The sequence below is a fragment of the Nuphar pumila genome, chromosome 15 (assembly GCF_984573655.1).
Source record: "Nuphar pumila chromosome 15, dmNupPumi1.hap1.1, whole genome shotgun sequence".
Lineage (NCBI taxonomy): Eukaryota > Viridiplantae > Streptophyta > Magnoliopsida > Nymphaeales > Nymphaeaceae > Nuphar > Nuphar pumila.
Window position 1 is genome coordinate 75210242 of NC_143263.1, and position 288358 is coordinate 75498599.

General features: G+C 37.3%; 2 long non-coding RNA genes across 2 annotated transcripts; one reads left to right on the top strand and one right to left on the bottom strand.

The window, feature by feature from the left end:
- Window positions 1-39320: 39320 nt before the first annotated feature.
- Window positions 39321-235979, bottom strand: LOC149815636 (uncharacterized). The gene is made up of 5 exons (XR_016428112.1): window positions 235898-235979; window positions 235513-235613; window positions 234953-235062; window positions 39549-39644; window positions 39321-39456 (listed from the first exon to the last, which is right to left on the bottom strand). It is a non-coding gene; the product is annotated as an uncharacterized LOC149815636 (long non-coding RNA).
- On the top strand, window positions 200658-201808 carry LOC149815637 (uncharacterized). The gene is made up of 3 exons (XR_016428137.1): window positions 200658-200754; window positions 201238-201333; window positions 201427-201808. It is a non-coding gene; the product is annotated as an uncharacterized LOC149815637 (long non-coding RNA).
- Window positions 235980-288358: the final 52379 nt, after the last annotated feature.

Below are 288358 nucleotides of genomic sequence, written 5' to 3' on the forward strand. Positions count from 1 at the left end.
ACATGGTCTGCTAGTTCCATTAATTAAATTTAATTCCTCGTAAATTGAGGAGGTGAAACAACTGAGTATTATCGTTTCCACCAAAGTGGAACAATAATAGACCAATTATACTTATCTTATAAAAGGTAATTAATAAAGGGTATCAGTTTTTTACATTTTCAACATGAGTCTCATTTGAGCAATTATAAGGTCATTTTCTTTCGTTTCGTATTGTACTATGTTCTTTCATCATTGACAGTTCTAGTTACATCCCCATGTTAGACGAATCCAATTACTCAGATTGAAAATAAATAGTATTATTCACTCTAGGTTACATGGACCTAAATTTGACTCTTAGGATTGAAAAACCTCCCACTCTTATAAAGCAGAGTACATCCGAACAAAAGACTATCTCTGAGAAGTGGGAGCACTCGAATAGACTTAGCATGTTGTTTTTACAATCTCGAGTAGCTAAAAACATTTGAGGCAACATCCTTCATTATAAGATAGTGAAGAAATTTTTGCAGATAATGCTTTCATAGGCGGAGAGGTATGAAAGGATTTGCATAAAAAAACTGGTAGAACCCACTTGTGTCCACACACCGCTTTCCTACCATGATAATTTGATGTTTGTTTCACTCATAATAGGAAAGGAAGTTAAAGAGATGCCAGCTCAGTACTTTTCCATGAAAATTACATGAAACAAAGAGGCCCTATTTATTTGAACTACTTTAGGATGTAATGAACGAAATTTATAAGGAATTAAAGTGAGTGCACCAGAATTAATTTGTTGATGATTGACAATAGTAAGATAATTTAATGGCAAAGTTCCAACATCACTAAAAGCTTTCACCATTTCTTCTATCTATTTGAACTAGAATGACTGTATAAAGACATCAACATTTATTGGCAGCCTTCCCGAGGTAGCAAACACTAGCATTTTTCTCCTTTCTTTGTAGGAAATTTTGCTTTTGTGGATACTGTATTGATGACCTTTAACTAAACCATGTATTTATTCACGTTCATCTGTACATGAGTAGCATCAAACAGACTGCAACTTCAATTTTACTTTCAATGGAATACGTGCAGGATGGTTGTTTTTGTCAATCCAAGCAATTATTGAACTTTCTACCAAGACTAGCTGAGAATTTAACAAGCAAAAAGTTAGCAGCTTTTTCTTTCATTAAATTGACATGATTTCTTCGTACTGTCAATTGTGATATTGAAAGCTTGAAAATAAAGAAATCGAAAAACATACGTCTGGCAGAAACTTTTGAAATTTTCAGTCTCAGGACAAACATATCACTACAAGAAAAACCTTAATTAGCGACGAACATTTGTGACAGACAAAATTCGTTGCAAAGTGCCGACAAATTAGCGAGTGAATGATAGTCGTCGCTAAAATATCATTTATTTGCGATTGTAGTGACGAAAAATATTATGTCGATAATCCGTCGCCATATTCGTTGTAGCTTAGCGATGGATCAACGACAGAACTATTTCGTCGTTGAGTCTTCTCCAAATAGCGACATAATTTGGCCATCGATAATTTCCCCGTAAATCCCTAATTTTTTCTCCTTTCTTTCTCTTTTCTGTTTTGTCTCCACCGCATTTTCCCAGCCCGCCTCCCGTCGGTCCTCCACCCTCCTCTCGTCGGCCCATGAATGACCTCCTGTTGCCCCCGGCCTGCCGCCTGTCGGCCCCCAGCCCGCTGCCTGATCATGCATATATTTTAGGGATATTTCATATAAAAATATGCATGATTTCATGAGAAAATGATTTAAAAACCCAATTTTATGTTAGTTTCGAGTAAATGTGCTAAAATAATATAAGAATAGAAAATGCATGAAAATTAGTTTTATTTTACATTTTAATGCATATTTTAGTGTTTGACATAATTGTAGTAGTTTAGTTTTTGAAAATCATAAAAAAATTAGAGTTAAAATAGACTTAGTTTTGTATTTTCTAAAACGTAGTCATTTTGAGTTGTTTTGTAAATAACTTTTTGAAGAGAGGTTTTTGAAATGCAATTTTTAAAAGAAGAGGGACTTATGGAGAAAATTTCAAATCTTTAAATATGATACGTAGAGGGAAGAGAGGCTTGTCTTCTCTCTTATGCCTTTGCCCTCTTTCCTAACCCTTCCCCTTCACCTTGTTTCTTTCCTCCTTCTTCTCCTTCTCCCTTGATCTCTCTTCTTCCTCAATCCGATGGAGGCAATCAGCTACGGTAATGGCATATAGGAGGATTCCACTTCTCTTCTAACCCTTCCAGTTCGGTAAGTTCTTCTTCTTCTTCTTCTTCTTCTTCTTCTTTTGTTTGATTAGTCTGAATTCTTGTAACAGTAGATATAATGTTTGTTTTCAATTCTATCGTACATTTTAAATTCATCATACCTAGTATTAGCCTCTGAATTTTATGCATTGTGCTTTATTAGATTTCTTTTGTGTATTATTTCTATTTTGTTTTTGTTTTTTGTTTTTTTTTCTGATTGTTGTTTGTTTGTTGTTTTTGTGAAATAAAAAAAAATTGGTTCACTTTGATCTTCAATCTGATATGCTTTTGCTTCTATCAGTACGATTTTGTTAACTAAGCCAAAGTAATTAAGCATAATTCATCAGATCTGTGTGCATCCGATTGGATTTCAATTGTTTTTTTTTATAAATTTGATCTGAAATCCATTATTCTTTGATTTTAAAATCTGTCACTTGATTCCAAAACATTTCTATAAATATTTGATCAATCATCTGGATTGATAATTTTTTCTTAGGAGACAGATTTGTGATTTGTTACTTTGATCTGAATGTTTAAATGGATAATCCGATCTGAATGTCATTTTAAGCTAATTTGAGGTTGCCGATACTCTGATTTGAAATTCCGGTTCACCGTGACCTGAATCTGTCACCGAATTTAATACATTTTAGCAAGTTTCGGTGCATCCAGATCATCTTGATCTGGATCGATTTATTTGTCCTATTTTTGGTTCATCTGAATTTAGATCATCTGGATCATCTGCAAGACACAGGAAATTACAACGATAGAAGTAATGTTCACCGGAATGACAAATCCAGATCATCTTGAACTTTGATTTGCCGTAATATCTATCCGGCAGAGTCATTCCGGTGGATTTCAAGTTGATACTCTGAGAAATTCACATTCCGGTAACATAAATGATGCTGTGTTCCTTTCTGGTGGATGCATTTTCTTCCGGTGCATCCAGATCATCTTGATCTGGATCGATTCTGTTGAGTGGAATTCCATTGAATCAATGATGTTGATATTTCCCATTCACGATTAGAATCGTGAATAGTTATATTCTTCCGGTGACTACTGTTTACTACATCCTCCGGTGAACATTATTTCTGTTGGAAATAACTGTGAATGTTTTTTTTTAATTTTTGATCGGATGTCTAAATCCCATATGAAAGGGGAAATTACTGATTTTTGAATCAATGACTACTATTTTCCAAAGCTGATTGAATTTGATTTCTGATTTTATCAAATATTTGAACTTTGAACCAAGTTAGGTCTATCAGAATTATGTAATGTTTTGATTTGATTAAAGATCTGATTTGTGATTAGTTGACTTGGATAATATTTGATGGATCACCTATTGACTAAGCTTTTCAGTTACTGATGCTACTAATCGCTGTCACTGTTCAATGATCATCGTTGATGCTTGAATTTTTGGTGACCATTGGTCACATGATCTCAGGATTTTAGGGTGGATGCATGGATTGCTTTTATGTTTACATTCTGGACTCGGTTTAAATACTATCGGATTTTAGTGCACTATCCGAATTCTGATAATTGGGTGTTAGTTTCGTGTACTGCTTGTGTTTCTTTTGACTTGTGCAGGATAGCACAGGAGTGGAGCTGAAGAGATTACGTGACACGATGAAGCATACGAGTAGAAGATTTTTGCTTTTATTTTTAGAATTAGGAATTAAATTGGGTTTGTAAATATTGCACTTTACGACTCTGCGAAGGGTATTCATTTGTTGTAATAGTTAGTTGTTTTTACTTTTCTTGAACATTTTTACATTTCAATAATTCAGACAATAAAGATTAGTTTAGATTTGTGTGCTTTAATACGAAATATTCATGTTCCCTGAGTTCGACCTGGTCTCATCCACTAGTGAGAACCAGTTTTTATTATTTGATGTCTGGTTTTCACATGTTTTTCATATAAAAATCTTTTCAAAATTACAACGATTTAAAAGAAGACATCACTGCCTGTCGCCCTCCGGCCCGCCTACTGTTGCCCACCGGCCTGCCTCCTGTCGCCCCCTCGGCCCGCCTCCTTTCGCCCCCCCAGCCCGCCTCCTGTCGCCCTCCAACCTGCCACCCGTCGCCCCCCTTCCCGCCGCCTGTCGACCCCCGGCTCACATACGGTCGCCCCCGGCCCGCCTTCTATCGCCCCTCCCCCCGGCCAACCTTCTGTCGGCCCCGACCTGCCTCCTATCGCCCCACAACTCGGCTCCTATCACCCCACAGCCCCCACCTGTCGCACCCCCTGCCTGCCTCCTGTCGCCCCTCCCCCGACCTGCCTACTGTCGGCCCTTGGGCCGCCTCCTGTCGCTCCCCCCCCCCCGGGCCGCCGCCTGTTGCCCCCCAGCCCGCCGCTCGCAGCCCCCCGGCCAGCCTACTGTTGCCCCCCCCGCCCCGCCTCCTGTTGCCCCTCGGCCAGCCGACAGTCTAACCCCCGGCCCGCCTCCTGTCGCCCCCCTGCCCGGCAACATCATCGCTGACCCTCCTACCTAACGCATTGTTACCCCTTCACGCTCCAGCAACCTTCCCGAGCCCCTTCCGCCGCACACCCGACCTAGGCCGACACCCCCGTCTGGACATCCTCTTTTCCCCCTTTTTTCGCTCATGTTCCGGACATCCATGATGCTTTTATCCTGTCTCTGACGACCTCACAGGTAACCCCCCGACTTGCCTCCCTGTATTGTACTGTATATTTATACTTCGCAGATATGTTGTTGAGCCCAAGACGCGCGATGCTTAGTGCTAAGCATCGCATGTGGCTAAAAATGCAATGCAAAAAGAAATAAGAAAAAAAATGCAAAGGCATAAGCAATTCAAATCGGGTAAATACCCATGGTGAGTAAGTGATACAAGCACATCACATGTTATTTAATTTATTTGATGCAACACTTTTCTGTTTACACACACACTTAGTTGTGGATATCTAGGACTGTTTTGATAGAGTTTGGAGATCATGCTGAGCATGAACTTAATGTATGAGAATAGAAGTGTTTTTATTTTTGGAGTACGGATTCCATGCTCAGCATGGTAGTAGTTAGCGGGATATTAGAGTGTGTTTGCTGCAGGTACATGTTTGATATATGCTTGCATGAAGTTATTTTCTATTTGATTATGCCTTCCATATGTTTTTGTATCATAAATTTTTTGTTCAAATGAATGCATCGTTTTATGTAATGTGATTTTAAATTTCTAAATATCCTCTTGATGTGTATAAAAGAGAATCTATGTATCATCATAGCATTAATTTATGTGGTGATGCCACAAGAATTTTTTGTTCAAATGAATGTGTCATTTTATATTTATATGTGCCAACTTTTTGAAAGTATGTGTAGGCTTCCCATCGCTTTGCGAGTGCAAACGAGGAGAACGACGAGAGGGTAGTGTGGCAGAAGGTGGCTACCAATCGATTTGCCGACATGCTGCATAATATGAAGACTGCAGCAAAAAAAGCATCTAGTGGGATAAATGATCCACTGCAGTGGAAGGGCCATGGGCCTTCTACTGTCAGGAGAGATTATTGGGAGGGCATGTGTGACAAGTGGGTGTGATCATCGCAAATGTTTTTCTCTCATTCCTCTTTTCCTTTCTCTTCGCCTTTCTAACGTCTATTCCCTTTTTGAAGGGAAAATGAAAGATAAAAAAGAAGAGAGAATGAGAAAAGGAAGAAGAGAGAGAAACTCTTTTGTAAAGTCTCACTTGACCTTAATTTTGAAAATATTTAGGAAAATAACTCGCCTCCATTTTTGAAATATTTGCGGGAAAATTGGGAGACGAGATTCACTCGTCGGTACGAGGTTCGACCGTTCGTGTCGCCTTTACCAGGGGTAATCAAACTAAGGGTCGAATTTATGCCTCTTTGCTTTGCTAAAAGATTATCTAAGAATTTATCCTAAATCTAAATGCACAAAGAATCATGCTTGTGCAATGCAAGGATGTATGCACTTTTGAAAAGAATGATTTTGGAAATCTGAGATTTTCCAAGCGAAAATATGATGATAGACTGGAGATATGATTTCTGAATAGTTGAATCTAACTTAGAACTTGAGATTGATCAGGAAAAGATATTTTGAAGTTCTAAGTCTTTGAAATAATCAGAGTTTGGGAAGGATAAATCTTGATCTTGAAAAGAATGATTTAAAGTTGAGATAAAAGGAAAAGAAAGGAAGTTTCAAAGTCAGAAATGGATTTTGGATTTGAATTTTTGAACCTGAATTTAGGAGAGGAAATAAAATTTGAAATGGAATTGAATTCTAGATTCGAAGTTTGAAATTAGGATGGAATTTGAATTTGAGAAATCCAAATGGAATTTGAAGATAAGATTGGGTTTAATAAGGCCAGATGTGTTTTGAAAATGGAATTGGTTTTGAAATCTAGAAATCAAGATAGAATTTGAATCCAGAGTCTGACTGGTAAACAAAATTTGGATCCGAAGTCTGAGATCCAAGATAGAGTTGGATCCGAAATTTGGAATCCTAAATGGAATTTGGATCCGAAGACTGAGATCCAAAATGAAGTTGAATTCTGGATCCTAAATGGAATTGGATCTGAAATCTGGAATCCAAAAATGGAGTTGGATCCGAAGTATGGAATCCAAGATGAGATTGTTTTTTGAAGATCCTAATCTAATATGGAATTGGGTTCTAAATTTGGAACTAAAGGGGGAGTTTGGATCTTTTGAAGATCCAAAAATGAGAATTTAGAAAATGGATCTCGGTTTTGAAAACCCAGATTAAATTTAAAAAGAATCGAATGTTGAGATTCAGAATCAATCTAAAACTTTGATTTTTGAATTTGAAGATAAGGAACAAACTTGATTTTGAATTTGAAATCAGAAGATGAATAAAAAATTTGAAAGTTTTAAATTTGAACTTTGAAATTGATTGATTTGAACTTAAATATGAATTTAAAAAAAAATGAATTTGGGATTTCAAAGTTGATTTGAACTTTGAAATTGGATTTGAATTGGAAATTGAAGTTTTGAATACAAAATGAATTTTGAAATTTCAAAGTCAATTTGGATTTTGAAATCGAATTTTGAGTCTTGAAAATGAGATAGAATTTGAATCTGAATCTATAAATAATGATTGATTTAAAGACGATATTCAAGAACCACTTGGAGTTTTGAAAGGGAATTTTGAAAATATGATGCAATTCTATCCTATATGATGAATGAATCTAAAAGAATGTAAAATTGGATTTTAAAAATCATATTTCATTCTTTAAACGAATGCAAATAAGATTGAAGATATAATATATCCCTGACTATGGTCATTGAATATATCATATAACAATCATATTTGAATTCAAGTGAAGAATAAAATATATTTTGGTGCTTTTATAGAGTTTAAAATGAAATTAACTCTCAATATATCTTGACTATGGCCATTGATATATGTTTTGAGCCAATTTTAAATTAAACTCTAATAAAAGAAGAAAATATTTGAAAATATGATGATTTTTGAAGAGGATTCAGTGTGGATCCAGTGTTATTCTATAAAAGATGAAAATCCTAAGTTTTGTTTACATCCTCACTATGGCCATTGATGTAAATCATCAACTTAGGATTAATCACCTTTTACAAAATGGTGCACGTGCCATTCATGTTCCCATTTTGTGAATTTTCAGAAATAAAGGAAAATGACGGAACAAATGATATTTACATGCTCATCCATTCTAATTTAAAAATTTCTCATTTATAATCTAGCTATTACAATGAAAATTGACATGATAGAATCCTAATCTAATAGGGAAATCAACATTTTCCAGAGATTCCTGCAAAACCCTTGGTTAGTATGAAAGTAGAAGAGAATTGCACATATCACATTGACTTCAAAATACAGATGGTGAGATGCTCATGTGCCACGATATTTATGATCCAAGGTGTGAGAAGCGATATATACACACATATGTATACATGCATACCTATATATATATATATATCACATGTATGCAACATAGATGGATGAGAGTGATGCTGATGGTATACAACAATGTCATGGGGTATGGGATATATATAGGTAGCTATAGCAGGAAGTGAATACAGAAACATAAGTGTTGTGATTAGATGTAATGAAGGTAGTGAAAATGGTGGCATGTACTGCTAAGTGAGCAAGTGGCGAGACAGATGTTACATAGCAGAAATAATGAACGACACCTACACCATGTTGGGGTGAAGAGATGAAGGTAGTGAAAAGGGGCTTTACCTGGCATCCAGACAGCAGATCGAAAAGGATTTACAATAGCAATACCACTAGATTTCCTTTTCTGCAGCAGCAAGGGGTTTTGCAGTGTGCAAATCGATTTCTCTCTATCTCCCCTTTCTTTTTTCTTTTTTTTTTTTTGTTTTACTAACAACATCTATCTAATATGCAGATGTGTATCTTACAGGAAGGCTGTGGTTTTTGAAAGACATTTTCCCATGGTTTACTCTGGTAGCCATATAAACAGTTAGGTAAGATCAGTGCTCGTAGGAGCTCGAGCCTGAGAGAGAGCCCTTCTCTCATTTTCTGCAATCTATCCACAAAAGACTGCAGCTACATGCATGCCAAACTCCCTTTGTTAACCCTGGGAGATAGAGAGACCATAGGTGGGGGTATTGAGTATACTTAGAAATACCAAGGTGTGGGTCCAGGTGAAACATGTGAATGTTATAACAGTGTGGGGGAATAAAGGGTATGAAGTGGATACTGTAATGAAGTGGATTTGTGAAGGAAATGTATGCAAGTGAAGGTATGCAGTGGATGTTGTGCACATGAGTATGGATAGGACAATACATTACTGTGGATATCATGGTGGGTTGGAATTTTACAAGAGAGCAGAAACTGTGCTTCAATGTCCAACAAACTGTTCTAGGATACCACATCCAATCAGTCCAGCAGTTAGATCAATAACCGTCAATTTAGCACAACAGAACAAGAAAAGTAATGATTAAATCAATCTATTTAAGTTTAATCTCAACCCATTATGATAATCATGATCGTGAAAAACATAATTAAAGTTGTTCATTTCTAGATATTCAGGCTTGGAACTCGAGTATACTGTAACAAAAAGAATAGCTAATCAATATAGGCATTGATATCCATATTTCAATGAGAATACAAGGAGCATTTATCCCTTCCCTTTTTGCGATCCTATTCTGCAAAATTGAGTAAAACTATGTTAGATCAATGTTCAACAGAGAATTCAAGTTTTAGAACTTCACCCAGCCGAAGCATCTCAAATCACTAAATTAAGTATAGTCATAGACATCTAAACAAAATCATTAAGTCTAATTGATTAAGATAAAATAGAACTTGGTCTTTGCTTTCAGCAAACCAAGCCTAACTCCACTTCTAATCTAGGGCAATTGTTATGTTACAATATACACAGGGGGGGTGGTAGATTTGCAGGGGAAACTGAGCACCATAAATAGTGTCACCCAGCTTATATGCATTGAAGCTTGAGTTCAGAGAAAAAAAAAAACTGAATTTCTGCTGAAGATAATCTTCCAAACTAAGGGTATCCCAATCATTTTACCAAGAGAGAATACATGCTGAAAGTGTTGTTTGTGGAAGTGGCAACAACAGGTGTGGAAGGCAACATGGCTGATGGTGTGTTAACGTTGTAAGTGACTTCATTAGCATGATGGTGAAAACAGATAATGCTTAATACAAATGCTACAGATGCCTGGAATACATGGATGCGAAGGTGCAAGGGCTTTGGGCAGTGCATAGTGAATGAGGTGTAGTGAAAGTATTGCTGCAAGGTATGCAACAGAAAAATGTTGACGTGTAGGTGATATATTCCAGTGGAGCCGTATTGAATCAACATAGGGGCTGTGAAGAAGGTAGAAGTCACGGCCCATAGTGGGTTGTGGCTGGTCATGAAGCAAATGAGTGTGGGACAAACGAGAGTGTTGCTAGGCACGACACTACAATAGTGGTAAGTGGTTTTTGGGCCATGCAATGATTGTTGTGCAAGTTGCAAGATTTATCAATGGTATCATGGCTGTATGTGGTAAGTGTAAAATGGCAGGAGGTGAACAATGCCTCTTGTAGGAACAGGGGTGCATACACGTGAATGCCATGAGGGATATCAACAAGTGGGTGTGTTGTAGCCGTGCTAATGGATTGATGGGAAGTTGAATAAGGCATTGGTAAATGGAAACATTGTGAGCTACAACAGCTATTAGGCTGTTGTGCTCAGGTGTGCATGTAAATACTATTGATGGTGAGGTTGTGATGGGCTCAATTATACAGGATGTAAATGTTTAATGTAAAGGGGATGAGTGCGAAGGCAACCCAAAACGGGAAAGCATGAATAGGAACTCAAAGTATAATGGGAAATTCAAATAATCAAAGGCTTGCAAAAAGAACAAGAATGTTGTCAAAGGAAATGGAGGTGAATGGGAAATGAAATTTAGGTAGTGAATGTGAAACTGAACTTAACTGGAGTAATGTGATGTAGGAAATGGGTTATGAAATTACAATGAAACGAGATACCAAAAATAAGATTATTTCATGGTTTAAACAGACCTCCCCGATTGAGGTAGCCTCACAAATATGATTAACAGGAACATCAACTAGTGTAAATCAAGATGTTCTGCTGCATCTAATATATGTGACATGCATTTGAGATAATCTAAGCAAGAAACAATGATGTATGATATTAACTATACAACAAACGAAAAGGGGCGAATCAGATTATACAAAGAAAGCTACGAGCCCACTTAATGTAATGGAAAACAATGGTAGCAGAGAAATTGAAGTAAAAATGCATAAAAATCAGCTAATAGAACTAACTAATAGGAACAAATGATTGTACATTTTCACAGTGAGCAGGGGATTGCTACTGGAATATGAGTGATCATATATTCAGTAGGAAGAAAACATGAACTAACCAGTTTCTCCAAGCAGCTAGACGATGAAACCCCATGACATGACCCAATCGAGTCCTCTTGTCAATATGCCAACAATTTGATCTTGCAATGGATGGCTTTTTCTGATTGTTGGGATGGAGCAAATGGCTAAGCATTGTCGTACATCATTGATGCCAGTGATTTATCGCCATCAGGGCAATCAATTAAAATAGTAATGTAACAGGACCCACGACTATTTGAAAAAAAGAAAAAAAACTTGAGAGGTAGACGAACATTGTATTGCAGCCAATGACAACACAGTAACAAGCCATTCGCCGGGAATTTTTAACCGAGATATAGCTCGGACGATTTTTGTACTCAAAATACATAGATATCAGAGAGAAACATAGCCAAAAGAGATAGCAAATACACAGGGCAAGCAAGATCAGTATGACAAAATGGACTGTAAAGAGATATTAAATCTAAACGACATGAATTGAGATGTATACTTGCCTAAACTAAGGAAACTTAGTGAAATAAATTATAAAACTATAAGTAAATGTTGGGATCTCTCATCCCATTGATATTGTGTATCTGTAAATCGGTTTTTGTTAATGAGCAAGCCGATATTACAGAGACGCTTCAGTGAAAATAATTAAAATCAAGGGAAGAAAACAAAGAAAAACCGGGAAAGTGCAGTTAAGGAAAAGAAAAATGAAGAATTAAGAGAAGTACGATAAGGAAATGTAAAAGAAATAAGAAAATCAGGGAATTAAAATGAAGGGAAGAAGAAGGGAAACAGAAATCAAACGGGAGGAGGAGAAGGTGAATAGGTGACTTACCGCCGTTCTGCAGAGTTTTAGAAGGGGGAGGGGAGATCTTCCTGTAGCAACTCCAAAAAGGACGTATTCGTTTGGAGTTCTTCGGTTGTGCCGGAACTCTGAAGGAGAGAGGAGAGACTTCTCGTTATGGTGTTGCAGACTCAATCAAGTCTTTTTGCTCTCCTATTGCTGCAGGAAGGGTCGGTTTCCTTCAAACATGGGGCGGTGAAGGCGGATCTGCTGTCAGGCCCCCTTCAAAACTGAAATGAAGAAGAAAGGGGATTTGAGAAGAGAAGAACGATGGAGAGGTGAAAACGGGTGAAGGTGAAGGAGGAAGAGAGGTTTGTTAAATAGGAAAGGAGGAGATCGAGAATCATCCATCGAGAGGGAAAGGTTGTTGGAGATCGACGGGAGAGGTAGAAGAAGGTGTGATGGTTGCACGATGGGTGGTTCGGAGGGCGATGGAGGAAGCTTCGTGAAGGAAGGCCGAGAGTGTGCGAAAGAGAGAGGGTTTCGAGAGAGACATCGTCTCTCTTGAAAAACACGATTTATGGTTTTCTTTTCTTCTTTTTTTTTTCCTTTTTTCAAACACACCCTTCTATTTTATCGAATTTTCCAAAAACGAGGTTCTTTCAAAGGGATGATTTTTCAAAAGGGTGGTTTTTAAGAGCTTTATTTTTTTGTAATTTCTTTTTTATTTTCCTATTTTTTTGTTCTTTTCTTGAAATTTTCTACATTTTTTGTATTTTTTAAAATAAAAACTCTAGAACTAGGGAAAATGAGAGTTTGAACTATTTTTAAAAATTTTTGAGAAATATTTACAAAAGAGGGGTTTTCTGAGAATTTTAACGTTGCTCCTTGAAAAATCCTTCAGAAAAATGGGTTAGAAATAAAAAATGAGTTTGGATTCCAACGAATCCGAGAAATGAATGGAAATTTTATCAAAAATTGACCTGATTATTCAAAGATGGATCCAGGGGCAAAAAGGGAAATTTTTAGGATTTTTGGAAAATTTGGGGTGTTCACAGATGCCCCTCTTTGCTGCTAAGCCGGTTGTAAGCTGAGCTTAGCGGCAAAGAAGACACTCCAAATTTTCTTTAAAAATGCCTCAGTCAGAATGCATGAACTGGGTGTTGAAGAATTGGCTTTGCAAAACATTATTTTTCAGGTTTGGCACCTTATCCTGAAAGGTTTTGGGAAGAATCGAAATCCTCGAGAAGAAAGTAATTTGGACAGAAGAAGATGAGGAAAGCGTGATGGGACTTTGGGATGAATATCCCGAAATGGGAAAAAGAAGTTTTATGGATGTGACAAAGATAAGAAATTTTGAAAAGACACAGGCTTAGCCCTTAACCTGGATGGGACATTTTTGAAAAATACCTCGTGAGACAAGGTTCAGGTATGATTCTTTTATTTGAATGGATATACAAAGCATGGATTCCTTGATGGAAAAAATCATGATGGGACTGGGAGAAATACCTCATCGATGCAACTCTCTTTGAAAACTACAAACAATGCTATGTTGCATCAAAAATAGATATGGAGCATTTATTTCATTCTTGGATAACCAAAAAATTTTGCCAATAAGATGAAATTGTAGTTGATTCAAATGCTTGAAAGTGTGCATGTATGTGCGAAAGATATTCCCTCTTTTTACCTAGAGTATTTCTTCCAAAACGAGGTTAACTCCCCAGATTCCAAAGTCATATTCAAATTTTAAAACTATTGAGTTTCTTCAAGGAAGTTATCCATTTCCTTGATATGAATAGAGAAGAAGTACTCTTAATTTCATAAAAGCGAGTAGTGAAAAGACATTGATGAAAGGATTTCGCATAAGAAAAGATGATCTTTGGCAATTTTGGCAGTTTGATATCTTGAGGCTTTTTCCATAATGATTTTTCTGGCACTCTTTTTGAGATATTAAGCTTTTTGGGTTTCAAGGAAGTTTATTACATCATCCTTCATTCTAGAGATGTCCTGGTTTTTCTCTTTTTCTTTGGGGAAGGGTACGTCACAAACTCCTTCATCTTGGAGATGCTCCGATCCTTCTTTTTCTTAGGAATTATACTGGTGATATTGGCTTTATTGGTAAAAAATCTCTAGATGATGGCAACAATCAAATATCTTTTAGGGTTTGTTGGGAGGCTCAGCGCAGTCGCCTTCATCTTGATGGTGATCTGAACGTTCCCTGGAAGGATCCGTCACAAACTCCTTCATCTCGGAGATGATCTAAATCTTCTTTGGCCCCGGGGGTCGAACTCGCATATTTGTCTTCAACTTGACAGCAATTGAGAGATCCCCTTTGCGAATATTTGATTGTAGCTTATATGAATGAATGAAGAGATATGGATTGAGTGGATTCTTTTTATTGCTCAGGATATTTCTACTGCCTGATTGCCAAAAAATCAACTTTAAACATGCACCATAGCTATGATCAATATCGATTCGCTTCTAGCTTTTCAACATCATTGAATATTTCTTTCGCTAATCATACCAAGGATATTTCTTACATCCTCTTGGTTGATCAACAGAGAGAAGATTTTGAATTTTACTCTTTTTCGCAAAAAGCTTCACCCTTTTGAAAAGAATACTAGAGGTAATCCGAGGTGATTCTTTTGTGCAATAAGATATTGGAATCAACACATATTTTTAGCAAATTGGCAAAGTTTTCGAGAGTCCTTTGTGAAATAATCACTCAATATGGATTTTGATAGGACCTTTAGCTGAAGTTTTGGAGAAATAATGTGAGGATTGGAAAATTCGACCAATAAGAACTGAATTTGGCAGGACCAATCTTAAAAATGGGGTTAAGTAAGGAATTTTGGAAAAGGACCTCGGTAAAAGAATTTGCTAAAGGACCAGTGTTAGACTGGAATTTGAGAAGGATTTTGGTAAAGGAATTTTTGGTAAAAAGATTTTGGTAAAGGACTAGTGTTAAACTGGAATTTGAAGGATGAATTTGAAAAATTGGAAATTTGAAGGGTCAATTTTGAGAAAATTGGAAATTTGAAGGATCAATGTACACATTGGAATTTTTGAAGGATTTGGAGTTTTGAAGGATCAATTTAGAGAAAATTTGGAATTTTTGGAGTAATGTAAAACTAGGATTTTGAAGGACCAATTTGAGAAATTGGAATTTGGAAAGACCAACGATAACATTGGGATTTTGAAGGACCAGTGTAGAAACTGGAATTTGAAGGACCAATTTGTAAAAATTGGAATTTTTGAAGGAGCAATGTAAATTAGGATTTTGAAGGACCAATTTGAGAAATTGGAATTTGGAAGGACCAATGAAAACATTGGAATTTTGAAGGACTAGTGTAAAAACTGGAATTTGAAGGATCAATTTGTGAAAATTGTAATTTTTGAAGGACCAATATAAACATTAAAATTTTGAAGGACCAATGTAAAACTGGAATTTTGAAGGACCAACTTGAGAGAAATTGGAATTTGGAAGGACCAATGTAAACATTGGAATTTTGAAGGACCAGTGTAAAACTGGGATTTTTGAAAGACCAATTTGATAGAAATCGGAGTTTGGAAGGACCAATGTAAAACATTGGAATTTTGAAGAACCAGTGTAAAACTGGAATTTTGAAGGACCAATTTGAGCAATTGGAATTCGGAAGGACCAATGTAAACATTGGAATTTTGAAGGACCAGTGTAAAACTGGAATTTGAAGGACCAATTTGAGAAATTGGAATTTGGAAGGACCAGTGAAAACATTGGGATTTTGAATAACCAGTGTAGAAACTGGAATTTGAAGGACCACTTCGTGAAAACTGGAATTTTTGAAGGGGTAATGTAAAACTAGGATTTTGAAGGACCAATTTGAGAAATTGGAATTTGGAAGGACCAGTGTAGAAACTGTAATTTGAAGGACCAATTTGTGAAAATTGGAATTTTCGAAGGAGCAATGTAAACTAGGATTTTGAAGGACCAATTTGAGAAATTGGAATTTGGAAGGACCAGTGTAAAAACTAGAATTTTAAAGGACCAGTGTAAAAACTGGATTTTTAAAGGACCAATTTGAGGAATTGGAATTTGGAAGAACCAATGTAAAACATTGGAATTTTGAAGGTCCAGTTGTAAAACTGGAATTTTGAAGGACCAATTTGAGCAATTGGACTTTGAAAGGACCAATGTAAAACATTGGAATTTTGAAGGACCAGTGTAAAACTAAAATTTTGAAGTACCAATTTGAGAAAATTGGAATTTTGAAGGACCAATGTAAACATTGGAATTTTGAAGGACCAGTGTAAAACTGGAATTTTGAAGGACCAACTTAAGAAATTGGAATTTTGAAGGACCAATGTAAACATTGGAATTTTAAAGGACCAGTGTAAAACTGGAATTTTGAAGAACCAATTCGTGAAAATTGGAATTTTTGAAGGATTTTGATGAAGGACCAGTGTTGGACTGGATTTGGAAGGACCAACGAAGGACCAATGTGAGAATTGGATTTGATGAAGGATTTTAATGGAGGACCAGTGTTAGACTGGATTTGGAAGGACCAATGTGAGAATTGGATTTGGAAGGACCAGTTGAACCGGATTTTGAAAGACCAACGTGAGAATTGGATTTGATGAAGGACCAGTGTGAGACTGGATTTGGAAGGACCATTATAGAAGGTTGTGCTGCTTCTATGAATGGTTTCAAGATTATCCCTTATCCTGAATGTGAAGCTCAGGTTTATCCCTTAACCTGAAGGGGAATGAAGGAATTTTTAAAGAGAATAGACCTGAAGCTTAAAAGAGGTGTCGGAGTCGGAACTCGGATATTTGAAAAGAAAGATGGACCAACCTGAGAGTTGGGTTTTTGAAAAAGAGAAGAGTCTGAGTCGGAACTCGGATATTAAAAAGAAGATGAAACATAAAAGGTGGGAAAACCCGAGTCGAAACCCGGATCTTCAAAATAAATGATAAAAGGGAAAATTGAGTTTTGCAAACTCAAATTTTTGAAGCAACGATTGGTTCCAACACGAGCATTGGATCCAAAAGGAAGTCCGAGTCGGAACTCGGAACTTCAAACGAAAGAAAAGGGGGGAAAATCCGAGTCAGAACTCGGATCTTCAAGATAAAAGATAAAAGAGAAAATTGAGTTTGAAAACTCGAATTTTCGATGCAATGATTGGTTCCAACACGAGCATTGGATCCAAAAGGAAGTCCGAGTCGGAACCCGAATCTTAAAAGGAAAAGATAAAAGAAAACCCGAGTTTTGGAACTCAAATTTTTAAAAGAAACGATTGGTCCAATGCGAGTATTAGAACCAAAGGGAAGCCCGAGTCAGAACTCAAAACTTCAAAAGAAAAGATAAAAGGAAGACCCGAGTCGGAACACGAATCTTTAAAAGGAAAAAATAAAAGATAAAAGAAAACGATCGGTCCAATGCGAGCATTAGAATCAAAGGAAAGTCCAAGTCGGAACTCGAAACTTCAAAAGAAAAGATAAAAAGGAAGACCCGAGTCGGAACCCGAATCTTTGAAAGAAAAGATAAAAAGAAAATTAAGAATTGATGAAAATTAAAGAAATTGTGGAAGATGATTCAGGTTTATCCCTTAACCTGAAAGAGAAAGAGAATAGATTGACAAATTTGAAAAAATTGATAAAAAGATTGATAAAGAATTAAAAGAATTGATAATAAAATGATAAAGAATCAATAAGATTGATAAAATTGATAAAGAATAAGGATTAATAAAGAATTGACAAAGAATGACGAAGATCTAGTAAAAATTGGTAAAATTTGGTGGAAAAATTGAGGATACTTTGGAAGATGATAAAAAGACTTCAGGATTATCCCTTATCCTGAAGGAAGAAGGACCTCGCAGGACGAGGTTTAGGTTTATCCCTTAACCTGAGCGAGAAATTTAGAAGGAAAAAGGAATACCTCATGGGAAAGAGGCATCAGGTTTATCCCTTAACCTGAAAGGGTACTTGAAAATAAGAATTGACAAGAAAATTAATAAAATCAATGAAGAATCAATAAAATTGGCAAAATTGATAAAGATGAATAAAAATTGATAAGACTGATAAAAATTGACAAATGAAAAGAGTTAATTGAGGAAAAGAATTTGTTTGATCCTGCCTGCACGTGGGATCTTTTAAAATGAGATGAGAATGTTTATGAGAAAAATCATTTTTGGAAAGAGGAACAACCATGAGGTTGATTTTGAAGAATGATCAACACGAGAGTTGATCTTTGAAGAAGAAGAATCAATACGAGGATTGATTTTGAAGAGAGATCATCATGAGGGTTGATCCTTTGAAAATAGTGGTTTTAAAACCGATTTTGAAAAAGATATCAACACAAGGGCTGATTTTTGAAGGTAATGGTTCGAAACTGATTTTGGCAAGAGAAGATCAACACAAGGGTTTATTTTTGAAGATGACGATTCAAAACTAATTTTGAAAAGAAAAGATCAACACCAGGGTTGATTTAAAAGGGTGGTTCAAAACCATTTTTAGAAAAAGTATATCAACACAAGGGTTGATTTTGGGAGATGATGGTTTAAAACTAATTTTGAAAGGAAAAGATCAACACCAGGGTTGATTTAAGATGGTGGTTCAAAACCATTTTTAGAAAAAGATATGAACACAAGGGTTAATTTTTGGAAGATGATGGTTAAAAACCATTTTGGAAAGAGAAGATCAACACACTGGTTGATTTGGAAGAAGATTGGGTCAAATTTTTGAATTTTTGGTGATTATGATGAAAATTTTGCAGAATTTTTTTTTTTCAGATTTTTATGATTTTGAAAAACCCTTATAGGCAATATCATTTCTCTCATGGATGATGTCGGGATTGTCCCTCACCCAAAAAAAGAATGGAAATTTGATGACAGAAGAATATTTTGAAGTATAAATGTAATTTTAACAATTTTTTAAAGCCCCAATATTGCGAAAGAAATAAGGATTAAAAGATAGGAAGAAAGATTTAACATTTTATTTATAAGCAAAAACCGATACCAAAGACTTGAAATATTCACAAGCATCTCGACCACAAATGGTCACAAAAAGACTCGGGTTGACTTGCCCTTACAAGATGGTTTGGTAAAGAAAATGGAGGAAAGCAGAAAGACTCTAGTATCATCAGTTTTTCGAATGATCTGAGAAAGGCTTGGTCAGAACAGCGAGTTGCTCTTCATCTTCGTCCTCTATCAGAAGATTTTTATCAATGTAATTCTGGATGATGTTCTTTAGGATGAAGCAGTGCTCGGTATCGTGCCCCACTGCTCGGTGAAACTTGCAAAATTTGTCTTTCCATTTTTCCAGGGAGAGCGGAGGATCAACAACTCTCGGAAGTTTAATCATATCTTTGCTCAACATATACTCTAGAACTTGCTTGAGGGACTATTTTAGAGCAGTGAATTGGCGGTCATAACCCCACCCTTCACGTTTTATCTTCTCCTTCTACTTGGCCAGAACTGGCTTGTCATTCTGTTTGAAGGGTTCCTCTCGGTGACCTGTCTGCTTGTTCTTGTTTTCCTTGTTGCTACTGCCCCCAGAGTTAGCTGAGAAGGTATAATTCGCCTTCTTTTTGAGGTCCTGATTGCTCTTGATGAGAGTGATGCCCTCATAATTCCCATTGTCCATCCCCATCTTGAGCCACTCAGCTCGTTCAATAAGCTCTATAAATGATTTTGATGGGTAGGTGGAAATAAGGCTTCTGAGAGGCTGAGAAAAATTGTTCAAGATAACTTGGAGCGCGTGCTCTTCTGAAATGGGGTTCTCATCTTGTTGCAGGTATCTCTCCACCTCTGAATGAAGTCTACGACCTTTTCCTTATCTTCTTGTTTCAGATTATATAAGTGATTGAGGGTTGATAGTGCCTCAGTGTTGAACATGAACCGTTTCACGAACAAATTAACAACTTTATCAAAATCTTGCAGCTCGACGGGGTTGATATGCTCTGTGTGCCATTTTGCTGCTACGCCTTCTAAACTGCGAGGAAAGCACAAGAAGAGGGCCTGATTGTCTTCACTGAATCTGGCATATTCTACGAAAAACATTGCAAGATGAGCCTTTGGGTTGCCGGACCCATCGAACTTAATAAACTTTCGGAGGAGATCTTCTAGGATGTTGTCCCCATCTAGACCGAGGTAGAAATCTTGTCTGGTATATACCTTCTTTCCCTTATCTCGAATCTGCAGATCTTTGACTATCTTCGTCAATACTTGAATTGAATCTTCTGCCGGGACTCCATCTTTAGGCTTGTTGACTGATTCAGGCTCTTCTGTCATCTTCTTGGGCTGTCGTAGATGTTTTGGGATGAATACAAACTGCTCTTCTTCGGAGTCCTCGTCTGCCGATTCTGTACTCTCAAATGTGTTGTCCTGCTGGACTCTCTTCTTGTTGATCCTGACATGCTTCTTTACTGACTTTCTCTTGATCTTGTTCTTAGAGGATGTTTTCTTTGAACCTGCCCCAGCTTGTTCGGACATTAATTTTGCCATCATCTTTTGAAAGATCTTGTACATTGCTGGATTGACATCATCCTCATCTGAATCATATTTCCGGGATAGTCGGGGAGAGTTTACTTCCTCCACTTCACTGTCATTGTGCTGCTGAGCTGCCCTTCTTCCTGCTCTCGTTTGAACCATGATGAAATGTTGATGTTTTCTGTAGAGTAAAGGAAGGATTTAAATTCGGGAAATTTTGGAAAAAAAGAGAGACTAAGAAAGGGATACTAAAAGATTTTAAGAGAGATCTCTTGATAAAAAGGGATCTTGGATGGGGAGATAGAATTTTAAAGATATATTTTTGAAGATGGATGACAAGACCTGACTATTTTGAAAAATTGCAGGCAGGATCAAAGAAAATTGAATAAATCAGAAAAGAAAAGAGAAAAATACACTTGGACCTTTTAAAAGATAGAGGAAGACTTAAAAGAATATCCAGGGTTTTAAAAATTTATGAAAGAATAAAGAATGAGAAATATACAATCCTGGATTTTGGAAAATAGAAGAAATTTTGAAGCAAATATCCAGGGTTTTGTAATAGGATTTTATAAGATAATATCTACAAAAGAATCAAATTATACAAGCAATGATGCACAAAATAACACTCCCTAGAAGTTGACTCTAAATGCAATATTTGAAAAGGCTGGTAGGACCTTAATCCTAACTCTAAGGTTTAGATCATCTGATTCTAATCAAGATACGCTGATATACCCAAGCCAAAGCTCGAAGTACATGGCATAAAAATATTTCTTTTGTTCTAAGGTTATGGCTTCCCAACATCCTTGAGCACCTACCGATATACCTCAAACTATGGCCCTTAGGTACGTGGTAGGGGGGAGCGAACCCAAATAGGTGGTCCAGTTGTGAGGCTCTCTCCCGAACTATTGTTCAGTGAGACAGCCCAGCAACATGAAGACCAGGACAATATAGGTAGGGATGTTTTAAAAAATATGTTCAACATGCAAGAAATCATATGACTCTAATGCAAGTCCTAATAAGAGATAGATTTTTGAAATCATAAGAAGCATACACTTGCACACATTGTTTCCATTCAATCTCTAGAATTTAGGAGAGTTGTATTTCAGACCTAAGTCTAATGTGAGCATGAAATAATCTCCTCAATATGGTCCTACCAAACCATATTTAAATTCCTATATGCAATGATGTCAGCTTAGGATAGAGTCTAGGCTCCTAAGTTTTGCATGGAAATGAAGTTGACATTTGTAGAATAAAGACTTAGATAAGATTAAAGCAAAGCAAAAAGGCAAAAATTCGACCGGACGGAGACGGTTCCCATCTCGGTCATCAAACCTGTGATCATCGCAAAATTTTTCCTCTCATTCCTCTTTTCCTTTCTCTTCGCCTTTCTAACCTCTATTCCCTTTTTGAAGGGGAAATGAAAGATAGAAAAGAAGAGAGAATAAGAAAAGTAAGAAGAGAGAGGAACTCTTTTGCAAAATCTCGCTTGACCTTAATTTTGAAAATATTTAGGAAAATAACTTCCCTCCGTTTTTGAAATATTTGCGGGAAAATTGGGAGACGGGATTCGCTCGTCGGTACGAGGTTCAATCGTTCCTGGCACCTTTACCAGGGGTAATCGAACCAAGGGTCGAATTTATGCCTCTTTGCTTTGCTAAAAGATTATCTAAGAATTTATCCTAAATCTAAATGCACAAAGAATCATGCTTGTGCAATGCAAGGATGTATGCTCGTTTGAAAAGAATGATTTTGGAAATCTAAGATTTTCCAAGTGAAAATATGATGATGGAATGGAGATATGATTTCTGAATAGTTGAATCTAACTTAGAACTTGAGATAGATCAAGAAAAAATATTTTGAAGTTTTAAGTCTTTGAAGTAATCAGAGTTTGGGGAAGATAAATCTTGATCTTGAAAAGAATGATTTAAAGTTGAGATAAAAGGAAAAGAAAGGAAGTTTCATAGTCAGAAATGGATTTTGGATTTGAATTTTTGAACCTGAATTTAGGAAAGGAAATGAAATTTGAAATGGAATTGAATTCTAGATTCGAAGTTTGAAATCAGGATGGAATTTGGATTTGAGAAATCCAAATGGAATTTGAAGATAAGATTGGGTTTAATAAGGCCATATGTGTTTTGAAAATGGAATTGGTTTTGAAATCTAGAAATCAAGATAGAATTTAAATCCAGAGTCTGAATGCTAAACGAAATTTGGATCCGAAGTTTGAGATCCAAGATGGAGTTGGATCCGAAATCTGGAATACTAAATGGAATTTGGATCCGAAGTCTGAGATCTAAAATGAAGTTGAATTCTGGATCCGAAATGGAATTGGATCCGAAATCTGGAATCCAAAAATGGAGCTGGATCCGAAGTATGGAATCCAAAATGAGATTGTTTTTTGAAGATCCTAATCTAATATGGAATTGGGTTCTAAATTTGGAACTAAAGGGGGAGTTTGGATCTTTTGAAGATCCAAAAATGAGACTTTAGAAGATGGATCTGGGTTTTGAAAACCCAGATTAAATTTAAAAAGAATTGAATGTTGAGATTCAAAATCGATATCAAACTTTGATTTTTGAATTTGAAGATAAGGAACAAACTTGATTTTGAATTTGAAATCAGAAGATGAATCATAAATTTGAAAGTTTTAAATTTGAACTTTGAAATTGATTGATTTGAACTTAAATATGAATTTAAAAAAAAATGAATTTGGGATTTCAAAGTTGATTTGAACTTTGAAATTGGATTTGAATTGGAAATTGAAGTTTTGAATACAAAATGAATTTTGAAATTTCAAAGTCAATTTGGATTTTGAAATCGAATTTTGAGTCTTGAAAATGAGATAGAATTTGAATCTGAATCTATAAATAATGATTGATTTGAAGACGATACTCAAGAACCACTTGGAGTTTTGAAAGAGAATTTTGAAAATATGATGCAATTCTATCCTATATGATGAATGAATCTAAAAGAATGTAAAATTGGATTTTAAAAATTATATTTCATTCTTTAAATGAATGCAAATAAGATTGAAGATATAATATATCCCTGACTATGGTCATTGAATATATCATATAACAATCATATTTGAATTCAAGTGAAGAATAAAATATATTTTGGTGCTTTTATAGAGTTTAAAATGAAATTTACTCTCAATATATCTTGACTATGGCCATTGATATATGTTTTGAGCCAATTTTAAATTAAACTCTAATAAAAGAAGAAAATATTTGAAAATATGATGATTTTTGAAGAGGATTCAGTGTGGATCCAGTGTTATTCTATAAAAGATGAAAATCCTAAGTTTTGTTTACATCCTCACTATGGCCATTGATGTAAATCATCAACTTAGGATTAATCACCTTTTACAAAATGGTGCACGTGCCATTCATGTTCCCATTTTGTGAATTTTCAGAAATAAAGGAAAATGATGGAACAAATGATATTTACATGCTCATCCATTCAAATTTAAAAATTTCTCATTTGTAATCTAGCTATTACAATGAAAATTGACAAGATAGAATCCTAATCTAAGAGGGAAATCAACATTTTCTAGAGATTCCTGCAAAACACTTGGCTAGTATGAAAGTAGAAGAGAATTGCACATATCACATTGACTTCAAAATACAGATGGTGAGATGCTCATGTGCCACGATATTTATGATCCAAGGTGTGAGAAGCGATATATACATATATACACACATTTGTATACATGCATACCTATATATATATATATATATATATATCACATGTATGCAACATAGATGGATGAGAGTGATGCTGATGGTATACAACAATGTCATGGGGTATGGGATATATATAGGTAGCTATAGCAGGAAGTGAATACAGAAACATAAGTGTTGTGATTAGATGTAATGAAGGTAGTGAAAATGGTGGCATGTACTGCTAAGTGAGCAAGTGGCGAGACAGATGTTACATAGCAGAAATAATGAACGACACCTACACCATGTTGGGGTGAAGAGATGAAGGTAGTGAAAAGGGGCTTTACCTGGCATCCAGACAACAGATCGAAAAGGATTTACAATAGCAATACCACTAGATTTCCTTTTCTGCAGCAGCAAGGGGTTTTGCAGTGTGCAAATCGATTTCTCTCTATCTCCCCTTTCTTTTTTCTTTTTTTTTTTTGTTTTACTAACAACATCTATTTAATATGCAGATGTGTATCTTACAGGAAGGCTGTGGTTTTTGAAAGACATTTTCCCATGGTTTACTCTGGTAGCCATATAAACAGTTAGGTAAGATCAGTGCTCGTAGGAGCTCGAGCCTGAGAGAGAGCCCTTCTCTCATTTTTTGCTATCTATCCACAAAAAACTGCAGCTACATGCATGCCAAACTCCCTTAGTTAACCCTGGGAGACAGAGAGACCACAGGTGGGGGTATTGAGTATACTTGGAAATACCAAGGTGTGGGTCCAGGTAAAACATGTGAATGTTATAACAGTGTGGGGGAATAAAGGTTATGAAGTGGATACTGTAATGAAGTGGATTTGTGAAGGAAATGTATGCAAGTGAAGGTATGCAGTGGATGTTGTGCACATGAGTATGGATAGGACAATACATTACTATGGATATCATGGTGGGTTGGAATTTTACAAGAGAGCAGAAACTGTGCTCCAATGTCTAGCAAACTGTTCTAGGATACCACATCCAATCAGTCCAGCAGTTAGATCAATAACTGTCAATTTAGCACAACAGAACATGAAAAGTAATGATTAAATCAACCTATTTAAGTTTAATATCAACCCATTATGATAGTCACGATCGAGAAAAACATAATTAAAGTTGTTCATTTCTAGATATTCAGGCTTGGAACTCGAGTATACTGTAACAAAAGGAATAGCTAATCAATATAGGCATTGATATCCATATTTCAATGAGAATACAAGGAGCATTTATCCCTTCCCTTTTTGCGATCCTATTTTGCAAAATTAAGTAAAACTATGTTAGATCAATGTTCAACAGAGAATTCAAGTTTTGAAACTTCACCCAGCTGAAGCATCTCAAATCACTAAATTAAGTATAGTCATAAACATCTAAACAAAATCATTAAGTCTGATTGATTAAGATAAAATAGAACTTGGTCCTTGCTTTTAGCAAACCAAGCCTAACTCCACTTCTAATCTAGGGCAACTGTTATGTTACAATATACACAGGGGGGGGGGGGTGGTAGATTTGCAGGGGAAACTGAGCACCATAAATAGTGTCACCCAGCTTATATGCATTGAAGCTTGAGTTCAGAGAAAAAAAAAACTGAATTTCTGCTGAAGATAATCTTCCAAACTAGGGCTATCCCAATCATTTTACCAAGAGAGAATACATGCTGAAAGTGTTGTTTGTGGAAGTGGCAACAACAGGTGTGGAAGGCAACATGGCTGATGGTGTGTTAACGTTGTAAGTGACTTCATCAGCATGATGGTGAAAACAGATAATGCTTAATACAAATGCTACAGATGCCTGGAATACATGGATGCGAAGGTGCAAGGGCTTTGGGCAGTGCATAGTGAATGAGGTGTAGTGAAAGTATTGCTGCAAGGTATGCAACAGGAAAATGTTGACGTGTAGGTGATATATTCCAGTGGAGCCGTACTGAATCAACATAGGGGCTGTGAAGAAGGTGGAAGTCACGGCCCATAGTGGGTTGTGGCTGGTCATGAAGCAAATGAGTGTGAGACAAACGAGAGTGTTGCTAGGCACGACACTACAATAGTGGTAAGTGGTTTTTGGGCCATGCAATGATTGTTGTGCAAGTTGCAAGATTTATCAATGGTATCATGGTTGTATGTGGTAAGTGTAAAATGGCAAGAGGTGAACAGTGCCTCTTGTAGGAACAGGGGTGCATACACGTGAATGCCATGAGGGATATCAACAAGTGGGTGTGTTGTAGCCGTGCTAATGGATTGATGGGAAGTTGAATAAGGCATTGGTAAATGGAAACATTGTGAGCTACAACAGCTATTAGGCTGTTGTGCTCAAGTGTGCACGTAAATACTATTGATGGTGAGGCTGTGATGGGCTCAATTATACAGGATGTAAATGTTTAATGTAAAGGGGATGAGTGCGAAGGCAACCCAAAACGGGAAAGCATGAATAGGAACTCAAAATATAATGGGAAATTGAAATATTCAAAGGCTTGCAAAAAGAACAAGAATGTTGTCAAAGGAAATGGAGGTGAATGGGAAATGAAATTTAGGTAGTGAATGTGAAACTGAACTTAACTGGAGTAATGTGATGTAGGAAATGGGTTATGAAATTACAATGACACGAGATGCCAAAAATAAGATTATTTCATGGTTTAAACAGGACCTCCCCGATTGAGGTAGCCACACAAATATGATTAACAGGAACATCAACTAGTGTAAATCAAGATGTTCTGCTGCATCTGATATATGTGACATGCATTTGACATAATCTAAACAAGAAACAATGATGTATGATATTAACTATACAACAAACGAAAAGGGGCGAATCAGATTATACAAAGAAAGCTATGAGCCCACTTAATGTAATGGAAAACAATGGTAGCACAGAAATTGAAGTAAAAATGCATAAAAATCAGGTAATAGAACTAACTGATAGGAAGAAATGATTGTACATTTTCACAGTGAGCAGGGGATTGCTACTGAAATATGAGTGAGCATATATTCAGTAGGAAGAAAACATGAACTAACCAGTTTCTCCAAGCAGCTAGACGATGAAACCCCATGACATGACCCAATCGAGTCCTCTTGTCAATATGCCAACAATTTGATCTTGCAATGGATGGCTTTTTCTGATTGTTGGGATGGAGCAAATGGCTAAGCATTGTGGTACATCATTGATGCCAGTGATTTATCATCATCAGGGCAATCAATTAAAATAGTAATGTAACAGGACCCACGACTATTTGAAAAAAAGAAAAAAAAACTTGAGAGGTAGACGAACATTGTATTGCAACCAATGAAAACACAGTAACAAGCCATTCGCCGGGAATTTTTAACCGAGATATAGCTCGGACGATTTTTGTACTCAAAATACATAGATATCAGAGAGAAACATAGCCAAAAGAGATAGCAAATACCCAGGGCAAGCAAGATCAGTATGACAAAATGGACTGTAAAGAGATATTAAATCTAAACGACATGAATTGAGATGTATACTTGCCTAAACTAAGGAAACTCAGTGAAATAAATTATAAAACTATAAGTAAATGTTGGGATCTCTCATCCCATTGATATTGTGTATCTGTAAATCGGTTTTTGTTAATGAGCAAGCCGATGTTACAGAGACGCTTCAGTGAAAATAATTAAAATCAAGGGAAGAAAACAAAGAAAAACCGGGAAAGTGCAGTTAAGGAAAAGAAAAATGAAGAATTAAGAGAAGTACGATAAGGAAATGTAAAAGAAATAAGAAAATCAGGGAATTAAAATGAAGGGAAGAAAAAGGGAAACATAAATCAAACGGGAGGAGGAGAAGGTGAATAGGTGACTTATCGTCGTTCTGTAGAGTTTTAGAAGGGGGAGGGGAGATCTTCCTGTAGCAACTCCAAAAAGGACGTATTCGTTTGGAGTTCTTCGGTTGTGCAGGAACTCTGAAGGAGAGAGGAGAGACTTCTCGTTATGGTGTTGCAGACTCAATCAAGTCTTTTTGCTCTCCTATTGCTGCAGGAAGGGTCGGTTTCCTTCAGACATGGGGAGGTGAAGGCAGATCTGCTGTCAGGCCCCCTTCAAAACTGAAATGAAGAAGAAAGGGGATTTGAGAAGAGAAGAACGATGGAGAGGTGAAAACGGGTGAAGGTGAAGGAGGAAGAGAGGTTTGTTAAATAGGAAAGGAGGAGATCGAGAATCATCCATCGAGAGGGAAAGGTTGTTGGAGATCGACAGGAGAGGTAGAAGAAGGTGTGATGGTTGCACGATGGGTGGTTCGGAGGGCGATGGAGGAAGCTTCGTGAAGGAAGGCCGAGAGTGTGCGAAAGAGAGAGGGTTTCGAGAGAGACATCGTCTCTCTTGAAAAACACGATTTATGGTTTTCTTTTCTTCTTTTTTTTTTCCTTTTTTCAAACACACCCTTCAATTTTATCGAATTTTCCAAAAACGAGGTTCTTTCAAAGGGATGATTTTTCAAAAGGGTGGTTTTTAAGAGCTTTATTTTTTTGTATTTTCTTTTTTATTTTCCTATTTTTTTGTTCTTTTCTTGAAATTTTCTACATTTTTTGTATTTTTTAAAATAAAAACTCTAGAACTAGGGAAAATGAGAGATTAAACTATTTTTGGATTTTTTCGAGAAATATTTACAAAAGAGGGGTTTTCTGAGAATTTTAACATTGCTCCTTGAAAAATCCTTCAGAAAATGGGTTAGGAATAAAAAATGAGTTTGGATTCCAGCGAATCCGAGAAATGAATGAAAATTTTATCAAAAATTGACCTGATTATTCAATGATGGATCGAGGGGCAAACGGAAATTTTTTTAAATTTTTGGAAAATTTGGGGTGTTCACAGTGGGCGAGCAATGATTTTTGAAACTGCTCAGCAAAGGCTGCACAAAACCGAGCAGCGTTGCCCGATGCCCAACTAAACACAGGTGGATCTAGGACTTTTGGGAGCCACCAAAAGAAAATGGTAACTCATCAATATATATACATATTGTCAAATTTGTAAGTATTTTTGCATACTTATTAATCGATTTTTTTTATCATGTAACATTGCAGGAAGCAGAAAAAAGAGGCATTGTGCCTTACAAGGATGTGTTTGTTGAAACACATAAACGTAAGAGCACAGGAGATTTTGTATCAGAGCAGGCGAGAGAGACATTTGTATGTATTTATTGTATTAATAAATATTGTAATATACAAGTTACTTTGAATTATGTTATCATAAATATTGTAATTCTTAATTATTAATTCATATTCAAATTATTACTTTGTAGGAGTCATACGAGTAGCAAATGGTACAACAATATGGCGATGACTCCACTCAGCATCCGCCTTTTAATCCTGCAGTATGGGTGACTGGTACAGGTGAACCCAAAAAGGGTCGTGTATTCGGGTTTGGGAGTAACATGAACACCACACCAATCATTGCCTTTTGCAGCCATGACTCACAGAGTTCTCCCGCTAGCATCAACTCCCAACGTCCGATTGACCCTGCTATGTCTTGGGATGGTGTCTGTCAGCGTCTTGAGGACAAAATGCAATACTTTTTAAATGAAGCAATTCCCAACATTGTCCGTAATGAGTTATGCAACTTTTTTCAAGACAGAGGAACTTCATCTGCATTCAACATAAGCTCATGTGCCCGTCAGGTATGCATGATTGAATTACTATAAATTTTTCCTTATAATTCTGTTAATGCTCTTCAATTTATTACTAGTCTATGTGTCATTCAACTATTTACTTTGTTGCATTAGATTAGGTGGATTGCATATAATTTATTTCATTAAATTTTGTTTATAAATACTAACATTTTGGTTCTCTTTTGTAGGATGCTGGAGATGATCAATGTAGAGGAGCTGATGGAGGCATAGAGTGAGGTGCAGATCGAGAAAATGAAGAGGATGATGCCCAAAATCTTGGCGAGGATTAGATTTGTTTGTTTAATTTGTTTGACAAACTTGTAACTAATTATAACTTCGCAAGGACTATATTTGGTTGTTAAAGTTTGTTTAGCTTAGAATTTGTGTTTAATTTGTATGTATTTTTTATGTGTACTATTTTTTTTATAAGCATGATATATGAATTGTACGAGAAATTTTTCTCGAGTTTCAAAATATTGCAAAAAAAAAATAATAAATTGGCAATGGAATTCTAAGCCGTGATATTATCCATCGCTACTACGTCACCAATTTGAAGCAGTCGTCGGTTTGCAATGGAATTTAAGCCGTCGCTAATGTCCGTCGCCAAATTGGCGATGGACATTAGCGACGAATTAAATTCCGTTGCATATCCGAATCAGTCTCTATTTAGCGATGCATTCACGACGTACAAGATCCATCGCTAAGTTGTCGCCACTTAGCGACGGTTTGGCGACATATAAATACTGTCACACTTTAGCAACTAGGGTTATGCGTCTGATGCAATCCGTCACTATTTCATCGCAAAATACGTCGCTAACTTATTTAGCGACGAAATAGCAATGGATTGCATCCATCGCCAATACGCATTTCCCTTGTAGTGTATCTCCACGCTGCATCCACAATTATAAAGTGCAAACTTCTTAGCATCATTGGACAAACCCTCTATCTATCTTATATAAATTGAAACTCGTAATATATTGTTCATCATTCAAAATAAACAAAAATGATATTGACCCCTACTTATTTCATTGAGTGGAAATATTGAAATAATAATGGTGCAAATCACGCTAAAATTCTGTATGATAAAATGGATAATCACGACGAACACTTTATAAGTGTGTGCCCCTTTTTATTTGGGGGATAGGTGGGAAGCAGAGTGTTCTGCCCCCCTCTCTCTCTTAAAAGGGCCAAGCACTTTATAAGTGTTTGTCCAGAACACTTTGGTGACGAACTATGCGTCTACTTTCTACATTCTACACTAATTGAATGGCTAACTACTTACCTGTAAAAGAGTCAAATCCCAAATTAGTACTCTTTGATCCTTCTGTTATTAGGCCTGGCAATGGGACAACTCAGCCGGTCAACTCGTCAATTTGCCTGGATGACAAGCCGTATCGGGCTGTGTACATCAAGTGAATACCACCAGCCTATTCCGAGTCTGAGTCAAATTCAGAATCCGATTAGGGTAGATGTGATTAAGTCAGACTTAGTAATGCCTAGATCTGACCTGGTTCCCACGCATTTACATCCCTTAGCGAGGGTCATAGTTGTAGTGAGAGGGATGTACCATGATCCATTTTGTTCTATCTTTGTTTTGGAGGAGGCTGCAAGGATCCTTGTTAAGGAGTAAGCTGTGAGGAGGTGTCAGACTAAGCATTCTTTGAATTGGCAACTTGGTTGGTTGTTGATGGAACCCTAAGTAGAGTGGTTGAGTTTGAGCATGCAGGCATTGTGGTAATGGAAGGGTAGAAGGGGCGGAAAGCTTCATATCTGAACTTGGTTATGGCTTCCATCTTCTATCACCAAGTTGGGTTGCTTTGTGTCTAATTGCATCGATTTATAGCCTTATTCACAGCCTTCCCTTCCAAGCAGCCTCCTTCTCTACATGCACGATTTTGCTGTTTCCAATTTCTGTTGACTAAACAAACATCTAAGTAGTACATGGATCTCAATGAGATTTTCTGCATGTCTTTTCCAAGTAATTAACTCGCTCATAATTATGTTCCTTGTTGTCTTGCAACTTGCAGCTGGGGGTGTCAACCGATCAGGTTTGGTTGGCATGCAAAACTATACGGGTCAGGTTAGGGTAAACCCGAACAGTCGACGCCCCTAATCAATGCTTTACTTTGACACAAAAAAAGCGAAACTGGGACAACACGTCGGAAGTCAAGTTTGGCGTGACTGTTATAAACGATATTCCTTTAAAACAATGTCTAAAACTTGAAAATTTTACCTATTGAAACCATAGGGTTTTCTCATGATGTGTTTTTAAATTTTTTATTGTGTCCATATAGGGACGTTTGACCCACTGGACAAACGTTGCCTTCACATCAGGCACGCGCCAGGGGTTGCCACTAGAGAAGGGAAACGACTCGGTTCTTGTTGGGCTCATAAACAGCTTGTTCGAAGTCCTAAAATAGGCTCAACAATCTGAATACAAACAATAGGTTCTTGGCTCGCCTCGACTGGTACAAGTTCGTTAGGTATTACTGTAATATGTTTTTTACATGTATTTTTTTATAATCCTATTTCTTTCAGCTCTAAACCATTGTATTTTTCTATAAACAAGTCAGATCAAACACGGTATGTTTAACTCGGGCTCATTATGAGGTTGAAGTCGGCTAGGGTCGCCATAAGAATGTGCTCAAGCTTGGCTCGTTCAGCTCGTTTACCAGCCCTTGGTGCGACTGGCATGTCCCTTTAAAACCAAAGGCAGGGGACAAAGTTGTCCACACAATACTTTGCCCCTGCATTTCAAACGCAGTACACACCCATAGTTCTCAATTAAGACGTGTTTAATGTGAGGCAAAAAATGGATAAAAGGTCGGGTCTTGGAGATTCCAACATTTTTTTCTTAATAAGAAGATAATTTCTAAACTGGACTGGCTCAATGTAAATATCAGTGGGCTATACGAGGAACATTGGTTCCTTGGATTTACCATACGAACAGACAGTGGTAGCTTCAAACATGAAGGTTGTTTCTCAAAGGAAGGAGAGCTGGGAGAGAGAGAATGGAGCGAACAACCAGACATTCTCACATTAATAGATCTAGGTGCTAAAGTCAAACTAGAGACGGGGCAGCCGGCTGACCCTAGGGATTAAAATATTTAAATTTTTAGAAGGAAGAAGCTCTTTGACAAATATCGTGAGATTTATAAAAAAACTTGTGATAATATCACGAGAAATTTCCTAAAAGCTTAAAAAGGCAATTTCTCGCAAGATTTTCAAACCGTGATAGATATTTATCATGACCCCCCCCCCATATTTTTATTTTTAAATGTGTTATATATATATTTTTGAAATTTTTTAAAATCTCTTGAGTTTTTGACTACCCATATTTTGTCATTTTTAACTTTTGTCAATATGAGAAGAAGCCATGACCTTGACATTCCTCTAGGTATATGCAACTTTTTCAATAGAGTATTTTAAAAAGATATTTTCAATAAAAATGTTTGTGCAAACCATGCATCAAATAATAAAAACTGGCTCGCATGAGTGATGGAGTCCGGGTCAAACTCAGAGAACAGGAAAAATACTTTGCATTCAACAAATAACTAAACTACTCTTTATTACCTTGAAAATAAAAATAATTAACTAAATAAGACTGTGCCCCCTGCAGAGGGCTTAAACAAATAAAAATAAATGGTTTTATTACAGACCTAAATTAAATAATAAAATAATAAAAATCCTAATATGAAATAAATAAAAAAATGGTTTTCATTGCCTGAGCTTCTTATCCCTTCGTTGTCCATTAGTGGTTATGATCTCTCTTTTTTTTCTTCACCAATCTTTTTTCTATTTCTATTTCCTGAAGGGGCTTCTTGAGGGCCTCCTTGAGGACCTGAAGGGCCTTTTGAATGGACCTTAGAGTACTTTTTGGGGGTACTTTCGAGGGCTCACTCCACGTCTAAACGCTTTTCCGCAAGAATCAAAAGACAAAACACGAAAATGAAAAGAAAACTACACAAAAATTGAAGGTTAGTATGAGCAAAAAATACAAAAGCATGAATTAAACTAACATGAAATAACAAGCCACTATAAGACAAAATAGTAAAATTAACTATCTAACTAACAAGAATTAAGTTATGACAACTAACTACTAAAAGACAAATTCACAAAACAAACAAACTAACCCCAAAGAAATAGTTTCTGAAACAAACTAAGATCAAATGAAAGAAACACCCTAAACTAATTAATTACCAAAAGAAAACGTGACTACTATCTAAGCATGAAATAAACTAACTAATTGGATCAATGCTAACTAACTCTTAAAGAATGACAAGTATCAAAGTAATTAAATTGTAAAGTAACTAATCAAGAAAACAAGAACATGAAACAATCTTAGTAAACTAAATTACCAATATAGGTAATTCAAGAAGTAGCCTAATGCTATAAATAAAAAATACAGCTGCTAAAAAAAATGTGTGCTAAACTATTCAATGACTTAGCTATACTAAACATCAAATATCCTAACTCAATTAACAAAACATTACACCTAAAGCAAAACTCAATATTCACCACCTAATGATGCTGCTATAATCTAAAATAAACAAACTTGATTCTAATGTCATAAACTACTGCAGAAATTTAAATTTAAATTAACTATAAGAAAGAACACATGAATTGTGTAAAAACGCTACACTGTACGACTAAGAAAACCAAACGCTATTGTGGCAAGATATTAGACTAACACACCCAAAATAATATTGCATAAACTAAAATTGAAATTATGAACCAAAGAAAAATTCAGATCACGATTTTGATGTCATTCACTCTAGTGCGTGATTCACGTCAAAAAGAGTGAACCGCTTGTTCATGCTATTCTAACAAAAAAACTAATTACAATTTTTTCTTCTTTTTTATTTTTCTAATAGTTAATCTAACTAACTAAAAACTAATCTAATATTTCATAAAAGCTTACTGGCAGATATTGAATAGTAGACAAAACAATGAAACTACGATCTATTTGATGCCATAAAAAAGAGATTTCAGAAAAACTATGCAAGAAACGCTAAATTGACTAGAAAATAAATTTTTTATTTAAGTAATCTATGAAACACCATGTATTAAAATTATAATGCAGAATAACTCTAACCTAGATCTAACCTAAACTGAATTAAAAATCAAGAAAAGATAAGAAGACACTATATGCAAAAGATAAGAAGCTTTGTTCGATTTGCCCATGGCCTCTTCAGGTAAGTATTGTTCACCTTGACCTTTTATGCTAACATTGAGTTATAGGCCCACTCACTACGCTTCTGTTGCACGTGTTACAGTTACAGGTGCGTCGGCATCCATGCAATGCTTGCCAAAAAATACATCAACATTTTCTCTTCTCCCTCAACAAACTCCCATTTTGGTTGTTGGGATGTGGGCGACAAAGGGGGAGGTGTTGACCGGTGACCCACCACCTGCGGGTCGGCAACAGTCGCTGTCCAGGCCCTGTGTAGGTTGGTGGTGGTCACCACTAGTGAGCAAGGTCATCAAAAACTAAGTCTCTCCTGGGTAACCGCATCCCTCCTACCGCCATTAGTCAGGTTCTGCAGATGCCTAGAGGTTAGGTCAGGCCCTGCCGGACGACAGCTGCCCACCTGAGGTCCGTCATCGTCCATAGCTGCCTGAGGCCAACTTTCCTTGGCAGCCATAGGCGGTTACTAGTTGTTCATCGTTGATGGATGACTGAGGATGATGTCGGCTGGCTATTGATGTTGGCACTTAGGTCGTCCGCCAGTGGTAATTGTTGGGCAGCAGGTCAAGACTGTAGCTATAAAAGCCAAAGTCGTTCCTCAACTAGGCCATTCAGTTGGCTACCCTCGCCAACGAACAATCGATGCTGATAGTGTCTGGTTGCCGGAGGCCGGCTGACAGTGGTGGCCACTAGCAGCGATGGATGAAGGAGGAGGGGGGCCAAAACACTTAAAAAAATGCATTTCAAGGAGGTGAGGGGTCGAGTTTCACTATAGCATTGTAGTTGTCGCCAATAAAGATGTCGCCCATATAACGTACTTCTTTACTGGCGCAAACATATTTTGTGCTAGTAAATATGCTGCATTATTGGTGCACATAAAAGTGCACCAGTAAAAAGGTAATTTCTTATAGTGTTGGCTCATAGGTGAAAATTTCACCAATTGGATATTAAAAATACTTTCCTATGTGGTTTTTTAATTGAACCTATAGTAATGGAACAATAGCTTGGATTTCAAGATTTTCAAAGACCTAATTATGATTATAATTCAAAAAGGGCTTTATAAGGACCTAAGCAGTTGTCTCAAACATAGTTTGATAGGTTCAACATTTTCTTATTGGACATGGGATTCTATTGCAGTGATGCAGATTTTTCTTTTTAAATTTTCCAAAATACTCAAGTTTGTATACACTTGCTTCTCTATGTTGATGACATTATAATTACGAAAAGTAATTACATATTTGTCATTGAGGACATTTTCAAATTAAATTGTGAATTCACTATGAAGGACAAATGAGATATTCACCACTTTCCTTAAGTGTCAATAAAAGTTTGCCATTTTTGTTTAAGTTATAAAGATGAGTAACATTTTTTTCTCATCAATGGCTGCAAAAATCACATGGATTAACTTAATTCTTCAAGATCTTGGCATCGATATTCCCAAGCTCCATCCATCTTTTGTGACAATTTATAAGTCGTTCAAATGACAATGAATCTTGTTTTTCATTTGAGATCGATTATCACTTTGTTCACGAGAATGTGGCTAAGCAACAACTAGTTACATGGTTCATCCTCTAACAGCTACAAGTAGAAGATGTGTTTACCGAGCCATTAACTAAACTCATCTTTCACTCTTTCAAGAAAGCATTTTAGACTCTTTAAAAAAAAAACTAAATCCATGTTTTAGAATTCAAGGCCCAAACTTAGCTTATGACAATCTCCAATGTTGGGTTTGTGGGGGAGTATTAGTGATAATAGTTTGGAGTCAAAACTGATCCAAATACCAATTAATGATGATGCAGAGCATTCAACTCATCAATCCAATGCAGATGAGTTGGATCCAAATCCAACTCACCGGACTTGATCCGAGATGCATTACCATGTAGATCCAATGACATGCAGGGGTCTTCATTTCAATTACTGAAATTGCATTTTATTTTTTATTCAATTTTGGCAAGTAGAAATCATATTAAACATTTCTCTTATTTTATTTTTATTTATATTTTTGGTTTTTTTAGGTGCCAAATTCTACGAATCTGAATAGTTCTAGTGCTCTTCAGGATCTTTTTGTGGTACTAGAGGGTATATGGGGATTAAGGGTAGTTTTTATTTTTTATTGCATTTAATTTTAATGCCTTTTTGCTTGTGGGTCCGGATCCTAACATTGTTTGGATCTTGCCTGAGATCCAAACCTCGTTGGACTCATATGGGTGATGCCACTTAGTGTGGACATCCATAGTCCCCAATTTGAATTCTCATTTGACTTTGAAGTCAATTGAGTTATTGAAAGGGCTTTAAAGCTCTAATTCTAAAAATGACTTATTTAATGCCTTGGAAAGAGTCTGCCTTGAGAAGTCTTGACCCACTTTATGAAGCTCTATTTTGGGTGTTTAATAGCCCAAGGAGGGGGTCAACCAAGAGGAGATTGATTTGAAATTTGGAAGAAAAAAAATCATGAATGAGAGCTTGGCTATCATTTGGTTTTGAAAGAAATCCTTTGAGAAAGGTTAGAGAAACTCGTGTGAGGGTGCTGATTCAAGAAGAATACTTCTTGTGCTTGTATGGATGAATCTTGTGTTGGTGTTGTTCTACATTTGAGAAAGTTGTTAAAGTATTTTAAGATCTTGTTACTGCAAACAAGATAACAATTTTTTTGAACTTGTTACCTTTATCTTGTGTTCTTTGTATAATTGTTATCATCGACTGCTAGATTCCTTGTTAAAGATTGTGAGTCTATTTATAAAGTGTTAATGAAATCGTTTATGTGATTTTGGTTGTCCAGAAACTCATTTTGTTGATGTATGTTTGGGTTTTACTGAAACTCGTTTTCTGCTAAGGAAAGTAGTTTCTGTATTCAGGATTGTTAGACACTGTCCTGGTATATTGATTGTATCTCTTTGGATATTGGTCCAAATCGAATGATATTTGATTTGTTGGAAAGCTAAAATTCTCCCCTTCAAGTTTGTTGTTTATTGTTTTTCTTGAAGCATCATTGTTAGGCCTCTAAAATCTCTGATAAGTTTCAATCAATCGAACAAGACTAGAGTTATGTTCTATGCATCACATCACTACTACTATTTCGTGTTTTCATCATATATTTTTGTTTACTAAACAAAAATTTGCAAATTATAACTTGTTGGAAAGCTGACACCTAGAGCTTTAACTTTCATGTTTATAATTTTCCCTTCGATTTGGACATTAGTTAAAATAACCACCAATCTCTGTTAATAAAAAAAAAATTTAGATCTGGACTCTTTGCTATATTCCTAATAGCATCTCGTATTTGCAGTGTATCTTTGTCATCTCTGCTTTGTTTATTGAATTAAAGCATGATCTAAAAAAATAATATTCAGATTAAGAATCCTCATGTTTTGGGTGAGGGACCAAAATCTCTCCATCGGCAGAGGGACCAAAATCTCTCTTCAAGTAGTCGGACCGGTCACCTACCTGTTTTGGGTGTCTTGTCTATTTGTCCCATAGAATCTGTCATAACTCTGCTTACACAAATCCGAATTTGACATTTTTAGATCTGTTTGAAAGGTGTGCGCGTCGCACAACGTTTTCGTGTTGGCCACCTTAGTCAAACCAGAGCATTCAGGCTTCGAATCACAGATTGTTTAAGTCTTGTTCGGATTCATCTGCTTAACTTAGCTTCTGCGCATGGCGATTCATTTGGATCTTGGATCATGAATCGGCTCCTGTGCCGAGTCAGCCATCAAACGAAAGATAAAATGATATTGGTATTTTAGAAGGCTTGAAGGATAAGTATGAAGTATCAAAGGGTAAGTCTGCAACTCTCCAATCTTAGCAAATTAGACTACAAAGGAAGGAAACTCAATGAGGAGAAAAAAAGCCACTACTTGTATTGTAACCCAAGGATCTCACCATGATATATGAGAAAAAGCATATTCAGTTGTAAAAAGTCAAGGATGATAAAATAATAAAAGCATTATCCCTCCTATTGAATGACGTAAATACAATGTGTTTATTTAAATTTTCTTCTTCTCCCTTTCGTTTAGACCTTTCATGAAAAATGGATACAAATTTTTAAAAAAAATCCTATTAGCTCAGCCTCCGCATGAGAATGCTTTCATAGGCGGGGAGGTATGAAAGGATTGGAACAAGAAAACTGGCAGGACCCAATGTTTCACTTATTATAGGAAAGAAAGGAAAAAGAGATGGCAGCTCAGCAATTTTCCATAAAAATTACATGAAACAAACAAACCCTGCTTACTTTGAACTATGCTAGGAATTGTAAGGAATGGAAATGAGTACACAAGAATTAATTTATTGATGATTGATAATAGTATGACAATTTAATGACAGAGTTACAATAGCAATAAAAGCTTTCACCATTTCTTCTATCTATTTGAACTAGGATGACTACATAAAGACACCAACATTTTATGGCAGCCTTCTTGAGGTAGCAAACACTAGCCTTTTTCTCCCTTCTTTGTAGGGAATTTTGCTTTTGTGAAAGTTGTACTGATGACCTCTAGCCGAAACATGTATCTATGTGTGGCAATGTGTACAAAAGTAGCATCAAATGGACTGCAACTTCAATTTTACTTCCGATGGAATACGTGCAGGATGGTTGTTTCTGTCAATCCAAGCAATTATTGAACTTCCTTCCAAGACTAGCTGAGAATTTAACAAGCAAAAAGTCAGCAGTTTTTCTTTTTTCTTTCATTGAATTGACATGATTTCTTCTTACTGTCAATTGTGATAGTCACCTCTTGATTTGGAAGCTTGAAAATGAAGAAATCAAAAAACAGACGTGTGGTAGAAACTTTTGAAATTTTCAGTCTCAGGACAAACTTATCTCCACGCTGCATCCACAATTAGAAAGTGCAAACTTCTTAGCATCATGGAAGAAACCCTCTATCTATCTATCTTATATAAATTGAAACTTGTAATATATTGTTCATCATACAAAATAAACAAAAATGATATTGACCCCTACTTATTTCCTTGAATGGAAATACTGAAATAGTAGTGGTCCAAATCACGCTAAAATTTTGTATGATAAAATGGATAATTACCAAAGATGCTACAGTAATTGTGGTGTGATCCAGAAGAACACTTTATAAGTGTGTGCCCTTTTCATTAGGGGGATAGGCAGGAAGCAGAGTGTTGTGGCCCCCTCTCTCTTAAAAGGGCCAAGCACTTTATAAGTGTTCTTCCAGAACACTGGACCACGCCCCGCGGGCAGCTGCTACCTAGCACCAGTCGATAGGGCTGAACACCTTGTTAATTGTTTGGTGACGAACTCTGTGTCTGCTTTACAATAATTGAATGGCTAACTACTTACCTGTAAAGGAGAGATAAACTTGAGAGACAGCTTGTGTGTTGCAGCTGCATGGCCTTCAGACTTCAATCCATCGATATCGATACCAACTCTGACAAACAAATCTGTATAACCTAAAACACATAGGGAATGTAGGAAACCTTTAACTAATGTATGCATTCAACCATCAAAGAAAAACAAAAAATACAGAGAAATCAATCTTGAAACACATGTTTCACAATTGGCAGGCAATCAACCGAGAAGAACTAATTCCGCAACTCTTATTTCCATCAGCAATATGAAATAATTAGAGCTGGTAAAAAATGATAAACAGTATGTTAAAGAAGAATATTGCCAGTGGTGAGCTTGAAAATCAAAATCATGATGCTTGTGTGTAGACACATGTAAACCTATGAATGCCGTCTCAATAAAATCAAATCATGATGATTGGGTTATATTCTTCTTTTGATTCTCATTTTTCTGAAGCCAAATACAGGGTAACATTTTGGTGAATCCATCAGTACTATAGCTCAAAAATGGTTAAAACTAAACTAGAAACAAAAACAAAACCATTGCAGTCTCACCATGTTCGAGGTAATGGGAATATATGGCATTATTAACAACTCCATATTGGTCCAATTCATAATCACGAACTTGAAGTTCAACATCATGACAGCCCTGCAAACTGAAGTCAAATCCCAAATTAGTACTCTTTGATACTCCTGTTATTAGGCCTGGCAATGGGACAGCCCAGCCGGTCAACTCGTCAATTTGCCTGGATGACAAGCCGTATGGGGCCTGTGTACATCAAGTGCATACCACCATCCTATTCCGAGTCTGAGTCAAATTCAGAATCCGATTAGGGCAGATGCGATTAAGTCAGACTCAGTAATGCCTAGATCCGACCTGGTTCCGATGCATTTACATCCCTTAGCGAGGGTCATAATTGTAGTGAGAGGGATGTACCATGATCCATTTTGTTCATCTTTGTTTTGGAGGAGGCTGCAAGGATCCTTGTTAAGGAGTAAGCTGTGAGGAGGTGTCAGACTAAGCATTCTTTGAGATGGCAACTTGGTTGTTGATGGAACCCTAAGCAGAGTGGTTGAGTTTGAGCTTGCAGGCTGTGTGGTAATGGAAGGGTAGATGCGGGGGAAAGCTTCATATCTGAACTTGGTTATGGCTTCCATCTTCTATCACCAAGTTGGGTTCCTTTGTGTCTAATTGCATCAATTTATAGCGTTATTCACAGCCTTTCCTTCCAGGCAGCCTCCTTCTCTGGATGTACAATTTTGCCATTTTCTAAATTTTTTGTTGACTGAACAAGCATCTAACTAGCACGTGGATTTTGTGTGTTAAATGCAAATCCAAGTTTGGTTCTCAATGAGATTTTCTGCATGTCTTTTCCAAGTACTCATAATTATAATTATGATCCTTACAACTTGGGTGTCAACCGGTCGGGTTTGGTTCGGACCCACGTGAAACCAGACTTTGAACCAGATTTTTGGGTTTGGTATTGAATGTGGACCTTAGTCTAATTGGGTCTACTATAATATTAATCATACCTAAACCTGATAAGAACAACATGAAGCAGACCCAAACCATACCCGGTAAAATCATATTTTTTATCATTTTTACATTAAAAATTTGCAGGTCGTAATCAAACTCGGGTTGGGCTCGAGTCTCGTATAAAATTTCATAAACTATACCCGGGCAGGTCTTAATCTGGTCTTCTTATTGAATACCCAGACCCTATAAGGTTTGGTTCAGGTTTTTTTTGGGTAAACCCGACCCGTTGACACCCATACTTGCAAGGTTGATGAGATGTAACAGCTCGGGTTTTGCCTGACCACAGCTAGCCAATAAAAAAAAGAAGATTTAAAAAGTCGCCCCTCTTGGTACCTTGCAAAATGGGGGTCATCAATAGGGGTGTTAACAGGTCGGATTTGGTTCGAACACGGGTAGAACCAGACCTGGCCTCGATTTTTGGGTATGGTATTTGGGTTGGGAGGTGAGAATAATTGGACCCTCCATAAGAGAAATGATACTGGATAAGAACCAGACCAATAATATTTTTATCATTTTTATATTGACAAATTATGGGTCTGAATTGAAACTTGGGTCTGGACCCATAATTGAATGGGTCGGGTTAGGGTAAACCCGAACAGTTGACGCCCCTAGTCAATGCTTGGATGGCTGCTTTACTTTGACACCAAAAGATTGAAAGACGTTGGAAAGCCAACAGGTTCGTATTCCACTGGTTTTTTATCTTTAGCTTAAAGAATCCTCAATCGTGTGAGAGAACCTGGTCTACCCAGATGAAAACCTAACCAGTAGACCAATAAAACCACCAGAAATTCCAGCTTACTTGCCATTTGCATGTGCACAGTCAGAAACCTGGTTCTCGGGAAAATGTTGACGAGAGAAAAAATATGTTGAGATTTTACAAAAATGCTCTTTCATCGGAAGATTGCCGTCCCTAGCATGAAGTTTTTCTAAAGCTGCCATCACCAAATCTTTTTTTTCTTAATAAGAGGATAATTTCTCTCTGCTTTGCCCAACTTTTAAAAAGAAATTATCTCAAGTTACTTGATGAGGCGGCTTAACTAAAATAAAAAATAACCTTATGTTTTAAATATTAAACACTCTTGGTCTCGTTAGTTTACCACCAATGAGTGCAAGAATCCAATGAGTGCATGACCACCATTCCAAAAAGAAAACACAAACAGACAAACAAAAGCCAAAGATCTATGTTAAAAATTATAGGTGCTCCGCGTGGTTGGTAGGAGCTATCAGTGGGTCTCATTCTCGTTTGGTGGGAACCTTTCTGATAAAAGCTTTCATTCTTGGTATTCCAAAACAAACCTGAATTTAGTGCAGATGGTAGGGAGAAATTGTTGCTTGATATTTTGCTTTGGAGGTTTACAAGGAGGGCTGGCAAAAAACAAAAAACCAACCTGACCCATCAACCCACTCAATTTAACACAACCTAAGTTGGTATAAATGGTCTAGTACAAGTTTAAAAGTTGGGTCATATTCATATCATATTATATCATGCAAATTTTGAAGATACTTGAGAAAAAAACAGAGAGACACCTAGGGGAGTTGTAGTGGGGTGAGGCCTTAGCCGCTAGACAGGCAGTCAAGATTCTATTTTCACGACTGTTAAAAGAAAAAGTCTGCAAGCCACGAGAAGGAGGAGGCCTGGGAATCCGTAACATGAGTCCAACTTATCCAACCCAAATATCTAAACTTTGTATCAAATTGGGTTCCTCTTCAGAACGGCAGCAGCCATCATTGATTAGGTGAGATGGGAAATTTGAGGGGGGAGAAAGGGTAGAGTTCGGGTTTAGCCCAAGCTGTTCTCTCATCAAATGTTTTGTCAATAATACTAAGAAAGTCATGTATCATGATCTCGGGAAAACTTTAAGATTTTTATTTTTTTAATCTTAAATGTTTAACAACCAGAATGAGAAAATGGGGCACAACCAGAATGAGAAAATGGGGCTACTATATATATATATATATATATATATATACTTGCTTTTGAATCATCTGATTTTGATGCATAAACAAGATCTTTTTAAAGCTTTAAAATCAATGACTCATAATTTTCATAAATGTTCAAGCATTCAAAACATGCACTTTTTCATAAAAAATACATGATCCAATGGTTGATTCCTAGTAAATTCACCATGCTTAGTACATCCACATGGTTGGATTTGCAAAAAAAGTATTGAAAATGCCCACATTTCCATTTTTCATATTCTAGTTTTCATATTTCAGTTCTCATATTATGGTGACTCTCTCTCTCTCTTGGCCTGGTCCCAAACCCCAAATGCCTCCACCTCCCCTGTCGCCTTTTGCCTCTCTCGAACACTAGCACACACCGTTCAGAGGTTTTGGCCGGTGAAGAGGCATTGGCATTGGACCTGTGTTCGGTCAATCAGTGTCTGAAGCACCGAAAACTGTCAGCAGGACGTATCCCCTCGAACCTCAGGGAGGTTCTCCCACAGCAGCGTGCCATTGACTGGTGGGTCCTTCACCAGCATCCCTCCTCTTTCCCCATCACCAAAAGCACACACCATTCAAAGGTTTTGGTCGGTGAAGAGGCATCGGCATTGGACCTCCGTCCGGTCAATCGGTGTCTATAGATATCTCCTCGAACCTCAGGGAGGCTCTCCCATAGTAGCGGGCCCTTGAACGGTGGGTCCCTCACCAACAACCCTCCTCTTTCCCCATCCGAGATGGACGATCTTAAGATTTTCTCTCAGCCTTACCTCTCCTCGACCCTTTCCCTGAGCCTCTGAAGCACGGAGCCTCGACTCAACCATTTACCCGGAAGCCTAGTTCGATCCATTCGCCGAACCCTCATTGGAACCACCCGATGCCTCACCCCTCCTCGATCTTTTCCCTAAGCCCCTGTAGCACGGAGCCTCTGCTCAACCTTTTCGCTGGAAGCCCTACTCGGCCCTGTTGTCGTCGCCTCACTTCCCACAACTCTCCCCCCTCTTCTCCCTTTTCAGGCAGTCGGCACACCAGACCGATGCTGCTCCCCCCCTTTAGCTGAACGGTTGTTGCTACAGCCTACACTGTAGTCTGGCACATCTGCTCCACCTCTCCTGTAAGTTTTCTCTTGCACGTCAGCTGCAACTTTGCTTCACCTCTCCGACCAGCGAAAGCACTCAGGTAGTAGCACCGCTGCATCGGTGTGTAAAAGGAGCAGATTGTGCGAGTCGACGACGGCCTTTCGGCACTCAGTCGGCGATGTTCCGGCGAGAGAAACAACCAACGATGCTAAGGTACCTCTTCCTTTCTCTCTCTCTCTCTACGGTGTGTGTCCATGGAATGCAGCAACTCTGGCGGGGATTTGAGGGAAGATTGCTATAGAATAAGGGCTATTGCGTGCTAAGGAGAGTGTACTGCCTCGACCACAACCCCAATGACTCGTTGCTGCACTGCAAGGGTAACTCTCTCTCTCTCATGATAATGATGATGATGGTTATGAGAGGCAAGCCGCGGGGCTCCGATCAATTTTGGAGTCTCTCATGTAGTCAATCGATTTCTCATAACAAACAGGCTCTCCTGGAGTTGGCGGAGGGGATTAATGCTTGGGCCTTCACGATGTCGCTCTGGAAGTGGGGGGCTCCGGTTAGGGTCCCGTTCAGGCTGTCTCAGGGATTCTTTGCTTCATTATCTGGGTTTCTGGTCCGCGGCTTGTGTCGATGAGCGCTTGTATTAGGGGACGTCTCGTGGTTTGTCAAGTCTGTTCAAAGGGAAGCGTTGGAAGACAACGAGATTCAAGGGTCGCTCAATGCTCCTATTTTCAGGTCATCCTCTAACAAGGATGTATTAGAGGGGTGGAATCTAGTTAGGCCGGCGTGGCAACCCTCTTTCTGCAACCTTAGGCGACGGGCAGATGTGGGCCAGGCAAAGCCGGGGGACTGGTGGTGTACTATCTGTTTCAATCTCAACTTCTGTTCAAGAGTTTTTTGTCACAGGTGTGGCTAAGATCATTCAAGAATTGGTTGTATTGTTTGCCTCTCCAGCGAGTATCATATGCCAGAACCTTCACCATAGGCCAGGCATCGGGTTCCTACTCCTCGTCGATCTGTTGTATCTTTTTGTGATGTGGCGCAAGTGTGTACCTTGGAGGCAGGTACATCGTAGTTTTCGGCGGTTAAGATAGGATCGCTCTGGGTACTGTTGAAGGTATCCAGAGCCGTATATTCGTTCAGTGAGGCTGGACGTTCGCCAGAGTTCTACCGCTCGTCTACTAGAGCATCCATCGGAAAACGTCCTTCTAAGCCAGCAAGTTGTCACATTCGTCCTGACGAGTTAATGAGTATGACTGTTCTTGAGATGGAGTGTGGGGCCACTTGCATTGAGAATTATTCAGGCTCTATACGTTTATCTAGTTTGCCTCTTCGACTATTGGGCCGCCAGCACGATCTTGCTTCTGGGAGTTGTGTTGCATTTATCGCCCATGATGGATCTTGGGCCCGTTCATTTTTTGATGATCGTGGGATATTTTGTTCTGCCATTTCTATACTTCATGTTCTGACGATATTCCTACCGTGCAAAGGCGTCTTGGTGTGCATGGGGTCCGCCCAAACATTTTTTTGGGTTTTAATGGCATGGCCTCGTGGTCACCTTGCATGCCACAACCTACCAAATTTATGTGTTCGGCGGACTGCCTGCTCGATTAAGATGGGGGATGTCCCATGGAGGTTCTCAGAGCATCTGTTCAGGGGGCCTCGGGGGTCTCCCGCTTGCAACCCGTGCATCCACAACCTTGCCCAAATTTGTTAGGTCTGGAGGGTGGGTCACAAGGGGTCGATGACATATTTGACATATAGGGTATGTCCTTTGTCGAGGCTACGCGAGCGCTAGGAGTGCAGATTTCACCCGGACAACTTTCTTCGATCCAGCAATAGATTATTTCTCGAGCACGATCGGCGGCTAGGGTCACAAATAGTTTTCGTAGAGCTAAATCATTGGCATGTTTGCGAGCCCAGCTTCAAGAAGATGGGTACAACTCAGTTCGACGCTCAGCCCGACAAAGGCGTACTAGGGTGTTGCCTGATTATTTATCATGAAGATGTGTATTTGGAATATTAAGGGCATGAATTGCCCCCGTAAGCACTTGTTTTTAGTTAATTGGATTAGGTATGAAAGTTCGAATATCGCTATAATTTGTGAAACCAAAATGGAGGATATTCTCTTATCAGTGGTATCTTACTTATGGAGAGGTGTGACATATGCTTTTATACCGGCCGTTGGGTTTGCTGAGGGCATCCTGGTTCTTTGGAAAGCCTCTCTTAAGGTGAAGATAGTGACGGATTTTACGACGAAAGCTTTTCGTCGCTAAGCCATCGCTAAACATGTTAGCGGCGAATTAGCGATGGATAGTGTCCGCCGCTAATATGCATTTTTCTTATAGTGTAGAGCCTTCAGCCAGTGCTTAGCTTTGTCTTTGAGGCAGAAAAAAAACAACGTTAACCTTAACGCGTATCTCCAAAATTGTTGATCCGCACTGTAGAGCAGATCTCGAGGAACACATCGAGATGACAATAGGAGTCTTCATTGTTAAGGCCATAAAAGGATGGTAACATTTGGATGACATTAGCCTTGATTTTAAAATGATTGGCTCCTACATCAGGTCTAGTGATGCAGGAGGCAGGAGTGTAAACATTGGGCATGAAGTACTCCCTGAGAGGACGGGTCAAATGTTGATCATCAACCATGGGGCCGGATCTGCGGGCTCTTCTAATAAGGGACTCGGGGTCCTCAACTGACTCAGCAAGCTCGGGGTTAAGTGACCATCACCCTTGCATGCACCTAAGGGTAGACCGGTGCAACAACCATCTTAAAGAATATATTTTCTAAATACCTAACGTGCAGAGCGGCCAAACCACAAAGCAGGTAAAGAAAAAGAAAACTAAGAAGTAGTAAACACATCACCACACACTTGCACCCAACAAATATTTTGCGAAAATAAACTAAGAGCATAATACCAATCGTGTGCAATCACCTCCTAAGGGAAAGCCTAATAGGTGGGTAGTGCAAGAAAGGCAAGTTGGTATCTAGGATTTGCAAACACGTGATTCTAGATCCTAAGTACTGAAAGAAACTAGCAATCCTAAACAATTAAACAAGAAAGAAACTAGCAACCCTAAGTAAAGAACAGAAAGAAAACTAGCAACCTAAATAAACGTGAACACACAATAACAATAAAGTGAATACTCATATTTTAATCGTCGTTCCCTGGCAACGACACCAAAAATTTGATGCAACTGTTTCAGTAGAGTATTTTAAAATGATATTTTCAATAAAAACGTTTATGCAAATTGTGCATCAAATAATAAAAACTGTCTCGCACGAGTGGTGGAGTCTGGGTCGAACTCAGGGACCATGAAAAATACTTTATATTCCATAAATAACTAAACTACTCTTTATTGCCTTAAAAATAAAAACAATTAACTAAATAAGAGTGTGGCCCCTTGTCGAGGGCTTAAACAAATAAAAATAAATGGTTTTATTACATATGTAAATTAAATAATAAAATAATAAAAATCCTAATCTGAAATAAAAGAAAAAAATGATCTTCAATTCTTGAGCTTCTTGTTCCTTCGTTGTCCTTCAGTGGTTATGATCTCTCTTATTTTTCTTCACCAATCTCTTTTCTATTTCTATTTGCTGAAGGGGCTCCTTGAGGGCCTGAAGGGCTTTTTGAGGAGACCTTTTAAGGACTTCAGAGGGCTTTTCAGGGGTACTTTTGAGGGCTCACTACACGTCTAAACGCTTCCCTACGAGAATCAAAGACAAAACACGAAAATGAGAAAGAAAACTATAAAAACATCGAAGGTTATTATAAGCAAAAATCACAAAAACTTGAATTAAACTAACATGAAATAACAATCCACTACAAGACAAAATAATAATACTAACTATCTAACTAACAAGAATTAAGTTATGACAACTAACGACTAAAAGACAAATTAACAAAACAAACAAACTAACCCCCAAGAAACAATTCCTGAAACAAACTAAGATCAAATGAAAGAAACACCTTAAACTAATTAATTACCAAAAGAAAATGTGAATAGTTTACAATCCTTGGTTCTTTACAATTATAGGATATTTACCATAAATAGTGGTGAGATCACTTGGCTACAACACAACAGTTGGTCGTTTCTGTCCTCATTGAGTATCCTTCCCTTGTCCTATTCGCTGAGATTTAGAGAGCTGACAGACTTATTCTTTAATCCTACAAACTTATCCTTTGGCCCTTCTAGAATAGTGATACCATTTGATCCTTCGTTAGCTGGTATTTGGGTTGGTTTTGAGTCCAAATTCTAGTATTGCTAATAGGTCTTTCCTTTTTACAGGAATGAAACAATTAAGAGTTTATTTAATGTATATTTTATGGACTGCCAAATCATTCAATGGAAAGGAGTTGCACCACAACAAAGTAGTGGATTAGCGATGACCACATTTCGTCGCTAACCGGCTTAGCGACGACGAGGCAACGGAAAGCTTACGTCACAAATTTTTTGACGCTAACTGGCGACGGAATACATCCGTCGCCAGTTCTGTCGGTAATTGCGACGGAATAACGAACGACGTATTCCGTCGTCAATCCGCCAACACTTAACGGCGACCTCGGTTGGCGACGGATTTACATCTGTTGCTAAGCCATCACTAGATTTATATGCATAGCGATGGAAAAATCCATCGCTAATCCGTCGCAAACACGAAAAAAAAATTTATTTGAAAATTAAATATCGAGAACGGTACAATTTATATTTCCTGTAATAAAAAACAAAGTATACATAAAATTTCATATAAAAGGAATCTACAACAATTAATCGTTCCACCTTAAAATTAACAAGTTTAATTATTTACAATTCAACAATTACAATTTCGAAACAAAAAAAAAAATAGAACTTCTTCAACACATTAATCTAATCATCGCCAAGATTTTGTGCATCTTCTTATTCATTGCCTTGATTTGTCCCTTTAGCTCTGCTACGCTGATTATCGCTAACAACCTACATAAGAAAAGAACAGTCAGTATTGATAAACAAAATTATTGAAATAAATTATACACTATATGTGATTCTATCATGTGCTCATATGTGTTCTAAGGCAGTAAAAAAACTTTATATGTGATTCTATCATGCTCATATGTGCTCTAAGGCAGGCAAAAAACTCTATATGTGATTCTATCATGAACGATATGTGTTTTAAGGCAGTAAACTTTATATGCGATTATATCATGCTCATATATGTTCTAAGACAACTAGAAAAACTCTATATGTGATTCTACAATGCTCATATGTGCTCTAAGGCAAAAAAAAAGCCATATATGTGATTCGATCATGCTTATATGTGTGATAAGGCAGTCAAAAAATTGAATATGCGATTATAGCATGTGCATATGTGTTCTACGGCAGTCAGAAAAACTCTATATGTGATTCTATCATGCTCATATGTGCTCTAAGGCAGGCAAAGCAAAAAACTTTATATGTGATTCTATCATGAATGATATATGTTCTAAGGCAGTAAAAAAACTTTATATGTGATTTTGGCATGCTCATATGTGTTTTAAAGTAGTCAAAAAACTGAATATGTGATTATAACATGCTCATATGTGTTCTAAGGCAGTCAAAAAACTGAATATGTGATTATAGCATGCTCATATGTGTTCTAAGGCAGTCAAAAAAACTTTATATGTGATTCTATCATGCTCATATGTGCTCTAAAGCAGGCAAAAAACTTTATATGTGATTATAGCATGCTCATATGTGCTCTAAGGCAGGCAAAAAACTCTATATGTGATTCCATCATGCTCATATGTGCTCTAAGGCAGCCAAAAAATTATATATGTGATTCGATTATGCTCATATGTGTTCTAAGGCAGTCAAAAAACTGAATATGTGATTATACCTGAGAGGGACTTGCAATCGAAGATCCTTTGTTCAGCAAAAAACTGTTGAACTCATCTCGCAGAACGTCGACGACGGTTTCATGGAAGTAGTCACGCAGTGTGTCCTTAACGATCTGGTGTACATCTTCACCGAAAAGAATAGCCTGTTGCTTGGAGCTTATGTCGACTGAAGAAGTCTGTGAGCCGTAAGTGGAAGAAGCAATAACAAGTGAAGTGTTCATATTACTCCCAAACCCGAACACGCGACCTTTTTTGGGTTCACCTGCTGCAGGATCAAATGATGGATGTTGAGTAGCGTCATCGCCATATCGCTCTACCATCTGTTGCTCATATGCCTCTTACAAAATAATGTTTAAAGTATGCATTAATAATTAATGATAACATTATGATAACTTGCATATTGCAATGATTATTAATAGAATAAATACATACCGTTGTTGTTCTCGCCTTCTCTGATACGAAGTCTCCCGTGGTATTTTGTTTATGTGTTTCAATAAACACATCCTTATATGGTACAATGCCTCTTTTTTTTGCTTCCTGCGAAGTTAAATGATAAAAGATTTAGTTAACAAGTTTGCAACAATACTTCTAAACTTAATATTATATATTGATGAGTTACCATTTTCTTCAGGTGACTCCCAAATGTCTTAGATTCACCTGTGTGTAGATGGGCTTCGGGCATTTTCGCTCGATTTTGTGCAGCCTTCGCAGAGCGATTTCGAAATGCATCTCCCACCCACTTATCGCACATTCCATCCCAATAATCTCTCCTGATAGTAATAGGGTCATGGCTCTTCCACTGTAGTGGATCATCTATTCTGCCAGATGTTTTTTTTGCTGCAGTCTTTATATTGTGCAGCATGTCTGCAAATCGATTGGCAGCCACCTTCTGCGACACCTTCCTTGCATCATTTTCTTCCACCGTAGTTGCGAAGCGATTTAAAGCCTACAAATATTTTCAGAAAGTTAGTAGACATGACTAAAAAAAATTAAATATGAAATACATTAAATATGAGAAACAACTGTATGCCGTGAATGAGGACCACAATCTGTCTAATACCTCATTTGGATACTCTTTTCATTGAGCAACCGGTCTTGGTAGATGTTGAAGAAGTGAATTCTTAATCTCACGTACTACTTCTTGTGGCTCAAACCTCATGATGCACATGAATTGGTATATAGTAAATATCAATATAAAATATTTATAAGATATGCAATAATTGAAAACGAAATACTTACGGTCGATTATCGATATACACTATTCGAATGAGTCTTCTTGTGCCAGACTGAGAAGACCCTGCTTCCTCTGTTGGCTGCTAACTTGTGTGATCAACTGGTGTAGGTGGGTCGTGTACAAGCGAAACATCATCTGTAAAAAAATACGTTAGAAATTCTCAGAATGCGCATTTGAACTAATCAAGCATTCAATTAGTTAAATGATATACCTATCACAGGAGCCCGTGAAGATGAAGGTTGGGCCTGGCTACTACTGGATGAGCGACCACTGTAACATCTACGAACCATATTCTAACAAATAACATATGTTATACAATACATTCAAATAATTCGCATCAAGTATTACAATACATTCAAGTCATTCGCATCAAGTATTACAATAATTCAAATCATTCGCATCAAGTATTGCAATACATTCAAATGATTCGCAACAAGTATTACAATACATTCAAATCATTCATATCAGGTACTGCAATGCATTCAAATCATTCATATCAGGTACTGCAATGCATTCAAATCATTCACATCAAGCATTGCAATGCATTCAAATCATTTGCATCAAGTATTACAATGCATTCAAATAATTCAAATCATTCATATCAAGTATTGCAATGCATTAAAATAATTCAAATCATTCACATTAAGTATTGTGATGCATTCAAATCATTTGTATCAAGTATTACAATACATTCAAATAATTCAAATCATTCACATCAAGTATTACAATGCATTCAAATCATTTACATCAAGTATTGCAATACAAATCATTCATTCACATCAAGTATTATAAAGTATTACAATAATTCAAATCATTCACATCATTCATTGCAATGCATTCAAATCATTCGTATCAAGTATTACAATATATTCAAATAATTCAAATCATTCACATCAAGTATTGCAATACAACTCATTCATTCGCATCAAGTATTACAATACATTCAAATAATTCAAATCATTCACATCAAGTATTGTAACGCATTTAAATAGAGGACTGTATTACAAGATTTTGCTCACTAGCTTGAGAATTCTTCCTCGTCACTTGTTTGACTTTCTTCTTCTTCTTCTTCATTGTTTACCCATCCACTTGGTATATTATTTGGATCACATTCTTCTATGAATGTTTCATCGGCCAATGGAGATATGACATGCATATCATGCGCAACATCGTGACCATAAGCGAAGTCATAGATATCATCTGATTGATAGTAATCGTTGTCTTCAGCTAACTTATCTTCCTGTAACTGATCATACTCACGGTATAGTTTGGACTTCACCTTGCAAACTGCCCACCATTTATTTCTATCTGACTTTTTTATTCTCGGATATGAAGTATAATAAACTTGTTGAGCTTGCGAGGCTAATATGAATGGTTCATATGTTCTAAACCTGGATTTATGATTCACCTCCATAATGCCTGAAGCTTTGTAGAGTCTTGTTGCGGTTGGATCAAACCAATGACACTTGAATAAAGTTACCCTGTTATTTATGCCTAAGTAAGTCAACTCCATTATTTCCTCTATAACACCGTAGTAATCATGTTCATTTTCACCGTAGCTGCTACCCTTGACACACACGCCACTATTCATCGTTGCAAAGTTCTGATAAGTACGATGAAAGTGCTTCCAAGCTTCAGCGTCAACAGGATGCGTGATCTTGTTTTCATCGTGTCGAACTTTATTTGCATGCCATCTCATGTGTTTAGCTGTCCTTGAAGACATATACAATCGTTGCAATCTAGGAGTGATAAGAAAGTAGCAGAGCGACTTGTATGAAACTTCCTTTGATCTCGTGCTATCATTGCCTCTTGTCTTTGGCTTGAACCGAGGATGCCCACATGATGGCATGATATATTGTTTTCTTTCTCTTTGAAATACAACATGCAGTGATTTGGACAAGCATCAATCTTTTTGTAACCCATACCTAGAGCGTTGACGATAACTTTCACATGATAGAAATTTCGTGGCAATTTCTCATATTTGGGCAACATACTCTTCACAATCATGCACAAACGGTCAAAACATGATTGACTCAAATTATACTCGGACTTCAAATTCATTAGTTGAAGAATTGCAGACAAGATAGTGTGACTCTCGCAACCGTTCCAAAGTGGCTCATCAGTATCTCTAACTAAATCATAAAATCTACTAGCTGCATCGTTTGATGATTCTTCATCTACGACAGTTCTTATATCAATAGAACTCATAACAGAACCCAGTTCTATTTCTGCGGCATCAAATATCAAATCCATATATGGATTATCGTGCACCATATTCACCCGTGTATCAAAATTATTTCTAAATTCTTCTCCATGAAACGTCCAGTTCTGATAATCACTAATAAAACCCTTCCTGTATAGGTGATGTCTAATGCCATGAGGCTCTACAAATCGATTATTCTTACAAATCTTGCAGAGACACCTAATCCGACCTGTGGGATCTACTGTACTAACACTTGCCGTTGCAAATTCAATAAAACTTTCAACACCATCCATATATTCATGCGATAACTCATTGTCCACTATCTTACGGTACATCCATTCACGATTTGCAGTCATTTTCTTATGATGTTACGAATAATAACCTAACGAATTAAAAGAGAACAATCAGAATGCTACGATGAAGAAAATATCAAATTTATCATGCAATATACGATGTCATACAATAACAAGAATTTTGATGCATGCATTAATAACTTAATATTTTCATGTGCAAACTATTAATGACACAATACAATCATTTGAAACATGCTTTCATTATACAATTTCACATGAAAGTCATAATCAAATTGAAAGTAACTACATGCAAGCATGGATACAATTACATCAAACATTGCAATACATCGTAATCATTTATATCAAACAAATGTCAAACTTGTACCTGCAGCAAACACACTTCAATATTTCACTAACTACTACCATGCCTAGCATGGACTCCATACTCAAAAAATAAGAACACTTCCATATTCATACATTAAAATCATGCTCAGCATGATCTCCGAACTCCAACAAAGCAACCCTAAATATCAACAACTAAGTGAGTGTGTAAACAATAAAATGCTACTTCTAATAAATTAAATAACATGTGATACGCTTGCATCACTTACTCACCACGGGTATTTACCCGATTTGCATTGTTTTTGTCACTTACTTACCACAGGTGGCTGAGCACAAGCAGGTTTCGTTGAAAAATCTGCACAAAAAAATATTGTTTTAAAACGAAGTCACCACAAAAAAAAATGAGGCTGTTTCGGCAGGGCGTCGACTTCCTTGCTGTTTTGACAGGGGGTCGACCCCCTTACGGAACATAGGGGGTTAACCGACCCCCTATTCCTGCAGGGGCTCGACCCCCTGCCTGAAAGGCAAGGGGTTAACCCCCTGCTGTTCCGACAGGGGGTTAACCCCCTGCGTGTTTCGGCAAGGGGTTAAGCCCCTGCCTGTTCTCCCTGCCGGAAAAGCAGAGGGTTAACCCCCTGCCGGAACAGGCAAGGGGTTAACTCCCTGCCGGAACAGGCAGAGGGTCGACCCCCTGTCGAAAAAAGCAGGGGGTCGACCCCCTCCCGGAAAACGCGTGGGGGTCGACCCCTCGTTTACCTGTCTTCGGGCGGCGGCGAATGACGGGGCCTGCGGACGGCGGACGGTGGGACCGACGAATGGCGGGAGTGGGCGAACGGCAGGAGCGGGCGAACGACGGGAACGGGCGAACGACAGGAGCGGGAGCAGCGAAAGAAGAAAAGGAAAAGTTGTCTGGGATTAGGGTTATTCAAAAATTCGCCACGGCTTAGTGATGGATTAATTTCGTCGCTAAGCCGATGTAAATCAAATTTACGAAACTAGCGACAGAATATATTCCGTCGCCAATTACGTCGTTAAGTAGCGACGGAAAATCTTTTGTCGCAAAGGCCGTCGCCAAATGTTGTGTCCGTTATGACAAAACACTATGTCGCAAAATCCGTCGCTAAGTAGCGACGGATTTTGCGACGATATATCTTACATCACTATTTTCGTAAATTTCATTCGTTATAGCGACCAATAGTTTTCGCTCGTTAATCTGTCGCTAACTAGCGGCAGAATACTTTCGTCGCTAAAGTCCATCGCTAACAACGTATTTTCTTGTAGTGTTGGTTAACCTAGTATTCACCAGACTTAGATTTGTGCAACCTGCCCTCTGGCTGAGGTACTCTAGGCTACGTGAAAGGTTGAGAGTTTGAAGGCCCGAGGACTCTTGAGGCCGAACCACCAGAGGGCATTATTGGGGCAATTTCCCTCTTAGGATTTGCCACCCAGGGTGGGGTCCAATGTGGCTCGATCTTGGTTACACGGATTCCTCATCATAAAAAAACAATTATTTGACTTTGTTTACTTTATTTTAGCTTTCCTTTTTTTACGGTGGATTTGTATGCCTAGAAAATCTTAGAGTCGTTCCTAATAATTGACCAATGTTTTGCATCTTTATAGTTATAACAAGCAACAGTTGGAAAGTTTTATGCTTTTAATATTATTCATGATTGTCAAAATTAAAGTTCATGGTTTGATCCCCCATTTAACAACCATCCAACATCTGGTTTTTAGGCATATAGTTGTCCAATTTTTAGTACAATTGACAAATGGTAGTTGGTGTCCATGTTTTCAAGGTATGCATCTTACTATGGAAATCAGACATGTATTGTTTCGCCAATGATTCGGGTGTGGCCCATACCGATACACAAATGTATCGTTTAGAATAGGCCAAAATAATTAAAAAGTAGTATGTGTCAATCAGAATATGACACGTGTTAAAACTATTAAAATAATATTAAATTTTTTAAATTTTAAGCTATTTTTACATTTTTAAAAAAATATAGCTGATTCAGGTCAGTGTCATATCGATTTTTTGACGATAAGATAAATATCGGCCAATACCCACCGATACTGACAACATTGATTATAAATATCAGTTGATACCCACCGATACTGACAACACTGATCTTACCTTCGTCTGTGATTTTGACTAGTTTAGTTGTTTAAGCAGGCTTCCTTATTATTATTGATGATTTAAGTAGAAACCAAGGCTCTGTTTGGGAGTCGTGAATCAGAGGTGTAGTGTGGTTTTCCCAGTGCTCTGCTGTTTGAGAACAAAGGTGTTGCCAAAACACTGCATTGGGAATGGAGTTGGCAGAACTGACACCACCTTTCCTAAACTCATTTTTTGAGCAAAACAATTGTTCTAACGATAGACCATCTACTCGTTTATATTGTTCCATTAAATCTATTACTGTTGCAATGAGATTTTTTTTTTCTTTTTCGACCCTAATGCAACAATCAGTGCATGTTCAATTTTGTGAACTGCCTAGCCTATGGGCCTAAACTAGGTCCAGTCTTGCTAGGTTTGCTCATTATATATATATATATATATATATATATATATATATATATATATATATATATATAACATGATCTAAGAGTCCATTCTTACTAAATCAATCATGATAAAACACATCTAACAATTTAGATTTATCATAAAACACTTTAAACTATGAGCCCTAACAAAAAAGGAGCCTCATATGTTTAGTTCTCATATATATATATATATATATATATATATATATATATATATATATATATATATATATATATATATATATATATATATATAGTTAGTTAGTTAGTTACTTAGTAATGCTGGTTATGCCTCATTTTCAAATTCTGGTTGTTAAACATTTAAGATTAAAAAAATAAAAATCTTAAAGTTTTCCCGAGATCATGATACATGACTTTCTTGATAATCTAATACTTTGGTGAATCTTAGGTCATGATACATGACTTTCTTAGTATTATTGAAAAAAAAATTGATGAGAGAACAGCATGGGCTAAACCCGAACTCTACCCTTTCTCCCCCTCTCAAATTTTCCATTTCACCTAATCAATGATGGCTGCTGCCGTTCTGAAGAGGAACTCAATTTGATACAAAGTTTAAATATTTGGGTTGGATAAGTTTGACTCATGTTAAGGATTCCCAGGCCACCTTCTTCTCGTGGCTTGCAGACTTTTTCTTTTAACACTCGTGAAAATAGAATCTTGACTGCCTGTCTAGCGGCTAAGGCCTCACCCAACTACAACTCCCCCAGGTGTATCTTCAAAATTTGCCACCATGATATGATGATATGAATATGACCCAACTTTTAAGCTTGTACTTGACCATATATATACCAACTCAGGTTGTGTTAAATTGAGTCAACCAATTGGGTTGATGGGTCGGGTTGGTTTTTTGTTTTTTGCCAGCCCTCCATGTAAACCTCCTCCAAAGCAAAATATCAAGCAATAATTTCTCCCTACCATCAGAACAAACTGTAGCTTTGTTTTGGAATACCACAAATGAACTAATTTTGCAATTCTTATTTTCATCAGCAATATGAAATAATTAGAGCTGGTCAAAAATGATAAACGGTATGTTAAAGAAGAATATTGCCAGTGGTGCGCTTGAAAATCAAAATCACGATGCTTGTGTGTAGACACATATAACCCTATGAATGCCGTCTCAAAAAAATCAAATAATGATGATTGGGTTATATTCTTCCATTGATTCTCATTTTTCTGAAGCCAAATACAGGGTTACATTTTGGTGAATCCATCAATACTGTAGCTCAAAAATGGTTAAAACCAAACTAGAAACAAAAACAAAATCATTTCAGTCTCACCATGTTCGAGGTAATGGGAATATATGGCATTATTATCAACTCCATATTGGTCCAATTCATAATCACGAACTTGAAGCTCAACATCATGACAACCCTGCACACTGAAGAAGTCAAATCCCAGATTAGTACTCTTTGATCCTCCTGTTGTTTGTTATTAGGCCTGGCAATGGGCCCGCCCAGCCCAGCCCAGCCGGCCCACTAATCAATTTACCTGGATGACAAGCCGTACCGGGCTGTGTACATCAAGTGCATAGCACCATCCTATTCCGAGTCTGAGTCAAAATAAGAATCCGTTTAGGGTAGATGCGATTAAGTCAATATATATATATATATATATAGATATAGATATATATGTTTCACATATACATGAATCAACGAGAAAATAATAGTTCATGATTTACACACACACATATATATATATATATATATGTGTGTGTGTAAATCATGAACTATTATTTTCTCGTTGATTCATGTATATGTGAAACATGTCCGGATACCTAATTTGATTCTAGTAGTCCAATGTGTAAATTGCTATATATATTTCATAAAATGATTTATTTGACTGATTCTAGAAAAATTAATTATGATTCAATAACCAAAAGATTCAAAAGATCCATCATCCCACTTTCATTGGTTCTACTAGTTTCAAGCACATCAGTGGTACGTAAGAGTAACAGAGGAAGCGAAGGAGTTGCTGCATGAGATGTTTTTTTGATAAATTTTCGAGATCACATGTTGAAACAAAGCATTCATCTGAGACTATGTTAAGTACAAGTATTATTTGAGATATCTTTCTCGTGTATTTGTGGGTTATAAAGACAACTACCAGGGTTGTTGGTGTCAACACATTGAACCAGAGCGTGTGTACATTGGTATACATGTTATTTTTTATGAAAATAAACACCTTTTTTTGAGGTAATGGCATAACACTTTTAACAATCAGAATGAGATCTCTATATTTTTTGAGTGGATTGCTAGTTGTGAGCAAGAGGAAGAATCAAACCAGAAAACCAACTTTATGACATCATCAACCTTAGATCATAGGCACCTCTCGACTGCTGATTACCAGACAGCTGGATCCTATCATGGCAGTCACACTGATCCGATATATATGAAATCATGGGTCAATTAGATGGAAATCAACAAAAACATGACCTCAATTAACAACACCATCAACATGTAAATCAAGGTGATATTGTTATTAGTAGCATTCCAGATTTAAATTCTCATATTATGATCACTTTGTCCAAACACGGGAATGTGAATCCCAATCCCGCATAAATTTTTGGCTTTAAACCACCCTAGGTGGTATCAAGCTATGACAGATGAAACAGAAGCCCTTGGAAACTTGTCCCTAAGAAAATGGATCTCTTGATAGATTAAAAGCTTGCATAGTTGATAATGGTTACACCCAACTACCAAGAGTTGACTTTATTAAGACATTTTCTCTTGTCATCACCGACCACCAACTACCAAGAAAATGGATCTTTTCATAGATTAAAAGCTTGCATAGTTGCTAATGGGTACACCCAATTGCCAAGAGTTGACTTTATTGAGACATTTTCTCTTGTCACCACACAAAATATCGTAACCATTTCGTGCCAGTAATGACTTTTACTTCATTGGCGCTAAATATAATCATGCCAACAAAGATGTTATAATGGCACAATGTATGTTGTACCAATACTTCTTTATTGGCGCGATCATATTTTATGCCAGTAAATATGCTTCATTATTGGCGCGCATAAGAGGAGCACCAATAAAAAGATAATTTCTTGTAGTGTTGGCTCATGGGTGAAAATTTTGCCAATTGGATATAACAAATACTTTCTTGTGTGCTTTTTTAATTGAACCTGTATTAATGGAACAATAGCTTGGATTCCAAGATTCTCAAAGACCTAATTATGATTAGAATTTAAAAAGGGCTTTATAAGGAATTAAGCAGTTGTCTCGAACATGGTTTGATAGGTTCAATATTTTCTTATTGGTTGCGGGCTTCTATTGCAGTGATGCAGATTTTTCTTTAAATTTGCCAAAATACTCAAGGTTGTAGACTGTTGCTTCTCTATGTTGAAGACATTATAGTTACAGGAAGTAATTACACATTTGTCATTGATGTCATTTCCAAATTAAATTGCGAATTCACTTTAAGGACTTATGAGATATTCACTACTTTCTTTGAGTGCCAATAAACAGCCAACTGTTAGCGTTCAAGTTCCGAAGCTGAGTATCATTTTTTCTCATCAATGGCTGCAGAAATCACATGGATTAACTTAATTCTTTAGGATCTTGGCATCGATATTCCCAAGCTCCAACTATTTTTTGTGACAATTTATGAGTCCTTCAAATGACAGTGAAACTCATTTTCCATTTGAGATCGATTATCATTTTGTTGGTGAGAACACGGCTCAACAACAACTAGTTACATGGTTCATCCCCTCAAAGTTACAAATGTGTTTACCAAGCCATTAACTAAACCCCTCCTTCACTCTTTCAAAAAGTCATTTTAAACTCTTTAAAAAAAAAAAAAAACTAAATCCATGTTCAAGAATTCAAGTCTCAAACTTGGCTTATGAAAATCTCCAATGTTGGGTTTGTGGGGGAGTATTAGTGATACTAGTTTGGACTCAAAATTGATCCAAATACCAACTAATGAAGGATAAAATGGTACTGGTATTCTAGAGGGGTTGAAGGATAAGTACGAAGTATCAAAAGATAAGTCTTCAACTCTCTAATCTCAACAAATCAAACTACAAGGGAAGGAAACTCGAAGAGGAGGAAAAAAACCACCAACTGTTGTATTGTAACCGAGTGATCTCACCGATATGTGGGAAATAGTCTATACAATTGTAAATAGCCAAGGATGGTAAAATAAGAAAAGCCTTATCCCTCCTTTCAAACAACGTAAATAGAGTGCGTTTACTTTCCTTTTCGTCTTCTTCTCCCTTTCGTTTAGACCTTATACAAAAATGGGTACAGATTTCAAAAAAAGTTCTGCTAGCGCAGCCTTCACATGAGAATGCTTTCATCGGCGGAGAGGTATAAAAGGATTTGCACAAGAAAACTGGTAGGACCCACTTGTGTCAGCACGCCGCTTTCCTACCAACATAATTTGATGTTTGCTTCACTCATAATAGGAAAGGAAGGAAAATGGATGCCAGATTAGCAATTTCCAATGATAAGAACTACATGAACCAGACCCGATAAAACCATATTTTTTATCATTTTTACATTAAAAATTTGCAGGTCTTAATTGAAACTCGGGTTGGGCTCGAGTCTGGTATAAAATTTCTTAAACTATACCCGGGTCCATGTATTAATGGGGGTCCAGACCCAGGTCTTATTCAGGTCTTCTTATTTATCACAATACCGGGACCCTATAAGGTTTGGTTCGGGTCATGTCCAGGTAATTAAATCCCACCCATTGACACCCCCTACTTGCCAGGTTGAAGATGGTTGAGGAGATCGTAAGATTCATAAGATGTAACATGTCGAGTTCTGCCTCACCCCAGCTTGCCAATAAAAAAAAGAAGATTTAAAAAGTCGCCCCTCTTGAAACCTCCCAAAATGGGGGTCATCAGTAGGGGTGTCAATAGGTCCGGACCCATAATTGGACGGGTCGGGTTAGGGTAAACCCGAACAGTTGACGCCCCTAGTCAATGCTTGGATGGCCAACAGGTTCGTATTCCACTGGTGATAGAACCTGGTCTACCCAGATGAAAACCTAACCAGCAGACCAATAAAAGATTACCGTACCTAGCATGAAGTTTTTTCCAAAGCTGACATCACCATATCTTTGAGGGTGTCGTCACCTTAGACCAACTTAAGTTCTGTTGGAACTCAAGTTTATATTCCTTTAAAACAAGGTCTAAAACTTGAAAATTTTACCTATTGAAACCATAGGGTTTTCTCACGATGCTTTTTTTAAATTTTTTATTGTGTCCATATGGGGACGTTTGACACGCTTGACAAACGCTGCCTGAACCTCCAGAAACGCGCCAGGGGTTGCCACTAGGCCAGGGAAACGGCTCGGTTCATGTTGGGCTCATAAACAGCTCGTTGGAACACATAAAACAGGCTCAACAAGCTGAATACAAACAATAGGTTCTCGGCTAGGCCGGACTGGTATAAGTTTGTTAGGTATTACTGTAATATGTTTTTTACATGTATTTTTTTATAATCCTATTTCTTCCTGCTCTAAACCATTGTATTTTTTTCAATAAACAAGTCAGCTCAAACTTCTAGGGTTCATTCATTATGAGGTCGAACTTGGCTGGGGTCGCCACAAAAATGTGCGCAAGCTTGGCTCGTTCAGCTCGTTTACCAGCCCTAGGTGCGACTGGCATGTCCCTTTAATACCAAAGGCACGGGACAAAGTTGTCCCCACATTACTTTGCCCCTGCATTTCAAACACGGTACACACCCATAGTTGTCAACTAAGACGTGTTTAATGCGTGGGGAAAAAAGGATAAAGGCTCGGGTCTAAGAGATTCCAACCTTTTTTTTCTTAATAAGTTGATAATTTCTCTCTGCTTTTACTAACTTTTGAAAAGAAATTATCTCAAGTTACTTGATGAGGCGGCTTAACTAAAATAAAAAATACTTAGATGTTGATTAGGGTTTTAAATATTAAATACTCTTGTTCTCGTTTGTTAACTACTAATGAGTGCAAGAATCCCTTGTGCTTGATGCGCAGTTGCCACCACCGTGCAAAAAAAGAAAACACAAACAGACAAACAGAAGTCCAAGATTTATGTAAAAAAATATAGGTGCTTGATTTCTAACATGTGTTAAGTTGTCAATATGGACCAACAACGGGCGCGCCGCGTGGTTTGTAGGAGCTGTCAGGGGTCTCCTTGTGGTGGGTACCTTTCTCATAAATTTTTACAGTTTTGGTATTCCAAAACAAACCCTAATTTGGTGCAGATGTCAGGGAGAAATTGCTGCTTGATATTTTGCTTTCATATTCAATTCAATCCACCAACTTCTATGTGAGGTTTACAGGGAGGGCTGACAGAAAACCAACATGACCCATGAACTCATTTGGTTGACTCAATCTAACACAACCTAAGTTGGTGTATATGGTCAAGTACACAAATTTTGATGATATTTTGAAGATACTGCCAAAAGAGAGAACAGAGAGAGAGAAAGACCCCTAGGGGTGTTGTAGTGGGGTGAGGCCTTGTCCCGCTAGACGGGCAGTCAAGATTCAATTTTCACGGTCGTTCATGAAGGAGGCCTGCGAATCCGTAACATGAAGTAGATGAACATAGTTTGTTTAGCTAAACTAGCATGAAAGGTAGCTTAACATCGAATATCTATACTTTATATCAATTTGGGTCCCTCTTCATAACATAAGAGGGCCTTTGGGTTGGAAATTAAGGCAATAAACAGGGTGCAGCAGCCATCATTGATTTGGTGAGATGGGAAATTTGAGGGGGAGAAAGGGTAGAGTTCCGGTTTGACCCATGGTCTTCTCAAGGTCCTCTCATCAAAAAAATTTCCGATAATACCAAATATAGTCATGTATCATGACCTAAGATTCACCAAAGTAGGCCATGACAGTAGCCAAACCATGAATTGTCACTATCTCCGGATTCCCAATACAATTAACGAGAGAAAACTATCCGTTGTTAACATTCAAAATATTTGCAAAATTAGCGACGAAAAACATTCCGTCGTAAATCCATCGCTAATTAGTGACGGATTCGCGACGAAAAAATTCTGTCTCAAGATCAGTCGCAACTTAGCGATGGATAAGCAATTTTTTTTTTGGCTCGAATCCGTCGCTAATTAGCGATGGATTTTGAGACGAAAAGTTTTCCTCGCTAATGCCATCACTAATTTTTTATTTAAACCGGTCAAACTAGGGTGAGAAATTCTCCCTCTCTCCCTCTCTCGTTACAGAGTGAGTGGCTTGGGATGTCGATGGTGGTGGTGGACCACTTCGATCGACTTTCTGACTCCGTGCTGCTCCTCATCCTGAACAAGCTAGGCAACTTCAAGGCCCTCGGCCGCCGCTCCGGCGTCTCTAGGCGCTTCGCCTCCCTCCTCCCCCAGGTCAACTCCGTCATCATCCGCATCGACTGCATCATCTTCAGTGATGACGACGAAAATGACGACCCCTCCGCCGGTGACGACAACGACAACGACGACCCCTTCGCCGGTGGCAGCACCAAGCCGGGCGGCGTCCTCACCCACCTCGCCAAGCTGCTCCTCAACAGCATCCTCGAGTCGGTGGTGAGCTCGGAGAGCGACGAGGAGGACTACATGCATGGCGGGGCTGACCCAGCGTGTGGCTCGCTCGACGCTGGAGGACGACGAGAATGACGTCGTGCAGAAGGTAAAACTCGTTGTTTCCGGATCTTTTCTAACTTTACCCCCTTGAAGATTCTGTGATTGATACCTTTGTTTTCGGGATTTCGTGATTTGGGTTCCTGCGTTTTCAGGATTTTGACACTGATTGGTTTTTGGGGAGTTTTGAGAAGGTGGGGTCGCCGCAATCGACGCTCTACACGTTGGGGAGCTGGTCTGGCCGGAGTCTGGACTCGAACGATAGTCAAAAGAGCTCGAATGGGCGGTCTCAGGTGTCCTCCCGGCCCGCCATCGATGCCGCTGAACCAGACTGACGACGCTTGGGAGTTGTTGTACGTCACGATGGGGCAGGTGGTGAGGATGAAGATGAGCTAGGGAGCAAAGAATCTGGGAATGGGACTCCTCGGTCCGCCGAGAAAGCCGGTACCGGTGGCAGTGGGGAAGCCCGTTGTCCAGTTGAAACCCGCTAACGGTTCCGGGCTTCCTCTCCAGTGTTGCTGGAGTGACAACAGCCGGGACTTCTGCGCTCTTGCTGCACATGTAAGGACTAAAACCAATGATTCACATGTACTACTCTGATCGAAATTCCTTTTGGGTGTTTATTGCATAGTTATCAGAACCTTCTTGCTACATGTAGTAGCTCGCTTTGGAAGCGAGAAACTCCCCCTTCTCTGAAAGTAAGGGAAGCTTTGGCAAACCCACTTCCCAAACACTTCAAGGATGCATACATTGGGTCTGACTCTGTATTTCATCTGTGCATTTGATTGTTTCCAACATCTGAGGTAAGTCATTTTTCAAGGAATCATTTTCTGCCAAAACCATTTCAAATGTGTTTTTTTGTAAATATAGAATATTTGTATCTGATTTGAACATTTTCTGATTATCAATCTATTCAGTGTCAAGTCATTTCACTTCTTATGAATGTTATTCTTGTCTCAGAGCTTCACAAGAAGGAAACATGTCACAGACCTATAACCAATGCACATGGTTCAATACAGCCTGTCCATTGATCGGTGAAATGGTTAAAAAAAGGTGATTGAAATGGGAACTAGAAATAAATGCAATTAAAGTGGGAAAAGAAATCAATGAACTTGCATTGTAGATGAGAAGTAAATAAAATATTTCGAAGTAGTGCAGTATATATTGCATCTGATTGATAGACATATTTCTTTTTGTACATCTCTTGAGTATTATTTTGAAACTTGTATCTCAATGACCTACTACTTTGGCCTCACTATATAAAACATTGAATTTTATAGTGAACACCAGTTCAGTTGCATCTGATTTGCATGTTGTTGCAGAATCACTGTTGTTATGCCATGTTTAGGAAGCACTAATACAACTAATTGCTTTCTTGGTGCAATCTGAGCTGTTGTTTAAGTACTATGTAGGCTCAATTACAGTTCTACAAGGATGAGAGTCACGAGACTGTCTTTGATTATGTTAAGCACATAGTGGTGCAGTTTCTGCTAGTGAGGCCACATACATATGTATCATTTCTGTACAAAGTAATCTAAGGATGGGAAATGTGAAAGTCTTTTGTACCCACCAAGAGTTATGTCTATGGCTATCAATCTTCCGTTATATATCTATAAACATGATTTTAGGTCCAGATTGTCCTTTCATTCTAATCAGTTTTACTACTTATGTCCCTTGCATCGATGGAGGGCATTAATGTTATTGCTTTCTGATATTTTATTTTCACATTGTATGACCAGTCTGAGGGTTTAAACTGCAATTTGCAAACTATAGAATATCTTAGCGAATTTAGAGATTGTTATCTCCAATCATTAAATAAAAATTTGAACTATGTGAAAAAAAATTCACAGGTGCAATTTTTCTTGTGCTTAATTTCATTTTTGCTATATTTAACTTGTTTTCAATAATCTTATTTTCTATAGTTCCACATATTCTGTGTGCCACTTTGTAGATATCCTGAAGGGGGGTCTATTTTGCCATGGGAGTGACATCTCATGGTCTTATACTTTCAACCTTTAGTTGAACATGAGATATCATTTATGCTCTGTTGATTGCTTTTCCTTCACTCCTTCCTGGATGTAGAAAGAACATCATCTTAGCATAATCATTCTAAATGCATAGAACTGCATAGCATTGCCGATATGTGTGGGAAGTTCTCAGTGATTAATATACATTGAAATTTTATGCTACATCCTGCTAGTGCATGCTTCTACCTTAGATGATACTAGTGCATGGGCTCTTTTTTCTGCTGAGTTGTTAGATGTTTGGTCTCATGCTAATTTATGTTAGATTACTGTGACACAACTGTACTTTATCATTTCTGGTTTCTTGCCATTGCCTTCATTTAATTTTCACAACAACTGCTTCTACGTTATCATTTCTGGTTTCTTGCTATTGCTTGCCTACTAGAACACATTTTTTTCAGCTAGTGTTTTCCCGTTTGATGCATATGTTTTGGCTATATGTTATAGTTTTTCTGACAGCACAAGTTTGACATCTATGCAAATCGATATCGGGCCTTGTTTTGCTCTTGAGTTAAACATAAAAGATATCCTCGTCAACTGTTGATGTTCACTAGTTCACTTCATATTTTTCTCAGGCTGACTTTTTCTTTTTCACTGTGTTGAGAGCTTGTGAGTTATGATATTTTCCAAATACTCTGTCAATTATAGGTTTGAAGGCTTATTTGAGAATTGATGTTAACCCTTTGCTCAAAAAAGTGCTAGTGCTGTTGATAAGTTTCATAAAATGACCTCAACAAAGCCTTGCTGGCATTGATATTGCATCTTTTGTTCGTCTTATGAGCCATGCAGGTATGCTCCTCCCACCCCCGCAATGTTTCACTTGTTATTTCTATTTGGATATTTGAGCATCATATTCATTAGGTTTATATTGGTATTAATTCAATGTATGTGTTCTCTCTCTCTCTTCTTTCATTGTTGATTTTTCAAGTGTTATGAAAGATCTCATTTGCCAGGCTCTTAACAAATATATTATATACAATGACGAACCATCTTTACTGATTTTGATATCTATGAACCTTGTTTACATTTGATTACCCCAAGAAAACACTACGAGAAAAGAATCATTAAGAAAATAAAAGAAAAAAAGTGACAAAAATCTTTTTAGTATGTATTTTCTCTTTTAATGTTGTAGCTTGGATCTCTTCTCAGTTGCAACTTAGGATCCGAGCTGGAATCCCTCACGAAGACCCACTCATTTTAACATAGGTCCAACTGATGAGTTGTGGAGTCTGATTAAGAGTTTTTTCCCTTGCAGTAAGGGCGGTCCGAGGGCTCCCCCCCCGGCGCAGGTCCCGTTGCGCGTTCAGCGGACGGGGGTTCGGGGGGGGGGGGGGGGGGGGGGGTGGGCAAGAATTTTGCTTTTGGGCTTATGTTTGAGATCCAGTGTCTTATGGATCAGACCCGATTTTTTACTAGTAGCTTAGTTAAAACTGCATACAAAACCCTAATTTTTGGTTAAATACAGACTTTGACCCTCATTTGACTAAAAAATTCAAGGCGTGTACACCTTGGCTTGAGGCACGCCTCGCCTCAAGGCATGCGCCTCAAGGCGTATGAGGCGCACGCCTCGGGGCTCTTTTTTTTTTTTTAAATTTTGTGATGGATTAGCGATGGATAATATCCATCACTAATATCCGTCACCAATTTAAATCAGTTGATATTTTGGGATGAAAATTAATGTGTCGCTAAATTAGTGACAGACATTAGTGACAGATACGTATTTGAAATTAAATTTTAGCGACGAATTAGCGATAGATTAAATTTCATCACAAACCAAATCAGTTCATATTTAGCAACAGATAAATTTTGTCACATTTTAGCGACCAGGATTATGCGACAGACGCTTTCCGTCACTAAACACATTAGCGACAGAGTTTGCGATGGATAGCATCCGTCACTAATACGCATTTTTCTTGTAGTGTATACCAGGAATGTTGGTTCCTTGATTTACCATATGAACACATTAGTAGCTCCAAACACGCGGGTTGTTTCTCAAAGGAAGGAGAGCTAGAAGAGAAAGAATAGAGTGGATGGTCAGACATTCTCACATTAATAGATCCAGGTGCTAAAGTAGAGATGGGCAGCTGGCTGGCCCTAGGGATTAAAATTTTTAAATTTCTAGAAGGAAAAAGCTCTCTGACAAATATCGCGAGATTTATAAAAATCTCATGATATAGCTTTTTATTGTAGTTAATTTGGTTTTGTTTGAAGCAATCATTTAATATGTCAAAGTTTCTACCCATATTATATTGGAATCAATCTGCACATGATATATCTGAATCTAAGTCAGATCTAAAATAATTATGATCATGGGTCTCTTCATATCCAATTCAAAATCGGGAAAATAATTGTAAAATCCATAAAGTTTTTATACTTTACAGGAAATAACAGTAAATTGAGGCTAAAATATTATTCAAAATTAAGCTATAAATTTATTTATAATTCAATTATTAATGGGGATTCAAAATAAATTTCAAGTTGAGAATTTACCCTGAATAAAGGTTTTATTTTTAATCAAATTTAATCTATATTTAAGCTGAACTTAAATAAAAACTTAATTTGAGTTTTAATATTAGCCAGGATTCGAACTAAGTGTATATTTTAATTTGAAATCTTATTAAATTTTGATTTCAATTTCTTAAGTTTTATTAATTCGAATTTCGATTTGAAATTTCGAATTTGGATCAGATTTGGATTTGAATCCAGATTGAATAAATATGTCTTGAACATTATATTTTTTGATGATATAATACATACTAAGTCATGAATATACATGCATTATCATGTGTGCTTGGATATCCTTTACAATACAAATATGTTTATGGTAAAAGATCTTGATTAATTGACTCAACACTCATCAAAGTGATTTTAGTTGTGTTGATTGAGGATTCTTTGGAGTGTGTCAAGATTCAGTATTATGATTGTGTGTGACTTTATGAAAAAATTATTCTCCCCAAAGGTAGGTCATTGTGTTCCAAATTCACCTAAGGTATAATAGTAGATGTGTATACCAGCCCATGAAGCATGTTTGTACCCAAAGATACAATGTTAAATTATCTCTGGTTACATGATCTGCTAGTTTAATTAATTAAATTTAATTCCTCATAAATTTAGGAGGTGAAACAACTATGAGTATTATCGTTTCCACCAAAGTGGAACAATAATAGACCAATTATACTTATCTTATAAAAGGTAATTAATAAAGGGTCTCAGTTTTTTACCATTTCAACATGAGTCTCATTTGAGCAATTATAAGGTCATTTTCTTTTGTTTCGTATTGTACTATGTTCTTTCATCATTGACGGTTCTAGTTACATCCCCATGTTAGACGAATCCAATTACTCAGATTGAAAAGAAATAGTATTATTCATTCTAGGTTACATGGACCTAAATTTGACTCTTATGATTGAAAAACCTCCCACTCTTATAGAGCAGAGTACATCCGAACAAAAGACTATCTCTGAGAAGTGAGAGCACTTGAATAGACTTAGCATGTTGTTTTTACAATATCGAGTGGCTAAAAACATTTGAAGCAACATCCTTCATTATAAGATAGTGAAGAAATTTTTGCAGATAATGCTTTCATAGGCGGGGAGGTATGAAAGGATTTGCATAAAAAAACTGGTAGAACCCACTTGTGTCCGCACACCGCTTTCCTACCATGATAATTTGATGTTTGTTTCACTCATAATAGGAAAGGAAGTTAAAGAGATGTCAGCTCAATACTTTTCCATGAAAATTACATGAAACAAAGAGGCCCTATTTATTCGAACTACTTTAGGAATTGTAATGAACGAAATTTATAAGGAATTAAAATGAGTGGACTAGAATTAATTTGTTGATGATTGACAATAGTAAGATAATTTAATGGCAAAGTTCCAACATCACTAAAAGCTTTAACCATTTCTTATATCTATTTGAACTAGAATGACTGTATAAAGACATCAACATTTATTGGCAGCCTTTCCGAGGTAGCAAACACTAGCATTTTTCTCCTTTCTTTGTAGGAAATTTTGCTTTTGTGGATATTGTATTGATGACCTTTAACTAAAGCATGTATTTATTCACGTTCATTTGTACATGAGTAGCATCAAACAGACTGCAACTTCAATTTTACTTTCAATGGAATACGTGCAGGATGGTTGCTTTCGTCAATCCAAGCAATTATTGAACTTTCTACCAAGACTAGCTGAGAATTTAACAAGCAAAAAGTTAGCAGCTTTTCCTTTTTCTTTCATTAAATTGACATGATTTCTTCGTACTGTCAATTGTGATATTGAAAGCTTGAAAATGAAGAAATCGAAAAACATACGTCTGGTAGAAACTTTTGAAATTTTTAGTCTCAAGACAAACATATCACTACAAGAAAAACCCTAATTAGCGACGAACATTTGCGACAAACAAAATTTGTTGCAAAGTGCCGATGAATTAGTGAGTGAATGATAATCGTCGCTAAAATATCATTTATTTACGATTGTAGTGACAAAAAATATTATGTTGCAGCTTAGCGATGGATCAACGACATAACTATTTCGTCGTTGAGTCTTCGCCAAATAGCAACGTAATTTGGCCATCGATAATTTCCCCGTAAATCCCTAATTTTTTCTCCTTTCTTTCTCTTTTCTGTTTTGTCTCCACCGCATTTTCCCAGCCCGCCTCCCATCGGTCTCTGACCCTCCTCCCGTCGGCCCATGACCGACCTCTTGTTGCCCCCGGCCTGCCGCCTGTCGGCCCCCAGCCCGCTGCCTGTCGCCCCCCGGCCCGCCTACTGTTGCCCACCCGCCTGCCTCCTGTTGCCCCCTCGGCCCGCCTCCTTTCGCGCCCCGCCCCCCCCCCCCCCCCCCCCTCCCCGCCCGCCTCCTGTCGCCCCCCAACCCGCCTCCCGTCGCCCCCCTTCCCGCCGCCTGTCGACCCCCAGCTCACATACGGTCGCCCCCGGCCCACCTTCTGTCGCCCCCCCCCCCCCTCGGCCAACCTACTGTCGGCCCCGGCCTGCCTCCTATCGCCCCACAACCCGCCTCCTATCACCCCACAGCCCGCCTCCTGTCGCCCCTCCCCCGACTTGCCTACTATCGACACTTGGGCCGCCTCTTGTCGCTCCCCCCTCCCCCCCCCCCCCCGGGCCGCCGCCTGTTGCCCCCCAGCCCGCCGCTCGCAGACCCCCGTCCAGCCTACTGTCGCCCCCCCCCCCGCCCCGCCTCCTGTTGCCCCTCGGCCAGCCGATTGTCTAACCCCCAGCCCCCCGTCCCGCCTCCTGTAACCCCCCTACCCGACAACATCGTCGCTGACCCTCCTACCTAACTCATTGTTACCCCTTCACGATCCAGCAACCTTGCCGAACCGCTTTCGCCGCACACCCGACCTAGGCTGACACCCCCGTTCGGACATCCCCTTTTCCCCTCTTTTTCGCTCATGTTCCGGACATCCATGACGCTTTTATCATGTCTCTGACGACCTCACAGGTAACCCCCCGGCCTGCCTCCCTGTATTGTACTGTATATTTATACTTCGCAGGTACGTTGCTGAGCCAAAGACGCGCGATGCTTAGTGCTAAGCATCGCATATGGCTAAAAATGCAATGCAAAAAGAAATAAGAAAAAAAATGCAAAGGCATAAGCAATTCAAATCGGGTAAATACCCATGGTGAGTAAGTGATACAAGCACATCACATGTTATTTAATTTATTGGATGCAACACTTTTCTGTTTACCCACTCACTTAGTTGTGGATATCTAGGACTGTTTTGATGGAGTTTAGAGATCATGCTGAGCATGAATTTAATGTATGAGAATAGAAGTGTTCTTATTTTTGGAGTACGGATTCCATGCTCAGCATGGTAGTAGTTAGCGGGATATTGGAGTGTGTTTGCTACAGGTACATGTTTGATATATGTTTTGATATGAATGTATTGCAATGTTTGATATTTTTGTATCCATGCTTGCACGAAGTTATTTTCTATTTGATTATGCCTTCCATGTGTTTTTGTATCATGAATTTTTTGTTCAAATGAATACATCATTTTATGTAATGTGATTTTAAATTTCTAAATATCTTCTTGATGTGTATAAAAGAGAATCTATGTATCATCATAGCATTAATTTATGTGGTGATGCCACAAGAATTTTTTGTTCAAATGAATGTGTCATTTTATATTTATATGTGCCAACTTTCTGAAAGTATGTGTAGGTTTCTCATCGCTTTGCGAGTGCAAATGAGGAGAACGACGAGAGGGTAGTGTGGCAGAAGGTGGCTACCAATCGATTTGTCGACATGCTGCATAATATGAAGACTGCAGCAAAAAAAGCATCTAGTGGGATAAATGATCCACTGCAGCGGAAGGGCCATGGGCCTTCTACTGTCAGGAGAGATTATTGGGAGGGCATGTGTGACAAGTGAGTGTGATCATCACAAAATTTTTCCTCTCATTCCTCTTTTCCTTTCTCTTCGCCTTTCTAACCTCTATTCTCTTTTTGAAGGGAAAATGAAAGATAAAAAAGAAGAGAGAATAAGAAAAGGAAGAAGAGAGAGGAACTCTTTTGCAAAGTCTCACTTGACCTTAATTTTGAAAATATTTAGGAAAATAACTCGCCTTCATTTTTGAAATATTTGCGAGAAAATTGGGAGACGAGATTCACTGGTCGGTACAAGGTTCGACCGTTCATGTCGCCTTTACCAGGGGTAATCGAACCAAGGGTCGAATTTATGTCTCTTTGCTTTGCTAAAAGATTATCTAAGAATTTATCCTAAATCTAAATGCACAAAGAATCATGCTTGTGCAATGCAAGGATGTATGCTCTTTTGAAAAGAATGATTTTGGAAATATGAGATTTTTTAAGTGAAAATATGATGATAGAATGGAGATATGATTTCTGAATAGTTGAATCTAACTTAGAACTTGAGATAGATCAGAAAAAGATATTTTGAAGTTCTAAGTCTTTGAAATAATCAGAGTTTGGGGAGGATAAATCTTGATCTTGAAAAGAATGATTTAAAGTTGAGATAAAAAGAAAAGAAAGGAAGTTTCAAAGTCAAAAATGGATTTTGGATTTGAATTTTTGAACCTGAATTTAGGAGAGGAAATGAAATTTGAAATGGAATTGAATTCTAGATTCGAAGTTTGAAATCAGGATGGAATTTGGATTTGAGAAATCCAAATGGAATTTGAAGATAAGATTGGGTTTAATAAGGCCAGATGTGTTTTGAAAATGGAATTGGTTTTGAAATCTAGAAATCAAGATAGAATTTGAATCCAGAGTCTGAATGCTAAACGAAATTTGGATCCGAAGTCTGAGATCTAAGATAGAGTTGGATCCGAAATCTGGAATCCTAAATGGAATTTGGATCCGAAGTCTGAGATCCAAAGTGAAGTTGAATTCTGGATCCTGAATGGAATTGGATCCAAAATCTGGAATCCAAAAATGGAGCTGGATCCGAAGTATGGAATCCAAGATGAGATTGTTTTTTGAAGATCCTAATCTAATATGGAATTGGGTTCTAAATTTGGAACTAAAGGGGGAGTTTGGATCTTTTGAAGATCCAAAAATGGGACTTTAGAAGATGGATCTGGGTTTTGAAAACCCAGATTAAATTTAAAAAGAATCGAATGTTGAGATTCAGAATCGATCTAAAACTTTGATTTTTGAATTTGAAGATAAGGAACAAACTTGATTTTGAATTTGAAATCAGAAGATGAATCAGAAATTTGAAAGTTTTAAATTTGAACTTTGAAATTGATTGATTTGAACTTAAATATGAATTTAAAAAAAATGAATTTGGGATTTCAAAGTTGATTTGAACTTTGAAATTGGATTTGAATTGGAAATTGAAGTTTTGAATACAAAATGAATTTTGAAATTTCAAAGTCAATTTGGACTTTGAAATCAAATTTTGAGTCTTGAAAATGAGATAGAATTTGAATCTTAATCTATAAATAATGATTGATTTGAAGACGATATTCAAGAACCACTTGGAGTTTTGAAAGGGAATTTTGAAAATATGATGCAATTCTATCCTATATGATGAATGAAGCTAAAAGAATGTAAAATTGGATTCTAAAAATCATATTTCATTCTTTAAACGAATGCAAATAAGATTGAAGATATAATATATCCCTGACTATGGTCATTGAATATATCATATAACAGTCATATTTGAATTTAGGTGAAGAATAAAATATATTTTGGTGCTTTTATAGAGTTTAAAATGAAATTAACTCTCAATATATCTTGACTATGGCCATTGATATATATTTTGAGCCAATTTTAAATTAAACTCTAATAAAAAAAAATATTCAAAAATATGATGATTTTTGAAGTGGATCCAGTGTTATTCTATAAAAGATTAAAATCCTAAGTTTTGTTTACATCCTCACTATGGCCATTGATGTAAATCATCAACTTAGGATTAATCACCTTTTACAAAATGGTGCACGTGCCATTCGTGTTCCCATTTTGTGAATGTTTAGAAATAAAAGAAAATGACGGAACAAATGATATTTACATGCTCATCCATTCTAATTTAAAAATTTCTCATTTATAATCTAGCTATTACAATGAAAATTGACATGATAGAATCCTAATCTAAGAGGGAAATCAACATTTTCTAGAGATTCCTGCAAAACACTTAGTTAGTATGAAAGTAGAAGAGAATTGCACATATCACATTGACTTCAAAATACAGATGGTGAGATGCTCATGTGCCACGATATTTATGATCCAAGGTGTGAGAAGTGATATATACATATATACACACATATGTATACATGCATACCTATATATATATATATATATATATATATATATATCACATATATGCAATATAGATGGATGAGAGTGATGCTGATTTTATACAACAATGTCATGGCGTATGGGATATATATATAGGTAGCTGTAGCAGGAAGTGAATACAGAAACATAAGTGTTGTGATTAGATGTAATGAAGGTAGTGAAAATGGTGGCATGTACTGCTAAGTGAGCAAGTGCCGAGACAGATGTTACATAGCAGAAATAATGAATGACACCTACACCATGTTGGGGTGAAGAGATGAAGGTAGTGAAAAGGGGATTTACCTGGCATCCAGACAACAGATCGAAAAGGATTTACAGTAGCAATACCACTAGATTTCCTTTTCTGCAGCAGCAAGGGGTTTTGCAGTGTGCAAATCGATTTCTCTCAATCTCCCCTTTCTTTTCTTTTCTTTTTGTTTTTTTTTGTTTTTTTTTTACTAACAACATCTATCTGATATGCAAATGTGTATCTTACAGGAAGGCTGTGGTTTTTGAAAGACATTTTCCCATGGTTTGCTCTGGTAACCATATAAACAGTTAGGTAAGATCAGTGCTCGCAGGAGCTCGAGCCTGAGAGAGAGCCCTTCTCTCATTTTCTGCTATCTATCCACAAAAGACTACAACTACATGCATGCCAAACTCCCTTTGTTAACTCTGGGAGAGAGAGAGACCATAGGTGGGGGTATTGAGTATACTTAAAAATACCAAGGTGCGGGTCCAGATAAAACATGTGAATGTTATAACAGTGTAGGGGAATAAAGGGTATGAAGTGGATACTGTAATGAAGTGGATTTCTGAAGGAAATGTATGCAAGTGAAGGTATGCAGTGGATGTTGTGCACATGAGTATGGATAGGACAATACATTACTGTGGATATCATGGTGGGTTGGAATTTTACAAGAGAGCAGAAACTATGCTCCAATGTTCAACAAATTGTTCTAGGATACCACATCCAATCAGTCCAGCAGTTAGATAAATAACCGTCAATTTAGCACAACAGAACATGAAAAGTAATGATTAAATCAATCTATTTAAGTTTAATCTCAACCCATTATGATAATCATGATCATGAAAAACATAATTAAAGTTGTTCATTTCCAGATATTCAGGCTTGGAACTCTAGTATACTGTAACAAAAAGAATAGCTAATCAATATAGGCATTGATATCCGTATTTCAATGAGAATACAAGGAGCATTTATCCCTTCCCTTTTTGCGATCCTATTCTGCAAAATTGAGTAAAACTATGTTAGATCAATATTCAACAGTGAATTCAAGTTTTGGAACTTCACCCAGCTGCAGCATCTCAAATCACTAAATTAAGTATAGTCATAGACATCTAAACAAAATCATTAAGTCTGATTGATTAAGATAAAATAGAACTTGGTCTTTGCTTTCAGCAAACCAAGCCTAACTCCACTTCTAATCTAGGGCAACTGTTATGTTACAATATACACAAGGGGGGTGGTAGATTTGCAGGGGAAACTGAGCACCATAAATAGTGTCACCCAACTTATATGCATTGAAGCTTGAGTTCAGAGAAAAAAAAAACTGAATTTCTGCTGAAGATAATCTTCCAAACTAAGGGTATCCCAATCATTTTACCAAGAGAGAATACATGCTAAAAGTGTTGTTTGTGGAAGTGGAAACAACAGGTTGAAATTCCACTAGAGGGGGGGTGAATAGTGAAATATGATAATGATCGATAAAATAAAATAATTAAGCAATAAGGCACAACACATAAAACACAGAAGTTATGCTGGTTCGGTCAATATCCAGACCTACATCCAGTCCCCAAGCAAACCACTTGAGATTCCACTATAACATCCGAGTTACCGGATAAATAGTACAACACCCTCTTCCCAAGAGGTCTTCTTCTCTCAACAGAGAAGGGGCACACCCTCTTCCCAAGAGGTCTTCTTCTCTCAACAGAGAAGGGCAACACCCTCTTTCACAGAGGTCTACTTCTTTAAACAAAGAAGGAATACAGTGAATAAACAGAGTTACAATACTTCTTATAGAACCTTCAGAATGATATGAATGCACGAATGAAGGATTCTAAGAATGTTCTGTTTGTCACTCAGAGGATACTCTTTGTTAAAGAGCTGGACTTGACTTTTTCTCTTTTCTTTCTTTTTCTTTTTCTCTTTCTTTTTCAAGGCTCTCTTTTCAAATCACGAATAGAATATTTTTCTCTTTGTAAGCTCACACGTCTATTTCATTCCTCTTGTTTGAATAGTTTATGTGTGTGTGTTTATATAGCTTATAAAAAGTAGTCGTTACATTTTGGAATTGTAACTTTTTGAAATATGAAATGTTATGTCTTTTCAAAAATATCTTTTAGAGAAGATCGAGAATGCCTTTTTCCAGAAGAGTAAAATAGAGGGTACACTAGTCGTTGTAGTGTTTTAGGTAATACATATTTTATGTAAGAAAGTCTATTTCTTACAATAGTACATTTGAACGTTGGGTTGTAGTTTTGTCTTTATTCTAATTAATGATTTGAGGTACATTAGTACTTCTTTACTTTAAATGAGTGTAAGTACTATGAGTGCTTTGAGATATTTATTTGTACATAGTCATGTCAAGTGTATTCTTTATGTATTGTATTTCAAAGTCTCCAGAGAGAATGAGGACCAAAAAGAAGGTCGACATTCTTTGGGAAGGATATTTAGAAAGGATTTGTTACAGAAGGCATTTAATGCTTTGTAGAGAGAATGATGACTTCAAGTAAGTCGACATTCTATGGTTATGAAGAAAGGTAACTAGAGTCCTTTTAAAAACATATTTTATTTGTTTTTCTTATGTGTAGCCGATTTATGTTTTTGTCTTCTTCTTGTATTTAAGAAACATTTCATTAGAGAAGATAACTAAAGTCTTTTCAAAACATATTTTATTTGTTTTTCTTATGTAGTCGATTTTATGTTTTTGTCTTCTTCTTATATTAAAAAACATTTCATTAAAGAAGATAACTAAAGTCTTTTCAAAAACATATTTTATTTGTTTTTCTTATGTAGCCGATTTTATGTTTTTGTCTTCTTCCTATAAAAGATTTCATTAAAGAAGATGACTAAAGTCTTTTCAAAAACATATTTTATTTGTTTTTCTTATGTAGCCGATTTTATGTTTTTGTCTTTTTCCTACATTCCTTTTCCATGTTGTCTTGTAAGGTACAATGACAAAATGTCTTTTTCATAAAAGGTTGTAAGAAGGTACAATTATTATATGACAAAATATCTTTTTCATAAAAGGTTGTAAGAAGGTACAATTATTATATGACAAAATATCTTTTTCATAAAAGGTTGTAAGAAGGTACACTTATTGCTTTTCAAAAAAGAAGCTTTTTGAAACTATCGTATACTTTTATGATATAGTGTTTATGAATGAGTATGTAATATGCAATATGCAAGTTCCTGAAGGTTCTGTTACATATGACTCTAAAGAAGAAAAAAAATCTTCATCTTGAGGTAGCCGATCTCTTTATTTGAACTTTTAGGAAAGCATGGCTCATCAAGCTTTTTCTTCAAGGAGTATGATTGCACCATAGTTGTACTTGAACAGGAAGTCTCCATCCTTATTGGGTGAGATATCCTTGCATCAAATACTCGTTAGATTTATGGCAAAACATATTCAGTCATAATATAACATTATTTCAAGAGAACATATTATCATATCATATAAAGTCAAATGCGACAGTGTATCATATTATGTTACATCAAAACCGAATTTCTCAACACAGGTGTGGAAGGCAACATGGCTGATGGTGTGTTAACGTTGTAGGTGACTTCATCAGCATGATGGTGAAAACAGATAATGTTTAATACAAATGCTACAGATGCCTGGAATACATGGATGTGAAGGTGCAAGGGCTATGCGCAGTGCATAGTGAATGAGGTGTAGTGAAAGTATTGCTGCAAGGTATGCAACAGGAAAATGTTGACGTGTAGGTGATATATCCCAGTGGAGCCGTACTGAATCAACATAGGGGCTTGTAAGAAGGTGGAAGTCACGGCCCGTAGTGGGCTGTGGCTGGTCATGAAGCAAATGAGTGTGGGACAAACGAGACTGTTGCTAGGCATGACACTACAGTAGTGGTAAGTGGTTTTTGGGTCATGCAATGACTGATGTGCAAGTTGCAGAATTTATCAATGGTATCATGGTTGTATGTGGTAAGTGTAAAATGGCAAGAGGTGAACAGTACCTCTTGCAGAAATAGGGGTGCATACACGTGAATGCCATGAGGGATATCAACAAGTGGGTGTGTTGTAGCCGTGCTAATGGATTGATGGGGAGTTGAATAAGGCATTGGTAAATGGAAACATTGTGAGCTACAACAGCTATTAGGCTGTTGTGCTCAGGTGTGCACGTAAATACTATTGATGGTGAGGCTGTGATGGGCTCAATTATACAGGATGTAAATGTTTAATGTAAAGGGGATGAGTGCGAAGGCAACCCAAAACGAGAAAGCATTAATAGGAACTCAAAATATAATGGGAAATTGAAAGAATCAAAGGCTTGCAAAAAGAACAAGAATGTTGTAAAAGGAAATGGAGGTGAATGGGAAATGAAATTTAGGTAGTGAATGTGAAACTGAACTTAACTAAAGAAATGTGATGTAGGAAATGGGTTATGAAATTACAATGAAACGAGATGCCAAAAATAAGATTATTTCATGGTTTAAACAGGACCTCCCCGATTGAGGTAGCCTCACAAATATGATTAACAGGAACATCAACTAGTATAAATCAGGATGTTCTGCTGCATCTGATATATGCGACATGCATTTGATATAATCTAAGCAAGAAACAATGCTGTATGATATTAACTATACAACAAACGAAAAGGGGCGAATCGGATTATACAAAGAAAGCTACGAGCCCACGTAATGTAATGGAAAACAACGGTAGCAGAAAAATTGAAGTAAAAATGCATAAAAATCAGCTAATGAACTAACTGATAGGAAGAAATGACTGTACATTTTCACAGTGAGCAGGGGATTGCTACTGGAATATGAGTGAGCATATATTCAGTAGGAAGAAAACATGAACTAACCAGTTACTCCAAGCAGCTAGACGATGAAACCCCATGACATGACCCAATCGAGTCCTCTTGTCAATATGCCAGCAATTTGATCTTGCAATGGATGGTTTTTTCTGATTGTTGGGATGGAGCAGATGGCTAAGCATTGTGGTACATCATTGATGCCAGTGATTTATCGCCATCAGGGCAATCGATTAAAATAGTAATGTAACAGGACCCACGACTATTTGAAAAAAAAAAAACTTGAGAGGTAGACGAACATTGTATTGCAGCCAATGACAACACAGTAACAAGCCATTCACAGGGAATTTTTAACCGAGATATAGCTCGGACGATTTTTGTACTCAAAATACATAGATATCAAAGATAAACATAACCAAAAGAAATAGCAAATACACAGGGCAAGCAAGATCAGTATGACAAAATGGACTGTAAAGAGATATAGAAAATGTTGAACCTATCAAACTATGTTCGAGACAACTGCTTAGGTCCTTATAAAGCCCTTTTTGAATTATAATCATAATTAGGTCTTTGAAAATCTTGAAATCCAAGTTATTGTTCCATTACTATAGGTTCAATTAAAAAACCACATAGGAAAGTATTTTTTATATCCAATTGGTGAACTTTTCACCTATGAGCCAACACTATAAGAAATTACCTTTTTACTGGTGCACTTTTATGTGCACCAATAATGCAGCATATTTACTAGCACAAAATATGTTTGCGCCAGTAAAGAAGCACGTTATATGGGCGACATCTTTATTGGCGACAACTACAATGCTATAGTGAAACTCGACCCCTCACCTCCTTGAAATGCATTTTTTTTAAGTGTTTTGGCACCCCTCCTCCTTCATCCATCGCTGCTAGTGGCCGCCACTGTCAGCCGGCCTCCGGCAGCCAGACACTATCAGCATCGGTTGTTCGTTGGCGAGGGTAGCCAACTGAATGGCCTAGTTGAGGAACAACTTTGGCTTTTATAGCTACAGTCTTGACCTACTGCCCAACTGTTACCACTGGCGGATGACCTAAGTGCCAACATCGACAGCCAGCCGCCATCATCCTCAGTCATCCATCAACGATGAACAACTAGTAACCGCCTATGGCTGCCAAGGAAAGTTGGCCTCAGGCAGCTATGGACGATGACAAACCTCAGGTGGGCAGCTGTCGTCCGGCAGGGCCTGACCTAACCTCTAGGCATCTGCAGAACCTGACTAATGGCGGTAGGAGGGATGCGGTTACCCAGAAGAGACTAAGTTTTTGATGACCTTGCTCACTAGTGGTGACCACCACCAACCTACACAGAGCCTGGACAGCGACTGTTGCCAACCCGCGGGTGGTGGGTCACCGGTCAACACCTCCCCCTTTGTCGCCCACATCCCAACAACCAAAATGGGAGTCTGTTGAGGGAGAAGAGAAAATGTTGATGTATTTTTTGGCAAGCATTGCATGGATGCCGACGCACCTGTAACCGTAACACGTGCAACAAAAGCGTAGTGAGTGGGCCTATAACTCAATGTTAGCATAAAAGGTCAAGGTGAACAATACTCACCTGAAGAGGCCATGGGCAATTCGAACAAAGCTTCTTATCTTTTGCATATAGTGTCTTCTTATCTTTTCTTGATTTTTAATTCAGTTTAGGTTAGATCTAGGTTAGAGTTATTCTGCATTATAATTTTAATACATGGTGTTTCATAGATTACTTAAATAAAAAATTTCTTTTCTAGTCGATTTAGCGTTTCTTGCATAGTTTTTCTGAAATCTCTTTTTTATGGCATCAAATAGATCGTAGTTTCATTGTTTTGTCTACTATTCAATATCTGCTAGTAAGCTTTTATGAAATATTAGATTAGTTTTTAGTTAGTTAGATTAACTATTAGAAAAATAAAAAAGAAGAAAAAATTGTAATTAGTTTTTTTGTTAGAATAGCATGAACAAGCGGTTCACTCTTTTTGACGCGAATCACGCACTAGAGTGAATGACATCAAAACCGTGATCTGAATTTTTCTTTGGTTCAGAATTTCAATTTTAGTTTATGCAATATTATTTTGGGTGTGTTAGTCTAATATCTTGCCACAATAGCGTTTGGTTTTCTTAGTCGTACAGTGTAGCGTTTTTACACAATTCATGTGTTCTTTCTTATAGTTAATTTAAATTTAAATTAGTTTTGCTTTAGGTGTAACGTTTTGTTAATTGAGTTAGGATATTTAATGTTTAGTATAGCTAAGTCATTGAACAGTTTAGCTCACATTTTTTTTTAGCAACTGTATTTTTTATTTACAGCATTAGGCTATTTCTTGAATTACCTATATTGGTAAATTAGTTTACTTATATTGTTTCATGTTCTTGTTTTCTTGATTAGTTACTTTACAATTTAATTAATACTTGTCATTCTTTAAGAGTTAGTTAGCATTGATCCAATTAGTTAGTTTATTTCATGCTTAGATAATAGTCACAAAAACTATTTCTTTGGGGTTAGTTTGTTTGTTTTGTGAATTTGTCTTTTAGTAGTTAGTTGTCATAACTTAATTCTTGTTAGTTAGATAGTTAATTTTACTATTTTGTCTTATAGTGGTTTGTTATTTCATGTTAGTTTAATTCATGCTTTTGTATTTTTTGCTCATACTAATTTTCGATTTTTATGTAGTTTTCTTTTTCATTTTTGTGTTTTGTCTTTTGATTCTTGCGGAAAAGCGTTTAGACGTGGAGTGAGCCCTCGAAAGTACCCCCAAAGAGTACTCTAAGGTCCATTCAAAAGGCCCTTCAGGTTCTCAAGGAGGCCCTCAAGAAGCTCCTTCAGGAAATAGAAATAGAAAAAAGATTGGTGAAGAAAAAAAAGAGAGATCATAACCACTAATGGACAACAAAGGGATAAGAAGCTCAAGCACTGAAAACCGTTTTTTTATTTATTTCATATTAGGATTTTTATTATTTTATTATTTAATTTAGGTCTATAATAAAACCATTTATTTTTATTTGTTTAAGCCCTCTGCAGGGGGCACAGTCTTATTTAGTTAATTATTTTTATTTTCAAGGCAATAAAGAGTAGTTTAGTTATTTGTTGAATGCAAAGTATTTTTCCCGTTCTCTGAGTTTGACCCAGACTCCATCACTCATGCGAGCCAGTTTTTATTATTTGATGCATGGTTTGCACAAACATTTTTATTGAAAATATCTTTTTAAAATATTCTATTGAAAAAGTTGCATATACCTAGAGGAATGTCAAGGTCATGGCTTCTTCCCATATTGACAAAAGTTAAAAACGACAAAATATGGGTAGTCAAAAACTCAAGAGAATTTAAAAATTTTCAAAAATATATAAATAAAACACATTTAAAAATAAAAATATGGGGGGGGGGGTCATGATAAATATCTATCACGGTTTGAAAATCTTGCGAGAAATTGCCTTTTTAAGCTTTTAGGCAATTTCTCGTGATATTATCACGAGTTTTTTTATAAATCTCACGATATTTGTCAAAGAGCTTCTTCCTTCTAAAAATTTAAATATTTTAATCCCTGGGGTCAGCCGGCTGCCCCGTCTCTAGTATGACTTTAGCACCTTGATCAATTAATGTGAGAATGTCTGGCTGTCCGCTCCATTCTCTCTCTCCTAGCTCTCCTTCCTTTGAGAAACAACCTTCGTGTTTGAAGCTACCACTGATTGTTCGTATGGTAAATCCAAGGAACCAATGTTCCTCGTATAGCCCACTGATATTCACATTGAGCCAGTCCGGTTTAGAAATTATCTTCTTATTAAGAAAAAAATGTCGAAATCTCCAAGACCCAACCTTTTATCCATTTTTTCCCTCACATTAAACATGTCTTAATTGAGAACTATGGGTGTGTACCGTGTTTGAAATACAGGGGCAAAGTATTGTGTATACAACTTTGTCCCCTGCCTTTGGTTTTAAAGGGACATGCTAGTCGCACCAAGGGCTGGTAAACGAGCTGAACGAGCCAAGCTTGAGCACATTCTTATGGCGACCCTAGCCGACTTCAACCTCATAATGAGCCTGAGTTAAACATACCGCGTTTGATCTGACTTGTTTATAGAAAAAATACAATGGTTTAGAGCTGAAAGAAATAGGATTATAAAAAAATACATGTAAAAAACATATTACAGTAATACCTAACGAACTTGTACCAGTCGAGGCGAGCCAAGAACCTATTGTTTGTATTCAGCTTGTTGAGCCTATTTTAGGACTTCGAACAAGCTGTTTATGAGCCCAACAAGAACTGAGCCATTTCCCTTCCCTAGTGGCAACCCCTGGCGCGTGCCCGATGTTCAGGCAACGTTTGTCCAGCGGGTCAAACGTCCCTATATGGACACAATAAAAAATTTAAAAAAACATCATGAGAAAACCCTATGGTTTCAATAGGTAAAATTTTCAAGTTTTAGACATTGTTTTAAAGGAATATTGTTTATAACAGTCACGCCAAACTTGACTTCCGACGTGCTGTCCCACTTTCACTTTTTTTGTGTCAAAGTAAAGCATTGATTAGGGGCGTCGACTGTTCGGGTTTACCCTAACCTGACCCGTATAGTTATGAATGCCAACTAAACCCGATCGGTTGACACCCCCAACTGCAAGTTGCAAGACAGCAAGGAACATAATTATGAGCGAGTTAATTACTTGGAAAAGACATGCAGAAAATCTCATTGAGATCCATGTACTACTTAGATGCTTGTTTAGTCAGCAGAAATTGGAAACAGCAAAATCGTGCATGTAGAGAAGGAGGCTGCTTGGAAGGGAAGGCTGTGAATAACGCTATAAATTGATGCAATTAGACACAAAGGAACCCAACTTGGTGATAGAAGCCATAACCTAGTTTAGATATGAAGCTTTCCTCCCCTTCTACCTTTCCATTACCACAATGCCTGCATGCTCAAACTCAACCACGCTGCTTAGGGTTCCATCAACAACCAACCAAGTTGCCATATCAAAGAATGCTTAGTCTGACACCTCCACACAACTTACTCCTTAACAAGGATCCTTGCAGCCTCCTCCAAAACAAAGATAGAACAAAATGGATCATGGTACATCCCTCTCACTACAATTATGACCCTCGCTAAGGGATGTAAATGCGTCGGAACCAGGTCGGATCTAGGCATTACTGAGTCTGACTTAATCGCATCTGCCCAAATCAGATTCTGAATTTGACTCAGACTCGGAATAGGATGGTGGTATGCACTTGATGTACACAGGCCCCATACGACTTGTCATCCAGGCGAATTGACGAGTTGACCGGCTGGGCTGTCCCATTGCCAGGCCTAATAACAGGAGTATCAAAGAGTACTAATTTGGGATTTGACAACTTTACAGGTAAGTAGTTAGCCATTCAATTAGTCTAGAATGTAGAAAGTAGACGCAGAGTTCGTCACCAAAGTGTTCTGGACAAACACTTATAAAGTGCTTGGCCCTTTTAAGAGAGAGAGAGGGGAAGAACACTCTGCTTCCCACCTATCCCCCAAATAAAAAGGGGCACACACTTATAAAGTGTTCGCCGTGATTATCCATTTTATCATACGGAATTTTAGCGTGATTTGCACCATTATTATTTCAATATTTCCACTCAATGAAATAAGTAGGGGTCAATATCATTTTTGTTTATTTTGAACGATGAACAATATATTACGAGTTTCAATTTATATAAGATAGATAGAGGGTTTGTCTAATGATGCTAAGAAGTTTGCACTTTATAATTATGGATGCAGCGTGGAGATACACTACAAGGAAAATGTGTATTGGTGATGGATGCAATCCATCGCTATTTCGTCCCTAAATAAGTTATCGACGTATTTTGCGACGAAATAGTCGCTAAAGTGTGACAGTATTTATATGTCGCCAAACCGTCGCTAAGTGGCGACGGCTTAGCGATGGATCTTGTACGTCGTGAATGCATCGCTAAATAGAGACTGATTCGGATATGCAACGGAATTTAATTTGTCGCTAATGTCCATCGCCAATTTGGCGACGGACATTAGCGACGACTCAAATTCCATTGCAAACCGACGACTGCTTCAAATTGGCGACGTAGTAGCGATGTATAATATCCGTTGCTAGTCTGTAGCTAATTTTTAATAAAAATTTTAATTTTTTTTTGCAATATTTTGAAACTCGAGAAAAATTTCTCGTACAATTCATATATCCTACTTATAAAAAAAATAGTATACATAAAAAAAAACTTACAAATGAAACACAAATTCTAAGCTAAACAAACTTTAACAATCAAATACAGTCCTTGCGAAGTTATAATTAGTTACAAGTTTGTCAAACAAATTAAACAAACAAATCTAATCCTCGCCAAGATTTTGGGCATCATCCTCTTCATTTTCTCGATCTGCGCCTCACTCTATGCCTCCATCAGCTCCTCTATGTTGATCATCTCCAGCATCCTACAAAAGAGAACCAAAATGTTAGTATTTATAAACAAAATTTAATGAAATAAATTATATGCAATCCACCTAATCTAATGCAACAAAGTAAATGGTTGAATGACACATAGACTAGTAATAAACTGAAGGGCATTAACAAAATTATAAGGAAAATTTTATAGTAATTCAATCATGCATACCTGACGGGCACATGAGCTCATGTTGAATACAGATGAAGTTCCTCCGTCTTGAAAAAAGTTGCACAACTCATTACGGACAATGTTGGGAATTGCTTCATTTAAAAAGAATTGCATTTTTGTCCTCAAGACGCTGACAGACACCATCCCAAGACATAGCAGGGTCAATCGGACGTTGGGAGTTGATGCTAGCGGGAGAACTCTGTGAGCCATGGCTGTAGGAGGCAACGACTGGTGTGGTGTTCATGTTACTCCCAAACCCGAATGATGATGCATAAATATCATGTTTTATTAATACAATTTCACTGCATAAATGCATCATCTATAGGTTTAAAGCATACACTTAGGTGCATAATGATGTTAGGGAGCTCTGGTTCGAATTTCAACAAAATCGGAGTTAATTTGAAGGAATTATGACATTTACAGTGTAACGAGTCAAATATCGGATCCGATTTGAGAGATTTGGATCCAGACGCCCATTTGGACTTTGGATCTGGACCAAATTACATGGATTTCACCCAGCTCCAGCCCACTTAAGTTTTGTAAAAACATTTTCTAAAAAACCCCTGCAGAAAGAGGCGCCCAGCAAATATTTTTATTTTAAACCTGTTTTTGAAAATAAACCCAAAGTAGCCAAAACGTCAAAAGGAGGGGGGCGCCCATTCCAGCCCTGTCTTTGCCTTGGTTTTCGTGCCCTAGGGGCACGATTCTAGCTCCAGCCCTCTTCTCAACCCTCATCTCCTTCCATCTCCATTGAAGACATGGCGAAAAGCTTGAGATCCAAGCCTTCTACCTTGTCTCCCTTTCAAATCCTTTCATTTCTTTAGCTTCCATGTTGGCTAATCTCCATGTGTGCTGTGTTTTGCAGGTGCAGCAGAGGTGGGAAACACTTTTCTCGGGTGGAAGTGCGAAACACTCCAACGAGAAGGGCCGGCTCTACCTCCATCCGGTCTTCTACGCCCCCCGATCGAGAATCGGTTCACATTTCATCTTCGGTGGATTTCCAACGTGTTGCAGCTGTAGGACATGGTACCATGGCGTATTTCCAGCATCAACGAGGTCCCAAAGGGTGCGAAGCCAAGCAAAGTCTGCTCTTTTCTTCATCCCCCCATTCTTCGGATCGCCCTTTTTAGGTAGGTCTTCTTCTATCTTCTCTTCTAGCTAAAACCTAGAATGTGTGTGAGTTATGTGTGTGCGTTTTCTGTATTTTGTCAACCTTAGTATAGATTTTGTTCGTGCAAAAGCCAGCACGTAGTGTGTTTAGGTTTTGTGTTAGTGAAAATTATCTTTTTCATCCAACGTTGGAGTTTTTAGATGCTATTGGGTGTGCGTGTGTGCTTAGAAATTGATTTTCTTTAGTGTCTGCGTTCTTTCAGTAGTTCCTATCCTCATGTACTTCTTTTTAGTTGAACCTAATATATTAGAAACCGTGTATAGGTCAGTTCTTGTTTTTGACGTTTTTAGATGTTGATAAAAATAAGTGTCGAGTCTTGTTTTTCTGATTTTTTTTTAAGATAGAATGTCCAGCCGGTTGTAATGTTTATAGTAATTGTCTTTTGCTAAATTCGTTTAAGGTGTTTGTAGTTACTATTTCGATTTAGTTTCAATCATGTGGTAGATTTCATTTCTGAATTTTATGTTTTAGATTTAGGAAGTCGCTTGCATAGGTTCTTGTTCTAGCATTTTCTGTTTTGTGTAGTTTAATTTCCAGCATGTTAATGATATTATGTTAGTGTTGCATAGATTAAATAGTCATGTATAATCGTGTGATAATGTAGTGTATTGTGATTAAATAGTTGATTAGATCTGTGTCTTTAGTTCCTTAGTCGAATTATGTGTTCTTTGTAGATTTCGTGCAATAGTATGTTTAGTTTTTGTGTGGATTTAGCTTAATGTTATTTCATAGATTCATGTAGAATTTTAGTTAACTATATTCAGTTTTTGATTTCTGTAGTGAAGTAAGATATGTTAATGTGTGCCTTAGAACATATAGGATATTTAGATTTAGATAATTTTGTTTTACTCATGTGATATTTGCTTTAGCTAGGTCGAGTTTTAGTGTAGTCGTCTTCTCCAATTGTAGGTTGGCAGCCATTAGAGGCCAGCAAGGTAATAAAGTCCATTTGATAAGTTATTAAGTTTTAGGAAATTCTAATTAGTATTATGTCTAGATTCAATGTATTAGTTTTAGTTATTTTTGGGATTATATTATGAAATTCGATTTTGGTGTAGTATTTAATTAGATTGTTTTTGCAATTCGTGATTTAGGTAGGTATAGTCTTTGCTTTAATTGTAAATTTATTAATTTAGCTAAGGGTAGTCTAGTTTAGCCAAGTAATTCAATTCTTCTTTGTAGATAGAAGGGCAATGTGGTCTTTAAATTGAGAATTCGATTTTGGTATGAAGACACCTATTCCCAATTCGTGGATAGCACTTAAGAAGATTACCTTTTCCAACCCAATCATAAATGAGTTATAATTTCAAAGTTGGAAACCCTTTGGAATTCCAAAGGGCCTTTTAATTATGTCTACATGTTTTTGGGGAAAGATTTGAAATTCTAAATATGCATTTAAAGCTAACCCAAAAATGTGTAGAGGGTTTTGAAGAAGGTTTTCAAAAAGGATGTTTAGCATTTAATGCTTTGGGGAATGTTTTCAAAAAGATGATTAATGTTTGGAGGTTTCCAAAATGGTTTACTCGTTTTTGGCAAGAATTTAAATGCTATTTCTTCTTTTAAGACTAGTCAAAATCGTGGAGTGTGATTTTAGAAGGTTTTCAAAAGAGACTCAATAGTTTTTAATGCCTATTTGGAAAAACGTGTGAATCCAATGGGTTGGACGGTTTTTGAAGATGTGCCTTCCCCAAGTGCAATTAAGGTTAGAAGAGGAGGAGTTGTCCTCTACCAAAATCGTGTTTCTCAGATGTATTAGCCCTATTTTTTCTTTCCTAGTTTAATGTAGCATAGGAGTAATGCTAATTAATTTAGTAAGATAGTAATAGGGTAGATTTTCTAAACTCGTGTAGGTCTAATTAGGTATGTTTTAACCTTAGTTCATATTTCATTTAGGTGTGTTACTTAGATAGATTAATTAGGAATTAACTTAGGTATTTATTATGGTTAGTAAATAATATACATAGTGTTAACCTAATTAGTTAACTCTAACTAAACCCTAGTCGACCCCTAGTTGAACCTTACCTTAGTTAGTTAGGAAGTAACCCAACTAGGGTGGCGTGAACCTATTCAAATCCCATTCTAAAACCGCCACCTAGACTAACCCTAGTTACCTAATTCTAACCGACCTTTGTCAACCCATAGGAACCTTCGCCTACTTAACCCTAGTTAGAAGCCAACCTTAGGGTGGCGTGTAATCTAATGCCATATTCTTAACCGACCCCCTATTCTAAACCTTAACCGACCCCTTAATTACCTTAGTAGACCATAGTTAACCGTACCTTAGATGGATAACCCTAGTTACTAGTTAGATCGTAACCCTAGTTAGCTTAACCGTAGGTTAGTAATTGCTTTAGTAGGTTAGAATTAACATTAGATTAATTAGTTCATTAGTTAAGTATGTTAGCTAGAGTATATTAGATTTAGTTAGCTTGGTAATTTAGTTAGCTAGTTAATTAATTTAGTTAGTGAGTTAATTAGTTTAGGTTAGGTTAGAATCACTTATTTGATTAGATTAGAACTAACACTTGTGGGCTTAGCTAATTTTATTAATTTTAGATATTTAATTTAATGGTTATTGTTTTCTGTAGTTTAGAAGTAGTTTAGGTTTATTTAGGACTGTATTTGTCTATGATTTCAAAATATAAATGCAATAGTGGATTCAAAGAAATGAATAGTGCACTGAACCAAAACCCTAATTTTTACCCGATCGTGCACTAGCTAGTTCATGTGGATTTTTCGTGAGTTTTCTGGATATTATTTTTCTATTCTCCACATTGATGTGTTAACTGTCTGCATACCAAATTTCAGCTTGATCCGAGTTGATTTGGTCTGGTATTTAAGCGTATTATGAAAACAGCTTTTTCTGATTTTGAAATTTCGGGTCCAGCGATTTCCCAAATTATCCTAATTTTGAAACGCTTTGTTCTGGAGATCCAGAATGTATTTTTCACTTCTGTAAAATGTGTCAGATTTTTGGATCTGTCTTTTACAGAATAGAAGTGATTTGACTAATTTTGGAATTCGTTTGACCCCTCAAACAGTCGTTTTGTGAAAAGCTGTCGGAATCCATTTTTGCCTTCTTTAGGGACAAAACAGTCTTTTAACTATTTGTCAGATTTCGTGTAGTTTTAATGTTTTCTAACTTTGTAGTTAGTATATTAACAGTATTTAGAGTAATTAGAGTTGCTTAGCTTAGTTAGTTCACTTAGTTAGTATAATTTTAGTTTTATATATTTAAATTAACTGTAGTTTAATGTAGAAATAGTTTAGAATTAGTTATAGATGTAATTTAGATTAATTTTTTATTTAGTTACTGATTTTGTGTTTTTATTGTGTAGGTTGTTAAGTTAGAACAGGTTCACAGGTGTAATTCAATTATACTGTGCGACTGCACTTGATGTGAAAAGACAGAAATGCCCCTGGAGACCTGCAGAAGACTTAGCCTCCGATTTTATTTTATTTTCATAGTTTAGAATGTTATTTAATGTAACTTGTAAACATTGACATAGTTGTAAACTTTGTTTTTATTAATAAAGTTTTATTTTGGAATTAGTTCAGAAATATCCCGTTCCCTGTGGATTCAACCCGTACTCGCCACTTTGGTGGAAAGTCGGTTTTTATATCTTTGGTTGACGATTTTCCCATGCATTTCATTGCAAAATATTGTTTAAAAATATTCACTCCAAAAGTGCAACCACCGAACACACGACCCTTTTTGGGTTCACCTGTAGCAGTCACCCATACTGCAGGATCAAAAGGCGGATGCTGAGTGGAGTCATCGCCATATTGTTGTACCATTTGCTACTCGTATGACTCCTACAAAGTAATAATTGGAATATGAATTAATAATTAAGAATTATAATATTTATGATAACATAATTCAAAGTAACTTGTATATTACAATATTTATTAATACAATAAATACATACCGATGTCACTCTCGCCTTCTCTGATACAAAATCTCTTGTGCTCTTACGTTTATGTGTTTCAACAAACACATCCTTGTAAGGCACAATGCCTCTTTTTTCTGCTTCCTGCAATGTTACATGATAAAAAAAATCGATTAATAAGTATGCAAAAATACTTACAAATTTGACAATATATATATATATATATATATATATATATATATATATATATATATATATATATATATATATATATATATATATATATATTGATGAGTTACCATTTTCTTTTGGTGGCTCCCAAAAGTCCTAGATCCACCTCTGTTTAGTTTGGCATCGAGCATCGCTGCTCGGTTTTGTGCAGCCTTTGCTGAGCGGTTTCAAAAATCATTGCTCGCCCACTGTGAACACCCCAAATTTTCCAAAAATTTTAAAAAAATTTCTTTTGCCCCTGGATCCATCTTTGAATAATCAGGTCAATTTTTGATAAAATTTTCATTCATTTCTCGAATTCACTTGAATCCAAACTCATTTTTTATTTCTAACCCATTTTCTGAAGGATTTTTCAAGGAGCAACATTAAAATTCTCAGAAAATCCCTCTTTTGTAAATATTTCTCAAAAAATTCCAAAAATAGTTTAATCTCTCATTTTCCCGAGTTCTAGAGTTTTTATTTTCAAAAATACAAAAAATGTAGAAAATTTCAAGAAAAGAACAAAAAAATAGGAAAATCAAAAAGAAAATACAAAAAAATAAAGCTCTTAAAAACCACCCTTTTGAAAAATCATCCCTTTGAAAGAACCTCGTATTTGGAAAATTTGATAAAATCGAAGGGTGTGTTTGAAAAAAGGGAAAAAAAAAGAAGAAAACAAAACCCTAAATCATGTTTTTCAAGAGAGACGATGTCTCTCTCGAAACCCTCTCTCTTTCGCACACTCTCGGCCTTCCTTCACAAAGCTTTTTCCATTGCCCTCCGAACCACCCATCGCGCAACCATCACACCTTCTTCTACCTCTCCCGTCGATCTCCAACAACCTTTCCCTCTCGATGGATGATTCTCGATCTCCCCCTTTCCTATTTAACAAACCCCTCTTCCTCCTTCACCTTCACCCATTTTCACCTCTCCATCGTTCTTCTCTTCTCAAATCCCCTTTCTTCTTCATTTCAGTTTTGAAGGGAGCCCGACAGCAGATCTGCCTTCACCTTCCCATGTCTGAAGGAAACCGGCCCTTCCTACAGCAATAGGAGAGCAAAAGGACTTGATTGAGTCTGCAACACCATAACGAGAAGTCTCTCCTCTCTCCTTCAGAGTTCTTGCACAACCGAAGAACTCCAAACAAATACACTCTTTTTGGAGTTGCTATAGGAAGATCTCCCCTCCCCCTTCTAAAACTCTGCAGAACGGAGGTAAGTCACCTATTCACCTTCTCCTCCTCCCGTTTGATTTTTGTTTCCCTTCTTCTTCCCTTCATTTTAATTCCCTGATTTTCTTATTTCTTTTACATTTCCTTATCGTAGTTATCTTAATTCTTCATTTTTCTTTTCCTTCACTGCACTTTCCCGGTTTTTCTTTGTTTTCTTCCCTTGATTTTAATTATTTTCACTGAAGTGCCCCTGTAACATCGGCTTGCTCATTAGCAAAAACCAATTTACAGATACGCAATATCAATGGGATGAGAGATCCCAACATTTACTTATAGTTTTATAATTTATTTCACTGAGTTTCCTTAGTTTAGGCAAGTATACATCTCAATTCAAGTCGTTTAGATTTAATATCTCTTTACAGTCCATTTTGTCATACTGATCTTGCCTGCCCTGTATATTTGCTATCTCTTTTGGTTATGTTTCCCTCTGACATCTATGTATTTTGAGTACAAAAATCGTCCGAGCTATATCTCGGTTAAAAATTCTCTGCGAATGGCTTGTTACTGTGTTGTCATTGGCTGCAATACAATGTTCGTCTACCTCTCAAGTTTTTTTTTTCTTTTTTTCAAATAGTCATGGGTCATGTTACATTACTATTTTAATTGATTGCCCTGATGGCGATAAATCACTGGCATCAATGATGTACCACAATGCTTAGCCATCTGCTCCATCCCAACAATCAGAAAAAGCCATCCATTGCAAGATCAATTTGCTGGCATATTAACAAGAGGACTCGATTGGGTCATGTCATGGGGTTTCATCGTCTAGCTGCTTGGAGAAACTGGTTAGTTCATGTTTTCTTCCTACTGAATATATGCTCACTCATATTTCAGTAGCAATCCCCTGCTCACTGTGAAAATGTACAGTCATTTCTTCCTATCAGTTAGTTCTATTAGCTGATTTTTATGCATTTTTACTTCAATTTCTCTGCTACCATTGTTTTCCATTACATTACGTGGGCTCGTAGCTTTCTTTGTATAATCTGATTCGCCCCTTTTCGTTTGTTGTATAGTTAATATCATACAACATTGTTTCTTGCTTAAATTTTCTCAAATGCATGTCGCATATATCAGATGCAGCAAAACATCTTGATTTACACTAGTTGATGTTCCTGTTAATCATATTTGTGAGGCTACCTCAATCAGGGAGGTCCTATTCAAACCATGAAATAATCTTATTTTTGGCATCTCGTTTCATTGTAATTTCATAACCCATTTCCTACATCACATTTCTCCAGTTAAGTTCAGTTTCACATTCACTACCTAAATTTCAATTCCCATTCACCTCCATTTCCTTTGACAACATTCTTGTTCTTTTTGCAAGCCTTTGATTATTTCGATTTCCCATTATATTTTGAGTTCCTATTCATGCTTTCCCGTTTTGGGTTGCCTTCGCACTCATCCCCTTTACATTAAACATTTACATCCTGTATAATTGAGCCCATCATAGCCTCACCATCAATAGTATTTACGTGCACACCTGAGCACAGCAGCCTAATAGCTGTCGTAGCTCACAATGTTTCCATTTACCAATGCCTTATTCAACTTCCCATCAATCCATTAGCACGGCTACAACACACCCACTTGTTGATATCCCTCATGGCATTCACGTGTATGCACCCCTGTTCCTGCAAGAGGCACTGTTCACCTCTTGCCATTTTACACTTACCACATACAGCCATGATACCATTGATAAATCCTGCAACTTGCACAACAGTCATTGTATGGCCCAAAAACCACTTACCACTACTGTAGTATCGTGCCTAGCAACACTCCCGTTTGTCCCACACTCATGTGCTTCATGACCAGCCACAGCCCACTGTGGGCCGTGACTTCCACCTTCTTCACAACCCCTATGTTGATTCAATACGGCTCCGCTGGGATATATCACTTACACGTCAACATTTTCCTGTTGCATACCTTGCAGCAATACTTTCACTACACCTCATTCACTATGCACTGCCCAAAGCCCTTGCACCTTCACATCCATGTATTCCAGGCATCTGTAGCATTTGTCTTAAGCATTATCTGTTTTCACCATCATGCTGATGAAGTCACCTACAGCGTTAACACACCATCAACCATGTTGCCTTCCACACCTGTTGTTGCCACTTCCACAAACAACACTTTCAACATGTATTCTCTCTTGGTAAAATGATTGGGATACCCTTAGTTTGGAAGATTATCTTCAGCAGAAATTCAGTTTTTTTTTCTCTGAACTCAAGCTTCAATGCATATAAGTTGGGTGACACTATTTTTGGTGCTCAGTTTCCCCTGCAAATCTACCCCCCCCCCCCCCCCCCACCACTGTGTATATTGTAACATAACAGTTGCCCTAGATTAGAAGTGGAGTTAGGCTTGGTTTGCTCTAAGCAAGGACCAAGTTCTATTTTATCTTAATCAATCAGACTTAATGATTTTGTTTAGATGTTTATGACTATACTTAATTTAGTGATTTGAGATGCTTCAGCTGGGTGAAGTTCCAAAACTTGAATTCACTGTTGAACATTGATCTAACATAGTTTTACTCAATTTTGCAGAATAGGATCGCAAAAAGGGAAGGGATAAATGCTCCTTGTATTCTCATTGAAATATGGATATCAATGCCTATATTGATTAGCTATTCTTTTTGTTACAGTATACTCGAGTTTCAAGCCTGAATATCTGGAAATGAACAACTTTATTTATATTTTTCTCGATCATGATTATCATAATGGGTTGAGATTAAACTTAAATAGATTGATTTAATCATTACTTTTAATGTTCTGTTGTGCTAAATTGACGATTATTGATCTAACTGCTGGACTGATTGGATGTGGTATCCTAGAACGGTTTGCTGGACATTGGAGCACAGTTTCTGCTCTCTTGTAAAATTCCAACCCACAATGATATCCACAGTAATGTATTGTCCTATCCATACTCATGTGCACAACATCCACTGCATACCTTCACTTGCATAAATTTCCTTCACAAATTCACTTCATTACAGTATCCACTTCATACCCTTTATTCCCCCACACTGTTATAACATTCACATGTTTTACCTGGACCCGCACCTTGGTATTTTCAAATATACTCAATACCCCCACATGTGGTCTCTCTCTCTCCCAGGGTTAACAAAGCGAGTTTGGCATGCATGTAGCTGCAGTCTTTTGTGGATAGATAGCAGAAAATGAGAGAAGGGCTCTCTCTCTGGCTCGAGTTCCTGCGAGCACAGATCTTACCTAACTGTTTATATGGCTACCAGAGCAAACCATGGGAAAATGTCTTTCAAAAACCACAGCCTTTCTGTAAGATACACATCTGCATATCAGATAGATGTTGTTAGTAAAAAAAAAAAGAAAAAAAGAAAGAAAAAAGAAAGGGGAGATAGAGAGAAATCGATTTGCACACTGCAAAACCCCTTGCTGCTGCAGAAAAGGAAATCTAGTGGTATTACTACTGTAAATCCTTTTTTATCTGTTGTCTGGATGCCAGGTAAAGCCCCTTTTCACTACCTTCATCTCTTCACCCCAACATGGTGTAGGTGTCGTTCATTATTTTTGCTATGTAACATTTGTCTCGGCACTTGCTCACTTAGCAGTACATGCCACCATTTTCACTACCTTCATTACATCTAATCACAACACTTATGTTTCTTTATTCACTTCCTGCTACAGCTACCTATATATATCCCATACCCCATGACATTGTTGTATACCATCAACATCACTCTCATCCATCTATGTTGCTTATATGTCATATGTGATTATATATATATATATATATATATATATATATATGCGTGTATACATATGTGTGTATATATGTATATATCACTTCTCACACCTTGGATCATAAATATCGTGGCACATGAGCATCTCACCATCTGTATTTTAAAGTCAATGTGATATGTGCAATTCTCTTTTACTTTCATACTAACCAAGTGTTTTGCAGGAATCTCTGGAAAATGTTGATTTCCCTCTTAGATTAGGATTCTATCATGTCAATTTTCATTGTAATAGCTAGATTATAAATGAAAAATTTTTAAATTAGAATGGATGAGCATGTAAATATCATTTGTTCCCTCATTTTCCTTTATTTCTGAAAATTCACAAAATGGGAACATGAATGGCACGTGCACCATTTTGTAAAAGGTGATTAAACCTAAGTTGATGATTTACATCAATGGCCATAGTCAGGATGTAAACAAAACTTAGGATTTTCATCTTTTATACAATAACACTGGATCCACACTGAATCCTCTTCAAAAATCATCATATTTTCAAATATTTTATAGTTTTATTAGAGTTTAATTTAGAATTGGCTCAAAATATATATCAATGGCCATAGTCAAGATATATTGAGAGTTAATTTCATTTTAAACTCTATAAAAGCACCAAATTATATTTTATTCTTCACCTGAATTCAAATATGATTGTTATATGATATATTCAATGACCATAGTCAGGGATATATTATATCTTCAATCTTATTTGCATTTGTTTAAAGAATGAAATATGATTTTTAAAATCCAATTTTACATTCTTTTAGATTCATTCATCATATAGGATAGAATTGCATTATATTTTCAAAATTCCCTTTCAAAACTCCAAGTGGTTCTTGAGTATCGTCTTCAAATCAATCATTATTTATAGATTCAGATTCAAATTCTATCTCATTTTCAAGACTCAAATTTCGATTTCAAAGTCCAAATTAACTTTGAAATTTCAAAATTCATTTTGTATTCAAAACTTCAATTTCCAATTCAAATCCAATTTCAAAGTTCAAATCAACTTTGAAATCCCAAATTCATTTTTTTTAAAAATTCATATTTAAGTTCAAATCAATCAATTTCAAAGTTCAAATTTAAAACTTTCAAATTTCTGATTCATCTTCTGATTTCAAATTCAAAATCAAGTTTGTTCCTTATCTTCAAATTCAAAAATCAAAGTTTGAGATCGATTCTGAATCTCAACATTCGATTCTTTTTAAATTTAATCTAGGTTTTCAAAACCCAGATCCATCTTCTAAAGTCCCATTTTTTTATGTTCAAAAGATCCAAACTCCCCCTTTAGTTCCAAATTTAGAACCCAATTCCATATTAGATTAGGATCTTCAAAAAACAATCTCATCTTGGATTCCATACTTCGGATCTAGCTCCATTTTTGGATTCCAGATTTCGGATCCAATTCCATTTAGGATCCAGAATTCAACTTCATTTTGGATCTCAGACTTCGGATTCAAATTCCATTTAGTATTCCAGATTTTGGATCTAACTCCATCTTGGATCTTAGACTTCGGATCCAAATTCCGTTTAGCATTCAGACTCTGGATTCAAATTCTATCTTGATTTCTAGATTTCAAAACCAATTCCATTTTCAAAACACATCTGGCCTTATTAAACCCAATCTTATCTTCAAATTCCATTTGAATTTTTCAAATCCAAATTCCATCCTTATTTCAAACTTCGAATCTAGAATTCAATTCCATTTCAAATTTCATTTCCTCTCCTAAATCCAGGTTCAAAAATTCAAATCCAAAATCCATTTGGAACTTTGAAACTTCCTTTCTTTTCCTTTTATCTCAACTTTAAATCATTCTTTTCAAGATCAAGATTTATCCTCCTCAAACTCTGATTATTTCAAAGACTTAGAACTTCAAAATATCTTTTTCTGATCTATCTCAAGTTCTAAATTAGATTCAACTATTCAGAAATCATATCTCTATTCCATCATCATATTTTCACTTGGAAAATCTCAGATTTCCAAAATTATTTTTTTCAAAAGAGCATACATCCTTGCATTGCACAAGCATGATTTTTTGTGCATTTAGATTTAGGATAAATTCTTAGATAATCTTTTAGCGAAGCAAAGAGGCATAAATTCGACCCTTGGTTCGATTACCCCTGGTAAAGGCGTCAAGAACGGTCGAACCTCGTACCAACGAGCGAATCCCGTCTCCCAATTTTCCCGCAAATATTTCAAAAATGGAGGTGCGTTATTTTCCTAAATATTTTCAAAATTAAGGTCAAGTGAGACTTTGCAAAAGAGTTCCTCTCTCTTCTTCTTTTTCTTATTCTCTCTTCTTTTCTATCTTTCATTTCCCCTTCAAAAAGGGAATAGAGGTTAGAAAGAAGAAGAGAAAGGAAAAGAGGAATGAGAGGAAATTTTTTTCAATAATCACAGATTTGATGACCGAGATGGGAACCGTCTCCGTCCGGTCGAATTTTTGCCTTTTCGCTTTGCTTTAATCTTATCTAAGTCTTTATTCTACAAATGTCAGCTTCATTTCCATGCAAACCTTAGGAGCCTAGACTCTGTCCTAAGCTGACATCATTGCATATAGGAATTTAAGTATGGTTTGGTAGGACCATATTGAGGAGATTATTCCATGCTCACATTAGACTTAGGTCTGAAATACAACTCTCCTCAATTCTAGAGATTAAATGGAAACAATGTTTGCAAGTGTATGCTTCTTATGATTTCAAAAATCTATCTCTTATTAGGACTTGCATTAGAGCCATCTGATTTCTTTCATGTTAAACATATTTTTGAAAACATCCCTACCTATATTGTCCCAGTCTTCACGTTGCTGGGCTATCTCACTGAACCATAGTTCGGGAGGAAGCCTCACAACTGGACCACCTATTTGGGTTCGCGCCCCCCTACCACGTACCTAAGGGCCATAGTCCAAGGTATATCGGTAGGTGCTCAAGGATGTTGGGAAGCCATAACCTTAGAACAAGAGAAATATTCTTATGCCATGTACTTCGAGCTTCGGCTTGAGTACATCGGCGTATCTTGATTGGAATCAGATGATCTGAACCTTAGAGTTAGGATTAAGGTCCTACCAGCCTTTTCAAATATTGTATTTAGAGTCAGCTTCTAGGGAGTGTTATTTTGTGCATCATTGCTTGTATAATTTGATTCTTTTGTAGATATTATCTTAAAAAATCCTATTACAAAACCCTGGATATTTGTTTCAAAATTTCTTCTATTTTCCAAAATCCAAGATTGTATATTTCTCATTCTTTATTCTTTCATAAATTTTTAAAACCCGGGATATTCTTTTAAGTCTTCCTCTATCTTTCAAAAGGTCCAGGTGTATTTTTCTCTTTTCTTTTCTGATTTATTCAATTTTCTTTGATCCTGTCTGCAATTTTTCAAAATAGTCAGGTCTTGTCATCCATCTTCAAAAATATATCTTTAAAATTCTATCTCCCCATCCAAGATCCCTTTTTATCAAGAGATCTCTCTTAAAATATTTTAGTATCTCTTTCTTAGTCTCTCTTTTTTCCCAAAAATTTCCCGAATTTAAATCCTTCCTTTACTCTACAGAAAACATCAACATTTCATCATGGTTCAAACGAGAGCAGGAAGAAGGGCAGCTCAGCAGCACAATGACAGTGAAGTGGAGGAAGTAAACTCTCCCCGACTATCCCGGAAATATGATTCAGATGAGGATGATGTCGATCCAGCAATATACAAGATCTTTCAAAAGATGATGGCAAAAATGATGTCCGAACAAGCTGGGGCAGGTTCAAAGAAAACATCCTCTAAGAACAAGATCAAGAGAAAGCCAGTAAAGAAGCATGTCAGAATCAACAAGAAGAGGGTCTAGCAGGACAGCACATCTGAGAGTACAGAATTGGCAGACGAGGACTCCGAAGAAGAGCAGTTTATATTCATCCCAAAACATCTGTGATAGCCCAAGAAGATGACAGAAGAGCCTGAATCAGTCAACAAGCCTAAAGATGGGGTCCCGGTAGAAGATTCAATTCAAGTATTGACGAAGATAGTCAAAGATCTGCAGATTCGAGATAAGGGAAAGAAGGTATATACCAGACAAGATTTCTACCTCGGTCTAGATGGGGACAGCATCCTGGAAGATCTCCCCCGAAAGTTTATTAAGTTCGATGGGTCTGGCAACCCAAAGGCTCATCTTGCAATGTTTTTCGCAGAATGTGCCAGATTCAGTAAAGACAATCGGGCCCTCTTCTTGTGCTTTCCTCGTAGTTTAGAAGGCGTAGCAGCAAAATGGTACGCAGAGCATATCAACCCCGTCGAGCTGCAAGATTTTGATAAAGTTGTTAATCTGTTCGTGCAACGGTTCATGTTCAACACTAAGGCACTGTCAACCCTCGATCATTTATACAATCTGAAACAAGAAGATAAGGAAAAGGTCGTAGACTTCATTCAGAGGTGGAGAGATACCTGCAATAAGATGAGAACCCCCATTTCAGAAGAGCACGCGCTCCAAGTTATCTTGAACAATTTTTCTCAGCCTCTCAGAAGCCTTATTTCCACCTACCCATCAAAATCATTTATAGAGCTTATTAAACGAGCTGAGTGGCTCAAGATGGGGATGGAAAATGGGAATTATGAGGGCATCACTCTCATCAAGAGCGGTCAGGAGCTCAAAAAGAAGGTGAATTATACCTTCTCAGCTAACTCTGGAGGCAGTAGCAGCAAGGATAACAAGAACAAGCAGACAGGTTAGCGAGAGGAACCCTTCAAACAGAATCACAAGTCAGTTCTGGCCAAGCAGAAGGAGAAGATAAAACGTGAAGGGTGGGGTTATGACCGCCAATTCACTTCTCTGAAACAGTCCCTCGAGCAAGTTCTGGAGTATATGTTGAGCAAAGATATGATTAAACTTTCGAGTGTTGTTAATCTTTCGGTCTCCCTGGGAAAATAGAAAGACAAATTCTGCAAGTTTCACCGAGCAGTGGGGCAAGATACCGAGCACTGCTTCGTCCTAAAGAACATCATCTAGGATTGCATTGATAAAAATCTTCTGATAGAGGACGAAGATGAAGAGCAGCTCGCCGTCCTGACCAAGCCTTTCCCAGATCATTCAAAAAATTGATGATACTAGAGTCTTTCTGCTTTCCTCGTTTTCTTTACCAAACCATCTTGTAAGGGCAAGTCAGCCCGAGTCTTTTTGTGACCATTTGTGGTCGAGATGCTTGTGAATAATTCAAGTCTTTGTTATCGGTTTTTGTTTATAAATAAAATGTCAAATCTTTCTTCTTATCTTTTGATCCTTATTTCTTTCGCAATATTGGGGCTTTAAAAAATTGTTAAAATTACATTTATACTTCAAAATATTCTTTTGTCATCAAATTCCCATTCTTTTTTTGGGTGAGGGACAATCCCGACATCATCCATGAGAGAAATGATATTTCCTATGAGGGTTTTTCAAAATCATAAAAATCTGAAAAAAATTCTGCAAAATTTTCATCATAATCACCAAAAATTCAAAAATTTGACCCAATCTTCTTCCAAATCAACCAGTGTGTTGATCTTCTCTTTCCAAAATGGTTTTTAACCATCATCTTCCAAAACTCAACCCTTGTGTTGATATCTTTTTCTAAAAATGGTTTTGAACCACCATCTTAAATCAACCCTGGTGTTGATCTTTTCCTTTCAAAATTAGTTTTAAACCATCATCTCCCAAAATCAACCCTTATGTTGATATACTTTTTCTAAAAATGGTTTTGAACCACCTTCTTAAATCAACCCTGGTGTTGATCTTTTCTTTTCAAAATTAGTTTTGAACCGTCATCTTCAAAATCAACCCTTGTGTTGATCTTCTCTTGCAAAAATCAATTTCGAACCATTACCTTCAAAAATCATCCCTTGTGTGGATATCCTTTTCAAAATCGGTTTTAAAACCACTATTTTCAAAGGATCAACCCTCATGATGATCTCTCTCCAAAATCAATCCTCGTATTGATTCTTCTTCTTCAAAGATCAGCTTTCGTGTTGATCATTCTTCAAAATCAACCTCATGGTTGATCCTCTTTCCAAAAATGATTTTTCTCATAAACATTCTCATCTCATTTTAAAAGATCCCATGTGCAGGCAGAATCAAACAAATTCTTTTCCTCAATCAACTCTTTTCATTTGTCATTTTTTATCAGTCTTATCAATTTTTATTCATCTTTATCAATTTTGCCAATTTTATTGATTCTTCATTGATTTTATTAATTTTCTTGTCAATTCTTATTTTCAAGTACCCTTTCAGGTTAAGGGATAAACCTGATGCCTCTTTCCCATGAGGTATTCCTTTTTCCTTCTAAATTTCTCGCTCAGGTTAAGGGATAAACCTGAACCTCGTCGTGCGAGGTCCTTCTTCCTTCAGAATAAGGGATAATCCTGAAGTCTTTTCATCATCTTCCAAGTATCCTCAAATTTTCCACCAAATTTTACCAATTTTTACTAGATCTTCGTCATTCTTTGTCAATTCTTTATTAATCCTTATTCTTTATCAATTTTATTAATTTTATCAATCTTATTGATTCTTTATCATTTTATTATCAATTCTTTTAATTCTTTATCAATCTTTTTATCAATTTTGTCAAATTTGTCAATCTATTCTTTTTCTCTTTCAGGTTAAGGGATAAACCTGAATCATCTTCCATAATTTCTTTAATTTTCATCAATTCTTAATTTTCTTTTTATCTTTTCTTTCAAAGATTCGGGTTCCGACTCAGGTCTTCCTTTTTATCTTTTCTTTTGAAGTTTCGAGTTCCGACTTGGACTTTCCTTTGATTCTAAAGCTCGCATTGGACCGATCGTTTTCTTTTATCTTTTATCTTTTCCTTTTAAAGATTCGGATTCCGACTCGGGTCTTCCTTTTATCTTTTTTTTTGAAGTTTCATGTTCCGACTCGAGCTTCCCTTTGGTTCTAATGCTTGCATTGGACCAACCATTTTCTTTCATCTTTTATCTTTTTCTTTTAAAGATTCGGGTTCCGATTCGGGTTCCGTCTCGGGTCTTCCTTTTATCTTTTCTTTTGAAGCTTCGAGTTCTGACTCGGGCTTCCCTTTGGTTCTAATACTTGCATTAGACCAATCGTTTCCTTTAAAAATTCGAGTTCCAAAACTCGGGTTTTCTTTTATATTTTCCTTTTAAGATTCGGGTTCCGACTCGGGTCTTTCTTTTTTTCATTTGAAGTTTCGAGTTCCGACTCGGACTTCCTTTTGGATCCAAAGCTCGTGTTGGAACCAATCATTGCATCAAAAAATTGAGTTTTCAAACTCAATTTTCTCTTTTATCGTTTATCTTGAAGATCCGAGTTCTGGCTCGGGTTTTCCCCCCTTTTTCTTTCGTTTGAAGTTCCGAGTTCCGACTCAAACTTCCTTTTGGATCTAATGCTCGTGTTGGAACCAATCGTTGCTTCAAAAATTTGAGTTTTCAAAACTCAATTTTCCCTTTTATCATTTATTTTGAAGATCCGGGTTTCGACTCGAGTTTTCCCCCCTTTTATGTTTTATCTTCTTTTTAATATCCGAGTTCCGACTCAAACTCTTCTCTTTTTCAAAAACCCAACTCTCGGGTTGGTCCATCTTTCTTTTGAAATATCCGAGTTCTGACTCGGACTCCTCTTTTAAGCTTCAGGTCTATTCTCTTTAAAAATTTCTTCATTCCCCTTCAGGTTAAGGGATAAACCTGAGCTTCCCGTTCAGGATAAGGGATAATCTTGAAACCATTTATAGAAGCAGCATAACCTTCTATAATGGTCCTTTCAAATCCAGTCTCACACTGGTCCTTCATCAAATCCAATTCTCACGTAGGTCCTTCAAAATCCGGTTCAACTGGTCCTTCCAAATCCAATTCTCACATTGGTCCTTCCAAATTGAGTCTAACACTGGTCCTCCATTAAAATCCTTCATCAAATCCAATTCTCACATTGGTCCTTCGTTGGTCCTTCCAAATCCAGTTCAACACTGGTCCTTCATCAAAATCCTTCAAAAATTCCAATTTTCACGAATTGGTCCATCAAAATTCTAGTTTTATACTGGTCCTTCCAAATTCCAATTTCTCAAGTTGGTCCTTCAAAATTCCAGTTTTACACTGGTCCTTCAAAATTCCAATGTTTACATTGGTCCTTTAAAATTCCAATTTTCTCAAATTGGTCCTTCAAAACTTCAGTTTTACACTGGTCCTTCAAAATTCCAATGTTTTACATTGATCCTTCCAAATTCCAATTGCTCAAATTGGTCCTTTAAAATTCCAGTTTTACAACTGGACCTTCAAAATTCCAATGTTTTACATTGGTCCTTCTAAATTCCAATTCCTCAAATTGGTCCTTTAAAATTCCAGTTTTTACACTGGTCCTTTAAAATTCTAGTTTTTACACTGGTCCTTCCAAATTCCAATTTCTCAAATTGGTCCTTCAAAATCCTAGTTTACATTGCTCCTTCAAAAATTCCAATTTTCACAAATTGGTCCTTCAAATTCCAGTTTCTACACTGGTCCTTTAAAATCCCAATGTTTTCATTGGTCCTTCCGAATTCCAATTTCTCAAATTGGTCCTTCAAAATCCTAGTTTTACATTACTCCTTCAAAAATTCCAATTTTCATGAATTGGTCCTTCAAATTCTAGTTTCTACATTGGTCCTTCCAAATTCCAATTTCTCAAATTGGTCCTTCAAATTCCAGTTTTACACTGGTCCTTCAAAATTCCAATGTTTACATTGGTCCTTCCAAATTCCAATTGCTCAAATTGGTCCTTCCAAATTCCAGTTTTACACTGGTCCTTCAAAATTCCAATGTTTTACATTGGTCCTTCCAAATTCTGATTTCTATCAAATTGGTCTTTCAAAAATCCTAGTTTCACACTGGTCCTTCAAAATTCCAATGTTTACATTGGTCCTTCCAAATTCCAATTTCTCTCAAGTTGGTCCTTCAAAATTCCAGTTTTACACTGGTCCTTCAAAATTCCAATGTTTACAATGGTCCTTCAAAAATTCCAATTTTCACAAATTGATCCTTCAAATTCCAGTTTTTACACTGGTCCTTCAAAATTCCAATATTTTCATTAGTCCTTCAAAATCCTAGTTTACATTGCTCCTTCAAAAATTCCAATTTTCACAAATTGGTCCTTCAAATTCCAGTTTCTACACTGATCCTTCAAAATCCCAATGTTTTCATTGGTCCTTCCAAATTCCAATTTCTCAAATTGGTCCTTCAAAATTCTAGTTTTACATTACTCCAAAAATTTCAAATTTTCTCCAAATTGATCCTTCAAAACTCCAAATCCTTCAAAAATTCCAATGTGTACATTGGTCCTTCAAATTTCCAATTTTCTCAAAATTGACCCTTCAAATTTCTAATTTTTCAAATTCATCCTTCAAATTCCAGTTTAACACTAGTCCTTTACCAAAATCTTTTTACCAAAATCCTTCTCAAATTCCAGTCTAACACTGGTCCTTTAGCAAAATTTTTACCCAGGTTCTTTTCCAAAATTCCTTACTTAACCCCATTTTTAAGATTGGTCCTGCCAAATTCAGTTTTTATTGGTCGAATTTTCCAATCCTCACATTATTTCTCCAAAATTTCAGCTAAAGGTCCTATCAAAATCCATATTGAGTGATTATTTCACAAAGGACTCTCGAAAAGTTTGCCAATTTGCTAAAAATATGTGTTGATTCCAATATCTTATTGCACAAAAGAATCACCTCGGATTACCTCTAGTATTCTTTTCAAAAGGGTGAAGCTTTTTGCGAAAAAGAGTAAAATTCAAAATCTTCTCTCTGTTGATCAACCAAGAGGATGTAAGAAATATCCTTGGTATGATTAGCGAAAGAAATATTCAATGATGTTGAAAAGCTAGAAGCGAATCGATATTGATCATAGCTATCGTGCATGTTTAAAGTTGATTTTCTGGCAATCAGGCAGTAGAAATATCCTGAGCAATAAAAAGAATCCACTCAATCCATATCTCCTCATTCATTCATATAAGCTACAATCAAATATTCGCAAAGGGGATCTCTCAATTGCTGTCAAGTTGAAGACGAATATGCGAGTTCAACCCCCGGGGCCAAAGAAGATTTGGATCATCTCCGAGATGAAGGAGTTTGTGACGGATCCTTCTATGGAACGTTCAGATCACCGTCAAGATGAAGCCGACTGCGCTGAGCCTCTCGACAAACCCTAAAAGATATTTGATTGCTGCCATCATCTAGAGATTTTTTACCAATAAAGCCAATGTCACCAGTATAATTCTTGAGAAAAAGAAGGATCGAAGCATCTCCAAGATGAAGGAGTTTGTGACATACCCTTCCCCGAAGAAAAAGAGAAAAACTAGGACATCTCCAGAATGAAGGATGATGTAATAAACTTCCCTGAAACCCAAAAAGCTTAATATCTCAAAAAGAGTGCCAGAAAAATCATTATGGAAAAAGCCTCAAGATATCAAACTGCCAAAATTGTCAGAGATCATCTTTTCTTATGCGAAATCCTTTCATCAATGTCTTTTCACTACTCGCTTTTATGAAATTAAGAGTACTTCTTCTCTATTCATATCAAGGAAATGAATAACTTCCTTGAAGAAACTCAACAATTTTAAAATTTGAATCTGACTCTGGAATCCGGGGAGTTAACCTCGTTTTGGAAGAAATACTCTAGGTAAAAAGAGGGAATATCTTTCGCACATACGTGCACACTTTTAAGCATTTGAATAAACTACAATTTCATCTTATTGGCAAAATTTTTTAGCTATCCAAGAATTAAATAAATGCTCCATATCTATTTTTGATGTAACATAGCATTGTTTGTAGTTTTCAAAGAGAGTTGCCTCGGTGAGGTATTTCTCCCAGTCCCATCATGATTTTTTCCATCAAGGAATTCATGCTTTGTATATCCATTCAAATAAAAGAATCATACCTGAACCTCGTCTCACGAGGTATTTTTCAAAAATGTCCCATCCAGGTTAAGGGCTAAGCCTGTGTCTTTTCAAAATTTCTTATCTTTGTCTCATCCATAAAACTTCTTTTTCCCATTTTGGGATATTCATCCCAAAGTCCCGTCACGATTTCCTCATCTTCTTCTGTCCAAATTACTTTCTTCTCGAGGATTTCGATTCTTCCCAAAACCTTTCAGGATAAGGTGCCAAACTTGAAAAATAATGTTCTGCAAACCCAATTCTTCCACACCCAGTTTATGCATTCTGACTGAGGCATTTTTAAAGAAAATTTGGCATGTCTTCCTTGCCGCTAAGCTCAGCTTACAACCGGCTTAGACAGCAAAGAGGGGCATCTGTGAACACCCCAAATTTTCCAAAAATCCTAAAAATTTCCTTTTTTGCCCCTGGATCCATCTTTGAATAATCATGTCAATTTTTGATAAAATTTACATTCATTTCTCAGATTCGCTAGAATCCAAACTCATTTTTTATTTCTAACTCATTTTCTGAAGGATTTTTCAAGGAGCAATGTTAAAATTCTCAAAAAACCCCTCTTTTGTAAATATTTCTCAAAAAAATTCAAAAATAGTTTAATCTCTCATTTTCCCTAGTTCTAGAGTTTTTATTTTCAAAAATACAAAAAATATAGAAAAATTCAAGAAAAGAACAAAAAAATAGGAAAATAAAAAAGAAATTACAAAAAAATAAAGCTCTTAAAAACCACCCTTTTGACAAATTGTGCTTTTGAAAGAACCTCGTTCTTGGAAAATTCGATAAAATTGAAGGGTGTGTTTGAAAAAAGGAAAAAAGAAGAAGAAAAGAAAACCCTAAATCGTGTTTTTCAGAAGAGAGGATGTCTCTCTCGAAACCCTCTCTCTTTCGCACACTCTTAGCATTCCTTCACGAAGCTTCCTCCATCGCCCTCCGAACCACCCATCGCGCAACCATCACACCTTCTTCTACCTCTCCCGTCGATCTCCAACAACCTTTCCCTCTCGATGGATGATTCTCGATCTCCCCCTTTCCTATTTAACAAACCCCTCTTCCTCCTTCACCTTCACCCGTTTTCACCTCTCCATCGTTCTTCTCTTCTCAAATCCCCTTTCTTCTTCATTTCAGTTTTGAAGGGAGCCCGACAGCAGATCCGCCTTCACCTCCTCATGTCTGAAGGAAACTGGCCCTTTCTGCAGCAATAGGAGAGCAAAAGGACTTGATTGAGTCTGCAACACCATAACAAGAAGTCTCTCCTCTCTCCTTCAGAGTTCCTGCACAACCGAAGAACTCCAAACAAATACGTCCTTTTTGGAGTTGCTACAGGAAGATCTCCCCTCCCCCTTCTAAAACTCTGTAGAACGGCGGTAAGTCACCTATTCACCTTCTCCTCCTCCCGTTTGATTTCTGTTTCCCTTCTTCTTCCCTTCATTTTAATTCCCTGATTTTCTTATTTCTTTTACATTTCCTTATCGTACTTCTCTTAATTCTTTATTTTTCTTTTTCTTCACTACACTTTCCCAGTTTTTCTTTGTTTTCTTCCCTTGATTTTAATTATTTTCACTGAAGCGTCCCTGTAACATCGGCTTGCTCATTAGCAAAAACCGATTTACAGATACGCAATATCAATGGGATGAGAGATCCCAACATTTACTTATAGTTTTATAATTTATTTCACCGAGTTTCCTTAGTTTAGGCAAGTATACATCTCAATTCATGTCGTTTAGATTTAATATCTCTTTACAGTCCATTTTATCATACTGATCTTGCTTGCCCTGTGTATTTGTTATTTCTTTTGGTTATGTTTCTCTCTGATATCTATGTATTTTTAGTACAAAAATCGTCCGAGCTATATGTCGGTTAAAAATTCTCTGTGAATGGCTTGTTACTGTGTTGTCATTGGCTGCAATACAATGTTCGTCTACTTCTCAATTTTTTTTTTCAAAAAGTCGTGGGTCCTGTTACATTACTATTTTAATTGATTGCCCGGAAGGCGATAAATCACTGGCACCAATGATGTACCATAATGCTTACCCATCTGCTCCATCCCAACAATCAGAAAAAGGCATCGATTACAAGATCAAATTGCTGGCATATTGACAAGAGGACTCGATTGGGTCATGTCATGGGGTTTCATCGTCTAGCTGCTTGGAGAAACTGGTTAGTTCATGTTTTCTTCCTACTGAATATATGCTCACTCATATTCCAGTAGCAATCCCCTGCTCACTGTGAAAATGTACAATCATTTCTTCCTATCAGTTAGTTCTATTAGCTGATTTTTATGCATTTTTACTTCAATTTCTCTGCTACCGTTGTTTTCCATTACATTACGTGGGCTCGTAGCTTTCTTTGTATAATCTGATTCGCCCCTTTTCGTTTGTTGTGAAGTTAATATCATACAACATTGTTTCTTGCTTAGATTATCTCAAATGCATGTCGCATATATCAGATGCAGCAGAACATCCTGATTTATACTAGTTGATGTTCCTGTTAATCATATTTGTGAGGCTACCTCAATCGGGGAGGTCCTGTTTAAACCATGAAATAAGCTTATTTTTGGCATCTCGTTTCATTGTAATTTCATAACCCATTTCCTACATCACATTTCTCCAGTTAAGTTCAGTTTCACATTCACTACCTAAATTACATTTCCCATTCACCTCCATTTCCTTTGACAACATTCTTGTTCTTTTTGCAAGCCTTTGATTATTTCAATTTCCCATTATATTTTGAGTTCCTATTCATGCTTTCTCGTTTTGGGTTGCCTTCGCACTCATCCCCTTTACATTTAACATTTACATCCTGTATAATTGAGCCCATCACAGCCTCACCATCAATAGTATTTACGTGCACACCTGAGCACAGCAGCCTAATAGCTGTTGTAGCTCACAATGTTTCCATTTACTAATGCCTTATTGAACTCCCCATCAATCCATTAGCACGGCTACAACACACCCACTTGGTGATATCCCTCATGGCATTCACGTGTATGCACCCCTGTTCCTGCAAGAGGCACTGTTCACCTCTTGCCATTTTACACTTACCATATACAACCATGATACCATTGATAAATCCTGCAACTTGCACAACAGTCATTACATGGCCCAAAAACCACTTACCACTATTGTAGTGTCGTGCCTAGCAACACTCTCGTTTGTCCCACACTCATTTGCTTCATGACCAGCCACAACCCACTATGGGCCGTGGTCTCTCTCTCTCCCAGAGTTAACAAAGGGAGTTTGACATGCATGTAGTTGTAGTCTTTTATGGATAGATAGCAAAAAATGAGAGAAGGGCTCTCTCTCAGGCTCGAGCTCCTGCGAGCACTGATCTTACCTAACTGTTTATATGGCTACCAGAGCAAACCATGGGAAAATGTCTTTCAAAAACCACAGCCTTTCTGTAAGATACACATCTGCATATCAGATAGATGTTGTTAGTAAAAAAAAAAACAAAAAAAAAGAAAGGGGAGATAGAGAGAAATCGATTTGCACACTGCAAAACCCCTTGCTGCTGCAGAAAAGGAAATCTAGTGGTATTGCTACTGTAAACCTTTTTCGATCTGCTGTCTGGATGCCAGGTAAAGCCCCTTTTCACTACCTTCATCTCTTTACCCCAACATGGTGTAGGTGTCATTCATTATTTCTGCTATGTAACATCTGTCTCGACACTTGCTCACTTAGCAGTACATGCCACCATTTTCACTACCTTCATTACATCTAATCACAACACTTATGTTTCTTTATTCACTTCCTGCTACAGCTACCTATATATATCCCATACCCCATGACATTGTTGTATACCATCAGCATCACTCTCATCCATCTATGTTGCATATATGTCATATGTGAGATATATATATATATATATATATATATATATATATATATGTGCATGTATAAATATGTGTGTATATATGTATATATCACTTCTCACACCTTGGATCATAAATATCGTGGCACATGAGCATCTCACCATCTGTATTTTGAAGTCAATGTGATATGTGCAATTCTCTTCTACTTTCATACTAACCAAGTGTTTTGCAGGAATCTCTAGAAAATATTGATTTCCCTCTTAGATTAGGATTCTATCATGTCAATTTTCATTGTAATAGCTAGATTACAACAACAACAACTACGCCTTCATCCCAAAACAATTGGGGTCAGCGATATGAACCAAAAAAGAAATTCATTTTGGGTCTTCCACATGAATCCTTTTCCTCCAATCATTTCTATCCAATGCCATATCCTCGGTGAGGTTCAAAGCATTCATATCCTTTCCTATCATCTCCATCCAAGTCTTCCTAGGCCTACCCCGACCTCTTTTAACTAATATATTATCCCATTTCTCCAACCTTTTAACTGGAGCATCATTAGGCCTTCGCCGAATATGTCCAAACCACCGTAAACGATTCTCTCGCATCTTATTTTCAATGGGTGCAACACCTACCTTCTTACGTATCTCCTAGTTCTGAATCTTATCTTTTATTGTATTTCCACACATCCATCTAAGCATCCGCATCTCAGCTACACTCATTTTTCAAATATGATGTCTCTTGGCAGCCCAACATTCCGTACCATATAGTAAAGCGGGTCTAATAGTCGTCCTATAAAACTTTCCCTTCAAACGCAATGGCATTCTACGATCGCACAACACTCCAGTTGCACTTTTCCATTTCATCCACCCAACCTTTATCCTATGATTTACATCTCCATCAATTTCTCCATACTTTTGAATGATGGATCCCAAATATTTGAAATAATCATTCACCGATATTTCTTGCTCACCAAGCTTCACTACACTCCCATCACTACTTCGTTGCTTACTAAACCGACATTCCATATATTCAGTTTTACTCTTACTCAACTTAAAACCTCTAGCTTCCAATGTCTGTCTCCATAGTTCTAACTTAGCATTAACCCCAGCTCTAGACTCATCAATCAAAACAATATCATCAGCAAACAACATACACCACGGTACATTTTCTTGAATTGATCTCGTAAGCTCATCCATCACTATTGCAAATAGGAAAGGGCTTAAAGCAGATCCTTGATGTAACCCAACCGTTATCGGAAAATTGGTTGTCACCCCTCCACAAGTGCGGACATTGGTTACTACTCCTTCATACATATCTTTAATTATACTAATGTACTTAAGAGAAACACCTTTCTTCATCATTGTCCACCAGAGAACGTCCCTAGGTACTCTATCGTACGCCTTCTCTAAATAAAAAAAAACCATATGCAAATCTTTGTTCCTCTCTCTATATCTTTCAATAAGTTGTCTAAAAAGATGTATAGCTTCCATAGTTGATCTTCCAGGCATAAAACCAAATTGATTCTCCGATATCGTGACAACCTTCCTCAACCTAGACTCAATCACCCTCTCCCAAAGTTTCATAGTATGACTCATGAGTGTTATACCACGATAGTTTGTGCAATCTTGTATATCACCCTTATTCTTATATAAAGGCAGCAAAGTACTCTTCCTCCACTCATTAGGCATCTTATTTATAATAGCTAGATTATAAATGAGAAATTTTTAAATTAGAATGGATGAGCATGTAAATATCATTTGTTCTGTCATTTTCCTTTATTTCTGAAAATTCACAAAATGGGAACATGAATGGCACGTGCACCATTTTGTAAAAGGTGATTAATCCTAAGTTGATGATTTACATCAATGGCCATAGTTAGGATGTAAACAAAACTTAGGATTTTCATCTTTTATAGAATAACACTGGATCCTCTTCAAAAATCATTATATTTTCAAATATTTTCTTCTTTTATTAGAGTTTAATTTAAAATTGACTCAAAATATATATCAATGGCCATAGTCAAGATATATTGAGAGTTAATTTTATTTTAAACTCTATAAAAGCACCAAAATATATTTTATTCTTCACCAGAATTCAAATATGATTGTTATATGATATATTCAATGACCATAGTCAGGGATATATTATATCTTCAATCTTATTTGCATTTGTTTAAAGAATGAAATATGATTTTTAAAATCCAATTTTACATTCTTTTAGATTCATTCATCATATAGGATAGAATTGCATCATATTTTCAAAATTCTCTTTCAAAACTCTAAGTGGTTCTTGAGTATCGTCTTCAAATCAATCATTATTTATAGATTCAGATTCAAATTCTATCTCATTTTCAAGACTCAAAATTCGATTTCAAAGTCCAAATTGACTTTGAAATTTCAAAATTCATTTTGTATTCAAAACTGCAATTTCCAATTCAAATCCAATTTCAAAGTTCAAATCAACTTTGAAATCCCAAATTCATTTTTTTTTAAATTCATATTTAAGTTCAAATCAATCAATTTCAAAGTTCAAATCAATCAATTTCAAAGTTCAAATTTAAAACTTTCAAATTTCTGATTCATCTTCTGATTTCAAATTCAAAATCAAGTTTGTTCCTTATCTTCAAATTCAAAAATCAAAGTTTTAGATCGATTCTAAATCTCAACATTTGATTCTTTTTAAATTTAATCTGGGTTTTCAAAACCCATATCCATCTTCTAAAGTCCCATTTTTGGATCTTCAAAAGATCCAAACTCCCCCTTTAGTTCCAAATTTAGAGCCCAATTCCATATTAGATTAGGATCGTCAAAAAACAATCTCATCTTGGATTCCATACTTCGGATCCAACTCCATTTTTGGATTCCAGATTTCGGATCCAATTCCATTTAGGATCTAGAATTCAACTTCATTTTGGATCTCAGACTTCGGATCCAAATTCCATTTAGGATTCTAGATTTCGGATTCAACTCTATCTTGGATCTCAGACTTGGGATCCAAATTCCGTTTAGCATTCAGACCCTGGATTCAAATTCTATCTTGATTTCTAGATTTCAAAACCAATTCCATTTTCAAAAAACATCTGGCCTTATTAAACCTAATCTTATCTTCAAATTCCATTTGGATTTCTCAAATCCAAATTCCATCCTGATTTTAAACCTCGAATCTAGAATTCAATTCCATTTCAAATTTGATTTCCTCTCCTAAATCCAGGTTCAAAAATTCAAATCCAAAATCCATTTCTAACTTTGAAACTTCCTTTCTTTTCCTTTTATCTCAACTTTAAATCATTCTTTTCAAGATCAAGATTTATCCTCCCCAAATTCTGATTATTTCAAACACTTAGAACTTCAAAATATCTTTTCCTGATCTATCTCAAGTTCTAAGTTAGCTTCAACTATATAGAAATCATATCTCCATTCCATCATCATATTTTCACTTGGAAAATCTCAGATTTCCAAAATCATTCTTTTCAAAAGAGCATACATACTTGCATTGCACAAGCATGATTCTTTGTGCATTTAGATTTAGGATAAATTCTTAGATAATCTTTTAGCAAAGCAAAGAGGCATAAATTCGACCCTTGGTTCGATTACCCCTGGTAAAGGCGACATGAACGATCGAACCTCGTACCGACGAGCGAATCCCGTCTCCCAATTTTCCCGCAAATATTTCAAAAATGGAGGTGAGTTATTTTCCTAAATATTTTCAAAATTAAGGTCAAGTGAGACTTTGCAAAAGAGTTCCTCTCTCTGCTTCCTTTTCTCATTCTCTCTTCTTTTTTTATCTTTCGTTAGAAAGGCGAAGAGAAAGGAAAAGATGAATGAGAGGAAAATTTTTGCGATGATCACACCCACTTGTCGCACATGCCCTCCCAATAATCTCTCCTGACAATAGAAGGCACATGGCCCTTCCACTGCAGTGGATCATTTATCCCACTAGATGCTTTTTTTGCTGCAGTCTTCATATTATGCAGCATGTCAACAAATCGATTGGTAGCCACCTTCTGCCACACTACCCTCTCGTCATTCTCCTCGCACTCGCAAAGCGATGGGAAGCCTACACATACTTTCATAAAGTTGGCACATATAAATATAAAATGACACATTCATTTGAACAAAAAATTCTTGTGGCATCACCACATAAATTAATGCTATGATGATACATAGATTCTCCTTTATACACATCAAGAGGATATTTAGAAATTTAAAATCACATTACATAAAATGATACATTCATTTGAACAAAAAATTTATAATACAAAAACACATGGAAGGCATAATCAAATAGAAAATAACTTCGTGCAAGCATGGATACAGAAATATCAAACATTACAATACATTCAAATCATTCATATCAAAACATATATCAAACATGTACCTGCAGCAAACACACTTCAATATCCCGCTAACTACTACCATGCTGAGCATGAAATCCGTACTCCAAAAATAAGAGCACTTCTATTCTCATACATTAAATTCATGCTCAGCATGATGTCCAAACTCCATCAAAACAGTCCTAGATATCCATAACTAAGTGAGTGTGTAAACAGAAAAGTGTTGCATCCAATAAATTAAATAACATGTGATGTGCTTGTATCACTTACTCACCATGGGTATTTACCCGATTTGAATTGCTTATGCCTTTGCATTTTTTTTCTTATTTCTTTTTGCATTGCATTTTTAGCCACATGCGATGCTTAGCACTAAGCATCGCGCGTCTTTGGCTCAGCAACGTACCTGCGAAGTATAAATATACAGTACAATACAGGGAGGCAGGCCGGGGGGTTACCTGTGAGGTCGTCAGAGACAGGATAAAAGCGTCATGGATGTCCGAAACATGAGCGAAAAAGAGGGGGAAAGGGGATGTCGGCCTAGGTCGGGTGTGCAGCGGAAGGGGCTCGGCAAGGTTGCTGGATCATGAAGGGGTAACAATGAGTTAGGTAGGAGGGTCAGTGACGATGTTGTCGGGCAGAGGGGCGACAGGAGGTGGGCCGGGGGTTTGACAGTCGGCTGGCCGAGGGGCAACAGGAGGGGGGGGGTGTAAACACCCCAAATTTTCCTCATCTATTCTTAAAAATCCCTCCTCGTGTAGTGCCAACCCTGTAGGTCAGTGTAGGAGTCAAACCCCGAGTCAGTTTCAAAAAATCAACATTTTACCCATTTTTATTAGGAAAATTACCATTTTACCCCTAGGTCATCCTGGACCCTAGTCAGTCGGAGTCAACTAAGCTCATTGGTCAGTTCAGGACAGTTAAAATATCAGTCATCTCAAGCTCATCTGAGCTCACAATGAACAGACCATTTTCATTTCTGACCATTCCTGCCAAAATGGGATCATTTCTTCAAAAATGAGCTCATTTCTCACTCGAATCCAAGCCAATTGTCTCCAAGTCAGTCATTCCCAGTCAGTCATGTTCCTCAGAGTCTAACTTGAGCTCACCAAGAGTTCAAGTGCTCCAATTTCAGTTCAAAACCATTTCTAAGTGTTCAGGAGCCCATTTTAGTCCATTTCAGCTCTTTCAGCTGAAATTGAGCCGAGTTCAGTCAGTTGAGTTAGTGTTTGAGACTTGATTTTAGTTCATCTCAGTATTACTGACCTTTGTTATAGCTCAAACCCAGCTCAGATTCGTAATTCACTTTGCTTCAGTGACCATTCCGTACCATTTCTCTAAAAATGGCAACTTTTCTTGAAAATTTAGTTGGAAAGGTCAGTTGAGTCAGCATCATTGTCAGCTCATTGAAGTTCTGAAACTCTAAAACCCAGCTCAATCTAACTCATCTCAGTTCAATTCAGCTCAAACCCTAATTTTCAGTGTCACTCTAACCCAGTAGAGTTTCAAAACCATTTCCTCAATCATTTTGCAAATTTTATCAGTTTTTATACTTTTTAAACTGGTACAGCTGTCAATCGGGGTCTAACATCTAAAACTCTTCATTTAGGGTCTGCATTTCGCATGTCATTTCATATCATTTCTTAGCATATCATAACATTTCATCACATTTCATTTCATTTTTGAAGTCCAGAACTCCAGTTTTATAAATTTCAATCCAGATTGAGTTTTAAAAGTTTTAAGAAATCAATTTCAAACCTCGGGTTTCCAAAATTGACATTTTCACCAAGGGAGTCTAAATTTGGAAATATTTTCTTAAGAAAAATAATCTGGATTTTTTTCAAAATCAAATTTTCAAATTTTACACTGGATTTGCTTCACAATGAGCTATTGAACTTTAGAATCTGAGCTCGTTTCAAAAACTGCCAAAAATAGCTTGTTTTGTTGGAAGCATTTTCTCGAGAAAAACAATTTGGATTTCTTTCAAAATTACATTTTTTAAATTCTACATTGGATTTGCTTCGCAACGGGGTATTGAACTTCAAAATCCGAGCTCGTTTAAAAAAAAAAACTGCCAAAAATAACTCATTTCGTCTGGAAACCTTCTGAAAAGACTATTTTACCCCTCTAATCTTCAAAATGAATTTCAAAATTGAAATTTGGACCCGCTCTGAGATGGCCCATTCATTTGCATTTTTATTTTATTAAAAAAAAAAGATGCTTCTTTTTATTTGTTTATTTTTGTTTTTATTTATTTTTATTTATTTTTTATTTTTATTTTTTTAGAGAGGAGGTGGGACCCACAAGGTGGTCACCCAAACCTCCAGCCCCTCTTTTCTTCTTCTTTCCTTTCTTCCCTTTTTCTTTCCTTTTCTTCTTTTCCTTTTCTCTTTTCTTTCTTTTTCCCTTCTTCTTCCTCTTTCCTTTTCTTTTTCTTCTTCCCTTCCTTCTTTCCCATTTCTTCCTTACTCCCATGCCATTTTCCCTACACAGCCGTATGGCTGCAGCCATTCACGGAAACAGTTTATTCCCCCCTCTCATTCTTAGCTAATTAAACCTAGAATACTTAGGTAAAGGGATTATTAAGCCCTAAGTCTAAGAAAACAAAGGGAAAAAAGAGGCTACGGCTGCTCCTGATCTCACGCCTCTCTCTCTCTCTCTCTCTCCCTTGAACTCTCTCTTTCTCACCCCTTGGCTGCAGCTTCCAGCCATTGAAACAACACCCTTGCAGCCCTCAGCAGCACCAACTGGAAGCCTCCACGCACAGCACCATTACAACCATCGATCACAGCATCTGCAGCCTTCTCCATTTGCTGCAGCAAGACCCCAAGCTATCCTTGACTGCAACTCCCAGCCATTGAAGCCACCTCCAGAGCTCCTTTCTCCAGCCAACAGTCGGCCTCCACTTTGAAGCACCATCAACGTCTTCACCTCCAGCTCAGCCAGCTCCACCAGGGATCCACAGCAGCCACCAGCTTGTAGCCACAGCAACCAGCACCTCCCTTCTCCAGCCACCTGCGTCAACCACACTTTGACAGCCACCTTCATCTCCCATTAACCCATTTTTTCATTAGAAACTTAGGTCTTTGGTTTTATCTTCCCTAAGTTATAACAAAAAGGGCACATACGGCTGTGAATCTTGACCTCTATCCTCAGCTCCCTCTCTCCTTCACAAGCTGCCATCCTCCAACAACTATAACATCTTCCAGCCACCTTGAAGCCCAGCAGCATCCTTCAGCCTCCTCTGGATCCAACCAGTTTCAAGCTTCGCAACATCAAAGGAAATCTTCAAGCAAATCCAATCACTTCCTTCAACAACTGCAGCCTTCTACCTTCACCACCAGTCCAGCACCATCAAGATACTGCTTGCAGCCCAACCTTCCTTGCAGCCTTGTTCCAGCCAGCCCTTTTCGTTGCAACAGACTCCTCCTCAAGGTGAACCACTATTCTCTTGATTTGTGATTTCTATTAGCTATTAATAAAGCCCCTACGATGTTCATCCATGGAATCCGTGGATTGGGGGTCTTTGGATTTCCTTTTGTATAAATGTCATGGAATCAAGTTAAAAGTCAGATTTGAAATCACATGAATGTTTCTTTCCTAGTTTTAAATCAAGTAGATGTGATAATCACCTTGTCTATTGAGGCTAGTGAAATAAGAGGTTCATCCACCGGTTGGATCGAATCTCTCATTTTAGAGCCAACATCAAAACGGAATCGTATCCCTGTCAACTTTTATTTATTTATTTATTTTTTTTTTTTTCATATTCCATGTAGGTTCATATTTAAGTATTGCATTTATTCTAGTCTCATTATTCATGTTGTTCATTTTGTATGGTTTTGGTTTGTATTTAATTTAGAATCTATAAGTTGTAGCCATAATACTATCATTATTTCATGTGCGAGTTCTCATTCATAAATCTCAAAAATTTTAGGTTAATTAGGTTTACTTGTTGTTAATTTTCTGCCGAAAATTTGATTCCCTTTGAATTTTATAGTCCCATTAAATAAATCCAAAACTGAGTTTGGATTTCGAACTCACTGGGAATTCCAGATCCATCTTTAGTAGACAAAAACCTCCGGCACTACCCTTGTGGAAGATCCGGATCATCCTCAAAAAATCACAGTGGATTTGTAATCAAATATACTGATGATCTGGAAATTTTGAAGTTTTTCCAGTTTGTTTTACTCTCTGAAAAAAATCGGATTTCCCAGACCCCTGGGAAAATCTCAATTTTCTTTTTTCAGGGTATAGACAGACTTTAATGCATCAAGTCCTCCCAATCCGTAGCCCGTATGCAAAAACTTTCCACATGAAAGTTGTTCCTAACATAATTTCCTGTCATTTCCCAAAATTTGGTAATTTTGGAATTTGTTTCATTATTTTTACCGGATTTTCTCTTTCTGTCTAACAGATTCCAATATCCAGAAATCTCAGAGATTTAGGTCTCTGATAATAGTATGGCCTTTTACAAACCATAACCCTAATCCCAATGGTATCAAAAGATAAAATCTTTCTCTGTTTGTCAGGGACATTTTCCCACAATTTCAGCCATTTTCCCATCTTTCTTCCATTTTTCCTACATTTTCTACCAAAACCTGTCTGTTTCCTCTAAATCCTAGAGTCGCCGGATTCCGATCCGACTTGCCGGAGTGGCACAGCTCAGACCATAGGTCAAAACCATAAAGTGTAAATGGAAAAAATCCTTGCCTTACTGTCCTCTGTCACCCCATAAAATTTGGGAAATTTTTATGGAAGTTTGATATCCTAAATCTCCTTTAGAATCAACATTTTAGGCAAAAATCACAAAATTTAGGGTTTTTATTTGAATTTCCATATTTAAAAATACAAAAAAATATATTTTCGAGCTTCATTATGTTTTTAGGGTTATTTTAGGTGTCCATGCCAAATTTGGTTTAATTCCAAGTTCATTTGCTCCATGTGTTAGTTTATCTTTAAATTCAGAAGCGAAAATCAAGTTAAATTTGATATTTTATGATATTTTCGCCATTTTAGGGTTTTTATCATGTACATGAGCATGTAGAATCATATTAGGGTTAATTTTAATCTCATTTGCATTTCATATTTTTCAATTTTGCAAAATTTATTTCAGAAAACCCTGGTTTCAAGGCCATAGTCTTGTTATCATGGGTATTTTGGTCATTTTGACCCCAATTTCGAATTTTCAAGTTTATTTTCAAAATTTATTCATTATTTTTCATGTTTATATCAAAGGGGGTATGATTCTGGGTTTATATCTGAATAATATCCGATAATTTCCCATATTTTCGGATAAATTCAGAAAAACCTACATTTTTGTGCTAACCTTGTTTTCTAGTTTTGCAGGAACATTCAAGAAGAAGACTTAACTTTTATTTTTTTATTTCAATTCAATGTAACCTCAAATGTAATAATTTGGAATAAGAGTTACTTTTCTGCTTAGAATAGGGTTGCATTGCATATAGTTTAATTTATGCAAATTTCAATATGTGATGTATGATTCATGCACATTATTTCAAATTCATTATGGTTTACACGAATGGCACGTGCACAAGCTCTTATGGAGTTTATAAACTCGGTGGGATTCGTATTTATGGCCATAGTCAGAATACGAAGAAAATCAAGATTTATGATCTTTATATCAGCCACATTCAGCCTACACTCTTAGGCTAACTTCAAAAATGCACTGCATTTCTCAAAGTTTCAAAAGAATTTCCCAATTCCTCAATGAAATTCACTTTTCAAATTCATATTCATTCATTCATGTCATTCAAATTGCATTATTTTCAAACTTATTTTCCAATTTCAATTTCAGAAAATTCAATTTTCTTAAGAATTTCCAAGTCTTTCTCAGGATCTGATTTTCTCAAAATCCTAAGTTTTCAAATGACATTTCAAAGCATTTCCCAAGTTCAAATCAAGATTTTCCTATGTTTTCAAATTCTTAAATTTCAAAATCCCAAGTTTTCAGAAATCGATTTTCTCATATTTTCCAGTTTTCCTGAGAATTCATTTTCCATTTCAAAAGTCATTTTCCAATAAATTTCTTAGATTTTCTCAAGATTCTCAAATCCATTTTCTTATAAAAGCAATTCCAAGTTTCCAATCTCAAAACCAATTTTCTCAGATTTTCAAGTTTTCCTGAGAAATCACTTTTCAATGCAAATTTCTGATTTCCAATGAAATTCAATGATTTTCCCAAAAACTCCAATTTCAAGCACTTTTCCAATCATTTTCCAAATGCATTTCAATTTTCCAAAGCAAACATCATAGTTTCTCAAACTTGCATTTTTTAAAAATTTCATAGCACAAGCCTGATTCTTTGTGCATTCTAGTAAAAATAGAGCATAATTTAGCTATTTGAGTCAAATTAAAGCACGTAATTGATCCTTGGTTCAATTACCCCTGGTAAAGGCGCCAGGAACGGTTGAACCTCGTACCGACAGGCGGATCCCATTCCACGGAATTTTCCCGCAAATTTTAAAAACGGAGGCGAGTAAATTTTCAAAATCATTTTCAAAACTTTGGTCGAGTTTGACTCGCGAAATTCGTTTCTCTCTCGCAAGGGAGGGGAAAAATTTTGCGATGATAACAGGGGGACAGTAGGCTGGCCGGGGGGCTGCGAGCGGCTAGCTGGGGGGCAACACGCGGCGGGGGGGGGGGGGGGAGCGACAAGAGGCGGCCCAAGGGCCGACAGTAGGTAGGTCAGAGGAGGGGCGACAGGAGGCGGGCCGGGGGCGACCGTAGGTGAGCCAGGGGTCGACAGACGGCGGGAAGGGGGGCGACGGGCGGCAGGTTGGGGGGCGACAAGAGGCGGGCTGGGGGGGCAAAAGGAGGCGGGCCGAGGGGGCGACAGGAGGCAGGCCGGTGGGCAACAGTAGGCGGGCCGGGGGGCGACAGGCAACGGGCTGGGGGCCGACAGGCAGCAGGTCGGGGGCAACAGGAGGTCGGTCGAGGGCCGACGGGAGGCGGGCTGGGAAAATACAGTGGAGACGAAACAGAAAAGAGAAAGAAAGGAGAAAAAATTAGGGATTTACGGGGAAATTATCGATGGCCAAATTCCGTCGCTATTTGGCGAAGACTCAACGACGAAATAGTTCTGTCGTTGATCCATCACTAGGCTGCAACGGATTATCGACATAATATTTTTCATCACTACAATCGCAAATAAATGATATTTTAGCGACGACTATCATTCACTCGCTAATTCGTTGGCACTTTACAACGAATTTTGTCCATCGCAAATGTTTGTCGCTAATTAGGGTTTTTCTTGTAGTGATAGGTTTGTCCTGAGACTGAAAATTTCAAAAGTTTCTACAAGACTTTTTTTTTTCGATTTCTTCATTTTCAAGCTTTCAATATCACAATTGACAGTACGAAGAAATCATGTCAATTTAATGAAAGAAAAAGGAAAAGTTGCTAACTTTTTGCTTGTTAAATTCTCAGCTAGTCTTGGTAGAAAGTTCAATAATTGCTTGGATTGACGAAAACAACCATCCTGCACGTATTCCATTGAAAGTAAAATTGAAGTTGAAGTCTGTTTGATGCTACTCATGTACAGATGGACGTGAATAGATACATGCTTTAGTTAAAGGTCATCAATACAATATCCACAAAAGCAAAATTTCCTACAAAGAAAGGAGAAAAATGCTAGTGTTTGCTACCTCGGGAAGGCTGCTAATAAATGTTGATGTCTTTATACAGTCATTCTAGTTCAAATAGATAGAAGAAATGGTGAAAGCTTTTAGTGATGTTGGAACTTTGCCATTAAATTATCTTACTATTGTCAATCATCAACAAATTAATTCTAGTGCACTCATTTTAATTCCTTATAAATTTCATTCATTACAATTCCTAAAGTAGTTCGAATAAATAGGGCCTCTTTGTTTCATGTAATTTTCATGGAAAAGTATTGAGCTGGCATCTCTTTAACTTCCTTTCCTATTATGAGTGAAACAAACATCAAATTATCATGGTAGGAAAGCGGTGTGCGGACACAAGTGGGTTCTACCAGTTTTTTTATGCAAATCCTTTCATACCTCCCCGCCTATGAACACCCCAAATTTTTCAAAGTTTTGTAAAAATGACCCTTTTTGCCCCTGACTCCATTTTCTGAGAAAACCAGAGTTAAATTTCAGTTTTTCTTCAGATCTCTGGATTAAGTTCCACATTTCAAATTCAACTCCAGATCTGAACTTAGTATTTTAAATCCAAACCTGAGCCCCGTTGTCAGGTTTCCAAAATAAAAATCGCAAAAATATCAAAAAAATTATTGGATCCTCGGCCCTATATTTTCCAATTCGAGGTTGTAAACCTCGAATATTTTTCAAAAGTTCAGACACAAATCCATTTTCTTTTGAAAAAATTCTCTCAAAATAGCTCAGAAAATTCCTTTTTGTAAATATTTTACAAAAACACAAAAAAATTAGTTTTAAATCTTCGATTTCTCGTAAAGCTTTAAGATTTTATTCTAAAAATACAAAAAAAAATTAGAAAATTAACATAAAAATAAAAAAAAATCGAGAAAAACTACAAAGAAAACGGATGATTTTTAAGTTTTCGAAGCCATCTTTACCAAAAACCTCATTTCCTTAACCATTTTTTAGAAAACTCTTAAAAGGGAACCACCTTTTTGAAATAGGGAAAATTTCCAACGAACCCCTTTCCACGCCTCTTTCCTTCTCTTTCCATCGTTCGATCTGCAACCGCACACCCTCATCTCCACCTTCAATCCCCAACGGGCTTTCCTCTCTCGAAGTTTCCATTTCCTCTTTAAAAAAGGGGCCAGCTCCTATCTTCTGGCCATCGGTTTTTTTTTACATCCATCTTGCAACCCATCTCCTTCACTTCATCGCTCTCCAGCAACTCTCAAGGAGGAAAAGAAAGGCGAGAATCAATACCTATCATTGTTGATCACCCAGTTTCTTTTAATATCCATTATCTTCCTTGAAATCGTCTCTTCCTTCCTTCATATCCATCTTTTGACTATCCAACAAGCTTCCCCTCAAGGCCATAGAAGAAGCTCCTTTGTCTTTCAGAAGCTCTGCAGATAAAAGTTTACGCACCTTGGATTTTTGCTGATTTTCGAATTCCCCTTTCATCCGGAACCTCTGCAACTCTGTAGGTAAGTAAATGCTTCTCCATCCCTTTCAAATTTCCGTAGAATTTCTTTTCTCTTTATTGCATTTTCTTTTGTTTTCTTTTTGTTCTGTTCAAACCTTGCCTCTGGTCTCCTTCTCTTTTCCTCTTTTATGAAGCCTCAGGAGTGGTATCGACCTGTATATATTGCAGGTTCGATCCGCCCATGGCAACATTAACGGAACATTTATGTTCCAACATTCGTTTTGTTCTCTTTACAATTCCTCCCAGAATCCTTCGTTTTTTTTTTTTTTTTTAGCATAAATTTTCAGATTGTTTCTGTGTATGTCTCTTATACAACATATTATCTCTTCAGCTTTTTCTTTTACTTCAGCAATTTAACATTTCTATAATTCCAGATCAATGCCACCGGTTTGGTTGGCATTCATGTCTCGTTTCATTAAGCTTTCATCCGGCCGACTCTGGGTTTTATTTCCACTTATGCATATTCTGTGAATTCAGTATTATTATCATCTTTGATCTTATCTTCATTTTCGTCCCTTGTCTCTGTATCCTTTTGAATGATTACATTTCAATTCTGATCGTTTTAACCATCAGTTTTGATCTTGGTTTTTCGTTTGGGCTTAGTCCATTAGGAGATCCATCTACACTTCACATTTGGAATAATCTCTATGATGATATCCGATCTGATCTCATATCAGATCGGATTCATTTTTTTTACAGTAGCTTTCAGTTGGTTATTTCTTTTTATGTTCTTTCTCTCCTGAGATCGTGATCATTTTTTTTGTTTTGTTGGTTTGTTTTATAATCTGAGTTCTTTCAAGGCGAAAAAAAAGGGGGGGGGGAAATATATATATATATTCAGCACCATATTACACCGATTTTATCAGATGTGATATGATGCGTTGAGGACCCTGAAAGATCAGTCAAACTTTGGTTTACAAATGGTTCCAGCAATGTCTCTTAGTCTGGATTTTGCAACCGTTAAGGTAGTAAGCCATGCTATTCTGTCCAACAGATGAGAGGCAACCCACGGTATTCTCAATTTTTCACATTCAAATGCATATGCCACACATCCATTCATTTTTTAAATCTTAGTACTATATTCATTTCATCTTTACTTGATTGCAGGTGCATGATATTCATAATGTTTTATCATATATCGTGATAATGTTTATTGAGCTTCACCTGCCTCAGTGTAAATCTTTTGTATTTGTTGTCATTCCAGTGATTACAAAATTTCCCAATCTCAAAAAAAAGAGAGAGAGAGAAAACAGTCCATCTCTATCCTCGTGAATGTTCATAGCATATCAACTTTTGGGGAATAGTAATTTTCAGAGAATATTTTCAGAACAATGAAGCGATGAATACCAATCCATTGCTGAACATTTTGATATCATCCATAAGAGGGGCAATGCATGGGATACTAAACAATTTGGTGGAGGGTGTAAGCTCTCCTGATTATATCTGTCCATTCTATGCGAGTTTTGTTCCTGGCCCATTCACCAAATTTAAAGCTTAAGGCCTGAGTCGTTATCTGAGCAAACACATGCTCACGACTGCTTTGTTGCATCTGTGAAATCCCCAAACACTAAGTGTTACAGCCAATCTCAAGGAGGTCTTGCTGTGTGAATGGTTTCAATAAGCCCTGTGCATGGTTTACCAATCTGTTGTTTCTTTACCTGTAGTCCATTTGACTATTGGATGGGGGTGTCATGTGAGAGTCATATCCTGTCCATCACTTGCTGCTCTACGCAGCATATATCCTGGATTTTCTGCATTATCATACAGCCTCCACCAGCATCCATCACAGCTGCATGTTCACCTGTATGCTCACCCGTGACATCACCAGCCGAAGCCTAGCATAACGCCTTCATTTGCCATACTTCACTATACCATCTCTCACAGTACAATAGTCACTTCATTTAACACCACTCCATGTTTGCATGTCATTTACAACTTTCATTTAGGCTAATTTTGAGTGGATATATATATACACTCAAGTGTGAATTGGTGGATGTTCTTCACCAACTGGTCCTCTAGGGAAGCTTACTATGCCCTTATCATGTGATCCTGGGCCTTTTGAGTAGTGGTTGTTCAAATACTTTTCAAGATAACTCAGATGTATTAGTGATGTTTAGTGCACGTCTGGGTCCTGCTAAACCAGTGACCATATTTTCAATCCCTCTGCTCATTGGTTGATGTTGATTGATGGCTCTGCTGTCATAAAAAGAATATATTGCAGACTTTGTGAAAGTCTCAGAATCTGATAAGGCGACCTCAATGCAAATTGTTGAACTTAACAAATCAAAAACCCAATTGAATACAACAATCTTGTTGTGACATTCCATTTCTTTCACATCAATCTTTGTATTCATACCTGTACATTCTTTGCAATTTTTTTTTATATACTGTACTGTCACCTGAGCACTCTAATCATCCCACCTTCACAACATTTCACTGTGGAACTTCCACATTATATGCACATCCTGTATACCTGCTACAAGCCTTCATGTCAATGTCACCTTCACAATTATCCAAGTTTGCCTCATCCAAACCTTGCATTTACATAGTACGGGCACGGGTTGCCTATCCTCCCTTCATTGTCCTTCACAACAACCTCCCCTGTATACTCACATACCCCTGTTGTGCTGTTATATACAGCACCTTAGGAATCCTCCGCGTTATCTCTCTACCATTTCCTAATTACCTAATTATACCATGTATATAATCAGCATATCTCACATGCATTGTATAAATGCCATATACATATATTATATATATATGCATATATATATACATACATGTATACACGTATATGCATTTATGAACATATAGGTATATAAGCATATATCACTTTTCAGTTGTTTACATTATAAGCCATAAACTCATGACATATAAGCATCTCATTTTGTATCTTTTAAAATCAAGGTGATACTCTCTTCTACTTTTATACTAACTAAAGTGTTTTTGCAGGAAATATGTGGAAAATGCCATTACTTGGGATTTGTATTTTCAATTTTAAGCGTTGTAATAGCTAGATTCAAATGAGAATTTACATTTGCTGCTTTAGGTAGAATGGATGAGCATTGTAAATATCATTGAATTACTTGTTTATTCCATGCATTTCTCCTTTATTTCTCAAAATCCCCACAATGGTGAAACACGAATGGCACGTGCACCATTTCGTAAGAGGTAAGTTAATTCTAAGTTGACGATTTACATCAACGGCCATAGTCGGGGTGTGAACAAAACTTAGAATTCTTATCTTTTACGAAATAACATTGGATCCACACTGGATCCACTTTCAAAATCCATCATATTTTCTCAAAATATTTTTTTCTTTTATCAGAATTTAACTTAGGATTAACTCAAGATATATACCAATGGCCATAGTCAGGGTATATTGAGGGTTGATTTCATTTTAAATTCTATAAAAGCACTAAAAAATGTATTTTATTCTTCTTTTGAATTTAAATATGGATTATCATATAATACATTCAATGACCATAGTCAAGGATGTATTATATTTTCAATCTTATTTTAATTCATTTAAAGAATGAAATAGCTTTTCAAAGTCCAATTTCAAACTTATTCAAATTCATTCATCATATAGGGTAGAATTGCATCATATTTTTCAAAATTCTTTCAAAAACCTAAGTGATTTTGAACATCTTTTCTATTTCAAATTCCAAACCTATCTCAATTTCAAAGTCCAATTTGACTTTGAAATTTTAAAATCATTTCATATTCAAACTTCAAATTTCCAAACTCGATTCAAAATTCAATTTCAAAGTTCAAATTAACTTTGAATTTTCTAAATTCATCTTCTGATTCTAAATCCAGTTTTTCTTCAAAGTTTTAAATCAAAATTGACTTTTTGAATCTCAAAAACCCAAACCTTCTCAAGTTCAAATCTGGATCTTCAAAAACCCATATCATCTTTAAAAGTCCTATTTTGGACTTATCAAAACCCAAATCCAAAATCAAATCCTAGTCTCAACTCGGATCCAGATTTCCAAGTATAGGACTCCATTCCACTTTGGATCTCCAATCACGGATCCAAATTCCATTTAGGATTCAAATCCTTATTCTACTCTGGATCCCCCATCACAGATCCAAATTCCATTTAGGGTCCAAACCCTTATTTTACTTTGGATCTCCAATCATAGATCCAAATTTCATTTAGGATCCAGATCCTCATTCTACCATTGGATCTCAGATTTAGATTCAAATTCCAATTCTTAGGATCCAGAATCCAACCCTACTTTGGGATCTCAGATTCAGATCCAAATTCCAATTCTTAGGATCCAGAATCCAATTCTACTTTGGATCTCAGACTTCAGATCCAAAATCCATTCTTTAGGATCTAGAACCCAATTCACCTCGGATTTCAGATCCAAGCCCATTTTAGGGTCCAGAATCCAATTCTACTTTGGATCTCAGACTTCATATCCAATTCCATCTTAGGATCCAGAGTCCAACCCTATCTCGGATCTCAGATTTCAGATCCAAATACCATCTTGGATTCCAAATCTTGAATCCAATTCCATTCAAAATTCCAAATCCAAAATTCCACTTTAATTTCAATCCTTAAAAACCAATTCCATTTCATTCCAGATTTCAGATTAAGTTCCCATTTCAGATCCTAAATCCAAAAATCAACTCAAAACTCTATTCAGAATCCAGAACTTGGATTCGGATTTCATCTTGAAATTCCAACTGTTACAAATCCCATTTCTCAATTCCTTTAGATTTCCCGCATTTCCTTCTAAAATCAAAACTTCAAAAGTGGAATTCAATTCCATTCCAAATATTCATCCAAGTTCAAACTTCTAAATTCAAAGTCCATTTATGACTTTGAAAATTTCCTTCATTCTCTTTTTATTTCCAGACTTCAAAATCAATTTCCAAATTCCAGATTTATTTTCCCAAGCTCCTGATTATTCCTAGAACTTTAATCTTAAGTTCTAAGTTAGAAAACATTTCTTCACTTTATCGGATTCACTTGGGATTTCTTCAAAACATTTTCAAAAAGAGCATACATCCTTGCATTTGCACAAGCATAATTCATTGTGCATTTTAGACTTAGGATAAATACTTAGATAATTTCTTAACAAAGCAAAAGGCATTAATTCGACCCTTGGTTCGATTACCCCTGGTAAAGGTGCCAGGAACGGTCGAACCTTGTACTGACGAGCGGATACCGTCTCCCAGTTTTCCCGCAAATATTTCAAAAACGGAGGCGAGTTATTTCAAAATATCTTCAAAATTAAGGTCAAGTGAGACCCGCAAAAGAGTTCCTCTTCTCTTCTTTCTTTCCTCTTCTCTCTTTCTTTCCGTCTTTTATCTTTCTCCCTTCAAAAAGGAGGAAAATAAGAGGTTGGAAAGGAAAAGAGAAGGAAGAGAGAATATTACGAGAGGAAAAATTTTGCGATGATCACAGTTTTGGCGACCGTGATGGGACACGTCTTCGTTCGGTCGAATTATGCCTTTTCTTTTGCTTTGACATTATCTAAGTCTTTATTCTTCATATGTCAGCTTCATTTCCATGCAAACCTTAGGAGCCTAGGTTTTGTCCTAAGCTGACATCATTGCATATAGGATTTAAGCATGGTTTGGTAGGACCACATTGAGGAGATTATTCTATGCTCACATTAGACTTAGGTCTGAAATACAACTCTCCTCAATTTTAGGGATTGAATGCAAAACAATGTATGCAAGTGTATGCTTCTCTTCATTTTAATCTATCTCTTTAGGACTTGCATTAGGGCCATCTGATTTCTTGCATGTTGAGCATATTTTGAAAACCTCCTTACCTATATTGTCCCGGTCTTCACGTTGCTGTGCTGTCTCACTGAACCATAGTTCGGGAGAGAGCCTCACAACTGGACCACTTAATTGGGTTCGCGCCCCCCTACCACGTACCTAAGGGCCATAGTCCGAGGTATATCGGTAGGTGCTCAAGGATGTTGGGAAGCCATTACCTTAGAACCGGAGAAATATTTCTATGCCACGTACTTCGAGCTTCGGCTTGCGTATATCGGCGTATCTTGGTTGGAATCAGATGATCTGAACCCTAGAGTTAGGATTAAGGTCCTACAAGCCATTTCAAATATTGCATTTAGAGTCAGCCTTTAGGGAGTGCTGTGTGCGCATCCTTGTTTGTGCGGCTTTAGTTGTATGATAAATTCTCTTATTCTCTCATATATGTATCAAACCTTTTTCAAAAACCCTGGGTGTATTATTCAAAACTTACCCTTATTTCCAAAAACCCCAGGTGTATATTCCTTTCTACCTACATTTTCTTTTTCTCTTTTAGATCAAATTTTCTTCAAAAACCCTGGAAAATTCTTTTAAAATCTCCTCAATCTTTCAAAATTTCCAGGTTTGATTCTTTAAAAAGTCTATCCGTAAGTCCTGCATTCTATCTGACTCTCTTCATCTTTTTGCCTTAGTATCACTCCGATGGCATCCGAATCTCCCGATGCTATCTTTCCTTGGGATCATGTCTTCTATCAAATAAAGGATGGAACCCCAGATCATCGGGTCATCCAGTCTCGTACCTTCTTCCCTCGGTGGTACTATTCTTGGTTCGCCACCTTCTCGCGTATGTTCCCGGACCACTTAGATGACTGCGGGTTGGAGATGGCATCGGCGGCAGGCAAACGAATCATCAACGGAGCTCTGATTCAGGCCATGGCAGAACGGTGGAATCCACGTACCTGCACATTCTGGTTTCCTTGGGGGGAGATGACTCTACTGATGGATGAGTTCAATGATATTATGGGATTGCCCGAACCAGCTGGTCAGCCAGATGATCTTGTCGAGCAGCAGTTTTTGATCAACATCAAAAGGGTGGATGTTCGGGAAGCCTTAGCAAGAGCAACCGGGAGCAGATCCTGGCCTCTCACCGAGATTAGTGGGAGTCAGTTCATCGACCTGTTCGAGCTATATCAAAAGTACAGAGCCTACAAAGAGGTTGACACTTTGTCCCGAGCAGCGAAGGACAGAATTCAGCACGCCATGATCCTGTACATAGTGGGGTTAGCCTTCTTCCAAGATGGTCAGAATTTTATAGACATTAGAGTTGCTAAGCTCTTTCGGAGATGGGGAAGCAAGCAGACCCGTCAGCTCTCAGTTTCCATGGCCGCATTAGCCTTCCTTTACAGAGGTTTGGCTCGATTTGCTCTTGGGGAGACCATTCTGGTAGAAGGATGCACTTACGCCTTGCAGTCGTGGTTCCTACGCCACGTTCCCTCGAAGGCCAGTTCTTTTAGGTTCAACAGTAAGCAGCCGAAGATAGTCATCCAATGTCGAGCTCTGATCGAGAAGCTGCATCAGGAAGAGATCACTTGGGATTTCTTTGACAGAAGAGAGAATGTTCCTCGATACACTTATGCTCGTGATAAGCGCTACAAGTTGATGGGACCTTTCTTTTGTGTTGATTATCAGCCGGAACGATGTCTGAGGCAGTTTTCGCAGCTACAGGTTCGTGCCAACACCCGTTTCCCGACAGGCAACGTGTCAGAATTCAACCTGCAGTCGGATCAGTGGTCTGGGGCATATCATGTCGCTAAATATACCTGGAACTCCTTTATTTCTCTGTCTATATTTCCTGGGCCAAATGTATCATCTGAATATCGAGAGTGGTGGCAAACTGTCTGCCCACCCTCTCTTTGTCCTTGAAAGTTAAAAATATCAATAAAATTTTACTTTTTGGCCAAAAATGTTGTTTTCTGTATTTTGTTTATAGCGCAAATAAAAGTCACAAATTTTGGGTGACGACCTAAATCCTGGGTAAAAGGGATATTCCTTCCGAATTTCTTCAATATATTTTATCATGGTTGACGACCTCGTCTAGGTAACAAGGCATATTTCTCTGTTATCATCAAAATGGTAACACAAATATCACAAATCGTGTGATGACCCAATCCTGGGTAATGGGATAATCTCTTGAAATTGTCTACCAAATCCCTTCATTTCTTGCTTTCTCTCAAAGAAATTATGATTTTCAAAAAGCTTCTCCATACTCTAACCATTCCCCATATTCTGCAGGAAAGCTTTGGCATCTGAAAATGGTTCAGACAAGGGCTGATAAGAGGGCCACTCAACAGCACAGTGACAGTGAGATAGAGGAGATGAATTCTCCCCGATTATCCAAAAAGCATGACTCCGGAGATGAGAGTGATGTTGATCCAGCCATGTATCGGGTTTTTCAGAAAATGATGACCAAGATGATGGCTGAGCAGGCCAAAGTTGTTCCCAAGAAGGCAGCTTTTAAAAGCAAAGCTAAGAAAAAGCCCATAAAGAAGCCGGTTAAGATCAGCAAGCAGAAAGTACAGCGTGACAGCACCTCTGAAGGTTCCGGGTCAGAAGAAGTCTCTGAGGAAGAAGAGCAGCTGATCTACATCCCGAAACATTTGCGGCAGCCCAAGAGACCGGTAGAAGAGCCAGTGTCAGTGAACAAGCCCAAGCATGGGGCCCCCGCAGAGGACTCGATCCAGGCACTAACCAAAATTGTCAAAGACCTGCAAGTCCGAGATAAAGGAAAAAGGTCATACACCAGGAAGGATTTCTACCTTGGTTTGGAAGGAGACATCAATTTGGAGAATCTCCCCCAAAAATTCATTAAATTCGATGGATCCGGATACCCCAAGGCTCACCTTGCCATGTTCTTCGCAGAATGCGCCCGATTCAGCGAAGACAACTGTGCCCTCTTCCTTTGTTTCCCCCGCAGTTTGGAGGGAATAGCCGCCAAATGGTATGCCAAGCATGTCAATCCCATTGAGCTAAGGGATTTTGACAGAGTCGTTAATATGTTTGTTGAACGCTTCCTATTCAACACGGAAGCTCTACCCACCTTGAACCATCTGTGCAACCTGAAGCAGGAGCCCAATGAAAAGGCCAGGGACTTCATTCATAAGTGGAGAAGCCTGTGCAACAAAATGAGAAACCCTATCTCTGAGGAACATGCCCTCCAAGTCATCCTCAATAATTTCTCTCAGCCCCTAAAAAGCCTCCTCTTCCCATACCCCTCCAAATCCTTTATCAAACTGACAGAGCGAGCAGAATGGCTCGAGATGGGTGTGGAAAACGGGATGTATGAGGGGGTTGCCTTGGCCAAAAATATCCCAGACCCAAAGAAAAAGGCACACTTCACCTACTCCGCTGAGATTCCAGGAGATGATCAGGGCAGTGGCACGAAGCCAGAGCAGAGCAGGGAAAGAAAGGGCAAATTCTTCAAGAACAATGATAAGCCTCTTTCGGCCGGTCCTCAACAAAAGGGGGACCTTAAAGAAAAGCCCAAACATATAAACTGGAGCAGGGATCGGAAGTTCACTCCCCTCGACCAGCCTTTAGAAAAAATTCTGGAATACTTGCTGCCTCACGGGATGGTGAAACTTCCCAAGGTGGCAGATCCACCAGTGCTCATGGGAAGATTTAAGGAACAGTACTGCAAGTTCCACAGTGCGATGGGCCATGACACCGAATACTACTTCGTTCTGAAGCATCTGATCCAGGATTGTATCGACAAAAGCATCCTCATCGAGGATAAAGAAGAGGGCAAAATGGACATCCTGTCCGCCCCATTTCCAAAGCATTCCACATCAACTGTTTCTGAACATTCCTTCCTACCACAGAGTCACATACATCCTTGTTCCGAAGAGGATATAAGTCTGCAACATCAGGTAATGGTTCTGCGTCAGGATCAACCTGCATCCCAGAGAGGGGATATCCTCTCATTTTTGAACATCAGGAACACGTCAGTAGAAAATGGGAAAATACGAGTTTTTCCAAAAAGATTCGTGAAAAAAGAGACCTGCACAGAGGAAGCAGAAACCTCAGAAGCAGCAGAAGAGCGGGCTAAAAGCCTTCAGAAGCCTATTACAGCGCTCTCCAATATCTCTATTTTTGAATTAACCCATGATTCTCCTCAGCACCGGGAAAAATTAGATGACTTATTGAGGAAGATCAAGGTGAAGCCGGGCACCACACCTGAAGATATGGCGCAGATTGTAAACCAGGCGATGACTAATGCGCCTATCACTTTCTCTAATGAGGACCTGCCAAAGCCTCATTCATTCCACAACAATGCGCTTTACATCGTGGTCAGGACCAGGGGCATGACTGTCCCGCACGTACTTGTTGATGGGGGCAGCATTCTGAATATTTGCCCAGAAATGACAGCGAAAGCATTGGGATTAAAAGAGGAAGAATATGTGCCTGATCTCATCACCATCTATGGCTTCGATAATCATGGGCAAACTGCCAAAGGCAAAGTCTTTTTGGAGATCTTCATCAATTACTCCGTGCACACGGTATTGTTCCATGTCGTCAATGTACCGCCAACTTACAATCTGTTGTTGGGACGAACATGGATCCACAATGCCAATGCCGTTCCATCAACTCTTCACCAGTGCATCAAGTGGTCCAAGGGAGGCATGATTACTACTATCTTAGGGAAAGATTTTGAAGAAAGGCTGCCACAGCCAATGATTCCTCGACCGACATTTACAGCAGATATTCCAAGCATTCGAGAAGCAGATGAGATCAACCTCAGCGACAGTCTAGAGATGCTAAAACTGAAAGATGTCATGGAAGAGGAAAACATAGCAGCCACGGTTCAATGGCAGGGACCTTGTTTCTTCAAGTTAGGAGGGCGCATCAACTACGCCTCCTTCAAAGATCATCCCTTATTTCCTCAGTTTTCTAAAGCAAGAAAGGGATTCGATCTGTTGATAAAACATGGATACCAGCCATTCCGAGGCATGGGGAAAGATGAAGACGGCATGATAGAGCCCATCATTCCAGTTCGGCATGCAGACAGTTCAGGGTTGGGGTTCACCGGCCAGGATTCCAGCAAAAAGACAGTTTTTGTCAAAGGAAACAAGTGAAGATGATGCCTTAGTTTTCCTGCTTTCTTTTATTCTCTTTTTATCTTGTAGGGACAATACAGTCCCATCTTTTGTTAAAGTCTTGTAAATACTTTACTTCAATCAATGAAAAATCAAAATTTTCTCTTCAAGTATCCATCAATTCCTTCTTATGCTTTGTCTGTGTCATTATTCTTTGCTTTATACAAAAAATTTGATTTGGCTCATATATTTTCTCAAAACAACCTCTTTTTGGCATTTTCAGGACCTTTTAACTCCTGAATCAATGACAAGATTTGTTATCAATCCCAAGTATCTAAAATTGGCAAGGTTTCCTGAGATAAAAGACAGAGCAGAAGTCAGTCAGGCAACAGAGCAGACCGAAGAGCCAGCTGAATTTGATTCCACCATTCAAGAATTGCCAGAATTTGCTCACATTCAGAAGCAGGATGAACCATCATCTTTGGTTCAAGATCCAACTGAGGATATCAACATTGGGTCGGAAGATGATCCAAAAATTCTCAAAATCGGATCGAGTCTAAGCAAAGTTGAAAAAGCTAGACTTATCCAATTCCTTGAAAAGCATCAAGAAGTATTCGCCTGGACTTACGAAGATATGCCAGGATTGGATATCAAGTTGGTTGAGCATCGACTCAAGTTGAAACCAGAAGCCAGACCAATCAAGCAGAAACTGAGGAAGTTAGACCCTCGAATTGAGCAGCAAGTCAAGGAAGGACTTGAAGATTTGCTAAAAGCAGGCTTTATCCGAGCCATTGATTACCCAAATTGGTTGGCAAATATCGTGGCAGTCCCTAAAAAGAATGGAAAAGTTCGGATTTGCATCGATTTCAGGGATCTAAATAAAGCCACCCCGAAAGATGATTATCCGCTTCCCAATATTGACCTGTTGATTGATAGCACAGCAGGTGATGCCATGTTTTCTTTCATGGACGGATATTCAGGTTATAATCAGATCAAGCTGGCCGTTCGTGGTCAGTCCAAGACTTCATTTACTACCCCATGGGGAACCTTTTGCTATACAGTCATGCCATTTGGACTCAAAAATGCCGGGGCAACCTATCAAAGGGCAATGGCCGTTATTTTCCATGATCAAATGCACAAGAATATGGATGCATATGTGGACGACATTTTGGTTAAGTCTAAAGAAGAAGAGGATCACCTTGATGCTCTTAGTCAAGTTTTTGAAAGACTTATTCTTTACAAATTAAGACTTAACCCTCAGAAATGTGTTTTTTAAGTAGAGTCCGGCAAACTGCTCGGCTTTATTATAAGCAAGAAAGGGATCGAGGTGGATCCGGCTAAAGCAAAAGCCATTATTGACATGCCGCCTCCAACTAATCTCAGAGAACTGCGGAGCCTTCAAGGGCGTATTCAGTCTATTCGCAGATTTATCTCTAATTTGGCCATGAGATGCGAGCCTTTCAACCATTTGCTAAGAAAAGGAGTTAAATTTGAATGGGGGTCGGAATGTCAGCTCTCGTTTGAGCGCATCAAGCAATATCTCCTCAATCCACCAGTATTGAAGCCACCAAAGCTGGGGAAACCTCTCTTGCTATATATTTCAGTCAATCAGAATGCCTGTGGTGGATTCCTCGCTCAGTATGAAGAAGGCAGCCTGATAGAGCACGCCATCTACTACGTGAGCAAGACATTCATTGATTATGAAAAGAAGTATTCTCAGATGGAGAAAACTTGTCTAGCTCTGGTTTGGATGTGCCAGAAGTTAAGACATTACTTGTTGGCTTCTGAAATTAAGTTCTTATCAAAGCTTAATCCTCTCAGATACATTTTAGAACAACCCTTTCTCACTGGACGGATTGCAAAGTGGCAAGTCCTTCTAATGCAATATGACTTAGAGTATGTCTCTCAAAAGTCGATTAAAGGCCAAGCGATCGCAGATCAGTTGGCGGACTTCCCCCTGACTGAAAAAATTAAAGCAGAGGATGATTTTTCTGATGAACACATCTATAATATCCAACAGCCCCTAGTTTGGAATATGTTCTTCGATGGCTCTAAAAATATGTCTGGCATCAGGATTGGAGTCTTGTTGATCACTCCAGAAAAAGAAATGATCCCTTATTCTCTTAAGCTTGGTTTCCAATGTACTCATAATATGGCCGAGTATGAAGCTCTAATACAAGGCCTCAAAATCTTGCAAAATTTTGATGTCAAAAGAGTACATGCCTTTGGTGATTCCCTACTTGTTGTCAGTCAAGTTAACACTGAATGGCAAGTGAAAGATTCCAAATTGATTCCGTATCAGAAGATCGTCCTCGCTCTTGTGGACGGCTTCGAAGAATTTCAGCTCAGTCATATCAGAAGAGAGCACAATCAGATAGCCGATGGTTTAGCCAGTCTAGGCTCCATTCTATCCTTTAAAGATGGTGAGTCATGTCGTTCTTTCGAAGTTGGCAGACTTGAACAACCTGCTTTCGATTCAATTATGCAAGTAAACTAGGTCTATCAGAAGGAGAAACCTTGGTATCAAAATATCAAAAATTTTATTGAGTCTGGTGAATTTCCACCAGAAATGCCAAAAAGGGAGCAACGTGCAATTCAGCGTATGTCTACCCGATATTTCATTCTCGCCAATATCCTCTACCGTCGTGGATTCAGTTCTGAGTATTCAAGGTGCTTAGACAAAGAAGAGGCTATGGAAGTTATCCAAGAGGCGCATGAAGGGATTTGTGGGGGCCATGCTGGCTATCAGACTCTTGTCAAACAGATCGTCCGAGCGGGATACTATTGGAATACCATGCAGCAGGACTGTCATAGATTTGTAAAGAAGTGCGTCAAGTGTCAATTGCACGCGCCTTATATTCATGCTCTGGCCGCATATCTACAATCAGTTGTTTCTCCTTGGCCATTTTCTATGTGGGCATTCGACGTCGTCGGCCCGATTACTCCTTCTGCTTCTAACGGCCACAAGTATTTCCTGGCTGCGACAGAGTACTTCACGAAATGGGTTGAAGCCGTTACTCTACGCACAGTAGAAGGCCGCCATGTGGTTTCTTTCATTCACAAGAACATTCTTTGCCGCTTTGGCATTCCACATGATATTGTCTCAGACAATGGAACCCATTTCAAAAATGAGAGAATGAAAACCTTCTATTCTAAATTCAGAATTTCCCATCATTTCTCAACTCCTTATTATCCTCAAGGGAATGGCCAAGCAGAGGCCACCAATAAAATTTTGATCCGTATTTTGGAAAGGACGGTGAAGACAGGTCGAGATTGGCATGAGCAGATTCATGACGCACTTTGGGCATATCGGACCACCATTCGGACTCCGACTAATGCCACTCCTTCAGAACTTGTTTACGAAACTGAAGTAGTATTGCCTCTTCATGTCCAAAAGCCCGCTCTCAAATTCGCTTCTCTTATAGAATTGCCACTTGATCAGTATCAGCAGCAGAGATTGGTGCAGCTAGATTTACTGGATGAAAAGAGACTCAAAGCAGCAGAGCACGCTCAAGCTTATCGGCAGAGGATAGCTCGACATTATGCCAAATCTGTCATTGAGAGAAAATTTCGAGTTAACGATTTGGTGCTCAGATCGACAGCTCATCTCAAGCATCGACCACGGGGCAAGTGGTCACCCAATTGGGAAGGCCCTTACGTGGTTAAGGAAGCATTACCTCGCAATTCGTATCGTCTAATCAACGCAGATGGAGTGGAGATGCCAGATCCCATCAATGCTCTGCATCTGAAGAAATTTTATACTTAGAATTTTCATTCAAAAACCTTTTGTACTATTCAAAGAGCCATTTCAATAAAAACAATGATCTTCTATCAATTCTTACATTCTTTTCCATGATACTGGGGCATTTTTATAATCGTCTTCTTCCATTATATGCAGGCAGGATTAGACAAAAGCTCTTTTTCTCAAATTTTGTTAAATCTTAATTAGTCTTGCGGTCTTTATTTTTTTTCATTTAATTCATTTTGGTTTGATCAGATTTACGTCAAGCTAATGCTCATCCCTGTCAAGTTTTAACAAATTTTTCAATCTTATTAAAATTTCATCTACCTTTTGTACACCCTTTCAGGTTAAGGGATAAACCTGATGCCTCCTTTCAATGAGGTATTCTTTTTTCTATTATTTCCCTCGTTCAGGATAAGGGGATAAATCCTGAATTATCTTCTAAAAACCAGTTCTCACACTGCTTATTTCTCAAACTTTTTCAATCATATATTGAGCTCATTTAAAAAAAAAAAAAACCGGTTCTCACACCGGTAACCTTTTAAAATCAGTCTTCTGACAAAAAACCTTTCTCCTTCTAAGTTCAAGTTCTGACTTAAATCTCCCAAAATTTCATGTATTTCCTAAAGATCCAACACTCGTTGGTCATGTATTTCCAAAAGATCCAGCATCTCGCTGGTCATGTATTTTCAAAGGATCCAGCATCTCGTTGGTCCTGTATTCCAAAAGATCCAACTCCCACTGGTCATGTGATCAAACCCTTAGGGTGCGATTCCTCAATTCTATCATTTCCAAAACCTTCAAGATCTTCAATCTTTCAAATTCTATCAGTTTCCCAACCTTTTGTTGCAATATCTTCAAAATCTCATCATTTTCTCAACCCTCGGGTTATAACCTCCCAAATTCAATCACTTTCAAACCATCAGATTAAATCCTTCATTTTCAAATCCAGTTTTTATAACTGGTCGGGATTTTCAAATCTAGTTTCTATAACTGGTCGGGATTTTCAAATCCAGTTTTATAACTGGTCGGGATTTTCAAAATCCAGTTTTATAACTGGTCAGGATTTTCAAATCCAGTTTCTATAACTGGTCGGGATTTTCAAAATCCAGTTTTTATAGCTGGTCGGGATTTTCAAATCCAGCTGTTTAACTGGTCGGGATTTTCAAATCCAGTTTTCATAACTGGTCGAGATTTTCAAATCCAGTTTTCATAACTGGTCGGGATTTTCAAATCCAGTTTTTATAACTGGTCGGGCTTTTTAAAATCCAGTTTTCATAACTAGTCGGGATTTTCAAATCCAGTTTTCATAACTGGTCGGGATTTTTAAATCCAGTTTTTATAACTGGTCGGGATTTTCAAATCCAGTTTTTATAGCTGGTCGAGATTTTCAAATCCAGTTGTTTAACTGGTCGGGATTTTCAAATCCAGTTTTTATAACTGGTCGGGATTTTCAAATCCAGTTTTCATAACTGGTCGGGATTTTGAAATCCAGTTTTTATAACTGGTCGGGATTTTCAAATCCAGTTTTTATAGCTGGTCGGGATTTTCAAATCCAGTTGTTTAACTGGTCGGGATTTTCAAATCCAGTTTTTATAACTGGTCGGGATTTGGAAATCCAGTTTTCATAACTGGTCGAGATTTTCAAATCCAGCTTTCATAACTGGTCGGGATTTTCAAATCTAGTTTTTATAACTGGTCGGGATTTTCAAATCCAGTTTTTATAGCTGGTCGGGATTTTCAAATCCAGTTGTTTAACTAGTCAGGATTTTCAAATCCAGTTTTTATAACTGGTCGGGATTTGAAATCCAGTGTTTTCACTGGTCGGGATTATCAAAAATCCAGTTTCTCATAAACTGGTCGAGATTTCCAAAACCTAATATATTTCATCAGTCCAGTTTTCTAAAGTCTGATTTCTTGCACCATTTCTTTAAAATTACAGCTAAGTGTCTCATCAAAATCTATATTGAGTGATTATTTCACAAGAAATTCGTGAAAACTTTGCCAATTTGCTAAAAACGTTTGTTGATTCTAAATATTCTTACTCCAAAAAGAATTTCCTTAGATTACCTCCTGTATTTCCTTCCAAAAAGGTGAAACTCTTTGAGAAAAAGAGATAAAATTCAAATCTTTTCCTGTTGATCAACCAAAAGGATGTAAGAAATGTCCTTTATATGATCAATGAAAGAAATTTTCAATGATGTTGAAAAGCCAGAAGAGAATTGATATTGATCTTAGCTATGGCGCGTATTTTAAAATGACTTTCTGACAATCAGGCAGTGGAAATATCTTGAACTATAAAAAGAACCCACTCAACTCATGTCTTCTCATTTTCGTTTAAAAAGTTGCAATCAAATATCCGCAAAAGGGATCTCTCAATTGTCGTCAAGATGAAGGCGAATTAAGCGAGTAGACCCCCGGGGCCAAAGAAGATTTGAAACATCTCCAAGATGACGGAGTTTGTGACGGATCCTTCCAGGAAAAGTTCAGATCACCGTCAAGATGAAGGCGAGTGTGATGAACCTACCGACAAACCCTAAAAGATATTTGATTTCTGCTATCATCTAAAAAGACCTTTTGAGCCAATATCATGTATAATCCCTGAGAAAAAGAAGGATCGGAGCATCTCCAAGATGAAGGAGTTTGTGACGTGCCCTTCCCTGAAAAAAGAGAAAAAAGTCAGGACATCCAAATGAAGGATGATGAGAAAAACCCGAGAAAGCCCAATGACTCAAAAAGAGTGCAAAAAGATCATCATGGGAAAACACCCAGATATCAAACTGCCAAAGTTGCCAGGAGTAATCTTTTCTCATGCAAAATTCTTTTATCAATATCTTTTCATTACTTGCTTTTATGAAATTAAGAATATTTCTTCTATTCTCATATCAGGAAAATGGATAGCTTCCTTGAAGAAAATCATCAGTGCTAAATTTTTGAATTTAACTCTTAAAACTGAAGAATTAACCTCATTGGAGGAAATACTCTAGGTAAAAGAGAGAATATCTTTCGCACATACGTGCACATTTCCAAGTGTTTGAACCTACTATGATTTTATCTTATTGGCAAAATTTTCTAGCTATTCCAAAAATAAAATAAACATTCAATATCCATTTTGATGCAACCTAGCGTTGTTTATATTTCTCAAAAGAGTTACCTCTGAAGAAAGTATCTCTTCCTGTCCCATCACGGTTTTTTTTTTTTCATTGAAGAATTCCGTATGAATACCCCACTCAAGATAAGGGTTAAACCTGAACCATTTGCGAAAGATTCTTTGATTTCAAAAGCTATTTCAGTCTCAGCAATGAGACGCCCAATTTCTTCCCCTTTTCAAAGCTTTAGGGACTCTATATTTCCTTCTTTCGCAAAAACCCCTCTCGGATTTGTTCGTCCAAATTCCGAAGGTCCCATCGTGCTTTCTCCATTTCTGAGAAACCCATATGGTAGATTTCCTATCCGGATTAAGAGTTAGCCCGGAACCTCGCTTCGCGAGGTATCTTCCTTGCAGGTTTGGGTTAAACCTGAGTCACATTCCAATGAGATTCCTCATTTTTGATGAGATGTTTTCTTCCAGTCCCACCATGGTTCTTCCCATCAAGGAACCCTTGCTTCATATATTCCTCCAAGAAAGGATCATACTCGAGCTTCATTTCACAAGGCCTTTTCCAAAATGTCCCATCAAGGTCCTCATGTATTCCTCTCCTCATTTCCAAATTCATTTTTTGATATATCTTCGTCCTATCCAGGTTAAGGGCTAAACCTGAATCATTCCAAAAAGAGTATCTTGTCTCACCCATGAGACCTGATCAAAATTTTCGTTTCCCACCATTTCAGAATCTCCATCTAAAGTCCCATCACGATTTCCTCATTTTCTACTCGATCATATCATTTTCGAGGACTTCGTTTCCCCAAAACCATTCAGGATAAGGTTTCAAAGCCTGAAAAGCCATATTTTCAAAATAATTCTTCCATACCCAGTTCAAATCTGCTGACTGGGGCATTTTCAAAATTTGGAGTGTTATCTTTGCCACTAAGCTCGGCTTTCAACCGGCTTAGTAGCAAAGAGGGGCATCTGTGAACACCCCAAATTTTTCAAAGTTTTGTAAAAATGACCCTTTTTGCCCCTGACTCCATTTTCTGAGAAAACCAGAGTTAAATTTCAGTTTTTCTTCAGATCTCTGGATTAAGTTCCACATTTCAAATTCAACTCCAGATCTGAACTCAGTATTTTAAATCCAAACCTGAGCCCCGTTGTCAGGTTTCCAAAATAAAAATCGCAAAAATATCAAAAAAATGATTGGATACTCGGCCCTATATTTTTCAATTCGAGGTTGTAAACCTCGAATATTTTTCAAAAGTTCAGACACAAATCCATTTTCTTTTGAAGAAATTCTCTCAAAATAGCTCAGAAAATTCCTTTTTGTAAATATTTTACAAAAACACAAAAAAATTAATTTTAAATCTTCGATTTCTCGTAAAGCTTTAAGATTTTATTCTAAAAATACAAAAAAAAAATAGAAAATTAACATAAAAATAAAAAAAAAATCGAGAAAAACTACAAAGAAAACGGATGATTTTTAAGTTTTCGAAGCCATCTTTACCAAAAACCTCATTTCCTTAACCATTTTTTAGAAAACTCTTAAAAGGGAACCACCTTTTTGAAATAGGGAAAATTTCCAACGAACCCCTTTCCACGCCTCTTTCCTTCTCTTTCCATCGTTCGATCTGCAACCGCACACCCTCATCTCCACCTTCAATCCCCAACGGGCTTTCCTCTCTCGAAGTTTCCATTTCCTCTTTAAAAAAGGGGCCAGCTCCTATCTTCTGGCCATCGGTTTTTTTTTACATCCATCTTGCAACCCATCTCCTTCACTTCATCGCTCTCCAGCAACTCTCAAGGAGGAAAAGAAAGGCGAGAATCAATACCTATCATTGTTGATCACCCAGTTTCTTTTAATATCCATTATCTTCCTTGAAATCGTCTCTTCCTTCCTTCATATCCATCTTTTGACCATCCAACAAGCTTCCCCTCAAGGCCATAGAAGAAGCTCCTTTGTTATTCAGAAGCTCTGCAGATAAAAGTTTACGCACCTTGGATTTTTGCTGATTTTCGAATTCCCCTTTCATCCGGAACCTCTGCAACTCTGCAGGTAAGTAAATGCTTCTCCATCCCTTTCAAATTTCCGTAGATTTTCTTTTCTCTTTATTGCATTTTCTTTTGTTTTCTTTTTGTTCTGTTCAAACCTTGCCTCTGGTCCCCTTCTCTTTTCCTCTTTTATGAAGCCTCAGGAGTGGTATCGACCTGTATATATTGCAGGTTCGATCCGCCCATGGCAACATTAACGGAGCATTTATGTTCCAACATTCGTTTTGTTCTCTTTACAATTCCTCCCAGAATCCTTCGTTTCTTTTTTTTTTTTTAGCATAAATTTTCAGATTGTTTCTGTGTATGTCTCTTATACAACACATTATCTCTTCAGCTTTTTCTTTTACTTCAGCAATTTAACATTTCTATAATTCCAGATCAATGCCACCGGTTTGGTTGGCATTCATGTCTCGTTTCATTAAGCTTTCATCCTGCCGACTCTGGGTTTTATTTCCACTTATGCATATTTTGTGAATTCAGTATTATTATCATCTTTGATCTTATCTTCTTTTTTGTCCCTTCTCTCTGTATCCTTTTGAATGATTACATTTCAATTCTGATCGTTTTAACCATCAGTTTTGATCTTGGTTTTTCGTTTGGGCTTAGTCCATTAGGAGATCCATCTACACTTCACATTTGGAATAATCTCTATGATGATATCCGATCTGATCTCATATCAGATCGGATTCATTTTTTTTTACAGTAGCTTTCAGTTGGTTATTTCTTTTTATGTTCTTTCTCTGCTGAGATCGTGATCATTTTTTTTGTTTTGTTGGTTTGTTTTATAATATGAGTTCTTTCAAGGCGAAAAAAAGGGGGGGGGGGAATATATATATATTCAGCACCATATTACACCGATTTTATCAGATGTGATATGATGCGTTGAGGACCCTGAAAGATCAGTCAAACTTTGGTTTACAAATGGTTCCAGCAATGTCTCTTAGTCTGGATTTTGCAACCGTTAAGGTAGTAAGCCATGCTATTCTGTCCAACAGATGAGAGGCAACCCACGGTATTCTAAATTTTTCACATTCAAATACATATGCCACACATCCATTCATTTTTTAAATCTTAGTACTATATTCATTTCATCTTTACTTTATTGCACGTGCATGATATTCATAATGTTTTATCATATATCGTGATAATGTTTATTGAGCTTCACCTGCCTCAGTGTAAATCTTTTGTATTTGTTGTCATTCCAGTGATTACAGAATTTCCCACTCTCAAAAAAAAGAGAGAGAGAGAAAACAATCCATCTCTAACCTCGTGAATGTTCATAGCATATCAACTTTTGGGGAATAGTAATTTTCAGAGAATATTTTTAGAACAATGAAGCGATGAATACCAATCCATTGCTGAACATTTTGATATCATCCATAAGAGGGGCAATGCATGGGATACTAAACAATTTGGTGGAGGGTGTAAGCTCTCCTGATTATATCTGTCGATTCTATGCGAGTTTTGTTCCTGGCCCATTCACCAAATTTAAAGCTTAAGGCCTGAGTCGTTATCTAAGCAAACACATGCTCACGACTACTCTGTTGCATCTGTGAAATCCCCAAGCACTAAGTGTTACAGCCAATCTCAAGGAGGTCTTGCTGTGTGAATGGTTTCAATAAGCCCTGTGCATGGCTTACCAATCTGTTGTTTCCTTACCTATAGTCCATTTGACTATTGGATGGGGGTGTCATGTGAGAGTCATATCCTGTCCATCACTTGCTGCTCTACGCGGCACATATCCTGGATTTTCTGCATTATCATACAGCCTCCACCAGCATCCATCACAGCTGCATGTTCACCTGTATGCTCACCAGTGACATCACCAGCCGAAGCCTATCATAACGCCTTCATTTGCCATACTTCACTATACCATCTCTCACAGTACAATAGTCACTTCATTTAACACCACTCCCTGTTTGCATGTCATTTACAACTTTCATTTAGGCTAATTTTGAGTGGATATATATATACACTCAAGTGTGAATTGGTGGATGTTCTTCACCAACTGGTCCTCTAGGGAAGCTTACTATGCCCTTATCATGTGATCCTGGGCCTTTTGAGTAGTGGTTGTTCAAATACTTTTCAAGATAACTCAGATGTATTAGTGATGTTTAGTGCACGTCTGGGTCCTGCTAAACCAGTGACCATATTTTCAATCCCTCTGCTCATTGGTTGATGTTGATTGATGGCTCTGCTGTCATAAAAAGAATATATTGCAGACTTTGTGAAAGTCTCAGAATCTGATAAGGCGACCTCAATGCAAATTGTTGAACTTAACAAATCAAAAACCCAATTGAATACAACAATCTTGTTGTGACATTCCTTTTCTTTCACATCAATCTTTGTATTCATACCTGTACATTCTTTGCAAATTTTTTTTTATATACTGTACTGTCACCTGAGCACTCTAATCATCCCACCTTCACAACATTTCACTGTGGAACTTCCACATTATATGCACATCCTGTATACCTGCTACAAGCCTTCATGTCAATGTCACCTTCACAATTATCCAAGTTTGCCTCATCCAAACCTTGCATTTACATAGTACGGGCACGGGTTGCCTATCCTCCCTTCATTGTCCTTCACAACAACCTCCCCTGTATACTCACATACCCCTGCTGTGCTGTTATATACAGCACCTTAGGAATCCTCCGCGTTATCTCTCTACCATTTCCTAATTACCTAATTATACCATGTATATAATCAGCATATCTCACATGCATTGTATAAATGCCATATACATATATTATATATATATGCATATATATATACATACATGTATACACGTATATGCATGTATGTACATATAGGTATATAAGCATATATCACTTTTCAGTTGTTTACATTATAAGCCATAAACTCATGACATATAAGCATCTCATTTTGTATCTTTTAAAATCAAGGTGATACTCTCTTCTACTTTTATACTAACTAAAGTGTTTTTGCAGGAAATATGTGGAAAATGCCATTACTTGGGATTTGTATTTTCAATTTTAAGCGTTGTAATAGCTAGATTCAAATGAGAATTTACATTTGCTGCTTTAGGTAGAATGGATGAGCATTGTAAATATCATTGAATTACTTGTTTATTCCATGCATTTCTCCTTTATTTCTCAAAATCCCCACAATGGTGAAACACGAATGGCACGTGCACCATTTCGTAAGAGGTAAGTTAATTCTAAGTTGACGATTTACATCAACGGCCATAGTCGGGGTGTGAACAAAACTTAGAATTCTTATCTTTTACGAAATAACATTGGATCCACACTGGATCCACTTTCAAAATCCATCATATTTTCTCAAAATATTTTTTTCTTTTATCAGAATTTAACTTAGGATTAACTCAAGATATATACCAATGGCCATAGTCAGGGTATATTGAGGGTTGATTTCATTTTAAATTCTATAAAAGCACTAAAAAATGTATTTTATTCTTCTTTTGAATTTAAATATGGATTATCATATAATACATTCAATGACCATAGTCAAGGATGTATTATATTTTCAATCTTATTTTAATTCATTTAAAGAATGAAATAGCTTTTCAAAGTCCAATTTCAAACTTATTCAAATTCATTCATCATATAGGGTAGAATTGCATCATATTTTTCAAAATTCTTTCAAAAACCTAAGTGATTTTGAACATCTTTTCTATTTCAAATTCCAAACCTATCTCAATTTCAAAGTCCAATTTGACTTTGAAATTTTAAAATCATTTCATATTCAAACTTCAAATTTCCAAACTCGATTCAAAATTCAATTTCAAAGTTCAAATTAACTTTGAATTTTCTAAATTCATCTTCTGATTCTAAATCCAGTTTTTCTTCAAAGTTTTAAATCAAAATTGACTTTTTGAATCTCAAAAACCCAAACCTTCTCAAGTTCAAATCTGGATCTTCAAAAACCCATATCATCTTTAAAAGTCCTATTTTGGACTTATCAAAACCCAAATCCAAAATCAAATCCTAGTCTCAACTCGGATCCAGATTTCCAAGTATAGGACTCCATTCCACTTTGGATCTCCAATCACGGATCCAAATTCCATTTAGGATTCAAATCCTTATTCTACTCTGGATCTCCCATCACAGATCCAAATTCCATTTAGGGTCCAAACCCTTATTTTACTTTGGATCTCCAATCATAGATCCAAATTTCATTTAGGATCCAGATCCTCATTCTACCATTGGATCTCAGATTTAGATTCAAATTCCAATTCTTAGGATCCAGAATCCAACCCTACTTTGGGATCTCAGATTCAGATCCAAATTCCAATTCTTAGGATCCAGAATCCAATTCTACTTTGGATCTCAGACTTCAGATCCAAAATCCATTCTTTAGGATCTAGAACCCAATTCACCTCGGATCTCGGATTTCAGATCCAAGCCCATTTTAGGGTCCAGAATCCAATTCTACTTTGGATCTCAGACTTCATATCCTATTCCATCTTAGGATCCAGAGTCCAACCCTATCTCGGATCTCAGATTTCAGATCCAAATACCATCTTGGATTCCAAATCTTGAATCCAATTCCATTCAAAATTCCAAATCCAAAATTCCACTTTAATTTCAATCCTTAAAAACCAATTCCATTTCATTCCAGATTTCAGATTAAGTTCCCATTTCAGATCCTAAATCCAAAAATCAACTCAAAACTCTATTCAGAATCCAGAACTTGGATTCGGATTTCATCTTGAAATTCCAACTGTTACAAATCCCATTTCTCAATTCCTTTAGATTTCCCGCATTTCCTTCTAAAATCAAAACTTCAAAAGTGAAATTCAATTCCATTCCAAATATTCATCCAAGTTCAAACTTCTAAATTCAAAGTCCATTTATGACTTTGAAAATTTCCTTCATTCTCTTTTTATTTCCAGACTTCAAAATCAATTTCCAAATTCCAGATTTATTTTCCCAAGCTTCTGATTATTCTTAGAACTTTAATCTTAAGTTCTAAGTTAGAAAACATTTCTTCACTTTATCGGATTCACTTGAGATTTCTTCAAAACATTTTCAAAAAGAGCATACATCCTTGCATTTGCACAAGCATGATTCATTGTGCATTTTAGACTTAGGATAAATACTTAGATAATTTCTTAACAAAGCAAAAGGCATTAATTCGACCCTTGGTTCGATTACCCCTGGTAAAGGTGCCAGGAACGTTCGAACCTCGTACCAACGAGCGGATCCCGTCTCCCAGTTTTCCCGCAAATATTTCAAAAACGGAGGCAAGTTATTTCAAAATATCTTCAAAATTAAGGTCAAGTGAGACCCGCAAAAGAGTTCCTCTTCTCTTCTTTCTTTCCTCTTCTCTCTTTCTTTCCGTCTTTTATCTTTCTCCCTTCAAAAAGGAGGAAAATAAGAGGTTGGAAAGGAAAAGAGAAGGAAGAGAGAGAATATTACGAGAGGAAAAATTTTGCGATGATCACAGTAGGAAAGCGGTGTGCGGACACAAGTGGGTTCTACCCGTTTTTTTATGCAAATCCTTTCATACCTCCCCGCCTATGAAAGCATTATCTGCAAAAATTTCTTCACTATCTTATAATGAAGGATGTTGCCTCAAATGTTTTTAGCCACTCGAGATTGTAAAAACAACTTGCTAAGTCTATTCGAGTGCTCCCACTTCTCAGGGATAGTCTTTTGTTCAGTTGTACTCTGCTCTATAAGAGTGGGAGGTTTTTCAATCCTAAGAGTCAAATTTAGGTCCATGTAACCCAGAGTGAATAATACTATTTCTTTTCAATCTGAGTAATTGGATTCGTCTAACATGGGGATGTAACTAGAACTGTCAATGATGAAAGAACATAGTACAATACGAAACGAAAGAAAATGACCTTATAATTGCTCAAATGAGACTCATGTTGTAAAGGTAAAAAACTGAGACCCTTTATTAATTACCTTTTATAAGATAAGTATAATTGGTCTATTATTGTTCCACTTTGGTGGAAACGATAATACTTATAGTTGTTTTACCTCCTCAATTTACGAGGAATTAAATTTAATTAATGAAACTAGCAGATCATGTAACCAGAGATAATTTAACATTGTATCTTTGGGTACAAACATGCTTCATGGGCTGGTATACACATCTACTATTATACCTTAGGTGAATTTGGAACACAATGACCTACCTTTGGGGAGAATAATTTTTTCATAAAGTCACACACAATCATAATACTAAATCTTGACACGCTCCAAAGAATCCTTAATCAACACAACTAAAATCACTTTGATGAGTGTTGAGTCAATTAATCAAGATCTTTTACCACAAACATATTTGTATTGTAAAGGATATCCAAGCACACATGATAATGCATGTATATTCATGACTTAGTATGTATTATATCATCAAAAAATATAATGTTCAAGACATTTATTCAATCTGAATTTAAATCCAACTTTGATCCAAATTCGAAATTTGAAATCGAAATTCGAATTGATAAAACTTAAGAAATTGAAATAAAAAATTTATAAGATTTCAAATTAAAATATACACTTAGTTCGAATCCTGGCTAATATTAAAACTCAAATTAAGTTTTTATTTAAGTTTAGCTTAAATATAGATTAAATTTGATTAAAAATAAAACATTTATTCAGGGTAAATTCTCAACTTGAAATTTATTTTGAATCCCCATTAATACTTGAATTATAAATAAATTTATAGCTTAATTTTGAATAATATTTACCCTCAAATTACTGTTATTTCCTATAAAGTATAAAAAATTTATGGATTTTACAATTATTTTCTCGATTTTGAATTGGATATGAAGAGACCCATGATCATAATTATTTTAGATCTGACTTAGATTTAGATATATCATGTGCAGATTGATTCCAATATAATATGGGTAGGAACTTTGACATATTAAATGATCGCTTCAAACAAAACCAAATTAACTACAATAAAAAGCTATATCACGAGATTTTTATAAATCTCGCGATATTTGTCAGAGAGCTTCTTCCTTCTAGAAATTTAAAAATTTTAATCCCTAGGGCCAGACAACTGCCCATCTCTACTTTAGTACCTGGTTCTATTAATGTGAGAATGTTTGACCATCCACTCTATTCTTTCTCTCCCAGCTCTCCTTCCTTTGAGAAACAACCTGCGTGTTTGGAGCTACTAATGTGTTCATATGGTAAATCAAAGAACCAACGTTCCTGGTATACACTACAAGAAAAATGTGTATTAGTGACGGATGCTATCCATCGCCAACTCTGTCACTAATGTGTTTAGCGTCGGAAAGCGTCTGTCGCATAATCCTGGTCGCTAAAATGCGACAGAACTTATCTGTCGCCAATCCATCGCTAATTAGCGATGGATTATTTCTGTTGCTAAATACGGACTGATTTGGTTTGCGACGAAATTTAATCTATCGCTAAAATTTAACGACGGATATGTATCTGTCACTAATGTCTGTCGCTAATTTAGCGACAGATTAATTTTCATCGCAAAATATCAACTGATTTAAATTGGCGACAGATATTAGTGATGGATATTATCCGTCGCTAATCCATCACAAAATTTAAAAAAAAAAAAAAAAAAAAGAGCCCCGAGGCGTGCGCCTCATACGCCTTGAGGCGAGGCGTGCCTCAAGCCGAGGTGTACACGCCTTGAATTTTTTAGTCAAATGAGGGTCAAAGTTCGTATTTAACCAAAAATTAGGGTTTTTGTACGCAGTTTTAACTAAGCTACTAGTAAAAAATCGGGTCTGATCCATAAGACACTGGATCTCAAACATAAGCCCAAAAGCAAAATTCTTGCCCCCCCCCCCGGACCCCCGTCCACTGAACGCGCAATGGGACCTGCGTCGGGAGGAGGGGGAGCCCTCGGACCACCCTTACTGTAAGGGAAAAAACTCTGAATCAGACTCCATAACTCATCAGTTGGACCTATGTTAAAATGAGTGGGTCCTCGTGAGGGATTCCAACTCGGATCCTAAGTTGCAACTGAGAAGAGATCCAAGCTACAACATTAAAAGAGAAAATGCATACTGAAAAGTTTTTTGTCACTTTTTTTCTTTTATTTTCTTATTGATTCTTTTCTCATAGTGTTTTTTTGGGGTAATCAAATGTAAACAAGGTTCATAGATATCAAAATCAGTAAACATGGTTCGTCATTGTATATAATATATTTGTTAAGTGCCTAGCAAATGAGATCTTTCATAACACTTGAAAAATCAACAATGAAAGAAGAGAGAGAGAGAGAACACAGACATTGAATTAATACCAATATAAACCTAATGAATATATGCTCAAATAGCCAAATAGAAATAACAAGTGAAACATTGCGGGGGTGGGAGGAGCATACCTGCATGGCTCATAAGACAAACAAAAGATGCAATATCAATGCCAGCAAGGCTTTGTTGAGGTCATTTTATGAAACTTATCAACAACACTAGCACTTTTTTGAGCAAAGGGTTAACATCAATTCTCAAATAAGCCTTCAAACCTATAATTGACAGAGTATTTGGAAAATATCATAACTCACAAGCTCTCAACACAGTGAAAAAGAAAAAGTCAGCCTGAGAAAAATATGAAGTGAACTAGTGAACAACAACAGTTGACGAGAATATCTTTTATGTTAAACTCAAGAGCAAAACAAGGCCTGATAACGATCTGCATAGATGTCAAACTTGTGCTGTCAGAAAAACTATAACATATAGCCAAAACATATGCATCAAACAGGAAAACACTAGCTGAAAAAAATGTGTTCTAGCAGGCAAGCAATAGCAAGAAACCATAAATGATAACGTAGAAGCAGTTGCTGTGAAAATTAAATGAAGGCAATGGCGAGAAACCATAAATGATAAAGTAGAAGCAGTTGTGTCACTGTAATCTAACATAAATTAGCATGAGACCAAACATCTAACAACTCAGCAGAAAAAAGAGCCCATGCACTAGTATCATCTAAGGTAGAAGCATGCACTTGCAGGATATAGCATAAAATTTCAATGTATATTAATCACTGAGAACTTCCCACACATATCGGCAATGTTATGCAGTTCTATGCATTTAGAATGATTATGCTAAGATGATGTTCTTTCTACATCCAGGAAGGAGTGAAGGAAAAGCAATCAACAGAACATAAATGATATCTCTTGTTCAACTAAAGGTTGAAAGTATAAGACCATGAGATGTCACTCCCATGGCAAAATAGACCCCCCTTCAGGATATCTACAAAGTGGCACACAAAATATGTGGAACTATAGAAAACAAGATTATTTAAAACAAGTTAAATATAGCAAAAATGAAATTAAGCACAAGAAAAATTCCACCTGTGAATTTTTTTTCACATAGTTCTCATTTTTATTTAATGATTGGATATAACAGTCTCTAAATTCGCTAAAACATTCTATAGTTTGCAAATTGCAGTTTAAACCCTCAGACTGGTCATACAATGTGAAAATAAAATATCAGAAAGCAATAACATTAATGCCCTCCATCGATGCAAGGGACATAAGTAGTAAAACTGATCAGAATGAAAGGACAATCTGGACCTAAAATCATGTTTATAGATATATAAAGGAAGATAGATAGCCATAGACATAACTCTTGGTGGGTACAAAAGACTTTCACATTTCCCATCCTTAGATTACTTTGTACAGAAATGATACATATGTATGTGGCCTCACTGGCAGAAACTGCACCACTATGTGCTTAACATAATCAAAGACAGTCTCGTGACTCTCATCCTTGTAGAACTGTAATTGAGCCTACATAGTACTTAAACAGCAGCTCAGATTGCACCAAGAAAGCAATTAGTTGTATTAGTGCTTCCTAAACATGGCATAAGAACAGTGATTCTGCAACAACATGCAAATCAGATGCAGCTGAACTGGGGTTCACTATAAAATTCAATGTTTTATATAGTGAGGCCAAAGTAGTAGGTCATTGAGATACAAGTTTCGGAATAATACTCAAGAGATATACAAAAAGAAATATGTCTATCAATCAGATGCAATATATACTGCACTACTTAGAAATATTTTATTTACTTCTCATCTACAATGCAAGTTCATTGATTTCTTTTCCCACTTTAATTGCATTTATTTCTAGTTCCCATTTCAATCACCTTTTTTACAGTAATACCTAACAAACTTCTACCAGTCCGGCCTAGCCGAGAACCTATTGTTTGTATTCAGCTTGTTGAGCCTGTTTTATGTGTTCCAACGAGCTGTTTATGAGCCCAACATGAACCGAGCCGTTTCCCTGGCCAAGTGGCAACCCCTGGCGCGTTTCTGGAGGTTCAGGCAGCGTTTGTCAAGCGTGTTAAACGTCCCCATATGGACACAATAAAAAATTTAAAAAAAGCATCGTGAGAATACCTATGGTTTCAATAGGTAAAATTTTCAAGTTTTAGTCCTTGTTTTAAAGGAATATAAACTTGAGTTCCAACAGAACTTACGTTGGTCTAAGGTGACGACACCATCAAAGATTTGGTGATGTCAGCTTTGGAAAAAACTTCATGCTAGGTACGGTAATCTTTTATTGGTCTGCTGGTTAGGTTTTCATCTGGGTAGACCAGGTTCTATCACCAGTGGAATACGAACCTGTTGGCCATCCAAGCATTGACTAGGGGCGTCAACTGTTCGGGTTTACCCTAACCCGACCCGTCCAATTATGGGTCCGGACCCAAGTTTCGATTAAGACCCATAATTTATCAATGTAAAAATGATAAAAATATTATTGGTCTGCTTCATGTAGTTCTTATGGGGTTCGGTTATTGTTTCTTTTATGGAGGGACCAATTATTCTCAGGTCCCGACCCCACACCATACCTCAAAATCGAGGACTGGTCTGGTTCTACGTGGGTTCGAACCAAACTCGACCTATTGACACCCCTACTGATGACCCCCATTTTGGGAGGTTTCAAGAGGAGCGACTTTTTAAATCTTCTTTTTTTTATTGGAAAGCTGGGGCGAGGCAAAACTCGACATGTTATATCTTATGAATCTTAAGATCTCCTCAACCATCTTCAACCTGGCAAGTAGGGGGTGTCAATGGGTGGGGTTTAATTACCTGGACATGACCCGAACCAAACCTTATAGGGTCCCGGTATTGTGATAAATAAGAAGACCTGAATAAGACCTGGGTCTGGACCCCCATTAATACATGGACCCGGGTATAGTTTAAGAAATTTTATACCAGACTTGAGCCCAACCCGAGTTTCAATTAAGACCTGCAAATTTTTAATGTAAAAATGATAAAAAATATGGTTTTACCGGGTCTGGTTCATGTAGTTCTTATCAGGTTCGGGTATTATTTTTTTTTTATAGTAGACCCAATTAGATTCGGGTCCAGACTTAATACCATACCCAAAAATCTGGTTTCACCTGGTTCCGAATCAAACCTAACCGGTTGACACGCAAGGACCATAATTATGAGTACTTGGAAAATCTCATTAACACACAAAATCCATGTGCTAGTTAGATGCTTGTTCAGTCAACAGAAAATTTTAGAAATGGCAAAATCGTACATTCTGAAAAGGAGGCTGCCTGGAAGGAAAGGCTGGGAATAAGGGAAAGGGTGGTGTATGTTCTCCCCCGATGATTCACTGAATCCCACGTCTGTGTTCGGGGGTTTGAATGAGCATCATGTATACAAGCACATGGGGCTCATATTCCCGTGTATGTTGACATCACTTAGCATTGGAGTCTGGTGTGGTTGCAAAGACTTAAGTACCCTTTCTTGCTATTCTTTTCATAAAACGGCGGTTTGAGAAAATGAAAAAAATGCCCTTCATTCAAAAAAGAAAAAACAAACGGTTCAAAAAAAGGACAAACATGTCCTCCATCCAGAAAGTCGACGATGATGTTGACTCTTTAAAGTCTACACAGTGAAACGAACCTTAATCGTTTCGCCGATGGTGAGCCAACGATCCGATGGTGAGCCGGTGATCCGATGGTCATCCGGCGAAACGAACCTGAGCCATCAAAAATGTCTGTTTGAACTTTTCATCATCATTTTCTTCTTCTTCCTTCTCCGTAAAATACTGTAAAACCCTCTCTCTCTCTCTAGAGAAGAAATCAAGGGAGGCAAAGAGTCCCCCCTGGAGAAGGCCATGAACATCAACACTCTCACTCTCTCTCCCTTCTCTTTCTACTTCTGTGCACATCGAGCAGACGATCCGACATTGCTCCATAAAACACCGACTGACCTGCACACTGACTGTAGCATCATTCAACTTCATTCATTGTGGAGTCTGATTCAGAGTTTTTGCCCTTACAGAAGGGGGGTTTGGGGGCTCCTCCTCGTGTGGGTAGCATCGTTCAACTTGATTCGTCGTGGAGCCTGATTTAGAGTTTTTTCCCTTACAGGAGGGGGGTCTGGGGGCTCCCTCCCGCCCCCCGGACCAAATTTTTTTGGGGCCTTGTATAATTTTTTTATTTTTTTTCCATCTTTTAACTATCGAAAAAGAGAAATAAAGCGTTTTGTTTAATCGTGGGACTCATGTTTCCTTCGGTTGTTTCTTGCTGGAGGTTTTCGTAACACCCCTTCCCCACGATTTTTCTATTTTTTTCTGTTTCTTTCTCATGATTTTTTCAATGACTCCCCTACAGTGATTTTTAGTGTTGTCGGGTCTCCAACGAGCCCCACAGCGATTTACAGTGTTGTCTGGTCTTCCAACAATGATTTATAGTATTGTTGGGCCTTCCTACAGCAATTTATAGTGTTTTTGGGTCTCCAACGAGCCCTACAACGATTTATAATGTTATCCGGCCTTCGAACAACGATTTATAGTATTGTCGGGCTTTTCTACAACGATTTATAGTGTTTTCGGGTCTCCAACGAGCTCCCCAACGAGTTATAGTGTTATCCGGCCTTCCAACAACGATTTGTAGTATTGTCGGGCATAAATCACTATAGCGATTTATAGTGTTTTTGGGTCTCCAACGAGCCCCACAACAATTTATAGTGTTGTTGGATCTCACTATAGCGATTTGTAGTGTCTTCTGCAAATCACTATAGCGATTTGTAGTGTTATTCACTAAGCAAATCACTACCCGAATTAGGACCAACTTGTCAGGGCCATATCTCCCTAACCAAAGGTCATATTCCAAATCCGCAAAAAGTGGTGTCTTTGTTATTGAGTCTAGTTTATTCTTGTAAATTTTTAGCGAATTCTATTGTCATTTCATTCCCTATTTTAACTAAAAACCAGACCCCTATTATTCTGTGTTATTTGAGTTGCACAACACCATTCTCGCTTGACATCCATAACACCGCGCAGCGGGATCCACGCCTGGGGGAGCCCCTGGACCCCCCTTCTGTAAGGGCAAAAACTCTAAATCAGGCTCCATAATGAATCAAGTTGAACGATGCTGCCCACACTGGGAGGAGCCCCCAAATCCCCCTCTTGTAAGGGCAAAAACTTTGAATCAGGCTCTACAACGAATCAAGTTGAACGATGCTATCCATGTTGGGAGGAGCCTCCAAACCCTCCTTCTATAAGGGCAAAAACTATGAATCAAGCTCCATAACTCATCAAGTTGAATGATGCTACCCACGCTGGGAGGAGCCCTCAGACCCCCCTTTTGTAAGGGTAAAAACTCTGAATTAGGCTCCACAACTCTTCAAGTTGAATGATGCTACCCACGCTGAAAGGAGCCCCCAGACCCCTCTCCTGTAAGGGTAAAAACTCTGAATCAGGATCCACAACTCATTTAGTCGAATGATGCTACCCACGCTAGGAGGAGCCCCCAAACCTTCCTCCTGTACGGGTAAAAACTCTGAATCAGGCTCCACAACAGTCAATGTGCAGGTCAGTCGGTGCTTGATGGAGCAATGTAGGATCTTCTGATGGATGTGCATAGAAGCAGAAATAGAAGGGAGAGAGAGAGTGAGAGGGTTCATGTTCATGGCCTCCTCCAGGAGACATTTCTTTCTCAGATAATCCTGCAGTGCAGAGACTGGGTCTTAAATAATCATCTTCGGGGCACTTAAGTCTTTACAATCACTCCTTTTCTAGAAACGTTATTTTTTTTTGCACCAATGGAGGAGAGGGTACTTAAGTCTTTGTAATCGCATCAAACTCCAATGCTAATTAATGCTGACAAACATGGGAATACGAGATGCACAGGCTTAAATACATGGTGCTTTTTGGGAGCCCCAAGCATGAGATGCCCTGTTCGGGGGGGGAACATATAACCTGCTTCGGGAATAAGGCTATAAATTGATGGAATTAGACACAAAGGAACCCAACTTGGTGTCAGAAGATGGAAGCCATTACCAAGTTCAGCTATGGAGTTTTCCGCCCCATCAACCCTTCCCTTACCACAATGCCTGCATGCTCAAATCTCAACCACTCTGCTTAGAGTTCCATCAACAACCAAGTTTCCATCTCAAAGACTGCGTAGTCTGACACCTCCTCGCAGCTTACTTCATAACAAGGATCCTTGCACCCTCCTCCAAGACCAAGATGTGCAAAATGGCTCATGGTACTTCCCTCTCACTACAACTATATATGACCCTGTAACAAGAGGATCAAAGAGTACTAATTTGGGATTTGACTTTTTCAGTGTGCAGGGCTGTCATGATGTTGAGCTTCAAGTTCATGATTATGAATTGGACCAATATGGAGTTGTTAATAATGCCATATGTTCCCATTACCTCGAACATGGTGAGACTGAAATGTTTTTGTTTTTGCTTCTAGTTTGGTTTTAGCCATTTTTCAGCCACAGTACTGATGGATTCACCAAAAATGTAACCCTGTATTTGGCTTCAGAAAAATGAGAATCAATAGAAGAATATAACCCAATCATCATGATTTGATTTTATTGAGACGACATTCATAGGTTTACATGTGTCTACACACAAGCATCATGATTTTGATTTTCAAGCTCACCACTGGCAATATTCTTCTTTAACATACTGTTTATCATTTTTTACCAGCTCTAATTATTTCATAATGCTGATGGAAATAAGAATTGCAGAATTAGTTCTTCTTGGCAGATTGCCTGCCAATTGTGAAACATGTGTTTCAAGATTGCTTTCTCAAAATTTTGGTTTTTATTTGATGGTTGAATGCATGCATTAGTTAATGGTTCCCTACATTCCTTATGTGTTTTAGGTTATACAGACGTGTTTGAAAGAGTTGGTCTGAACATCGATGGATTGAAGTCTGAAGGCCATGCAGCTGCAACACAGAAGCTGTCTCTCAAGTTTATCACTCCTTTACAGGTAAGTAGTTAGCCATTCAATTACTGTAGAAAGTAGACAGTTTGTTGCCAAACAATTAACAAGGTGTTCAGCCCTATTGACTGGTGCTAGTTAGCGGCTGCCTCCGAGGCGTGGTCCAGTGTTTTGGACGAACACTTATAAAGTGCTTGGCTCTTTTAAGAGAGAGAGGGGGGCAGAACACTCTACTTCCCGCCTATCCCGCTAATAAAAAGGGACACACACTTATAAAGTGTTCTCCTGCATCACACCACAATTACTATAGCATCTTCAGTGATTATCCATTTTATCATACTATTTCAGTATTTCCACTCAATGAAATAAGTAGGGGTCAATATCATTTTTGTTTATTTTTATGATGAACAATATATTACAAGTTTCAATTAATATAAGATAGATAGAGGGCTTCTCCAATGATGCTAAGAAGTTTGCACTTTGTAATTGTGGATGCAGCATGGAGATAGGTTTGTCCTAAGACTGAAAATTTCAAAAGTTTCTACCACATGTCTGTTTTTCGATTTCTTCATTTTCAAGCTTCTAAATCAAGAGGTAACTATCACAATTGACAGTAAGAAGAAATCATGTCAATTTGATGAAAGAAGAAGGAAAAACTGCTGAACTTTTTCTTGTTAAATTCTCAGCTAGTCTTAAAAGGAAGTTCAATAATTGCTTGGATTGATGGAAACAACCATCCTGCACGTATTCCATTGGAAGTAAAATTGAAGTTGCAATCCATTTGATGCTACTCTTGTACACATTGCCGCGCATGGATACATGTTTCTGCTAGAGGTCATCAATACAACATCCACAAAAGCAAAATTCCCTACAAAGAAAGCAGAAAAATGCTAGTGTTTGCTGCCTCCAGAAGGCTGCCCATAAATGTTGGTGTCGTTATGTAGTCATTCTAGTTCAAATAGATAAAAGAAATGGTGAGAGCTTTTAGTGTTGTTGGAACTCTGACATTAAATTGTCATACTATTGTCAATCATCAATAAATTAATTCTTGTGCACTTATTTTCATTCCTTACAATTCCTAGGGTAGTTCAATTAAACAGGGTATGTTTGTTTCATGTAATTTTCATGGCAAATTGCTAATCTGGCATCCATTTTCCTTCCTTTCCTATTACGAGTGAAACAAACATCACATTATCATGGTAGGAAAGCGGCGTGCTAACACAAGTGGGTCCTACCAGTTTTCTTGTGCAAATCCTTTTATACCTCTCTGCCGATGAAAGCATTCTCATGTGAAGGCTGAGCTAGCAGAACTTTTTTTGAAATCCGTACCCATTTTTGTATAAGGTCTAAACGAAAGTGAGAAGAAGATGAAAAGGAAAGTAAACACACTCTATTTACGTTGTTTGAAAGGAGGGATAAGGCTTTTCTTATTTTACCATCCTTGGCTATTTACAATTGTATAGACTATTTCCCACATATCGGTGAGATCACTCAGTTACAATACAACAGTTGGTGGTTTTTTTCCTCCTCTTCGAGTTTCCTTCCCTTGTAGTTTGATTTGTTGAGATTAGAGAGTTGAAGACTTATCTTTTGATACTTCGTACTTATCCTTCAACCCTTCTAGAATACCAGTATCATTTTATCCTTCATTAGCTGGTATTTGGATCAATTTTGAGTCCAAACTAGTATCACTAATACTCCCCCACAAACCCAACATTGGAGATTTTCATAAGACAAGTGTGAGACTTGAATTCTTGAACATGGATTTAGTTTTTTTTTTTTTAAAGAGTTTAAAATGACTTTTTGAAAGAGTGAAGGAGGGGTTTAGTTAATGGCTTGGTAAACACATTTGTAACTTTGAGGGGATGAACCATGTAACTAGTTGCTGTTGAGCTGTGTTCTCACCAACAAAATGATAATCGATCTCAAATGGAAAATGAGTTTCACTGTCATTTGAAGGACTCATAAATTGTCACAAAAAATAGTTGGAGTTTGGGAATATCAATGCCAAGATCCTAAAGAATTAAGTTAATCCATGTGATTTCTGCAGCCATTGATGAGAAAAAAATGATACTCAGCTTCGAAACTTGAATGCTAACAGCTGGCTGTTTATTGGCACTCAAAGAAAGTAGTGAATATCTCATAAGTCCTTAAAGTGAATTCGCAATTTAATTTGGAAATGACATCAATGACAAATGTGTAATTACTTCCTGTAACTATAATGTCTTCAACATAGAGAAGCAAGAGTCTACAACCTTGAGTATTTTGGCAAATTTAAAGAAAAATCTGCATCACTGCAACAGAAGCCCGCAACCAATAAGAAAATATTGAACCTATCAAACCATGTTCGAGACAACTGCTTAATTCCTTATAAAGCCCTTTTTAAATTCTAATCATAATTAGTTCTTTGAGAATCTTGAAATCCAAGCTATTGTTCCATTAATACAGGTTTAATTAAAAAGCACACAAGAAAGTATTTGTTATATCCGATTGGCAAAAGTTTCACCCATGAGCCAACACTACAAGAAATTATCTTTTTATTGGTGCTCCTCTTATGCGCGTCAATAATGAAGCATATTTACTGGCATGAAATATGATCGTGCCAATAAAGAAGTATTGGTACAACATACATTGTGCCATTATAACATCTTTGTTGGCATGATTATATTTAGCGCCAATGAAGTAAAAGTCATTACTGGCACGAAATGGTTACGATATTCTGTGTGGTGACAAGAGAAAATGTCTCATTAAAGTCAACTCTTGGCAATTGGGTGTACCCATTAGCAACTATGCAAGCTTTTAATCTATGAAAAAATCCATTTTCTTGGTAGTTGGTGGTCGGTGATGACAAGAGAAAATGTCTTAATAAAGTCAACTCTTGGTAGTTGGGTGTAACCATTATCAACTATGCAAGCTTTTAATCTATAAGGAGATCCATTTTCTTAGGGACAAGTTTCCAAGGGCTTCTGTTTCATCTGTCATAGCTTGATACCACCTAGGGTGGTTTAAAGCCAAAAATTTATGCGGGATTGGGATTCACATTCCCGTGTTTGGACAAAGTGATCATAATATGGGAATTTAAATCTGGAATGCTAATAATAACAATATCACCTTGATTTACATGTTGATGGTGTTGTTAATCGAGGTCATGTTTTTGTGGATTTCCATCTAATTGACCCATGATTTCATATATATCAGATCAGTGTGACTGCCATGATAGGATCCAGCTGTCTGGTAATCAGCAGTCGAGAGGTGCCTATGATGTAAGGTTGATGATGTCATAAAGTTGGTTTTCTGGTCTGATTCTTCCTCTTGCTCATAACTAGCAATCCACTCAAAAAATATAGAGATCTCATTCTGATTGTTAAAAGTGTTATGCCATTACCTCAAAAAAAGGTGTTTATTTTCATAAAAAATAACATGTATACCAATGTACACACGCTCTGGTTCAATGTGTTGACACCAACAACCCTGGTAGTTGTCTTTATAACCCACAAATACATGAGAAAGATATCTCAAATAATACTTGTACTTAACATAGTCTCAGATGAATGCTCTGTTTCAACGTGTGATCTCAAAAAATTATCAAAAAGCATCTCATGCAGCAACTCCTTCGCTTCCTCCGTTACTCTTACGTACCACTGATGTGCTTGAAACTAGTAGAACCAATGAAAGTGGGATGATGGATCTTTTGAATCTTTTGGTTATTGAATCATAATTAATTTTTCTAGAATCAGTCAAATAAATCATTTTATGAAATATATATAGCAATTTACACATTGGACTACTAGAATCAAATTAGGTATCCGGACATGTTTCACATGTACATGAATCAACGAGAAAATAATAGTTCATGATTTACACACACACACACACACACACACACACACATATATATTGACTTAATCACATCTAACCTAAACGGATTCTTATTTTGACTCAGACTCGGAATAGGATGGTGCTATGCACTTGATGTACACAGCCCGGTACGGCTTGTCATCCAGGTAAATTGATTAGTGGGCCGGCTGGGCTGGGCTGGGTGGGCCAATTGCCAGGCCTAATAACAAACAACAGGAAGATCAAAGAGTACTAATCTAGGATTTGACTTCTTCAGTGTGCAGGGTTGTCATGATGTTGAGCTTCAAGTTCGTGATTATGAATTGGACCAATATGGAGTTGATAATAATACCATATATTCCCATTACCTCGAACATGGTGAGACTGAAATGGTTTTGTTTTTGTTTCTAGTTTGGTTTTAACCATTTTTGAGCTACAGTACTGATGGATTCACCAAAATGTAACCCTGTATTTGGCTTCAGAAAAATGAGAATCAATGGAAGAATAGAACCCAATCATCATTATTTGATTTTTTTGAGACGGCATTCATAGGGTTATATGTGTCTACACACAAGCATCATGATTTTGATTTTCAAGCGCACCACTGGCAATATTCTTCTTTAACATACTGTTTATCATTTTTGACCAGCTCTAATTATTTCATATTGCTAATGGAAATAAGAATTGCAAAATTAGTTCTTTTTGGAAGGCAATCAAAGAATTTGATTGCCTGCCAATTGTGAAACATGTGTTTGAAGATTGATTTCTCAAAATTTTTGTTTTTCTTTGATGGTTGAATGCATACATTAGTTAATGGTGTATTACATTCCCTATGTGTTTTAGGTTATACAGATGTGTTTGACAGAGTTGGTCCCGATATCAATGGGTTGAAGTCTGAAGGCCATGCAGCTGCAAACACACAAGCTCTCAAGTTTATCACTCCTTTACAGGTAAGTAGTTAGCCATTCAATTATTGTAGAAAGTAGACACAGAGTTGGTCGCCAAACAATTCAGCCCTATTGACTTTTGCTAGGTAGCGGCTACCCCCGAGGCATGGTCCAGTGTTCTGGACGAACACTTATAAAGTGCTTGGCCCTTTTAAGAGAGAAAGGGAGCAGAACACTCTAATAAAAGGGGGCACACACTTATAAAGTGTTCTGGATCACACCACAATTAGTGTAGCATCTTTGGTGATTATCCATTTTATCATATAGAATTTTAGCGTGATTTGGACCACTACTATTTCAATATTTCCACTCAATGAAATAAGTAGGGGTCAATATCATTTTTGTTTATTTTGTATGATAAACAATATATTACAAGTTTTAATTTATATAAGATAGATAGAGGGTTTCTTCCATGCTGCAAAGAAGTTTGCACTTTGTAATTGTGGATGCAGCGTGGAGATAGGTTTGTCCTGAGACTGAAAAAATCAAAAGTTTCTACCACATGTCTGTTTTTCGATTTCTTCATTTTCAAGCCTCCAAATCAAGAGGTGACTATCACAATTGACAGTAAGAAGAAATCATGTAAATTCAATAAAAGAAAAAGGAAAAATTGTTGACTTTTGCTTGTTAAATTCTCAGCGAGTCTTGGAAGGAAGTTCGATAATTGCTTGGATTGACAAAAACAACCATGTTGCGCATATTCCATCCAAAGTAAAACTGAAGTTGCAGTCTGTTTGATGCTACTCTTGTACACATTGTCGTGCATAGATACATGTTTCTGATAGAGGTCATCCACAAAAGCAAAATTCTCTACAAAGAAAGGAGAAAAATGCTAGTGCTTGCCACCTCAGGAAGGCTGCCAATAAATGCTGTTGTCTTTATGTAGTCATTCCAGTTCAAATAGATAGAAGAAATGGTGAAAACTTTTAGTGTTGTTGGAACTTTGCCATTAAATTATCATACTATTGTCAATCATCAATAAATCAATGCTAGGTCACTCATTTTCATTCCTTACAATTCCTAGCATTGTTCAAATAAAGAGGGTCTCTTTGTTTCATGTAATTTTCATGAGAAATTGCTAAGCTGGCATCCATTTTTCTTCCTTTCCTATTATAAGTGAAACAAACATCAAATTATCATGGTAGGAAAGTGGTGTGCTGACACAAGTGCATCTTACCAGTTTTCTTATGCAAATCCTTTCATACCTCCCCGCTGATGAAAATATTCTCATGTGAAGGCTGAGTTAGCAGGATTTTCTTGAAATCTGTACCCATTTCCATAAAAGGTTTAAATGAAAGTGAGAAGAAGAAGAAAAGGAAAGCAAACTCACTCTATTTAAAGGAGAGATAATGATTTTTTGTTTAGAATGACTGCAGTTATTGCTATGAAAAAAAATAACACAAGGATTTTTACGTGGTTCAACAATATGCCTATATCCACGAGAACGAGTGACCGTTATTATTCCTCTTCTCTCTTCACAACGTAGGGTTACAACATGCATACTTATACTAACCCAAGATTTACCGAAAATAAAGAAACTACAAGAGTTTTACAAAAAATAAAAAACCTCTTGTACCAGACCAGCAGGAACTCTTTTCTCCCGCAAATCCCCAACTACTGGTGTCCCAACTAGGATGAACCACTGCAAGTGCCGTCACTCGTTCAACCATCTGTCACTACATACTCATCGGATATGAGCCACACACTCCAACAAACTCCACCTTGGCAAATATCCACCACTTTGGAGATAAGAAAGTATTACCGGAAACTCCACCTGGAACACTAAGTTGAGGCACCTTTCATTTAGCAACTGGAGACATTAATCAAGTCCAAGCAATGCTTGAACTTATCTGTAGTAACAGGTTTTATCAACATGTTTGGTGCATTCTCGAAAGTGTGAACTTTCTTAAGCAATATTTCACCAGAAGACACCAGCTCTCTGATCTTGTGAAACCTCACATCTATGTGCTTGGTCCTTGCATGATACACCGGGTTCTTTGCCAAATAGATGGCTCTCTGACTGTCACAATGTAGCTGAACTCCTCCTTGTTGTACTCCCAGCTCTTTCACCAACTCTGTAAGCCACAAAGCTTCCTTGACAACCTCGACAATTGCCATATACTCAGACTCAGTAGTGGATAATGCAACTAGAGGATGCACCATGGATCTCCAAGAAATAGGCCCTCCCACGAGCTTGAATACAAATCCTGTTGTAGACTTCCTATCATCCAAGTCAACTGCATAGTTGTTATCGTCGCAAAATTTTTCCCTCTTCCCTTCCCTTGCGGGAGAGAGAGGAAAACGTTTCCGCGATTCAAACTTGACCAGAGTTTGGAAAATTTGTTTTGAAATACTCACCTCCATTTTTTAATATAGCGGGAAAATCCATGGGATGGGGCTTGACCTGTCGGTACGAGGTTCGACCGTTCCTGCCGCCTTTGACTGAGGTAATCGAACCAAGGACAAAAAATGTGCTTGACTTAGTTAAATCATCGAAATTGTGTTCTATCTTAAATGCACAGAGAATTCAGGCATGTGCTATGAGATTTTGGAAAATGTAAGTTAGAAAAATATGATGTATGCTTAGAAAACATTTGGAGTTGAAAAGCATTTCTCAGAAAAAAGATGGAAATCAATCTCTCAGGAAACTCAGATGAAAGGATTTGGAAATCACCAGAAAGTTTATGAGGATGTGAGAAAATTCTGAGAAAATGGAGAGAATTCTCGAGAAAAGAGGAACATTTGAAAAGGAAAATATTTATCAAGAAAACTCTGACTTTGAAAATTTTCTTTGGAAAATGATTGAAATTCATTGGAAAACTCTTTAGAGAAGGAAAATCAAAACTTAGGAAATTGAAATTCTGAGAATATTGTCTTTGAAGTATTTGAAAATTGATTTTGATTCTTGAGAAAGATGAAAAATTCCTTTTGAAAATGAATCTTAAGAAAATAACATTTTCAGGGAAAATCATGAGAAAACTTGATTTGGAAAATCCAACTTTGAAAATTTTCAGAGTTTCTTTGAGGAATCGATTGCCATGGAATGAAATTTTCTTGAGAAAATCATGAGAAAAGCAGATGATGCCATGATGCAAATGATTTGAATGTATGAATGCACTTTCAAAAAAAATATCCAGAAAGATTTTCTGAGAAACTTGTTGGAAAATGTGTATTAAGCCAAAATAAATCCTTCACATATTCTGACTGTGGCCATGAACATGTTCAGAGTTTAATTGATTTAATTCATAATATTTTGAAAAATTGGAAATATGATGTGCATTTTTTTGAAGATAGCCTAAGAGTGTAGGCCCAATGTGACTGGTAGAAAGATGATGAATCTGGGTCACGTCCATATTCCGACTAGGGCCGTAAATATGGGCTCCACCGAGCTCATCAACTCGCTAAGAGTTGGTGCGCGTGCCATTCGTGTTCATCCACAGTGATTTTGAATAAAATGCATGAACCACATAATCAGGATATTGCAAGAATTCAAACTACATGAAATGCATCTTAATCTAAGCAGAAAATAAATATTATTCAAAAGTTTACATTTGATTGTTACATTGCTGACAATATATATATATATATATATATATATACATATATATATATATACATATATATAAATATTTGATAGCTCCAAAAGAAACCATATCTTCTAGGTTTTCCTGCAAAATGAGAATTAGTACAAGGAATAGATATACAAGATACCCAAGGAAATGGGTATATATAGAACATGTACAACGAAGATATATATGTATATATCTAAATGCTCAAATCTGTGCTAAGTGACATGTGATAATGGAGGTGTATTTACAGGAGAAAATATCTAGATAAATGCTCATATATGAAAGCAAGTGTACATGAAGGGATCCACATGTATATATATATATATATATATATATATATATATATATATAGACATGTGTACATATAATGAGAAAATATACATAGTAATTGAAATTTCATATGTAATGGGTAAATGCATAGATCAGAAAATACAGGGTATACATAGTTTCTGCACATGATTTTGCAAAGCCATAATTCCTAAATTGTAAACTAATTCTCATTAAAATTTGGTATGAAGATTCCCTGTATATCAATAAAAGAGCATGCCAAAGATGGTTCAGAAATCATGAATGGATATTAATATATCCATACCCGAATATGGCCCATTATCAAGACTGTACACCTGCAGAAAAGAGAATGGTTCATCATATCCTATGGTTTTATCACGAGAGTCAATCAGTTTCCCCAGCAAGCTGTTGTCTATAATTAGCCTTTGAGCACACATAGGTCGGCCATAATTAGCCTTCAACAAAAAAAAAATTGTTTCACAGAAATAAACTGATTTATGTAGCTCATTGAGACACGGTGGTTCTTGCTGAAATTTGGCGCAGCTCATCTATGTAACCATCTCCAGTTAGAGGCTGGAATATCTATATTTTAAATGATATCAGAAACCTTAAGAGATAGGATCATGATCTGTGAGAATGCCATAGAGAAAAAGAAATATTTGTTATGATAAAACAGAACTGCATAAATCATTCAAGTGGTGCATGCTGGATTGGCAGAGACGTTCCAAGTTACATGAACGCTGAACAGAATATTGACCTACTGTATTGATAAACAACATGACAAAATTTCATGCAATAACAATGATATCTAACTCTTAAATATCCTAATATAAGCAAAATAACTATCGTTCTGCCAATATTTAATGTCATATGTTACACAGGAGAGCCAACGTCTGAGAGAGAAAAAAAATGACAAATAATGGATGATTACATGCATATCGGAAGTAAAGGCATTGGAAAAAGAGGGTATAAACCATTCAATAGAGTATAGATGAATGTGTTACATAATGTTAATTGACTATGAGATGCTACATGAAACGGTTGTATGACGCACACATGAACTGCTATAATGCCAAGATGAGGGATGCTTCCTATGCTCAACAAGAAATGAAAAGTAGAAAAAAAAATTAGCAGAATTATTAGACTGTGGTGCCTTGGTTAATGGCACCTATTGTTGTACGATGAGTCCTACTGGACTATCGTTTAAACCATGATATGATATACAGAAAAAAAAATTATATAGAGATACAGGGGACAGTAAGGTGTAGGAAAGTTGGAGTTAATACCAAGTAAAGCTCACAAGAAAATAAGGACAGAGACACAAACATGGATGGGCTGCCATCAGTGATACATGAAATCCTGTTCATGGCATTGACATTGACGAAAACACTGATAAAAACAGATTTTTTTCTTTTTGTTTTTCTTTTAAAATGCTTTCTCAAACCATAATATGACCACATACAGGGTAACTGGACATGAACATGAAGACCATGAGCTTGAAAATAAAAACTTTATCCTCCGATATTTAAGATGCTGGAAAAAAAATTATGAAATCTTAGAGAAAATAATAGTTTGGTTAAAACCATGTTATTCAAATGAATTGATGACACCATTGCGAGGTGTTATCGGTTCCTAATGCATTTAAATAAACAGAGGTACAGATCACATCACTCAACTCAATGAATCTGCGGTGTATGATAGCAGAAATACAATGCCTGGTTTCTATAAATGTAGATGAAAAGGGGAGATGGGTCTTCACCTTGATTCGGTAGAGATTGAAAGAAGAAGCCTTCTGGATGGTACACTTGCAGTAGCTTTTGTCTTTGGATTTCCTGCGTCAAATGATCCTGTAGACAGCCAGTAAGGATCGTTTTCTGCTGGTGGGATGAAGGAAATGGGCAGCAGCTGGATTTCCTGTGTCAAATACCCCTGCTGGATCCTCTTCGCACTAGATGGAGGAGATGAAATCCCCAAAGGGGAAAGAGCTCCACGGCAGAGAAGAGGGCACCTGCGAAAACCCAAAAAAAAGAGAAAAAATCAATTCGGCCTCCCCTTTCATCCCCAAATTCTCTTTTTTAAAGATTTTGAACCTCCTAAAAAAAAATGTTGTTTTCCTTTTGAGTTTTGTTACAGTTTTTTTGAAACTTTTGAAACTAAAATTTTGAAAATCCGTCGTTTTGGAGGGGGACAAAATCTTATGATTTTTAAAATTTTGGTTCATTTACCTAAAGTTTAGGCAAAATAAGCATTTTAGGCAGGTTTGGCTGTGGCGCCATTTAAGGCTGCTTCTTAAAAACAAAAAAATGAATAGTGAATGAAATAAAAGAAAAAATAAATAAATGGGAGATGCCACCTCAGCCAACTTTAAAATTCTTTTTGAAAATAAAGTTTTATTTTGTTTGGCAAATCTCTTATTTTCAAGTGGGGCGCCACATGTGTGTGGGCCCACTAACTATTTTAGAAGATAAATGACATTAAAAAATTACAAAGATGAATTTGCCACATGGGTGCCTTCTCCGGGTGGGTCTCGCTTGAAAATAAGAAACTTACCTAAGAATCTGAGTGTGATGCTAGTTCAAAGGCGGTCCCACACCATTTATTTGAAAGTAAAAAGAAAAAGCAGAAGAAATAACTTCTTTTTGGAATTTTTATAATACGAGATAAAACTTTGTTTGTTTTTCAAGAATTTGGAAGAAAAAAAAATGGCTTTTCAAGGCAAAAATATGGATAAAGGAAATACAGAAATTTTGTAAAGTGATTTAAAGTCTTTTTGCAAAAAAAAGTTTTTGAGATAAAATCTTCTAAATATAAAATCGATATCCAAATGTCCAGATTGTTTTCCTGAGAAAAACTTTTGTAATTCAGAGTCCCGGGGGTAAAATAGGAAGAATTGGCAATTTTGAAGACCCAGGGTTTTGAAATCAATTTTGAAAAGTTTAAAACTCAAATCTGGATTGACAATTTTGAAAATCAGGAGTTCTGGATCTCAAAATGACATGCTGTGCAATGAAAGGATATGAAATGCTCATGCAATGCTATGCAAAGACATGTTTCAAGAAATACTACTCTGAATCAGAAATGAGAAATTCTAGCTTTTTGTCAAGAGTAGAATTTTGAAAGTTTGCAGTTTGAAGACATTTTTGAGTCTAAATAGAGAAATTTTGAGACTCGTGAATGGAATTTTATGTCTTTCTGCAAGGTTCAATCTCAGAAAATGACCATTTTTCCACTTTATTGATTCCGGAGAACTGAAATGTGATGATTAAGGGAGATGTCAGGAGGGTGAGTGAAAATTTGGGGTGTTTACAATAGTCCACATTTACATATCCTTCAACTGAACAATCATTTTGTTGACTCCTGAACATGATGCCATGTTGTGTAGTACCCTTCAAGTATCTAAAGATCCACTTGACTGCGTCTCAATGTTGTCGACTTGGATTTAATAGAAATTTGCTCACCACACTGATAGCGTGTGCCAAATCTGGTCTTGTATAAACCATGGCATACATTAGACATCCCACTATGCTTGCATTAGAACCTTTGACATGTCTTGAACCTCATCATCTGACTTCTGGCACTATGCAGTAGACAGTCTAAAATGATGCACCAATTGTGTGCTCACAGTTTTTGCACTACTCATTTTAAACCTCTCCAATACCTTCTCAATATAACTACGCTGAGATAACCATAGTCTTCTAGGAACTCTGTCCTTGCGAATCTTCATCCCAAGAATCTTCTTGGTTGCACCCAAATCTTTCATTTCAAATTCTCTGCACAACAAGGTATTTAACTTGTTAACTTCGCTCATACTCTTTGCAGCAATCAATATATCATCCACATAGAGTAATAAAAAAATAAAATAACCATCATCAAGATTTCTCACATACACACAACAATCATACTTACAACACTTGTAGCCAATTTGGATCATGTATGAGTCAAATCTCTTGTGCCGCTGCCTTGGGGATTGCTTTAGTCCATAAAATGAGTTTTTTAATTTACAAACTAAGTGCTCTTGACTAGGATGGCCGAACCCCTCAGGTTGTACCATGTAAATCTACTCCTCCAAATCACCATAAAGAAAAGTTGTCTTTATATCCATCTGCTCCAACTGCATGTTTGAATATGCTACTAAAGCCAACACTACCCTAATGGAAGTATGTTTGACCACGGTAGAGAAAATCTCATCATAGTCGACTCCTTCCCTATATGAGTAACCTTTTACTACTAGGCAAGCCTTGAACTTTTCTCCCTCCTTTTCTGACACTGCCTCTTTCTTCTTATACACCCATTTGAATCATATCGCTCTCTTCCCTTTTGGAAGCTCCATTAAGTCCCATGTCTGGTTCTTATGTAGAGACTCCATCTCCTCCACCATAGCACCCATCAATCTACCTTTATCTTGGCTAAGTATTTCCTATTAAAAAGTAGTAGGATCTTCAGTTATAGTAATAGGTGCATAAGAAACCAAATCCTCAAAACCATACCTGGTGGGAGGCCTGATGGTGCGCCTGGGCCTATCAGTGGTTGTAGTGTGCTACTGCTGACTCTCTGAGCTAGAGTCTTGTGAAGCATGTGTTCCTAACTCCACCTGTACTACATGCTTATTGCTGCCATAATTTTTTGACATATGTTTCTCTTCCTCTTGAGTACGTTGTACCATAGTTTTTTCATCAAAAACCACATCTCTACTGATCACCACCTTGTTTGCCTTTAGATCCCATAGCATGAAGCCTTTCACTCATTTTTGATAACCCAGAAAAATACATTGTCTAGACTTTGCATCAAGCTTTGATCTATCTTCACTAGAAACATGTACATAGGTTGGACATCTGAATATTCTCAATTCAAAGTAGTCTACCATACTGCCCGTCCACACCTCCTCTGCTACTCTTTCATCTAGTGCTGCCCTCGGTGACCTATTAATCGAGAAACATGCCATATTCACGGCCTCTACCCAGAAGCTCTTTTCAAGCCTTGTATTCAACTTGAAACACCGAGCTCTTTCAACTATCGATATGTTTATCCTTTCTGCTACACCATTTTAATGTGGTGTCTTGCGAACTGAGAAGTGTCTCTTAATCCCTTGCTGCTCACATAGCTCCTGGAATTTCGAATCTGTATACTCAGTGCCATTATCTGACCTAAGACATTTAATCTTCTTCCCTATTTGAGTCTCTACTTCAGCTTTCCACAACTTGAACTTGGCAAATGTTTCTTACTTGAGCCGCATGAAGTACACTCAAACTTTTTGCGAGTAATCATCAATGAAACTCATGAAGTACATTGTCTTCATCATGACGCTACGCTGACTAGACCCAAAGATCTGTGTGAACATAATCGAGAATCTCCTTTGTCTTGTGTGTGGCTCTCCCAAACTTTATCTTGTTCTATTTTCCAAGAACACAATACTTATAGAACTCAAGCTTGCATGTCTTGACACCCTTCAAAAGATTTTTCTTATGAAGCTCCATCATCCCACGCTCGGCCATATGTCCTAGCCACATATGCCATAGGATAGTACTATCTGTCTCAGACTCTGCAACAACAACTCCACCTACAACCGTGGTACCTAGCGGTTTATAGATATTTTATGCTAGTTTTTATCCCTTCATTACTGTCAACACACATTTACTTACTTTCATTACACCACTTTTAGACTTATAACTACAACCATTACAATCTAAAGTGCCCAATGAAATCTGATTCTTCCTTAAATCTGGCACATGTCTAACATCACACAACGTTCTAACCACACCATCAAACATCTTGATTCTGATATTCCCTATTTTAGCCACTTTGCAAGATGCATCGTTGCCCATCAGAACAGAACCAGAATTGACTAACCTGTAGGTGTCAAACCAATCTTCATTTAGAGTCATGTGATAGGAGCATGCTGAATCCATGATCCATGAATTTGTCAGATGTTCTGAAATGGATGAAACAGAAAGCATATCACTATCGCCGCTCTCTAAGTCTTCTTTTTCCACTATGTTTGCCGGCTTTGATGGACCCTCTTTGTTCTCTGTATTGCCTTTCTTTTTCTCTGAGCAGTCTCGTATAATGTGCCCCCGTTTTCACACTTGTAGCATGTGAAGTCCTTCTTCCTTGATTTAGACAGAGCCTTATTGTTTCCCAAATCATTACGAGACTTGCTTCTTCCGTGTTCCTGGTTACCTCTCACCATGAGCCCTTCACCTTGTGAAATCTCATCACTAGCTTTCTTTCGTTGATGAAAGAATAATAGAGCACCTGTGACGTCTTCCAACTCAAGACTTTCCTTTCTTCACATCAGAGTCATAACTAGATTCTCGTATGCAAGAGACGTCAGTAGAAAATTTAGCAACAACAATGCATTGTCTTCGTCCTCGAACTTTATATAAACTCATTTCAGATCACTAATGATTTGATTGAACACGTTGATGTGTTGGCTCAGATCCGAGCCCTGTGACATCTTAAGACAAAACAACTTCTGCTTAAGATAAATCTTGTTTGTCAAAGACTTGGACATGTATCAACTTTTTAGTTTCAGCCAAACTACCACCAGTGATTCTTTATCCATGATGTGATACATCACATCATCTGTTAGACAAAGCCTAATAGTTGCCATAGCCTTCGCTTCCAGATCTTTCCAATCTGACTTCTCCATGCCTTCTGATTTCTTTTCACATAATGCCTTCACCATGCTCTATTGCACCAAAAGGTCCTTCACTCTTCTCTGCCATAATTTGAAATTATTGGTTCCATTGAACTTAACCAGATCAAATTTCATAGATGAAACCCCAGACATCGTCATCTGAGCTCTGATACGGGTTGTTGAGAATGAGTGCAGCTATTGCTATGAATTTGTGAAAATAATCAACAAGAAAATAACACAGGGATTTTTACGTGGTTTGACAATATGCACGACTATCATTATTCCTCTTCTCTCTTCACAACGTGGGGTTACAACATACATACTTATACTAACCTAAGATGTACTAAGAATAAAGAAACTACAAGAGTTTTATAAAAAATAAAAAACCTCTTGTACTAGACCAGCAGGAACTTTGTTCTCCTGCAAATCCCCAACTACTGGTGTCCCAACTAGGATGAACAACTGCAGGTGTCGTGGCTCATTCCACCATCTACCACTACATACTCATTGGATATGAGCCACACAGTCCAACATTTTCCTATCTTACCATCCTTGGCTCTTTACAATTGTATAGACTATTTCCCACATATCATGGTGAGATCACTCAGTTACAATAAAGCAGTTTATGGTTTTTTTCCTCCTCATCAAGTTTCCTTCCATTGTAGTTTTATTTACTGAGATTAAGGAAGGCCCAAGCCAAAATTGCCCCCCCTTATGGTTGGCCTAGTTGGTTTCATTCCAACTAAGTCCAACTAACTCTAATATTATATTATTTAATATAATTATTTTAATTAAAAAATATTTATTTTATTGATTCTTATTTTAGAAATCCCTCATTAAGTAATTTCTATATTGGATCCCCAATTGGATCCAACTCCAATTGGGTCTGATCCAATCCAAGCTTACTTAATTTATTTACTACTTAGTATATGTCTTCATCAACCATAGTTTTTCTTAATGTATCTAGTTAATTCTTTTCTATCAAAGTAATTAACCATTAGCATAGAAAAATACTGATTTTTCTCTGGTTGGCTAATTGATTAACTTCCTTATAATTTTTTTTTTATTATTATTATTTTTCTTAGTTATCCATCAAAACAATAATTGACTTAATACTTAAAAGAAACTCAAAACTTAGGTACTTTTATAAATTCATCACATCTATAGACCAAATTGGATAGGTGAAGTGAAATTTTCTCGTATTGAATGCAGAAAGTCATGTTTAAATTAATGAAATTTTTGTGGGTCTTACCCCTTATGTATGGTCAACCGGACTAAGATTGTGTTAGTGCCACAGTGGTTGCCGATAACCTTATAATAGGTTGAAATCATATATGCTTAAACCTGGTAAAGGCTACTGCATCTGCATAAGATTAATTATTATTTAAAGCATATATGTCAGAAGAGTTAACTAAATGTGAATGATTAATTCTCTTGTAGCTTACAATGACAGAATAAGTAGGTACACTAGACTTTGTGGGACTTTTAATCATGAAAGGTTGATTTTCCAACCACGGAGATAGGGCATAGCTACTACTTGTGTCACAGGGTGATAGTGAGAAGGCTACTGCTGAAAGTGAGATATGATATATTAGGTTGCAAGGAAAGGATGTGCAAGGTCAGGGCAATAAGATACAAAGTAACTGAATATACTACCTTGGGTTGAGCCTCTAATCTAGTCTGCATTGTACTTGCAAAGTATAAAGAAAGAAACACAAAAGCATGTTGAGCATGTATGGAATCCCGACATGCATCATCTAAGAAAGAAATGTAAATAAAAGAATTGTAAGCTACCTATGTCGAAATAGATGTTTTGGTTATTCTAGTAAGGCATGCATATATTATAGAATTGGGTACAATTATCTGGTGATATATTATGCACTCTAGATGAAATGTTTCTTGTATGCTTGTACTATGCATACATGTTTTGTTATTGTATTCTTACGAGGCCCGTTGATATTGACCCCCTACAAACTACATGAAATGAATAAAAGGCCAGAGTGGTTGTGGGATGCTGAGGCAGCATCAAAGACCCAATCCGTTTTTCATCTCGGCCACTAGATTTTGTAGTTATCATTTTGGAGAAAACTATGTTGTAATATTTTTGGATTTGCATCATCCAGTTATTTTGGGTCTGCAACATTTTGAATGAACCATGCTACATTCATTATAATATCATTTTGAGTGGAATGTAACCCGCCCAAGGTTTCAAACCCAAGTCAAAAAGGTTTTTGTTGGTTGTTCTCATATGTAAAAAGAAATTTTTTAAAATTTCATGTATTTTTTCCAAGGGTTGTATATCTCATGGCGTTACATCTAGCAATAGTGACACCTATCTCTCTCATTCTCTAGGGCTCAAGGGTCTTGCTCACCTCTCGACATAACTGTCTAGGCTCATCGAGGGCATTGATTAGCTGAGGAGAACCCCGACAACCAATACCCATCGAAGCTTCATTTGAATTGGCCATGGCCGCTTCAAGTAAGTATTGTTCTCCTTGGCCTTTCATGCTAACATTGAGTTATGGGCCCACTCACCATGCTTTTGTTGCACGTGTTATAGTTGTAGGTGTGTCGGCGTCCATGCAATGCTTGCCAAAAAATACATCAGCATTTTCTCTTCTCCCTTATCAGACTCTTGTTTTGGTTGTTGGGATGTGGGCGACAAAGGGGGAGGTGTTGACTGGTGACCCACCACCTGTGGGTCGACAGTAGTCGCTGTCCAGGCCCTGCGTAGGCTAGTGGTGGTCACCACCAGTAAGCAAGGTCATCAGAAACTGAGTCTCTCTTGGGTAATCGAAGCTCTCCTACCACCATTAGCCAGGTTCTGCAAATGCCTGGAGGTTAGGTCATGCCCTGTAGGACGGCTGCTACCAACCTGAGGTCGATCATCGTCAATAGCTGCCTGAGGCCAGCTACCCTTGGCAGTTGTAGGCGGTTACTGGTTGTTCATCACCGGTGGATGGTTGAGGACGATGGCGGCTGATTGTCGATGTTCGCACTTGAGGTCTTACGCTAGTGGCAACTGTTGGGCAGTATGTGGAGACTGTAGCTATAAAAGCCAAAGTCGTTCCTCAGCTGAGCCATTCAGTTGGCTGCCCTCGCTAGCGGTTAACCAACGTCGACAGCGTCTCGCTGTCGGAGGCCGATTGACGGTGGTGGCCACTGGCAGCAGTGGATGAAGGTGGAGGGGGGGCAAAACACTTAAAAAAATACATTTCAAGGAGGTGAGGGGTCAAGTTTCACTATAGCATTGTAGTTGTCGCTAATAAAGATGTTGCTCTTATAACGTACTTCTTTACTGCATAAACATATTTTATGTCAGTAAATATGTTGCATTACTGGTGCACATCAAAGCACGTCAGTAAAAAGGTAATTTCTTGTAGTGTTGGCTCATAGGTGAAAATTTTGCCAATTGGATATAAAAAATACTTTTTTGTGTGGTTTTTTAATTGAACCTTTATTAATGGAACAATAACTCAGATTTCAGGATTCTCAAAGACCTAATTATGATCATAATTTAAAAAGGGCATTATAAGGACTTAAGCAGTTGTCTCAAACATGGTTTGATAGGTTCAACATTTTCTTATTGGCCATGGGCTTCTATTGCAGTGATGCGGATTTTTCTTTTTAAATTTGCCAAAATACTCAAGGTTGTATACTCTTGCTTCTCTATGTTGATGACATTATAGTTATGGAAAGTAATTACACATTTGTCATTGATGTCATTTCCAAATTAAATTATGAATTCACTATAAAGGACTAATGAGATATTCACCACTTTCTTTGAGTGCCAATAAATAAACAACTATTTCTTTTCAAGTTTTGAAGCTAAGTATCATTTTTTCTCATCAATGGCTGCAAAAATCACATGAATTAACTTAATTTTTTAAGATCATGGCATCAATATTTCCAAGCTCGAACTATTTTTTGTGATAATTTATTTGTTTTTCAAATGACAATGAATCTCATTTTTCATTTGAGATCGATTATCACTTTGTTCGCAAGAATGTGGCTCAGCAGCAACTAGTTACAGGTAGTTGTTGTGTTTACCAAGCCATTAACTAAACCCATCTTTCACTCTTTCAAGAAAGCATTTTAAACTCTTTAAAAAAAAAACTAAAAACATGTTTTAGAATTCAAGGCCCAAACTTGGCTTATGACAATCTCCAATGTCGGGTTGGTGGGGGAGTATTAGTGATAATAGTTCGGACTCAAAACTGATTAAAATACAAATTAATAAAGGATAAAATGGTATTGATATTCTAGAAGGCTTGAAGGATATGTATGAAGTATCAAAGGGTAAGTCTGCAACTCTCCAATCTCAACAAATCAAACTACAAAGGAAGAAAACTCGATGAGGAAAAAAAAAACCACCAGCTGTTGTATTGTAACCGAGTGATCTCACCACGATATGTGGGAAATAATCCATACAATTGTAAAGAGCCAAGGGGCGTAAAATAAGAAAATCATTATCTCTCCTATCGAATCACGTAAATAGAGTGTGTTTACTTAAATTTTCTTCTTCTCACTTTCGTTTAGACCTTAAATGAAAATGGGTACAGATTTCAAACAAAATCCTGCTAGCTCGGCCTTCACATGAGAATGCTTTCATAGGCGGGGAGGTATGAAAGGATTGGAGCAAGAAAATTGGTAGGACCCACTTGTGTCAGCACTTTGGTAATTTGATGTTTATTTCACTCATAATAGGAAAGAAAGGGAAAGGGATGCCAACTCATCAATTTCCCATAAAAATTACATGAAACAAACTGACCCTATTTATTTGAACTGCACTAGGAATTGTAAGGAATGGAAATGAGTGCACTAGCATTAATTTGTTGATGATTGACAATAGTATGACAACTTTATGGCAGAGTTTCAACAATACTAAAAACTTTCACCATTTCTTCTATCTATTTGAAAAAGAATGACTACATAAAGACCAACATTTATTGGCAGCCTTCCTGAGGTAGCAAACACTAGCATTTTTCTTCGTTCTTTGTAGGGAATTTTGCTTTTGTTGATGTTGTATTGATGACCTCTAGCAGAAACATGTATCTATGTGCTGCGCTTCGAAAAATAATTTTTGAGATAAAATAAAAAATGGCTACAATTATTAATAAAAATCTATTTCATATGGACAAATCAAACTATTTGCTGCAGTCAGGGATGGACTGGGCTAAAAAAAAATGGATAAAAATCTATTTCATATGGAATCAGGGCTGGGCTAGGACTAGGACTGAGCTTTTAAAAAAAAAAATTAACTGTTTCGAGAGGCAGGACTGGGCTTTTAAAAAAAAAAAAAAATTAGCTCCGCCTTAGTCAGCTTCCTTCTCTGCATGTACGATTTTGCCATTTCCAATTTCTGTTGACTAAACAAGCATCTAACTACCTCGTGGATTTCGTGTGTTAATGAGATTTTCCAAGTACTCATAATTATGGTCCTTGCAAGTAGGGGTGTCAACCGGTCGGGTTTGGTTAGGACCCAGGTGAAACCTGATTTGAACGGGATTTTTGGGTATGGTATTGAGTCTGCACCCCGAGTCTAATTGGGTCTACTATAAAAAAAAAACATACCCTGATAAGAACTACATGAACCAGACCCAAACCATACCCGGTAAAACCATATTTTAATTTTATCATTTTTACATTAAAAAATTTCAGGTCTTAATCGAAACTCGGGTCGGGCTCGAGTCTGGTGTAAAATTTCTTAAACTATACCCGGGTCCATGTATTAATCGGGGTCCAGATACAGGTCTTATTCAGGTCTTCTTATTTATCACAATACTCGGACCTTATAAGGTTTGGTTCGGGTCAGGTCCAGGTAAACCCGACCCATTGACACCCTTACTTGCAAGGTCGAAGATCGTTGATGAGATCGTAAGATTGATAAGATGTAACAGGTCAGGTTCTGCCTCATCCCAGCTTGCCAATAAAACAAACAGATTTAAAAAGTCGCACCTCTTAGAACCTTGCAAAATGGGGGTCATCAGTAGGGGTGTCAATTGGTCGGGTTTGGTCCAAACCCAAGTAGAACCAGACCTGGCCTCGATTTTCTGGTATGGTATGGGGTTCGGACCTGAGAATAATTGGTCCCTCCATAAGAGAAATGATACCCGATAAGAACTACACGAACCAGACCAATAATATTTTTATCATTTTTACATTGACAAATTATGGGTCTTAATCGGAACTCGGGTCTGGACCTATAATTGGATGGGTCGGGTTAGGGTAAACCCGAACAGTTGACGCCCCTAGTCAATGCTTGGATGGCTGCTTTACTTTGACACCAAAAGAGTGAAACACGTCCCTAGCTTGGATTCTTTAACATTTACTTTACACCAAAAGAGTGAAACATCCAAAAGAATCAATGCTTGGATGGTTCGTATTCCACTGGTTTTTTATCTTTACCGTCCCTAGCATGAAGTTTTTCTAAAGCTGACGTCACTAAATCTGGGATGGTGTCGTCACCATTGGCCAACATACGTTCTCTCTGTTGGAAGTCAAGTTTGGCGTGACTGTTATAAACCATATTCCTTTAAACTTGAAAATTTGACCTATTGAAACCATAGGGTTTTAGGGACGTTTGACACGCTGGACAAACGCTGCCCGAACGCTCCAGGGGGTGCCACTAGGTCAGGGAAACGGCTCTATTCATGTTGAGCTTATAAAGAGCTGGTTCGAACTCCTAAAATAGGTTCAACAAGCTGAATACAAACAATAGCTTCTCGGCTGGGCCCGACTGGTATAAGTTTGTTAGGTATTACTGTAATATGTTTTTTACATGTATTTTTTTATAATCCTATTTCTTCCTGCTCTAAACCATTGTATTTTTTTCTATAAACAAGTCAGCTCAAACGCCCTATGTTTAACTCAGGCTCATTATGAGGTGGAACTCGGCTGGGGTCGCCACAAAAATGTGCTCAAGCTTGGCTCGTTTACCAGCCCTAGGTGCGACTGGCATGTCCCTTTAAAACCAGAGGCAGCCCCTGCATTTCAAACACGGTACACACCCATACTTCTCAATTAAGGCGTGTTTAATGCGTGGGGAAAAAATGGATAAAGGTTTCGGGTCTAGGAGATTCCAACCTTTTTTTTCTTAATAAGAGGATAATTTCTCTCTGCTTTGCCCAACTTTTAAAAAGAAATTATCTCAAGTTACTTGATGAGGCGGCTTAGCTAAAATAAAAAATACCCTTATATATGTTGATTAGGGTTTTAAATATTAAACACTCTTGGTCTCGTTAGTTAACTACCAATGAGTGCTAGAATCCCTCGTGCATGATGCCCAATTGCCACCACCATGCCAAAAAAGAAAACACAAACAGACAAACAAAAGGCAAATATCTATGTTAAAAAATATAGGTACTTGATTGCTAACATGTGTTAAGTTGTCAATATGGACCAACGGGCGCTCCGCGTGGTTGGTAGGAGCTGTCAGTGGGTCTCCTTATGCTGGGAACCTTTCTGATAAAAGCTTTCATCTTTTGGTATTCCAAAACAAACCCGAATTTGGTGCAGATGGTAGGGAGAAATTGTTGCTTGTTATTAGATCGCCTTGACAGTAGCCAAACCTCATCACGATTATTGATTCTTAATGAAATCTGGTATTGGTGGGCCTAACCCCAGCTTGCCTTTCAAAAACAAAAAAAAAGTTTTGTCCCCTGCACAAGCTGACACCCAACATAGGCCTCTGATACTATCCTCGAAGGTTAATGTCGTCAGCACAAGGTATAGCCAGCATGATCAAGTCTTCTTGCGGGGAGAGGTTACTTCCTGTTATAAATGGAAAAGAGATTGAGAGAGAGAGAGAGATAATTTTGTAATATTTGATAACTAACAATAATATTTTTTTCTGAAAAAACATTTTAAAACACGCCTAAAATTTTAGCAATAATCAAAATACACCCAAATTTTTCTAATTACAAAAGGCATTTCAATGCAAGTTTTGGTACAAATATGTTACATATTTGGCTTACCACCATCCAAGAGAGCGTGAAGATTTAGGCCAACAAACGCTCTAGTTCTGCCCCATTTGTGTATAGCTTTTTGTTGTAGTTAATTTGTGTTTTTGTTTGAAGTGCTCATTTAATATGTCGGAGTTTCAACCCATATTATATTGGAATCGATCTGCATAGGATATATCTGAATATGAGTGAAATCTGAAATAATTATGATCAAGGGTCTCTTCATATCCAATTCAAAATCGAAAAAATAACCGTAAAACCCATAATTTTTTTATACTTTATAGGAAATAACAGTAAATCGAGGCTAAAATATTATTCAAAATTAAGCTATAAATTTATTTATAATTCAAGTATTAATGGGGATTCAAAATAAATTTTAAGTTGAGAATTTATTCTATATCAGGGTTTTATTTTTAATCAGATTTAATTTAGATTTTAGTTAATCTTAAATAAAAACTTAATTTGAGTTTTAATATTAGTCAGGATTCGAACTAAGTGTATATTTTAATTTGAAGTCTTATTAAATTTCAATTTCTGAAGTTTTATCAATTCAAATTTTGATTTGAAAATTCGAATTCAGATCAGATTTGGATTTGAATTCGGATTTAATAAATATGTCTCGAACATTATAATTAGATTTGATTTTGATTCAAATCTAAATTAAAACTTAATCAAATATTAATTTAAGTTTGAAACTTGATGTACGAAATCAAATAGTGAATACGATCACAGGACCTGACGACTCGGGTAGGAATCATTTTTGAAATGCATTATTCAGAAAATGATATTTTTAGAAAAAAAATCATGATGATAATTTAGTTAGACACTGCGTTATAGGGTTTGTAGGATTTAAAAGAATTTTCAATATGAGGAAATAACCCCTACACGTCCCGGGTCTCACTGACCCTATAGAGCTTGAATTTTTTAGAAATAAATTTTGAGAAATTTGAATTAAACCTTAAAATAATAATTGGAATAAGTAATTTAATTATGTGGAGAATTCAAAATTTACTAATGGAATTTAATTAGATGTTGATTTAACTAAATTTTATTTAGTAGCATTTCATGTGAATTTACAAGTTCATGAAATATTTCAATTGAATTTAAAATGAATTATGGTGACTCTCTCTCTCTCTTCATATATATATACACAAGAACTAAACATATGAGGCTTCTTTTTCGTTAGGCTCGTAGTTTAAAGTGTTTTATGATAAATCTAAATTGTTAGATGTGTTTATCATGCTTGATTTAGTAAGAATGGACTCTTAGATCGTGTTATATATCTATATATATTTAGTAAGAATGGGCAAACCTAGCAAGACTCGACCTAGTTTAGGCCCATAGGCTAGGCAGTTCACAAAATTGATAAGATCAGTGTTGAACAACTAAACTAGTCAAAATCACAGACGAAGGTAAGATCAGTGTTGTCAGTATCGGTGGGTATCAACTGATATTTATAATCAATGTTGTCAGTATCGGTGGGTATTGGCCGATATTTATCTTATCGTCAAAAAATCAATATGACACTGACCTGAATCAGCTATATTTTAATAAATGTAAAAATAGCTTAAAATTTAAAAAAATTAATATTATTTTATAGTTTTAACACGTGTCATATTCTGATTGACACATACTACTTTTTAATTATTTTTGGCCTATTCCAAACAATACATTTGTGTATCGGTATGGGCCACAGCCGAATCATTGGTGAAACAATACATGTCTGATTTCCATACTGACAACATTTGGGTAAGATGCATACCTTGAAAACATGGACACCAACTACCATTTGTCAATTGTACTAAAAATTGGACAACTATATGCCTAAAAACCATATGTTGGATGGTTGTTAAATGGGGGATCAAACCATGATGATCCTTGTTAGTTTGGTTAAACTTTAATTTTGACAATCATGAATAATATTAAAAGCATAAAACTTTCCAACTGTTGCTAGTTATAACTATAAAGATGCAAAACATTGGTCAATTATTAGGAACGACTCTAAGATTTTCTAGGCATACAAATCCACCGTAAAAAAAAGGAAAGCCAAAATAAAGTAAACAAAGTCAAATAATTGTTTTTTTATGATGAGGAATCAGTGTAACCAAGATCGAGCCACATTGGACCCCACCCTGGGTGGCAAATCCTAAGAGGGAAATTGCCCCGATAATGCCCTCTGGTGGTTCGACCTCAAGAGTCCTCGGGCCTTCAAACTCTCAACCTTTCACGTAGCCTAGAGTACCTCAGCCAGAAGGGCAGGTTGCACAAATCTAAGTCTGGTGAATACTAGGTTAACCAACACTACAAGAAAATGCATTGTTAGCGACGGAAGTATTCTGTCGCTAGTTAGCGACAGATTAACGAGCGAAAACCATTCGTTGCTATAATGAATGAAATTTACGAAAATAGTAATATAAGATATCTCGTCGCAAAATCCGTCGCTACTTAGTGACGGATTTTGTGACATAGTGTTTTGTCATAACGGACGCAACATTTGGCGACGGCCTTTGCGACAAAAGATTTTCCGTCGCTACTTAACGATGTAATTGGCGACGGAATATATTCCGTCGCTAGTTTCGTAAATTTGATTTCCGTGGTGAGTAAGTGATGCAAGCGTAGCAAATGTTATTTAATTTATTAGATGTAGCACTTTATTGTTCACACACTCACTTAGTTGTTGATATTTAGGGTTGCTTTGTTGGAGTTCGGAGATCATGCTGAGCATGATTTTAATGTATGAATATGGAAGTGTTCTTATTTTTTTAGTACGGAGTCCATGCTAGACATGGTAGTAGTTAGTGAAATATTGAAGTGTGTCTGTTGCAAGTACAAGTTTGCCATTTGTTTGATATAAATGATTACGATGTATTGCAATGTTTGATGTAATTGTATCCATGCTTGCATGTAGTTACTTTCAATTTGATTATGGCTTTCATGTGAAATTGTATAATGAAAGCATGCTTCAAATGATTGTATTGTGTCATTAATAGTTTACACATGAAAATATTAAGTTATTAATGCATGCATCAAAATTTTTGTTATTGTATGACATCATATATTGCGTGATAAATTTGATATTTTCTTTATCATAGCATTCTGATTGTTCTCTTTTAATTCGTTAGGTTATTATTCGTAACATCATAAGAAAATGACTGCAAATTATGAATGAATGTACCATAGGATAGTGGACAATGAGTTATCGCATGAATATATGGATGGCGTTGAAAGTTTTATTGAATTTGTAACGGCAAGTGTCAGTACAGTGGATCCCACAGGTCGGATTAGGTGTCCCTGCAAGATTTGTAAGAATAATTGATTTGTAGAACCTCATGGCATTAGACATCACCTATACAGGAAGGGTTTTATGAGTGATTATCAGAACTGGATGTTTTATGGAGAAGAATTTAGAAATAATTTTGATACACGGGTGAATGTGGTGCACGATAATCCATATATGAATTTGATATTTGATGCCGCAGGAATAGAACTGGGTTCTGCTATGAGTTCTAATGATGTAAGAACTGTCGTAGATGAAGAATCATCAAACGATGCAGCTAGTAGATTTTATGATTTAGTTAGAGATGCTGATGAGCCACTTTGAAACGGTTGCGAGAGTTACACTATCTTGTCTGCAATTCTTCAACTAATGAATTTGAAGTCTGAGTATAATTTGAGTCAATCATGTTTTGACCGTTTGTGCATGATTGTGAAAAGTATGTTGCCCAAAGATGAGAAATTGCCACAAAATTTCTATCGTGTGAAAGTTATGGTCAACGCTCTAGGTATGGGTTACAAAAAGATTGATGCTTGTTCAAATCACTGCATGTTGTATTTCAAGGAGCAAGAAAACAACATATCATGCCCGTCATGTGGGCATCCTCGGTTCAAGCCAAAGACAAGAGGCAATGGTAGCACGAGATCAAAGGAAGTTTCATACAAGTTGCTCTGCTACTTTCTTATCACTCCTATATTGCAGCGATTGTATATGTCTTCAAGGACAGCTAAACACATGAGATGGCATGCAAATAAAGTTCGACACGATGAAAACAAGATCACGCATCCTGTTGATGCTGAAGCTTGGAAGCACTTTCATCGTACTCATCAGAACTTCGCAATGATGAATAGTGGTGTGTGTGTCAAGGGTAGCAGCTACGGTGAAAATGAACATGATTACTACGGTGTTATAGAGAAAATAATGGAGTTGACTTACTTAGGCATAAATAATAGGGTAACTTTATTTAAGTATCATTGGTTTGATCCAACCGCAACAAGACTCGACAAAGCTTCAGGCATTGTGGAGGTGAATCATAAATCCAGGTTTAGAACATATGAACCATTCATATTAGCCTCGCAAGCTCAACAAGTTTATTATACTTCATATCCGAGAATAAAAAAGTCAGATAGAAATGAATGGTGGAAAGTTTGAAAGGTGAAGTCCAAACTATACCGTGAGTATGATCAGTTACAGGGAGATAAGTTAGCTGAAGACAACGATTACTATCAATCAGATGATATCTATGACTTCGCTTATGGTCACGATGTTGCGCATGATATGCATGTCATATCTCCATTGGTCGATGAAACATTCATAGAAGAATGTGATCCAAATAATATACGAAGTGGATGGGTAAACAATGAAGAAGAAGAAAAAGAATAAGAAGAAGAAAGTCAAACAAGTGACGAGGAAGAATTCTCAAGCTAGTGAGCAAAATCCTGTAATACAAACCTCTATTTAAATACATTGCAATACTTGATGTGAATGATTTGAATTATTTGAATGTATTATAATACTTGATGCGAATGAATGAGTTGTATTGCAATACTTGATGTGAATGATTTGAATTATTTGAATATATTGTAATACTTGATATAAATGATTTGAATGCATCACAATACTTAATGTGAATGATTTGAATTATTTTAATGCATTGCAATACTTGATGTGAATGAATGATTTGTATTGCAATACTTGATATAAATGATTTGAATTATTTGAATGTATTTTAATACTTGATACGAATGATTTGAATGCATTGTAATACTTGATGTGAATGATTTGAATTATTTGAATGTATTGTAATACTTGACGCGAATGAATGAGTTCTATTACAATACTTGATGTGAATGATTTGAATTATTTGAATGTATTGTAATACTTGATACGAATGATTCGAATGCATTGCAATACTTGATGTGAATGATTTGAATTATTTGAATGTATTGTAATACTTGATAAGAATGATTTGAATGCATTGCAATACTTGATGTGAATGATTTGAATTATTTGAATGCATTGTAATACTTGATGCGAATGAATGAGTTGTATTGCAATACTTGATGTGAATGATTTGAATTATTTGAATGTATTGTAATACTTGATACAAATGATTTGAATGCATCACAATACTTAATGTGAATGATTTGAATTATTTTAATGCATTGCAATACTTGATGTGAATGATTTGAATTATTTGAATGCATTGTAATACTTGATGCGAATGATTTGAATGCATGGCAATGCTTGATGTGAATGCATTGCAGTACCTGATATGAATGATTTGAATATATTGTAATACTTGTTGTGAATCATTTGAATGTATTGCAATACTTGATGCGAATGATTTGAATTATTGTAATACTTGATGCGAATGACTTTAATGTATTATAATACTTTATGTGAATTATTTGAATGTATTGTATGACATATGTTATTTGTTAGAATATGGTTCGTAGAGGTTACAGTGGTCGCTCATCCAGTAGTAGCCAGGCCGAACCTTCATCTTCACGGGCTCCTGTGATAGGTATATCATTTAACTAATTGAATGCTTGATTAGTTCAAATGCGCATTCTCAGAATTTCTAACGTATTTTTTTACAGATGATGTTTCGCCTGTAGACGACCCACCTACACTAGTTGATCACACAAGTCAAGAGCCAACAAAGGAAGCAGGGTCTTCTCAGTCTGGCAGAAGAAGACTCATTCGAATAGTGTATATCGATAATCGACCGTAAGTATTTCGTTTTTAATTATTGCATATCTTATAAATATTTTATATTGATATTTACTATGTACCAATTCATGTGCATCATGAGGTTTGAGCGACAAGAAGTAGTACGTGAGATTAAGAATTCACTTCTTCAACATCTACCAAAATCGGTTGCTCAATGGAAAGAGTATCCAAAGGAGGTATTAGACAGATTGTGGTCCTCATTCACGGCATACAGTTGTTTCTCATAGTTAATGTGTTTCATATTTAAATTTTTTTAGTCATGTCTACTAACTTTCTGAAAATATTTATAGGCTTCAAATCGCTTCGCAACTACAGTGGAAGAAAATGATGCAAGGATGGTGTGGCAGAAGGTGGCTGCCAATCGATTTGCAGACATGCTGCACAATATAAAGACTACAACAAAAAAAGCATCTGGCGGAATAGATGATCCACTACAGTCGAAGGGCCACGACCCTATTACTATCAGGAGAGATTATTGGGATGGAATGTGCGATAAGTGGGCGGGAGATGCATTTCAAAATCGCTCTGCGAAGGCTGCACAAAATCGAGCGAAAATGCCCGAAGCCCATCTACACAGAGGTGGATCTAAGACATTTGGGAGCCACCTGAAAAAAATGGTAACTCATCAATATATAATATTAATTTTATAAGTATTGTTGCAAACATGTTAACTAAATCTTTTATCAGTTAACTTTGCAAGAAGCAAAAAAAGGAGGCATTGTACCATATAAGGATGTGTTTATTGAAACACATAAACAAAATACCACGGGAGACTTCGTATCAGAGAAGGCGAGAACGACAACAGTATGCAATTATTCTATTAATAATCATTGCAATATGCAAGTTATCATAATGTTATCATTAATTATTAATGCATACTTTAAACATTATTTTGTAAGAGGCATATGAGCAACAGATGGTAGAGCGATATGGCGATGACGCTACTCAGCATCCATCATTTGATCCTGCAGCATGAGTGACTGCAGCAGGTGAACCCAAAAAAGGTCGCGTGTTCGGGTTTGGGAGTAATATGAACACTTCACCTGTTATTGCTTCTTCCACTTACGGCTCACAGACTTCTTCAGTCGACATAAGCTCCAAGCAGCAGGCTATTCTTTCCGGTGAAGATGTACGCCAGATCGTTAAGGACACACTGCGTGACTACTTCCATGAAACTGTCATCGACGTTCTCCGAGATGAGTTCAACAGTTTTTTGCTGAACAGAGGATCTTCGATTGCAGGTCCATCTCAGGTATAATCACATATTCAGTTTTTTGTCTGCCTTAGAACACATATGAGCATAATCGAATCACATATATAACTTTTTGCCTGCCTTAGAGCACATATGAGCATGATAGAATCACATATAGAGTTTTTTGCCTGCCTTAGAGCACATATGAGCATGCTATAATCACATATAAAGTTTTTTGCCTGCCTTAGAACACATATGAGCATGATAGAATCACATATAAAGTTTTTTTGACTGCCTTAGAACACATATGAGCATGCTATAATCACATATTCAGTTTTTTGACTGCCTTAGAACACATATGAGCATGTTATAATCACATATTCGGTTTTTTGACTACTTTAAAACACATATGAGCATGCCAAAATCACATATAAAGTTTTTTTACTGCCTTAGAACATATATCATTCATGATAGAATCACATATAAAGTTTTTTGCTTTGCCTGCCTTAGAGCACATATGAGCATGATAGAATCACATATAGAGTTTTTCTGACTGTCGTAGAACACATATGCACATGCTATAATCACATATTCAATTTTTTGACTGCCTTATCACACATATAAGCATGATTGAATCACATATATAGCTTTTTTTCTGCCTTAGAGCACATATGAGCATTGTAGAATCACATATAGAGTTTTTCTAGTTGTCTTAGAACATATATGAGCATGATATAATTGCATATAAAGTTTACTGCCTTAAAACACATATCGTTCATGATAGAATCACATATAGAGTTTTTTGCCTGCCTTAGAGCACATATGAGCATGATAAAATCACATATAAAGTTTTTTTACTGCCTTAGAACACATATGAGCACATGATATAATCACATATAGTGTATAATTTATTTCATAATATTTTGTTTATCAATATTGATTGTTCTTTTCTTGTGTAGGCTGCTAGCGATAATTAGCGTAGCGGAAATGAAGACACAGATCAAGGCAATGAACAAGAAGACGCACAAAATCTTGGCAATGATTAGAGAACTGTGTTGAAGAAGTTCTATTTTTTTTGTTTCGAAATTGTAATTGTTGAATTGTAAATAATTAAACTTGTTAATTTTAAGTTGGAACGATTAATTGTTGTAGATTCCTTTTATATGAAATTTTATGTGTACTTTGTTTTTTATTACAGTAAATATAAATTGTACCGTTCTCGATATTTAATTTTCAAATAATTTTTTTTTTTCGTGCTTGCGACGGATTAGCGACGGATTTTTCCATCGCTATGCATATAAATCTAGTGACGACTTAGCAACAGATGTAAATTTGTCGCCAACCGAGGTCGCCGTTAAGTGCTGGCGTATTGGCGACAGAATACGTCGTTCGTTATTCCGTCGCAATTAGCGACGGATGTATTCCGTCGCCAGTTAGCATCAAAAAATTTGCGACGGAAGCTTTCCGTTGCCTCGTCGTCGCTAAGTCGGTTAGCGACGAAATGTGGTCGTCGCTAATCCACTACTTTGTTGTGGTGCAACTCCTTTCCCTTGAATGATTTGGCAGTCCATAAAATATACATCAAATAAACTCTTAATTGTTTCATTCCCGTAAAAAGGAAAGACCTATTAGCAATACTAGAATTTGGACTCAAAACCGACCCAAATACCAGCTAACGAAGGATCAAATGGTATCACTATTCTAGAAGGGCCAAAGGATAAGTTTGAAGGATTAAAGGATAAGTCTGTCAGCTCTCTAAATCTTAGTGAATAGGACAAGGGAAGGATACTCAATGAGGACAGAAACGACCAACTGTTGTGTTGTAGCCAAGTGATCTCACCACTATTTATGGTAAATATCCTATAATTGTAAAGAACCAAGGATGGTAAACTATTCACATTTTCTTTTGGTAATTAATTAGTTTAAGGTGTTTCTTTCATTTGATCTTAGTTTGTTTCAGAAATTGTTTCTTGGAGGTTAGTTTGTTTGTTTTGTTAATTTGTCTTTTAGTCGTTAGTTGTCATAACTTAATTCTTGTTAGTTAGATAGTTAGTATTATTATTTTGTCTTGTAGTGGATTGTTATTTCATGTTAGTTTAATTCAAGCTTTTGTGATTTTTGCTTATACTAACCTTCGATTTTTTTGTAGTTTTCTTTCTCATTTTCGTGTTTTGTCTTTTGATTCTCGCAGGGAAGCGTTTAGATGTGTAGTGACCCCTCAAAAGTACCCCTAAAAAGCCCTCTGAAGTCCTTAAAAGGTCTCCTCAAAAAGCCCTTCAGGCCCTTAAGGAGCCCCTTCAGCAAATAGAAATAGAAAAGAGATTGGTGAAGAAAAAGAAGAGAGATCATAACCACTGAAGGACAACGAAGGAACAAGAAGCTCAAGAATTGAAGATCATTTTTTTTCTTTATTTCAGATTAGGATTTTTTTTATTTTATTATTTAATTTACATATGTAATAAAACCATTTATTTTTATTTGTTTAAGCCCTCGGCAAGGGGCCACACTCTTATTTAGTTAATTGTTTTTATTTTTAAGGCAATAAATTGTAGTTTAGTTATTTATGGAATATAAAGTATTTTTCATGGTCCCTGAGTTCGACCCAGACTCCACCACTCGTGCGAGACAATTTTTATTATTTGATGCACAATTTGCATAAATGTTTTTATTGAAAATATCATTTTAAAATACTCTACTGAAACAGTTGCATCAAATTTTTGCTGTCGTTGCCAGGGAACGATGATTAAAATATGAGTATTCACTTTATTGTTATTGTGTGTTCACGTTTATTTAGGTTGCTAGTTTTCTTTACTTAGGGTTGCTAGTTTCTTTCTTTGTTTAATTGTTTAGGATTGCTAGTTTCTTTCAGTACTTAGGATCTAGAATCACGTGTTTGCAAATCCTAGATACCAACTTGCCTTTCTTGCACAACCCACCTATTAGGCTTTCCCTTAGGAGGTGATTGCACACAATTGGTATTATGCTCTTAGTTTATTTTCGCAAAATATTTGTTGGGTGCAAGTGTGTGGTGATGTGTTTACTACTACTTAGTTTTCTTTTTCTTTACCTGCTTTGTGGTTTGTCCGCTCTGCACGTTAGGTATTTAAAAAATATATTCTTTAAGATGGTTGTTGCACCGGTCTACCCTTAGATGCATGCAAGTGTGATGGTCACTTAACCCCGAGCTTGCTGAGTCAGTTGAGGACCCCGAGTCCCTTATTAGAAGAGCCCGCAGATCCGGCCCCATGGTTGATGATCAACATTTGACCCGTCCTCTCAGGGAGTACTTCATGCCCAATGTTTACACTTCTACCTCCTGCATCACTAGACCTGATGTAGGAGCCAATCATTTTAAAATCAAGGCTAATGTCATCCAAATGTTACCATCCTTTTATGGCCTTAACAATGAAGACTCATATTGTCATCTCGATGTGTTCCTCGAGATCTGCTCTACAGTGCAGATCAACAATTTTGGAGATACGCGTTAAGGTTAACGTTGTTTTTTTTCTACCTCAAAGACAAAGCTAAGCACTGGCTGAAGGCTCTACACTATAATAAAAATGCATATTAGCGGCAGACACTATCCATCGCTAATTCGCCACTAACATGTTTAGCGATGGCTTAGCGACAAAAAGCTTTTGTCGTAAAATCCGTCACTATCTTCACCTTAAGAGAGGCTTTCCAAAGAACCAGGATGCGCTCAGCAAACCCAACGGCCGGTATAAAAGCATATGTCACACCTCTCCATAAGTAAGATACCACTGATAAGAGAATATCCTCCATTTTGGTTTCACAAATTATAGCGATATTCGAACTTTAATACCTAATCCAATTAGCTAAAAACAAGTGCTTACGGAGGTAATTCATGCCCTTAATATTCCAAATACACATCTTCATGATAAATAATCAGGCAACACCCTAGTACGCCTTTGTCGGGCTGAGCATCGAACTGAGTTGTAGCCATCTTCTTGAAGTTGGGCTCGCAAACGGGCCAATGATTTAGCTCTACGAAAACTATTTGTGACCCTAGCCGCCGATCGTGCTCGAGAAATAATCTATTGCTGGATCGAAGAAAGTTGTCCGGGTGAAATCTGCACTCCTAGTGCTCGCGTAGCCTCGAAAAAGGACATACCCTATATGTCAAATATGTCATCGACCCCTTGTGAGGCAAGGTTGTGGATGCACGGGTTGCAAGCGGGAGACCCCCGAGGCCCCCTGAACAGATGCTCTGAGAACCTCCATAGGACATCCCCCATCTTGATCGAGCAGGCAGTCCGTCGAACACAAAAATTTGGTAGGTTGTGGCATGCAAGGTGACCACGAGGCCATGTCGTTAAAACCCAAAAAATTGTTTGGGCGGACCCCATGCACACCAAGACGCCTTTGCACGGTAGGAATATCGTCAGAACATGAAGTATAGAAATGGCAGAACAAAATATCCCACGATCATCAAAAAATGAACGGGCCCAAGATCCATCATGGGCGATAAATGCAACACAACTCCCAGAAGCAAGATCGTGCTGGCGGCCCAATAGTCGAAGAGGAAAACTAGATAAACGTGTAGAGCCTGAAGAATTCTCAATGCAAGTGGCCCCACACTCCATCTCAAGAACAGTCATACTCATTAACTCGTCAGGACGAATGTGACAACTTGCTGGCTTAGAAGGATGTTTTCGATGGATGCTCTAGTAGACGAGCGGTAGAACTCTGGCAAACGTCTAGCCTCACTGAACGAATATACGGCTCTAGATACCTTCAACAGTACCCAGAGCGATCCTATCTTAACCGCCGAAAACTACGATGTACCTTTCTCTAAGGTACACACTTGCGCCACATCACAAAAAGATACAACAGATCGACGAGGAGTAGGGACCCGGTGCCTGGCCTATGGTGAAGGTTATGGCATATGATACTCGCTGGAGAGGCAAACAATACAACGAATTCTTGAATGATCTTAGCCACACCTGTGACAAAAAACTCTTGAACAGAAGTTGAGATTGAAACAGATAGTACACCACCAGTCCCCCGGCTTTGCCTGGCCCATATCTGCCCGTCGCCTAAGGTTGCAAAAAGAGGGTTGCCACGCCGGCCTAACCAGATTCCACCCCTCTAATACATCCATGTTAGAGGACGACCTGAAAAAAGGAGCATTGAGCGACCCCTGAATCTCGTTGTCTTCCAACACTTCCCTTTGAAGAGACTTGACAAACCACGAGACATCCCTTAATACAAGCGCTCGTCGACACAAGCCGCGGACCAGAAACCCAGATAATGAAGCGAAGAATCCCTAAGACAGCCTGAACGGGACCCTAACCGGAGCCCCCCACTTCCAGAGCGACATCGCGAAGGCCCAAGCATTAATCCCCTCCGCCAACTCCAAGAGAGCCTGTTTGTTGTGAGAAATCGATTGACTACATGAGAGACTCCAAAATTGATCGGAGCCCCGCGACTTGCCTCTCATAACTATCATCATCATTATCATGAGAGAGAGAGAGAGAGTTACCCTTGCAGTGCAGCAACGAGTCATTGGGGTTGTGGTCGAGGCAGTACACTCTCCTTAGCACGCGATAACCCTTATTCTATAGCAATCTTCCGTTAAATCCCCGCCAGAGTTGATGCATTCCATGGACACACACCATAGAGAGAGAGAGAGAGAGGAAGAGGTACCTTAGCATCGTTGGTTGTTGCTCTCGCCGAAACGTCGCCGACTGGGTCAATCTGCTCCTTTTACACACCGATGCAGCGGTGCTACTATTTGAGTGCTTTCGCCGGTCGAAGAGGTGAAGCAAAGTTGCCGCTGACGCGCAAGAGAAAACTTACAGGAGAGGTGGAGCAGAGGTGCCAGACTGCAATGTAGGCTGTAGCAACAGCCGTTCAACTAAAGGGGGGGAGAAGCACCGGTCTGGTGTGCTGACTGCCTGAAAAGGGAGAAGAGGGGGGAGAGTTGTGGGAAGTGAGGCGACGACAACAGGGCCGAGTAGGGCCTCCAGCGAAAAGGTTGAGCAGAGGCTCCGTGCTACAGGGGCTCAGGGAAAAGGTCGAGGAGGGGTGAGGCATCGGGTGGTTCCAATGAGGGTTCGGCGAATGGATCGAACTAGGCCTCCGGGTAAAGGGTTGAGTCGAGGCTTCGTGCTTCAGAGGCTCAGGGAAAGGGTCGAGGAGAGGTAAGGCCGAGAGCAAATCTTAAGATCGTCCATCTCGAATGGGGAAAGAGGAGGGCTGTTGGTGAGGGACCCACCGTTCAAGGGCCCGCTACTATGGGAGAGCCTCCCTGAGGTTCGAGGAGATATGTCCTGCTGACAGTTTCTGGTGCTATAGACACCGATTGACCGGACGGAGGTCCAATGCCGATGCCTCTTCACCGACCAAAACCTCTGAATGGTGCATGCTTTTGGTGATGGGGAAAGAGGAGGGATGTTGGTGAAGGACCCACCGGTCAATGGCACGCTGCTGTGGGAGAAACTCCCTGAGGTTCGAGGGGATACGTCCTGCTGACAGTTTTCGGTGCTTCAGACACTGATTGACCGAACGCAGGTCCAATGCCAATGCCTCTTCACCGGCCAAAACCTCTGAATGGTGTGTGCTAGTGTTCGAGAGAGGCAAAAGGTGACACGGGAGGTGGAGGCATTTGGGGTTTGGGACCAAATTTGATACAAAGTTTAGATATTTGGGTTGGATAAGTTGGACTCATGTTACGGATTCCCAGGCCTCCTTCTTCTCGTGGCTTGCAGACTTTTTCTTTTAACACTCGTGAAAATAAAATCTTGACTGCCTGTCTAGCGGCTAAGGCCTCACCCCACTACAACTCCCCTAGGTGTCTCTCTGTTTTTTTTCTCAAGTATCTTCAAAATTTGCATGATATAATATGATATGAATATGACCCAACTTTTAAACTTGTACTAACCATTTATACCAACTTAGGTTGTGTTAAATTGAGTGGGTTGATGGGTCAGGTTGGTTTTTTGTTTTTTGCCAGCCCTCCTTGTAAACCTCCAAAGCAAAATATGAAGCAACAATTTCTCCCTACCATCTGCACTAAATTCAGGTTTGTTTTGGAATACCAAGAATGAAAGCTTTTATCAGAAAGGTTCCCACCAAACCACAATGAGACCCACTCATAGCTCCTACCAACCACGCGGAGCACCTAACTTTTGTTTGTCTGTTTGTGTTTTCTTTTTGGAATGGTGGTCATGCACTCATTGGTGGTAAACTAACGAGACCAAGAGTGTTTAATATTTAAAACATAAGGTTATTTTTTATTTTAGTTAAGCCGCCTCATCAAGTAACTTGAGATAATTTCTTTTTAAAAGTTGGGCAAAGCAGAGAGAAATTATCCTCTTATTAAGAAAAAAAAGATTTGGTGATGGCAGCTTTAGAAAAACTTCATGCTAGGGACGGTAATCTTCCGATGAAAGAGCATTTTTGTAAAATCTCAAAATATTTTTTCTCTCGTCAACATTTTCCCGAGAACCAGGTTTGTGATTGTGCACATGCAAATGGCAAGTAAGCTGGAATTTCTGGTGGTTTTATTGGTCTACTGGTTAGGTTTTCATCTGGGTAGACCAGGTTCTCTCACACGATTGAGGATTCTTTAAGCTAAAGATAAAAAACCAGTGGAATACGAACCTGTTGGCTTTCCAACGTCTTTCAATCTTTTGGTGTCAAAGTAAAGCAGCCATCCAAGCATTGACTAGGGGCGTCAACTGTTCGGGTTTACCCTAACCCGACCCATTCAATTATGGGTCCAGACCCAAGTTTCGATTCAGACCCATAATTTGTCAATATAAAAATGATAAAAATATTATTGGTCTGGTTCTTATCCAGTATCATTTCTCTTATGGAGGGTCCAATTATTCTCACCTCCCAACCCAAATACCATACCCAAAAATCGAGGCCAGGTCTGGTTCTACCCGTGTTCGAACCAAATCCGACCTGTTAACACCCCTATTGATGACCCCCATTTTGCAAGGTACCAAGAGGGGCGACTTTTTAAATCTTCTTTTTTGTATTGGCTAGCTGTGGTGAGGCGAAACCCGAGCTGTTACATCTCATCAACCTTGCAAGTATGGGTGTCAACGGGTCGGGTTTACCCAGAAAAAACCTGAACCAAACCTTATAGGGTCTGGGTATTGTGATAAATAAGAAGACCAGATTAAGACCTGCTCGGGTATAGTTTATGAAATTTCATACGAGACTCGAGCCCAACCCGAGTTTGATTACGACCTGCAAATTTTTAATGTAAAAATGATAAAAAAATATGATTTTACCGGGTATGGTTTGGGTCTGCTTCATGTAGTTCTTATCGGGTTTAGGTATGATTAATATTATAGTAGACCCAATTAGACTAAGGTCCACATTCAATACCAAACCCAAAAATCTGGTTCAAAGTTTGGTTTCACGTGGGTCCGAACCAAACCCGACCGGTTGACACCCAAGTTGTAAGGATCATAATTATAATTATGAGTACGCAGAAAATCTCATTGAGATCCAAACTTGGATTTGCATTTAACACACAAAATCCACGTGCTAGTTAGATGCTTGTTCGGTCAACAAAATTTTTTGAAAATGGCAAAATTGTACATCCAGAGAAGGAGGCTGCCTGGAAGGAAAGGCTGTGAATAACGCTATAAATTGATGCAATTAGAGACAAAGGAACCCAACTTGGTGATAGAAGATGGAAGCTATTACCAAGTTCAGCTATGGAGCTTTCCGCCCCTTCAACCCTTCCATTACCACAATGCCTGCAGGTTCAAATCCAACCACTCTGCTTAGGGTTCCATCAACAACCAAGTTGCCATCTCAAAGAATGCTTAGTCTGACACCTCCTCACAGCTTACTCCTTAACAAGGATCCTTGCAGCCTCCTCCAAAACAAAGATGAACAAAATGGATCATGGTACATCCCTCTCACTACAATTATGACCCTCGCTAAGGGATGTAAATGCGTGGGAACCAGGTCGGATCTAGGCATTACTGAGTCTGACTTAATCGCATCTGCCCTAATCGGATTCTGAATTTGACTCAGACTCGGAATAGGATGGTGGTATGCACTTGATGTACACAGGCCCCATACGGCTTGTCATCCAGGCAAATTGACGAGTTGACCGGCTGGGATGTCCCATTGCCAGGCCTAATAACAGGAGTATCAAAGAGTACTAATTTGGGATTTGACTTCTTCAGTGTGCAGGGCTGTCATGATGTTGAACTTCAAGTTCGTGATTATGAATTGGACCAATACGGAGTTGTTAATAATGCCATATATTCCCATTACCTCGAACATGGTGAGACTGCAATGGTTTTGTTTTTGTTTCTAGTTTAGTTTTAACCATTTTTGAGCTATAGTACTGATGGATTCACCAAAATGTAACCCTGTATTTGGCTTCAGAAAAATGAGAATCAAAAGAAGAATATAACCCAATCATCATGATTTGATTTTATTGAAACGGCATTCATAGGTTTACATGTGTCTACACACAAGCATCATGATTTTGATTTTCAAGTTCACCACTGGCAATATTCTTCTTTAACATACTGTTTATCATTTTTTACCAGCTCTAATTATTTCATATTGCTGATGGAAATAAGAGTTGCGGAATTAGTTCTTCTCGGTTGATTGCCTGCCAATTGTGAAACATGTGTTTCAAGATTGATTTCTCTGTATTTTTTGTTTTTCTTTGATGGTTGAATGCATACATTAGTTAAAGGTTTCCTACATTCCCTATGTGTTTTAGGTTATACAGATTTGTTTGTCAGAGTTGGTATCGATATCGATGGATTGAAGTCTGAAGGCCATGCAGCTGCAACACACAAGCTGTCTCTCAAGTTTATCACTCCTTTACAGGTAAGTAGTTGGACATTCAATTATTGTAAAGTAGACACAGAGTTCGTCTTCAAACAATTAACAAGGTGTTCAGCCCTATCGACTGGTGCTAGGTAGCAGCTGCCCCCGGGGCGTGGTCCAGTGTTCTGGAAGAACACTTATAAAGTGCTTGGCTCCTTTAAGAGAGAGGGGGGCACAACACTCTGCTTCCTGCCTATCCCCCTAATGAAAAGGGGCACACACTTATAAAGTGTTCTTCTGGATCACACCACAATTACTGTAGCATCTTTGGTGATTATCCATTTTATCATACAAAATTTTAGCGTGATTTGGACCACTACTATTTCAGTATTTCCATTCAATGAAATAAGTAGGGGTCAATATCATTTTTTTTTATTTTGTATGATGAACAATATATTACAAGTTTCAATTTATATAAGATAGATAGATAGAGGGTTTCTTCCATGATGCTAAGAAGTTTGCACTTTGTAATTGTGGATGCAGCGTGGAGATAGGTTTGTCCTGAGACTGAAAATTTCAAAAGTTTCTACCACACGTCTGTTTTTTGATTTCTTCATTTTCAAGCTTCCAAATCAAGAGGTGACTATCACAATTGACAGTAAGAAGAAATCATGTCAATTCAATGAAAGAAAAAAGAAAAAACTGCTGACTTTTTGCTTGTTAAATTCTCAGCTAGTCTTGGAAGGAAGTTCAATAATTGCTTGGATTGACAGAAACAACCATCCTGCACGTATTCCATCGGAAGTAAAATTGAAGTTGCAGTCCATTTGATGCTACTTTTGTACACATTGCCACGCATAGATACATGTTTCCGCTAGAGGTCATCAGTACAACTTTCACAAAAGCAAAATTCCCTACAAAGAAGGGAGAAAAAGGTTAGTGTTTGCTACCTCAAGAAGGCTGCCATAAAATGTTGGTGTCTTTATGTAGTCATCCTAGTTCAAATAGATAGAAGAAATGGTGAAAGCTTTTATTGCTATTGTAACTCTGTCATTAAATTGTCATACTATTATCAATCATCAATAAATTAATTCTTGTGTACTCATTTCCATTCCTTACAATTCCTAGCATAGTTCAAAGTAAGCAGGGTTTGTTTGTTTCATGTAATTTTTATGGAAAATTGCTGAGCTGCCATCTCTTTTTCCTTTCTTTCCTATAATAAATGAAACATTGGGTCCTGCCAGTTTTCTTGTTCCAATCCTTTCATACCTCCCCTCCTATGAAAGCATTCTCATGTGAAGGCTGAGCTAATAGGATTTTTTTTTTAAATCTGTATCCATTTTTCATGAAAGGTCTAAACGAAAGGGAGAAGAAGAAAATTTAAATAAACACATTGTATTTACGTCATTCAATAGGAGGGATAATGCTTTTATTATTTTATCATCCTTGGCTCTTTACAATTGAATATGTTTTTTCTCACATATCATGGTGAGATCCTTCGGTTACAATACAAGTGGTGGCTTTTTTTCTCCTCATTGAGTTTTCTTCCTTTGTAGTCTAATTTGCTAAGATTGGAGAGTTGCAGACTTACCCTTTGATACTTCATACTTATCCTTCAAGCCTTCTAAAATATCAATATCATTTTATCTTTTGTTTGATGGCTGACTCGGCACAGGAGTCAATTCACGATCCGAGATCCAAATGAATCTCCATGCGCAGAAGCTAAGTTAAGCAGGTGAATCCGAACAAGACTCAAACAATCTGTGATTCGAAGCCTGAATGCTCTGTTTTGACTAAGGTGGCCAACACGAAAACATTATGCGACGCGCACACCATTCAAACAGATCTAAAAATGTCAAATTCGGATTTGTGTAAGCAGAGTTATGACAAATTCTATGGGGCGGATAGACAAGACACCCAGAACAGGTAGGTGACCGGTCCGACTACTTGAAGAGAGATTTTGGTCCCTCTGCCGATGGAGAGATTTTGGTCCCTCACCCAAAACATGAGGATTCTTAATCTGAATATTATTTTTTTAGATCATGCTTTAATTCAATAAACAAAGCAGAGATGACAAACATAAACGGCAAATACGAGATGCTATTAGGAATATAGCAAAGAGTCCAGATCTAATTTTTTTTTTATTAACAGAGATTGGTGGTTATTTTAACTAATGTCCAAATCGAAGGAAAAATTATAAACATGAAAGTTAAAGCTCTAGGTGTCAGCTTTCCAACAAGTTATAATTTGCGAATTTTTGTTTAGTAAACAAAAATATATGATGAAAACACGAAACAGTAGTAGTGATGTGATGCACAGGACATAACTCTAGTCTTGTTCGATTGATTGAAACTTATCAGAGATTTTAGAGGCCTAACATTGATGCTTCAAGAAAAACAATAAACAACAAACTTGAAGGGGAGGATTTTAGCTTTCCAACAAATCAAATATCACTTGATTTGGACCAGAATCCAAAGAGATACAATCAATATACCAGGACAGTGTCTAACAATCCTGAATACAGAAACGACTTTCCTTAGCAGAAAATGAGTTTCAGTAAAACCTAAACATACATCAACAAAATGAGTTTCTGGACAACCAAAATCACATAAACAATTTCATTAACACTTTATAAATAGACTCACAGTCTTTAACAAGGAATCTAACAGTCGATGATAACAATTATACAAAGAACACAAGATAAAGGTAACAAGTTCAGAAAAAATGTTATCTTGTTTGCAGTAACAAGATCTTAAAATACTTTAACAACTTTCTCAAATGTAGAACAACACCAACACAAGATTCGTCCATACAAGCACAAGAATTATTCTTCTTGAATCAACACCCTCACACGATTTTCTCTAACCTTTCTCAAAGGATTTCTTTCAAAACCAAATGATAGCCAAGCTCTCATTCACGATTTTTTTTTCTTCCAAATTTCAAATCAATCTCCTCTTGGTCGACCCCCTCCTTGGGTTATTAAACACCCAAAATAGAGCTTCATAAAGCGGGTCAAGACTTCTCAAGGCAGACTCTTTCCAAGGCATTGAATAAGTCATTTTCAGAACTAGAAATTTAAAGCCCTTTCAATAACTCAATTGACTTCAAAGTCAAATGAGAATTCAAATTGGGGACTATGGATGTCCACACTAAGTGGCATCACCCATATGAGTCCAACGAGGTTTGGATCTAGGGCAAGATCCAAACAATGTTAGGATCCGGACCCACAAGCAAAAAGGCATTAAAATTAAATGCAATAAAAAATAAAAACTACCCTTAATCCCCATATACCCTCTAGTACCACAAAAAGATCCTAAAGAGCACTTGAACTATTCAGATTCGTAGAATTTGGCACCTAAAAAAACCAAAAATAAAAATAAAATAAGAGAAATGTTTAATATGATTTCTACTTGCCAAAATTGAATAAAAAATAAAATACAATTTCAGTAATTGAAATGCAGACCCCTGCATGTCATTGGATCTACATGGTAATGCATCTCGGATCAAGTCCGATGAGTTGGATTTGGATCCAACTCATTTGCAATGGATTGATGAGTTGAATGCTCTGCATCATCATTAATTGGTATTTGGATCAGTTTTGACTCCAAACTATTATCACTAATACTCCCCCACAAACCCAACATTGGAGATTGTCATAAGCTAAGTTTGGGCCTTGAATTCTAAAACATGGATTTAGTTTTTTTTTAAAGAGTCTAAAATGCTTTCTTGAAAGAGTGAAAGATGAGTTTAGTTAATGGCTCGGTAAACACATCTTCTACTTGTAACTGTGAGAGGATGAACCATGTAACTAGTTGTTGCTTAGCCACATTCTCGTGAACAAAGTGATAATCGATCTCAAATGAAAAACAAGATTCATTGTCATTTGAACGACTGATAAATTGTCACAAAAGATGGATGGAGCTTGGGAATATCGATGCCAAGATCTTGAAGAATTAAGTTAATCCATGTGATTTTTGCAGCCATTGATGAGAAAAAAATGTTACTCATCTTTGAAACTTAAACAAAAATGGTAAACTTTTATTGACACTTAAAGAAAGTGGTGAATATCTCATTAGCCCTTCATAGTGAATTCACAATTTAATTTGAAAATGTCCTCAATGACAAATATGTAATTACTTTTTGTAATTATAATGTCATCAACATAGAGAAGCAAGTGTATACAAAATTGAGTATTTTGGAAAATTTAAAAAGAAAAATCTGCATCACTGCAATAGAATCCCATGTCCAATAAGAAAATGTTGAACCTATCAAACTATGTTCGAGACAACTGCTTAGGTCCTTATAAAGCCCTTTTTTAATTATAATCATAATTAGGTCTTTGAAAATCTTGAAATCCAAGCTATTGTTCCATTACTATAGGTTCAATTAAAAAACCACATAGGAAAGTATTTTTTATATCCAATTGGTGAATTTTTCACCTATGAGCCAACACTATAAGAAATTACCTTTTTACTGGTGCACTTTTATGTGCACCAATAATGCAGCATATTTACTAGCACAAAATATGTTTGTGCCAGTAAAGAAGTATGTTATATGGGCGACATCTTTATTGGCGACAACTACAATGCTATAGTGAAACTCGACCCCTCACCTCCTTGAAATGCATTTTTTTAAGTGTTTTGGCCCCCCTCCTCCTTCATCCATCGCTGCTAGTGGCCGCCACTGTCAGCCGGCCTCCGGCAGCCAGACACTATCAGCATCAGTTGTTCATTGGCGAGGGTAGCCAACTGAATGGCCTAGTTGAGGAACGACTTTGGCTTTTATAGCTACAGTCTTGACCTGCTGCCCAACAATTACCACTGGCGAACGACCTAAGTGCCAACTTCAACAGCCAGCCGCCATCATCCTCACTCATCCATCAACGATGAACAACTAGTAACCGCCTATGGCTGCCAAGGAAAGTTGGCCTCAGGCAGCTATGGACGATGACAGACCTCAGGTGGGCAGCTGTCGTCCGGCAGGGCCTGACCTAACCTCTAGGCATCTGCAGAACCTGAGTAATGGCGGTAGGAGGGATGCGGTTACCCAGGAGAGACTTAGTTTTTGATGACCTTGCTCACTAGTGGTGACCACCACCAACCTACACAGGGCCTGGACATCGACTGTTGCCGACCCGCGGGTGGTGGGTCACCAGTCAACACCTCCCCCTTTGTCGCCCACATCCCAACAACCAAAATGGGAGTCTGTTGAGGGAGAAGAGAAAATGTTGATGTATTTTTTGGCAAGCATTGCATGGATGCGGACACACCTGTAACTGTAACACGTGCAACAAAAGCGTAGTGAGTGGGCCTATAACTCAATGTTAGCATAAAAGGTCAAGGTGAACAATACTTACCTGAAGAGGCCATGGGAAAATTGAACGAAGCTTCTTATCTTTTGCATATAGTGTCTTCTTATCTTTTCTTGATTTTTAATTCAGTTTAGGTTAGATCTAGGTTAGAGTTATTCTGCATTATAATTTTAATACATGGTGTTTCATAGATTACTTAAATAAAAAATTTCTTTTCTAGTCGATTTAGCGTTTCTTGCATAGTTTTTCTGAAATCTCTTTTTTATGGCATCAAATAGATCGTAGTTTCATTGTTTTGTCTACTATTCAATATCTGCCAGTAAGCTTTTATGAAATATTAGATTAGTTTTTAGTTAGTTAGATTAACTATTAGAAAAATAAAAAAGAAGAAAAAATTGTAATTAGTTTTTTTGTTAGAATAGCATGAACAAGCGGTTCACTCTTTTTGACGTGAATCACGCACTAGAGTGAATGACATCAAAACCGTGATCTGAATTTTTCTTTGGTTCAGTATTTCAATTTTAGTTTATGAAATATTATTTTTTGGTGTGTTAGTCTAATATCTTGCCACAATAGCGTTTGGTTTTCTTAGTCGTACAGTGTAGCGTTTTTACACAATTCATCTGTTCTTTCTTATAGTTAATTTAAATTTAAATTTCTGCAGTAGTTTATGACATTAGAATAAAGTTTGTTTATTTTAGATTATAGCAGCATCATTAGGTGGTGAATATTGAGTTTTGCTTTAGGTGTAACGTTTTGTTAATTGAGTTAGGATATTTGATGTTTAGTATAGCTAAGTCATTGAATAGTTTAGCTCACATTTTTTTTTTAGTAGCTGTATTTTTTATTTATAGCATTAGGCTACTTCTTGAATTACCTATATTGGTAATTTAGTTTACTTAGATTGTTTCATGTTCTTGTTTTCTTGATTAGTTACTTTACAATTTAATTACTTTGATACTTGTCATTCTTTAAGAGTTAGTTAGCATTGATCCAATTAGTTAGTTTATTTCATGCTTAGATAGTAGTCACGTTTTCTTTTGGTAATTAATTAGTTTAGGGTGTTTCTTTCATTTGATCTTAGTTTGTTTCAGAAACTATTTCTTTGGGGTTAGTTTGTTTGTTTTGTGAATTTGTCTTTTAGTAGTTAGTTGTCATAACTTAATTCTTGTTAGTTAGATAGTTAATTTTACTATTTTGTCTTATAGTGGCTTGTTATTTCATGTTAGTTTAATTCATGCTTTTGTATTTTTTGCTCATACTAACCTTCGATTTTTGTGTAGTTTTCTTTTTCATTTTTGTGTTTTGTCTTTTGATTCTTGCGGAAAAGCGTTTAGACGTGGAGTGAGCCCTCGAAAGTACCCCCAAAGAGTACTCTAAGGTCCGATCAAAAGGCCCTTCAGGTCCTCAAGGAGGCCCTCAAGAAGCCCCTTCAGGAAATAGAAATAGAAAAAAGATTGGTGAAGAAAAAAAAAAGAGATCATAACCACTAATGGACAACGAAGGGATAAGAAGCTCAAACAAAGAAAACCATTTTTTATTTATTTCATATTAGGATTTTTATTATTTTATTATTTAATTTAGGTCTATAATAAAACCATTTATTTTTATTTGTTTAAGCCCTCTGCAGGGGGCACAGTCTTATTTAGTTAATTATTTTTATTTTCAAGGCAATAAAGAGTAGTTTAGTTATTTGTTGAATGCAAAGTATTTTTCCCGTTCTCTGAGTTTGACCCGGACTCCATCACTCATGCAAGCCAGTTTTTATTATTTGATGCATGGTTTGCACAAACATTTTTATTGAAAATATCTTTTTAAAATACTCTATTGAAAAAGTTGCATATACCTAGAGGAATGTCAAGGTCATGGCTTCTTCTCATATTGACAAAAGTTAAAAACGACAAAATATGGGTAGTCAAAAACTCAAGAGATTTTAAAAAAATTCAAAAATATATATAACACATTTAAAAATAAAAATATGGGGGGTGGGGGGGGGGGGTCATGATAAATATCTATCACGGTTTGAAAATCTTGCGAGAAATTGCCTTTTTAAGCTTTTAGGCAACTTCTCGTGATATTATCACGAGTTTTTTTATAAATCTCACGATATTTGTCAAAGAGCTTCTTCCTTCTAAAAATTTAAATATTTTAATCCCTAGGGTCAGCCGGCTGCCCCGTCTCTAGTATGACTTTAGCACCTTGATTTATTAATGTGAGAATGTGTGGTTGTTCGCTCCATTCTCTCTCTCCCAGCTCTCCTTCCTTTGAGAAACAACCTTCGTGTTTGAAGCTACCACTGTCTGTTCGTATGGTAAATCCAAGGAACCAATGTTCCTCGTATAGCCCACTGATATTCACATTGAGCCAGTCCGATTTAGAAATTATCTTCTTATTAAGAAAAAAATGTTGGAATCTCCAAGACCCGACCTTTTATCCATTTTTTGCCTCACATTAAAAATGTCTTAATTGAGAACTATGGGTGTGTACTGCGTTTGAAATGCAGAGGCAAAGTATTGTGTGGACAACTTTGTCCCCTGCCTTTGGTTTTAAAGGGACATGCCAGTCGCACCAAGGGCTGGTAAACGAGCTGAACGAGCCAAGCTTGAGCACATTCTTGTGGCGACCCTAGCCGACTTCAACCTCATAATGAGCCCGAGTTAAACATACCGCGTTTGATCTGACTTGTTTATAGAAAAAATACAATGGTTTAGAGCTGAAAGAAATAAGATTATAAAAAAATACATGTAAAAAACATATTACAGTAATACCTAACAAACTTGTACCAGTCGAGGCGAGCCAAGAACCTATTGTTTGTATTCAGCTTGTTGAGCCTATTTTAGGACTTCGAACAAGCTGTTTATGAGCCCAACAAGAACCGAGCCGTTTCCCTTCCCTAGTGGCAACCCCTAGCGCGTGCCCGATGTTAAGGCAGCGTTTGTCCAGCGGGTCAAACGTCCCTATATGGACACAATAAAAAATTTAAAAAAACATCATGAGAAAACCCTATGGTTTCAATAGGTAAAATGTTCAAGTATTAGACATTGTTTTAAAGGAATATCGTTTATAACAGTCACGCCAAACTTGACTTCCGACGTGATGTCCCAGTTTCGCTTTTTTTGTGTCAAAGTAAAGCATTGATTAGGGGCGTCGACTGTTCGGGTTTACCCTAACCTAACCCGTATAGTTATGCATGCCAACCAAACCCGATGGGTCGACACCCCCAGCTGCAAGTTGCAAGACAACAAGGAACATAATTATGAGCGAGTTAATTACTTGGAAAAGACATGCAGAAAATCTCATTGAGATCCATGTACTACTTAGATGCTTGTTTAGTCAGCAGAAATTGGAAACAGCAAAATCGTGCATGTAGAGAAGGAGGCTGCTTGGAAGAGAAGGTTGTGAATAAGGCTATAAATTGATGCAATTAGACACAAAGCAACCCAACTTGGTGATAAAAGATGGAAGCCATAACCAAGTTCAGATATGAAGCTTTCCGCCCCTTCTACCCTTCCATTACCACAATGCCTGCATGCTCAAACTCAACCACTCTGCTTAGGGTTCCATCAACAACCCAGTTGCCATCTCAAAGACTGCTTAGTCTGACACCTCCTCACAGCTTACTCCTTAACAAGGATCCTTGCAGCCTCCTCCAAAACAAAGATAGAACAAAATGGATCATGGTACATCCCTCTCACTACAACTATGACCCTCGCTAAGGGATGTAAATGTGTGGGAACCAGGTCAGATATAGGCATTACTGAGTCTGACTTAATCACATCTGCCCTAATCGGATTCTGAATTTGACTCAGACTCGAAATAGGCTGGTGGTATGCACTTGATGTACACAGCCCAATACGGCTTGTCATCCAGGCAAATTGACGAGTTGACCGGCTGGGTTGTCCCATTGCCAGGCCTAATAACAGAAGGATCAAAGAGTACTAATTTGGGATTTGACTCTTTTACAGGTAAGTAGTTAGCCATTCAATTAGTGTAGAATATAGAAAGTAGACGCAGAGTTCGTCACCAAAGTGTTCTGGACAAACACTTATAAAGTGCTTGGCCCTTTTAAGAGAGAGAGGGGGCAGAACACTCTGCTTCCCACCTATCCCCCAAATAAAAAGGGGCACACACTTATAAAGTGTTTGTCGTGATTATCCATTTTATCATACGAAATTTTAGCGTGATTTGCACCATTATTATTTCAATATTTCCACTTAATGAAATAAGTAGGGGTCAATATCATTTTTGTTTATTTTGAACGATGAACAACAATATATTACGAGTTTCAATTTATATAAGATAGATAGAGGGTTTGTCCAATGATGCTAAGAAGTTTGCACTTTATAATTGTGGATGCAGCGTGGAGATACACTACAAGGAAAATGCGTATTGGCGATGGATGCAATCCATCGCTATTTCGTTGCTAAATAAGTTAGCAACGTATTTTGCGACGAAATAGTGACGGATTGCATCAGACGCATAACCCTAGTCGCTAAAGTGTGACAGTATTTATATGTCGCCAAACCGTCGCTAAGTGGCGACGGCTTAGCGATGGATCTTGTACGTCGTGAATGCATCGCTAAATAGAGATTGATTCAGATATGCAACGGAATTTAATTCGTCGCTAATGTCCATTGCCAATTTGGCGACGGACATTAGCGACGGCTTAAATTCCATTGCAAACCGACGACTGCTTCAAATTGGTGACGTAGTAGCGATGGATAATATCCGTCTCTAGTCCGTAGCTAATTTTTAATAAAAAATTAAATTTTTTTTTTGCAATATTTTGAAACTCGAGAAAAATTTCTCGTACAATTCATATATCATGCTTATAAAAAAAAACAGTACACATAAAAAATACATACAAATTAAACACAAATTCTAAGCTAAACAAACTTTAACAACCAAATACAGTCCTTGCAAAGTTATAATTAGTTACAAGTTTGTCAAACAAATTAAATAAACAAATCTAATCCTCGCCAAGATTTTGGGCATCATCCTCTTCATTTTCTCGATCTGCGCCTCACTCTATGCCTCCATCAGCTCCTCTACATTGATCATCTCCAGCATCCTACAAAAGAGAACCAAAATGTTAGTATTTATAAACAAAATTTAATGAAATAAATTATATGCAATCCACCTAATCTAATGCAACAAAGTAAATGGTTGAATGACACATAGACTAGTAATAAACTGAAGGGCATTAACAGAATTATAAGGAAAAATTTATAGTAATTCAATCATGCATACTTGACGGGCACATGAGCTTATGTTGAATGCAGACAAAGTTCCTCCGTCTTGAAAAAAGTTGCATAACTCATTACAGACAATGTTGGGAATTGCTTCATTTAAAAAGTATTGCATTTTGTCCTCAAGACACTGACAAACACCATCCCAAGACATAGCAGGGTCAATCGGACGTTGGGAGTTGATGCTGGCGGGAGAACTCTGTGAGCCATGGCTGCAGGAGGCAACGATTGGTGTGGTGTTCATGTTACTCCCAAACCCGAATATACGACCCTTTTTGGGTTCACCTGTAGCAGTCACCCATACTGCATGATCAAAAGGCGGATGCTGAGTGGAGTCATCGCCATATTGTTGTACCATTTGCTACTCGTATGACACCTACAAAGTAATAATTGGAATATTAATTAATAATTAAGAATTATAATATTTATGATAACATAATTCAAAGTAACTTGTATATTACAATATTTATTGAAATTCCATTAGAGGGGGGGGTGAATAGTGAAATTCTAAACAGATCAATAAACTAAAAATATGATGCAATAAAGGCACAATACATAAACACAGAATTTATACTGGTTCGGTCAAAACCCTGACCTACATCCAGTCCCCAAGCAAACCACTTGAGCTTTCCACTATAACATCCGAGTCACCGGATAAATAGTACAACACCCTCTTTCTCAGAGGTCTACTTCTCTCAATAGAGAAGGGAAAACACCCTCTTTCACAGAGGTCTACTTCTCTCAACAGAGAAGGGAAACACCCTCTTTCTCAGAGGTCTACTTCTTTCAACAAAGAAGGAAAATAGTGAATAACAGAAAGTTACAATACTTCCTATACAACCTTCAGAATGATATGAATGCACGAATGAAGGATTCTCAGAATGTTTTGTTCTTTTCACTCAGAAGATACTCTTTGCCAAAGAGCTATTCTTGACTTTTTTTCTTTCTTTTCTTTTTCTTTTCTCTTTCTTTTTCTAGGCTCTCTTTCAAAAATGAATAAGAATTTTTCTCGTTGTAAGCTCACATGTACATTCCTTGTTGGAATAGTTTACTTGAGTGTGTTTATATAGCTTTTAAAAAGTAGTCGTTACCTTTTTGAAATCGTAGTCTTTTTGAGATGTGAAATGTCATGTCATTTCAAAAACCAAATTTATGGGTTTTCTAAAAAGTCTTCTTTCCATAAAAGTAAAATATGGGGTACAATAGTTGTTGTAATATTTTAGGTATTATATATTTTATGTAAAAAGTCTATTTCTTACAATAGTACATTGAACGTTGGATTGTAGGCTATCATGTAGTTTTGTCTTTATTCTAATTAATGATTTGTGGTACATAAGTACTTCTTTACTTAAATGAGTGTAAGTACAATAAATGCTTTGAGATCTTTATTTATACATAGTCATATCAAGAGTTTTCTTTATGTTGTATTTTTCAAAGTCTACAGAGAGAGTGAAGACTTTAAGCAAGTCGACATTCTTGAGATGGATATTAACAAAGATTTCTTACAGGAGGTATTTAATGCTATACAAAGAGAATAATGACTTCAAGTAAGTCGACATTCTATGGGTTTGAAAAAAGGTAACTAAAGTCTTTTCACCACATATTATATTTGTTTTTCTTTGTGTAGCCGATTTCCATGTTTTGTCTTTTTCCTACACATTTGAAATCATTTCTTTTTAAGTTGTCTTATACATGATAGAAGGTACAATTATTGTTTTTTGAAATCATGAAATATATCATGTCAAAATACCTTTTCCATAAAGGTTTGTAAGAAGGTACAATTATTGGTATTCAAAAAAGGTGTTTTTTGAAACTATCGTATACTTTTGTGAAATAGCTTTTATGAATGAGTATGTAATATGCAATATGCATGCTTCTGAAGGTTCTGTTACATATGACTCTAAAGAAGAAAAAAATCTTCATCTTGAGGTAGCTGATCTCTTTAGATGATCTTAAGAAATGCATGGCTCATCAAGCTTTTTCTTCAAGGAGTATGATTGCACCATAGTTGTACTTGAACAGGAGGTCTCCATCCTTTTGAGTGAGATATCCTTGCATCAAATACTCGTTAGATATATGGCAAAACATATCCAGTCATAATATAATATTTTTCAAGAAGACATATTATCATATTATATAAAATCAAATACGACAGTGTATCATATTATGTGACATCAAAATAGAGTTTCTCAACATTTATTAATACAATAAATACATACCGATGTCGCTCTCACCTTCTCTGATACAAAATCTCATGTGCTCTTACGTTTATGTATTTCAACAAACACATCCTTGTAAGGCACAATGCCTCTTTTTTCTGCTTCCTGCAATGTTACATGATAAAAAAAATTGATTAATAAGTATGTAAAAATACTTACAAATTTGACAATATATATATATATATATATATTGATGAGTTACCATTTTCTTTTGGTGGCTCCCAAAAGTCCTAGACACACCTATGTTTAGTTGGGCATCGGGCATCACTGCTCGGTTTTGTGCAGCCTTTGCTGAACGGTTTCAAAAATCATTGCTCGCCCACTGTGAACACTCCAAATTTTCCAAAAATTTTAAAAATTTTCCTTTTGCCCCTCGATCCATCTTTGAATAATCAGGTCAATTTTTGATAAAATTTCCATTCATTTCTCGGATTCGCTGGAATCCAAACTCATTTTTTATTCCCAACCCATTTTCTGAAGGATTTTTCAAGGAGCAACGTTAAAATTCTCAGAAAACCCCTCTTTTGTAAATATTTCTCAAAAAATTCCAAAAATAGTTTAATCTCTCATTTTCCCTAGTTCTAGAGTTTTTATTTTCAAAAATATAAAAAATATAGAAAATTTCAAGAAAAGAACAAAAAATAGGAAAATAAAAAAGAAAATACAAAAAAATAAAGCTCTTAAAAACCACCCTTTTGAAAAATCATCCCTTTGAAAGAACCTCGTTTTTGGAAAATTCGATAAAATTGAAGGGTGTGTTTGAAAAAAGGAAAAAAAGAAGAAGAAAAGAAAACCATAAATCGTGTTTTTCAAGAGAGACGATGTCTCTCTCGATACCCTCTCTCTTTCGCACACTCTCGGCCTTCCTTCACGAAGCTTCCTCCATCGCCCTCCGAACCACCCATCGCGCAACCATCACACCTTCTTCTACCTCTCCCGTCGATCTCCAACAACATTTCCCTCTGGATGGATGATTCTCGATCTCCCCCTTTCCTATTTAACAAACCCCTCTTCCTCCTTCACCTTCACCCATTTTCACCTCTCCATCGTTCTTCTCTTCTCAAATCCCCTTTCTTCTTCATTTCAGTTTTGAAGGGAGCCTGACAGCAGATCCGCCTTCACCTCCCCATGTCTGAAGGAAACCGACCCTTCCTGCTGCAATAGGAGAGCAAAAAGACTTGATTGAGTCTGCAACACCATAACGAGAAGTCTCTCCTCTCTCCTTCACAGTTCCTGCACAACCAAAGAACTCCAAATTAATACATCCTTTTTGGAGTTGCTACAGGAAGATCTCCCCTCCCCCTTCTAAAACTCTGCAGAACGGAGGTAAGTCACCTATTCACCTTCACCTCCTCCCGTTTGATTTTTGTTTCCCTTCTTCTTCCCTTCATTTTAATTCCCTGATTTTCTTATTTCTTTTACATTTCCTTATCGTAGTTCTCTTAATTCTTCATTTTTCTTTTCCTTCACTGCACTTTCCCGGTTTTTCTTTGTTTTCTTCCCTTGATTTTAATTATTTTCACTGAAGCGTCTCTGTAACATCGGCTTGCTCATTAACAAAAACTGATTTACAGATACACAATATCAATGGGATGAGAGATCCCAACATTTACTTATAGTTTTATAATTTATTTCACTGAGTTTCCTTAGTTTAGGCAAGTATACATCTCAATTCATGTCGTTTAGATTTAATATCTCTTTACAGTCCATTTTGTCATACTGATCTTGCTTGCCCTGTGTATTTGCTATCTCTTTTGGCTATGTTTCTCTCTGATATCTATGTATTTTGAGTACAAAAATCGTCTGAGCTATATCTCGGTTAAAAATTCCCTGCGAATGGCTTGTTACTGTGTTGTCATTGGCTGCAATACAATGTTTGTCTACCTCTCAAGTTTTTTTTTTCTTTTTTTCAAATAGTCGTGGGTCCTGTTACATTACTATTTTAATTGATTGCCCTGATGGCGATAAATCACTGGCATCAATGATGTACCACAATGCTTAGCCATCTACTCCATCCCAACAATCAGAAAAAGCCATCCATTGCAAGATCAAATTGCTGGCATATTGACAAGGGGACTCAATTGGGTCATGTCATGGGGTTTCATCGTCTAGCTGCTTGGAGAAACTGGTTAGTTCATGTTTTCTTCCTACTGAATATATGCTCACTCATATTCCAGTAGCAATCCCCTGCTCACTGTGAAAATGTACAGTCATTTCTTCCTATCAGTTAGTTCTATTAGCTGATTTTTATGCATTTTTACTTCAATTTCTCTGCTACCATTGTTTTCCATTACATTACGTGAGCTCGTAGCTTTCTTTGTATAATCTGATTCACCCCTTTTCGTTTGTTGTATAGTTAATATCATACAACATTGTTTCTTGCTTAGATTATCTAAAATGCATGTCGCATATATCAGATGCAGCAGAACATCTTGATTTACACTAGTTGATGTTCATGTTAATCATATTTGTGAGGCTACCTCAATCGGGGAGGTCCTGTTTAAACCATGAAATAATCTTATTTTTGGCATCTTGTTTCATTGTAATTTCATAACCAATTTCCTACATCACATTTCTCCAGTTAAGTTCAGTTTCACATTCACTACCTAAATTTCATTTCCCATTCACCTCCATTTCCTTTGACAACATTTTTGTTCTTTTTGCAAGCCTTTGATTATTTCAATTTCCCATTATATTTTGAGTTCCTATTCATGCTTTCCTGTTTTGGGTTGCCTTCGCACTCATCCCCTTTACATTAAACATTTACATCCTGTATAATTGAGCCCATCACAGCCTCACCATCAATAGTATTTACGTGCACACCTGAGCACAATAGCCTAATAGCTGTTGTAGCTCACAATGTTTCCATTTACCAATGCCTTATTCAACTTCCCATCAATCCATTAGCACGGCTACAACACACCCACTTGTTGATATCCCTCATGGCATTCACGTTTATGCACCCCTGTTCCTGCAAGAGGCACTATTCACCTCTTGCCATTTTACACTTACCACATACAACCATGATACCATTGATAAATCCTGCAACTTGCACAACAATCATTGCATGGCCCAAAAACCACTTACCACTACTGTAGTGTCGTGCCTAGCAACACTCCTGTTTGTCCCACACTCATTTGCTTCATGACCAGCCACAACCCACTATGGGTCGTGACTTCCACCTTCTTCACAGCCCCTATGTTGATTCAGTACGGCTCCACTGGAATATATCACCTACACGTCAACATTTTCCTGTTGCATACCTTGCAGCAATACTTTCACTACACCTCATTCACTATGCAATGCCCAAAGCCCTTGGACCTTCGCATCCATGTATTCCAGGCATCTGTAGCATTTGTATTAAGCATTATCTATTTTCACCATCATGCTGATGAAGTCACCTACAGTGTTAACACACCATCAGCCATGTTGCCTTCCACACCTGTTTTTGCCACTTCCACAAACAACACTTTCAGCATGTATTCTCTCTTGGTAAAATGATTGGGATACCCTTAGTTTGGAAGATTATCTTCAGCAAAAAATCTGTTTTTTTTCTCTGAACTCAAGCTTCAATGCATATAAGTTGGGTGACACTATTTATGGTGCTCAGTTTTCCCTACAAATCTACCACCCCCCTCCCTGTGTATATTGTAACATAACAGTTGCCCTAGATTAGAAGTGGAGTTAGGCTTGGTTTGCTAAAAGCAAGGACCAAGTTCTATTTAATCTTAATCAATCAGACTTAATGATTTTGTTTAGATGTTTATGACTATACTTAATTTAGTGATTTGACATGCTTCAGCTGGGTGAAGTTCCAAAACTTGAATTCTCTGTTGAACATTGATCTAACATAGTTTTACTCAATTTTGCAGAATAGGATCGCAAAAAGGGAAGGGATAAATGCTCCTTGTATTCTCATTGAAATATAGATATCAATGCCTATATTGATTAGCTATTCTTTTTGTTACAGTATACTCGAGTTCCAAGCCTGAATATCTAGAAATAAACAACTTTAATTATGTTTTTCTCGATCGTGATTATCATAATGGGTTGATATTAAACTTAAATAGATTGATTTAATCATTACTTTTCATGTTCTGTTGTGCTAAATTGCCGGTTATTTATCTAACTGCTGGACTGATTGGATGTGGTATCCTAGAATAGTTTGCTGGAGATTGGAGCACAGTTTCTGCTCTATTGTAAAATTCCAACCCACCATGATATCCATAGTAATGTATTGTCCTATCCATACTCATGTGCACAACATCCACTGCATACCTTCACTTGCATACATTTCCTTCACAAACCCACTTCATTACAGTATCCACTTCATACACTTTATTCCCACACACTGTTATAACATTCACATGTTTTACCTGGACCCACACCTTGGTATTTCCAAGTATACTCAATACCCCCACCTGTGGTCTCTCTGTCTCCCAGGGTTAACAAAGGGAGTTTGGCATGCATGTAGCTGCAGTCTTTTGTGGATAGATAGCAGAAAATGAGAGAATGGCTCTCTCTCAGGCTCAAGCTCCTGCGAGCACTGATCTTACCTAACTGTTTATATGGCTACCAGAGCAAACCATGGGAAAATGTCTTTCAAAAACCACAGCCTTCCTGTAAGATACACATCTGCATATCAGATATATGTTGTTAGTAAAACAAAAAAGAAAAAGAAAAAAGAAAGGGGAGATAGAGAGAAATCGATTTGCACACTGCAAAACCCCTTGCTGCTGCAGAAAAGGAAATCTAGTGGTATTGCTACTGTAAATCCTTTTTGATCTGCTGTCTGGATGCCAGGTAAAGCCCCTTTTCACTACCTTCATCTCTTCACCCCAACATGGTGTAGGTGTCGTTCATTATTTCTGCTACGTAACATCTGTCTCGACACTTGCTCACTTAGCAGTACATGCCACCATTTTCACTACCTTCATTACATCTAATCACAACACTTATGTTTCTGTATTCACTTCCTGCTACAGCTACCTATATATATCCCATACCCCATGACATTGTTGTATACAATCAGCATCACTCTCATCCATCTATGTTGCATATATGTGATATATATATATATATATATAGGTATGCATGTATACATATGTGTGTATATATGTATATCGTGGCACATGAGCATCTCACCATCTGTATTTTGAAGTCAATGTGATATGTGCAATTCTCTTCTACTTTCATACTAACCAAGTGTTTTGCAGGAATCTCTAGAAAATGTTGATTTCCCTCTTAGATTAGAATTCTATCATGTCAATTTTCATTGTAATAGCTAGATTATAAATGAGAAATTTTTAAATTAGAATGGATGAGCATGTAAATATCATTTGTTCCAGCATTTTCCTTTATTTCTGAAAACTCACAAAATGGGAACACGAATGACACGTGCACCATTTTGTAAAAGGTGATTAATCCTAAGTTGATGATTTACATCAATGGCCATAGTGAGGATGTAAACAAAACTTAGAATTTTCATCTTTTATAGAATAACACTGGATCCACACTGGATCCTCTTCAAAAATCATTATATTTTCGAATATTTTCTTCTTTTATTAGAGTTTAATTTAAAATTGGCTCAAAACATATATCAATGGTCATAGTCAAGATATATTGAGAGTTAATTTCATTTTAAACTCTATAAAAGCACCAAAATATATTTTATTCTTCACCTGAATTCAAATATGATTGTTATATGATATATTCAATGACCATAGTCAGGGATATATTATATCTTCAATCTTATTTGCATTCATTTAAAGAATGAAATATGATTTTTAAAATCCAATTTTACATTCTTTTAGATTCATTCATCATATAGGATAGAATTGCATCATATTTTCGAAATTCCCTTTCAAAACTCCAAGTGGTTCTTGAGTATTGTCTTCAAATCAATCATTATTTATAGATTCAGATTCAAATTCTATCTCATTTTCAAGACTTAAAATTCGATTTCAAAATCCAAATTGACTTTGAAATTTCAAAATTCATTTTGTATTCAAAACTTTAATTTTCAATTCAAATCCAATTTCAAAGTTCAAATCAACTTTGAAATCCCAAATTCATTTTTTTTTTAAATTCATATTTAAGTTCAAATCAATCAATTTCAAAGTTCAAATTTAAAACTTTCAAATTTCTGATTCATCTTCTAATTTCAAATTCAAAATCAAGTTTGTTCCTTATCTTCAAATTCAAAAATCAAAGTTTGAGATCGATTCTGAATCTCAACATTCAATTCTTTTTAAATTTAATCTGGGTTTTCAAAACCCAGATCCATCTTCTAAAGTCCCATTTTTGGATCTTCAAAAGATCCAAACTCCCCCTTTAGTTCCAAATTTAGAACCCAATTCCATATTAGATTAGGATCTTCAAAAAACAATCTCATCTTGGATTCCATACTTCGGATCCAGCTCCATTTTTGGATTTCAGATTTCGGATCCAATTCCATTTAGGATCCAGAATTCAACTTCATTTTAGATCTCAGACTTCGGATCCAAATTCCATTTAGTATTCCAGATTTCGGATCCAACTCCATCTTGGATCTCAGACTTCGGATCCAAATTTCGTTTAGCATTCAGACTCTGGATTCAAATTCTATCTTGATTTCTAGATTTCAAAACCAATTCCATTTTCAAAACACATCTGACCTTATTAAACCCAATCTTATCTTCAAATTCCATTTGGATTTCTCAAATCCAAATTCCATCCTGATTTCAAACTTCGAATCTAGAATTCAATTCCATTTCAAATTTTATTTCCTCTCCTAAATCCAGGTTCAAAAATTCAAATCCAAAATCCATTTTTGACTTTGAAACTTCCTTTCTTTTCCTTTTATCTCAACTTTAAATCATTCTTTTCAAGATCAAGATTTATCCTCCCCAAACTCTGATTACTTCAAAGACTTAGAACTTCAAAATATCTTTTCCTGATCTATCTCAAGTTCTAAGTTAGATTCAACTATTCATAAATCATATCTCCATTCCATCATCATATTTTTACTTGAAAAATCTCAGATTTCCAAAATCATTCTTTTCAAAAGAGCATACATCCTTGCATTGCACAAGCATGATTCTTTGTGCATTTAGATTTAGGATAAATTCTTAGATAATCTTTTAGCAAAGCAAAGAGGCATAAATTTGACCCTTGGTTCGATTACCTCTGGTAAAAGCGCCAGGAACGATCGAACCTCGTACCGACGAGCGAATCCCGTCTCCCAATTTTCTCGCAAATATTTCAAAAATGGAGGCAAGTTATTTTCCTAAATATTTTCAAAATTAAGGTCAAGTGAGACTTTGCAAAAGAGTTCCTCTCTCTTCTTACTTTTCTTATTCTCTCTTCTTTTCTATCTTTCATTTCCCCTTCAAAAAGGGAATAGAGGTTAGAAAGGCGAAGAGAAAGGAAAAAAGGAATTAGAGGAAAAAATTTGCGATGATCACAGGTTTGATGATAGAGATGGAAACCGTCTTCGTCCGGTCGAATTTTTGCCTTTTTACTTTGCTTTAATCTTATCTAAGTCTTTATTATACAAATGACAGCTTCATTTCCATGCAAAACTTAGGAGCCTAGACTCTATCCTAAGCTGACATCATTGCATATAGGAATTTAAATATGGCTTGGTAGGACCATATTGAGGAGATTATTCCATGCTCACATTAGACTTAGGTCTGAAATACAACTCTCCTCAATTCTAGAGATTGAATGGAAACAACGTGTGCAAGTGTATGCTTCTTATGATTTCAAAAATCTATCTCTTATTAGGACTTGCATTAGAGCCATCTGATTTCTTGCATGTTGAACATATTTTTGAAAATATCCCTACCTATATTGTCCCGGTCTTCACGTTGCTGGGCTGTCTCACTGAACCATAGTTCGGGAGAGAGCCTCACAATTGGACCACCTATTTGGGTTCGCGCCCCCCTACCACGTACCTAAGGGCCATAGTCGGAGGTATATCGGTAGGTGCTCAAGGATGTTGGGAAGCCATAACCTTAGAACAAGAGAAATATTCTTATGCCATGTACTTCGAGCTTCGGCTTGGGTATATCGGCGTATCTTGATTGGAATCAGATGATCTGAACCTTAGAGTTAGGATTAAGGTCCTACCAGCCTTTCGAAATATTGCATTTAGAATCAACTTCTAGGGAGTGTTATTTTGTGTATCATTGCTTGTATAATTTGATTCTTTTGTAGATATTATCTTATAAAATCCTATTACAAAACCCTGGATATTTGTTTCAAAATTTCTTCTATTTTCCAAAATCCAGGATTATATATTTCTCATTCTTTATTCTTTCGTAAATTTTTAAAACCCTGGATATTCATTTAAGTCTTCCTCTATCTTTCAAATGGTCCAGGTGTATTTTTCTCTTTTCTTTTCTGATTTATTCAATTTTCTTTGATCCTACCTGCAATTTTTCAAAATAGTCAGGTCTTGTCATCCATCTTCAAAAATATATCTTTAAAATTCTATCTCCCTATCCAAGATCCCTTTTTATCAAGAGATCTCTCTTAAAATCTTTTAGTATCTCTTTCTTAGTCTCTATTTTTTCCCAAAATTTCCCAAATTTAAATCCTTCATTTACTCTACAGAAAACATCAACATTTCATCATGGTTCAAACGAGAGCAGGAAGAAGGGCACCTCAGCAACACAATGACAGTGAAGTGGAGGAAGTAAACTCTCCCCGACTATCCCGGAAATATGATTCAGATGAGGATGATGTCGATCCAGCAATGTACAAGATCTTTCAAAAATGATGTTTGAACAAGTTGGGGCAGGTTCAAAGAAAACATCCTCTAAGAATAAGATCAAGACAAAGCCAATAAAGAAGCATGTCAGGATCAACAAGAAGAGGGTTCAGAAGGACAGCACATCTGAGAGTACAGAATCGACAAACGAGGACTCCGAAGAAGAGCAGTTTGTATTCATCCCAAAACATCTGTGACAGCCCAAGAAGATGACAGAAGAGCCTGAATCAATCAACAAGCCTAAAGATGGGGTCCCGGCAGAAGATTCAATTCAAGTATTGATGAAGATGGTCAAAGATCTGCAGATTCGAGATAAGGAAAAGAAGGTATATACCAGACAAGATTTCTACCTCGGTCTAGATAAGGACAGCATCCTGGAAGATCTCCCCCAAAAGTTTATTAAGTTCGATGGGTCTGGCAACCCAAAGGCTCATCTTGCAATGTTTTTCGCAGAATATGCCAGATTCAGTGAAGACAATTGGGACCTCTTCTTGCGTTTTCCTCGCAGTTTAGAAGGCGTAGCAGCAAAATGGTACGCAGAGCATATCAACCCCGTCGAGCTGCAAGATTTTGATAAAGTTGTTAATCTGTTCGTGGAACGGTTCATGTTCAACACTGAGGCACTGTCAACCCTCAATCACTTATATAATCTGAAACAAGAAGATAAGGAAAAGGCCGTAAACTTCATTCAGAGGTGGAGAGATACCTGCAACAAGATGAGAACCCCCATTTCAGAAGAGCACGCGCTCCAAGTTATCTTGAGCATTTTTTCTCAGCCTCTCAGAAGCCTTATTTCCACCTACACATCAAAATCATTTATAGAGCTTATTGAACGAGCTGAGTGGCTCAAGATGGGGATGGACAATGGGAATTTTGAGGGCATCACTCTCATCAAGAGCGGTCAGGACCTCAAAAAGAAGGCGAATTATACCTTTTTAGCTAACTCTGGGGGCAGTAGCAGCAAGGATAACAAGAACAAGCAGACAGGTCAGCGAGAGGAACCCTTCAAACAGAATGACAAGCCAGTTCTGGCCAAGCAGAAGGAGAAGATAAAACGTGAAGGGTGGGGTTATGACTGCCAATTCACTGCTCTGAAACAGTCCCTCGAGCAAGTTCTGGAGTATATGTTGAGCAAAGATATGATTAAACTTCCGAGAGTTGTTGATCCTCCGGTCTCCCTGGGAAAATGGAAAGACAAATTCTGCAAGCTTCACCGAACAATGGGGCACGATACCGAGCACTGCTTCATCCTAAAGAACATCATCCAGGATTGCATTGATAAAAAACTTCTGATAGAGGAGGAAGATGAAGAACAGCTCGCCGTCCTGACCAAGCCTTTCCCAGATCATTCGAAAAACTGATGATACTAGAGTCTTTCTGCTTTCCTCCATTTTCTTTACCAAACCATCTTGTAAGGGCAAGTCAGCCCGAGTCTTTTTGTGACCATTTGTGGTCGAGATGCTTATGAATATTTCAAGTCTTTGTTATCGGTTTTTGCTTATAAATAAAATGTCAAATCTTTCTTCCTATCTTTTGATCCTTATTTCTTTCGCAATATTGGGGCTTTAAAAAATTGTTAAAATTACATTTATACTTCAAAATATTCTTCTGTCATCAAATTCCCATTCTTTTTTTGGGTGAAGGACAATCCCGACATCATCCATGAGAGAAATGATATTGCCTATGAGGGTTTTTCAAAATCATAAAAACCTGAAAAAATTTCTGCAAAATTTTCATCATAATCACCAAAAATTTAAAAATTTGACCCAATCTTCTTCCAAATCAACCAGTGTGTTGATCTTCTCTTTCCAAAATGGTTTTTAACCATCATCTTCCAAAAATCAACCCTTGTGTTGATATCTTTTTCTAAAAATGGGTTTGAACCACCATCTTAAATCAACCCTGGTGTTGATCTTTTCCTTTCAAAATTAGTTTTAAACCATCATCTCCCAAAATCAACCCTTGTGTTGATATAGTTTTTCTAAAAATGGTTTTGAACCACCCTTTTAAATCAACCCTGGTGTTGATCTTTTCTTTTCAAAATTAGTTTTGAACCGTCATCTTCAAAAATCAACCCTTGTGTTGATCTTCTCTTGCCAAAATCAGTTTCAAACCATTACCTTCAAAAATCAGCCCTTGTGTTGATATCCTTTTTAAAATCGGTTTTAAAACCACTATTTTCAAAGGATCAACCCTCATGATGATCTCTCTCCAAAATCAATCCTCGTATTGATTCGTCTTCTTCAAAGATCAACTCTCGTGTTGATCATTCTTCAAAATCAACCTCATGGTTGATCTTCTTTCCAAAAATGATTTTTCTCATAAACATTCTCATCTCATTTTAAAAGATCCCACGTGCAGGCAGGATCAAACAAATTCTTTTCCTCAATCAACTCTTTTCATTTGTCAATTTTTATCAGTCTTATCATTTTTAATTTATCTTTATCAATTTTGCCAATTTTATTGATTCTTCATTGATTTTATTAATTTTCTTGTCAATTCTTATTTTCAAGTACCCTTTCAGGTTAAGGGATAAACCTGATGCCTCTTTCCCATGAGGTATTCCTTTTTCCTTCTAAATTTCCCACTCAGGTTAAGGAATAAACCTGAACCTCGTCCTGCGAGGTCCTTCTTCCTTCAGGATAAGGGATAATCCTGAAGTCTTTTCATCATCTTCCAAAGTATCCTCAATTTTTCCACCAAATTTTACCAATTTTTACTAGATCTTCGTCATTCTTTGTCAATTCTTTATTAATCCTTATTCTTTATCAATTTTATCAATCTTATTGATTCTTTATCATTTTATTATCAATTCTTTCAATTCTTTATCAATTTTTTTTATCAAATTTGTCAATCTATTCTCTTTCTCTTTCAGGTTAAGGGATAAACCTGAATCATCTTCCACAATTTCTTTAATTTTCATCAATTCTTAATTTTCTTTTTATCTTTTCTTTCAAAGATTCGGGTTCTGACTCGGGTCTTCCTTTTTATCTTTTCTTTTGAAGTTTCGAGTTCCGACTTGGACTTTCCTTTGATTCTAATGCTCGCATTGGACCAATCATTTTCTTTTATCTTTTATCTTTTCCTTTTAAAGATTCGGGTTCCGACTCGGGTCTTCCTTTTATCTTTTCTTTTGATGTTTTGAGTTCTGACTCGAGCTTCCCTTTGGTTCTAATGCTCGCATTGGACCAACCATTTTCTTTTATCTTTTATCTTTTCCTTTTAAAGATTCGGGTTCCGACTCAGGTCTTCCTTTTATCTTTTCTTTTGAAGCTTCGAGTTCTGACTCGGGCTTCCCTTTGGTTCTAATACTCGCATTGGACCAATCGTTTCCTTTAAAAATTCGAGTTCCAAAACTCGGGTTTTCTTTTATCTTTTCCTTTTAAGATTCAGGTTCCGACTCGGGTCTTCCTTTTTTTCGTTTGAAGTTTCGAGTTCTGACTCAGACTTCCTTTTGGATCCAATGCTCGTGTTGGAACCAATCATTGCATCGAAAATTCGAGTTTTCAAACTCAATTTTCTCTTTTATCTTGAAGATTCGAGTTCTGACTTGGGTTTTCCCCCCTTTTCTTTCGTTTGAAGTTCCGACTCGGACTTCCTTTTGGATCCAATGCTCGTGTTGGAACCAATCGTTGCTTCAAAAATTTGAGTTTTTAAAACTCAATTTTCCCTTTTATCATTTATTTTGAAGATCCGGGTTCCGACTCGAGTTTTCCCCCCTTTTATGTTTTATCTTCTTTTTAATATCCGAGTTTCGACTCAAACTCTTCTCTTTTTCAAAAACCCAACTCTCGAGTTGGTCCATCTTTCTTTTCAAATATCCGAGTTCCGACTCGGACACCTCTTTTAAGCTTCAGGTCTATTCTCTTTAAAAATTCCTTCATTCCCCTTCAGGTTAAGGGATAAACCTGAGCTTCACGTTCAGGATAAGGGATAATCTTGAAACCATTCATAGAAGCAGCGCAACCTTCTATAATGGTCCTTCCAAATCCAGTCTCACACTGGTCCTTCATCAAATCCAATTCTCACGTTGGTCCTTTAAAATCCAGTTCAACTGGTCCTTCCAAATCCAATTCTCACATTGGTTCTTCCAAATCCAGTCTAACACTAGTCCTCCATTAAAATCCTTCATCAAATCCAATTCTCACATTGGTCCTTCGTTGGTCCTTCCAAATCCAGTCCAACACTGGTCCTTCATCAAAATCCTTCAAAAATTCCAATTTTCATGAAATTGATCCTTCAAAATTCTAGTTTTACACTGGTCCTTCAAAATTCCAATGTTTACATTGGTCCTTCAAAATTCCAGTTTTACACTGGTCCTTCAAAATTCCAATGTTTACATTGGTCCTTCAAAATTCCAATTTTCTCAAATTGGTCCTTCAAAATTTCAGTTTTACACCGGTCCTTCAAAATTCCAATGTTTTACATTGGTCCTTCAAAATTTCAGTTTTACACCGGTCCTTCAAAATTCCAATGTTTTACATTGGTCCTTCCAAATTCCAATTGCTCAAATTGGTCCTTCAAAATTCCAGTTTTACAACTGGACCTTCAAAATTCCAATGTTTTACATTGGTTCTTCCAAATTCCAATTCCTCAAATTGGTCTTTTAAAATTCCAGTTTTTACACTGGTCCTTTAAAATTCCAGTTTTTACACTGGTCCTTCCAAATTCCAATTTCTCAAATTGGTCCTTCAAAATCCTAGTTTACATTGCTCCTTCAAAAATTCCAATTTTCACAAATTGGTCCGTCAAATTCCAGTTTCTACACTGGTCCTTCAAAATCCCAATGTTTTCATTGGTCCTTCCAAATTCCAATTTCTCAAATTGGTCCTTCAAAATCCTAGTTTTACATTACTCCTTCAAAAATTCCAATTTTCACGAATTGGTCCTTCAAATTCCAGTTTCTACACTGGTCCTTCAAAATCCCAATGTTTTCATTGGTCCTTCCAAATTCCAATTTCTCAAATTGGTCCTTCAAATTCCAGTTTTACACTAGTCCTTCAAAATTCCAATGTTTACATTGGTCCTTCCAAATTCCAATTGCTCAAATTGGTCCTTCAAAATTCCAGTTTTACACTGGTCCTTCAAAATTCCAATGTTTTACATTAGTCCTTCCAAATTCCGATTTCTATCAAATTGGTCTTTCAAAAATCCCAGTTTTACACTGGTCCTTCAAAATTCCAATGTTTACATTGGTTCTTCCAAATTCCAATTTCTCTCAAGTTGGTCCTTCAAAATTCCAGTTTTACACTGGTCCTTCAAAATTTCAATGTTTACATTGGTCCTTCAAAAATTCCAATTTTCACAAATTGATCCTTCAAATTCCAGTTTTACACTAGTCCTTCAAAATTCCAATGTTTTCATTGGTCCTTCCAAATTCCAATTTCTCAAATTGGTCCTTCAAAATCCTAGTTTACATTGCTCCTTCAAAAATTCCAATTTTCACAAATTGGTCCTTCAAATTCCTGTTTTTACATTGGTCCTTCAAAATCCCAATGTTTTAATTGGTCCTTCCAAATTCCAATTTCTCAAATTGGTCCTTCAAAATCCTAGTTTTACATTACTCCAAAAATTCCAAAATTTCTCCAAATTGATCCTTCAAAACTCCAATTCCTTCAAAAATTCCAATGTGTACATTGGTCCTTCAAAATTCCAATTTTCTCAAAATTGACCCTTCAAATTTCCAATTTTTCAAATTCGTCCTTCAAATTCCAGTTTAACACTAGTCCTTTACCAAAATCTTTTTACCAAAAATTCCTTTACCAAAATCCTTCTCAAATTCCAGCCTAACACTGTTCCTTTAGCAAATTCTTTTACCCAGGTTCTTTTCCAAAATTCCTTAACCCCATTTTTAAGATTGGTCTTGCCAAATTCAATTCTTATTGGTCGAATTTTCCAATCCTCACATTATTTCTCCAAAATTTCAGCTAAAGGTCCTATCAAAATCCATATTGAGTGATTATTTCACAAAGGACTCTAAAAAACTTTGCCAATTTGCTAAAAATATGTGTTGCTTCCAATATCTTATTGCACAAAAGAATCACCTCGGATTACCTCTAGTATTCTTTTCAAAAGGGTGAAGCTTTTTGCGAAAAAGTGTAAAATTCAAAATCTTCTCTCTGTTGATCAACCAAGAGGATGTAAGAAATATCCTTGGTATGATTAGCGAAAGAAATATTCAATGATGTTGAAAAGCTAGAAGCGAATCGGTATTGATCATAGCTATGGTGCATGTTTAAAGTTGATTTTTTGGCAATCAGGCAGTAGAAATATCCTGAGCAATAAAAGGAATCCACTCAATCCATATCTCCTCATCCATTCATATAAGCTATAATCAAATATTCGCAAAGGGGATCTACTAATTGTTGTCAAGTTGAAGACGAATATGCGAGTTCGACCCCCAGGGCCAAAGAAGATTTGGATCATCTCCGAGATGAAAGAGTTTGTGACGGATCCTTCCAGGGAACATTCAGATCATCGTGAAGATGAAGGCGACTGCACTGAGCCTCCCGACAAACCCTAAAAGATATTTGATTGCTGCCATCATCTAGAGATTTTTCACCAATAAAGCCAATATCACCAGTATAATTCCCGAGAAAAAGAAGGATCAGAGCATCTCCAAGATGAAGGAGTTTGTGATGTACCCTTCCCCCCAAAAAAAGAGAAAAACTAGGACATCAACAGAATGACGGATGATGTAATAAACTTCCCTGAAACCCAAAAAGCTTAATATCTCAAAAAAAGTGCCAAAAAAATTATTATGGAAAAAGCCTCAAGATATCAAACTGCCAAAATTGCCAGAGATCATCTTTTCTTATGCGAAATTCCTTCATCAATGTCTTTTCACTACTCGCTTTTATGAAATTAAGAGTACTTCTTCTCTATTCATATCAAGGAAATGGATAACTTCCTTGAAGAAACTCAACAATTTTAAAATTTGAATCTGACTTTGGAATCCGGGGAGTTAACCTAGTTTTGGAAGAAATACTCTAGGTAAAAAGAGGGAATATCTTTCGCACATACGTGCACACTTTCAAGCATTTGAATCAACTACAATTTCATCTTATTGGCAAAATTTTTTGGTTATCCAAGAATGAAATAAATGCTTCATATCTATTTTTGATGCAACATAGCATTGTTTGTAGTTTTGAAAGAGAGTTGCCTCAGTAAGGTATTTTTCCCAGTCCCATCATGATTTTTCCCATTAAGGAATCCATGCTTTGTATATCCATTCAAATAAAAGAATCATACCTAAACCTCGTCTCACGAGGTATTTTTCAAAAATGTCCCATCCTATTTAAGGGCTAAGCCTGCGTCTTTTCAAAATTTCTTATCTTTGTCACATCCATAAAACTTCTTTTCTCATTTCGGGATATTCATCCCAAAGTCCCGTCACGATTTCCTCATCTTCTTCTGTCCAAATTACTTTCTTCTCAGGGATTTCGATTCTTCCCAAAACCTTACAGGATAAGGTGCCAAACCTGAAAAATAATGTTTTGCAAAGCCAATTCCTCCACACCCAGTTCATGCATTCTGACTGATGCATTTTTAAAGAAAATTTGGCATGTCTTCTTTGCCGCTAAGCTCAGCTTACAACCGGCTTAGCAGCAAAGAGGGGCATCTGTGAACACCCCAAATTTTTCAAAAATCATAAAAATTTCCCTTTTTGACCCTGGATCCATCTTTGAATAATCAGGTCAAATTTTGATAAAATTTCTATTCATTTCTTGGATTCGCTGGAATCCAAACTCATTTTTTATTTCTAACCCATTTTTCTCAGAAAACCCCTCTTTTGTAAATATTTCTCAAAAAATTTCAAAAATAGTTTAATCTCTCATTTTCTCTAGTTCTAGAGTTTTTATTTTAAAAAATACAAAAAATGTAGAAAAGAACAAGAAAAGAACAAAAAAATAGGAAAATCAAAAAGAAATTACAAAAAAATAAAGCTCTTAAAAACCACCCTTTTGACAAATCGTCCTTTTGAAAGAGCCTTGTTCTTGGAAAATTCGATAAAATTGAAGGGTGTGTTTGAAAAAAGGAAAAAAAGAAGAAGAAAAGAAAACCCTAAATCGTGTTTTTCAGAAGAGAGGATGTCTCTCTCGAAACCCTCTCTCTTTCGCACACTCTCGGTCTTCCTTCACGAAGCTTCCTCCATCGCCCTCCGAACCACCCATCGCGCAACCATCACACCTTCTTCTACCTCTCCCGTCGATCTCCAACAACCTTTCCCTCTCAATGGATGATTCTCGATCTCCCCCTTTCCTATTTAACAAACCCCTCTTCCTCCTTCACCTTCACCCGTTTTCACCTCTCCATCATTTTTCTCTTCTCAAATCCCCTTTCTTCTTCATTTCAGTTTTGAAGGGAGCCCGACAGCAGATCCACCTTCACCTCCTCATGTCTGAAGGAAACTGGCCCTTCTTGCAGCAATAGGAGAGCAAAAGGACTTGATTGAGTCTACAACACCATAACGAGAAGTCTCTCCTCTCTCCTTCAGAGTTCCTGCACAACCGAAGAACTCCAAACGAATACGTGGGATTCTATTGCAGTGATGCAGATTTTTCTTTTTAAATTTTCCAAAATACTCAAGTTTGTATACACTTGCTTCTCTATGTTGATGACATTATAATTACGAAAAGTAATTACATATTTGTCATTGAGGACATTTTCAAATTAAATTGTGAATTCACTATGAAGGACTAATGAGATATTCACCACTTTCTTTAAGTGTCAATAAAAGTTTGTTATTTTTGTTTAAGTTTCAAAGATGAGTAACATTTTTTTCTCATCAATGGCTGCAAAAATCACATGGATTAACTTAATTCTTCAAGATCTTGGCATCGATATTCCCAAGCTCCATCCATCTTTTGTGACAATTTATCAGTTGTTCAAATGACAATGAATCTTGTTTTTCATTTGAGATCGATTATCACTTTGTTCACGAGAATGTGGCTAAGCAACAACTAGTTACATGGTTCATCCTCTCACAGTTACAAGTAGAAGATGTGTTTACCGAGCCATTAACTAAACTCATCTTTCACTCTTTCAAGAAAGCATTTTAGACTCTTTAAAAAAAAAACTAAATCCATGTTTTAGAATTCAAGGCCCAAACTTAGCTTATGACAATCTCCAATGTTGGGTTTGTGGGGGAGTATTAGTGATAATAGTTTGGAGTCAAAACTGATCCAAATACCAATTAATGATGATGCAGAGCATTCAACTCATCAATTCATTGCAGATGAGTTGGATCCAAATCCAACTCACCAGACTTGATCCGAGATGCATTACCATGTAGATCCAATGACATGCAGGGGTCTGCATTTCAATTACTGAAATTGCATTTTATTTTTTATTCAATTTTGGCAAGTAGAAATCATATTAAACATTTCTCTTATTTTATTTTTATTTTTATTTTTGGTTTTTTTTAGGTACCGAATTCTATGAATATGAATAGTTCTAGTGCTCTTTAGGATCTTTTTGTGGTACTAGAGGGTATATCGGGATTAAGGGTAGTTTTTATTTTTTATTGCATTTAATTTTAATGCCTTTTTGCTTATGGGTCCGGATCCTAACATTGTTTGGATCTTGCCCGAGATCCAAACCTCGTTGGACTCATATGGGTGATGCCACTTAGTGTGGGCATCCATAGTCCCCAATTTGAATTCTCATTTGACTTTGAAGTCAATTGAGTTATTGAAAGGGCTTTAAAGCTCTAGTTCTAAAAATAACTTATTCAATGCCTTGGAAAGAGTCTGCCTTGAGAAGTCTTGACCTGCTTTATGAAGATCTATTTTGGGTGTTTAATAACCCAAGGAGGGGGTCGACCAAGAGGAGATTGATTTGAAATTTGGAAGAAAAAAAAAATCGTGAATGAGAGCTTGGCTATCATTTGGTTTTGAAAGAAATCCTTTGAGAAAGGTTAGAGAAAATTGTGTGAGGGTGTTGATTCAAGAAGAATACTTCTTGTGCTTGTATGGACGAATCTTTTGTTGGTGTTGTTCTACATTTGAGAAAGTTGTTAAAGTATTTTAAGATCTTGTTACTGCAAACAAGATAACATTTTTTCTGAACTTGTTACTTTTATCTTGTGTTCTTTGTATAATTGTTATCATCGACTGTTAGATTCCTTGTTAAAGATTATGAGTCTATTTATAAAGTGTTAATCAAATTGTTTATGTGATTTTGGTTGTCCAGAAACTCATTTTGTTGATGTATGTTTGGGTTTTACTGAAACTCGTTTTCTGCTAAGGAAAGTCGTTTCTGTATTCAGGATTGTTAGACACTATCCTGGTATATTAATTGTATCTCTTTAGATACTGGTCCAAATCAAGTGATATTTGATTTGTTGGAAAGCTAAAATTCTCCCCTTGAAGTTTGTTGTTTATTGTTTTTCTTAAAGCATCATTGTTAGGCCTCTAAAATCTCTGATAAGTTTCAATCAATCGAACAAGACTAGAGTTATGTCCTGTGCATCACATCACTACTACTGTTTCGTGTTTTCATCATATATTTTTGTTTACTAAACAAAAATTCGCAAATTATAACTTGTTGGAAAGCTGACACCTAGAGCTTTAACTTTCATGTTTATAATTTTTCCTTCGATTTGGATATTAGTTAAAATAACCACCAATCTCTGTTAATAAAAAAAAAATTTAGATCTGGACTCTTTGCTATATTCCTAATAGCATCTCGTATTTGCAGTTTATCTTTGTCATCTCTGCTTTGTTTATTGAATTAAAGCATGATCTAAAAAAATAATATTCAGATTAAGAATCCTCATGTTTTGGGTGAGGGACCAAAATCTCTCCATCGGCAGAGGGACCAAAATCTCTCTTCAAGTAGTCGGACCGGTCACCTACCTGTTCTGGGTGTCTTGTCTATTCGCCCCATAGAATCTGTCATAACTTTGCTTACACAAATCCGAATTTGACATTTTTAGATCTGTTTGAATGGTGTGCGCGTCACACAATGTTTTCGTGTTGGCCACCTTAGTCAAAACAGAGCATTCAGGCTTCAAATCACAGATTGTTTGAGTCTTGTTCGGATTCACCTGCTTAACTTAGCTTCCGCACATGGAGATTCATTTGGATCTCGGATCGTGAATCGACTCCTGTGCCGAGTTAGCCATCAAACGAAAGATAAAATGATATTGATATTTTAGAAGGCTTGAAGGATAAGTATGAAGTATCAAAGGGTAAGTCTGCAACTCTCCAATCTTAGCAAATTAGACTACAAAGGAAGGAAACTCAATGAGGAGAAAAAAAGCCACCACTTGTATTGTAACCGAAGGATCTCACCATGATATGTGAGAAAAAACATATTCAATTGTAAAGAGCCAAGGATGATAAAATAATAAAAGCATTATCCCTCCTATTGAATGACGTAAATACAATGTGTTTATTTAAATTTTCTTCTTCTCCCTTTCGTTTAGACCTTTCATGAAAAATGGATATAGATTTAAAAAAAAAATCCTATTAGCTCAGCCTTCGCATGAGAATGCTTTCATAGGCGGGAGGTATGAAAGGATTGGAACAAGAAAACTGGCAGGACCCAATGTTTCACTTATTATAGGAAAGAAAGGAAAAAGAGATGGCAGCTCAGCAATTTTCCATAAAAATTACATGAAACAAACAAACCCTGCTTACTTTGAACTATGCTAGGAATTGTAAGGAATGGAAATGAGTACACAAGAATTAATTTATTGATGATTGATAATAGTATGACAATTTAATGACAGAGTTACAATAGCAATAAAAGCTTTCACCATTTCTTCTATCTATTTGAACTAGGATGACTACATAAAGACACCAACATTTTATGGCAGCCTTCTTGAGGTAGCAAACACTAGCCTTTTTCTCCCTTCTTTGTAGGGAATTTTGCTTTTGTGAAAGTTGTACTGATGACCTCTAGCCGAAACATGTATCTATGCGTGGCAATGTCTATAAAAGTAGCATCAAATGGACTGCAACTTCAATTTTACTTCCGATGGAATACGTGCAGGATGGTTGTTTCTGGCAATCCAAGCAATTATTGAACTTCCTTCCAAGACTAGCTGAGAATTTAACAAGCAAAAAGTCAGCAGTTTTTTCTTTTTTCTTTCATTGAATTGACATGATTTCTTCTTACTGTCAATTGTGATAGTCACCTCTTGATTTGGAAGCTTGAAAATGAAGAAATCAAAAATCAGACGTGTGGTAGAAACTTTTGAAATTTTCAGTCTCAGGACAAACCTATCTCCACGCTGCATCCACAATTACAAAGTGCAAACTTCTTAGCATCATGGAAGAAACCCTCTATCTATCTATCTTATATAAATTGAAACTTGTAATATATTGTTCATCATACAAAATAAAAAAAAATGATATTGACCCCTACTTATTTCATTGAATGGAAATACTGAAATAGTAGTGGTCCAAATCACGCTAAAATTTTGTATGATAAAATGGATAATCACCAAAGATGCTACAGTAATTGTGGTGTGATCCAGAAGAACACTTTATAAGTGTGTGCCCCTTTTCATTAGGGGGATAGGCAGGAAGCAGAGTGTTGTGCCCCCCTCTCTCTTAAAGGAGCCAAGCACTTTATAAGTGTTCTTCCAGAACACTGGACCACGCCCCGGGGGCAGCTGCTACCTAGCACCAGTCGATAGGGCTGAACACCTTGTTAATTGTTTGAAGACGAACTCTGTGTCTACTTTACAATAATTGAATGTCCAACTACTTACCTGTAAAGGAGTGATAAACTTGAGAGACAGCTTGTGTGTTGCAGCTGCATGGCCTTCAGACTTCAATCCATCGATATCGATACCAACTCTGACAAACAAATCTGTATAACCTAAAACACATAGGGAATGTAGGAAACCTTTAACTAATGTATGCATTCAACCATCAAAGAAAAACAAAAAATACATAGAAATCAATCTTGAAACACATGTTTCACAATTGGCAGGCAATCAACCGAGAAGAACTAATTCCGCAACTCTTATTTCCATCAGCAATATGAAATAATTAGAGCTGGTAAAAAATGATAAACAGTATCTTAAAGAAGAATATTGCCAGTGGTGAGCTTGAAAATCAAAATCATGATGCTTGTGTGTAGACACATGTAAACCTATGAATGCCGTCTCAATAAAATCAAATCATGATGATTGGGTTATATTCTTCTTTTGATTCTCATTTTTCTGAAGCCAAATACAGGGTTACATTTTGGTGAATCCATCAGTACTGTAGCTCAAAAATGGTTAAAACTAAACTAGAAACAAAAACAAAACCATTGCAGTCTCACCATGTTCGAGGTAATGGGAATATATGGCATTATTAACAACTCCATATTGGTCCAATTCATAATCACGAACTTGAAGTTCAACATCATGACAGCCCTGCACACTGAAGAAGTCAAATCCCAAATTAGTACTCTTTGATACTCCTGTTATAAGGCCTGGCAATGGGACAGCCCAGCCGGTCAACTCGTCAATATGCCTGGATGACAAGCCGTATGGGGCCTGTGTACATCAAGTGCATACCACCATCCTATTCCGAGTCTGAGTCAAATTCAGAATCCGATTAGGGCAGATGCGATTAAGTCAGACTCAGTAATGCCTAGATCCGACCTGGTTCCGACGCATTTACATCCCTTAGCGAGGGTCATAATTGTAGTGAGAGGGATGTACCATGATCCATTTTGTTCATCTTTGTTTTGGAGGAGGCTGCAAGGATCCTTGTTAAGGAGTAAGCTGTGAGGAGGTGTCAGACTAAGCATTCTTTGAGATGGCAACTTGGTTGTTGATGGAACCCTAAGCAGAGTGGTTGGGTTTGAACCTGCAGGCATTGTGGTAATGGAAGGGTAGAAGGGGCGGAAAGCTCCATAGCTGAACTTGGTAATGGCTTCCATCTTCTATCACCAAGTTGGGTTCCTTTGTCTCTAATTGCATCAATTTATAGCGTTATTCACAGCCTTTCCTTCCAGGCAGCCTCCTTCTCTGGATGTACGATTTTGCCATTTTCAAAAAATTTTGTTGACTGAACAAGCATCTAACTAGCACGTGGATTTTGTGTGTTAAATGCAAATCCAAGTTTGGATCTCAATACGATTTTCTGCATGTCTTTTCCAAGTACTCATAATTATAATTATGATCCTTACAACTTACAACTTGGGTGTCAACCGGTCGGATTTGGTTCGGACCCACGTGAAACCAGACTTTGAATCAGATTTTTGGGTTTGGTATTGAATGTGGACCTTAGTCTAATTGGGTCTACTATAATATTAATCATACCTAAACACGATAAGAACTACATGAAGCAGACCCAAACCATACCCGGTAAAATCATATTTTTTATCATTTTTACATTAAAATTTTGCATGTCGTAATCAAACTCGGGTTGGGCTCGAGTCTCGTATAAAATTTCATAAACTATACCCGGGCAGGTCTTAATCTGGTCTTCTTATTTATCACAATACCCAGACCCTATAAGGTTTGGTTCAGGTTTTTTCTGGGTAAACCCGACCCGTCGACACCCATACTTGCAAGGTTGATGAGATGTAACAGCTCGGGTTTTGCCTCACCACAGCTAGCCAATAAAAAAAAGAAGATTTAAAAAGTCGCCCCTCTTGGTACCTTGCAAAATGGGGGTCATCAATAGGGGTGTTAACAGGTCGGATTTGGTTCGAGGGTAGAACCAGACCTGGTCTCGATTTTTGGGTATGGTATTTGGGTTGGGAGGTGAGAATAATTGGACCCTCCATAAGAGAAATGATACTGGATAAGAACCATACCAATAATATTTTTATCATTTTTATATTGACAAATTATGGGTCTTAATCAAAACTTGGGTCTGGACCCATAATTGGATGGGTCGGGTTAGGGTAAACCAGAACAGTTGACGCCCCTAGTCAATGCTTGGATGGCTGCTTTACTTTGACACCAAAAGATTGAAAGACGTTGGAAAGCCAACAGGTTCGTATTCCACTGGTTTTTTATCTTTAGCTTAAAGAATCCTCAATCGTGTGAGAGAACCTGGTCTACCCAGATGAAAACCTAACCATAGACCAATAAAACCACCAGAAATTCCAGCTTACTTGCCATTTGCATGTGCACAGTCACAAACCTGGTTCTCGGGAAAATGTTGACGAGAGAAAAAATATGTTGAGATTTTACAAAAATGCTCTTTCATCGGAAGATTACCGTCCCTAGCATCAAGTTTTTCTAAAGCTGCCATCACCAAATCTTTTTTTTCTTAATAAGAGCATAATTTCTCTCTGCTTTGCCCAACTTTTAAAAAGAAATTATCTCAAGTTACTTGATGAGACGGCTTAACTAAAATAAAAAATAACCTTATGTTTTAAATATTAAACACTCTTGGTCTCGTTAGTTTACCACCAATGAGTGCAAGAATCCAATGAGTGCATGACCACCATTCCAAAAAGAAAACACAAACAGACAAACAAAGGCCAAAGATCTATGTTAAAAATTATAGGTGCTCCGCGTGGTTGGTAGGAGCTATCAGTGGGTCTCATTGTGGGTCTAGGGAAAACTTTAAGATTTTTATTTTTTTAACCTTAAATGTTTAACAACCAGAATGAGAAAATGGGGGTATAACCAGAGCTACTATATATATATATATATATACACCTGCTTTTGAATCATTCGATTTTGATGCATAAACAAGATCTTTTTAAAGCTTTAAAACCAATGACTCATAATTTTCATAAATGTTCAAGCATTCAAAACATGCACTTTTTCATCAAAAATACATGATCCAATGGTTCATTCCTAGTAAATTCACCATGCTAGGTACATCCACATGGTTGGATTTGCAAAAAAAGTATTGAAAATGCCCACATTTCTATTTTTCATATTCTAGTTTTCATATTTCAGTTCTCATATTATGGTGACTCTCTCTCTCTCTCTTGGCCTGGTCCCAAACCCCAAACGCCTCCACCTTCCCTCTCACCTTTTGCCTCTCTCAAACACTAGCACACACCATTCAGAGGTTTTGGCCGGTGAAGAGGCATCGGCATTGGACCTGTGTTCGGTCAATCGGTGTTTGAAGCACCGAAAACTGTCAGTAGGACGTATCCCCTCGAACCTCAGGGAGGTTCTCCCACAGCAGTGTGCCATTGACTGGTGGGTCCTTCACCAACAACCCTCCTCTTTCCCCATCACCAAAAGCACGCACCATTCAAAGGTTTTGGCCGATGAAGAGGCATTGGCATTGGACCTCCGTCCGATCCATCGGTGTCTATAGCACCAGAAACTGTCAGCAGGACGTATCCCCTCGAACCTCAGGGAGGCTCTCCCACAACAGCGGGCCCTTGAATGGTGGGTCCCTCACCAACAACCCTCCTCTTTCCCCATCCGAGATGGACGATCTTAAGATTTGCTCTCGGCCTCACCTCTCCTCGACCCTTTCCCTGAGCCCCTGAAGCACGGAGCCTCGACTCAACCCTTTAGCCGGAGGCCTAGTTCGATACATTCGCCGAACCCTCATTGGAACCACCTGACGCCTCACCTCTCCTCGACCTTTTCACTGAGCCCCTGTAGCATGGAGCCTCTGCTCAACCTTTTCGCTGGAGGCTCTACTCGGCCCTGTTGTCGTCGCCTCACTTCTCACAATTCTCCTCCCTCTTCTCCCTTTTCAGGCAGTCGGCACACCGGACCGATGCTGCTCCCCCCCTTTAGTTGAACGACAGTTGCTACAGCCTACACTGCAGTCTGGCACCTCTGCTCCACCTCTCCTGTAAGTTTTCTCTTGCGCGTCAGCGGCAACTTTGCTTCACCTCTCCGATCGACGAAAGCACTCAGGTAGTAGCACCGCTACATCGGTGTGTAAAAGAAGCAGATTGTGCGAGTCGGTGATGGCCTTTCGGCACCCGGTCGACGACGTTCGATCGAGAGCAACGACCAGTGGTGCTAAGGTACCTCTTCCTCTCTCTCTCTCTCTCTATGGTGTGTGTCCATGGAATGCAGCAACTCTGGTAGGGATTTGAGGGAAGATTGCCACAAAATAAGGGCTATCGCGTGCTAAGGAGAGTGTACTGCCTTGACCGCAACCCCAACGACTTGTCGCTGCACTGCAAGAGTCTCTCTCTCTCTCTCTCTCTCTCTCTCTCTCTCTCTCTCTCTCTGATGATGATGATGATGATGATGATGATGATGGTTATGAGAGGCAAGCCGCGGGGCTCTGATCAATTTTGGAGTCTCTCGTGTAGTCAATCGATTTCACACAACAAACAAGATCTCCTGGAGTTGGTAGAGGGGATTAATGCTTGGGCCTTCGCGGTGTCGCTCTGGAAGTGGGGGGCTCCGGTTAGGGTCCCATTCAGGCTGTCTCAGAGATTCCTTGCTTCATTATCTGGGTTTCTGGTCCGCGGCTTGCGTCAACGAGCGCTTGTATTAGGGAACGAAAAAATTCTCTCGCTAATTCCGTCACTAATTAGAATTTTTTTATAGTGTTTTGGCAACGAAAAAATGTTGTCGCTAATCCCTCGCTAATTAGCGATGACTTTAGCGATAGAGATATTTCCGTCACTAAGTTTGCAAATATTTCAAAAGTTAGCGACAAATAGTTTTCGCTCGCTAATCCGTCGTAAATTTCCGTCGCTAAGTAGCATTTTTCTTGTGGTGTTAGCCCATGCTGTTCTCTCATCAAATTTTTTTTCAACAATATTAAAAAAGGCATGTATCATGACCTAAGATTAACCAAAGTATTAGATTATCAAGAAAGTCATGTATCATGATCTCGAGAAAACTTTAAGATTTTTATTTTTTAATCTTAAATGTTTAACAATCAGAATGAGAAAATGGGGCATAACCAGCACTACACACACACACACACACACACACACACACATATATATATATATATATATATATATATATATATATATATATATATATATATATATATATATATTTGATTCATCTGATTTTGATGCATAAACAAGATCTTTTTAAAGCTTTAAAATCAATGAGTCATAATTTTCATAAATGGTCAAACATTCAAAACATGCACTTTTTCATCAAAAATACATGATCCAATGGTTGATTCCTAGTAAATTCACCATGCTTAGTACATCCTCATGGTTGGATTTGCAAAAAAAGTGTTGAAAATGCCCACATTTTCATTTTTCATATTCTAGTTTTCATATTTCAGTTCTCATATTATGGTGACTCTCTCTCTCTCTCTTGGCCTAGTCCCAAACCCCAAATGGCTCCACCTCCCGCCGCCTTTTGCCTCTCTCGAACACTAGCACACACCATTCAGAGGTTTTGGCCAATGAAGAGGAATTGGCATTGGACCTGCGTTCGGTCAATCAGTGTCTGAAGCACCAACAACTGTCAGCATCACGTATCCCCTCAAACCTCAGGGAGGTTCTCCCACAGCAGCGTGCCATTGACCGGTGGGTCCTTCACCAACATCCCTCCTCTTTCCCCATCACCAAAAGCACGCACCATTCAGAGGTTTCGGTCGGTGAAGAGGCATCGGCATTAGACCTCCATCCGGTCAATCGGTGTCTATAGCACCAGAAACTGTCAGCAGGACATATCTCCTCGAACCTCAGGGAGGCTCTCTCATAGTAGCGGGCCCTTGAACGGTGGGTCCCTCATCAACAGCCCTCCTCTTTCCCCATCCGAGATGGACGATCCTAAGATTTGCTCTCGGCCTTACCTCTCCTCGACCCTTTCCCTGAGCCTTTAAAGCACGGAGCCTCGACTCAACCCTTTAGTCGGAGGCCTAGTTCGATCCATTCGCCAAACCCTCATTGGAACCACCCGATGCCTTACCCCTCCTCGACCTTTTCCCTGAGCCCCTTTAGCACGGAGCCTCTACTCAACCTTTTTGCTGGAGGCCCTACTCGGCCCTCTTGTCGTCGTCTCACTTCCCACAACTCTCCTCCCTCTTCTCCCTTTTCAGGCAGTCGGCACACCAGACCGGTGCTGCTCCCCCCCTTTAGCTGAACGGTTGTTGCTACAGCCTACACTGCAGTCTGGCACCTCTGCTCCACCTCTCCTGTAAGTTTTCTCTTGCGCGTCAGCGACAACTTTGCTTTACATCTCCGACCAGCGAAAGCACTCAGGTAGTAGCACCGCTGCATCGGTGTGTAAAAGGAGCAGATTGTGCGAGTCGACGACGGTCTTTCGGCACCCAGTCGGCGACGTTCTGGCGAGAGCAACAACCAACGATGCTAAGGTACCTCTTCCTCTCTCTCTCTATGGTGTGTGTCCATGGAATGCAGCAACTCTGGCGGGGATTTGAGGGAAGATTGCTATAGAATAAGGGCTATCGCGTGCTAAGGAGAGTGTACTGCATCTACCACAACCCCAATGACTCGTTGCTGCACTGCAAGGGTAACTCTCTCTCTCTCTCTCTCTCTCTCTCTCTCTCTCTCTCTCTCTCTCTCTCTCTCTCTCTCTCTCTCTCGCTATGATAATGATGATGATGGTTATGAGAGGCAAGCCGCAAGGCTCCGATCAATTTTGGAGTCTCTCGTGTAGTCAATCGATTTCTCACAACAAACAGGCTCTCCTGGAGTTGGCGGAGAGGATTAATGCTTGGGCCTTCGCGGTGTCGCTCTGGAAGTGGGGGGCTCCGGATAGGGTCCCGTTCAGGCTGTCTCAAGGATTCTTTGCTTCATTATCTGGGTTTCTGGTCTGCGGCTTGTGTCGACGAGCGCTTGTATTAGGGGACGTCTGGTGGTTTGTCAAGTCTCTTCAAAGGGAAGCGGTGGAAGACAACGAGATTCAGAGGTCGCTCAATGCTCCTTTTTTAAGGTCGTCCTCTAACAAGGATGTATTAGAGGGGTGGAATCTCGTTAGGCCGGCGTGGCAACCCTCTTTCTGCAACCTTAGGCAACGGGCAGATGTGGGCCAGGCAAAGCCGGGGGACTGGTGGTGTACTATCTGTTTCAATCTCAACTTCTATTCAAGAGTTTTTTGTCACAGGTGTGGCTCGGATCGTTCAAGAATTTGTTGTATTGTTTGCCTCTCCAGCGAGTATCATATGCCAGAACCTTCACCACAGGCCAGGCATCGGGTCCCTACTCCTCGTCGATCTATTGTATCTTTTTGTGATGTGGCGCAAGTGTGTACCTTGGAGGCAGGTACATCATAATTTTTGGCGGTTAAGATAAGATCGCTCTGGGTACTGTTGAAGGTATCCAGAGTCGTATATTCGTTCAATGAGGTTGGACGTTCGCCAGAGTTCTACCGCTCGTCTACTAGAGCATCCATCGGGAAACGTCCTTCTAAGCCAGCAAGTTGTCACATTCGTCCTGACGAGTTAATGAGTACGACTGTTCTTGAGATGGAGTGTGGGGCCACTTGCATTGAGAATTCTTCAGGCTCTATACGTTTATCTAGTTTGCCTCTTCGACTATTGGACCGCCAGCACGATCTTGCTTCTGGGAGTTGTGTTGCATTTATCGCCCATGATGGATCTTGGGCCCGTTCATTTTTTGATGATCGTGGGATATTTTGTTCTGCCGTTTCTAAACTTCATTTTCTGACAATATTCCTATCGTGCAAAGGCGTCTTGGTGTGCATGGGGTCCGCCCAAACATTTTTTTGGGTTTTAACGGCATGGCCTCGTGGTCACCTTGCATGCCACAACCTACCAAATTTCTGTGTTCGGCGGACTGCCTGCTCGATCACGATGGGGGATGTCCCATGGAGGTTCTCAGAGCATCTGTTCAGGGGGCCTCGGGGGTCTCCCGCTAGCAACCCATGCATCCACAACCTTGCCCAAATTTGTTAGGTCTGGAGGATGGGTCACAAGGGGTCGATGACATATTTGACATATAGGGTATGTCCTTTGTCGAGGCTACGCGGGCACTAGGAGTGCAGATTTCACCCGAACAGCTTTCTTCGATCCGGCAATAGATTATTTCTTGAGCACGATCTGCGGTTAGGGTCACAAATAGTTTTCGTAGAGCTAAATCATTGGCCCATTTACGAGCCCAGCTTCAAGAAGATGGCTACAACTCAGTTCAACGCTCAACCCGACAAAGGCGTACTAGGGTGTTGCCTGATTATTTATCATGAAGATGTGTATTTGGAATATTAAGGGCATGAATTGCCCACGTAAGCGCTTGTTTTTAGCTAATTGGATTAGGTATGAAAGTCCGAATATCGCTATAATTTGTGAAACCAAAATGGAGGATATTCTCTTATCAGTGGTATCTTACTTATGGAGAGGTGCGACATATGCTTTTATTCCGACCGTTGGGTTTGCTGGGGGCATCCTGGTTCTTTGGAAAGCCTCTCTTAAGGTGAAGATAGTGACGGATTTTACGACAAAAGATTTTCGTTGCCAAGCCATCGCTAAACATGTTAGCGGTGAATTAGTGATGGATAGTGTCTGCCGCTAATATGCATTTTTTTTATAGTGTAGAGCCTTCAGCCAATGCTTAGCTTTGTCTTTGAGGCAGAAAAAAAAAATGTTAACCTTAACGCGTATCTCCAAAATTGTTGATCCGCACTGTAGAGCAGATCTCGAGGAACACATCGAGATGACAATAGGAGTCTTCATTGTTAAGGCTATAAAAGGATGGTAACATTTGAATGACATTAGCCTTGATTTTAAAATGATTGGCTCCTACATCAGGTCTAGTGATGTAGGAGGCAGGAGTGTAAACATTGGGCATGAAGTACTCCCTGAGAGGACGGGTCAAATGCTGATCATCAACCATGGGGCCGGATCTGCAGGCTCTTCTAATAAGGGACTCGGGGTCCTCAACTGACTCAGCAAGCTCGGGGTTAAGTGACCATTGCCCTTGCATGCACCTAAGGGTAGACCGGTGCAACAACCATCTTAAAGAATATATTTTCTAAACACCTAACGTGCAAACCGGCCAAACCACAAAGCAGGTAAAGAAAAAGAAAACTAAGAAGTAGTAAACACATCACCACACACTTGCACCCAACAAATATTTTGCGAAAATAAACTAAGAGCATAATACCAATCGTGTGCAATCACCTCCTAAGGGAAAGCCTAATAGGTGGGTCGTGCAAGAAAGGCAAGTTGGTATCTAGGGTTTGCAAACACGTGATTCTAGATCCTAAGTACTGAAAGAAACTAGCAATCCTAAACAATTAAACAAAGAAAGAAACTAGCAACCCTAAGTAAAGAACAGAAAGAAAACTAGCAACCTAAATAAACGCGAATACACAATGGAAATAAAGTGAATACTCATATTTTAATCGTCATTCCCAGGCAACGACACCAAAAATTTGATGCAACTGTTTCAGTAGAGTATTTTAAAATGATATTTTCAATAAAAAAGTTTATGCAAACTGTGCATCAAATAATAAAAACTATCTCGCACGAGTGGTGGAGTCTGGATCGTACTCAGGGACCATGAAAAATACTTTATATTTCATAAATAACTAAACTACTCTTTATTGCCTTAAAAATAAAAACAATTAGCTAAATAAGAGTGTGGCCCCTTGCCGAGGGCTTAAACAAATAAAAATAAATGGTTTTATTACATATGTAAATTAAATAATAAAATAATAAAAATCCTAATCTGAAATAAAAGAAAAAACGAGCTTCAATTCTTGAGCTTCTTGTTCCATCGTTGTCCTTCAGTGGTTATGGTCTCTCTTCTTTTTCTTCACCAATCTCTTTTCTATTTCTATTTGTTGAAGGGGCAACTTGAGGGCCTGAAGGGCTTTTTGAGAAGACCTTTTAAGGGCTTCAGAGGTCTTTTCGGGGGTACTTTCGAGGGCTCACTACACGTCTAAACGCTTCCCTGCGAGAATCAAAAGACAAAACACAAAAATGAGAAAGAAAACTACAAAAAAATCGAAGGTTAGTATAAGCAAAAATCACAAAAGCTTGAATTAAACTAACATGAAATAACAATCCACTACAAGACAAAATAATAAAACTAACTATCTAACTAACAAGAATTAAGTTATGACAACTAACGACTAAAAGACAAATTAACAAAACAAACAAACTAACCCCCAAGAAACAATTTCTGAAACAAACTAAGATCAAATGAAAGAAACACCTTAAACTAATTAATTACCAAAAGAAAATGTGAATAGTTTACCATCCTTGGTTCTTTACAATTATAGGATATTTACCATAAATAGTGGTGAGATCATTGAGTATCCTTCCCTTGTTTTATTCGCTGAGATTTAGAGAGCCGACAGACTTATCCTTTAATCCTTCAAACTTATCCTTTGGCCCTTTTAGAATAGTGATACCATTTGATCCTTTGTTAGCTGGTATTTGGGTCGGTTTTGAGTCCAAATTCTAGTATTGCTAATTGGCCTTTCCTTTTTACGAGAATGAAACAATTAAGAGTTTATTTGATGTATATTTTATGGACTGCCAAATCGTTCAAGGGAAAGGAGTTGCACCACAACAAAGCAGTGGATTAGCGATGACCACATTCCATCGCTATTCCGTCGCTAACCGGCTTAGCAACGACGAGGCGACGGAAAGCTTACGTCGCAAATTTTTCGACGCTAACTGGCGACAGAATACATCCATTGCCAGTTTCGTCGCTAATTGCGACGGAATAATGAACGACGTGTTTCGTCGCCAATCCGCCAGCACTTAACGGCGACCTCGGTTGGCGGCGGATTTACATTTGTTGCTAAGTCGTCGCTAGATTTATATGCATAGCGACAAAAAAATCCGTCGCTAATCCATCGCAAACACGAAAAAAATTATTTGAAAATTAAATATCGAGAATGGTACAATTTATATTTTTTGTACAATTTATATTTCCTGTAAATAAAAAACAAAGTACACATAAAATTTCATATAAAAGGAATCTACAACAATTAATCGTTCCACCTTAAAATTAACAAGTTTAATTATTTACAATTCAACAATTACAATTTCAAAACAAAAAAAATAGAACTTCTTCAACACAGTTCTCTAATCATTGCCAAGATTTTTTGCGTCTTTTTGTTCATTGCCTTGATCTATCCCTTCAGCTCCGCTACGCTCATTATCGCTAGCAGCCTACACAAGAAAAGAACAGTCAATATTGATAAACAAAATATTATGAAATAAATTATACACTATATGTGATTCTATCATGTGCTCATATGTGTTCTAAGGCAGTAAAAAAACTTTATATGTGATTTTATCATGCTCATATGTGCTCTAAGGCAGGCAAAAAACTCTATATGTGATTCTATCATGAACAATATGTGTTTTAAGGCAGTAAAGAAACTTTATATGCGATTATATCATGCTCATATATGTTCTAAGACAGCTAGCAAAACTCTATATGTGATTCTACAATGCTCATATGTGCTCTAAAGCAAGAAAAAAGCTATATATGTGATTCGATCATGCTCATATGTGTGATACAGCAGTCAAAAAATTAAATATGTGACAATAGCATGCGCATATGTGATCTACGACAGTCAGAAAGACTCTATATGTGATTCTATCATGCTCATATGTGATCTAAGGCAGGCAAAGAAAAAAACTTTATATGTGATTCTATCATGAATGATATATGTTCTAAGGCAGTAAAGAAACTTTATATGTGATTTTGGCATGCACATATGTATTTTAAAGTAGTCAAAAAACTGAATATGTGATTATAACATGCTCATATGTGTTCTAAGGCAGTCAAAAAACTGAATATATGATTATAGCATGCTCATATGTGTTCTAAGGTAGTCAAAAAAACTTTATATGTGATTCTAGCATGCTCATATATGCTCTAAGGCAGGCAAAAAACTTTATATGCGATTATAGCATGCTCATATGTGCTCTAAGGCAGGCAAAAAACTCTATATGTGATTCTATCATGCTCATATGTGCTCTAAGGCAAGCAAAAAGTTATATATGTGATTCGATTATGCTCATATATATTCTAAGGCAGTCAAAAACTTGAATATGTGATTATACCTGAGAGGAACTTGCAATCAAAGATCTTTTGTTTAGCAAAAAACTATTGAACTCATCTCGGAGAACGTCAACGACGGTTTCATGGAAGTAGTCACGCAGTGTGTCCTTAACGATCTGGCGTACATCTTCACCAGAAAGAATAGCCTGCTGCTTGGAGCTTATGTCGGCTGAAGAAGTCTGTGAGCCGTAACTGGAAGAAGTAATTACAGGTGAAGTGTTCATATTACTCCCAAACCCGAACACGCGACCCTTTTTGGGTTCACCTGCTGCAGTCACCCATGCTGCAGGATCAAATGATGGATGCTAAGTAGCGTCATCGCCATATCGCTCTACCATTTGTTGCTCATATGCCTCTTACAAAATAATGTTTAAAGTATGCATTAATAATTAATGATAACATTATGATAACTTGCATATTGCAATGATTATTAATAGAATAAATATATATCGTTGTCGTTCTCGCCTTCTCTGATACGAAGTCTCCCGTGGTCTTCCGTTTATGTGTTTCAACAAACACATCCTTATATGGTATAATGCCTCATTTTTTGCTTCCTGCGAAGTTAAATGATAAAAGATTTAGTTAACAAGTTTGCAACAATATTTATAAAATTAATATTATATACTGATGAGTTACCATTTTCTTCAGGTGGCTCCCAAATGTCTTAGATCCACCTGTGTGTAGATGAGCTTCGGGCATTTTCGCTCGATTTTGTGCAACCTTCACAGAGCGATTTCGAAATGCATATCCCGCCCACTTATCGCATATTCCATTCTAATAATCTCTCCTGATAGTAATGGGGTCATGGCCCTTCCACTGTAGTGGATCATCTATTCCGCCAAATGCTTTTTTTGTTGCAGTCTTTATATTGTGCAATATGTCTGCAAATCGATTGGCAGCCACCTTATGCCACACCTTCATTGCATCATTTTCTTCCATCGTAGTTGCGAAGCGATTTGAAGCCTACAAATATTTTCAGAAAGTTAGTAGACATGACTAAAAAAAATTAAATATGAAACACATTAACTATGATAAACAACTGTATGCCGTGAATGACGACCACAATCTGTCTAACACCTCCTTTGGATACTCTTTCCATTGAGCAACCGGTCCTGGTAGATGTTGAAGAAGTGAATTCCTAATCTCGCGTACTACTTTTTGTGGCTCAAACTTCATGTTGCACATGAATTGGTACATAGTAAATATGAATATATAATATTTATAAGATATGCAATAATTAAAAATGAAATACTTACGGTCGATTATCGATATACACTATTCGAATGAGTCTTCTTGTGCCAGACTAAGAAGACCCTGCTTCTTGTGTTGGCTCCTGACTTGTGTGATCAACTAGTGTAGGTGGGTCGTGTACAGGCGAAACATCATCTGTAAAAAAATACGTTAGAAATTCTGAGAATGCGCATTTGAACTAATCAAGCATTCAATTAGTTAAATGATATACCTATTACAGGAGCCCGTGAAGATGAAGGCTGGGCCTGGCTACTATTGGATGAGCGACCATTGTAACCTCTACGAACCATATTCTAACAAATAATATATGTCATATAATACATTCAAATAATTTGCATCAAGTATTACAATACATTCAAGTCATTCGCATCAAGTATTACAATAATTCAAATCATTTGCATCGAGTATTGCAATACATTCAAATGATTCGCAACAAGTATTACAATACATACAAATCATTCATATCAGGTACTGCAATGCATTCAAATCATTCACATCAAACATTACAATGCATTCAAATCATTCGCATCAAGTATTATAATGTATTCAAATAATTCAAATCATTCACATCAAGTATTGCAATGCATTAAAATAATTCAAATCATTCACATTAAGTATTGCAATGCATTCAAATCATTTGTATCAAGTATTACAATACATTCAAATAATTCAAATCATTCACATCAAGTATTGCAATACAACTCATTCATTCACATCAAGTATTATAATGCATTCAAATAATTCAAATCATTTACATCAAGTATTGCAATGCATTCAAATCATTCGTATCAAGTATTACAATACATTCAAATAATTCAAATCATTTACATCAAGTATTGCAATGCATTCGAATCATTCGTATCAAGTATTACAATACATTTAAATAATTCAAATCACTCAGATCAAGTATTGTAATAGAACTCATTCATTCGCGTCAAGTATTACAATATATTCAAATAATTCAAATCATTCACATCAAGTATTACAATGCATTCAAATCATTCGTATCAAGTATTACAATATATTCAAATAATTCAAATCATTCACATCAAGTATTGCAATATAAATCATTCATTCACATCAAGTATTATAAAGTATTACAATAATTTAAATCATTCACATCATTCATTGAAATGCATTCAAATCATTCGTATCAAGTATTACAATACATTCAAATAATTCAAATCATTCACATAAAGTATTACAATACAACTCATTCATTCGCATCAAGTATTACAATACATTCAAATAATTCAAATCATTCACATCAAGTATTGCAATGCATTTAAATAGAGGTTTGTATTACAAGATTTTGCTCACTAGCTTGAGAATTCTTCCTCGTCACTTGTTTGACTTTCTTCTTCTTCTTCTTCTTCTTCTTCATTGTTTACCCATTCACTTGGTATATTATTTGGATTACATTCTTCTATGAATGTTTCATCGGTCAATGGAGATATGACATGCATATCATGCGCAACATCATGACCATAAGCGAAGTCATAGATATCATCTGATTGATAGTAATTGTTGTCTTCAGCTAACTTAACTTCATGTAACTGATCATACTCACGGTATAGTTTGGACTTCACCTTGCAAACTGCCCAGCATTCATTTCTATCTGACTTTTTTATACTCGGATATGAAGTATAATAAACTTGTTGAGCTTGTGAGGCTAATAGGAATGGTTCATATGTTCTAAACCTGAATTTATAATTCACCTCCATAATGCCTGAAGCTTTGTCGAGTCTTGTTGCGGTTGGATCAAACCAATGACACTTGAATAAAGTTACCCTGTTATTTATGCCTAAGTAAGTCAACTCCATTATTTCCTCTATAACACCGTAGTAATCATGTTCATTTTCACCGTAGCTGCTACCCTTAACACACACGCCACTATTCATCATTGTGAAGTTCTGATGAGTACGATAAAAGTGCTTTCAAGCTTCAGCGTCAACATGATGCGTGATCTTGTTTTCATCGTGTCGAACTTTATTTGCATGTCATCTCATGTGTTTAGCTGTCCTTGAAGACATATATAATCGTTGCAATCTAGGAGTGATAAGAAAGTAGCAGAGCGACTTGTATGAAATTTTCGTTGATCTCGTGCTACCATTGCCTCTTGTCTTTGGCTTGAACCGAGAATGCCCACATGATGGGCATGATATGTTATTTTTCTGCTCCTTAAAATACAACATGCAGTGATTTGGACAAGCATCAATCTTTTTGTAACCCATACCTAGAGCGTTGGACATAACTTTCACACGATAGAAATTTTGTGGCAATTTCTTATCTTTGGGCAACATACTCTTCACAATCATGCACAAACGATCAAAACATGATTGTCTCAAATTATACTCGGACTTCAAATTCATTAGTTGAAGAATTGCAGACAAGATAGTGTGACTCTCGCAACCGTTCCAAAGTGGCTCATCAGCATCTCTAAGTAAATCATAAAATCTACTAGCTGCATCGTTTGATGATTCTTCATCTGCGACAATTCTTACATCACTAGAACTCATAGCAGAACCCAGTTCTATTTCTGCGGCATCAAATATCAAATCCATATATGGATTATCGTGTACCACATTCACCCGTGTATCAAAATTATTTCTAAATTATTCTCCATGAAACATCTAGTTCTGATAATCACTCATAAAACCCTTCTTATATATGTGATGTCTAATGTCATGAGGTTCTACAAATCGATTATTCTTACAAATCATGCAGGGACACCTAATCCGACCTGTGGGATCCACTGTATTGACACTTGTCATTGCAAATTTAATAAAACTTTCAATACCATCCATATATTCATGTGATAACTCATTGTCCACTATCCGACGATACATTCATTCACGATTTGCAGTCATTTTCTTATGATGTTACGAATAATAACCTAATGAATTAAAAGAGAACAATCAGAATGCTACGATGAAGAAAATATCAAATTTATCATACAATATATGATGTCATACAATAACAAGAATTTTGATGCATGCATTGATAACTTAATATTTTCATGTGCAAACTATTAATGACACAATATAATCATTTGAAGCATGCTTTCATTATACAATTTCACATGAAAGTCATAATCAAATTGAAAGTAACTACATGCAAGCATGGATACAATTACATCAAACATTGCAATACATCGTAATCATTCATATCAAATAAATGGCAAACATGTACATGCAGCAAACACACTTCAATATTTCACTAACTACTACCATGCCTAGCATGGACTCCGTACTCAAAAAATAAGAACACTTCCATATTCATACATTAAAATCATGCTCAACATGATCTCCGAACTCCAATAAAGCAACCCTAAATATCAACAACTAAGTGAGTGTGTGAACAATAAAGTGTTACATCTAATAAATTAAATAACATGTGATACGCTTGCATCACTTACTCACCACGGGTATTTACCCGATTGGCGTTGTTTTTGTCACTTACTTACCACAGGTGGCTCAGCACAAGCAGGTTTCGTTGAAAAATCTGCACAAAAAAATACCGTTTCAAAATGAAGTCACCACAAAAAAAAATGAGGTTGTTCCGGCAGAGGGTCGACTCCCCTGCTGTTCCGACAAGGGGTCGACCCCCTTACGGAACATAGGGGGTTAACCGACCCCCTGTTCCGGTAGGGGGTCAACCCATTGCCTGAAAGGCAAGGGGTTAACCTCCTGCTGTTCCAACAGGGGGTTAACCTCCTCCCTGTTCCGGCAAGGGGTTAAGCCCCTGCCTGTTCCCCCTGCCGGAAAGGCAGGGGGTTAACCCCCTGCTGGAACAGACAGGGGGTTGACCCCCTGTCGGAAAAAGCAGGGGGTTGACCCCCTGCCGGAAAACACGTGGGGGTCGACCCCCTCGTTTACCTGTCTCCGGGCGGTGGCGAACGACGGGGCCTGCGAACGGCGAATGGTAGGACTGACGAACGGCAGGAGCAGGCGAACGACGGGAACGGGCGAATGGCGAACGACGAACGGTGAACGGCAAACAGTGGGAGCGGGAGCAGCGAAAGAAGAAAAGGAAAAGTTGTCTGGGATTAGGGTTATTCGAAAATTCGCGATGGCTTAGTGACGGATTAATTCTGTCGCTAAGCTGATGTAAATCAAATTTACGAAACTAGCGACGGAATATATTCCGTCGCTAAGTAGCGACGGAAAATCTTTTGTCGCAAAGGCCGTCGCCAAATGTTGCATCCATTATGACAAAACACTATGTCGCAAAATCCGTCGCTAAGTAGCGACGGATTTTGCGACAAGATATCTTACATCACTATTTTCGTAAATTTCATTCATTATAGCGACGAATGGTTTTCGCTCATTAATCTGTCGCTAACTAGCGACAGAATACTTCCGTCGCTAAAGTTCGTCGCTAACAACGTATTTTCTTGTAGTGTTGGTTAACCTAGTATTCACCAGACTTAGATTTGTGCAACCTGCCCTTCTCGCTGAGGTACTCTAGGCTACATGAAAGGTTGAGAGTTTGAAGGCCCGAGGACTCTTGAGGTCGAACCACCAGAGGGCATTATCGGGGCAATTTCCCTCTTAGGATATGCCACCTAGGGTGGGGTCCAATGTGGCTCGATCTTGGTTACACGGATTCCTCATCATAAAAAAACAATTATTTGACTTTGTTTACTTTATTTTGGCTTTCCTTTTTTTACGGTGGATTTGTATGCCTAGAAAATCTTAGAGTCGTTCTTAATAATTGACCAATGTTTTGCATCTTTATAGTTATAACTAGCAACAGTTGGAAAGTTTTATGCTTTTAATATTATTCATGATTGTCAAAATTAAAGTTTAACCAAACTAACAAGGATCATCATGGTTTGATCCCCCATTTAACAACCATCCAACATCTGGTTTTTAGGCATATGGTTGTCCAATTTTTAGTACAATTGACAAATGGTTGTTGGTGTCCATGTTTTCTAGGTATGCATCTTACCCAAATGTTGTCAGTATGGAAATCAATTGTTTCGCCAATGATTCGGCTGTGGCCCATACCGATACACAAATGTATCGTTTAGAATAGGCCAAAAATAATTAAAAAGTAGTATGTATCAATCAGAATATGACACGTGTTAAAACTATTAAAATAATATTAATTTTTTTAAATTTTAAGCTATTTTTACATTTATTAAAATATAGCTGATTCAGGTCAGTGTCATATCGATTTTTTGACGATAAGATAAATATCGGCCAATACCCACCTGACAACATTGATTATAAATATCAGTTGATACCCACCGATACTGACAACACTGATCTTACCTTCGTCTGTGATTTTGACTAGTTTAGTTGTTTAAGCAGGCTTCATTATTATTATTGGTGATTTAAGTAGAAACCAAGGCTCTGGTTGGGAGTCGTGAATCAGAGGTGTAATGTGGTTTTCCCAGTGCTCTGCTGTTTGAGAACAAAGGTGTTGCCAAAGCACTGCATTGGGAATGGAGTTGGCAGAACTGACACCACCTTTCCTAAACTCATTTTTTGAGCAAAACAATTGTTCTAACGATAGACCATCTACTCGTTTATATTGTTCCATTAAATCTATAACTGTTACAATGAGATTTTTTTTTTCTTTTTAGATCCTAATGCAACAACCAGTGCATGTTCAATTTTGCGAACTGCCTAGCCTATGGGCCTAAACTAGGTCGAGTCTTCCTAGGTTTGCTCATTTTATATATATATATATATATAAAACATGATCTAAGAGTCCATTCTTACTAAATCACATCTAACAATTTAGATTTATCATAAAGCACCTTAAACTATGAGCCTTAACGAAAAAGGAGCCTCATAGTTGTTAAACATTTAAGATTAAAAAAATAAAAATCTTAAAGTTTTTTCGAGATCATGATACATGACTTTCTTGATAATCTAATACTTTCACTACAAGAAAAATGTTAATTAGCGACGGAAATTTGCGACGGATTTTTTCCGTCGCAACTTTGCGACAGATTAGCTAGAGAAAACTTTCTTCATGAATCCGTCGCTAAGTAGCGACAGATTAACGATGAAAGTTGTTTTATCGCTAAGTCGTCGCTAATTAGCGATGAAAGTTGTTTCATCGCTAAGTCGTCGCTAATTAGCGACGGATTAACGACAATGATTTTTTCATCGCTAATTCTCAATACAAGAAAAATATTTTAGCGAGGGATTTAGCGAGGGAATTTTTCCGTCGCTAATTAGCGACGGATTAGCGACGGAAAAATTCCCTCGCTAAATCCCTCGCTAATTTTTGATTTAACAGAGCGCGAAATTTTCCCTCTCTCCCCGTTCGAAATTTAAATCGGCTACACTCGATTTAAACCGACTTCTTTGGAGGACGACGACGTCGAAGGACGCTGGAGGACGGTGATGCCGGAGGACGCTGGAGGACGGTGATGCCGGAGGACGCTGGAGGACGGCGACGCCGGAGGACGCCGTCTCACGGAGGATGCCATTTCACGGAGGCGACGAGGCAAACGCAAAAGCAGTGGCCGGAACCTCAGCTTTTGGCAGCTCGTTGGAGCCGAACATGGCGGTGCCAGCAGCTGCAGTGGATGAGAAGAAGTGGCCGGCCTCTGGACTGTTAAGGAACGACAATATTGAGGACGGAATGCTGTCTTTCTCCTCTGCGATCGTCCTTCCGTCCGGGGTGAAGTCGGAGGGAGACTCGAACCACTTTAACCTCGAGGCATCGGTGCGGGAGGCCGGTTCACGGAGGACGGCGACGCCGGTTCACGGACCATGACAACACCGGTTCACGGAGGACGGCGACGCCGGAGAGCATCGGTTCACGGAGGACGGTTCACGGAGGACGGCGACGCTGGAGAGCACTGGTTCTGTGCAATGCCTGTCGGGTGCGGTATAAGTTCGGCTTATTGCTGCCGGAATACCGCCCGACGGGGATCATTTTTTTTTTTTTTTTTAAAATTTAGCGACAGCTTAGCGACGGACATTATTCGTCGCTAATCTGTCGTAAATTAGCGACAGAATTAACGACAAATAAGTTTTTTCGCTAATTAGCGAGCAAAAATTCGCGATGGTCTCTATCCATCGCTAAGCCGTCACTAAACTGTTTAGCGATGGCTTAGCGACAGATTAGCGATGGATATAGTCCGTCGCTAATCCACGATTTTCTTGTAGTGTTTGGTGAATCTTAGGTCATGATACATGACTTTCTTAGTATTATTGAAAAAAAAATTGATGAGAGAACAGCATGGGCTAACACTACAAGAAAAATGCTACTTAGCGACGGAAATTTGCAACAGATTTTTTTCGTCGCCAATTTGCAACGAATTAGCGAGCGAAAACTATTTGTCGCTAACTTTTGAAATATTTGCAAACTTAGCGACAGAAATATCTCTGTCGCTAAAGCCGTCGCTAATTAGCGAGGGATTTGCGACAACATTTTTTCGTCGCCAAAACACTACAAAAAAATGCTAATTAGCGAGGAAAATTTTCCGTCCCTAATCCGTCGCTAATTAGCGACGGATTAGGGAAGAAAAATTCCCTCGCTAATTCCGTCGCTAATTTTCGTCCCACCTGAGGCACAAAATTTTCCCTTCTTCCATTCAAATTTTTTTCTCCCTTTGTTTTTCCCTCCTGTTCGATTTAAACCTGGAGCTTGCCGGAGTCGAAGAGAGTGACAACGAAGAGGATGCTGCTGTTGGGGAGCCACTGGAGCCTGTCGGAGTCGCCCGCGCTGGAACGCATCGGTTCAACAACATAGGCGTTGTAGCGCATTATGAATGCCAAGCACAACACCACCCACTCCAAGCAAAATATGAGCACGCAGAGACTCACCTCTGCGTCGTCTTCTCTGACGTACAACTTGAGGGTATGCACTTTACACAGGCCCCATGCAAATTGACGAGTTGACCGGCTGGGCTGTCTCATTGCCAGGCCTAATAACAGGAGTATCAAAGAGTACTAATTTGGGATTTGACTTCTTCAGTGTGCAGGGCTGTCATGATGTTGAACTTCAAGTTCGTGATTATGAATTGGACCAATATGGAGTTGTTAATAATGCCATATATTCCCATTACCTCGAACATGCTGAGACTGCAATGGTTTTATTTTTGTTTCTAGTTTAGTTTTAACCATTTTTGAGCTACAGTACTGATGGATTCACCAAAATGTAACCCTGTATTTGGCTTCAGAAAAATGAGAATCAAAAGAAGAATATAACCCAATCATCATGATTTGATTTTATTCAGACGGCATTCATAGGTTTACATGTGTCTACACACAAGCATCATGATTTTGATTTTCAAGCTCACCACTGGCAATATTCTTCTTTAACATACTGTTTATCATCTTTTACCAGCTCTAATTATTTCATATTGCTGATGGAAATAAGAGTTGCGGAATTAGTTCTTTTTGGCAGGCATATGATTGTCTGCCAATTGTGAAACATGCATGTGTATCAAGATTGATTTCTCTAAATTTTTGTTTTTCTTTGATGGTTGAATACATACACTAGTTAAAGTGCACTACATTCCCTGTGTTCTAGGTTATAGAGATGTGTTTGTCAGAGTTGGTATCGATATCGATGGATTGAAGTCTGAAGGCCATGCAGCTGCAACATACAAGCTGTCTCTCAAGTTTATCACTCCTTTACAGGTAAGTAGTTAGCCATTCAATTACTGTATAAAGTAGACACAGAGTTCGTCGCCAAACAATTAACAAGGTGTTCAGCCGACTGGTGCTAGGTAGCGGCTGCCCCGGAGGCCTGGCCCAGTGTTCTGGACAAACACATAAAGTGCTTGGCCCTTTTAAGAGAGAGAACACTCTGCTTCCCGCCTATCTCCCTAATAAAAAGGGGCACAAACTTATAAAGTGTTCTCCTGGATCACACCACAATTACTGTAGCATCTTTGGTGATTATCCATTTTTATCTGACAGAATTTTAGCGTGATATGGACCATTACTAATTCAATATTTCCACTCAATGAAATAAGTAGGGGTCAATATCATTTTTGTTTATTTTGTATGATGAACAATATAATACAAGTTTCAATTTATATAAGTAAGATAGATAGAGGGTTTCTTCCATGATGCTAAGAAGTTTGCACTTTGTAATTGTGGATGCAGCGTGGAGATAGGTTTGTCCTGAGACTGAAAATTTCAAAAGTTTCTACCACACGTTTGTTTTTCGATTTCTTCATTTTCAAGCTTCCAAATCAAGAGGTGACTATGACAATTGACAGTAAGAAGAAATCGTGTCAATTCAATGAAAGAAAAAAGAAAAAACTGCTGACTTTTTGCTTGTTAAATTCTCAGCTAGTCTTGGAAGGAAGTTCAATAATTGCTTGGATTGACAGAAACAACCATGCTGCACGTATTCCCTCGGAAGTAAAATTGAAGTTGCAGTCCATTTGATGCTACTCTTGTACACATTGCCGCACTTAGATACATGTTTCTGCTGGAGGTCATCAACACAACTTCCACAAAAGCAAAATTTCCTACAAAGAAAGCAGAAAAATGCTAGTGTTTGCTGCCACAAAAAGGCTGCCAATAAATGTTGGTGTCTTTATGTAGTCATTCTAGTTCAGATAGATAGACGAAATGGTGAAAGCTTTTAGTGATCTGTCATTAAATTGTAATACTATTATCAATCATCAATAAAATAATTTATGTGCACTCATTTCCATTCCTTACAATTCCTAGCATAGTTCAAAATAAACAGGGTATGCTTGTTTCATGTAATTTTTATGAAAAATTGTTCAGCTGGCATCCATTTTCCGTTCTTTCCTGTTATGAGTGAAACAAACATCAAATTATCTAGCGTTCTAACACAAGTGGGTCCTACCAGTTTTCTTGTTCCAATCTTTTCTTACCTCCCCGTCTATGAAAGCATTCTCATGTGAAGGCCACACTAACAAGAATTTTTTTTTAAATCTGTACTCATTTCCATAAAAGGTCTAAAGGAAAGTGAGAAGAAGAAGAAAATTTAAGTAAACACACTCTATTTACGTCATTCGATAGGAGGGATAATGCTTTTCTTATTTTATCATCCTTGTCTCTTTACAATTGGATAGACTATTTTTCACATATCATGGTGAGATCATTTGGTTACAATACAACAACTGGTGTTTTTTTTTTCTCCTCATCGAGATTTCTTTCTTTGTAGTTTGATTTGCTGAGATTGGAGAGTTGCAAATTTACCCTTTGATACTCCATACTTATCCTTCAAGCCTTCTAGAATATCAATATCATTTTATCCTTCATTTGATGGTGGACTCCCATGGGAGTCGATCCATGATCCGAGATCCAAATGGATCTCCACGCACGAAAGGTAAGTTAAGCAGGTGACTCTGAACAAGATTCAAACAATCTGTGATTCAAAGCCTGAGTGCTCTATTTTGACCAAGGTGGCCAGCATGGGAAAGTTGTGCGACGCGCACACCTTTCCAACAGACCCAAAAATGCTAGATTCGGATCTGTGTTGGCAGAGTTATGACATATTCTATGGGGCGAATAGATAAGACACCCAAAACAGGCAGTTGACCAGCCTGACCACGTGGAGAGTGATTTTGATCCCTCTGCCGATGGAGTTTGGAAAAACTTCAAACAGGTAAGTTATGCCAAATCTTATTATCTTTATAATTGTTGGAATAAGATGTTGAAACTTATGTCTATTTTACAATGCTTTATTTTTTTTTCTATGCTAAACGAGATGATAAACAGGGTCTCAAGCATGCAGAAAAGTAATCAACTTTTTTACACAACAAACGATGGAATCAGCAAAAACTCAAAACATGAGCATTCTCAGTCTGAATATTATCTTTTTAGATTATGCTTTAGTTCAATAAACAAAGCAGGGATGACAAAGATACACTACAAATACAGGATGTTATTAGGAACATAACAGGCAGTCCAGATCTAAAATATCTTTTGATTAACAGAGATTGGTGGCTATTTTAGACTAACATCTGAATTGAAAGAAAAATTATAAATATGAAAGTTGAAGCTCTAGGTGTCAGCTTTCCAACCAGTTATAATTTGCAGTTTTTTGTTCAGTAAACAAAAGGATATGATGAAAACATGAAACAGTAGCAGTGACACGATGACCAGGATAGAACTATGGTCTTATTTGATTGACTGAAACTTGCTAGAGATTTTAGCGGCCTAACAATGACGCTTTAAGAAAAACAATAAACAACAAACTTGAAGGGGAGAATGTTTGCTTTTCAATAAACTAAATATCACTTGATTTGGACAAGTATCTAGAGAGATATAATTAAAATACTGGGATAGTGTCTGACAATCTCGAATGCAGAAACTACTTTCCTTAGCAGAAAATGAGTTTTAGAAAAACCCAAACATACATCAACAAAACGAGTTTTTCAACAACCATAGTCACTTGAACAATTTTATTGACACTTTGGAAATAGACTCACAATCTTAAACAAGAAATCTAACAGTCGATGATAACAAATATGCAAAGAACACAAGATAAAGCTAACAAGTTCAGAAAAAGTGTTATCTTGTTTGCAGCAACAAAATCAATATATACTTGAACAATTTTCTCAAATGCAGAACCACACCAACACAAGATTCATCCACACGAGCACGAGAGGTATTTTTCTTGAATCAACACCCTCACGATTTTCTCTAACCTTTCTCAAAGGATTTCTTTCAAGCTCTTATTCACAGTTTTTTTTCTTCCAAATTTCAAATCATTCTCCTCTTGGTCGACCCCCTCCTTGAGCTATTAAACACCCAAAATAAAGATTCATAAAGAGGGTCAGGCCTTCCCAAGTCAGCCTCTTTCAAAGGCATTGAATAAGTCATTTTTAGAACTAGAGCTTTAAAGCCCTTTCAACAGCTCAATTGACCTCAAAGTCAAATGAGAGTTCAAATTGAGGTCTATGGATGTCCACACTAAGTGGCGCCACCCATATGGTTCCAACGAGGTTTGGATCTCGGGCAAGATACAAACAATGTTAAGATCCAAACCCACAAGCAAAAAGGCATTAAAATTAAATGCAATAAAAAATAAAAACTATCCTTAATCCCCATACACCCTCTAGTGCCACAAAAACATCTTACAGAGCACTAGAACTATTCAGATTTGTAGAATCTAACACCTAAAATAAATAAATAAATAAATAAAAATAAAACAAGAAAAATGTTTAATATGATTCCTACTTGCCAAAATTGAATAAAAAAATAAAATGCAATTTCTGTAATTCGCATGTCATTGGATCTACATGGTAACACATCTCGGATCGGGTCTGGTGAGTTGGATTTGGATCCAACTCATCTGCAATGAATTGATGATCTGAATGCTCTGCATCATCATCAGTTGGTATTTGGATCAGTTTTCACTCCGAACTATTATCACTAATACTCCCCCACAAACTTGGCACTGGAGATTGTTATAAGCCAAGTTTGGGCCTTGAATTCTAAAGCATGAATTTAACTTTTTTTTAAAAGAGTTTAAAATGCTTTCTTGAAAGAGTAAAAGATGGGTTTAGTTAATGGATTGGTAAACACATCTTTTACTTGTAACTGTGAGGGGATGAACCATATAACAAGTTGTTGTTGAGCCACATTCTCGCGAACAAAGTGATAATCGATCTCAAATGAAAAACAATATTCATTGTCATTTGAATGACTGATAAATTGTCACAAAAAATAGATGGAGCTTGGGAATATCGATGCCAAGATCTTGAAGAATTAAGTTAAACCATGTGATTTTTGCAGCCATTGATGATAAAAAGTGCTACTAATCTTCAAAACTTAAACGGAAATAGGAGGTTGTTTATTGGCACTTAAAGAAAGTGGTGAATATCTCATTAGTCCTTCATAGTGAATTCACAATTTAATTAATTTGGAAATGACCTCAATGACAAATATGTAATTACTTTTCGTAACTATAATGTCATCAACATAGAGAAGCAAGTGTATACAACCTTTAGTATTTTGGAAAATTTAAAAAGAAAAATCTGCATCACTGTAATAGAATCACATGTCCAATAAGAAAATGTTGAACCTATCAAACCATGTTCAAGACAACTGCTTAGGTCCTTAAAAAGCCCTTTTTGAATAATAATCATAATTAGGTCTTTGAAAATCTTGGAATCCGAGCGATTGTTCCATTAATGCAGGTTCAATTAAAAAACAACACAAGGAAGTATTTTTTATATCCAATTGGCAAAATTTTCACCTATGAGCCAACACTACAAGAAATTATCTTTTTACTGGCACACTTTTATGCGCACCAGTAATGCAACATATTTATAAGCATGCTTATTTACAAGAAATTATAGCACACGTATGATGAACAATATATTACAAGTTTCAATTTATATAAGATAGATAGAGGGTTTCTTCCATGATGCTAAGAAGTTTGCACTTTGTAATTGTGGATGCAGCGTGGAGACGGGTTTGTCCTGAGACTGAAAATTTCAAAAGTTTCTACCACACATTTGTTTTTTGATTTCTTCATTTTCAAGCTTCCAAATCAAGAGGTGACTATGACAATTGACAGTAAGAAGAAATCACGTCAATTCAACGAAAGAAAAAGAAAAAACTGTTGACCTTTTGCTTGTTAAATTCTCAGCTAGTCTTGGAAGGAAGTTCAATAATTGCTTGGATTGACAGAAACAACCATCTTGCACTTATTCCATCGGAAGTAAAATTGAAGTTGCAGTCCATTTGATGTTACTCTTGTACACATTGCCGCTCATAGATACATGTTTCTGCTAGAGGTCATCAATACAACTTCCATAAAAGCAAAATTTCCTACAAAGAAAGGAGAAAAATGCTAGTGTTTGCTGCCTCAAAAAGGTTGCCAATAAATGTTGGTGTCTTTATGTAGTCATTCTAGTTCAGATAGATATAAGAAATGGTGAAAGCTTTCAGCGTTGTTGCAACTCTGTCATTAAATTGTCATACTATTATCAATCATCAATAAAATAATTTATGTGCACTCATTTCCATTCCTTACAATTCCTAAGGTAGTTCAAAATAAATAGGGTATGTTTGTTTCATGTAATTTTTATGGAAAATTGCTGAGCTGGCATCCCTTTTCCTTTCATTCCTATTATGAGTGAAACAAACATTAAATTATCTAGCGTGCTGACACAAGAGGGTCCTACCAGTTTTCTTGTTCCAATCCTTTCTTACCGCCCCGCCTATGAAAGTATTCTCATGTGAAGGCTGCGCTAACAGGATTTTTTTTGAAATTTGTACCCATTTCCTTAAAAGGTCTAAACGAAAGTGAGAAAAAGAAGAAAATATAAGTAAACACACTCTATTTACGTCATTCGATAGGAGGGATAATGCTTTTCTTATTTTATCATCCTTGGCTCTTTACAATTGGATGGACTATTTCTCACATATCATGGTGTGATCATTCAGTTACAATACAACAACTGGTGGTTTTTTTTCTCCTCATCGAGTTTTCCTTCTTTGTAGTTTGATTTGCTAAGATTGGAGAGTTGCAGATTTACCCTTTGATACTCCATACTTATCCTTCGAGTCTTCTAAAATATTGATACCATTTTATCCTTCATTTGATGGCGGACTCGCATGGGAGTCGATCCATGATCCGAGATCCAAATGGATCTCCACGCACGAAAGGTAAGTTAAGTAGGTGACTCTGAACAGGATTCAAACAATCTGTTATTCAAAGCCTAAGAGCTCTATTTTGACCAAGGTGGCCAACACGGGAAAGTTGTGCAACGCGCACACCTTTCCAATGGATTCAAAAATACTGGATTCGGATCTGTGTAGGTAGAGTTCTAACAGACTCTATGGGGCGGATAGACAGGACACCCAATACAGGCAGTTGACCACCGCGACTACTTGGAGAGTGATTTTGATCCCTCTGTCGATGGAGTTTGGAAAAACTCCAAACGGGTAAGTTATGCTAAATCTTATTATTTTTATTTCCAACAAATCCAAGTTTATAATTTTTGGAATAAGATGTTGAAACTTATGCCTAATTTACAATGCTTTATTTTTTTTCTATACTAAACAAGATGATAAACAGGGTCTCAAGCATGCAGAAATAATCAACTTTTTGACACAGCAAACGATGGAATCAGCAAAAACTCAAAACATGAGAATTCTCAATCTGAATATTATCTTTTTAGATCATGCTTTAGTTCAATAAACAAAGCAGAGATGACAAAGATATACTACAAATACAGGCAGCTATTAGGAACATAACAGACAGTCTAGATCTAAAATATCTTTTGATTAACAGATATTGGTGACTATTTTAGACTAACATCTGAATTGAAGGAAAAATTATAAATATGAAAGTTGAATCTCCAGGTGTCAGCTTTACAATGAGTTATAATTTGCAATTTTTTGTTCAGTAAACAAACAGCTATGATGAAAATATAAAACAGTAGCAGTGATGCGATGCATAGGTGTGATCATCGTAAAATTTTTCCTCTTGGTTTCTCTCTCTTCCTCCTCCTTTTCCTTTCTAGCCTCCATTTTCCCTTTTTGAAGGGGAAAAATAAAAGACAGCAAAGAAGAGAGAAGAGAAAAGAAAGAAGAGACAGAGGAACTCTTTTACGAAGGTCTCACTTGACCTTAAATTTCAAGAATTTCTCCAAGTAATTTCGAATCAAACTCGATTTCAACATCACGAACAAGAGAGGACAAAACTTCAGTTTCATGATTCATTTGTAAATTCGTGTAAAACAAGTGAATAAGAAATGGATAGTGAAAGGTATCTGCACAAACATCAAAAAGATGTGAAATACCAGGAAATAATTCTCTTATATTGTAACAAGAAAACAAGTGAAATAGAACATTTCGGCCTGGTAAAATAGGTAGTGCAGAAACTGATCCAAAAGTATCATAGAGAAGAGGATTGCGAAGTAATCTTAGTGAAAAACCATGTCTTGAAGTAGGTGTAGGAGGAGGAGAACCTAAACCTTTAGCAGATGCAGACTTCGTACGAGGCATGGTTAAAATAAATTTACCAAAAAAAATGTCGGCTTCCAAATGACGTCCGACAAGGGGAAAAAAACTTTCCGGCGTTCAAAAAACGAAGGACGATGCGGTGGCTGACGGCGAGGAGTGGTCGGCCACAAGAGGATTCCGGCAATACACTGTCACGGCAAGAGAGTTCCGGCATGTTTTGAAGATGTGTTAGTCACTGCAAGAGGATTCTGGCGTTTCAAGATCACGGCCAGAAGATTCCGGCGTCTCCTTGTCACGGCGAGAAAATCCGGCGAAAAGAGGATCGAACGGCACTCCGAGGGTTTTTCGGAAGAGAGAGAGGCAAAAGAGAAAGGGGGTTTCGGTTTTTAAGGGTTTCGTTTTTAAGAAAAATGAAAAGGTACAAAAACGAAGTGAAACGATGCCTCTTTTTTAAAAAAAAAACGAGTTTTAAAAAAATCCAAGGGGTGTCGGGTCCCTTCATAAAAAATTTTTTAGTCGACTAAAACTTTATCAGTCGACTAAAGAGTGCGACTTATTCTAAAAATATCATCAGTCAACTAGAAATATATCGGTCGACTAATATGGTGGGATTACATTCCAAAATATAAAACACCAGTCGACTAGAATTTTATCGGTCGACTAATATAGTGCGATTTTGAGATTTTGTTAAAAAATCGGCATTTTTATAAATCCAAAAAGAAGCAAATACCTAGTTCTCTCATAATTCTCATAAAATCTTCATTTTTAAGAAGTTTAGTGAAGATATCGGCATGTTGTTCTTTAGTGGAAATAAAATTTAACGAAATATCTCCTTTTAACAAATGATCTCTTAAAAAATGATGTCTAACTTATGCTTAGTTCTTGAGTGCTGAGTAGGATTTTTCGAAAGATTTATAACACTAGTGTTATCACAATAAATAGTTGTTGTGGAGTAATTCAAACCAAAATCTTTTAATGTCTGTTTCATCCGAAGTACTTGTGAACATGCTAAACTAGCCGCTATATATTCTGCTTCAGTTGTTGAAAGTGATACTGAATTTTGCTTTTTACTAAACCAAGAGACTAAGGAATTTCCTAAGAAATGACAAGTTCCACTAGTACTCTTGTGATCAGATTTACTTCCTGCAAAATCTGCATCACTATATGAAACTAAATCAAAGGAAGATGATTTTGGGTAAAACAAACTGAAATCTGAAGTATCTTTCAAATAACGAAGAATTTGTTTTACTGCAGTTAAATGAGATTCCTTTGGATTAGTTTGAAATCTTGCACACATACAAACACTAAACATAATATCAGGTCGACTAGCAGTTAAGTATAATAGAGATCCGATCATACCTCTGTAGATCTTAGTATCTACACTTTTACCATTTTCATTTTTATCAAGAGAAGTAGTTGTACTCATAGGATTCCTTCTTGATTTCTATGAGTCCATCCCAAATCTCTTGAGAAGTTCTTTTGTATACTTCGCCTGATTGATGAAGATTCCTTCTTTAGTTTGCTTTATTTGAAGTCCAGGGAAGTAGTTTAATTCGCCCATCAAGCTCATTTCAAATTCTTCCTGCATAGCTTTAGCAAATTCTTTACAAAAAGAATCATTAGTAGAACCAAATATTATGTTATCAACATAAATTTGCATAATAAGAATATCTGAATTAAAATGTTTAATAAATAAAGTGGAGTCTACCCGACCAATGAAAAAACCAGATTGTTCTAGAAAATTTCGTAGTCTTTCATACCACGCTCTTGGTGCTTGTTTGAGTCCATACAAAGCTCTTTTCAATTTGTAGACTTTTTCTGGATATTTCTCATTTTCAAAGCCTGGAGGTTGCTCTACATAAACTTCTTCATTGATGTGTTCATTTAAGAATGCACTCTTAACATCAATTTGATATAACTTGAAGTTCATGTAACTAGCAAAAGCAAGCATCATTCGAATTGACTCTAATCGAGCCACTGGTGCATAGGTTCCATCAAAATCTATGCCTTCTTTTTTATTATAGCCTTGTGCCACTAGCCTTGCTTTGTTATGAATGACTTCACCATTTTCATCCAGCTTATTTCGGAAGACCCATCTTGTTCCAATTATTGGATGATCCTTAGGTCTATCAACTAGATCCCAAACATCATTCCTAGTAAATTGGTTAAGTTCTTCAGACATGGCCAAAAGTCAAAATTCATCATTACATGCCTCATTGATATTCTTTTGTTCTAATTTAGATATAAAAGCAACATTTGCAATATATTTTTCTAATTGCCTTCTAGTTTGGACACCACTCTTTATTTCACCAATAACTTGTTCATGTGGATGATTAGGAACTTCTTTCCAAACCGATTGAAGATGAATATTTTCTTGAGAAGTACTCTCTATCAAGGGTGCTTCTTCTTCTTCGCTTAGTGGTATAACCTGCTCACAATTCTCATCAAATGCAACATGTAAAAATTCTTCAATACAAGATGTTCTTTTATTGAAAATATGATATGCTTTACTTCTAGAAGAATATCCAAGAAATATTGATTCATCTGATTTTGAATCAAAATTATCAAGATTATCTTTGGTATTTAACAAGAAACATTTACTACCAAAAATTTTGAAATATGAGATCTTTGGTATACGATCATAATACAATTCAAAACATGTTTTATGTAAGATTGGTCGAATAAGAACACAGTTTAAAACATAACATGCTGTATTAATTGCTTCAGCCCAAAAGTATTTTGGTAAATTTTTATCTTGAAGCATGGTTCTAGCACATTCTTGCAAAGTTCTATTCTTTCTTTCAACAACTCCATTTCGTGGAACCGCTCTAGGAAAAGCAAAGTTGTGAGATATACCATGTAAATAACAAAACTTTAGAAAAGATTCATTTTCAAATTCACTACCATGATCACTACGAATTTTAATAATGGATGTAGATTTTTCATTTGTAATTCTTCTACAAAGTTTAGAAAATTCTGAAAAAGCATCATTTTTGCTTTTTAGAAAAATTACCCATGTAAACCGAGAATAATCATCTACTATAACAAAAGCATACTTGCTACCATTCAAACTTTGAATTCTAGATGGTCCAAATAGATCTAAATGTAAAAGTTCAAGAGGAGGTTTTGTTGAAACTATATCTTTAGTTTTAAAAGAACTCTTGATTTGTTTACCTCTTTGACAAGCATCACATAAGTGATCATTTTTATATGGTATTCTAGGTAGGCCTTTTAAAAGATCATTCTTGGATAACTTTGAAATAATTTTAAAGTTAACATGTCCAAGTCTCTTGTGCCATAACCATTGAATTTCATTTAAAACAATAAGACATTTTTCATTAAAAGAGGGTAATTCATCTAGATATAGTTCATACACATTGTTTCTTCTTTTACCTTTAAAAATGATCTTTTTAGATTGAAAATCAGAAATTAAGCATAAATCATTTTCAAAAGAAACATGAAAACCTTTATCACATAATTGACTGATAGATATTAAATTATGCATTAAACCATCTACTAAAAGAACATTTTCTATCAAGGGAAATTTTGGATTTCCAATATTATCAATACCTATCACTTTTCTCTTGTTGTTGTCACCAAAGGTGACGGTTCCTCCATCCTTATTTTGGAGGGTGGAAAATAACTCCGGCCTTCCAGTCATATGTTTGGAACAACCGCTGTCCAATATCCATTTGCTCCTTATGTTGTGTACCTACAACAAAATCAGAAAACAGAGCATTTGACCCCTTTCTATTTTCGGGTCCATGAGAGTTAGTCTTAGGAACCCATATCCATTTGGATTTTGGTTTCCTTTGATAATAGATATTCTTTCTATAAAAAGATTTAGAATAAACATTTCTAGAATAATCATATCTAGATGCATTTCTATTAGAACTAGAAAGTTTAGTTTTATGAACAAAAGATTGAGAATAATGTCTTTGATTTTTCACCATATAGTTTGGTCTATTTTGAGTATCAAAGAAGCTATATCCCAATCCAGTTTTATTAACCGAGCATCTTTGAGAACCAAGAAGTTTTTCTAGATTCTCTTGACCATTTATGAATTTGGTCACTATAGAAAGAAGATCATTTGACTTTTCTTTAAGACTAGATATTTCTTGTTGTAAGAGATTGGTTCTAACTCCAATTTCTTTTATCTCAAGTGCTTGGCAAGAATTTTCCTTCTTGAGATCTCCTATTTCTTGAAGTAACACTTTATTTTGAGAGTCAAGAGTTAAATTTTCAGTTTTTAACCCTTAATTTTTAGAACTAAGACTCTTAAATTTAGCATACAAATCATTAAAAGCTTCAAATAACTCATCATAGTCAAATTGACTTACCGAATCTTCTTGTGCTACAAAACACATGTTAGCAACTTCTTCATTTGATTCTTCATCGGAAGAGGAGTCACTATCATCCCAACATGCTTGAAAAGCCTTTTTCTTCTTGAATTGGTCTTTGGGCTTGATTTTGAGAAGAGGAGAATCTTTCTTGATATGTCCTGCCTTTTTGCAGTTAAAGCACTTTACTTCATTGGGAATAGAAGAATCTGCTTTCTTTACCTTTCTTTGAAATCTTCCATTTTTGATTAATCTTCTGAATTGCCTTGTGATAAGGGCAATATCTTCATCTTCATCTTCTTCTGAATTTTCTGAATCAGAAGTAGCCTTAAAAGCAAGAGATTTCTTCTTAGGCTCTTCTTGTCTGTCTTGAAGTTGGACCTCATATGCCATTAGGTTACCAACTAAGTCTTCAAGAGTGAGAGTATTGAGATCATTTGCTTCTTCAATAGTAGTGGTTTTTCTCTCCCATTCAGGAGTTAAACACCTTAGAATCTTTCTAACTAAATCCACTTGTGAATATTCTTTTCCAAGGGATTTTAAAGTGTTAGTTATATCGGTCATTCTAGTTACCATGTCCGATATAGATTCATTTTGCTTCATTTTGAACAATTCAAATTTATGAACTAAAGAAGCAATTTTAGATTCCTTTACCTTTGACGTACCTTCGTGTGTCACGAGAAGAGTATGCCAGATTTCATTAGTTGTAGAGCATTGAGAGATGCGATTGAATTCTACCTTGTCAACGCCACAATATAATGCATTCATTGCCTTGGCATTAACTGAAGCAGTCTTCTTTTCATCATCGGTCCATCGGCTGAAATCAGTTGATGGAGTTTGGTACTTTTCTGAAACAACTCTCCAGATATCGAGATCCATGGATTGCAAGAATATTGTCATTCTAACTTTCCAGTATCCATAGTTTGTTCCGTCGAAGAGAGGAGGACGAACAGAGGAGCTTCCTTCTTTGTGCTGAGATGTTGTAGTTATCATGCTAGATGATGGTCAAATCAAAGTAATAGCAAACCTGTGCTCTGATACCAAATGAAAGTGCACTAGGATCGAGGCAATGAGCACTAGAGGGGGGGTGAAAAGTGCTATTAAAAATTATCTGCGAAATATTTAATGATTTCGCAAATCTCAAAGCAAACACACAAAGAACACAAGATTTTATCCTGGTTCGGTCTAACCCGACCTACATCCACTCCCCAAGCAAAACCCGCTTGAGATTTCCACTATCAACCTTGTAAACTACAAGATCACACAGACCATAACCGGTTCCACTTTCAGTAACAATCCTACTGAAAGCAAACAAGTCCTTTACACCAAGGAGTCCTTTTTACAGAAAATAAGTAACAACTTACAATACAACCTATGAGCCTTCCTTTTGAATGCAAATGAGATGCAATTGGCTTTTAAGGTTGTTGAAATACTCTACTCACGAATTCACTATCTCTCAAAGTGATTTGAGTGAAAAACTGAAGTGAAAAATATCACGTGAGTGAGAAAACAAATACTTGAATGAATAAGAGTGAAAAGCAACAAGTAAATGATTCAAATCGATTGAATTCTTGTTTTCTTTTTTCATTATTTGAGTGTAAAATGCACTCATATTTATAGTTAAAAGATTTCATACGTTGAGAGTATGAAAGAGTGTCAAAACTGTCCATTTTGAACGATCAAAACGTTTGAAAAATGAAAAGACACGCCTTTTTGAAGTTTCAGGAAAACGACAAAATTAGTCGACTGAAACATCAGTTAGTCGACTAATAGTTAGTTATTAGTAGACTGACAGTTATCGTCGGTCGACTGATCTGTTAATCGAGCCGTTTGAAAATCTGAACTTTTGAAACTTAGTCGACTAGAGAAAAATTAGTCGACTGATAATATCATCAGTAGACTGAAAAACCTTTCAGTCGACTGCTGCTAAAAACTTCTAAAAAACAAACATTCTGTTTGGTCGACTGATAAAAGCATTAGTCGACTGCTGCTAAATTTTCAGAAAACACATGTTCTGTTCAGTCGACTGATAAAACCATTAGTCGACTGCTGCTAATTTTCCAGAAAACAGACATTCTGTCCAGTCGACTGATAAAACCTTCGGTCGACTAATTTGACAAAAATGACTCTTTAGAAAATATGGCGCGAAAGGATTAGTCGACTGGTAAGTCTATTGGTCGACTAATAAACATGAAAATTTAAGAAAAGAGTTTTCTAAAAAGATTTTAAAAAAAGGGTTTCTTTTAGAAAAGTTTTTCTAAAGACTTTTAAGGTGAAATGCAACCTAAATATGCACTCTAAGTAAGGCTCTTACAAGAATCTAAGACTGTTAATGAATTAAACATTTGCAAACTAGTCTTCAAAGATTCTTCATCGAATTCTTCAATTTCTTCATAGCCTTAGCTGAAATCCAGTTGATTCCACTTGCTCGTCATCAAAACCTTGTACTTGAAGTATCATGTATGGCTTCATTGTCGTTACAATCTCCCCCATTGTCGTAACAGAATGAACTGAGATGAGCTAGATTGAGCTGGGTTTTAGAGTTTCAGAACTCAATGAGCTGACAATGATACTGACTCAACTGACCTTTCTGACTGAATTTTCATGAAAAGCTGTCATTTTTAAAGAAATGATACGGAATGGTCACTGGAGCGAAGTGAATTACGAACCTGAACTGGCTTTGAGCTAAAACAAAAGTCAGTAATACTGACATGAACTAAAATCAAAGCTCAAATACTAGCTCAATTGGTTGAACTCAGCTCAGTTACAGCTGAAAGAGCTGAAATGGACTAAAATGGGCTCCTGAACACTTGTAAATGATTTTGAACTAAAACTGGAGTGCTTGAACTCCTGATGAGCTCAAGTTAGACTTTGGGGAATATGACTGATTGTAAATGACTGACTCAGAGACAATTGGCTTGGATTTGAGTGAGAAATGATCTCATTTCTGAAGAAATGATCTCATTTTGGCAGGAATGGTCAGAAATGAAAATAACCTTCTCGCTGTGAGCTCGGGTGAGCTTGAAATGACTGATATTCTAACTGTTCTGAACTGACCATTGAGCTTTGTTGACTCTGACTGACTGGGGTCCGGGATGACCTAGGGGTAAAATGGTAATTTTCCTAATAAAAATGGGTAAAGTGGTAATTTTTTGAAACTGACTCGAGGTTTGACTCCTACACTGGCCTAACAGGGTTGGCACTGCACGAGGAGGGTTGTTTGAGAATGGATGAGGAAAATTTGGGGTGTTTACAACACTGAAGGATTATCCGAGAAAGAAATCTCTCATGGAGGAGGCCATGAACATCAACCCTCTCACTCTCTCTCTCCCTTCTCTTTCTGCTTCTGTGTACATCCATCAGAAGATCCTACATTGCTCCATCAAGCACCAACTGACCTGCACATTGACTGTTGTGGAGCCTGATTCTGAGTTTTTACCCTTACAGGAGAAAGGTTTGTGGGCTCCTCCTAGCGTGGGTAGCATCATTCGACTAAATGAGTTGTGGATCATGATTCAGAGTTTTTACCATTACAGAAGAGGGGTCTGGGGGCTCCTCCCAGTGTGGGTAGCATCATTCAAGTTAAAGAGTTGTGGAGCCTGATTCAGAGTTTTTACCCTTACAAAAGCGGGGTCTGAGGGCTCCTCCCAGCGTGAGTAGCATCATTCAACTTGATGAGTTATGGAGCTTGATTAAGAGTTTTTGCCCTTATAGGAGGAGGGTTTGGGGGCTCCTCCCAGCGTGGATAGCATCGTTCAACTCGATTCGTTGTGGAGCCTGATTAAGAGTTTTTACCCTTACAGGAGGGGGGTTTGGGGGCTCCTCCAAGCGTGAATAGCATCGTTCAACTTGATTTGTTGTGGAGCTTGATTTAGAGTTTTTGCCCTTACAGAAGGGGGGTCTGGGGGCTCCCCCCAGCGTGGGTCCCGCTGCGTGGTGTTGTGGATGTCAAGCGAGAATGGTGTTGTGCAACTCAAATAACACAGATTAATAGGGGCCTGGTTTTTAGTTAAAATGGTAAATGAAATGACAATAGAAATCGTTGAAAATTTACAAGAATAAACTAGACTCAATAACGAAGACACCACTTTTTACGGATTTGAAATATGACCTTTGGTTACGGAGATATAGTTCTGACAAGTTGGTTCTAATTCGGGTAGCGATTTGCTTACTGAATAACACTATAAATCGCTATAGTGATTTGCAAAAGACACTACAAATCACTATAGTGAGATCCAACAACACTATAAATCACTGTAGTGCTCGTTGGAAACCCAAAAACACTATAAATTGCTATAGTGATTTGCGCCTGACAATACTATAAATCGCTGTTGGAAGGCCGGATAACACTATAACTCATTGTGGAGCTTGTTGGAGACCCAAAAACACTATAAATCGTTGTAGGAAAGCCCGACAATACTACAAATCACTGTTGGAAGGCCGGATAACACTATAAATCATTGTGGGGCTCGTTGGAGACCCCGAAAACACTATAAATTACTGTAGAAAGGCCCAACAATATTACAAATCGTTGTTGGAAGACCAAACAATACTATAAATCGCTGTGGGGCTCGTTAGAGACCCGACAACACTAAAAATCACTATAAATGAGTCATTGAAAAAAAATAGAAAAATCGTGGGGAAGGGGTGTTACGAAAACCTCCAGCAAGAAACAACCCAAGGAAACATGAGTCCCACGATTAAACAAAACACTTTATTTCTCTTTTTCGATAGTTAAAAGAGGGAAAGAAAATAAAAAAATTATACAAGGCCCCAAATAAATTTGGTCTGGGGGGCAGGAGGGAGCCCCCAAACCCCCCTCCTGTAAGGGAAAAAACTCTAAATCAAGCTCCACGACGAATCAAGTTGAACGATGCTACCCACGCTGGGAGGAGCTCCCAAACCCCCCTCCTGTAAGGGCAAAAACTCTGAATCAGGCTCCACAACGAATGAAGTTGAATGATGCTACAGTCAGTGTGCAGGTCAGTTGGTGTTTGATGGAGAAATGTCGGATCGTCTGCTTGATGTGCACAGAAGTAGAAAGAGAAGGGAGAGAGAGTGAGAGGGTTGATGTTCATGGCCTTCTCCAGGGGGAACTCTTTGCCTCCCTTGATTTTTTCTCTAGAGAGAGAGGGTTTTACAGTATTTTACGGAGAAGAAAGAAGAAGAAGATGACGATGAAAAGTTCAAACAAACATTTTTTATGGCTCAGGTTCGTTTCGCTGGATGACCATCGGATCGCCGGCTCACCATCGGATCGTCGGCTCACCATCGTTTCGCTGGATCACCATCGGCGAAACGATTAAGGTTCGTTTCGCAGTGTAGACTTTGAAGAGTCAACATCATCGTCAACTTTCTGGATGGAGGACATGTTTGTCCTTTTTTTGAACCGTTTGTTTTTTCTTTTTTGAATGAAGGACATTTTTTTCATTTTCTCAAACCATCGTTTTATGAAAAGAATAGCAAGAAAGGGTACTTAAGTCTTTGCAACCACACCAGACTCCAATGCTAAGTGATGTCAACATACACGGGAATACGAGCCCCATGTGCTTGTATACGTGGTGCTCATTCAAACCCCCGAACACAGACGTGGGATTCAGTGAATCATCAAAGGAGAACATACACCACCCTCTCCCTTATTCCCAGCCTTTCCTTCTAGGCAGCCTCCTTTTCGGAATGTATGGTTTTGCCATTTCTAAAAATGTTTGTTGACTGAACAAGCATCTAACTAGCACTTGGATTTTGTGTGTTAATGAGATTTTCCAAGTACTCATAATTATGGTCCTTGCGTGTCAACCGGTTAGGTTTGATTCGGAACCAAGTGAAACCAGATTTTTGGGTATGGTATTGAGTCTGGACCCGAATCTAATTGGGTCTACTATAAAAAAAAATAATACCCGAACTTGATAAGAACTACATGAACCAGACCCGGTAAAACCATATTTTTTATCATTTTTACATTAAAAATTTGCAGGTCTTAATCGAAACTCAGGTTGGGCTCGAGTCTGGTATAAAATTTCTTAAACTATACCCGGGTCCATGTATTAATCGGGGTCCAGACCCAGGTCTTATTCAGGTCTTCTTATTTATCACAATACCCGGACCCTATAGGGTATGGGGTCATGTCTAGGTAATTAAACCCCACCCATTGACACCCCCTACTTGCCAGGTTGAAGATGGTTGAGGAGATCGTAAGTTTTATAAGATGTAACATGTCGAGTTCTGCCTCACCCCAGCTTGCCAATAAAAAAAAGAAGATTTAAAAGTCGCCCCTCTTGAAACCTCCCAAAATGGGGGTCATCAGGGGTGTCAATAGGTCGGGTTTGGTTCGAACCCACGTAGAACCAGACCAGGACTCGATTTTGAGGTATGGTGTGGGGTTCGGACCTGAGAATAATTGGTCCCTCCATAAGAGAAACAATAACCGAACCCCATAAGAACTACATGAAGCAGACCAATAATATTTTTATCATTTTTACATTGATAAATTATGGGTCTTAATCGAAACTTGGGTCCAGACTCATAATTGGACGGGTCGGGTTAGGGTAAACCCGAAGAATTGACGCCCCTAATCAATGCTTGGATGGCCAACAGGTTCGTATTCCACTGGTGATAGAACCTGGTCTACCCAAATGAAAACCTAACCAGCAGACCAATAAAAGATTAACCCTACCTAGCATGAAGTTTTTTCCAAAGCTGACATCACCAAATCTTTGATGGTGTCGTCACCTTAGACCAACGTAAGTTCTGTTGGAACTCAAGTTTATATTCCTTTGATATGGTTTTCTCACGATGCTTTTTTTTAATTTTTTATTGTGTCCATATGGGGACGTTTGACACGCTTGACAAACGCTGCCTGAACCTCCAGAAACGCGCCAGGGGTTGCCACTTGGCCAGGGAAACGGCTCGGTTCATGTTGGGCTCATAAACAGCTCGTTGGAACACATAAAATAGGCTCAACAAGCCGAATACAAACAATAGGTTCTCTGCTAGGCCGGACTGGTATAAGTTTGTTAGGTATTACTGTAATATGTTTTTTACATGTATTTTTTTTATAATCCTATTTCTTCCTGCTCTAAACCATTGTATTTTTTTCAATAAACAAGTCAGCTCAAACTTTTAGGGTTCATTAATTATGAGGTCGAACTCGGCTGGGGTTGCCACAAAAATGTGCTCAAGCTTGGCTCGTTTAGCTCGCTTACCAGCCCTAGGTGCGACTGGCATGCCACCAAAGGCACGGGACAAAGTTGTCCCCACATTACTTTGCCACTGCATTTCAAACACGGTACACACCCATAGTTCTCAACTAAGACGTGTTTAATGCGTGGGGAAAAAATGGATAAAGGTTCTGGTCTAGGAGATTCCAACCTTTTTTTTCTTAATAAGTTGATAATTTCTCTCTGCTTAACTAAAATAAAAAATACTCTGATGTTGATTAGGGTTTTAAATATTAAATACTCTTGTTCTCGTTAGTTAACTACCAATGAGTGTAAGAATCCCTTGTGCATGATGCGCAATTGCCACCACCGTGCAAAAAAAGAAAACACAAACAGACAAACAGAAGTCCAAGATTTATGTAAAAAAATATAGGTGCTTGATTTCTAACATGTGTTAAGTTGTCAATATCGACCAACGACGGGCTCGCCGTGTGGTTTGTAGGAGCTGTTAGGGGTCTCCTTGTGGTGGGTACCTTTCTCATAAATTCTTACGGTTTTGGTATTCCAAAACAAACCCTAATTTGGTGCAGATGGCAGGGAGAAATTGTTGCTTGATATTTTGCTTTCATATTCAATTCAATCCACCAACTTCTATGTGAGGTTTACAAAGAGGGCTGGCAGAAAACCAACATGACCCATGAACTCATTTGTATATGGTCAAGTACAACAAGTTTAAAATTTGGGTCATATCCATGTCGTGGTGGCAAATTTTGATGATATTTTGAAGATACTGCCAAAAGAGAGAACAGAGAGAGAGAAAGACCCTAGGGGTGTTGTAGTGGGTGAGGACTTGGCTCGTTAGACGGGCATGCAGTCAAGATTCAATTTTCACGATCGTTCATGAAGAAGGAGGCCTAGGAATCCGTAACATGAAGAAGGAGGCCTGGGAATCCGTAGATGAACATAGTTTGTTTAGCTAAACTAGCATGGAAGGTAGCTTAACATCGAATTATATCTATACTTTGTATCAATTTGGGTCCCTCTTCATAACATAAGAGGGCCTTTGGGTTGGAAATTAAGGCAATAAACAGGGTGCAGCACCCATCATTGATTTGGTGAGATGAAAAATTTGAGGGGGAGAAAGGGTAGAGTTCCGGTTTGACCCATGGTCTTCTCAAGGTCCTCTCATCAAAAATTTTTCTGATAATACCAAATATAGTCCACCAAAGTAGTAGATCGCCTTGACATTAGCCAAACCATGAATTGTCAGTATCTCCCGATTCCCAATACAATTAACGAGAGAAAATTATCCGTCGCTAACATTCAAAATATTTGCAAAATTAGCAACGAAAAAAATTCCGTTGCAAATTCATCGCTAATTAGTGAAGAATTCGCGACGAAAAAATTTTGTCTCAAGGTCCGTCGCAACTTAGCGGATAAGCGATTTTTTTTTGGCTTGAATCCGTCGCTAATTAGCGACAAATTTTGAGACGAAAAGTTTTCCTCGCTAATGACGTCTCTAAATTCGCTACATCTGATTTGCATGTTGTTGCAGAATCACTGTTCTTATGCCATGTTTAGGAAGCACTAATACAACTAATTGCTTTCTTGGTGCAATCTGAGCTGTTGTTTAAGTACTATGTAGGCTCAATTACAGTTCTACAAGGATGAGAGTCACGAGTCCGTCTTTGATTATGTTAAGCACATAGTGGTGCAATTTCTGCCAGTGAGGCCACATACATATGTATCATTTCTGTACAAAGTAATCTAAGGATGGGAAATGTGAAAGTCTTTTGTACCCACCAAGAGTTATGTTTATGGCTATCTATCTTCCTTTATATATCCATAAACATGATTTTAGGTCCAGATTGTCCTTTCATTCTGATGAGTTTTACTACTTATGTCCCTTGCATCGATGGAGGGCATTAATGTTATTGCTTTCTGATATTTTATTTTCACAATGTATGACCAGTCTGAGGGTTTAAACTGCAATTTGCAAACTATAGAATGTTTTAGCGAATTTAGAGACTGTTATCTTCAATCATTAAATAAAAATGAGAACTATGTGAAAAAAATTTCACAGGTGGAATTTTTCTTGTGCTTAATTTCATTTTTGCTATATTTAACTTGTTTTCAATAATCTTGTTTTCTATAGTTCCACATATTCTGTGTGCCACTTTGTAGATATCCTGAAGGGGGGTCTATTTTGCCATGGGAGTGACATCTCATGGTCCTATACTTTCAACCTTTAGTTGAACATGAGATCATTTATGCCCTGTTGATTGTTTTTCCTTCACTCCTTCCTGGATGTAGAAAGACCATCATCTTAGCATAATCATTCTAAATGCATAGAACTGCATAGCATTGCCGATATGTGTGGGAAGTTCTCAGTGATTAATATACATTGAAATTTTATGCTACATCTTGCTAGTGCATGCTTCTACCTTAGATGATACTAGTGCATGGGCTCTTTTTTCTGCTGAGTTGTTAGATGTTTGGTCTCATGCTAATTTATGTTAGATGACAGTGACACAACTGCTTCTACTTTATCATTTCTGGTTTCTTGCCATTGCCTTCATTTAATTTTCACAGCAACTGCTTCTACGTTATCATTTCTGGTTTCTTGCTATTGCTTGCCTGCTAGAACACATTTTTTTCATCTAGTGTTTTCCCGTTTGATGCATATGTTTTGGCTATATGTTATAGTTTTTCCGACAACACAAGTTTGACATCTATGCAGATCGATATCGGGCCTTGTTTTGCTCTTGAGTTTAACATAAAAGATATCCTGGTCAACTGTTGATGTTCACTAGTTCACTTCATATTTTCTCAGGATGACTTTTTCTTTTTCACTGTGTTGAGAGCTTGTGAGTTATGATATTTTCCAAATACTCTGTCAATTATAGGTTTGAAGGCTTATTTGAGAATTGATGTTAACCCTTAGCTCAAAAAAGTGCTAATGTTGTTGGTAAGTTTCATAAAATGACCTCAACAAAGCCTTGCTGGCATTGATATTGCATCTTTTGTTCGTCTTATGAGCCATGCAGATATGCTCCTCCCACCCCCGCAATGTTTCACTTGTTATTTCTATTTGGATATTTGAGCATCATATTCATTAGGTTTATATTGGTATTAATTCAATATATGTGTTCTCTCTCTCTCTCTCTTTTCTTTCATTGTTGATTTTTCAAGTGTTATGAAAGATCTCATTTGCTAGGCTCTTAACAAATATATTGTATACAATGACGAACCATCTTTACTGATTTTGATATCTATGAACCTTGTCTTCATCTGATTATCCCAAGAAAACACTACAAGAAAAGAATCATTAAGAAAATAAAAGAAAAAAAGTGAAAAAAATCTTTTAAGTATGCATTTTCTCTTTTAATGGTGTAGCTTGGATCTCTTCTCAGTTGCAACTTAGGATCCGAACTGGAATCCCTCACAAGGACCCACTCATTTTAACATAGGTCCAACTGATGAGTTGTGGAGTCTGATTCAGAGTTTTTGCCCTTGCAGTAAGGGCGGTTCGAGGGCTCCCCCCCCCCCCCCCGGGCGCAGGTCCCGCTGCGCGTTCAGTGGGCGAGGTCCGGGGGGGCCGCCAAGAATTTTGCTTTTGGGCTTATGTTTGAGATTCGGTGTCTTATAGATCAGACCCGCTTTTTTACTAGTAGCTTAGTTAAAACCGCGTACAAAAACCCTAATTTTTTGTTAAATGAGGACTTTGAGCCTCATTTGACTAAAAAATTCAAGGCGTGTACACCTCGGTTTGAGGCACGCCTCGCCTCAAGGCGTATGAGGCGCACGCCTCGGGGCTCTTTTTTTTTAAAAAAAAATTGTGATGGATTAGCGACGGATAATATCCATTGCCAATTTAAATCAGTTGATATTTTGCGATGAAAATTAATCTGTCGCTAAATTAGCGACAAACATTAGTGACATATATGTATCCGTCGTTAAATTTTAGCGACGGATTAGCGATAGATTAAATTTTGTCGCAAACCAAATCAATCTGTATTTAGCAACGGAAATAATTCATCGCTAATTAGCGACGAATTGGTGACAGATAAATTCTGTCGCATTTTAGCGACCAGGATTATGTGATGGATGCTTTCCGTCGCTAAACACATTAGCGACAGAGTTTTCGATGGATAACATTTGTCGCTAATACACATTTTTCTTGTAGTGTATACCAGAAACGTTGGTTCCTTGATTTACCATATGAACACATTAGTAGCTCCAAACACGCGGGTTGTTTCTCAAAGGAAGGAGAGTTGGGAGAGAAAGAATAGAGTGGATGGTCAGACATTCTCACATTAATAGATCCAGGTGCTAAAGTAGAGATGTGCAACGGGCAGGCCCTAGGGATTAAAATTTTTAAATTTCTAAAAGGAAGAAGCTCTTTGACAAATATCGCGAGATTTATAAAAATCTCGTGATATAACTTTTTATTGTAGTTAATTTGGTTTTGTTTGAAGCGATCAATTAATATGTCAGAGTTCCTACCCATATTATATTGGAATCAATCTGCACATGATATATCTGAATCTAAGTCAGATATAAAATAATTATGATCATGGGTCTTTTCATATCCAATTCAAAATTGGGAAAATAATTGTAAAATCCATAAATTTTTTATACTTTACAGGAAATAACAGTAAATCGATGCTAAAATATTATTCAAAATTAAGCTATAAATTTATTTATAATTCAAGTATTAATGGGGATTCAAAATAAATTTCAAGTTGAGAATTTACCCTGAATAAAGGTTTTATTTTTAATCAAATTCAATCTATATTTAAGCTGAACTTAAATAAAAACTTAATTTGAGTTTTAATATTAGTCAGGATTTGAACTAAGTGTATATTTTAATTTGAAGTCTTATTAAAATTTGATTTCAATTTCTGAAGTTTTATCAATTCGAATTTGGATCAGATTTGGATTTGAATTCGGATTGAATAAATATGTCTTGAACATTATATTTTTTGATGATATAATACATACTAAGTCACAAATATACATGCATTATCATGTGTGCTTGGATATCCTTTACAATACAAATATGTTTATGGTAAAAGATCTCGATTAATTGACTCAACACTCATCAAAGTGATTTTTTTGTGTTGATTGAGGATTCTTTGAAGCGTGTCAAGATTCAATATTATGATTGTGTGTGACTTTATGAAAAAATTATTCTCCCCAAAGGTAGGTCATTGCGTTCCAAATTCACCTAAGGTATAATAGTAGATATGTATACCAGCCCATGAAGCATGTTTGTACCCAAAGATGCAATGTTAAATTATCTCTGGTTACATGATCTGCTAGTTTCATTAATTAAATTTAATTCCTCATAAATTAAGGAGGTGAAATTATGAGTATTATCGTTTCCTTCAAAGTGGAACAATAATAGACCAATTATGCTTATCTTATAAAAGGTAATTAATAAAGGGTCTTAGTTTTTTACCTTTTCAATATGAGTCTCATTTGAGCAATTATAAGGTCATTTTCTTTCGTTTCGTATTGTACTATGTTCTTTTATCATTGACGGTTCTAGTTACATCCTCATGTCAGACGAATCCAATTACTCAGATTGAAAAGAAATAGTATTATTCACTCTGGGTTACATGGACCTAAATTTGACTCTTAGGATTGAAAAACCTCCCACTCTTATAGAGCAGAGTACAACCGAACAAAAGTCTATCTCTGAGAAGTGGGAGCACTCGAATAGACTTGGCATGTTGCTTTTACAATCTCGAGTGGCTAAAAACATTTGAGGCAACATCCTTCATTATAGGATAGTGAAGAAATTTTTGCAGATAATGCTTTCATAGGCGGGGAGGTATGAAAGGATTTGCACAAAAAAACTGGTAGAACCCACTTGTGTCCGCACACCGCTTTCCTTCCATGATAATTTGATGTTTGTTTCACTCATAATAGGAAAGGAAGTTAAAGAGACGCCAACTCAATACTTTTCCATGAAAATTACATGAAACAAAGAGGCCCTATTTATTCGAACTACTTTAGGAATTGTAATGAACAAAATTTATAAGGAATTAAAATGAGTGCACTAGAATTAATTTGTTGAAGATTGACAATAGTAAGATAATTTAATGGCAAAGTTCCAACATCACTAAAAGCTTTCACCATTTCTTCTATCTATTTGAACTAGAATTACTGTATAAAGACATCAACATTTATTGGCAGCCTTCCCGAGGTAGCAAACACTAGCATTTTTCTCCTTTCTTTGTAGGAAATTTTGCTTTTGTGGATATTGTATTGATGACCTTTAACTGAAGCATGTATCTATTCACGTTCATCTGTACATTTGTAGCATCAAACAGACTGCAACTTCAATTTTACTTTCAATGGAATACATGCAGGATGGTTGTTTTTGTCAATCCAAGCAATTATTGAACTTTCTACCAAGACTAGCTGAGAATTTAATAGGCAAAAAGTTAGCAAATTTTCCTTTTTCTTTCATTAAATTGACATGATTTCTTCATACTGTCAATTGTGATATTGAAAGCTTGAAAATGAAGAAATCGAAAAACATACGTCTGGTAGAAACTTTTAAAATTTTTGGTCTCAGGAAAAACCTATCACTACAAGAAAAACCCTAATTAGCGACGGACAAAATTTGTCGCAAAGTGCCCATGGATTAGCGAGTGAATGATAGTCGTCGCTAAAATATCATTTATTTGCGATTGTAGTGACGAAAAATATTCTATCGATAATCCGTCGCCGAGTAGCGATGAATTTTATTTTGTCGCCATATCCGTTGCAGCTTAGCGATGGATCAACGACAAAACTATTTCATCGTTGAGTATTCGCCAAATAGCGACGGAATTTGGCCATTGCTAATTTCCCCATAAATCCCTAATTTTTTCTCCTTTCTTTTTTTTTTTTGTTTCATCTCCACCGCATTTTCCCAGCCTGCCTCCCGTCAGTCCCTAGCCGACCTCCTGTTCCCCCCGGCCTGTCGCCTGTTGACCCCCAGCCCGCTGCCCGTCGCCCCCCTTCCCGCCGCCTGTCGACCCCCGGCTCGCCTACGGTCGCCCCTGGCCAGCCGCTTGTCGTCCCCCGGTCCACCTACTGTCCCCCCCCCCGGCCCGCCTCCTGTCGCCGCCCCGACCAACCTACTATCGGCCCCAGCCTGCCTCCTATCGCCCCACAACCCACCTCCTATCAGCCTATAGCCCGCCACCTGTTGCACCCCCAGCTCGCCTCTTGTCATCCCTCCCCCGGCCTGCCTACTGTCGCCCCCCCCCCCCCCCCCCACCGCCTGTTGCCCGCCGCCCCGCCCGCCTACTGCCGCCCCCCGGCCTGCCTATTGTCGCCTCCTGTCCGACAACATCATCGCTGACCCTCCTACCTAACTCATTGTTAACCCCTCACGCTCCAGCAGCCTTGCCGAGCCCCTTCCGCCGCACACCCGACCTAGGCCGACACCCCTGTCCGGACATCCTCTTTTCCCCTCTTTTTCGCTCATGTTCCGGACATCCATGACGCTTTTATCCTGTCTCTGATGTCCTCGTAGGTAACCCCCCGACCTGCCTCCCTGTATTATATTATATATTTGTACTTCATAGGTACATTGTTGAGCCAAAGACACGCGATGCTTAGTGTTAAGCATCACATGTGGCTAAAAATGCAATGCAAAAAGAAATAAGAAAAAAATTCAAAGGCATAAGTAATTTAAATCAGGTAAATACCCATGGTGAGTAAGTGATGCAAGCACATCACATGTTATTTAATTTATTGGATGCAACACTTTTCTGTTCACACACTTACTTAGTTGTGGATATCTAGGACTGTTTTAATGGAGTTTGGAGATCATGCTGAGCATGAATTTAATGTATGAGAATAAAAGTGTTCTTATTTTTGGAGTACGGATTCCAAGCTGAGCATGGTAGTAGTTAGTGGGATATAGGAGTGTGTTTGTTGCAGGTACATGTTTGATATATGTTTTGATATGAATGATTTGAATGCATTGCAATGTTTGATATTTCTGTATCCATGCTTGCACGAAGTTATTTTCTATTTGATTATGCCTTCCATGTGTTTTTGTATCATGAAATTTTTGTTCAAATGAATGTATCATTTTATGTAATGTGATTTCAAATTTCTAAATATCCTCTTGATGTGTATAAAAGAGAATCTATGTATCATCATAGCATTAATTTATGTGGTGATGCTACAAGAATTTTTTGTTCAAATGAATGTATCATTTTATATTTATATGTGCCAACTTTCTGAAAGTATGTGTAGGCTTCCCATCGCTTTGTGAGTGTAAACGAGAAGAACAATGAGAGGGTAGTGTTGCAGAAGGTGGCTGCCAATCGATTTGCCGACATGCTACATAATATGAAGACTGCAGCAAAAAAAACAGCTAGTGGGATAGATGATCCACTGCAGTGGAAGGGCCATGGGCCTTCTACTGTCAGGAGAGATTATTGGGAGGGCATGTGCGACAAGTGGGTGAGCAATGATTTTTGAAACCGCTCAGCAAAGGCTGCACAAAATCGAGCAGCGATGCTGTGATCATCGCAAAATTTTTCCTCTCTCTTGTTGTTTCTCTCTCTTCCTTCTCTTTTCCTTTTCTAACCTCTATTTTCCTCCTTTTTGAAGGGAGAAGAACAAAAGAAAGAAAAGAAAGAGAGAATAGAAGAGGAAAAGAAAAAAAGAGAAAAGAGGAGAGGAACTCTTTTGCGGGTCTTCACTTGACCTTGATTTGAAAAATATTTAGAAATTTAACTCGCCTCCGTTTTAAAAATATTGCGGGAAAATGGAGAGACGGGATTCGCTCGTCGGTACGAGGTTTGACCGTTCCTGGCGCCTTTACCAGGGGTAATCGAACCAAGAATCGAATCTATGCCTTTTGCTTTGCCTAAATATTATCTAAGAATTTATTCTAACTCTAAATGCACAGAGAATCATGCTTGTGCAATGCAAGAATGTATGCTCCTTTTGAAAGATGTTTTGAAAATTTCCGAGTGATTCTGAGATGAACTTGGTAAATGGAGTGAAGAAATGGTTTTTGAATGGTAGAATCTAACTTAGAATTTGGGGTAGATCAGGAGAGACATTTATAGTTCTAAGTCTTTGAAATAATCAGAGCCTTTGGGAAGATAAATCTTTGAAAATAATGATTTGAAGCTGAGATAAAAGAAAAGAAAGGAAATTTCAAAGTCAGAATAGGACTTTGAATTTTAAATTTTGAACTTGAATTTAGGAGAGATAAATCTGTGAAAAGAGAAATTTAGAATTGAGATTTTCAAAGTCAGGATAGACTTTGAATTTAGAATCGATTTTCAAGGATCGATTTTGAATTTTATATCAGAATAGGAGTTTTTGAATTTTTAGACTTGAGAAGGAAATTTGAAATTAGCTTTGAGAATTGGAGATGAGTTTAGATTTGAAATGGAATCTTGATCTGATATCTGAGATGCAACTGAGATTTGAGATTCGAGACGGGATTGGATCCGAGTTCTGGAGCTTTTAAGTGGGATTGGATCCGAAGTCTAAGATCCAAAAGTTGAATTCGGGATCCTAAATGGAATTGGATCAGAAGTCTAAGATCCAAAAGTTGAATTCTGGATCCTAACTGCAATTGGATCCGAGATCTGAGATCCAAAGATGGAACTGGATTCTGGATCCTAAAACAGGATTGGATTTTGAAGTTTAAAATCTAAAGTGGAATTGGGTTTCGGATCCTAAAATGGAATTGAATCTGAAGTCTGAGATCCAAAGTGGAGTTGGATTCTGGACCCTAAGACGGATTTTGGATCTGAAGTCTGAGATCCAAGGTAGAATTGGGTTCTGGATCCTAAAGGTGGAACTGGATCCAAGATCTGGGATCCAAGATGAGATTGGGTTCTAACTTTAGGATTTGGAACTGATTTGAGAAGCTGAACTTTAAAAAATGAATTTCAAAGTCAAATTGGACTTCGAATTTGAAGCTTAAATTTGAATCTAGAAAATGAATCAAGAATTTCAAAGTTAATTTGAATTTTGAATTCGATTGGAATTTTGAATATAAAATGAATTTGAATTTTCAAAGTCAGATTGGACTCTGAAAATAAGATAGAATAGGTGAATTGAAATAGAGTTTGAAGAAGGATATTCAAGATCACTTGGGTTTTTGAAAAGGAATTTTTGAAGATATGATGCAATTCTGTCCTATATGATGAATGAATTTAAAGAATCTTGAAATTGGGTTTTGAAAAGCTATCTTATTCTTTGAAATGAATTAAAATAAGATTGAAGATATAATACATCCTTGACTATGGTCATTGAATGTATTATATAATAATCTATATTTAAATTCAGGTGAAGAATAAAATGCATTTGGTGCTTTTATAGAATTTAAAATGAAATTAACTCTCAATATACCCTGACTATGGCCATTGGTATATATTTTAAATTAATTTTAAGTTAAATTCTGATAAAAGAAGAAGATATTTAAGGAAAATATGATGAATTTTGAAAATGGATCCAGTGTTATTTCGTAAAAGATAAAAATCACTAAGTCTTGTTTACATCCTGACTATGGCCATTGATGTAAATCATCAACTTATGATTAATTACCTCTTACGAAATTGTGCACGTGCTATTCGTGTTTCACCATTCGTGAATTTTTTTTTTTTGAAAAACAAAGAAGAAAATATGAAGACAAGTGATTCATGATATTTATAATGCTCATCCATTCTATCCAAAACAGGAAACATAAAATTTCTCATGATCATCCAACTATTACATCATTGATTTAAATAAAGAATTTCTAAGATAAGAAGAGGACTGCATTTTCCATATATTCCTGCAAAGACTGAGTCAGCATATAACAAAGATACAAAACATGAAAGAAAACAAGAATTTGCATTAACTCTAAGGTGCATATGATGATGTCTATGTGCCAAGTGCATTTTAGTGAGTGTTGTAATGAGTGGTACTAATGAATAAACGTATTGAAAGTGAAAATATCAATTTAGATATAGTGATGTGAAGCAGGATTTAACGTGGAAAATGGTAGCAAACATACATATATCACGCAGTGTGAAGGGAAGGTGTTATAATGAAAGTTGGGTGAAAGACACATACTTGCAGCAAATAATGTAAGGGAGTATGTACAAATGATTGATGTGCATAGGGGTATTATGAGGATATGCTGGATTCGCTCTTATGTGAAAAACTTCTTTGAGAACCTTTCAGCATTACTTCTTGTGGACAAGGAAGAATGTGCCAAATATTATTCCCAATTTACAGATGGGAATTGTTTTCATTCAGTGAAGGTTGATCAGCGTCTCAAAACTCTTTCTTTCTTGAGACAATCGTCTTCCATCCGCTGAGCAACCCAACCTGCCATCCTTATCATCTGCCAAATTCCCATACTTACTTGATGAGCTCCCACCAGGATTAGAAGAGCTCTCTGTAAGCTTTTGGCTGGCTGCAGATGTCGATGGTGCATACTGGCGAGGTCCAAAGCCACCCCTTCTAATGGTTGAATATCAATGCCGACAAATCCAGCATCAGGATCAGAAACTTTCTGATAAAGGAATATCAGTTTCTCTCAATCGTCCTTCCTCTGAGGATGATCAACTCCAGCACATACGGTTAATGATGAGCTCCATTCATCAACTATATATATATATATATATTGTTATTGCCAGTATAGTTAAGATCATACAGGCCAGCACTAGCACCAATTGTTACACAATCGTTTAAGATGCTCCCATCGTGACTTACAGGAGCCACACATGACATACCCACATGCTCTCTGGAAGATAACAAACGATCACATAAATGTTGGGAACCTCCTGATTTTGTCATATTTATTCCGATAAACTTCTGGCTCATTTCTTGAGCTCGATCCAAACTTCAATTGCCTAAAAGAATGAATAGTGCTCCTTTTTACCTAGCATTAATGTTTCTATGTTTTGATATTTGAACCAGGTAACTTTAGAGAATAAAGGCATGCGTCATCAGCTAATAACAGGATTTTCACTTAGCCTGATACAATCCCAAAAATAAAAAATAAAAAAAAAATCTTACAGACATCCGAGAGGATTAAATGGGAAGCAAGGCGGACATCTTCACAGTAGTTCTAATGCACATGGTATGGAATTCGATTAGAACCATAATCATGAGCTTTGCAGAAAAGCGGACCTTCTGTGTAGAGAGCGCGACATTAAGACAGATGCATATAAGGAAATCAGCATACCTGAATGTAGTTGATATGGAAGATGGTTACTTTCTAGAACCCGATGCACATAGCCAAACATAGTGATTACTAAGACAGCACTTCTAATGTCTGAAGTGGTTGATGGTGATTTTCAGAGCCATAACCTTGAAATCTCTTACTGCAGATATGATGAACCAGATGGCCCCCTGTAAAAAAAAAAACTTAAGGTCACAAGAGGCGTGGGGGTTGTGATGATGAGGCCCAAGACAGGTGGAAATCAAGCTCAAATGAGAAACCAAACACAGTTGGTGTATTGAATTAGAGACATCACATCTCTAATTATTATATCATCTAAGCAAAAATCTGATTCCTTTGTTTTGGAATTCCAAAAAAAAAAAATTCTCTATCAACACATTCATATCAGGCACAAACTCA